The sequence below is a fragment of the Fistularia commersonii genome, chromosome 21 (assembly GCF_037954325.1).
Source record: "Fistularia commersonii isolate RoL2024-O1a breed Wild chromosome 21, RoL_Fcom_v1.0, whole genome shotgun sequence".
NCBI classification, from domain to species: Eukaryota; Metazoa; Chordata; class Actinopteri; order Syngnathiformes; family Fistulariidae; genus Fistularia; species Fistularia commersonii.
The window spans coordinates 9,612,794-9,901,151 of NC_141304.1; the positions used below are offsets into that span (position 1 = coordinate 9,612,794).

At 39.9% G+C, this 288,358-nt stretch overlaps 6 protein-coding genes across 17 annotated transcripts; 4 read left to right on the top strand and 2 right to left on the bottom strand.

Moving 5' to 3' along the window:
- Nucleotides 1–12,391: 12,391 nt before the first annotated feature.
- cadpsa (Ca2+-dependent activator protein for secretion a) lies at nt 12,392–180,481 on the bottom strand. Of its 10 annotated transcripts, XM_086168153.1 has the most exons (31): nt 179,911–180,481; nt 149,883–149,996; nt 140,497–140,829; nt 120,169–120,249; nt 119,735–119,971; nt 112,303–112,424; nt 103,821–103,932; nt 103,598–103,737; nt 98,965–99,031; nt 88,766–88,874; nt 86,789–87,001; nt 81,240–81,376; nt 80,084–80,271; nt 79,683–79,853; nt 74,201–74,302; nt 74,046–74,109; nt 72,465–72,588; nt 68,524–68,592; nt 63,922–64,028; nt 59,255–59,411; nt 55,559–55,700; nt 53,146–53,280; nt 50,849–51,004; nt 50,079–50,226; nt 49,267–49,281; nt 47,592–47,666; nt 46,770–46,853; nt 46,165–46,197; nt 44,066–44,173; nt 18,077–18,181; nt 12,392–16,751 (listed from the first exon to the last, which is right to left on the bottom strand). In XM_086168153.1, exons 1-31 carry the CDS (start codon nt 180,292–180,294, stop codon nt 16,578–16,580), a joined length of 4,206 nt encoding a protein of 1,401 aa, XP_086024279.1. In that variant the 5' UTR covers nt 180,295–180,481; the 3' UTR covers nt 12,392–16,577. The 10 variants fall into 10 exon arrangements, with proteins under 10 accessions (XP_086024279.1, XP_086024284.1, XP_086024281.1 ...); XM_086168158.1 differs by lacking the exon at nt 79,683–79,853; XM_086168155.1 differs by lacking the exon at nt 68,524–68,592.
- Nucleotides 180,482–190,684: 10,203 nt separating this feature from the next.
- Nucleotides 190,685–211,436, top strand: nampt2 (nicotinamide phosphoribosyltransferase 2). Its single transcript, XM_086168906.1, has 11 exons — nt 190,685–190,959; nt 198,730–198,865; nt 198,987–199,090; nt 199,191–199,319; nt 201,355–201,513; nt 204,404–204,534; nt 204,928–205,153; nt 205,711–205,830; nt 206,201–206,341; nt 208,184–208,309; nt 209,181–211,436. Exons 1-11 carry the CDS (start codon nt 190,912–190,914, stop codon nt 209,340–209,342), a joined length of 1,482 nt encoding a protein of 493 aa, XP_086025032.1. The 5' UTR covers nt 190,685–190,911; the 3' UTR covers nt 209,343–211,436.
- A 3,147-nt stretch (nt 211,437–214,583) lies between these two features.
- Nucleotides 214,584–222,385, top strand: ldlrad2 (low density lipoprotein receptor class A domain containing 2). 2 transcript variants are annotated; one of them, XM_086168760.1, is made up of 5 exons: nt 214,584–214,773; nt 218,644–219,129; nt 219,989–220,138; nt 220,230–220,370; nt 221,238–222,385. In XM_086168760.1, exons 1-5 carry the CDS (start codon nt 214,677–214,679, stop codon nt 221,516–221,518), a joined length of 1,155 nt encoding a protein of 384 aa, XP_086024886.1. In that variant the 5' UTR covers nt 214,584–214,676; the 3' UTR covers nt 221,519–222,385. The 2 variants fall into 2 exon arrangements, with proteins under 2 accessions (XP_086024886.1, XP_086024887.1); XM_086168761.1 differs by having other exon boundaries at nt 220,233–220,370.
- A 14,587-nt stretch (nt 222,386–236,972) lies between these two features.
- Nucleotides 236,973–257,926, top strand: lamb3 (laminin subunit beta 3). The gene is made up of 23 exons (XM_086168522.1): nt 236,973–237,036; nt 237,115–237,151; nt 239,885–240,039; nt 244,070–244,184; nt 244,899–244,972; nt 245,152–245,343; nt 246,273–246,336; nt 246,414–246,604; nt 247,784–247,904; nt 248,157–248,345; nt 248,807–248,962; nt 249,806–249,999; nt 250,730–250,826; nt 251,216–251,591; nt 251,943–252,103; nt 252,211–252,422; nt 253,786–253,992; nt 254,099–254,243; nt 254,329–254,536; nt 255,316–255,457; nt 255,537–255,713; nt 256,823–256,985; nt 257,416–257,926. The coding sequence occupies exons 2-23, from the start codon at nt 237,115–237,117 to the stop codon at nt 257,553–257,555; spliced, it is 3,516 nt and encodes a 1,171-aa protein (XP_086024648.1). The 5' UTR covers nt 236,973–237,036; the 3' UTR covers nt 257,556–257,926.
- A 149-nt stretch (nt 257,927–258,075) lies between these two features.
- Nucleotides 258,076–269,806, bottom strand: camk1ga (calcium/calmodulin-dependent protein kinase IGa). The gene is made up of 13 exons (XM_086168523.1): nt 269,715–269,806; nt 267,735–267,846; nt 264,030–264,155; nt 263,763–263,837; nt 263,429–263,567; nt 263,149–263,272; nt 262,965–263,040; nt 262,179–262,291; nt 260,165–260,243; nt 259,656–259,743; nt 259,055–259,395; nt 258,811–258,896; nt 258,076–258,714 (listed from the first exon to the last, which is right to left on the bottom strand). Exons 2-12 carry the CDS (start codon nt 267,818–267,820, stop codon nt 258,833–258,835), a joined length of 1,311 nt encoding a protein of 436 aa, XP_086024649.1. The 5' UTR covers nt 267,821–267,846; nt 269,715–269,806; the 3' UTR covers nt 258,076–258,714; nt 258,811–258,832.
- Nucleotides 269,807–271,592: 1,786 nt separating this feature from the next.
- usp48 (ubiquitin specific peptidase 48) lies at nt 271,593–287,752 on the top strand. 2 transcript variants are annotated; one of them, XM_086168192.1, is made up of 28 exons: nt 271,593–272,089; nt 272,535–272,713; nt 273,133–273,253; nt 273,391–273,532; nt 273,735–273,862; nt 274,175–274,299; nt 274,988–275,096; nt 275,838–275,971; nt 276,184–276,269; nt 276,986–277,165; nt 278,166–278,303; nt 278,445–278,594; nt 278,769–278,969; nt 279,492–279,603; nt 279,714–279,856; nt 279,976–280,050; nt 280,991–281,115; nt 281,580–281,702; nt 281,806–281,867; nt 282,067–282,177; nt 282,499–282,629; nt 283,188–283,294; nt 283,398–283,505; nt 284,929–285,147; nt 285,914–286,039; nt 286,159–286,207; nt 286,293–286,319; nt 286,924–287,752. In XM_086168192.1, exons 2-28 carry the CDS (start codon nt 272,580–272,582, stop codon nt 286,944–286,946), a joined length of 3,189 nt encoding a protein of 1,062 aa, XP_086024318.1. In that variant the 5' UTR covers nt 271,593–272,089; nt 272,535–272,579; the 3' UTR covers nt 286,947–287,752. The 2 variants fall into 2 exon arrangements, with proteins under 2 accessions (XP_086024318.1, XP_086024319.1); XM_086168193.1 differs by lacking the exon at nt 271,593–272,089 and adding an exon at nt 272,157–272,243.
- Nucleotides 287,753–288,358: the final 606 nt, after the last annotated feature.

Sequence of the window (288,358 nt, forward strand, 5' to 3'; positions counted from 1 at the left end):
TTTACTTCGCATGAAAACCTGCAGATGGAACAAGTTTTATTTGTCTTTCTGGGCTGAATCAAGTTTTTTTATCTCAGTCAGCTTGTTCTTAAAGATAGAGTACTTGTGTTTTCCAGCAACCTTTTCTCAATTATGACTGATTGATGCTGATTTAATGAGTCTGTGAATACACCGACCCTGTGTTTATTTTTGCTCTGTTTGCTCCTCCCTTCACCCAATACATGTTTCACATGTTTTTACAATGTCATTATTGTATTTATTTGAGTTGTGGCGATTCTGATTCTTACTATAATTAACCGCAAATAAGGTAAAGGAAAAAAAGACAACTGTCCCAGACAGTGCTTTGTGGTACACCACATGTGACTAAGTCTGGAGCCACTATAAAAATAGGAACATGTTACTATAACCCATTAATAGCAATGTTACTGGTACTTCTTTTTAAAATCCAAAAATGACAGGTATTTCACAAAATAGATTGAGAACACCATTGCTATAACGGCTAAATTAGATAACTATATTCAGTATGCTACTTACTTTGATTAAGTCAAGTGATGCAATTCTGAAATATACATTTATTTATTTATTTGTTTGTTTGTTTGTTTGTTTGTTTATTTATTTGTTTATTTGCACATGAAGTCTGTTATCTATCAAAAAAAGTGCAAATAGGAAGTGCAATACAAGTTCTCCAGCTATTTGGTCTGTCTTGGCATGAACTCCTTTTCTTCTGTGCGTGTGCAGCCAAATCGTTGTATTTGCTTTTCTTTTAGGTATCATATGGGTATAAATTTATACCCTATAGATACATATCTACAGTATGATACTGATACCGAGTCCTTTGCAATAAATGAGGCCTATAAACTATCCACTATACCTGCCTGTAGGCAGCAACTGCAATGTAATTGCAGGCTTTGTAATCTGGCCTGGGGTCCCGGCCCACCTTTCTCAAATTTAAACATACCTGTGGTGAAAGCTTGCCATCCAAATAAGTTTCATCAAGAACAGCTGATTAAACAAGTTACCGCTGCAGCACCCCACCGAAGCCCACGCATCTCCTGCACAGGAAATCGCAGACAGTTGTCCTCACACTTATCACCCGTGGTGACAACTTTCGCTGATGTTAAACCTGAGGAAATGAGACGGCAACATGTGACCGGAGGAGGAATTCTCCTACAGGCATTCATTCATTTCAGCTCGCCAATTTTGCACTTAAATTGATAGATGCGACGCATCAGAAGAAGAAACAGAACTATGTTTTTTTTTTTCTTTGTTTCTGCTTTTGTTCTTGCAAGAAATATTCCCTTAAAATGAGAAAAGCCGAACCATTCACTCCTGTGATTCTAATATTCCCTCTCCCACCTTATGCATTGCCGTATATGTTACTAGTGTACACGATGCTGGAACCAGAAGTGACATCGAGCATATCTACTGTATATTCACTCTTTTTCCAACTCAGCAGTTTGACGTTAAGCTCCTTGAAAATGAGAATAGCTTAAAATATTGATTGATCAAAAACCAAATACGTGCATTTAATATCTAATTGAGTCGCGGTTCAGAATATATTTAAAAATCATGTTAGCCCGGGTGTAAATCCAGCGGAATCTGCTTAGATTGGTGATTGGTGGTGAAACAACAACAAGAAAAGTTTTTTTGCAAAGGGGAGAAAAAAAATCCTGATCCATCAGGTCGACACCGTGTTTTTGCTGGAGCAGCAGAAGAGTAGCGACTGTCCGCCACCATTCCTGCGTGAGTCTTTTTGTCAGCCTGACTTTCTGTCCTGGAGCGTCTCGGAGTTTTTTTTTTTTTGTTTTGTTTTTTTTTCAGCCTGTCACCTGGCCTCTGCATAACCCCTGTAACCCTGTGCTGCCATGTGGCCTGTCACACCGCCTCTCTCTCTCTCACTCTCTAACACACACACACACACACACACACACACACACACACACACATCCTTTAAAAGATTTTGCACCCTTACTTGCTCTGTAAAAGTTTTGCTGACAATTACCAAAGCACTTAATTTTAAAAAAAGACCCGTTAGCTTGTCACAATAACTCATATGTGTTTGTTGTCTCTTAGTTGTAGTCAAACACTAACTGAAATAGCTGAAGGCACAGCAACGGAGGGTTTAATGGGAGGCTTAGTTAGTATTGACATGTTCACCAAAGCTGAGGTAATTCTTTCACTGCACTCCACATCTCAAAAGCAGCCAACCCCCTTCTTTTTTTTTTTTTTTTGCTGAAACTGTCCCCTGCCTCTTACTACCTGTGCGGTCATCATTGGCATTTAATCAAAAAACAAGAGCATCTCGGGGCTTGTAAGAGTCCAACAGTTCCTTCGAGCCAAACGCTGTGAGGGCTTTGGGATACTGAGGTAGATCATTGAACCACTATCTGTGGGCGCCACGTTATTTGTGGACGGCTCATCCAGGCGAAATGATATGGGTAAACCTATCACCGGTTACGCAGTAGTAACAATAGACCAGGTGATAGAAGCCAGGTTATTACCATCCCATTACTCTGCACAAGCGGCAGAATTAGTGGCACTGACGCGTGCTTGTGAACTATATGAAGGCAAAGATGTAACAATATACACGGATAGTCAATATGCATTCTCCACTGTGCACACTTTTGCACAGTATTGGCAAAATCGCAGAATGGTAACATCAACAGGGAAGCCAGTCACCCACACTTCCCTGCTAACCAATTTGCTATCTGCGGTAAAGAAGCCTCGGCAATTGGTTATATGCGAATGTGCCGCCCATACAAAAGGAACCAATTCAGTGACTAGAAGAAATGCATTTGCGGACCTAAATGCAAAGAAAGCAGCTGCTGAGCTGCTTCCTCCATCTCTCTGTACTCTGACACAGGATGTTGACACTAACGTTCTCAAGACTATGCAACAACAGAGCCAGGCGACTGAGCGTTCTAAATGGACTGCACAGAGTGCGGTTCTGACAGAAGGTATCTATGTGTCCCCAGACGGTAAACCTGTCCTTCCCAGAAATTTGTTTAGGTGGGCTGCAATATTGAGCCATGGACCGACTCATGTCTCAACAGGGGGGATGGTCCATTAAATGTCATCGTATTATACGATGTATGGATTTCAATCGTTTGCAAAACATTTCTGTAGAGGATGCCTAATATGTGCAAAACCCAATGCACAAGGGAATCTAAGACCACAAAGAGGTAAATTTCCTAAGCCAAATTATCCATTTCAAGTTATAAACATGGATTTTATAGAACTCAGCCCAAGCGAGGGAAGGAAATACTGTCTGGTCCTCATAGATGCTTTCTCAAAGTGGGTAGAAATAGTTCCAACAAAAACTCCAGATGCAATAACAGTTGCCAAGGCTTTGTGCAAAGATATTATAGCTAGACACGGAATCCCAGAAACAATCTATAGTGATAACGGAAGTCATTTTGTAAACCAAGTAATAACTAATGTAGGGAAACTATTCGATATCCGACTAAAAAACCACTGAGACCGGGTATGACTGGAAAATATAGTCACAAGGCATAGCAACTATAGAACGAACCAAATTTAAGATATACAAAACCACAGAAGGCCTTACACTTACATATGATAACACACAGAGGAAGTGTATGGCAATTGTCTTGAGACCATACTCCAGTGGATGGGATCCATCATTTACCATTGAATTATGCTATGGATACAACTCCACTGAAATAGCAGGGGGACCAAAAAATTTAGGAGTAAAAATGTATGTACCTAACAGCAGAAAAGGAAAAGATGAGAAAATAGGCAAACAAACAATGTCAATATCCGGAGTAGGCGGAATCATCAATAATTGCTTACCAATGGCAGAGCAAGCTGCACAATCAGCAAACCAAGATTGTGTGGTGTGCCTAGGAGCGCGGCCAGTGCTGCGAATAGCACCGTCTCCCATACCAAAGAATTGCATAATAGAAGTAATGACTAAGGATAATATAAATAAGACCAATTGTGCCAAATGGGACAAGACATTTCCGTTAGCAAAGACAGCCTTAAGGAAACCAAAATTCTCACAAGAAGTGGCTAACCAAAGTTTCACGTGTGTAAATCTCACTGAAGGAAACACCAGAATTGGAAACGCACCTGCAGTCCGAACCTGCAAGAAACCTTGCCATGGCCCCATGGTAATGAAACCATATCACGTGCTGATATGTGGTGGTGGTGGTGTGGTAGAGATAAACTATACAATGGATTACCGAGGAATAGAACAGGAATATGTGCATTAGTAACTCTACTATTGCCGGTAGATGTAATAGGTATCAATCAAACTGATTTAGATAAAGCCTTAATACTAATGGAAAAAAAAAGTAGCCTACATTGTGGAAAGCGCTCCGCAGAATGGCTTGGAACGACGGATCCAACCTACATAGATGCAATGGGAGTACCACGCTGAGTGCCGGACGAGTATAAATTAGCAGATCAGGTTGCGGCAGATTTCGAGTCTGCCATCTGCTGATGATGTACCACAAACAAAAATGTAGACCGCAGCAACTACATCCATTATGATGTACAGAGACTTGGCAACTACACTCAAGGTGCACTCGAAGCCGTAGCTGAACAATTGTCAGCAATGTCACTCATGGCCCTCCAGAATCTAATAGTCGTAGATATGTCATTTGCGAACGAAGGAGGAGTGTGCGCTGTATTTGGAGAAGCATGTCGTACATTTATACCTAATAACACCGCTGCAGGTGGAAGCTTGACAAAAGCTATAGAAGGGTTGAGAACGCTCAATGGTAAAATGAAAGAACATTCTGCAGTAGATACATCAGTATGGGATGAGTGGTTGAGTGCATTTGGAAAATATAAAGCCTTAGTGTCATCCATCCTCCTGTCAGTAGCCGTATTCTCTGCAATGTTAACCTTATGTGGATGTTGCTGTATTCCGTGTATAAGAACTCTCACCAACAGAATAATCATCACAGCCCTTACACCAGAAACTGAAGAAAAAAGGCTAGTCGTACCCATTATTGGAGAATGAAGATAATGACACCAGAGGACTGAAAGAATTGTTCAGCAAGGACGAAAGAGAAGAAGAGTCTCCACTGTACTGAAAGAAAGATGAGCAATGGATTACCTCGCAGCTGAAAATCTGACAGAGAAGAAGCTGTGGAGCGAAGGAAACAAAGTGCTCACAAATGATAAACAGGGGGAAATGTTAGAGTAATTTACCTTATGTGGCAAAACTGTCTGTGTTATATTATCGTGTGTGAGAACCATATTCTGTTTTTGCAAGCGATACAAGCTGTAACCTTATCCTGTTATACTTCTCTATGCATGCAACCTGTACCCACGTCCTCTGATGCAAACAATCGTGTGAAAAGTGCTGGCTGTACTAAAAACGTGATTATCCCATGAGAAGCGACACCCCACATGCGTCTACCCACTAACATTTATCTTGCTTACGCAAATGTAACGACACCAGTTACGAATAAAAGCTCATGCTATCGAAGGAAGGTCAGAGCTGTCAGGAGACTACTACGGTGGTGGTCCAGCTGACTCTCCTCGCGAGCTGAACAGACTTGACTCGTCTCCTGTCTTCCTTATAGTGTTGATGTCGGCCTTTGAACCCCGACAACAACATGTCAAGAGGAACTAGCAGGTGGATGATCAGGAAAATGATCTAAAACAGAGCTAGAAGTGACCTTTTTTTTATTCTTATTCGTTTATTCACATTTAAGTGTCTTGGCCACATGCTTGAAGACCTCTGATAATAGTATCATTTGGTAGCATTGGTCGTGGCTGAGGTAAACAGTCAAATGCGCAGTTATTTTTATTTATTTTTGTTTTTTCAATTTATGACACTTGAAACTTTGTCATTGCCAGCAAAATTATTAGCGTGATTGCCTACAGATGTAACATCAACAAGTGTTATTAGTCTTAAATGGGCTAAATCAAGTTCTCAATGCCGTCAGTTGCATCTTTTCTCAATTATGAGAGATTGTTGCTACCGCTGTGAGTCCATGAATAGATCTGAGTCTGCGTATACATCTATCATGTTCATTTTCCCTCTCTGCTCATCCGATCACACAATTCACTTTTCACTTGTTTTTCCAATGTCATTATGAAGTATCATCATGTTTCACACATAAGGGGTTGCTGCATATTCCATTTACAGTCTGTGTATGTGTGTGTGTGTGTGTGTGTGTGTGTGTGTGTGTGTGAGAAAGAGAGAGAGGACATCCATGGATTTATGTTGCCAATAAGTGCACAATAAAAGGGATAATATTAGATAATTAAAATTAATATTGTTGCATGTATATTTTTCAAACATAATGAAACGTTATGATGAGTTTGACAATTCTGATTCTATTAACAGCATAAAGTAAAAAGTCTCAGATTAGATTAGATTTTTGTGGTACATCACATGTGACTAAGTCTGTAGCAGACATAGTTTAACTCATTTTTTTTACCCAATGCCACCGTGCAGTATCATCATGTTTCACACATGAACGTTTATTCCATATGATAAACAGCCATAACACTAGCCTGTTACATCATTGAAATACCCAGGGTTCTATGTATTTCACATTTTGAGATTTGTTTTCACTACACATTTTGAGAATGGAATAAATGAAATGAATGAACAAATGAATAATGAACTGTCATATTAGTATTTCACTGGAACTAACAGTTTAGAAAATAATTGTAGCTGTAATATTCACAAGCTTTTCTTTGTGTGCGCACATGCTCACACAGGGATGTATATTCTGCCAGATGTCTTTATGTTGACAGTTACAGCAACCACTCGGTCGCCCACTTCCACAGCAGATTGTCGGAGCCCACGCTGGACCCTGGAGCACTCGCTACTGGGCCACTTTTAAACTCACTCCCCTCCGTCTTAACAACCCCGGTCACATCTATTTTTGTGACCCGCCCCCTCCCTTTTACCCCCCGCGCCGCCCCCTCTTTCTCTGTAACAGAAAAACGGGCCACCTTTGATGCCTCCCTCACTCAAGTGCTGTTGAGATGAATGAAGCCAGGAGACAAAGATCTGGACATCCAGAGAAGCGGCGGCTTCACAAGGCGCCGCCGCAGACGGAATGTAAAACTTCATTTTGACCGACGAGCGTTTCTATGGTTTGTTTGATTTGGAGTGAATTCTGGGTGGGGGGACCAAATCCAACCATTCGCATCAAACCTTTTCGGTACGATGTCACAAGTACAGCGCAGCGACAATAACAAGACGATGTCAGGAATAATTCAAAGCGGTTGTTGTGAAAAGATTTATTCAATGTTGAAATGATTTGGTTCACAGACGCCCAAACAACCAAAGACACAAATTAGTGTTTGTTTTTTTTTACCGAAGATGTTTGCTCCTCTTATTCGGTCAATCGATCTCAAATTAAAACACATCTGAGATGTAACATCTGCTGGTCAGCATCCTTACCGTGTGATTTGCATAAGAGCCAGATTTTGCCCAAACTTCCGACGGTTTGAAATGTAATGAAATTGCCTGAAAGGGTTCTCAGATTGAGGGCTTTGGAGATCTCAGGGGCATACATGTGGTGGCAGCAGGCTCCTCCAAGGTGCTTCCATGCCAGATAGACTTTACTACACTCATCACGCGCCAGTCACTCTCGACATGTAAGAGCTATTAACCTCAGAGGCCGAGTACTGGTAACCTGCAGGGGCAGTTTGTTTTAGTAGCTGCTGTCTTTACATCCCCGCCCAAAGGTTTTTGGCTGTAAATGTATGTTGTTGAACATCCAGAGACGTGCCCATGTGGCACCCGTGACCCCGGCATCACAATGATTCCTCTGTCTGGAATGAAACGTTCAAACATCTACTGAGATTTCAGTAAATCTGATCAGCCGTTGATTAATGATTGCCAGTGTTTGTGTTTTTTTCAAAAGGATGCTGTCGATATTTTCCCATTTTTCTTCAGGGGTCGCCACAGTGAATCAACCTCCTCCATCTAACCCTGTTCTCTGTATGCTCTTCTATCACACCAACTAACCTAATGTCCACTTTTAGTGCATCCATAAATCTTCTGTTTGGTCTTGGCAGTTCCGACCTCAGCATCCTTCTACCAATATACTCACTATCCCTCCCCTCAGCTCCTCTCCTCCAAACCATCTCACTCTTGGGCTAACCTTTTCTCCTCAATGTCTCCTTTCCCTCTTTCTTTGATCCACAGTAGCCAGATTTCCACCGGTACCCTGTAGGTTATCACCAATGGCGGTCATTGTTACCGATTCCAGTTTGGCTGTCATAGGTTTGATTTGCATGTTTTTTTTTTTTTTGGCATAAATTTTAATCCAGATGCCCTTTCTAGTGCATTTCTCTGTATTTATCTGGGCTTGGGACCATTTCAGAAAGACAGTGACTTGTGTGCCCCTGAGGCTGCATTTCGATTTTCCCATTATTAACTGATTTTATTTTGACCGGCCTCTATCGCATCTTGGATGGATTTCAAATTGCTGCCGATTATTCCAAGCCATTAGGATCTGGCACAATGGTCTATATCAAGACGTGGGTATTTGGTTGTGGTGTCCCTTCACCACTGGTGCCCCTTTGGTCCGATGTAGAAAGTCATTTCTAAACCTTTTTGCTTCTTCTGGGACCAATGTTGGACATTGCACCGTCACTCCAAGTCAACCAGAGGTGCCATAGTGAGATAATGAATTGATTAAGTTATGACATCCGAGACCTCAGCTGCCTCGGAAACTGAGATTAAAGTTCTCTGTATTCTCATCTCTCACGTCAACGAAAATTATGTCCTCTTTCTGTTCATCCATTAATCTCCACTTCTGTCTACCATGAGACTTCCTGCCTGGCAGTTCAACTCTCAGCATCCTTTTACCAATATATTCACCATCCCTCCTCTATACAGGTATGAATCAAATCAGTCTGACTTTATCTCAAACCATCTTACATGCGCTCTTATGGACTCCTTCCTGATCTTCCTCACTCCCAAAGAGAACTTCATCCAACATCTTCATCCCTGCTACCTCCAAAGTTGCTTCCTGTCTTTTCTTCAATGCTACTGTCTCTAAACCAGACAACATCCTTTCTGTTCATTCTCGCTAATGGTCCTTTATAACACATCACACCTGACTCTTTTCCCCACCAATTCCAACCTAAACTATAAAATAAAATAAAATAAAATAAAATAAAATAAAATAAAATAAAATAAAATAAAATAAAATAAAATAAAAAAAGGCAGCTTGGTCACTTGACATGCACAGTAGTATTTGATAAATCTTCATGATTCTGACCCATTTTTTTTATCTTTGCTTCAGTGGATGAATGACTAAAGCCCTCCTCTGCCATGGAATCAGCAATGAAAAACTCCAACAAGTGGTGTGTGTGTGTGTGTGTGTGTGTGTGTGTGTGTGTGTGTGTGTGTGTGTGTGTGTGTGTGTGTGTGTGTGTGTGTGTGTGTGTGTGTGTGTGTGTGTGTGTGTTCGTGAGTGTCCAGCCTCTGGCCTTGCAGTGAGTCAGGATTCGGGGGATCAGGTGACCCGTCATCTCACAAAAGAGGCAAGACAGGCTTTTCAAAGTCGTCAATAATTTCTTTAGAATTTTAGTTCAAGGCATGAAGCAAGATGGAACTGGGATCTTTGTGACAGCCTAACGGTATTTGGCAGCAGTAAACATGCAGATGATGCATGCTTGTCTGAGGTTATTTGAGTCACTCATATTCTGTCCTTTTCTGAAGGTGAATTTTCTGCCTCTCTTCCTTCATGTTTACAGGCCTAAATGTATTAAATCCCGTAAAGGTTGTGTTGGCACTGTAGGATTTTCAAATTGCAAATTTTACAACAAAAAATATATATCAATAATCATTTAACATGGTAACATAATTATCCCTAAATATGGTTTCATGGTGTGTTTTTTGCACAGACATAAAATATAAACATTAATTTGTTTGGCAACCTGAAGAATTTGATATTTTTTTATTATATCAATATATATTATATTTTTATTTTTACATTGATTTCCTTTTTTCTTTTTTTATCTCAAACATTGCAAGTGCTAAGTGACACCGCAAATTAATTCATTAAAGTATCCAACGATACTTCCCACCGTGGTTGATCTCGGCGCTATCACAGGTTTCTATGACAACAGTCAGACACAGCTGATTCAAGTCCATGCTTAAGTAATTACAACATACGTTCTCGCTGCAGAGATACTTGTTCACAAGCTTGTCAACAAGTAATATGGAAGCATTTGCATATTTTTGCATTTTATTACATTTTGCTTGTAAAGTTTTAAATATGTGCCATATGGTAATATATTGCATGGAGCTGGGGCTCGGCAGAGCGACAGTCAGAGTCAAGGATAAATTACTCCTTAGATAACGGCTTTAATTCAACAGACAACAAACAATGGAAACCCAGAGGGTGTCTTTCTCAGCGCTAACAGTTAGCCGAGGGTGCATTCTCCCATTATGATAGCTTACTGTGCAGTTTAGTGTCACACATTGAACACTACATTGTGCAGTTATTCAACCAAGGAGTTCTTCAACACAGAGCCAAGAGAAGCTCCCAACAGTCATCATCATCATCATCTTCACTTGCAAAGGATTCTGGGGTTGCGTGGGCCAGTCTCCCCATATTGCCCATATTGTTGAGGAATACCTTATCCATAAGGCATAACTGTAAAAAGGGATTTAATCTATTAAATATAGACCAAAAGTCAGTACTGATTTTCAACCTACTGTCTGTTTTATCATTTTAAAATCATTCATTGTCTGTGTTATCCTGCACACAAGGATGCAGCCCATCCCATTGGCCCAGAAATAGGATTTACTGGTCACCAGTTGATCACAGAGCCACATATAGAGACATGACACCATTCACTCTCTTATACACACAATTGGTCTATTATGTGTCTTTAATGAATCACCTCCATATTTCCGTCATCCAATAAAAATCATATAACACCAGGGTTGTGAGATTTTTAAATGAATCGCTTTGGTCATTATATTGATGGGACCTGAAAAAGTGTTTCTGCTCATCTGCTTCGCAGTCAATATCCGTCATCCCGCGACATCTGATGGGAAAAGGAAAAAAAAAAAACGAAAGTGCATCTTATGCAGTCCAAGACGGTTACATTGATTTATTAGCAGTGTGAGGAAAAGTTCATTCCTCGAAATGCGATGAACCATGCATGGAGCTCTCTGCACTACATCTCCCGTTAAATACTTTGTCACCCAGCAGCCATATACGTGTCTTTTCTCCTTTTAAATATATGACAAAGTAACGACGGAGAATGAGTATAACCCTCTCATCATGCGTGCGTGTGTCCAACCTTTTGTGTCCGCATATAGGATTATGTGAACCGTTCTTTAGGCGACGTCTCGTCTCAACGCTCAGAATTATACCTTCGGTCAAGACAGTGAGGTTTAAAAAAAAAAAAGAGAGGTGTGCGCAATCGAGACGTGGCAGCAGGGAGATGGGGATTAACTCCTGACATCCATCTAATAATAACAGCGGCCCGTGTAACTCTGTGATACTGTTGATCCCCGTATGGGCTTTTACTGTACGGGACCACGAAACAGGACAATCAGTCCCCCAGCTATAAAACAATCCGCCCTTATATCTTGCTCGAACATTGTGTGAGATTGCTTTAAACTATAAGCTACTCTTTTCATGGAAAAGATCTAAAATTAATCAGCGGGCTTGTTGTTCCTTCTTAAGGCCATTATAAGAAGGTTTTGGAGCATGAGAGGGGAGGAGGGGCATAAGAGGCTTTGGGGGCTGCTTTTATTAAAAGGATATGACATCTACCTGCCCTCTCAAATGGTAGGCAATTTTGACACTTCTGGCACGCAAGCCGACGCTACCAAAATAACCCTGTCTTCTGGGCCGAGGGCTCGCAAGCCGTGTACCTTAAAGTACACAGTGAGATATTTGTGAATGATCACAACAAATCACGGAGCAATTTATCCAGAAGCACATATGCCTACACGTGGGCTGATTTCTCCCCCTCATCTTTTCTATTTCTCCCTTGTCATTATCCAAACGCATCAAGTCGGAGGCAACTTGATGGAGTCAGCGTGTCGGACCGGCTTGTTCTCACATCCGTATTACCGCACGACTCCCGACGGCACGGCGGTGGGCCCGTCAGTGCCGAGACTTCAGGCCGCTCCTCACTGTGATGGTCAGTTGGAGAGTCTTCTTATTTTGATACAGTTATCATTTCCCATTTCCACACTTGATTATAGCTTAAAAGCCAAAGCGTCTCAAGACTGTGCCTGCATAAAGCTTCGGGCCCCATTAATCCATCCCGGTGTCCTGCGCAGAAGTGCCCTATCATGTATGCAGTTTCGGGGGGGGAAATTAAAATAATGATAGTTCAACTGCAGACTGAATGGTGTTGATTCTTACATGTGAAAGAATAACCCCTGCTGGGACAATTAAGGTCAAGAGCATATCGAACCTTTCTTTTATTGAGAGGACCCTCTCTTTTTTTTGTCCCGTCCTCCAAGGATGAATTACTGGGGATGAGAAAGACATGATGTTGAATTAATGGGCATGACTAAATAATTAGAAGGAGAGGGTGCTGCCTTGGAGATCTACATTTTCAATTATACTACATAACATCCAGTATAAAAAAATGCAGATTGACACAACAGTACATCTGTATTCCAGTCATGGACTTTGTTATTTTCCTCAAGAGCCAGATAATGAGATTAAATAAGGAGATTCTTTATCAAAGTTTTCTTACATTCTTTATCAAAGCAAATAAAATGCTGACGTGGAATAAAAAGTTCTATATCACAATCAATCAATCAATCACCAGTCTATCTATCTATCTATCTATCTATCTATCTCTCTAGATCTAGATAGACAGACAGACAGACAGACAGACAGACAGACAGATAGATAGATAGATAGATAGATAGATAGATAGATAGATAGATAGATAGATAGATAGATAGATAGATAGATAGATAGATAGAAATGCTTTTTTTGTGCATGTCATTGTTCTCATCTTAGAATTTAGTGCATATTTAAGAAGTAGGTTGATGTCCCACAGGCTTGTCTGAAAACCTCTTTCTTTTCCTCTCTTCTAAGAAGGATTTGAAAAAACCCCTTCCACCCCCACCCTGTACAATAATTTGAAATTATCTTGTCTTCTTTTAATTTGGGACTATATTATATCTAATCCTCTCGACATCAGTCATCAGTCTTAACTTGCATCTTGGGCCTCTTGATTTGATTTCACACAACAATCTTTTTTTTTTTTGTCCAAATCTCCTTCTGGAGGATAATATCAACTCTCAAGATGACTGATGCTTTAATCTGCAGCATTAATCTCAGACTTTTCTTAAGAAATGCTTCACTGGAGGGGTGGGGCCAGGGCATGGGATTAACAAATATGTATTTTTTGCAGCCTATCCAATCTGAGTGGTGCTTTTTTTCTGAACAGGAATAATACAATCAGTATCATCTCAATAGCCCCATCTCCAATAAGCCATGCGATAAAGTGCTTTTGGTTCACCTTTTATTCAAATATTCTCGGTGTCTGAGTGCTCCGCTCAAGGGCAGAAGAACAACGGACCCACTGGAAACGTCACGCAGGGAGCAAGAACACCGGGGAGTGAATACATGCAGTAATTGCACACAAGAGAGCAACGTAGCTCTAGTACAGACAACTTGCACAGGAGAAAAGTACAGACAGATTTCAATCCCTGTTGTCCATCCCACGGAGAAAGATGAGCCCCATCACCCTGAAGTGAAGGACAGGGAAACGAGGGAATAGCCACTTCTGATATTTAACTAAACCAATATATTTGTTGTAAAATTGGAAGAGCGGAAAACTATAGGGGGAATTGGTGGCATGTTGAGGGAGGGAGAAAAAAAAATTAAATATGATCCTCACCCATATATTTATATAATGCTTTAATATATGTATATATATATATTTATAATAACACTTTATTTCTATGATAAAGTTGTAATTTCCTAGAGATGATGTCCTCACGTACATTTTTTTTTCACAATTCCTTTCTTTTTTACTGTAGTGTTGGATTTTATTCCCATCAGACCAGATTATTGTCAAATGCACAGATTTGCAACCACAAACTTTGTTTGCTGAAATGAAATTGTAACTTCACAAAGCGCTCTGCATTCCTTTTTTAAGACTCTGCTTCTCTCTCTCAATAGCCACTGTGACTTTATTCACACTTATATAATGGCCTTAATTTTGGTATTTTAATACATTTTTTTTCCTTGTCTATCTCAAACTGTCCATTGATAGAAAGTTTAGAATAAAGAAATAAACGCTGTGCATAAGTAAAATAGAAGCTAATTACTCAAGTATTGCCTCAATGAAGAAATATAGTAGACTTGTTGGATTGATGGGAAAGTCAGCATTCTGGTATTTTAACAATAGATAAGATGATGATGATAAAGAGACAGTGAATTATCTGAGGGCATCTGACCGTCTCATTACTGGTGTCCCTTTTTTCTTGAAAAAGAGAATTCTTGAAATGAAAGAATTTCTTCATAATGGAGAACTTGGTGTAACATTACAATATTTCCATAGTATGAAATGTTTTGTAATGAGCATCGGAGCTAGGACACAATGTCGTCATATTGTCTTCCTCACACATGTTTATAAGCATATTTTATCCACAAATTTATTGGGCAATTTTTGGACAATTAATTTTTGACAAACTGTCATATTCTTGCTTCGTAGAGGTCAATTTCATGTTGATTTTATGTTGTTCCCATACTGACAATTGAAAATTTAAGGTAACAAAAGTATATAAATTCATTTCACAACACCTGGAATTGATGATATGATAGCATACAATGAGTCTCTCAACTCTAAGAATCATCTGATCGATTCAATGTGACATTTCGGGCATTTCAATCTATAAAATTTATATAATTATCTAATAATTATCTTTCCACTGTCATCGTCATTTTGACTCCAGAATTTAGATCTATTGATGACTGAGATAATCTCGATGCAGCTTTTGTTGTGTAATTTCCATTTTATTGTCATTGTTACTTTTTCAATTGAATGCGGAGTTATTATCACAAAAGTTAATTTTCTGTGATAATGCTAGCATGTTGTCTTTGCCTATACCAGTGAAATTCCGACTGTCTGTAATTCCATTTTGAGAACCGACTGTATGCCAAACTTCCAACTTCCATCAAAAAAAGACCCGTCTGTGTATTATCGAGGAGAAAATCGACAGTTTGTGAGTAGGGGCTGTGGTCATGATCAGACTTAAGGTTACTGCAAGGCCCAAAAGTTAGATTTAAGCCCAGATAATGTCTTGGAGTATCTTTGGATCAACAAAATAACGATTTTGAGAACCACTCGATCGAGACTGCCAGATGCAGAATTAAATGGGTTTCGTAAGAATTCCCTCGTGAGAAAAACACTAACGTCAACTGGAAGTGAACCAGGCTTGCCCCACTTACACTAACACGTATTTGACATTTTTTAAACTTCCTTTGAACTGATTCGGCTAACATCGCACACGGAAGGTGCCGAACATCGCTTTTGCCAAGTATAAAATAAGGGTCATAAAATAATATTTCTTATAATGGATGACTGCACGGTGTAACAAACACACATCCAGGTCACACAATGAAACCGGGAGTTTAAACCTCTATAACCTAGAATCTTGGAATAGAAATACAAAGGGTGCAAGACTGCACAGCTATTGACAAGCTCTAACTGTATCAAGTTGATACTAGCTACGTTTCTGAAAACAGTAATTCGCTATTTCTTGTTTTATCGACGCTTTGTCACCGTACGGTCAGTGCAAACGGGCGTTTTTTGTATATGAATGAGAAACGCGACAGTTCCAGTGAAGGAAGTAAAGTAGAGACCATTTTTACACTCTTTACAGAAAGGTAACAGTAGCACTACACGGTTTTAGCGTGGCGTATACATACAGTCATTACCTTGCTCTTACACAGCAGTTGGGAGCTAATGGTCAGCCACATATGCTTGAAAACATATCGGATAAGGTTGTGTTTGGACCTGTCACTTTTGAAGTAACTATATTTGTGGCTTTTTTTCTGATGCGTTAATATCCAACAGTAAAACATAGATCATGCATTTGGTGGGAGGATGCAAGACACTACTTCACTTGCAACCACAGAACAGTAGATTGATTCACCCAACAACTTCAAAGTTCTCCTAAAATATCTCTCATGTACATTTTTAAGTGTGAACAAGAAAACTCAGACCGCCCCCTTATAGAGATGCTGGAGAGGAAAACAAAAACAAGTCTTCATGCCTTCAAAATATGAGCTCCAGATGTACCAAATCAAAATCACCAATGTAACTGGATGGCTCTTTCACCGCTTTGCCGTGAAGGAACGTGGGAGTTTCCAGAACACAGATTTCAAGTCGAATATTGTAAGGATGGGTTCACATCTTGCGTGACACAAACTTCATTGACGTATTACCTGAAAGAAAAAATTGCCAAAACGAAAAACAAATTGAACAAGTGATGGATGGAACAAGTGACAGCTGGGCCAATGTAGTTTGACCTCTTGGAAACAGGCTACACGGGTTCGAAGGCAGTTAACTGCGAGACCTCTGAAAACGCTCGGGCACGTGCGGAGTTTCCGTGCCCTGAGGTTTCAGTTATCATTGTCCTCTTCTTCACTGTCCCTCATGGAAATGCCTTGCATCCCCCCTTCCCTCACTGAGGCGGTGGCTTCTTCCAAGGTCAGACGATTTCTCACTGTCTCGTACATCTTACTGTTTAAGGTGGAGTCCAGCACCCCCTGAAGGCGGAAGTCACGGTATTTTTTCTGAAGAATGAATCATAAAATCAAAACCAAAAAGAACACATCAGCATTGCAGGGATCACAAAGGTGTTTGAAATTTAAAAAGATAAATAAAAATCATACACATTTATTGACAAATCTGAATGGATCGTTTGGACATTTTGTGTTTATGCTTTGCTAGCACATGGATATTTGGGGCCAACACAGATCCTAAGGGCACTTTTGAAGGTTCAATCTAAAGATTTTGTTATTCCTGCCTGAATGCCCCTCAACCTCCTGCAAATGACTTTACTGATGTTTCTGGGAATCTAATATCAGTAAAGTGCATTGTGTCTACAGCTAGAAGACTGACCTCACTTGCCTTTCATGCACCTGAGGTCAAGAGGACACACAAGGTCAAGTTCTTTTGGCAAAATCATCAGGTTATGGGGCAAAGTCGTCGACTGAAGCACCACGTGCATATTTTGGTTCCCTCGAGAATCATACAATCCAGTGCCTGCTTCAGTCCTCTACGCAGAATTAGCAGAATTCTTCAGGAGGATATGGCACCATGAATCAGGGTGCCACTTCGAATCAAGGCGACTCCCTCACTGATTAAATAGGTCGCCACCTGCTATTCCTTTAGGTTTACACCTGAGAGAGCCATGTTGCGAAAACGTCAGTGGTATGAACCAGGAATTTTTATTGGTTTCTATCAGAATTGATCCAAACTGGATATGACATAATGTTGATTCTTGATGGAATTAGGAAGTTGTTTACAGTCAGCTGGTATGTCAACACACATTGTGGTTGAGTTTTCGTAACGTGTACAAACAATTCATTCGCAACTGTGACAGAGCACAATAAATAAAGTGCTTAAAGTTTAACTCCTAAACCACATAAATTAAATACAGTGTGACTCACCAATAAATTTGAGATAAAATAAATATTGCTGGGTGAATTAATTGCTGCTGTAAGTTTTGAGTTATTCATATGACATCTTTTTCCTCAAGTCTGAATTCAGACATAAATTGTGTATACACGTATATATATATATATATATATATATATTCTTTACTCCTTTTTGGTTATATAATGACAATGCATGAATACAAATTATATATATATATATATGTGTCTTTTTTTTTTCTAGGCATCGTTTTAGGCACCCTTTTGCCAGCAAATGACGAGAGGGTACAACCTGTTTGTAATGTTATTATATATATATATATATATATATATGAATTGTTTGAATTGTTTGTACAATGTAATGTAATGTTATATATATATATAACATTACATTACATTACATTATATATATACATCTTCTCTTTTTTACTTTTTATGTTCATGTTTATGTTATACTACACCTTGACAACTCTGATGAGAATCTTCAACTGATAGACATGGAGTTGCAGGTCCATGCGATCGGTCAGCCACGTCCCGATGAGGTTCATACTGCTGGTGTACCATTGCTGCAAACAAAACACACACAAACAGAGGAAACATCAGCATCATCGCTCGTTGGTTTTGCGCATGGCACAAAACAAAGTCTCGCCTAAGTTCAGGAAATCAGTTTCTCTTCTTGTCATGTGGGACCCCGTCAGATATTCCCCAAAGGCTTCTGATCTATTTAAGTATGGACCTCGGGAGGACCCGGCAGCCAATCAGGCATCGGTTAATGAGAATCCTAATAAAGAGGAAAGCTTCGGGATGCTCTTGGCAAACATCAGCATATTCTGAGACGGCCTTGTGGTGACACGGCTATGGGCACTGGGCAATGAAGCAAATCTTTTAGGTGTCAGTTTACTATGTTCCAAGCTCTGTTGACTTTGGCTGCAGTCTCTTTTAAATGGGGAACACATGTTTGTCTCTTGATTGTAAATGGCAGCAAGCGCGTTCCTAAATCAAGTTCAGATATATCATGACACTGCGTTAGTGAGGATCAACATGTAGTGGCGGAAGTGTCTCTGGCAGACCATGGAGAATTGCAGGAATATATTCCTGTTCTTTTCTTGTTCTCATCATGAAATCAAATAATGTCAAATGATATTTAATATCTTTTTAGAAAAAAAAGAAAAGAAAAAACAGATACTGAATCTCACTTCCTGGTTCAGCTCTTATGAGGGATTGGTAAAAATACAATTATTTTTACAGGGAGGGAATTTGCACATAAGAAAGCAAGAAATGGGTTTCAAGCAAAAAAAAAAAAAAAAAAAAAAAATCACATTTTTTTTAATCAAAACTGCAGCCATACGGCTCTTACATCACATCTCTGTACCTCATTTCTATGCTATGTTTCCTCATCTTGGAGCACCGGTGTTCTGATGCTGCAGGAATTGCTTCATCCACACATTTAAAAGCCTACATTGCATCCACAGTTATTGAAGAACCTTGAAATTCTTCACCGCTGTATTTAGACCAGCCTTCTGTACAGTAACCTCGGTGAAGCTCAGTGGGAAAAGCAGCCGAGAGGCTTCAGATGTTCCTCCGTGGGGGCTGGCTGTTGTCAGTCTAATTGATGTATAATGATGAGCACAGGCTGATACTAATACAAGCAGACTGACTTTCAACAGTCAGGGTCATGGCAAAATGGATGGGGGTCTGGAGAGGAACGGAGACAAAGGGGATTTTTAGTGTATTTGGGAGATACAAGATGCCATCGAGTGATGTGCAACTTGCACAAAGTAGATCTGGTGCGTTTTGGGTTTTTTTATATTCCCATCAAGTTTTCCTTGGCTTGCCAACTGACGGGAATCCTTCAAGTCCTGATCCAGACCCAGACATTCACAGCAGCAGAGATGCCTTCTTATTGATTTGACATTAATTTGAATCACAGTTTCTAACAAGTCAGTGATGATCTTATCGTCACTCAGATTTAACATTGATAACTTAAACATTTTTTTGTTTTTCCAGTTTTTTGAGACAAAGGGACATTTCATTAGCTTTCTACATGACAACGCAACTTTTTTTTTTCTTTTCCCCTAAACCTTGAAAACAATTTAGTTGACATGCACACAGGTTTTAAGGATCAATTTACCAGCTGTCCAGAAACGTCACTATATAAAAGAAATGCAACCAATTGTGGTCATTGTTTTGATGAGCCTTTTTTTTTTACATTTTCTTAAATTGTATTAAAGTATATTTAATATAAAGTATTATATTAAAGTATTATATAAAGTATATTTTTTTAAAGTAAACCTTTGTGCCAGTTGGAATTATTCCTGGACTTGACATGCTCGACAACCTATCGTTCGATCTACGTCACAACTCCGGGCCAATGTAATCAGCGCTTCTACAACAATTTTCAATGAAGTCGTCAACAAACACGCAAACAGCCTGCAGCTCATTCACTCCTCGGCCGAGTGCTATAACCATGTTTTTTTTTTTCCTCCGCCGGAAGTAAGCAAGGACTGAGGACACAAGCGGTTCCATTGTTTTGGGTATTAGTTTGTGCGTCTTTTGTCATAGTTCGTGAGCAACAAGAATCTTTGGATCAGCTCCCAGGACCGAAAGACCAAAAAAAAAAAAAAAAAAAAAAAAAAGAAAAAAAAACACCGTCCGATTGGCTGCCAAGGTTGAAGAGGAGGAAATGAGCAGGTCAAGCTCGCTAAGAGGAAGACGGGTGAGATCAAGGATGGCTGGGGTGAATCAGTGAGATGACCCGATGCCAACAGCCTCCTATCTGTCGCTGTGTGCCTGTGAAGGCTTCGGCGTGGCAGCAGGCCTGTGATCTCGCCCCGAGCACAACCCCCCACCGAGAGGCCAGGCCTGGAGTGACTGATCCACTGCCTGGCTGCTCCCCCTCTCGTCGTCAACTCCTTCACTCCTCCATCCTCTTCAGACTGTTCCGCACAGCTCCCATCATCTACCGCCACTTTTGCAACAGCCATTTTGTGTCGTTCTCTTCGTTTTATGTCGAAAAAGGAGGCTTGGCAGTTATATCAAACGCCTTATTGCTGCCATCGCTGGCATTTGGGAGGTCTGTCGGGGACATCTTGTCTACACATAATGCCTGTGATTTTTGTCGACTTTTAGATCTTTTCAATGCCAGTTTGAATGTACTGTTTGTTTCATTGTAAGGGGAATAAAAGAAAGTTACTAACGATGCGTCCTGACTAATGTGTCCAGTTGAAACGCTTGGTAGGAAAGGGGGAAAATACTCTAAACTTCCAATTAAGAAGCCTTCAGAATTCTTCCAAACTATCTCAAATCAGCCGTTGCTAAGATTGGTTGCCAAAGTGTCAATATTAAAACAATTTCACAAGATGATACCAACACCTCTTAATGAATCTGGGCAGATTGTTCAATTTGGTGATCGTTATCACCATCATCTGCTGAATTTAGAATATTTTGGCAAAATGATGCCAAACGCACTCCACTAAACTGTTCCCTTAATTAGATGGGGGAATATAGAAGTGTCTAGAAGATGTTTTTGAAAGTTTGGACTTGCACTTTCACGACCGATCTCAGATCATTTAAATATCGCTGCATCAATTCCCATCATGCACTGATAGCTGACGTGACCACTGTGAATTAAGGATTGTTTGTTTTACTAAAAAAATATCAGTTCTGATATTCTCGAGCTCCTTTCACTATTATGATATAGCAAATACAATAGTTAATGGCAAATGTTAAGGGCGTCGTGGCCTCAAAATCAGGAAAAATAAATCACTTTTGATACAATTAAATTAGAAATAGTCATTATTATTCAAATGGAAAAGCTTGCATTGATTCAAATGTAAACTAATGCCCGATTAATAGTCATACAAATGATAACACCAAATAAGTGGCAAATTTATTAACGTGACCCCATGTTGTATTTAAAAAAGTTTCACAACTATCATTATTATTTGTTCACTTATTCACCAACCCTTACCCTAACTCTTATCAACAGGATTTCAGGATTTTAAATTGCTCATGGCAGGTGGCACCATGTAAATCTCACCCAAGGCGCCACATTGCGTAGTCAGCTCTGATCATAAATATTGAAAAATCAAACAAAGTTTATACGGCAAATGTTTCTTGCCTTCAAGATAAAGGGCCATTGTCTATTTAAATATGATAATATGAAAAAAAAAATGAATCCTCCCTATATCATTCCGAATTTTTTCCATTGTGACAGCATTGAAATAACAGCGAGTAGAATTATTGGTGAAACCAGTAATGAATGTCTCGTCGAGATCATTCTTAAGCAGAGTCAGAGAAAGTAATCTTATAGATGGGCTCTGCGATTGAAACGGCATGCACAATTGGGTGCACAGCTGTTCATTTTTTCCAGCCGTTCCAATGGCACTGCTCTGCAGAACGGCGCGCATGTGTCACAGCAGGTGGGCTTTAAAACCCTGCCCATCCCTCCACATCTCTCTCTACAGCTTCCGGACAGGAGCAGTTGTATTCAGACATGTCAGAAAATTCACAACTGCGGACTTGAGAAATGTGTTTGGTAAATACTGTAATTTTTGGATGAATAGCCGCTACTTTTTTCACGCATGTTGAACACTAAACAACAATGCCGAAAATGTATAGATTTTTACAGGCTACTGAGCTACAGGCTGCCAAAGAACATGCCTCGTCACATTGGATCAATGAAATTACACATAGACGGCGCAGAACAAGTGTGTGGTTTACACAAGACACATTGAGAGCGACCACAAAGGAGACCAAGGAAGTGTGTGACGGAAGAATTCTGAGGTTTAATTTCAACACTGAAAAAGACTAGTTTAGTGGTTTTAGTTTGCAGCATAAAGATGAAGATAGCGATCGATTACTTTTCCTGGTAGGCTACTGTATTTTTTATTTTTTTAATCAGATGTATTACAGGCACTGTGGGGAGAAAAGGATTTATGGTACTTATATAATTAAAAGTAAATAAAAAAATTCTGTTTAAATTTACAGTACTTATATAATTAAAAGTAAAAGATGGAGACTTGCAGCTTACACACAATTTTTTAATGTACTTTTATTTTATCTTAAAATTTAGTAGGTGTGGTTTACATTAAGGTGTGCTCAAAAGCCCGAAAATTACAGTACACCACTAAAAAGTTAGTTAAAACAATTAAAAGAATCATGCAGCACCACAGGTCCCTCAGTCTTTATGGTGACGTTACACAATCAACAACCAATAGTATGGATGAATGGGAACGGCGAAAGATATCCTGATCAATATGGACCATCCAAAAAAAAGAACATTTGGTGAAGCTGTGGCAGAACAGCTTATACTATCTCAACTCTCCAACACATCATGACGGAGCGCAGCAGGAAATGTGATGGACTCAAATAGCAGAGGCTCTGCAGATACCCGGGGGAAACACTGCATAGTTGGAAAAAAATGCTGAGAGAATCTAGTTGTAGTCCTATAAATAGTGACCCTGTAAGATTCCCAGTCTTTACAAAAAGACTCAAACCTCCAAAATCGCATCTTTAGATGTGATCAGTTTGAGATTATAGTTTTCCCCAAGTTTTTTCCATATCTTTGTCATGATGCATGGATAGTTTAAAACTACACATCCTCACCATTGTGTCTTGGCTGTATTTGTATACATCTACTGGCTGATTTTGATCGGTGAGTTAAAATCTCAATATGTTGATATGTTGAATGGCATGGTAAAATAAACATAAACTGCCTAATGGTATAAGTTATATATAGGAAAAACCCATATAAACTCCATGAAATAGGGTATAAGGCTCATTGGGATTATAGTTAACACAATCTGCACTGGGAGTATTGAGCTATGTGTATGTGTATGTATGTGTGTGTGTGTGTGTGTGTGTGTGTGTGGGTGTGTGTGTGTGGGTGTGTACATGTGTGCTAAATAGTGGTAACTGCTAAAAACATTTTGTCTTCAAAAACACATTAATCAGCAAAAACTAAAGCAAAGACACGGTAAAAGTTCCTTTCCACTTATACAGCACTTCCGTCTCCTTGCAGTTTTGAAACGCTTATGTTCATCCATTCCCACACACACACACAGACACACACACACACACACACAAATACACAAACACACACAGACACCGATGGGTGCAGAGCTGCCATGCAAGGCGCTAACCAGACTATCGGGAGCAATTGGGGGGATGGGAGGGAGGGGTCTTGCCTAAGGCGTGTAGATGTCCACACAATCCTACATATATGACATATGTGGCTCCTGATGGTTAAATCGTAGAATTTTAAATGTTTCTTGAAAGTAACAAAAGTGGCCATGGCTGCATTGCATCCTTGGAACTATGGGAAAAATGTTGTTACCCATGTTTCATTCACGTTTACTTATTCTTCCACGCTGCAAGAATTTTTCTTTTAAGAGAAACTATTTTTTTTCTAAATCCAAATACTCCTACCCAACCTTGATCAGACAAACTTGATCAAAAACAAACAAACCGAAAAAAAAACAAAAAAACAAAAACAAAATGTAAACAGTTAACCTTGTGACTTAATGCGTAAAATATGGGATGTAGAGTCCAATGTGTGTATGGAACTGTGATTAGACACTCGGTTACTTGGAGGCCAATCTTTCAGAAAGTTTCCTGACAGGAAATCAGTTTCTGTCCGAATAGACAAAAAATGTCAGTGACCACCTTTTCTTATCCTCTTTTTGTGACAAAAACAATGCACATAACAATACATATTAAATTAGACAAGTGCTGTTTAATATTCTTCCCTATGATTCGCTTTCAGTCGAAACAGAGAAAGCTGGTTCTTTTTCTTCTTCCACTCCAAATGGTACTCTTTACACCATTTGCGGAGTGATCTTTTCACCCTCTCTGACACGTCACGTCGAGCTGAACTATCTCAGATCCTTTTTTTTTTTTTTTTTCAAAAAGACTACATGCGAAAGCCCCCATTGCACTTCAGGACATCCAGACTAGGTGATAACCCTTTTTTTTTTTTTTGCAACAAGGATTAGGAAGTTGTGGTTTCCGCATGTTGACAAAGTTGAAAGCGTCTCAGAGCTTTTAAATGAACAGTGACTTGCTTTGTTCCTTTTGGCAGGGATTAAAAAAAGAAAAATCGGTACATACAAATTCGCCCGAGCTCTCTTTTTAAGGCTGTGTGGGGATCAGCGGGGAGCTTGCACCCTCAGACAGCCAAAACAAGCGTAATATGGCTCTGAATACATAATGCCATAACCCGACACAGATCAAATCTGTGACAATCTAACGAGTTCCATCTGAAGGAAGGACTTCCATTCCTTCAACCGGGGATATCTGCGCGTGTGTACTTTCGTGTGTTTTGTCACCTCGCGACTTGACGATGAGCCCCTACCTATACACAGGCGACAAGTGCACACCACACACAATCTCACACGCGCACACACACACATCTGCTGGTCCTTCACCCTTCCCTCCAAGCGAGAGCCGCGGAGACCGAGCGACCTCCTGCCCCGATCTGACACCAAGCCACCCGTCCCGGAGAACAGCCCACCGCCGTCGCCACGCGCACACAAACCTCGCCTCGAAAAACCAAGGTTCACACCCAGGTCTTCACATGGCATTTGGTTGTGGTGGGTTTTGGGGTGGGTGGGTGGCACGACTGCCAGCAGCAGGATTTGATGCAAAAAAATGGCACACCCCTTGAGCAACCCACCTCCTTCGTGACCTTTTTGCATGTATTTGCTCTGCGGTGCCGTGCAAAGACGACAAAGATGTAGGGCAGACGGTAAGATCGTCGCCGGAAGTATTAGGGGCCTGGAATGGGAACGTTGAGGCGCAAGATGGTCAATTATTCATCTCAGAAATGGAAGGATTCTCCTCTGTTGAATGTTCGTATGAGGAAGAAAATAAAAGAAATAAAAGAATCAACGCTCTGCGTAAAGGTGGTACTTTTAGATCATAGTGACAAATTAACATCCTATCACAAGTGTAATGAGATCTATGATTAAATACCCAGCCTCTGTGGTTATGGACTCGGGATGAACGAGAACAACGAACGGTGTCCTTTTTCCTATTTTATAAAATAAGAGAAGACATATTAGATATGAATTAGATATTTGCATATATTTATTATTGGGGTTGAGATTCGGCATTATTCTGTAAAATAATCACATGTATCATGATTACTATTATTATCATTACTATTGTGAAATAAGTGAAAGTGAAAGTCTCGTTGACTGAGTTATTATTTCATCAATGACATCAGTCAAAAACAGCTCTTGACATAGTCAGTTAATTTATTCATTATTAACAAGTATTTCAAGGGATAGTTTTTACCCTGATGTTTAATTTTGGACTTATTTCTGTGTACAAGAAAAAAAAAATGTGAAAAAAGACAGAATTTAACAGAAGAATTTGACAGAAGAACAAAAAGAAAAACAAAACAGGAAAAATAAAGACATAAACAAATTAAAAAAAATAACATTTACGGGGAGAACCATGATAATAATGATGAAAAAATGCTTAAATGCAAGGGCCAATGGCATGGAAATTTTAAAGAAAAAAATGCCAGTCATAAGGAAATAACAAAGTTATTCGATGTGTGTCATGTCATTGCTGTTGCCTAATAATATATACGTATCATATATGTATCATGATTCTAAAAGTGTTTTCACGGGATTACACAATCGGACAACAGTGCGTTACGGTCCGGGTATATTAGATTCAATGCGGTTGTTTAAAGTTCGCGCTGTACAAATCCGATCTCTGTGTCGCATCTGTGTGTGTCGAACCCTCAGATTATTTGTCGTGTAAAAGTGCGTGTGAGTAAAAGGGGACTGAAAAGGCATTCATACACAGACAATATACCGCGCTCCCAAAAAAAGCCAAGCAATTTGTAAGGTCAGAGGCCCTCCTTTGAGGGCTGCTCACGAGCTTTTGTGCCGCTGAGAGCCAGGAATGTTGGGGCAGAGGAGGGGCCTCGCTGCAGGGGGTACACAGGGATTACAAGGAACCAGGGAACTCTGCCTCTTTCTGCCTCTGCTGCCACTCCAGTGTTTGTGTGTGTGTGTATGTGTGTGAGTATGTGTGTGAGTATGTGTGCGGTAAATGGTCTTTGGTTGGTTCTCCGGGCTGAAAGGGGAATATTTCAGGAGCTGAACTTATTGTCAGGTGACGCCATGTTGTTGGCTTTCGGCGCCTGGCTGAAATATAAATCCAGAGTTTTGTAAGCGCTTTACTCAGTTTTTTTAAATTGTCGTTTCAAGTGGTGTGTGTGAGAGGTGGCAACGCTAAACACGGAAAGGGGACACAAAACACCACTTGAAGCAATTTCACCGAGGGGGTCAAGTGACACTGTGATAAGTCCATATTGAGTATTATTATAGTTGGAGTATTTCGATGCGGAAACAATTGACATCAGCGGGGGATGAAGTCAGGCTGGAGAGGATGCAAGGAGAAAAGTTTATTAATTCAATTAGTCCGTAATGGAGACAGGCCCTAGGTCCAGTGAAAACAGGAAGGGATTAGCGGCAGTGAGGCAATTGACCATCAATCGGGAGATAAGGAATACGGGAGAGGAGTGTTACAGAGATTATTACGCCACGGAAAGTTGCCAAAAGCAGGTCTGTCAATGTCAAAGTTGGGAGTTTCCAGAAAATCAAACCAACAGCGGGCTGGAATGAGAGGCTTCACCTGTTTCCAAAATGTAACAGGTCTGAATCCGAACCCAGCAACAGGTAAACACCCAGTTTGGCTGCAAATAATATCAGTAACATAGCAATGACACATTAATAACCATGTATTATTGAGTAAGGTTGAATTCATGAATATTCATTTTTAAAAGTGCAGTCTTTACTGATGTTCAGAGGAATGTGTATGTGGTGTTAGATTTCAGTGTTTTTGTTTATATGTATATATATATATATATATATATATGTATGTATATGTGTAGTATGTATACAGCTTCTGAGTCTCTATATGTCTCCCCTGTGTAAAAAACTGATCATCATTTCAGAGTGGCAGGGATGGATTCTGAGCATATTTGTCTTATATTTACATTTGTTCTTCATCTTTCCATTTTCTTCCACAAGCTGCCACCAGCTACTCAAACCACCAGCAGACTTGGTCACCAACATGCCAGGGCTGCTTTAGGGTCAAACAGGTGCATTTCCAGAATGTACAAAAAACATCAAAATTAATATAATAAACATAACTGCTGAATATACATAATTTTGAATGCATATATATATATATATATATATATACATCAATTTACATTTATCTAAAATGCCATTTTAATATGTATTATTACATATATTTTTATATGTATGCATATGTTTGTATATTATATATATACGTACAGAAATACAGAAAGAAATAATAATGCAGTTGTTACCATACATTAGTCCACATCAAATGCTTGACAAGGCAGTAATTATGATGAAAAATAATAAAATTGATTATTATACTTATTATACTGTAATTTTAAAAGAAAACATAATTTATATATATATATATATATATATATATACAGAAATACAGAACGAAATAGTAATTCAGTTGTTATCAGACATTTGTCGGCTTCAAACGCTTGCCAAGGCTTTTTCTCATTGCAGAACACATTTGAAGTCTGTATTGTTGTTGCTATACGAAGCCGAACTATGTTGGCTTTGAGTGTGTGTGTGTGTGTGTGTGTGTGTGTGTGAGTGAGAGAAAGAGAGAGAGAGAGAGAGAGAGAGAGAGAGAGAGAGAGAGAGAGCATGTCCTGCTGAGACCCAGCTGTGTCTACAATTAGCAGGAGGCATGGAATGATGATTGCTGGTGTGGCAACACTAATGTCAAGTGACAGGTTTCCTTGTGAGGGAAAAGGAAAGCAGCGCAACTCTGTAAAGCAACACAATCCCCCCCCACTCCCATTAATGCACACACATACACATCTATACACACATGGCCTCATATGTGCACACACAGACAAATTTAAACAAATAAGGATACAGTTGGCGGGGGCGGGGGCTTTAAGTTTGACTGCAAGACATTATGCACCTCTGACAATGGACCGGTCTAATCCTACCTGCTCTGCTTTTCAGAGCACACCGCTGGCCTATTCTTGCCTCACTCACCAGCCCAGCAGAGACGGGCCATTGATGGGACACACTCAATTACCATAGTAACTCACACAGTAGGTAGGAAGCCCTTCAGCCCCCCCAAACCTCCTAACACACACTCTCTGCACCAACCCTTCAGCCCCTTCAACCTGGCAGATCAGCAGCAAGTCCGAGCTCGACCCTAGGAGAGCATTTTCACACGAGGCTAATGGGGCTTGGGGTCTCACACTGAGGTGATTTCATCCCCTTTGGCTGAGGCCGTATATGTCAATAATGAGCAGGGAAGTTGAGAACCCAAACCCTGCACTGCTTCCCCGGTAAAGTAGCATCTAAGACAATCTCTGGAAGCATCTATCATTGAGGGGTAGGTCAACGTGCATGAAAAATTCAATGGAAGTTGAACTTGAGGCGACGGACCAAAGGAAAGTTTTTCCCAATAAGGAGTGTCGTCGCCTTTCACTGGAATCACGAATATGGAATCCAACAAAATCTGTCACTGGCGTGAGGCAGGGGGAAAGAAACAAGAAGAACTAGCAGGAGGCATAAATGGGGAGGAGAGAGCGACACAGCTTCCTGCTCTTCACAATACCAACACTTTAAAAAACGTAAATATATCTAAAATAGTAGTTAAAAGGTAAACATGTATCTTTAGACCATAACTATCTTACCATCCTTTAACTGCATTCACAACTGACAGTTTTTGAAATGTTGCTGCTTTATATGTCAATGGCCTGTGATTATTTACAGGCGTCAGTCTACACAATCTTTACTGAGGTGTGTGTGCGTGTGCGTGTGCGTGTGTGTGTGTGTGTGTGTGTGTGTGTGTGTCCAAGCGCTGTCACCCACAGCTCACTGATAGCTCATTTTGAATGTCAGTATGTGTGTTCACACGATGCAGGTGTTGTCACAGACAAGTCTACTCGCTGATGTCAAAACGGGTGCAAGGCAGGGTGAGTGAAGGAGGCAACCAGCTCAGACATGGTTCGAGAATCCTGGTTTGAAGGTGGAAGTAGTTAATCCCAGTTCCATTTCTTTCTGACACCTGATTTGACAAATTGACACCACATACCTTATTCAGATATGTGTTACAAAATGCAGAAATAAACAAGCTAGGATCAGGATATAGGTTGTGATATCTAATATACAGGATACCAGTGCTTTCTTAAAGCGATTGCCTATGTAATTTTTCAAGTTGCAAAAGAAAGTGAGCATGGTGTATATAGTGTGGATTTAATGATTTTGACAAAAATATCATCTTAAGAAGGTGAGGGTATACATTATTTCAAATTTATTTTCTGCTTTTTTATTACATTTTTTGTTTCTGTTTTAAAAAAATATTTTTATTTTATTCTAAATTGATAAAAACATTTTCCTGCATATGGTTCCTGCACATTTTCCTGCATATGATGAGTTTTTACCTTGGCCCATTGACACAAATCTGAAAAATAAGATTATAATTTTTCATAAACATAACCATCTCTATAAATCAAAAAAGTAATGCAGAGTGACTTAAAAATTAGATTATATATTAAAAATGAAAAATCCATCACATCCAATGTACCCTACTACTAAATCGTTGAGAATCGTTGTGTAATTTATGAGCACTCTGTATCTTCGGTACAAATATCAATATCCAAGTAAACGGATGCTTCATTCCATGTCTAGCAATGACACTGTAATATAATCAGTCCACTGCTAAACTACACAAAACCATCCTTTTGTTTTGTGATCTTCTTGCACTCTTCATCTAAAGCCTGTTGTCAAAGTCATACCACAATGTCTTACCAAGACCAGGCGTTTACGTACTCTTCCCGGTACTGTCTTGTCCCATTTTTCAACTTAAGATGGCCTCAATTTCAGGCATGTCTTTGGTCTGGGTCCAATATCTTGTATCCCAAAATATTCGACAAGTTAGATTTGGTTCAGGGCATTACTTCTAGTCATCTTGCCCCATGTACCAATTTTTGGAGCTGTGAAGACCTTTTGCCGAAGGTGAAAGTATTACCTGCACTTGTATGTCATCCTAAAAGGTGAATGTACGTGTCTGAGGAGGCAGTGGAGTGGAGTGCTTCCGTAGGACCAAAGTTTCGACACAAGAAGCTAACAGGTCTCAAACTGTTTCGCTTGTGCCAAGGACACAATAGGCGAACCGCAAACCATAGACCGAGCTCTGCTGAAAGAGCAACACACCAGGATCAATGGCCATTTCAGCCCGCTTGCTGGTTACGGACTCGTCTCTGAAGCGGGCAAAGCGCAGAATGTAAACGATAACCAGAATTTGTCATTTTTCTGTCCGCGTCTCTTACAAAAGACTTCTCAATTCTACCCACGAGTGTCAACTCAATCTCCTCCAAACAAGGACAAATATATTTTGAAAAGACAGATGCGTATTCGGGGCTGTGAGCGCAGGGGCCGCGGAGGGAGTATGTTGTGAGGAACTAAACAGTTGGAATCACGGTCAGCGACCAGTCATTGAGTAAACACACAATGAGCAACAGAAAAGCTCTGTGGTGGACAATAAAAAGGGAAAAAAAAAAAGCCGCCAGCTCCGGGCTCTGAGAAAAAGTGAGCCATTCTCCTTACAAAGAGCCGCTTAGGGGTGGATTGAAGGAAGGTAGAAAAAAAGCCTAAAACACTTGTGGGCTCAGGGAACTCTATAGAGGGAGCGAAAATGGAATAAGCCAGCAAGCACTTGAGGGTCCCGCCGAGCACCTGAATGGGATGGAGGGGTGGAGCGCCGGTGGTAGGGGGGTCTAGGGGAGGTGAATGGCCTTCTTTTTGGGGTCCAATTTGTCTCTTTTCAACCTGCTCGCCCTGCTCCGACTCTGACAGATGTACAAAGAGGGAGCGGCGCTGGGCCACTCATCCACATACACCCGTGAGCAGCTGTCACTTTTGTCAGACAAGTTAATCAAACAAATGCCACCGTACCTCCCTTTTTTTTTAACCAGGCAGAGGGGCGAAAGAGGGGGTTAAAAGAAGGGGCTGTAAAAGGGGGATAGAGACCCTAGAAATGACATGTGGGTCCTCGATCAATGCACCCGCCAGACCTCATCAATAACCCAGTTGGACCCGATAAAGGACAAGGCTCCATTAAACTTGCATTTCCCTCCTCTCAGGATGATGTCGGCTTTAGCGTCTTTAGCGGCTTCCTCCCCGCCGATGCAGCCTGGGAATGCTCAGAGGATCTAGCAGCCAAAGAAACGATGCAGGGAAACAAAATGCTTGCTCTGTAATTATTAAGGACTCTAAGCTGCTTACAGACTTCATTAAACACAAGTGAAACCTTTTTGTTTTGAGCGGTCACACACTGTCGGTCGAAACTATCCTGCTCGGCTGGCCTTTTTTTATTATCGTGACCCGCGACTACGGCCATTATTTCACTCCCTATTGGCTTTGTAATCCTTTTCCAGTTACTTTATTTCAACCGAGAGAAGATTATGGGGCAGACATGAGAAACAGGAGTCGGGGCGCGGGGTTGTTGTTGTTGTGGACGGAAGGGTGACAAACATCTGGTTGTTTTCTCCCAGAAACGGCAAACGGTTGGGCATTTAATCCACAATTTTGATTTACATCAGTATTTTGTTTTCTCATTAGAATCTATTGGTGTGGTATCAGGATTCTGGTCATTTCTGTGTTATTCATGGAGTGCTTGGAAATGATTACTGAACTAAATGGTTATAAAAAAAATGCAAAAAATTAAAAAGATTGTGATTTTATAAGATGAAAATGTCATCTTCAGAGATTGAATGGGAATTCAAGTTATATCAATGTTTACCATTTAAAAGCAACTTATTGAAGTTTTTGCAAATTTAAAAAAAAATCATTATTCTATTTTATCATGTGGGGCGATTTGTTTTATGTTTTTATTCAATTCACTTTTTTTTTAATTTTATTAACTTAATTCACCATGAACAGTACGCCAAATCTAATTTTTTACCAAAAGATATTCCCTCTACAGTGGCATAAAAAGTGTCATAAGAATTGAAAAAGGAAAAAAACTATCCATCAGTATTTCATAAAATAGAAAAATAGAAACAAAGAAAAGAAAGCAAAGCAAAACTTAAAGAAAAAGGAAAAAATTTTGAAAGATCTTATGAATGAGCACATACTCTATTATAGCTATAATATTATCTGAATATAATTTTCTACGTAATCACCTTCTTAAAATAAAAGTAATTTATCAAAATAAATAATGGTCTTAAAATAAATTAAAAAGTCATTTTTCTGCCAAAAAGGAAGAATGTTGGCCTAATTTCACTCCCTATTTGACATATGGCTCAGTTTTTGGTGTTTTCTGAAAAAAAAGAAGACTTGGCAATGATACATTTGTTTCTTGTGATGGAACTTGGCCTATTTACCCAGTGCTCACATCACCGAGCCATTTGAGCAATGTGACGGGCCGGGAGTTAAGTTTGCGTGTTGCGTGAGCTCAGTCTTGATTAAATTGTTCACTTGGCACGGCTGTTAGTCATGCAGTTCATGACCAGACGAAGTAACCGAGGCGTCCCGAACCGTCAAGTGGTATGAAGGCGGCCCCGTCGCCTGCTGGAATTCCCTCTTGCTGCCGACCCCCACCACCTCCTCATCACCATGCCCTCCAAACACAAACACATGCGCAGCAACACAAATTTATATGCCATGCGTCCGCAGTGTCCCGAAGTGCAGCCGTCGCCGCCGCAACCAAAATCCCTCAATCTGCGACTCCATCTGACCCCTGACCCCTCGGGGGCTCTGTCACAACCGCCCGGCAAGAGGGAAAGCGGAGCGAGACGGGAGGAGCAGTGGCGGTGGCGATTAAAAAGCGGTTTAAAGTTCGTCACACAGAAGTGCAATTTCGCCACGCTTGTGAATCTGATAACCACCCAAGGTCAACGGAAATACTTCAAATCAATCAATGAGCCATACTCCTAATCCCCCTCCGGGCAAAGGCAGATTAAGTGTATAATTGACCTGTGTAATCCCTGTATCTGCAGCTTCAGCCTCAGGGGAGGTGGGTGGGATTGCAAAGGGGGGGTTTGCCTCAAGACTCAAACTCTGTCCTCTTCCTTGTTGCCCCGCTTCCTCCCAACCTGGCAGCAGGGTGGGGGTGGGGGTGGCGGTGGGGAGGGTGCTGCATGTGGTTGCGTATCAGTGCGAGGCTGGATTTGGCTCAAGCTAAAGACATGGCTTTTTTTAATCAATGATCCCCGGCCTGCGTCGCGCTAAGTCCCCTCTCCAGTCATTTGAGCACATCTGTTTTAATCTGGGCCCCTTCAGCCACTCTTTCAAGAACTAAAACCCGGGGAGGAGGGGGCGTTGAGTGGGGGATGGGTAGGCGACGAGGGGGGGGCCCAAATTAATTTTGTCCTTATCCCAATAACACATACACACAAACACACGGGTCGGTGTCAGCGAAACTCGTGCACCACTCCAAACCCTAGTGTGTCGTCTCGCAAACGCAATGTAACTGTTTGAGGGGAAACCACTTTTTTAAATGAATTAAATGACAAAAAAAATTAAAATTCATAATTAGATTTGGATAATTGATCAGAGCCATAGCTTAAGAGAAATTGTCAAATGTTCTAATGTCGATTACAATTTCTTTGTCTTTCAATAAGCAATGTAGGTTTTGAGAAAAAGTTATCTGGGGCTCAAGAAACTCTTACTTTGACTATTTTCTGTCTTTTTTTTGGCTGATCTGCTGTTCTATCCGAGAAGAGACACGATCCAACCTCGAGCTGTTCAACACACTCGCTGACCAAAAATGCCAAAAAGTATTAGCTAAAATTAATCGCTATTCCTGCATGTATTGCGAGTAAACGACAGGAGCATTCCTCTGCTAGATACCACAACACTACAACGCTGAATTTTACTGCAGTCTCGTGCATCTTTTTTAGTTTCAGTCGACAGGAGAGGAAAAGGAGAAAACCAGCAGGTGATTCATGAGACAAAACTCTGCCTCGCGTCCAAGAAAAAAGTGTTTTGTGCCCATGTAATCGTGCACATTAAGCTTCAAATAAATAGCAAACTCTTTTCATATGAAATGGAAACAGACAGAACCATCATTGTCCAAATGTGTTTTCTGTTTGCTGCCCCCGGGTGAGTTTATATCTTTCGGTCTCATTCTGATTGGTTGGGTTTCACCAGCTTTTCAAGCTGTTTCCTGTTGCTGCCCGTCCCAGCGCTTACATTTGGGATTTATTGGAGTGTCCTGCAGACTCACACTCTCCGTCAAATTCAGATTATACGGACAACCCTTGGTATCAGAAGATTAGTCTCATAACTGCAGTTTGTGTCAGGAAACTGAGTCTCCCATTGGGATGGTTTATGTTCATTTTTCTGTATTATACTAAATATGAGAGGCACAAAGAGCGTTCTGGATGAAGAGAAAAGTAATTTATTCTTTCACACTGATGGAGCAGATAAGAATTTAACAATTGATCCCCTCTGGAGTTGAGCTTCTGTTTACAGAGGTGTTAGACAGCCGTTTTCTTTGTATAGATGCAAACTATTTTTTCAATCGCATACACTTTATAGCATTGTGACCTGAGGCAGAATACAAAATCAACCTTGCATCCCCGAAAGAGATTTGCATGCATCTCTAATCACAATACCGCACCTGCCCTTCCGTTCAATTTTAAACAAAATGTGATAAAAAAAAAATAAAAATAAAATAAACTCTGATTGGATTCCTACTTGGGAAGAAAATAAAAGCAAATCTGATTTCAGCTCTCGAAAATGGATTCCCTTCCCCCTATTGGGATATGTCTAGGAAATGGGTCAATATCAATTAAAAATATCTTGCCCAAGCAAGCCCTCCCACCAATCTAAGTCAGAACATGTGTATTAGCACTTGTTAATATGTCATAGATTATGCTCCGTTTCTTGAGACGATGTTGTTTATTTAACATTACTGGCATTAGGGCACATATGGGCCTGTCTGCTGTCACTCGAGACATGAAATTATAAGTGTTGACACATATTTCAAAATTAAGAGGCCACGGTGGTATAATCTTCTTACGTTGCTGACATTTGAAGGCGTCTTGATACAAATTCATGTCATAACCCCAATTAAACTGGCATATGACTTTGCTGGTTCTGAAGAAAGCCGCCTAAAACACCTAAAGTGCTGTGTGGGTGAGTGTGTGTGGGAGGGGGCTTCCCACTGGGGTCCTATAGAATAATACCCTGTTCTGTTCTAGCTGCTTTCTGCTCATAGTGAGATTTAACAAGAACGTGTGAAATTAAACTTCATGTGTTGATGTGATTTGAAGCGGAATCTCTTTACAGTAAACCGCTGTGACACACTTGATGAGACTCCCATTGTACCGTCCGGCCCATTGAGGGATTTTCCTCGCTCTAATCTTGTCAAGTGGCATAAAAATGTGTCCGAGCAAGGGGGGTAAGGGCACCGAAAACAGCGTAAAAATGTCTTTTCTTGAAAATGTGAGTGGATTATGCAGTGGGCGGATTGGAAAAAAAAGCTTTTCCCAAAAAACAATTTGATTTGCTTTGCCGTTTAGCTGTTTACTACAGTGTGGCTACACCGAGACTTGACCGGGTGGATGGGAAATAAGAATCGGACGATGGCAGCGCCGTGGATGGAAGCCTTTGGAAATGCTGAGAGTTGTAGTCAAGCAGCAGACCAAAAAAAAACTTTACTTGAACTCAAACACCACCTTTCCTTAACTTAAGTGTTTTGGCGCTGTCCATTAAACAGCCTTTTTTATTAGGATGCATACAGCACATTAACATATTTGATATTAGATTAGATTTATTGTCATTACGCATGTACAAGTACATGAAGTACAAAATGCAGTTTAGTATCTAACCTATAGTTGAAAAAAATTGAAATAAAATAAAAAAATATATAAAAATAAGCATAATAATAATAATAAATAAATAAATAAATAGATCATTCGGAGGAACGTAAGGTAAATATCTTGAAGGATAAAGGCCTTTGAATGTGCAGGGTGAGGGATTGTGATGTTTTTTAAACAGCTGATAAAAGTGCATCTGTTATTATGTATAAAAGGAAACTTTCCATCACAAACCAATTTAGTAGAAAGTTTTTTTTACTATTATTATCCTTCATTAAGTATCGCTTAAACATACAGTAAGACGGTATTAATAACTTATTTTTCAACTTATCTTGACTAATTTATCACTCCTGAAGAATATTAACTTCTGGGACTTAAGCCAGGATTTAAACATTTCCATGATGGAGCACCAGCCAATAAGCCACATAATAATATTTTACTGTTACGAGCTGCCTGTTGTGAGCCTCTATGGGATGGAGGTTGTAATCCTCACCAGGGGAAACCGAGCAAACAGATAAATAAACTCAGCCGCCCCCAAGGGGAGGGGAGGGTGGGGCTGTCTAACAAAGCAAAGATTAAAAGGAGTCCATATTGACCTTATTTTAAGAAGATGCCCCCACAACTCAAATATGTCCGTGCGCACATGTGCGTGCAGCCTAGCATGCACGCACACGCACAAGCACACACACACACACACACACACACACACACACACACACACACACACATAACTCAGAGACACAGGCACACTCTGGGGTCTGCTTTGGTGATCTAGGAAAACATACATTAACGGTTATTACTTTCATTTATTTCTTGCCTTCTTTCTTTCTTTTTTAGTCTGTCCTTGACTTCTTTAATAGAATCATCAACTCCTCATCTTTCACTTCCTCCTTTGGCTTCCCCTTAATCAGGGCTTGCCACCCCGATTATAATGAAATATAGCAAAATCTAGCAGATATTTTAAACAATTTAATTTTTTAGGAGTTGGAAAAACTACTACTACTACTACTACTAATACAAATAATAATAATGATAATATAATAATCATCATCTTTATTTCTAATTATTCCTTATAATTTGTAAAGTCTCAGCAATACATATCATTTAAACAATATCCTCTGAAAAACCATTATAAAGCTACTATCAGTCAAGATGAAATGCCAAGATTCATAGATAAAACGTACTTTTTTAAAAATGTATTTTTTTTTAATTTTAATTCATGTACATATATGCTAAATCTTTGAGTCACTGTAAAGGAACATAAGCAATAATATAATCTCTACTTTTTTTCTGTAGTGGTCAGTGATGTCCAGGGTCTGATCATTATTTTGTGTCATATTCACACATCTTAATCCTGCTTCTAGTCGCAGAGGAATCTCTTACTAACAATTTGAGAAACATAACATTATTGCTCCTGCTTAATTGAATTTGTGACTTCACACTGCTCGTCTGAGTTACCAGTTACCAGTTTTATCACTGCTTACTAAGACACTTTATAGTTTCACTGAGACACTTTATAGTTTATAGTTTATTCTTATTTCTAATTCTGCCTTTCTTTTATTATTTATTACTGTTATATTTTCTGTAACTCTGGCACTGCAATTTCCTTCGGGATTAATAAAGTTGTTCTTATTCTTATTCTTAAATAACCATCCAGAAAGGGTCTGGAGTGAGGTTTCCCAAGACAAAGAAAAAGTAATGTCCTTCACGGGGAAGGCAAAAAAAGGTTTTCCAGGTGAGGAAAGTCGCAATGAAGCTTGTAAAACATTCTATATTTGAAGTGAGGAGGTAAAAAAGGGGAAAAAAATGTCTTGGAGGAGAAAAACTAAAACACAAGACAGTCCCCGACATGGTGGCCATTGCAATCTTTTTGCCTGTCACTTATTTTCAAGTATTTTTATTCTATTGCTTTTGTACTGTGGCTACAGATTTTTGCCTTTCAGGAGCAATCAGTGCGATTTTTAGTGAGCCAAAGCCTTTCGCTCGGGTACCAAACATCATAAATCGTTGTTTTCACTTCCAATTTCATCCCCCACGGTAATTTTAGAACAAAAGGGTCCGATCGGTTTCGGTGACCGTCCTCCTCTTTCCAGTACGATTCGGCAGTAACAACTGAAAGTGTAAAAACAAACATGCAAGCAGCGCAGAAGTGAAGCCTTCAAGTTGCAGTTCAATGTGCGAAAAGGAGAGAGAGAAGTGACTAAAAAACAAGGGTGGAGTGACAAGAAAAGCACAACAGAGACACCTTCATCAGCCTCTGTAACGCCAAGGGGAGAGCTGATTGAGAATGACAACAAAGAGGCCGCAGCGAGACTAATCCTGGCAGAAACGCGCTCTCGCAGAGGAAAAAAAAACAGGGTGTATGGCAAAGCAACGGGTCGGGATGCAGCAGAAGCAAGCAAACATCCATCACCTGACACTCGTGTCAGGAGCGGCGGAAAGGAAGGGCGGACAGTTTGCACCTCAAGGCCCTCCATTCAACAAAATGGCACAGACAGAAAGAAACAACTGTACGCAGAGCGCAAACACGCAAACGGCAACACGCACAGCCGTGACGAGAGGGTGACAGCGTTGTCATCTTTAAACTATGACTATCATAGAAAGTATTTAAAATAGCATATTTGGCAATGTTTCACAGAAGAGAAAGTAAGAGCATAGCATGTAATATTACATTACTTGTATCCTTATACCCTTTGAAATTGACAGCATGTAAAATTAAATGATTACTCAAAGGTATTTTCAGCAGCCAGGTTTTTTTTTTTTTATCGAGAATGACTGAACTTTGCTTTTAGAAATAAGAAATGTAAATAAATTGACTCCTGGTGAGTCAAAGTTGAAATTTGGGATATCTGTAGTCCAGAGTTGGTGACTCCAGTCCCCATCGACTGGGCAAGATACAGTATTTGGGACATTTTATGTTGATAAACATTATCTTTAAATGCAGTGTCAAGTTTTGGCCATTGTTATTCACCTAATCCAGTGCATTTATTGGTCAATGTGTGGCGGCGGTAAAGTGACAGTGCCATGTTTTGTTTATGTCTTTTCTATAAACTGTTTCAAGACTGTGAGTTCCCTTAAAAAAGGCTGGAAATAGGATGGTCACTGATTCAGACTTAAGACATTTTGTTGATTAAACTCTTTTTCTACATCTAATTCAACCTACCAACATTTCCTTTTGTGGATTAACAGCCCGACCAGGTAAAGACATGTCATATCATGTTGGCTGTGCATGAAGGCAAAGGACTCAACATGTCCAGTGTCAATTACAAGTCTTGCAAGTCTAAAAAAATAAAAACACATCTCTCCCCTATTGTTGAGGTGTCAACCGCTAATCATGAAAAATCAGCTCAATTTCGCTCAAATTTGGAATCGACCTGTGAACAAGCCTCCAGTCCACAAACACGCCTTCGGTGCACGAATACGCAAACAAACAAACTTACTCGATTCATCATTGTGTTTCCTTCATATAACGGTTTCTCTCAGTAAGTTAGCCTTCATTATGGTTACCCAAAAAGTTCTAGTGCTTGTGGTAGAAGAAGTTAGGAATTGTAGTTGATCTGAAGACGAAAAAAATTGCAAAATTGGTTTAATTTAATCATGCCTGGAGTTTTGCCACAATTTGACCCATTGAAAGGTTCAAAAGACAACAGATATATTTTGGGTATGGAAAATGAATCAATGGGATTTACACTGATTTTTTTTGCGAACGGAGAAAAAAAGAACAAATTGAATTCGTAATAGGAGGTTCTACTGTAACTAACATGGAATTCCAATGCTAATGAGCGAGCTACGCGGCTACTATATGATGCGTTTGCACGATAAGAGTTGTGCTCCGAACACTAAGAGAAAGTCCAACGTAGGGATATGCTGACAGTGCAGCAGGGATTATTCTGATACCGAGAGACTTTACGGCCGTCTGTCCGGATGAAGAAAATACAAAATAAAATAGGCAGAATAAGTAGATGAAATCTTCAAGAACTGTTAAGTTTGAGGAGGACTTAACTTTGGCTTAAGCGGGCCAGTGGGCCAAAACATGTTTTTTAGTAAGGCCGCCTGACTGAATGACAAAAGCAAGTTTGCAATCTAAGATTACCAGAGTAATCTTTGATTACTGTTGACATGCATTGCATTGTAGGGTGTCCTCACACCAGTCCTTTATCTGAGGGGGTTAGCCAGTCACATCTAGACACATCCTCATTACTAGATGGCAGCGTAACCAACAACAACCACAACCACATTCCGTGAAAAAAGTAAAAAAATGGTTCTTAGCCTCTATATGTGGCCCTATGGTCAACCGTCGAACGGTTTAGGTCAAACTCTGCCTCTGGCCCAATGACAGCTGGGATAGCCTTTACCAGATGAATTTGATGAAATAAACAAAAAAAAAGAAACAAAACATATACATATATTGAATTATTTAGTGATTGCCGCATTGAATTACAGTATAATGATTTTGGTTCAAGGGTCAATAAGGGTCCATGGTGAAGGTCAACATGCGGTCCACATGATGCACTTTGAGATCTTTACTAAAGTATCGGTTTTAAGTTGTACCACAAGAATGATCACAGATTTTTCTTTATTTTTCGGTGTTTTGTGTGTTGTGGTTCCGATTAGCGTGACCAGCTTGCCTCAGCCGCTATTATCATACCGTCCAAACCCTCCTCTTCCTTGCCCTTTGTAATGTAATCTGTCAAATCGCTCATTTTCAGACATCAATAACAACAGCTATTCCAAATTTTTATGTTCGATTGTCTTTATTTCCAATACTGTATATGCTTCTGTTTTTAACTTATAATATTTATAACCAAACTACCTCTACTGCACTGTCCACTCTCTAATGTATGAATTGTAATTTCCCATTATTGGAAGATTAAAGGTGCATTCTTTTCTATTCTAAAAGTTCATACTTTACAAAAGATGTTCAGGTATGGTTTAAAACCAATTTCATGCATCGTGAGGCCGATCAGTGGATGCCTGGCATCTTTCTTAATGGAACACTAATGAACAAACACAGCAGTATAGCACTGACACTTCTTGACTACCTGCTGTGTTTCAGAAAACATGTTACCAGGAAAAGTAAGAAAAAGCCCTTAGACTGGTCCTCCTTTTTCTGTAATGCAATGGGATTGCAAAGGTGCAACGCTTTTCGGTTGAGTGCTGGTTCAGTTCCACAGCTGTTCTTTCCTTACCAGGGTTTATAAGGACGTCTAAAGAGGGTATTTTAAAAACAACATTCTAGTACTGTTACAGCAGTTTGGACCATTGTAGCTGCCTCTAAATGTAATGTCAAATCAGAGTGTAGTTTGTAGGGAACCGCCCCTTTTTGGGGGGGCGTTGAAATCGCCCTGAGTTCTCTCATAGACTCTCATGTGAAATCCTTTTTTTTTTGAACAGGCACTTCAATTCGTTCCCTATGGGTTCTGGGAGGGCTTTTGCATACGTACTTTGTGTCATTACGTATCCCATGTGGGCTTGCAGATACATACTTTTGTCATAAAGACAATGGTCAAACAGCCCTCTCTCTTCATATTCACAGATATCTGAAAGTTAACTGACAATTCTTCTATGAATGAATGGTCAGTCCACTATGGTTAATGCAGATCATTTCACTTGTGAACACTCTTAGACATACCTTCCTTGTAGCTTATGTAGCTAGAGGGAACATATTTGTGTTTATATCGCCACCTATTGGTTCAAAGTTGAATTGTAATTTTGAAGAAATGACTGGTCATCTGATAATTTACCAATTTAATTGGTCACTTTTGTCATCATTGCAAAAGTTGCGACGATGCAACCCCCCCCCCCCCGATAATTAAAAATAATAATACCAGAGTGCACTGAGGGCCTGCTGGCATAGTAGAAAATAAATAAGAAGCATTTAAATCACAGTTCTGGTGGAAAAGTACCTATAGTTGGATAAAAGGAGGATATTAGCTACGACATCAATAGATTAATGTGTCAACCACAACTGATGGTTGACATGTTGAACTCAAATTACATGTTTTGTGCCAGAATGAAGCATTAATGAAGGCAATATTGAGTTATGTGAATCCAAATGGATTTGTGAGCAAGGTATGTTTTCTTTCACCTTGTTAGAAAAAAAAATATTGAGCTATCCCTCATCTCTGCCTATTCAACTGTGACCTCTCACCAACCTCATGTCTTAATGCTTCTTTTCAAAGCGGCCGATGAGAAAATAAATGAAGGGGTATTGAGAATCTGCGGTTGTTAGGCTGCCGGCAATGAACAGAGCAAAGCCGTTTTACAAAGTGATCTTGTGTGCCTCTTTTTGAAACTGATTAACTGTTGTTTGCAGACTCGGAAACAGAGTGAGGATAATCCCTCGAGGAGCCCCGGCGCTTGCTACATTGCACACAAACACTGTGACACAAAGGGGTTGCAGAGGCAAGGAGCTGCGACTCATCTGGCAGCAGGGATTGTTTTAGCGTATATTGGGAGAAACCCAGAGGTCTGACCAAGAGGAGGCACAGAATCAGGTCTCTGTTTTGGTGTTGCTTGACCTCATCGGCGTTAATTGAGGCAAACGGTGTCACGTGACAGAGTGGCAGGTCGATTACAGCTTGAATTGATTGCTTTGAATCAGTCATGCAGAAGGACACCAGTGTGTTTGTACAGACAGTCTCTGCAGACGACGGCAGGTCTGGACTGGATGAGACCCTAGAGTGATACCACTTGGTTAAAATTGAGGAAACAAGGAGAAATGTACATTTACTACATATGTGCTTGAGAAGCAGCACAATCTTATACAACAAGTAAACTGTAATAAAATACACATCTCATCATCATCTGTATCAGACTCAAGCCTTTTGCTTTAGAGTCAAAACAAAAAGGTTGTCACCTACTTAATTTTTCCTATTGTTGTTAAAATATAGTAATAATAATAATAACCGTTTTGATTAATATCATTTTTTTATTGTAGTTATAACACTAATAATAACAACAACAACAATAATAATAATGATAATGATTATAATTATCATTGGTAGTAGTAGTAGTAGTAGTAGTAGGAGTAGTGGTAATAGTAGCAGAAGTAGTAGCCGTAGTAGTATTTATTTATTTTTGCTTAAATGTGTTCAAACATGTAGCAGTGGGGATACGAATACCACTGACACTCACATTAACAGTCCATTCAAGTTCATTTGTGCTGCCTGTGGCTGCATTGTAATGCAGACAGTTTATAACCAGTAACTGTAAAGTTAATATTTTGGTTTATGTGGTCAGGAAACTAAGCCACTGTCTAATATTGATTTAATGCGGTTTCCTGTTTTGCTATCACTCTGTCCTTCACTGTTCCTCCCACAGTGATATCACTCATTAACAATCACCCATTTCCAAAACAGACATTTCAAGCTGGAACATGGAAGATGAAATTTGTGAGAACATTTACGGCCCCTTCGTGTAAACATTGCACGTGCACATTCCTGAAGTTGTTCTCATCTAGCCGGCTTTGATTATTTAAAAAGCTCAGAAAAATGGTTCATTTTACACGTGTGACTTTACCGAGATGCTCCTGATCACACTGAAGACGAAGCTGGAGGCGGTGATATGTCGAGGTACTTACATCAAACAGTCTTTCTATGTACACCTCCTCATTGACCCTCTCCCTCAGCATGTCCTGTGAGTGACGGACAAAGGTAACGTAGCCGTCGGCCACATCCATTCCCGGCTTCTGCAAGAGTCAAGGAGATGTTCATTCGTGAATCGCAAAGAAGTGCAATTCTTTTTCTTCTGTTGTTATGAACATGATTAGGGTCATTATATTAGAAGTAAAGGAACCTTCCTTTTCACCCCTCTGTGTTTTCACTATATAACAGAAAGGATTATATTGTCACGCTCAGAAATGTTTTATTGTGGTATTTTCAAAGTAGAATTTATCAGTTTTAGTGTTCTCTGTATTAACTATGATGGATGCAATAATACAGCTGTAAAGGAGTCATAAGGACTTGGATTCAAAAATTGAGTCATAGCAAGCTGTTTTTTTTTTTTGTTTGTTTTTTTAGAAAATCACGCTGCCACTTCCAGCTGTTGAAATTGTTTCATCAACTGTTGGCGCGATGGTTCGAGTCTAAAAAATAAAATGTTAGGTAGCTGTGATGGACATGTCCATTGTGTTTGCATATAATTTATGGGGAAAAAAAACAACATAAAAAAAAACACAAAACTAAACAAATAAAGACTCATTTTCATTAATGGATCCATCGGTAAAAAAAAAAAAAGAAAAAACATTTCACCCTCCATTAAATGACATTAGATCCTCCAGACTCAACACTTAACAAATTTTCATTCTTTAGTCTTTAGATACATCAGTTATATAATATTTCATACTTAATATCTCCTCTCATTTCACAGGTTCCCAGAGGGCGTGGCTTGTTCTGCTAAGTATTAAAGCTATTACTGCACTGTCTTTTTGGCAATTACAATGTAGCTGTTAGAGCTGTTAGAGTTGTTTTTAGCATAAAATAATTTGTGCCCCTCCATCCCAACCCCCCATCACAATCTTGCTTTTTCTGCCCTTCAAAACTGGTTAATTTGAAGCAGAGCGTGGGACTGAGCGCAAAAAACAGTTCACTTTAAGAAACCTTTTTTCTCAAGATAAGCTCGTACAGGATGACAGGATGCAACAGGCGGCAGGCATGATTTTATTCAGTCTGCTTTTGTCTGAGAGGTCTCGCGTTGGCCAGTACCCAGCCCTCACATTCTGGGCATGTGCAAAAGAACTGCGGATTCTCAATAGGGTTCGTAGAGATAGCAGATTGTGAGCGGGCCTGCCATTTCCACATCTAAAATATTCACCGGAGACAATACCAGAGTCAACTAGCGCTCCCTGCCCATCATAGGTTTTCGTTTTGAGTGAAACATCAAACCTTTTTAGTTCCATTAAAACCAACTTTGCTCCGACTCTCTGCATCCGTCGAACCCCTTTCTAGCTTCTAGTTAACACATTGCAGTGATGCTCATCATGTGCAAATGAATCCTTTCTTTCTTTTTAACCAATAAACCCTAATTTTCTACATTAAGCACATAATTAGCATTCTGGACTGGAAAGTGTGACCCCGGCCAGTGAACGCACTGCCTCTTCACATGCACTGACAAGGCATTAATTTGAAATTTGGCATGTCGCTACGGCCGGAGATGTTGGCAGCTAATACAGCTCTGAAGCACACACACACACACACGAGCACTGTTAACCCGACAGCCGAAAAACGGGCATGTGTTGTGCAACACAGACTCTCAATGTATGCGGCGAAGCGAGAGGCACGAGGTGGACTGTCGGTGTCTGGCCACATGCATATGAAGGGACAAACACAGGGGACAGTCAATGTGGAAATATGACACTCAATACCATGTGGATGATGAATGCATGTGAAAGCACGGTCAAATATTTGTCCATGTAACACAGGCAACATGCACAAACAGAAAACACGACGGTGGGGGTGGAGTCCATTCAGAACTTTGCAGCAAAAAAATACAGGACAGTGCTTTTTCTCACCCCATCTTGCTATTAATTATCCTGTATATTTATTGGTATCATCATTAGAAATTCACAATTGATTATTTGGTACATATTGGGGTTTCCATGCACAGCCGACAACATTTTCAAAAATTTCCATGAAAATGCGTTTAAAGATGTGTGTTAAAAGTGACAAAAATCGGACTTACAGGTACATCCACGTACTTGGAGGCAGCTTTCACCTTGACATAAAAGAAGAGAGACGTGGGCAAGAATCGGTCAGCGCTCCAGCCGCGAAGCCACTTTTCACACAAAAGGCTTCCGTGGCCGTGGGACAACCTGCAGTTATCACCTGCTCAACTGGCAGTGGTGACTCACACAGCCGCTTCAATTGCAAAAGTGCACTCACAAATTCAATAACCTGCTTTTGTCACACCCAGGAGCACCAGCTGAGGTGTTAAGCTGTTTAGGTCATCCGGTATGTATAGAAACATGGGACACTGACTCCAAGACCTCCAAGACTGAGATCCCTCTTTTTTTTCCCGCACTTAGACAATATAAAGACGCGTGTCTGACAAATAAAAAATTACCACAATGGAATAACTGAAATGCCACTTGGTCCTTTTTCATGTGAAATCATTATGCATAAAATATCTCCATTCTCACTGTGCAAATGTCATTATGTGATTTCTCATTTAAGAAAATGATATTTATAATTATTCTGCAGAATTACTCAACTCTAAGCATCTCAGGTAACTTTTATATAGGGTCAACTAGGATTCCTGGACTGACTGGACCACCATGTGCTACTTACTGTGAAAGATAGGAAGGAGGAGAAGAGCGTTCCTTCGTCGTACCTGGAGAGTTTGGCCAGCACACTTTCTAGGATGACCACGAACTGACCGAGAGAGAGATGAATCAAAACCGGAGAATCTAATAGCACTGCAAATATCATAAGTAAAATCTTTGGAGCGGCAAGAGAAGTGATTTTTCTGTGTACTAAATATATCTACGATTCTAGTATCATGTCATATCCTCCACTCAGGGTTGAAATTATAGTAAATGTATTTTTTCAAATTTGAATGTAACCGTGCTCTCCATGAAATTTGCTGAATACTTATAGAAAAAAAAATCTCAGTCTTAGGAATGAGATGACATAAGATAAGATAAGATAAGATAAGATAGTCTGTTATTAGTCCTGCAGTGGGGGAATGGTCAATATTCACATCCCGCATATATATATATATATATACATGTATGCTATATTATATATTCACATTTTCTACTGCTTTGTAGTACAATTGCATAGAAAAATTAAACACCACACCACCGTGTTGCCGTCTATCATTACACTTTAATTACATCTTTCCAATATCGGCTCCATCGCCTTTTGCACTCATTCATAACAGAACATTACAACTAATCAATATATCATTGTTGCAATACACTAAAAATGAGGATTAAAAAATCTTGCTTTAATTTGCTTTTATTTTAAATTAAAATTGGTTAAATATTCAACTAATACAGCTGCACCCCCACCCCCTGCCTCCTGCTGGAAAATCGATGGAAATAAGAAGTAAGAACATATGTGAGTAGGTGAGTTTTTTCCACAACTGAATCAAAATGTGTTTCATACCTTAGCTACAAGCAGGGTTATCATTTCCTTCACCGTCTCCTCAATTAGATTGTCGATCTGGGAATGATATTGTCTCTAAAGGGGGCAAAAAAAAATTGGATTAATTTCTCATAGGCTTCTTGATCTTCCATCCAGGTACAGATAATGGAAAGGGAGTTTTATCAGCTATAAAATATCTCTTTGGAAATCATGGTTATGTGGTTCCATGACAAAATAAAAATAAAACAAAATAAATCAATGAACTTAATCTTTTTCTTTTAACATACTGTTTTCTTTCATCATTGACAGATTTAATTTCCTTGCTTTTACCCTTTTAATTATTCTTTAATTCTTTATCCACTTTGAGATAAAGTGACACTAATAGAGTGTTTTGCTGTGTCTGATATGTAGCGATATAATAACTGCTTTTCATTAAAAATGATAAATAAATGTACAAAACTAATGCATTTGCTACAGAACCCTGTTGGAGCACATCAGGCAGGAGTCAGGAGAACTGTCTGTTTTATTGACTGATTTTAGGTTGAACCCTCATCACTTTTCTGAATGCAATAAAACCAATTAAATATTGTCTCTGCGCTACGCTCTCCTGCTCGCTGATCGGTCCACTTCAATCAATTACGTAACTGTTACGTAATTACGAATAAATGAAAGACATAATCGGAAAGGTCTCTTAAAATGAACAGCTGGATTCTCAGAAGCGTTTGTGGAAGTATATTGAACGCTTTGAGCGTGATGTGATTTCTCTGGAGTTCATGTTGAAAAATAGACCACAGGGTATTCAGATTTTGGATTTGGACCCAAATAAAGGGCATTCAATTAATCTACTGAAACATGCAAAGTACATAAGTAAAGCCCCTCTACCCACTGTGGGAAATGAACCAGCCATCCTCTTGCTGTGAGTTTGACTGGGCCATCATACTGTCCATTATTATTTTTATTATAATTTTTACAATCATTATAATTATTTTGATTATTGATTAATTGCAGGGAACAAATTTCCCCACAAGGGATTGATAAAGGATAGATTATTAAAAAAAATAAACAGTTATTGTTGTTGCCATCATCCTTATTACTACTGGTATTATTACTAGTATTATCATTATTACTATAAATATGATTGCTAGACGTAGTAGTATTGTCGCCATCATTATTATTATTGTCATTATGAGTATTAGTAGTAGTAGTAGTAGTTAGTAGTAGTATCATTATTGTAAACATAATTATGTGTATAAGACTTTTATCTGTCATTATATTCATTGTTTCTTGTTATTATTATTATTATTATTATTATTATGTGCTACATCCTTTTTTGAATAGCAGCATCTGCATGTCTGAGCATTCCCTCAGCCCAGAGAGGGAGTAATTTGTGCCACAAAAGCCCTGCTGTCATGGAAACTTTGTGTCGGGGAAGGCTTTGTGTCAATGCGAAGAACCAACAGGACAGAAAGGAACTTAGCAATAATTAATTCATTGTCAGTAATTGGTATCAGTCTCAGGATTCTGCGAAATACGAGATATCTCACTTCCAACCCATGTATATTCAATACTATCTACACATATGCTAATGAAATCCAAACAATTAGAGTGCAGGAAGACAGGCAGGGAAAACTGATGACTAATTATACATTTGGGAACTGGAGGGTGAGATTACAATTGAATCTGGAGCCACACTTACCCAGTCTCTAACAAACTTTCACAAGACAGTGAGGAGCAGGAGGAGAAAAAAAAGCAACAAAAATAAGACATTGGAGGCGACATGGCGCTTGTAAAATAATGTAAATGCTGCAAAATGAGGAGGCAACAAAGAGTTGGGAAAGCTGTGAAAACTGGAAAAAAAAGATTGTAAATGAAAAATGTTATTTTTAAAATAAACTTCTAAAATAGAGTGCTAGGATGTCTCCACAAGGAAGCCATATTTGCAATGAAATGAAGGATGATGCAGACAAATTCCTACTGTTTTTGTTATTTATATATCACAGTTCTTTGTTTCTGATTACCCCTTTGCTGATTTGCCAACATTTTATATATCTATTTATCCATTCAATCACCTATTTATTTCGATTGTTTTCCAAATTATGCACAATTGGCACGAGCTTTTCTAAAAACAAAAATTGTATAATTAGAATACAAAATAGAAGTATAGAATATAAAGAAAGTTATGATTTTCTGTCTAGGAACATCAAAAGTATAGAGAGGATATTGTGTAACTGGTATTTTGTTCCAACATTTTTTTTTATTAAATAGAATGAAAACACAATACTTGATCCATAAATAACAGAAAAGAATAAAAATAACCTAGCAAGATTTTTTTCTTTTTTTCTTTTTCTTTTGACAATGCTGCGACTTAATTGTTTTTATTAATGAAGAAAAAAACTGGCTTGAAGTGAAGGGGAGTATTTTTATTTAAACTGTGTAAAAGTGTGTGTGTGTGTGTGTGTGTGTGTGTGTGTATGTGTGTGTGTGTGTCTGTTTCCCCGCCCATCGTACCTCCTGTTCCAGGTCCATGGCACATAGCTTGGCGGACTGTGACTTGGCGTCCACCATGACATTGAACATGGTGCATATGGACTGTGGGACGCGGAAGTCTGTAGCCCGGCTGCTCCTCTGGAGCTTGGCCTCGAATGCCGACCGCGTTCTGAGTTGGACAGGAAACCACGGTAACCAACATCAATATCATTGATATAATACTGATACACAAAAATACTACTTTAGCAACTCAGTGAGGAAAAACTACATACATTACATCAACATTTTGTTAATGAATTGTCATATTTTTTTGTTTACCTTTTTTTTTAAATGTATTTACACAAGAAATATGTTAAATTATCCGAGTAATAAAATGTTCTTAAATGAATAAATGAATAAACATGGATCGCATTAGCGTATAGAGTTGTCTATAAAGCTGTGTATTGATTAACATGATGGATCCCTACTGGAACTGAGCGAGAGGTGGGACTTGTCATCTGTCAATCACAAGGCCACATAAAGAGATATCCTCTTTAACTTTCTTTAACAATTTAGATTCTTCAATAAAAAATCCATGTGTTTTGACTGTGAGGGAAAACAAAACTATATTTTAAGATAGTAGATAAAGATCTTTTAAGAAATCAAGCTATTTCGTGTTTTTTTTTCTAAATACCAGAACAACAAATTACTTTCAACAAGTTTAAGGCACATCATGTGACTTAAACTTGTTGTATTTGTATTTCTTTCTTTCTCCATTACAATGCAATAAATATAATATGCATTTCTCTCACCGTTTGACACAGGACTCAATCATGTCGCTGGACATGAGCTTCAGCCGGGTCTCCAGGTGTTTGCCGAACTCCTCTTCGGGCCAGTGGAGGTCTCTGATGAAGGTCTGCAAGGCATCCAGTTTCCAGAAGAGATCCTCTGATGTCCCCGAGCCATTGCTGCGGGAACCATAGGGGTCAGAGGTCAGGGGATGGACCCGAGAGGAGTTTTAGAAGTAAGTTAAGTCAACTTGGTAACATTACACACACCTATTCACATATTTATAAACAACTCTCATATACGAGATGACATATATGAAAATCTTAATAACATCCTTTGTATTTCTGATATATACTTAATTTGTGTATGTGCAAAATATACATATTCATACATATATACATACAGACATATATATGTATACATATACACACTTACATATACACATGCTATACACACACACATACACAGCAATTGATTTTGATTTCTTAATTGTAGTTTTGTCATATGAAAATATTAATCTCCTGTGTATTTTAAATATATACTGTATACCGCTATGTATATGTGCAAATATATATGAATACATAGCTACATATCTATCTATATACACATATACACATGATATATATAATATAATATATATACCTGTATATATGTGTGTTTGTGGTTGTAAATGTATATATATATATAAGTACACGGATAGATAGATAGATAGATAGATAGATAGATAGATAGATAGATAGATAGATAGATAGATAGATAGATAGATAGATAGATAGATAGATAGATAGATAGATAGATAGATAGATAGATAGATAGATAGATAGATAGATAGATAGATAGATAGATAGATAGATGATTTGCTGATGCATTATTGCAACAATTTGTGATTTTGATCGAAGTGTTTGCAACCCCAACATGTACACACAGACACAAGTGCGCGCACACACCCACACACACACACACACACACACCCACACGCACACACACGCACACACACGCACACACACGCACACACACGCACATACACACCCAGGGCTCAGAGTTAGGGTGACAATTTATGCACATTTCATCCTGTTATTCACACATCAGGAAGTATTAGTGAGTTTGTGTGTGCGTGTATGTGTGATGAGCCCGTTTGAAAATTTGCTCTTTGTAGAATCCCCTGGCTCAGTTAAGGTTGACAAAACACAAACATACACACACACACACACACACACACACACACACACACACACACACACACACACACACACACACACACACACACACAATAAGTATACGGTTAACAAATTCAGGGTTCCTGCTGGTTCTTAAGCTTTTTTTCAGGTTTTTAGTTGATAAAACTTTTTTTTTGGGAAGAAAAATAAAAAAAAGGAACCCTCAGCTTGTCACTTTGGAGGAGTGGATTTTGGGTGAAGTTGAGGAATTACAATAAAAGTTTAAAATCACACAGAACTGATACAAAAAAAGATAAATAAATAAACGACCTAGGAGTTGATTTTTTTACCCAAAAGGGGGCACATTGGAGTCAGGGGCAAACACAACAGGGAAATTTAGAATACATAAAGGGAAGGAACCATTTTGAAGGATGCAAATCATAACAAGTACAGGATGGTGGGATTTGAAGTTTGGGAGAATTAAAATTAGATCCCCTCGGTCAAAAGTGACACAGAACAAATGTGCAGTATATAGTATACCACACACAAATTCACACTTTTTTCCATTGCTTTTATTATGAGTTTGCATCCTTCCATTGAATATCAAAATATGCGAGCAGAATTTTCCTCCATTCATCCACATGTCTCATGTCACAAGGTCGGCATGAATGGAGCTCAGAGCCCTGCTGCCGTCAACAGACACATTCTCAACCCCTTTTTTTTGGCGGGTTAAAAAAAAAGGAACAGAACTACAGATCCAATTTGTTTTTTTTTTACAATCCAAGCTTGTGAGGTTTTGGTTCTGAAAGTGGGCCCCCCCACGGATTCCTGAGGAGAAGCAGGGGTAGGCGCGGTGTGGTGACAGGTCACACTCTGCAGGAAGCCCCCCCTCCCCATCCTTCCAAAACACCTTTGCTCCTCGCTGTCGGCGGGCTTTGGTTTGACGATGTGTTTGGTGAAAATTGATTCATGTGCCTTGAATGACAAAACTAACCAGCTTCAATGAAAACACATTAATAGAAGCCTTGAGACAAAAACGTGGTATGAAATAGCAGATATTCATAGCGCTTGTGATTGCCTCGCCTTCGAAAGCTTGAGCTAAGGAGGCTCCCTTCATGCCGAAGACATGCGAGCATGTCTCAGTCCGTGAGGCGTGTACACACTCTGACTCATTATTTGCCGTCATCCAGTTAGGTGGAGAAAAGCTGGGCATTTGTGGGAGGTTAACACTTGGCACTGTTAGATTTGGTACTTTTGGGATTTGCAGGTTGACGTTTGGCAGAGTGCTTGCTAAAGTCCTGTAGAGAGAAAGGGGGTATGATAAAAAACAAAAAAGAGGAAGAAAAGGAGGAAGAGAGAGTTGCTCCATGAAGTGAGATGTTGAAACAAGACAAGGTGTTTGCATTACAAAGAACCCCCGCCTGGGAGGACTAATAGGCATAAATATACTTTGACTGTTTGTCTCATACAAGAATGCGTTATTAAAAAAAGCAATATGAACTGTAAATAGTAAAACGCTGAGGGATGAGAGGAATTACGCTCAACGTGTTCAGCCTCAAATGAATGATCAATTTTATGCAAAAAAAAAGATTTTTCAGCCTGGGAGGAATAAATACACAAACATATGTTCAAAAATGCATGGTTAAGTCTTTTAAATCGGAATTTAGAACAAATTGTTACCTAGAGGCACCACTATTTTTTTTTACTAGCGCAATGCATGCTGGATTGATGACATATACAGGTTGCTAGTGCTAACTTTGGCTTTCATTAGGTATGGTGTGGTATATATATGGTAATAATGACACATTGTGTTGTTTTTGGCCGCAATTTCCAGTTGAAGGACAACAAAGGGACTGATGCTAGTCTACACCGCTTTCCAAGGGACAGGAAGAGAAGAAAGGAGTGGGAAATTGCTTGTGGACATAAACAACTTCTGAGGGACCGGCGGCTAGGTTCTGGCCGCTTTTCTTCGGATGCATTTGATGCATTCAGTCAAGCCCAGCTGCTGAAAGAGCTCAGGGGTGCTTCCAGTTTTAAATGGACGGTGTGCCTATTGTTTTCTTTCGCAAGCATAAGAAAGGTCCTTGGGAAACCATGGCAGCCCACTTGAAGAAATGCCACAACCAGGAGTGGTTGGATGTTCTCCTGAGAGGTTGTCAATAACCTGCTACTGCAGAAGTAGCATCTGATGACAGCGCAGCGTTCTGTACGTCTACATTGAACAGCCAAGGACAAAAAGTGGAGCTCCTTACGACACATGGTCTCTCTCTTTTAGCATAGCAAAGCATTTGCAGCACGCACACATGCAACTTTTGCTGACTCTTGCCTCTTCTTTGTTCATTTTTGTTCATTTTGAAACTCATTTGGACTTCTGTCTTCAGCGTTATTCTCTTCACTCATGTGTCACTCGGGTTCAGATGGGAAGGGTTGCACCGATGGCTTGTTTTTACACTGTGGTAAAATGGTAAAAATGAACATGACCAGGTCAAGGGCCAACTTGGCGACATCACTACCCAGACAGGTTTGCACCATAAACAACAATGGCGGCCTATGAGTTAAGTTTTTTTTACAATTTTATATCAACTAAGATTTATCAAGAGATTTTGTTATTGTTTTTATTTAGCTGGTACAAATATTTATCAAATGGAACAGTAGCGTCTTGGTAAACTGGGGTCTCTTTAACACCATGGCACCGGATTCATATCTTCATCTGACCTGCTGTGCTTAAGTTGCCAAGTGTGGTGGGTTAGCATCAAAAAGTATCTATTAAATCAAACTTCAATGAATTTCAGTGATCGGGATGGTATTGGTACGGTATTAGATGTATTTGAAATGCTCATAAGTGATTTGCACCGATTATTATTCAGTTCTGCATGTGATGACGCTTGACAACTCAGCAGAGAAACTCGTGGGAATGAACTGTTAATTTGCTGATGAGATTAAATCAAGTTCACATTTCTACTCGGATCACAAGTTCAAAATGTGAATATGCAAAATTCACTTTGCGAAAGTCAGTTGAACTCTGTGTGGTTGCGATGCTGTTGCCACCACTGCACATTTACAGCCATTGCACACAATCATTGGGCGTTTACATTTCATTTTTTTATGTCAGTATGTATGTATTCCTTCATACCGTATCTTTATAAGATAATTAAGAGAAAAGATTAGTTACAGTTCATTTATTTTCTGTTTTTTAAATTAAATAATGACAATTATCTCTGAACAAAGAAAAATGGTCAAAAGGAGGAACTGTTTGCGGCAATTAATATTAATTAAAACATTGCTAATTATTTAACCAATTCAATCAATAAATTATGTTTTTGGTAATTTAACAATGCTTTAACAATACAAAATCTCTAAGTTAACTTTGGTAAGATTTCAATTGCAGCACTTTTAACTGCAGTGGAATATTTCAACCTTGGTTTCAGTAAAAGATCTGAATACTGCAAACTCTCCTCTGAGGGTTTTGTAGCGAAGGTGTTAACGTAGTCAAGCTCGATTAGACAAATTGTCAAGTCCTTCATGACAACATTTTTCATGCTAAAAAAAAAAAAAATAGAGTCAAAGTATCCTTACTTAACAGGTTCCCAAGATTCCCGCTCAAAGCCTCTGTGGATGGACTGAGCGATGGACGACTCCATCAAGTCCACATAGCGCACTACTAAGGGGGCGTACAGGTCCTGAAGGTGTTTGTGGAACTTGCCGTTGCACAGGTTGTCTGAAAAACAGCAGGAAATTAAAAGGATACGGTGAGGAATGTGTAATAATACCATAACAATATATTCAAATATGTGTGTATATATATATATATATGTATATGTGCATATATATTTTTTATAAATTGAATATATGTATTTGTATTATATATATATACATATAAATTAATATATTAAATTTATTATATTAAACATACCGTGACTTGACCTACAGTGTTGTGATTTTAATCATATTAGTACCGCCTCATTTTTTTGACAGCTAAACTGCATTTTTTCCACCTTCGCTTTGAAGGTGATGGTGTCAGGTATTTCCAAATCGGAACTGTCGCATGTACCCACGTACACAAACACACACACAAACACACACACATGCATGCACACGCGTGCGATCGAACGACACCCCTCCCACCCCCACCCCAACCAGTCGCCGCTTCCAACTGATAAAAAGGCAACACTGACAAAGACCACAGGAGATAAAATGGAGGCCAGTGTGTGTTAATGTGATGCCTCACGGCTCCATGCAGCGTGTCTGCTTTTCCTCTCCCTCTTTGTTTTTCTCTCCCCCTCTGAGCATGTGTGTGTTTGTGCGTGCTGGCATCGGAGTCAAGGTCAATGATACACAGGAGGTGCAATGTTTGTCGTGTTCCCTGATTGCCAATCTTCCAATTAGCCACTTGAGCGGCTGTTGTCCACTTGGATGTGTTGTGTCCAGGAGTGTGTTTGCAGGGCTTGGTTTGGCCCAGCTACCACTGCTTTAGACCTCATTAACTCCTGGAATGGCAGCTCGATTTTGGCGCCTGTCTGGTGCTAAGGCTATTTACTGCTACATAAGTGCGCTGCTTTGGGGCAATGGAGCAGATGACCTTCTGCGGAAAAGATGTCCCAGTGATGATGCAGTTTGTGCACAGTTTGGTTTGAGGGGGGGGTCTACTGGCTTTTTTTTGGGGGTTCTGAAGGTGGATTGCCGTACGCGATGTTCGTCCCGCAGGACCCTCGGCGTCGCTCTCCTACGGGAAAACATAGAGGGCTTTGACAAGTGAGGGAAGGAACGATTCAGTGGGCCTCCAGAGGCTGATTTTTATACTAGGTTCATGTTTCATTGTGTGAAAAATGTAATATGTATTTCAGTAGTAAACATTAGTTTGAAATTTCCTGGGTAGTAAAAAAAAGGTTTTGTGGCTTTAGAGGAGTTCTGTTGCCTGACCTTTCCCCAACTGACTGACTAATTTGTCCGGTTTTATGACATGCAGTAGTTCTTTCTCTGGAAAAAATTTAGTAAAAAAATAAATAGGATTATTTTAGCACTATTGAATGCACCTGAATATAAGCCACACCCACTAAATTTGAAAAGACCCAGGTGTGATTACAATGATTTTTTAACTTTTAATTAAATACGTACCGTAATCGCTTTTTCCGAACAGTGCCTGTAACATGTCTGGTTAAAAAATAACCGATCAGGAGGGATCACTGATGGCTATCTTCATCTTTATCCTGCGCACTAAGAGCACTTTGGTGTTGGAATTAAACATCAGAATTCCTCCGTCACTCACTTCCTCTCTTTCGTCGTCGCTCTCACTTGTGTAAACTACGTGTGACTTCTGCGGTGTCTATTCTGCTTGCGAATACTTGTGGTCGTACATCGAGGCTTGTTTGTAGCTCGATTGAAATTTGATCTCTCTGTTCGAAAAAATTACTTAGAACCTGGTTGTTCTAACTTGCATCAAACATCACCTTACACCAGCCTGTAAAAAAGGATTTCTGATGTAACTCGAGAATGTCCTGACACTGGTCAAGTTTGAAAGGGTTGATATGCCCCTGTAGCCCAATTTGCTCCAGTTGCGGATGAATAACTTGGGAAATGAGACCAGATAATTTGTTTGTAACCCAATTTTGAGAGCAAAGTGAATTTGACCTTTAAAATTTCAACAGATTTCACAGATTTCAAAAAAGCCAACCCCCCCCAAACTTCACCAACTAGCTTCAGAGTACATCCCACTGCACAGCATCACTTTCCTTCAGAAATTTTAATGGAGTTATGTCAACTGAAGCCTGTTGCCGGTGGTAACTGGCCTTTCTTTAGATGACAACTCGCTGACATAGCTACCGTGCTTGGTGGCAAAGTGTCTGCTACCATTATACCAGCCCTTTTCTCTGTTAATTGATCAAACACCATTTTTACCGATTTTGTGCTGCCAATGAAAAGGCGACCAATTTGGCACTAAAAACAGAGCATTTTTTCGCAATTGTCTCCGTTCAGTTGAACGAGCAGGCAATGCGCGGATTTCTCCTTGACTCTCGCCCGGCGAGCTGAAAAGGGGAAAGCATTCCGAAGGGACAATCAGTGTCCCGCAGATTGTGAATAGTGAAGTGTATCCTTTACAGGACCAAGGAGAGCTCCATGGCTTTCCTGCGGGCACGGTGTGCAGCTCATTAGAGAGATGGCTAGCCTGCAGCAACCGGCGTCAAGACCTGACTATTATCTTCAGTAAGACATTCCTGACCCTGCATGCGCACACACACACACACACACACACACACACACATATGCATGCACACCGAAGTATATAAACCCCCTCGGGGTAAAAGCCGACATCTCAAATTGACACAAATGACTTCAGAGATGTTCAGTGTTTCACGAAGATTGTAAACATAAGGAATGCAGTTGAGCCATTTCCCTAATAAGCGGTGATATTGCCTATATACTTGAGATGTACTTGACTGATATAACAAAGGCCTACGAAAAAGCGAATGTATTTTTCAAATGGCTAACCGCTCTATTGAACCCATACCGTAAAGTTTTAGGATCAGCAACATCAACAGAGTAAATAAAAATGATGCTTTTGGATGATGTAAAAACTTTCCCTATCATTGTAATTATGGTGGTATTTATTAGTTAGCAAAGAAGTTCATGATCACAGAAAATTATTGTATGAGTTCAGTTAATAGGAAACGATTAAGATTTCATTATTTTTAAATATCGAGGCTTTAAACATCAAGTTTATGCTGTTTGACCAATTTAATCACAAAAATTGATAGATAACACTCAACAGGTAATAATCACCAACCTTGGTTTAGATCTATTTTCATTAATTGAATTAAAGCAACACCATATTCTAAAATATATATAGAGAGCATCACAACTGTTTTTCGGGCAAGATCCAGGCAGGTTAACTCTGTTAAAATATTCTCAACGGGTTCTAATAAAGAAACTGCACCAATAGAAAATGAAAATGCATGGAAGATTTGAATGGTTGCTGAAAAAAAAAAAACTGATCACCACCAGCTAACAAACTAGATGTGTCAATAGCATAGTCTAGCCTGTGTAAGGAAACATGTTATTTATTTGTCAATATTGTGGTTACTCGCTGATGTAAAAATTAAAATACAAACAATGAATAGATAGCAATGTAATTATCAACTCCTACAATCAGGCTTGATTCCCGGCTCCCAGTTAGAGCCTTGCACGGCAGCTCTGCCGCCATTGGTGCAGCACTATAAAACCATCATGAAAGTGGAAAAAATTTACCATATAACCATTAACCCCCCACACACTCACGGTCCATCCGGAGGAAGTCGTTGAGCAGTTGGAAGAGGGGGAAGCTGTCCCAGCTGTCCGGCATCTGAACCTCTAGCGCCGTGTCCATGTCTGCTGAGTAGAGGCACAGGAAGGTCTCGGCATGTTCCACCATCAGGTCTGACCACCACGCAAAGGCCTTCAGCCAGAGAAGAATAGAGGGGAGGAATAAGGACATTAAGATGTAACAGAGGAAAAATGTTAGACATCCAAAATAAAAGTGCCTCCCTTTTCTGATAGTTTATTACCACCATATCTATCTATCTATCCTTCTATCCATCCATCCATCCATCCATCCATCCATCCACCCATCCATCCATCCATCCAGCCATCTATCTAGCTATACAGAACTCAGACTGCAAACACCCCTAATTATGAACCAATCGCCCTACGAACAGAGTTTAGAAGTTCAGAATTGCAGTCGACCTAAGGAAGGAAATAATGGCTAAGCGTGAGAGTGCCGGTCATGTTAAAGATCTCGCCAAGTACTACAAGATGGCTAATATAACTATCCGTACAATCCTCAAGAACAAAGATGTGCTAAAAATGGCAAGTATGACTAGAGCAGCAAAGTTATTGTTAGTTTGGATTCATGAGAGACAGCTAGCTGGAGTAAGGGTTAATGACATCTCATATGCGCAAAGACTTTACTTTTGGTGATTTAGCGAAGAAACACCAAGTACAAGTGCCGAGAAGAAGAGAAAGAACAGCAGAAACAGCAAAAATGAAGGTTATCTTTTTCTTTTCTGTATTTTTGTCATAAATCAACCCGTAAAAACTTTCAAAAGAGTGCAAAATGTTTTTTTGGGTACCGGAGAACGGATCAATGAGATTTACATTGATTTCAACAGGAAACATTGATTTCAATGGGAAACATTGATATCAAAAAATGAAATCCGGAAGCTGAGGTTCTACTGTATACCGGAAATGTAAGGCAACTCAACTGATCTGTCGCAAAGGCTTTCCCACTCACTTTTCGCCGGACCAAAATCAAGTTGTTGTCTCTCGGGGAAGGTGGGGGGGTGGGAGGGGAGCTCTTCACAATTCGAAGCGGAGAGAACAGACAGTGCTTGAGCACGGAAAAAGATCACACTTTTTTTTTTTTTTTTGTTGGCCCACAGAGGAAACAGCAGCAGCTCCTTGACAGGCATGGCAGGGAGCTACTTAAACACTCACCCACAGCTACTTCAGCGAGCGAGTCGGAAGAAAGAAGCCGGCGAGCTGTGCCACACTCATATGTCCCCATCAAATAGACTCAGTGGAGTGACTGTGAAGCACTGGGCTACTCTCATGCACATCAAAACACTCGCTCTCCTCCATGCACCCCCATTCTTCACATGGCCTCTTAAGAGGGACCCCCAAGGGGTCATAGTGTTTGCTCATTCACATCAAGCTGTCAACACTGTAATGTGAATGTACCCATGGGCTTTGGGGCAGTGGTGGTGGTTGGGGTTCAGAGGGGAGGGAAGGGGTGGGCAGGTTCATGCACTTGCCTTGGGAGTTATCGCTAGTTGGGCGCGGGATCATTTGCCAAGAAGGTAGTTCAACTGTTTCTCACTCTTATAATCCATTTTCTTTTTTTGCGAGGACAGTGATTTTTTTTTTGGGATTCCATTCAGACATTAGTTAGCCAGATATTAGACTAACTAACGCAAGACGAAGAAGGTAAAATGTGTCTGCTTTTTTTCATGGGTAGAATTGTCAAAGACTCTTCTGACACAGAAACATGGCATGAAGCGATCAATGTGACCAAGCGCCCCGATTTACAATGTTTTGTTTTTTTTTGTATTTTTAAGGCTTCTCAAGGCAGACGGAGCAGGGGCTGATGGATAAAACAGCTCCCAAAAATCTTTCTCTTAACTTATTGCTTTTTTCTAGTTTAATTGGCGGTGACACCGGTACAACAGAACTTCTTGATTGTAGTAAAGAATAAACATTCGTGGTCCTATCCTGGATGATTTAAAAAAAACACATCTTCCTCGGTTTGGAACAAGTACTTGAACATTTATTAACACATTATGTGGCACGATGTCTACAAAGCCTCTGAGATTTGGGTTGACGGTATCTCAATGTAAAGTTAGCATTGTTCGGTCCTCTCGCTCTTTCTATCCCTACTGGTCAAGGCCACCTGAATTAAGCTTGGATTTGCTCAAGGTTTCTGCCCAGTAAAGGGGCAGTTCTTCCTCGCCACTGTTGCTACTTGCTTGGGGAATGTTGGTTTTCTGTAAACCATTTTACAGATTTTTCTTTCAGCCATTGTAAATCAAGAGTGCTGTCCAGACCTGCTCTACATGGAAAGCGTCATCAGTCAACTATGTTGTGATTTGGCACGATATAAATAATCTTTGACTTGAGTTGACTTGATAACAATAACTTCACCTGAAAAGCCATGAGACTTGAACTTCTGATTGACTTAAAACGTGATAGTACCACATCTCCAAACCAACATCTGGACCAGCGATGAAATACAAAAAAAAATATTTTGGGACCTGAGGGGGTTATTTAAGTACTGCCATCCATGGCAAGAAGTACAGAAGAGTCTTTGGGAATTGTGAACATGCTTTTTTTTGTGTTTTTTGTTTTATTAGCTTTCAAATTCAAGGTACTTTTCTCAGAGCGAATAAAACTAGGTCCTGTAAATGAAAATCCAATATGACCCTCAGATCAAAATAAAAAAATTAAGAAATGGTGACGATTGGCAGTCTAGCAACTTTTAGGCTACATCACACTCTTCTCAACTGTGCTGTGGTGCATTAATTTGAATTAATAATCTCCTCAATAGTGTGCAATGGAGAGGAATGGTTTTCTCTGGGACTGTTTTTCAGTAACTCATACATGGGTAAACAAGGGCAAACAGCTCAGCATAAACAGGGATGATCTGGGGAGAAGCTACAAAAACAAAGTACAAAGGTGTTCACGTTGTACAACGACAGCCACAACTTTGCACTTTGTTTTCTGGCTGAATGGGTTGAACAGATCATGTTGCCTGAGTGCTTGTGTCTCTTCCCAATCGACGAAGGAAGGGCCGTTGCTGGCTTGGAATGCGAACAAGCACCGCAACAAGCACTTTATCAACGACAACCACAAGCTGGAAGGGGAAAGGGTGGGGTGGGGGTTTCAGGTTGTTGAGGAGCGACACGATAGATGTCCTCTGCAACAACAGCTTCATCAATACGTGCATGCATAGGACTTAGAATAAAGGGAAGTGTAGGAAACATGGAATATGGTTTTAAGGTCTGTTAGACAATCACATACCTCTTTTCCCTGAAAAAACATTTTCCGGCCAACAAAATAAATTATTGAAATAAAGAGCAGAGAGGGAAGTAATCAATTTTAATGGTCAGAAGCTGCAGTGATTTTAAAAAAAAAAAGGTTTTAAATGAATAAATATAAGTAAAATTAATACAGTTATTAATCAAATAATTGACAATACATTAATGTAATAAATAAATAAATAAATAAATAAATAGATAAAGGATGAAAAATGTTCCTATTAAAGCAGACCATCAAGATTTATGTTCTATTTGATATCGTTTTTTCTCTTTTAAGCTCCACGTATTACAGCAAATCATACTTTTACAGCAACATACATTTCTTTGAAATACAAAAATAAAAATACCTTAGTAACTTATTGAAAAAAAATTAAGACAAAATAAAATAGAATATGAATTACAGAAAGAAAAGCTGTGACAAAAGCTTAAAAAACAACATCAAGAGCTCAGAAGATCTATTACCGGACCAAAGTCAATATGCAAAATATAATTTCATTTTTATAATTTTGATACAAATATTTTCATTTCATTTCAACTTTTTAGGCTCTCTATTTAAACTTTGTCAACAGTTTGTATTACATAAACTGCTATATTAATTATGAGTGAAATTGAAAATTCTGTCCCCATACTTGTCAATGACAGCACACAATCAAAATTCTAAATTACTATTAAACGATGCTTGTACCTGTAAAACATTAACTCATCTATCTTGCAATATTAAATCATCAATTTAAATAATCTGCAATAATGCTAGAACAAACTGTTTAATTGTTCAGAATTCAAAGTGAAATGTTTCAAATACAATCTAATTAAATGTCGTTAGAAGAATGTCATGTAATGCTGAAATTAAGCTAAGATCCAACCCGAGGCTGTTTGGAGAGGCTGCCAGTTTCTCAGCTTTTACACGCCTTTAAAATATAGTCTAAATTATCTAACTTAGTTTTTTCCAGCAATACAAATGCAACTTGAGATTCTTTCTTTATAAACTTTTTTTTTTCAAAATTTCATGCTATTTTCTAACGCCTCATACATTAAACAAGCTGAGGACGTATGAGAAATAAAAAACAAACACACACCTCTATTCATATTGCCTATTTGAATTTTTGTTAATTCCTGGATTTATAAAAGAAAGACTGAGATTTTTGAAATATCTTGTTCAATCATAGCAGGTCAGAGCAAAATATTTGTTATGTTTCCAAAGACGAGCAGTGTTTGTCCTTGAATGACCTCGAGTAAAAACTCTGCTGTTTAGCGTCTCTGACCAAAACTCTGGTTGACTTCACCTGCATTTTTATTTCTAAACCAAGATGTGTTACCATAAAAGGAGACATGCATGCGTGCTTGTGTGCATGTGTGTTTGCATCCCAGCACACTGACCTCAGCGTGGTGCTCCTCGTTCTGCTGCAGGACCTCAATCACCAGCTCAGCCAGGCGGATGGTGTCCTCGAGTTTTTTTGCAGGGGTGACTAATCGGCCTACATTCTCTGGAGCAAAAAGTAAGACGTCAGTGCCGTCAGCTTCCCAGGTAGAATTGATGTCTTTTTCGATAAAAGGTCCTATTGTTGCTTAAAGCATGCAAACTACATGTATGCTCCCACCCCTGGTCTGCACAAAAATGTGCAACATGCATGCTGTCCTGCCAACAGCCAAGCTCGCGACCTATTGAAATAAGTCACTGACAAATGATGGTTTAAACTGTTGCATCAAAAGTGATCCATAGTCCAGAATATAGCCTCAGCCAAATCACTGGGACGATCGAATGGTTATACAAAAATGAACATTAATTATTGGAATTTCATTAGTAGGGCAGAGTATTACATATTTGGGAAGTACACTCCCCCCAAAAAAATCAGAATTGATCAAAACCGTCATATCATAACTAGTATGATTTAAATCAAGTCAGTTGATGTAAATTACATTTATTTATTTATTTATTTATTTATTTATTTATTTATTTATTTATTTATTTATTTATTTCTACCCAGCACTAGTTATACCATTATCTTAATTGAAGTTAATATTCATAAAGAACTACACCAATCCTGAGCACTCGGGTTGTATGTAGATATGGCACCGCTGCAGGTGACAGTGAGAATGACAGTAATGACATCATCCATAAGAAACATGGTCATGGTAAGAAATGTGCACAACATGTACATTGAACACTCATCATGCAGGTATGTGATGATATACTCGGTGTTTGTGTGCGTGTGTGTGCGTGTATGTGTGTGTTTGTGCATTTGTACATGTGTGTCTGTCACCACATTTGTGTCAGAGGTTCAGATGTGATCATTGATACTTGCTTTAGTAGTTTTCAATAAAAAAAAAAAAATGAATTGAAAAATGGTAAAGTCCAAAGGTTCTCAGAACTACTATAAGTAAAAAAGGAGTTATAATTCAAAAAGTAGCTAAAGAAGTTTGTATAATAAATGTTTTGGGGTCAGGAGGGCACAGTTGGACATTAGCCTGCGTAGCTAACAATTGAGAATTAAAGGTACATAACCAGGAATTTTAAATAAGTTAATCTAAACAATGAAACAGAATGGCTTGACATGTGTATCTTTGCAGGTTATTTTTAATATAGTATTATTTTTTTTTATCATTGAATCTAAATTATCTGAGTAAATCCCTGTTTTAAATAGCATTGTGACCTCTCCTGCATTTTGCCTTTTGCTGCAACACTTGTTTCCCCACTGTTGTATCAATAATGTTGTATCTTATCTTACCTTACCTTATCTACACTCGAATCGGAAAAATGTACAAAAATTCGGGGGAGGGAAAGGGGCGGAGGTGACGTTTTACCGAGGCTAGAGAAGATACTGATCAGCTGATAGATGCAACTGAAACTAATAGGTGATATTAACGTAGCCATGCTTGATTACCTCCGATGTATAAAGAGAACTGGATACGGCGTTTGTGCTTGTGCACAGGACAGAGGGAGAGAGCAGATAGAGGAAATGAGGAAGTGCATCACGGGAAGACATTTCACTGAATATGCAGGTGAAAAAGTTTGAATAATCACAAAAGGTAAAAATAAAATAAAAACCACTGTCAAAAATGTTGGGCATATTACATTTTTCTTTTCTTTTTTTTATTTCGACATATCCTCTGTCAAGTAACAGCTTTTGCTGAAAAAGAGCGTCCCGAGCTAAACCGGTAGTTACTACCAGTAAAAGTAGCAACTGGAGGTTGAAAAAAGTACTTGTGTTCTTAAGGAAACGACTGTTAGCTGCCACAAATCTTTAGATGAGGTAAAACACAACATTTTAAAAATCACATAATATTATGATGTGTTCATGTGGTCAATATCAAAATTACAGCCTTTTAAAATATATTTCATAATGTTAACATGTGTTTAACATATGATTATTTAAAAAACACATAATTATTATTATCATTATTATCACAATTGATTTATCATCCACCATGACTAACATGGTTTGATTCTAACTAATTTTTATTTCAAGGTGAAAAAAATAGAAACTCTGCATTTGAGACAGTGAATGAAAAACAACTGTCTGCATCATCTGAAACGCAAGATGGTAAAATATCTAAATAGATACATTCCGAGGGGTTTAGATAGATGTAAAGATGTAAGTAACAAGCGAACAGACATCATGGTGTGTGTGTGTGTGTGTGTGTGTGTGTGTGTGTGTGTGTGTCTGTTTGTGTAACCATACAGTTTAAATTTCTTCTTACTGTGGAAAGCTCCGACAAATAGGGCCTTTATAGGAGTCGGATTGGTCGTGTCAGAGTCATGACTGACCAGTCCACCCATGTTGTGGGCAACAAAAGTGGCTAATGTGTGTGTGTGTCTGTGTGTGTCTGTGTGTGTGTGTGTGTGTGTGTGTGTGTGTGTGTGTGTGTGTGTGTGTTTGTTGCATGGTTGGACACTCCAGCTGAATGGGACATCTGTACTGGAGGGATTTGTCAAGTCATGTCTGCAGGGCGCAAGGACAACCTGTGAAACCAGCAAGCCTTTTGGTTTATTGTTCTAAATTTAAAAAGAAAAGCAAAAGATAACATATCTTTCTGTCACTAGGATATCAAAAAAAGGATATTTTTTTGGCATGTATTCATTTACATCTTAATTTATCAATTTATTTTAATTTTTATTTAAAATATTCTTGAAATATGGATATTTCAATTTATTCATATATATATATGAATATATACATATATATACACACACACACACACACACACACAGATATATATATATGTGTGTGTGTGTGTGTGTGTTCGTGGCTTTGGTTTGCAAACGTGAGTGGTGGTCTTTCTGCAGGTTGTAGGTCCTATAGACTCAAGGAACATTCCTCAACTAACCTTAAGAAAATGAATACTTTGGAAATATATTTGTTAAGGTTTGAGCAATGACGCTGAGATGAATAAGCTGGAACACTTAAAAAAAATGGGAATTTCATCATCATGCAAAGGTCTTCCTCTGTGTGTGTGGTGTGTGTGTATGTCTATATGTGTCTAAATATGCCAAAGGCTTCTAAAAGATACAAACAGATCACTACCATGATTATAATTTCTTCTATTGGTCATGAAGAGTCATATATATATACATTATATATATAATTCATTTATGACTCAAAAAATATTTCTTTATTTTTTTATTCATTCAGTTACACAGAACAGGTTCACTGTAGTTAAATTCTTACTTCTTCAAACCAAACTAGTTTTTCCTCTCAGACCAAAGTTAGTCCAGCTTCTGCAAGGTACCTCTAAACGTCCGTTGTGAATGTCCTCTGATTATGAGATTGCAGACTGGTTGAGGACTGAACTTTTACTTTCATATCTCCTGATCTGCTCAGCGTGAATGGACCTCACTTCAGTCTGATTAAGTTCATAAATCCATTTTTTAGTATGATTATTTTTTATTCTGGTTGCACCTTTGACACTTAGATACTTTTACGGATTATTCAAATATTTCTAGATGTTTATTCATTTATTTATCGATCAATGTATTATTTTAGTTCCTGGACACACCTCGGACACACAGCTACTTTGACGGATCACTCCTGATTAAGCATGTATGAACAGTTTTGTCCGTCCCCCCCCCCAGACCTGGTTGTTACGACTGTATTATTACAAATAAGTAAGCGGAAGCCTATCCTTGTATTCAGCTTGATATCAAATTTTCTTGTTTGTTTTTTTTTTTTGTTTGTTTTTGTCCAAATATTGAGCCTTGAGAGGTTGTATCTTCCCTTCGTGGAAACAGTACAACCAATGCGCTCTTGGAAACACTTCCTATAATGCTCCTCAGTACAGTTCTGTCAACAACAGTGGGACAACAATATACAAAGTCACCTGAATCCTCCAGCTTTTTCTCCACTAAATGCAATGAAAAGGAGAAATAGGAGACACAACAGGTTGCAAGGATGGCGAAGAGGATGCAGAGAAAGGTGGGATTTAGTTAGAGAGCGAGTGAAAGAAAGACATTTAATAAGGCGGGACACAGAATCAGAGCATTTCATTGATAGAAAAGAGAGGGAAGGAAAAAGGGCAAAGACACTTTTTGAGAAAGAAAAAGTAAAAGCAAAGAACCTGTGAATTGGCGATAAATGGCAAGAGTGGAGTTATTACATGATAATAATATTAGGTTATTACATGATAATAATATGATAAAATACCCCCTTCTTATTGGTGCATCCGTGATCTTACACACAGAAGAGCATTTACACACAAGCAAAGTAAAAATGCATTCAAGTCGCAGACAGGCAGAACAGAAAAGAAGCACAGACTCGACCTGGTCTTGATTTTTTTTTTTTTTTTTTTTTTCGGAAACAGGAAAAACAAGCGAGCGGGACGTCACAGACCACAGCAACAGATTCAAATGATTCATAAGACGTCGGGGAGTGTTAAAATGTGAGGTCGCCTTTTGCATGCTCGGGGGGGGAGGGGGGGGGTCGTGAAATGATGCAGAGGTGGACGGGCGAGGCTTCGGGAGGGGAGGGTGAGGAGAGTACTCACGAATGGTTAAATCCATCACTTGAGACGCCAAGCAGAAGACAGGGTGTTCATACATCTCTCTCTTTTTCCCTACAGAGAAAGAGGGAGGATACCGAGGCATGCGAGAGGCCCGGGGTCAGAGAGGATGGAGTTCACCAGGTTTGACCGAGTTTCCCGTGGCCGCTTTCACCCGTTCCAAGCCAACAATTACGCACTCGTGAGGTCGTCAGTGGTTTTCCCAAAATTATTATATTTTGGCCGGGAGGAGGAAATAAGAGTCACTGATGAACTATGTGTTTTTTTTTACTCTTGCATATGACGCTGTCATTATTACAGAGAATAAATGAAACCTCACAGGGAACAGTATGTTTACATTGTTATGCGGTATTTGTCGGACAAGAGGTCCTGTCGTGTAAATACAAGGGGCTACATTTCAACTTCTTCCTCTTTCATTTGTCAATGGCATATTTTTTGTACTTTTTCCACTGAAAAGCCTCCTAAAAAAAATCTAAATATTGTACAGGAAAATAGGATTCAAAATGATAATAGATAATAAGCAACTTCACTTTTCTCCTTCATTCGTCAACGCCATTTTTTCTTTTGCTTTTGCACTTTTTCAATCTAAAATTTAAATATTTTACACCAAAAGGGTTTCACAATAAAAATTAATAATGGGCAATTTCACATTCCTACATTTTTCAGTGCTATATATTTTTCTTGTATGCTTTCAATTTTAAAACTAAATTCTTCCTCTAATGTTTAGATATTGCACAGTAAAATGGGATTCATAATGATGAATAATACACAATTTCACTTTCCTCTTCCACTTTTTTTTAACTTTTTTACTGAACAAAAGCCTCCTCACTAATATTTAAATATTGAACATCAAAATAGGATTCACAATAATAACATATAATACACAGTTTAACTTTCCTCCATTTGTCAATACTATATATACACCTCCTCTCATATATTTAAATCTTGTAGAGCAAAATTGGATTCACAATAATGATAAATAATACACAATTTCACTTTCCTCCTTCATTTGTCAGTGCCATATATTTTTTTTTCACTTTTGCACTTTAAAAAAGCCTCCTCTAATAATTAAATATTAGATAGCAAAATGGGATTCACAATGCATAAATAATACACAATTTCAGTTAATTCCATACTGAATTCACAAAATTTGAGTTGACTTTTTAAAAAATGTATATTTATTTTTTGTTTCAGACAACAGCAGTTTATTGGTTTGCTTAAAAAAAAAAGTATCACTCTCCCATCACTTGAAAAGCAAGAGGGTCAACTTATGTCATATCAGGTTTGTATGAAAATTATGTTGTTTTGTTTATTTTGCTGGTTTTATTATTTGTTTTGTGTTTTTTTCTATGAGCTATCAGTCGTCGAGTAAAATCGAATTTAAACCTTTGACTCATCCTGTTATCTATATGGACGTTGACTTCAGCAACACGTCGCAGGTCTCAGGTTACAGTTACTAGCATTAAAATAAATGTATATGTTTTAATTGCATTTTTTATGCAGTTAGCGCCCACTTGGTGCAATTAATCATTTATGGGTGTAGGACAACCATCCATCGTCACAATGGCTCCACGTCTAATTTCATGCACAGACTTAGATGAATATTGCATTGGGCGGGTCTGTGGCTGGCACCATATATCCACCTATGCGCAGGGTACATTGGATTAACCATTCGTTTCACAAAATATGGAGATATATATAAATATATATATATATATATATATATGTTTCTTTGAGAAGGGAATCAAGGGATAATTCACATTGACATGGAGGACACTAAGGCAATTCTTCCTTAGAGTCTTAAGGGGAATGCTTTCTTTACAGACATCATCTTAAATGCATCATCCAAGGATTATAAATTGATCAGTTTCATGTTGTACATACGAACTGATCTAAATGGAACTCCATATTGTTTTTTTGTTTTTTTTTCGGTTCCAACTGAAGATGCCTCCTAAAGAAAACTTGGAAAACATGGTGATATTGCGCTCATCATGCCTTGTTTATTGGCCTTCCTGCTTGGGACAAATTCCGGTTGGTGCCAAAACTGGGAAAGCCAATAGACATTAGGGTGAGAGAGAGAACGAGAGAGAGAAAGAGAGTGAGTATGGAGGTCTTTCAGGGAGGAAGAAGGGGAAGGGAAAGGAGCGTCACTTCAGCTATCAGGCAGGCCAAAGTGAGAGAAAGGGGCAGCGTCAGCTGGAGGAGAACTTGAGGGGAAATGGCGGAGGTCAGAATAAGAGGCTCGTGGAGGATTGAATGCATTTTCACTTACTGCACATGAGCTGGAAAGCTAAATAAACACAGCACATGTCATTTAAAGGGGTCATTGTGGTGATGCGTATGTCACAAGAGGCAACCGTGGTTAGAATATCGACATCGGCAGAAAATCCTGGCTCATCGAGGCGCGGACGTACGGCTTCTTGTCCGCACTGCATCGAATCTCATGAAGACAGCGGTTGAGGTTTAAGACTTTGTCTTGAATTTGCAAAAATGTTGTCATACTGAGTTTAAGGTAAAATAAATTTTAAGATTTTTTTTTTTTTTTTTTTTACATCATTATTCATGAAGAAAGAAGCATTCGTTGCAATGTGTTGCTTTTAAAAGCCCACTAAGAAACACACTGTAAATGTGTCTGGATAATACAAGGGATGAACATAATATAATACAGTTGAACCTCAGCTTTCGAATTGTATTTTGTTCTTTAACTCTGTGCACAAATTGAATCAATTATTCTCATTGTAATCCATGTAAATCCCACTGATCTGTTCTCCGATCCCCCAAAATATCCTACACTCTTTTGAAACTTTTTTATGGGTATGTTTTGGGAAAAAAAAGCAGACAAGAATTAAAGATAACCTTAATTTGACTCTTTTTGGTGTTGTTTCTCTTCTTACCGGCACTTCTATTTAGCGTTTCCTTCACAAAACCAGCAAAAGTAAGCCTTCTCGCATCTTCCCATTAACAATGTTTATGTTCTATGTTTTTCTGTCGTCAACTTGTAAAGCGTCTTTGTGTACCGTGAAAAGCGCTATACAAATCGTATGTATTATTATTATTATTATTATTATATGAGACCCTTGCTAATGCTAAATCCAGCGAGCTGTCTTTCATTAATCCAAGCTAATAATTGCTTTTCTACTTCTTTTGAGACTTGAGATCTTTGTTTCATTAAAGTAGTCGCCCCTGTAGCCACATCAGCGGTCTTTGATCGTGCAGATGGTTGACTTCGCCGTGCTGCAGGGCTTGGCGAGATCTGTAACATGAACGCCAATCTCACTTTTAGCTATTATTTCCTTCTGCAGAGAGACTGTAATTCTTTACTAGCACTAGCACTCTTAACCTTTCTGGGAGCCATAATGAGGGCTAACTTACTGAAAAAAAGCATTTTAACGGGAAACATAACGATGAACGATGTAAACAATGCGGAGTACTATGCACGACTACTGCTAGACTACAATGACGTAACGTTGAAAGCCTGTGAGTTTCTTTGTTTTTGTGTTTGTGCACCAACGGCTTTGTCGCAGATCCATTCCCAAATAAACAAAAACTCATTTTCTTTGTGATTAGGGGCATTTTGAAAGCCTGGGTTCTGCTGCATTACTACATTTTTTCCTTTTTTGAGCGGAACGTAACTCCAAAACGAACAAAATAAATGCAAGTTTTGTGTAACGATTTTTTTTAGCATATACCACACACAAAGGGACGGGGCGGACCTTTGGAGTCATTTTATCTCACCCAAATGCATAACCAGTTCCGTATTTGATAATATCAGATGGTGCAAGAGGTGGCACGTTCACTATTATGTCGCTGTGGGGATGAGAACCGGCAACCTGAATTGATTTTTGATACGAGCCTTGAACTCGTTGCCTAGATACAGCCAGGATGTTAACAACTGAGACGGGAGCGTGGACGGCTCAGCACCTCACCTTCCAGTTTGGCATACTCTGACAGGCGCTGGTAATTGACCAGAGCCGCTTGCTCCAGACACTTACGAATCACCGCCTTCACTTCCTCTTGCAGAACCGGCGTGACAATGTCCTTCATCAGAACCTTGCAAAGATGCAAAAGAGGAAGGTGTTATTTTTTCATTTCCGCCATATCATTGTCCTAAATTTCATCAATGCTGGGATTATTTGACACAATATGAATTCAGATAATGATCGGGAGTTACTGCAGGGCTTTTTCATGTGGAAAATATTACAAGAAAACAACAGCAAAGTAGGTGGAAAAAAAAGACATTTCATCGCTCGGCTCCATGTTTGAATATGAGACAATTTAAGGGTCGCCGTGGCCGCAAGCGGCTCCCTCCGAAAGATAATTAATGCAGAAAGGCCTTGTACCGCAAGCAGTCATTGATACAGAAAATATATCACTTTACATGTTTGAAAAGGACTGTGAGGAAGTGTGAAGCTCATTGTTCACAACCCAAATGCAACTTGATTTCTTATTTTTACTTTCAGCTTTCACATGATCGACTTTTCATTCCATTTTTTAATACACTATAGCTATTCCCTGGACATTTTTTTTTTCACCAAAAACAACCGCAGATAAAAATAGAAAAAAAAAAACAATATATCTATATCTCTATATCTATATCTATATCTATATCTATAGATATCTATAGATATCTATATATCTATAGATATAGATATAGAGATATAGATATATCTTCAAATATCTCTGTATATTGTTATATCATTGTTATTGTTATATTGTTCTTGTAACTCTGGCACAACAATTTCCTTCAGGATAAATAAAGTGGTCTTATTCTTTTATATATATATATATATATATAGAGAGAGAGAGAGAGAGAGAGAGAGAGAGAGAGAGAGAGAGAGAGAGCGAGAGCGAGAGAGAGATATTCATTCACATAGACATCTGAAACCATTATACCAGCTAATTTATATTACATATGTATATATATACATATATATGTTTTATAAATATAGATATATACATATATGCACACATGCACATTACACATATGAATAGAACAGCCAATGATAAAAAGTGGATCTACTGGCAATAGATGCTCTTTCTGTTAGGATAGCAATGCAGTTTCCGCATATACACCGGCAACTTTTGCAAACTCTTGCCTTTTCCCGTCTTTGTTTGTCCCAGAAAGCGGCCTACAAGTGCTTTTTCACAATTTTATACAAACTAACATGCGTTGAGGGATGTAAGTATTGTTTCATGCAGCTGGTGCAAACATTGATCAAACAGAAAAATAACGTCTTAGCAACAGGGGGAAATTGAACGGGAACAAACCCAGTGCAACCACATCATGTCACTACCCAGATAGCATTTCAACGTAAATAACAATGGTGTCCTATGGTTTTATGCCGATTAAGATAAGTTGAGAGACAGTGTACAAACACTGTTCAAAAAGGACAGTTACATACTGGTTTATTTTTCATACAAGTTGTCAGTACTTTTATCACTCAACAAGTGTATTTGAGGAGATCCTGAAATTTCTGGAGAATCGATGAACAATTCAAAGTTCTTACCCTTTCAAGCAAGGACAGGGTGGCCTTCAGCGCCCCCTCCGGCCGTCCGAACGGAAAGCAGTATCTTTAGAAACATAACGGCAGATTTTCATTCCAACGCTCAGGAGTTTGGAGTGACTAAAGCAACCCGCTTGGTGGCTCGAAATGCCCCTTACCTGAAGTGTGTAATCTGGTTTTCCAGGAGTACCCGTAGCCTTTCTTTGATTTCCTCGAAGCGCTCCCTCTCCTCCACCGTTACGGTGCCGATTCCATCAGGCCTGAAACAACCGCAAATGTTCAGGCGATACAGCGGCTGAATTAAAGGGTGAAAAAGCGTCACTTCATTATTTGAAGCGACAATTTCAGCTACATACCAACAGAACACATTAAACATAAACAAATCACTGTGTACAGATTCTGAAAGTAAATAACACTGAGGGGGAGAAAAGACAGAAAACGCAAAGGAGAAATTAGATAAATAATAATAATACAAAACAAATGTATTTATAATTTTATTATTATTTATCATTTTGAGGGGGGAAGAAAATGGAGAGAAAACACACTAATGCATTAATATAATAACAGTATTGACTGCAGCATTACAGCACAAACTGCATAAATCTCGCTTAAATAGCTCAAAGTAGCGAACATAGCGAACTGAACATATCCATCATCGTGTCATGTGTCTTGGAACTCATCCTTGTACCAATATCCAGCAACAAACAGTCCAATACCAGCTCAACATCAAACCAATATTACAACAATTTAAGATTGCCAGTTTTTTTGTTTGTTATTTCTAAGATACAAGCCAGGTATTTGGATATAAACAGAAGAACTACGGGATCTTACAGTGATGACTCAAAAATAGAAACAAGGGGTTAAAGGGGTTACAAAACACATGACTCCTGTATTCATGGAACATAAGTCTCTCTTCAGTGCGTCAGGTTGATATTCAAACACGGACATGCTCATGTTTGTTATTACTAAGCTATTTCAAATGACATTATTAGTCAAATTTTCATATTTCAGAAGATGTGTGTGTGTGTGTGTGCGTGTGAGTGTGTGTGTGTGAGTGTGTGTGCTCACTGTGCTTATCCTTTGTGACATGGCCAGGCCTAGTGTAGTGTGAGCAGAGTGCATGTGACAGAAGAGGCGCTGGACTGGTGGCCGAGACAGGATGATGAGAAGGAGGAGACGTGACACTCTGTCTCCCTCTGCCCCCCCTTTGACATGTCATTTCAGCGGACAACGAGAAACTCTGTGTGTATGTGTGTGTGTGTATGTGTGTGTGAGTGTGTTTTGGGGGTGTAATGTTCCAGTACACTGCCGCCACACAGAGCGCTGTGCTCCACATGCAGAGGTACCAGTTTGCGCGGCATCACTGATCACCTTCTCCAAACCGTTTCAGCAAATTGGAAGAGACGCGCCACGGCCACCTGTCGGGCCAACGCCAGCTCACTCTCTACTAGTTACTTTTGAGTTCCATGTTCACAAAGAAGACTTATTTTGTAACTTTTTTTTTTTTTTTCAAATGCAATGAGTACAAGGATATGTAAGGTAGCGCCCTGATTTGAAATGTGATTCAAAGCAGTGGTCACTTCATGAACTAATAAAGGACGTTTTTGTTTAAATCTATATCATAACAAATTTCTCTTTTTAATGAAAAATGTATGGATATATAAGATATATCTTTTTTGACTTAAATGTTGCTCTTCAACCAATAATACATAATGTAGCATCATTATCATTATTTTTTTAATGTTTTTTTATCAGTTTACTTAATAGTGTGAAATGAAAAATGAAGCAGTCTGCAGTTTGTTACGCACTTCTAATAATAACATGAACAGAAATATTTAAGTATTCCGGCAAAGAGGGAAGGGTGCGTATGTATTAACTGTATATATTTCACCATACTTAATTTATTTATTTATTCACGTAATTTACTCATCTTTGTTTTGTCTTCCTCATGGTGGGGAGATTTGACAACCCGACAATTCCTCCAGGTCGTGTAACAAACTATTTAATAAATAATTAGCTAAGTAGATGGATATATTGATTAATTAATTCATTCAATTCAATGTATAAGATCTATCAAATCTCCATATAATACAATCTATATTATATCATAGGGTCGCTTTATTTTTTAAGATCATGTTTGAGTATCAATTATCACACCAAGGCGTTTCATTTTTTCAGATGTATTCATCAAAAATTCCAAACCTTAGGTCTTCTTTTTTTTTTTTTTTTTTCTTCGGTCCAGAGATAAGTATTTTTTCAAACAGGAGCACTCGCCTCGGTTTCACACTGATTTCTGTGAGACATCTGGGAAAGTGCCTTAAGACTCCTGGATGAAGATCCAACAGGAGACAAGAAGGCCATTACAGAGAGACAGGAAAAGATACTTTTCAGAATAGACTGGCTTGCGACTCAAATTTCCTGACCAAAAATGCACAATTTCACACCATCTCACCTTCAACCTCCTAACAAGAACAAAAAAAGGACATTTTCACACTCCTTAATTGCATCACAAAAGAGAATGTGTTTTTTTATTTGGTTCTTTTTTTTTTCTTTGCAGCTCTCTTGCAGCTTGTTGTTTTAATTGACTTGTATTTATCGCACCAAGAATGAAAGAGATAAGACAAATTAGTTACTAGCAGTTACTAATATGCTAATGTAGATGACAATATGCCTTTTATTTGCAGTTTGGGGTATTACATGCATTTTTACATGCGTTTTTTTTCCAAATAAATTCAGGTTAATCTATGAACTCAGTATACTGGGAATAGTTCTATCATTTGAATGCTGACATTAATTTCAGTCAATGTGTTAGACATGTGTTAAAACTACCTCTACTGAGTTATTAATAATTCTAATTTGTGGATATAAAGGAGACTATTCCTCTAAGATGTCCACATGGAGGTTGTAAGGTGAAATATATTTCTTAATTTGTCCTGAACATTATTCCAATCTGACTGGCAATACATTCCTCAGATTCTGTTCTCTCTCTTTTCTACATTCGCTTAATTTCTTTTTCAGGGTATGTGTTTGTGCATGTCGAGAGGGCATTCTATAAATACCTCTCTATGGGGATCTTCTTGTGATTGACATTTTTTAAATAAACCTGTATTAATTCCAAACTATTCATCCGCTTTACAGGCCTTCAGCCTCTCGTTCATATACTGAACAGAAATCTATTCTCGCTCACTGATTTTGATATGATTTTGAGAATGTTTTAAAAGCCTGTTAAATCACATGGAGTTTGGACAAGGAGTTTGGGATTATGATGTATTTTTATCTGTTGTTATCAATAATGATAATAATAATAATAGTAACAATAATAACAATAACAGTGATGATTATTATTTTTGTTGTTTTGGCTATTGTTACTATTATCATTATTCCTCTAACAATAATAATAATAATAATAATAATAATAATAATGATGGTGATGATGGTGACGATCTTCTTATTATTATTGTTAGTAGTAGTTGTAGTATTATCCTCGGTTAGAGGAATAATTATAATAAGCAATATAATATTATTATATACTATGAATAATAATATCATTATTATTATGAAAGTGATTATAATAATACTTATAATAATAATATTAGTAATTAAGTTCTCACAATAATAACACTTTTTGTCGTTGTTATTAAAATTATTTTATTATTATGACTCATGACATTCCTTAATATCCTTGTATTGCACTTTACCATGACAATAAAGACTTTCTATTCTATATGCTGTATCAATCAATTGTGAGGGAATCATTAAATGTATATTTTATTATACTCCATATAAATAACTTGGCTCTTGGCAACCGTGGATCACTGGACGTAAATAGAGGCGACATGTATCTGGACTCAAATCAAATCCTGACACCGGAGTTGTTGAGTGGGAAAATGAGTCCAAATTGGCGCCAACGACTCTGGCCCAGCAGGACATTGGAAATGCACATGTATGTGTGTGTGTGTGTATGTGTGTGTGTGTGTGTGTGTGTGGTTGGGTGGGTGGTGAGGGGGTGGTTCCGGAGAGGTGAGGGCACAGGGGCGTGCACAGCAACAGCAGTTGCGGAGACATTCGGTCGTCACACATGACAACCTGTCAACCTGTCATGCCTCCACCTCCAGGCAACGCGGGCTTAACTGGCAGAGCCAGGTTCCCGCTGGACGTGATGTGGACAAGAGGCCTGGATTATAATTCAAGACTATTATTCAGAAGTGCTTTTACGATGATTAATAACCCTTTTTTTTTTTTTTTTGCCCGTTTGTTTAGCAGCGTAAAGAAAAGAAAAAGACTTTTGGCCAAGCCTGCCTCCCAAGCGCTGTCCATCTGTCCTGGCTGATCAGAAAAGGCCTCAGTCCCCGGTCAGTTTTGTCAGCAGGACAGAGGGAAAGAGGGATGAATGGATGGATAGATAGATAGATGGGTGGCAGCGGCAGGAGGGGGGGGGGGTTATGGCAGACAGCGCCCTTCACCACCGTCCCCCTCGTCTATCTTTGTTACGCTCCATCCCCAGACGGCAGACCGTGATGTTGACAGATATGATGTCTGAACACATCACGGCAGCCTGACAGGAGGTAAATACTGCAACTTAGACCACGGAGGGCCGAGTGAATCACGGACTCCCGTGTCACAAACCATAAGAACCCTCGGTGACTGATTACATTTCCAAACTTCTTGAGGTTAAACGCGGATTGAGAGATTTTATTCAGTGTCATATCCTCAGATTTTTTTTAACCTTTACAGTTAACATTTGACAGCCATGTCCATTCATTAGTATTAATATGCCACATATTTCATTTCTAGATGCCAAACTATTGAAATGGTAATTCTTCCAATTATCTTCTTCTTTCCCTTTCAGGTTTTCCCTTCAGGGGTCGTCCAAGCGAATCAACCTTCATATCTACCTTCATATCTTCTCTAATATCCATAAATCTTCTCTATGGTTTTCCTCTAGATCTCCAACCTGGCAACTCCAATTCCAACTCTTGATCACCGGGCAAAATACTATAATAATTTTCTGCACATATTTTGGGTTGAATATCGTCCGAACTGCTTCGCCCACACGTCTGAATCTCACAATGCGACTCAGCTTTTTAGAGCCTTTTTTCTCTCACAGCCAGATCATAATTTTTAATTTATTAACATATATATATCAATAAAGCCTGGCTTTATTGATCCTGCAAAGGAGAAATTCAAGTGTCACAGCAGTATTACAAGTATTACAAGAAGCGCAAATAGTGCCCCCCCCCCCCCCCCCCCCCCTCCCCCAAAAAAAAACAATTTAACAAAGCAACACAAAAGTGAGTGGACTTAATTTTCTAACATTGCTAGAAGGAACAGAAGCACAGCATGGAGGAGAACCGCGTCAGCAATCACAATGTAAAATTTGAAAAATAAGTAAATTATCTAAAAAGTGGATGAACCATATTCGACGAGGGAGTAAAACCCATATGTCCCCGGACCTGATGGGATTAAATGTTAGTTGTAAACACACTTCCCATGAATGTTTTATAAAGCTAAAGGTTGGGGTCCACGCAGATAAATGAATATTTATAAAATATTTTTCCCAAACTTGTGATTCCTGCAAGGCGAAAAACCACCCGAGAGTCTCAGGGCCAATGATTGACAGGCCCATTTTCTTTGTCTTACCTTCGAGCTCCTGAGAAAAGCGGAGACCTGAAGTCCTTTTTCTTCATGAACTCAATGATTTTGAGTTCCCGCTTGGCAGTTTGGGGAGGGAGCTCGGGGGCAGACGGGAAAAGAGCGCGCTCGAGTTCAGCCTCGGATACGGGCCAGTTTAACAACTCGGAAACACGCTGACTACGGCGGGATCGAGGAGGGGCGACGAGGGAGGAGGGGCGGTTTGTGAAAATGAACGAGAATAGGAAGTTATATGGGAAACGGGAAAAAAACACAGGAAACAAAGAAAGAGGAATAGTGAGCATGCAAAACAAAAGTATGGGAAACAAAACTTAAAATGTTTTGATAAAATAGATACACAAATACAGCTGAGGGTTAGTCATTCACGCAGCAGGCTCAGGTGTTCGTACCTGTTTCCGTGCACGTGGGACGCGCAGAAGGCGAAGCTGTAGTGCAGCAGGGTGGGGTCGATCATGGCTCCGTTCTCCGCCCGCTCCAGCAGGTCGCTCAGGTAACACAGGTGTCGATGGCAGCCCCGAACCCCGTAGCGAGCGCAGTACTCGTCCAGGACGAACACCTGACCGGGACTGAACCAGCCCTGAGGGTCACGCGACAAAACACACACTTGATTTACAAAAAGTCATACAATTCCAGTATTTCCCCATCTACATATATATCTACATATATATGCTATTGCATTTGTCATTCATGAGTTTATTCAATATTTGATTATCTAATTTTAACTTTTTGATTAAGACTGAGTCGAGAAAATCAACAAACATGTTTGGATGCTCAATAATCAGAACACGCAATAAATATTATCAATTAGTCAATATCCATGTGTCTATATACATACATTAATTTTTCAAATATGTAATTCGTTTGATTTATTCATTTTTATTGTCTTATTATTTTTATTATAGGTATTAGTTGCATCTTAGTGACTTAATTGCTTTATTGACATGATTTATAGTTATTTTATCATTATTGTATTATTATGTATATACTAGTACTACTACAACAACTACTACTACTACTACTAATAATAATAATATATAATACATACTGTTTATGTATTACATTTGTAAATTAATAAATATTTATTTATAGTTATTTATATATATGAATATATATGTATACAATCACAAAAATATTTATGACTACACACATATATACATACAATCACATGCATATATAATTATTTCATTTGGAATATATTCGTTGATTTAATATTTCACTTTTCCCATATTTATAAATATTGATATATTATATATTTATATTTATTGAATCAAGGATAACGATTAATGTTCAATATTCAGGTGCATTAAAAAAATTTGGGGGGGGGGGGGTCTTTCATCAAAACACATTAACATGCTACGCTTAAGTTATTGCAACAAAGAAAAATCTTTCAGAGCCCAATGACTCAAATACTCCCCATACGGTTTGCAGCTAAATGTCATTTTCATTTTTTGGACCAAAATCCTGTCCATGGTGAGCCCTTTAGTCTACTGTCTCTGCCTGGACCAGTGAATAAAAGGAATGAATATTCCAAACTACCAGTCTTACCAGACAAGAGTAGGAGTCGCTGAGCCTGTGGTCCAGAGTCAGACGCTGCACCAGTTCAAATAGCGAGGCATGGTCGAAGTTACAGGGGTTGGCGGAGATAAACTCATCCATGCCGTGTTTCTGTGCCCGGTCAGCATCTGTTCAAACCCATTTAGAGAGACGAAGGTCGGGGGGAGAATCAGAGGCTGAAAAAATTAAGTTATTAATTATACGAATTAATTAAAAATGAAGTCATTTTTCAGTTCTTCTAAAGGCCCTGGCAATAAAGTGGACACATTTGAGTGTGACTTATTATTATTGCTTATTCATAAGAATAAGAATAAGAACAACTTTTTTTTTCCTTCGGGATAAATAAAGTTATTCTTATTCTTATTCTTATTTTATTACTTTAATATTTATTATCTATTACTTAGGTAATACATAGATATGTTATAATAGGAAAATGCATTTTCAGGTATCAGCTTATTTGAAAATCAAATCAACAGTTATTATCTCTGCATTTTTTTCTTAACTCTTAGTCATTCGTATAAAAATTCCCTCTGATCTTTTTGAAGTGAGTTATGTCTGGATGTTACATAAGTACATTGTGTGATCGGTGATGTGTCTCCGACCCCTGCCATCCCCACATTTGTGGGCACTTCATGAGCGTCACTGTGTTTGACTCGAACAGAAGACAGGAAGACAGGAAGTGAGTTTTGTTGGGAGAAAACTTTTGGGAGAATTTTTGATGTTTTCATTCGCATTAACACTGTTATATGATGACAACCAAAATAATAAGGTGACAGCAACACACAATCGATAGTTCGCTTCTACTCGGCGATGCTATTTCATATTCATATGAGATGTCAAATTAATTTCATGGCACATCTAACGAAAATGGGTCCGGCAGGGTCGTATTAAAATGCAGTTCGATGTGTTTTGCATGATTATTTTAGTAACCACAAGTTATCCCAATGATGTCCCGGATCGATTCTCCCCAACAATAACAGGGGGCTCCATTAAACCAGAGCTGTATCCAAAACTGCGACTGCAAGAAAATAGAACCGTTGTGTTTTGGAGTTATTCATCTGAAAAATGGAATAGCATGTGAATTACATTGTAATTACTGTTGAGTTCAGTGTTGATTCTACCATCCCTCATCGAGCGTTAACCCCACCATTTCAGCCCCCATCCCTCATTTGTCCCCCAATTTCCACCCTTAACCTACTTCTTTCTGCGATGCAATGTTTGTTGCAAATGAGAAAGCACTGTTCTTTTTCTATAAACTAAGTTCTGAAACTCAGAACCAAAGTCACCCACAGCCCAAAATTTCTCTATTGTTTTTAGCTTTTCTATCTGCTATCTTATCTTAATTTAATGTAATTTCATTTAAATTTTTATTTTATTTAATATCCTTCTACAGGTAATGAAAGTGCATTGGGGTCATCGGGGACCCTGAATTGCCAAGACGTGGGTGAGTGGATGGCTGTTATGAGAGGGTGATTTATTTTATTTCATTTTATTTTATTTTAGTTTAGTTTAGTCTAGTTTGATTTATTTCATTTTACTTTGTTTATTTTCTCTCATTGTAATTTTTTTTTTCTATTTACTGGGATTTTTATTATTTTTTTATTTTGATTTATTCCATTTTATTTTGATTATTTTTATTTTATTTCATTTTATTTAAGATGAATCCCACTGTTATTTTAGCCAGTTTAGCTTTCAAAAAAAATTGGAAACAGTCCTTTGACTCAGCTGAGGCATTAAAACAATAGGTAAAAGTAACATCGAAGTGAACGCTGCCTCCCCGTCCTCAGATGTCATCACAAAAGGTACACATACATGTTTTTGTTTGTTATTGTTAAAATGGTACATACTATTAGCATGACGAAAGACTTTGCATAACCAACAGCCCTGAGTATAAATCTAATGTAACATGCCTGCCCTCCACGCAACATTCATTGGTCAGTTTTGACCACAAGATTCTCCCGAATTCGACGCGAGGTCTTTGGACCTCCGACATTCCGAGCCGAAATCGAGAGATTTGTCGTCCCGGCGCCCTCTTAACCGCTGGACAATGACAGCCCAGCTGTCAGTAGACAAAATAAAACAAAGAGTGGGACGCTTGAAGCTGATTTTGCCCCCCCAACCCTCAAAAAAAAAATCTAAAAAGGTGACATTGCGGTGCCCCTTTGGTGTGTAGCTGGTGGCCTGTCAGGTCCGTTTGATGTGAGTGAGGGAGAGTGGAGGCAGGAGGACTGGACAGTAACTTGCAGTGACATCAGTCATCCTCGTCGGTCTGGGCTGGAGAAGGACGGCCCTTGACAATGATTGATGGCCGCTATTCATTTATAGATCCAGAGGAGAGGGAACCGGGAGGCAGCGGCCGTAACGCTAGACCCTCCTCGGATGGTCAAAAGGTCTGAGGCGGTTCACCACGTGGCTTGCTTTTTTTGTGGACCCGACCATGAAAAACACAAACACGTCTCGAGTGTCTGTCACGACACTTGAGAAGATCCAGAGACTTCCAGTCCGGACAGCCGCGTTCGCTCTCTGACCTACAACGCGGCCATCCATTTTCAGTCGCGCTGCCGAACGCAGCGAAATTCCGTTCGGGTTTCTAGAACGGCCCGCCGAGAAGAAAAAAATACCTGTCTTTCTCTTTTTTTGTTTTTTTGTTTTTTTGTTTTTCCCGAAGCTCAGATTTTGGTTTCAAATTCAACAGGCGGCAAAGTGTAAATAAATGACCAGATTTGAAATTACAAGAAAAAATAAAAAATGAAGAAAGAAAATGAAGCAGAGCTAATAATTTATTCTGTTTCCACATATTGTATTCTGTAATTCAAGGAGAGAATTTGAATTTTTACACATGATATTAACAAAAGCTCTCTAAAGCTTAAACTATGACCAATAAAAATGTTGCTTAATGTATTTTTAACCTGTAACCCTAAGGTTATGCCTGGCATGAATACGCTTCCTTGGAGGTCTAATGCATATCTGAAAAGTAAGTTCTTGTTCTTTGTGGCTTAAGATCACTGGAACTGGATCAGCTTCACAATATTTGAAATGGCACTATTACATCCAATTTTGATAAAATAAAAAAAAATTTAAGACCCTGTTTGATTTTGGAATAGTTTATGTGAAAGTAGTGTGAAATAATCACTTTGTGGCAGCAGTCGAGAGCAGACAGCATAACGCCTAACCTAACGTATTTAAACGTATTCTCACTCTAGGCTCTGACTGGCTTAAAAAAGGCTAATCGTTCGGTAGAAAAATCCCATTTTCTCGAAAATAGTTATTTAAGAAAAGGAAGAAAAAAAAACCTAATCGAAGGGACACGAAGGGTAATCGAAGGGTAACTGGCTTTCATTTCACTCCAGTTCACTCCCAATAGTCACTAACCAAGACTAGAATTTTTTTAAAAATAATACTAATCATCATCATTACTAAACATACATTTTATTTGTTTAATATACAGCAAATTTCAGGTTAGGAAATACAAAAAAATAAAACAAAACAAAAAAAAAAGGTAAATATTTGCTACTTTAAAAACAATACAACATTTAGAGTCCGGATTTGTTTACATGATGAATGTTTCGATAATAATCATTGCATCAGTAAACATTACCTGTCACTGAAGCTGGGCAACTGGCTGTCATATATGAGTGATGAGGCACTCAGCATGAAAATAAAAATTCAGATAATGAAAAAAATAATAATTTAGGAAAAATTATAATGCAAATTTTATATATATATATATATATATGATATAAAATAAAGATATGTATACATCAATATTGATACTAAAATAAAATGAAGCTTAAAAACCAATCCAAAACAAAAAAGAAAAATAATGATGTAATGAAATGTATACATGGACCATATGGCTCAAATATATATTTCCATACGATATGGAATATTATTATCATCAAATTATTTACAGTGTTCAATATATCAATGAAAGGAGGATCATTCACATTTTCTTTGTTGTTCCTGATCTGAGTTGCAGCGTTTGACTGGAGTCAGGGGGCAGGAAGCCACAGAGGCACGATGTTTTATCATCCGTTGCACCGATATAAGCGCGAACTGGCAAGTAGTTATTTATCACCATATCAAATGACCTCTGGCTGATTTAACCCTGCAGAGCGAACACTGTATAATTCATGGCATGGCACCTTGGTAATTACCAGCTGTGGGGACACAGTGACAGTACATTGGCTGTGTTTAAAAAACACTTCGCTCGCAGATACCATCATTTTTTGGGGGGTGGTTTACTTCCATAATATTACCCACTCTCAATTTAGGGGTAAAATACATGTTACTGTATATATTCCAATGACAGCTCCAAGTTGTGTTGAATTGAAAATCTTCTTTAAGGAAGGTCCCTGCTGGTGTTTTATGATGTATATATTTCATATATGATGTAATGATCTTAATAGCATGAGGATCTATTTTTTTTTCAAATGTTCAGATGCCAGTTTTCTGTTCAAACGTTCAGATGCCAGTTTTCTGGGTTTTTATCATTTTAAATATGATACATAATGAGCCCCGAAGACAGTAGTCATCAAATCAAGTGCTTCTATTGGAAAAAAAAAGTGAACCATTTTAAATTATCCCAGATCCCGTGCCGTGGTAATAATCGCAAATCACATTTAATTCTCACGAGTAATATCTCACTTCTTTTATTTCTATTTTTTGGGTACATATCATTAGAAAATAAGTTAGTTGTGAGAATTTCAAAGTGAAATTTGACCATCAATTTTTTGGAAGGTAGTTCCAGTGTTTAATTCCATAATATTATTCAACTCTCTTGAACTGGATTTTTGAAAACACTGCTTTAAGTACGTTAGTTCTTGAATTATGAAAAAAAAAAGGCTACCTAAAATCAATTTAGTCTTGCCAGAATTGACGCAGACGGCCGTGACAACCTATTATGTCGATATGCATATGAGTCAAAGAGCAGAGTATCATCGGCATACAGGTGCAATTAAAGATTCAGGGACCAGAAGGTAGGAAATTAACAAGAAATTGAGGGGAAGAGAAAGAAATGGGGAGCGAAGCACTTACCGTTTAATCCAGCTACAAGATAGCAGGGTTGGGGTTTTTTGAAAGATAAAACAGAAGAAGGGGGGAAAAAGGAACAAACAGAAGAAACATAAAGACAGACAGCAAAGCCACCAACACGCCAACAAGTTTGACACCAGCAAGCAAAGCAGAAAATGCAGAGGACGTAAATGCAATAAAGTCCGAGGAGGTGGTCAGCTTGTGACTTTGAAGAGAAAGCGGGAATTTTCATATTGCGGGGAAAAGAGCAACGGAAGATGGAACACACTAAATGTAATTTTCGCGTTGAGGGTAAAAACAAAAACATGTTACAAATCACAAATTGATTTTAAATGTCAACGTTCCTATTCACACTGCATCAGTATAACCATAGGGAACTATCAACAGCTTGGAAATAGGTGGATAAACTAAGAAAAAGCATTATTGGGGAGAAATTGTGTCCAGTTATCTTACTATTAGTTCCTACATACATATTTGGGATGGAAAATAAAAAAAAAAGGACTTACAGAACTGAGATATCGGGGCATCAAGCTGCGGCACGGTCCCCCCTCTGGAGTTGAGTTTCTGGACTTGTGTTGGAGGGACGGGCTTGTGCGACTGTCCGGTGGCCCGGTACATGGCCTGGACCCACAGGATCCGGTCCTGCTCATCGTCGCTGGCAAAGATCACAGTGTCGCCCTCTTTCACGGCGTTGAAGAACGTCCGACCGCCATCTAGACCTGGGGATCACAAGTCCCTGAGTTTAAGCATCATGAGACATTTCAGAATTTTCGTGCAAGGCACCCAACGTGCCTCAACGTGACACTCCTCTCGAATACAGGTATCTTTGTCATGGATTTTGGAGGTAGGATCCACACGCGAACACAGGACTCCTCCACAAGGCAGACTGGGTTTGAAACAGCAAGTTTACTTAGATCAGTGAAAAGGTACATGCAGATCGGCTAGATGAATGCAGGGCAGATACATGCAGAACAGGTAGGGGGGCGTAGAGCAGTAGCAGGTCCATGTAGGGGGGTTACAGCGCAAAAACAAGAAACTATGCGGAAGTTGCTAGCATATACCTACAAGGGAGTAGCCCAGTCAGGGACTGGCAGCTTGGCAGATGGAACTAGCATACACTTACGGGAAGAAGTCTAGTTGGGGAAGGGTGGCTAGGCGGACAACGCCAGCATACACTGATGAGGGAGAGAGGCCCAGTTGGAGACTGGTGGTTAGGCAGAAGGAGCTACAATGAACCGACAAGGGAAGCCGATCGGGTCACGGGCAGCAGGGCAAGAGGCGCTGGTCAGGAACAGTCAGAGGAACACTAGGCAGGAACAAGAAGCCCAGTCGGGAGCGGGAGGCTAGGCGGATGACACTAGCATACACCGACAAGGGAGGTGGTGGCTCAGCAGGATCCACCGGTTCAAACCGTCAGGGGGAAAGAAGCGAATGGGGAAGACTGAGGGAAATTTGGCGAATGACCTGGTAACCAGTGAGGCTCAAAGCTATGGGTTTTTTAGTCCTCAATGATTGTCCGAACTCAGAACCACAACAATCTGTGATAGGTGCGCACTGCTCAACATGCTCGTTGACAGGCCATCAAACTTTCTGTCGCTTGTCTCTCTGCTGTTTTCTGGGTTTTATTATCCTAAATCTGATACATAATGAGACAGACAGTAGAGACATCAAATAGAGTACTTCTATTGTAAAAAAAAAGTTTTAAATTAATCGTGATATAATCCCATGGTAATAATCCCAAATCCCATTTAATTTGCCTTGATATATTATAGTTTTCAAGAGTAATATTTTCCTCCTTTTTTCAAATAATCATTATAAAAAAAGGTAGTTGTGAGAATTTCAAAGTGAAATTTGAACCATAAAATTTGTGTATTGGTGAAACCTGTTCATTTTAATATAAATATATTAGGTTTTGTAATCTGAAATATGATACTAAATGAGCTCCAGACATTAGAGAGATCCAATAGAGTAGTTCTATCGGAAGAAAAAGGTACTATCTTAAATTAATTAGGATCCCATGCCAGGGTAATAATCATGAATTGTAATTAGTTGTGAGAATTTCCAAAAATTTGAACCAACCCTTTTGTTTTTTCGTTTGTTTCTATCTTTACTTAGATAATATTCTGCACTCTCAATTTCTGGTTAAGATAAATGTAACTTTATTTATTATAAATTTTTTCAAACATTAATCAGGTGGTTGATCCATTAGGAGTGAGGACGGGTTCTTTATACTACTAAACAAGACAGTGTTGGATTATTGCCTTTTTTTAATGTGAAGGGGCAAATTGCTCACTATCTATGCAGTCACAGGGTTAGAACTTTTGTATTCTTAACCATTTGAGTCAATATCCTGGTATGAATAACACTTTCACATCTACCAAAACCAGGACTTTTACATGTAATGGCACTAACTCGGGCATGGGTATGTCAAAGTTCTTGCAGGCTTGTGTGTGTGTGTGTGCGTGTGTGTGTGTGTGTGTTACCCGGCTGGGGGTCAGTGTAGTCCACAGTGTAGCCATCCAGCTGAAGAAGCTCCACAGGCTCTGCCTTCTTCTCTCTGTAGCTACACATGGCAAAGGTGTACTGACTCACCTAGACGATTACAGAGAGGGTGGGGGGAGACGAGATGTCAGCTGAGCCCAAACCCGAAAAACATCCAAAATTGGGAGGGATGGATCCTTATTTGAGGCAATTATAAAACAAAATTCAAGTTTTTGAACATTTTCTATGAGATAAGAAGACCAATTCCAGGAAGCAGTCTAAATGTGATACAAAGAGGCAGAACAAGCATTGACCACTAATAATATTGCTGCTAAATTTGTGGTATGTTGATGGTGTTGTAGCTTGTTAATGACATAGTTAAATTTAATTTCCACTTAATCTCAACTACACAATACTCTATAATCCTTTTTTATATCCAAAATGCAAATAAAAAACACTTTTCTGTCATAATATATATATATAATAAATATCTAAAATATAAACATTATATTATAGAATATATAATACTAAATCTATTTATATTTTTGGATGTATATATATTGATCCTTATATAAAACACAAAACATGTCTATACATTTTATAAATATTAAAGATATGATAATATAACATTTTATAGATATATAAATTATAACATATATTCATATATGTGTGTATATGTAGATCAAGAAGTTGGTGGATTTCAGGTCAGCAGTCCAGAGCAGCGGAGAGTGTGAAAAGAGGTGAAAAGACGGGTTCAAGCAGGTTGGAATGGGTGGAGAAAAGTGTCAGGGGTATTATGGGATAGAAGACTATCAGCCAGAATGAAAGAAAAGGTGTACAAGACAGTGGTGAGACCAGCGATGCTGTATGGACTAGAAACAGTAACGATGACGAAAACACAGGAGGCAGAGCTAGAGGTCGCAGAGATGAAGATGCTAAGGCTCTCTTTGGGAATGACCTGGATGGATTGGATCAGGAAGGAGTCTATCAGGGGAACAGCACATGTTAGATGTTTTGGAGAAGGTCAGAGAAGCCAGACTGAGATGGTTGGGTCATGGACAGAGGAGGGAGAGTGAATATATTGGTAGACAGATGCTGAAATTGGAATTGCCAGTCAGGAGGTCTTGAGGAAGACCAAAGAGAAGATTTATGGATGGAGTGAGGGAGGATATGAAGGTAGTTGGTGTGAGAGAGGAGGATACAGATAACAGGGTTAGATGGAGAAGGTTGATTTGTTGTGGTGACCCTTGAAGGAAATAGCCAAAGAGAAGAAAAAGATATGTGTGTTTATGTGTGAGAGTATATATACATATACACATATGTATACATACATACATACAAATATGTATATATATGTGTGTGTGTGTGTGTGTGTGTATCCCTAAAAATCTAAAATAAGGACTGTCACAACATGAGCTTTTTTTCCATCTGGAAACAGATATTTTATTGCGAGGTGGTTATTCATTGAAAATGGACCATAAACTTTTAAAATATAAAGCACTCCTTCAGCTTCAGGCGGGCTGGAGCGAACAATGCTCTCCCGTCCGACTGGATGTAAAATACTGCCCCGACGGTTATTTGCGAATTGGAATTTGTGGAAAAAAAGGGCCAGGAGTGAATCACGCTGTGACCCTGATTTGTGTCGGTGGTTGTTCAATTGTGCCACTAACAGGAAGTGAAGTGCCACTCTGTTGCGCGGTGCTGCTACTGTAGCTGCCAGTCATTCCAACAATCACCCGCCCTGGCCAATCCACCGCTGTCGCCACCTCTGCCGCTGCAAGTGGCAGCTTTCACTCTCCATGCAGCTGCAATGTGTGTGTGTGAGTGCATGTGTGTGTGTGTGTGTGTGTGTGTGTGTGTGTGTGTGTGTGTGTTTGTGTGTGACAAATGAGATTCCCCCACAACAGCCCTGATGAGACCCGAGGCCACGTAAAGGATGCAGGGACCCGCTCTCCAGCAGCTCCCTGGCCTCCAGGACAACTACAGAGGCAAATCCAAGACTAAACTACGGCCTCCTCCCACACACGCACAAACACACACACACACACACACACCCCACCCCACTCCATACCCCAAAATCACCAGCCTCCTTTTCTCCCGCCGCCTCTATCTGGCTCTGGCCCTGAGCTGTCAGTCAGCGCTGGAGATTCAGGGGGGGATTGTTCCAGTCGTCTGGCCTCGCAACATTGCCACAAACACACGGACGGGAACGCTGCGGTCCGTTCGCTGAACGCGGCATATGTGTTCACAAACAAAACTTCCACGGCCAAGAGCTAAAATGTACATCCAAACCCTGACATGAGTTGGGAATGGGCGCAGTTTCCGATAATCCCGGCAAATATTACTCAGTCAACACGTAAGCAACAAACGGATGATTTATGTCTTTCAACATTTATTGATTACGAGGAATATGAGAGACTTTTTCTGCAGCGGTGCTAGAGCGGGATGCGTGAAACCACGGGAATGCCATTAGAATCAACTTATTAATGTGTAACGTATGAAGATCCCGCAGTTTAAGACGGATGGGCGCATGGAGATCCTACGCCGATACATTCGGCTCGATAGCGATGCTTTGAAAGATGACCCAAAGCTGTTGTTTGTTAAATTGCTGGCGCAATAAAGAATCATGTGCCTGTTTCTATTAAAACGTTGAACATCTAAAGAAATCCGAAATAGAAGGGATAACTGTATGTGTGTGTGTGTGTCTGTGTGGGTGGGTGTGTGAGGGTATTATTTCATTATTTATGTATTGAATAATGTGCATTTTTGGTAAGAACGCACGTAACAGATATAAGTTGTGTTGGAAAGAAATAGTGAATCTCATGGAAAATGAGAAAAGTGTGTGTTTGTGTGCGGGTCCATAAAAAAAAAAAAAGGTTTTGACTTTAATATTTAAAATTTTACATCGCAAGGCATGGACAAATTAATTTAGAAAAAAATAATAATAATATATATATATATAGTTTTTTATAGAAAAATTAAGTTTTCTTGTCACTAGATTAAACATTAAAAAATTATGCTCTACAATGCTTGAATAAGTAAGATTTAAAAAAGAGGTTTTCAGTAATATCATTATAATTTTTTTAATTTTACATCGCAAAGCATGGATAAATGAATTACAAATTAAATTATTTTAAAATGAGAAATGTGACAAGAAAGAAAGTTTTCTTGTCATTAGTTTAAGCATCTAAAAACTGTGCTCTACAGTACTTGAATAAGTAGGATTTAAAAAAAAAAAAAAAATTAGATATAAATGAAAGGACAAAACAAATACATTTTGCTTTATTTGTCTGTTTTGTTTTTTTTTTTTAAGTCATACTGAACTAAAGTTAACCGTAATAAATAAATACAGTGCCAGAGTGAGACAATATGGCATGAATAGATATGAGCTAAAATTGTGCGAAGTGAGTCTGAGCTGAATTTATGATTCGGTCCACGGATAGAGATGGAGAGGGGGACATATGTGCATCTACAGTGGGCCCAGTGTGGACACGCAAGGTTTGAGCCGATCTGTAATCTGCCCGCATGCTGGGAGGAGGATTTACCATATGATGGAGCCGGCGCAGGGAGGGCAAGGAGGTGATCTGAGGACACTCGGAAAGTGTGAAGAACAAGGAAAAAGCACAAACCCGCAGTTTATATACACGGGTATTTCGATACAGTTAGTTTGCCAGTGAGTTATTCCGAGAACGATTATAAACCGAACCCGAATTATTATATTTTTTTTCAACCAGGAAAGTCTGTGGTTATTACTGTTATAACCAAGATTTCAAACCAAGCACCTGCCTCTTATTATTTACTCAAAGATTGAGGTATCTTCACACTTCCTTGTTTACTGCCAATGTAACTTCTTTGGTAAAAATGTTTGAACTCTGAGCTCAGCTTTGCATGCGAACCGTCTTCATCTCTGAACACGGCTTCACAGGATGTGTTGTGCAACACATCGGATAATTTATGCACAAAAAAAGCAGCACCATTGAGTGTTTACACTTGGTTTTGTAGTGACACATTTTTGGTTCACTTGGATTTTTCTGCGCAAAAACAGAAAAACCACGCAGAGAAGAGAACAATCCAAGCTCGAAAAACCCTTTGGAAAAAAAAAAAAAACATTTCGGGGCCGCGGCGAACGCATGATGGATGTGACAACGCCCAAGACAGGAAAGTACAGAAGAGTCCATTGCCAAATTCCTGTGGTGTTATATCGTCCAAGATCAATACAGAATTTCCAATAAACCATGCACTCCGTCATCATTTGGCGCGGGGCCACGTGGTGACATCTGATGTTGCTCAATGCCGAAATCCGTCAAACACTTCTATCTGTTGAATATACAGTACATACATCAGACCCGCAGACCAAATCCAGGCCTCATTAATTCTGAATATCGCTTCGGATTATTGATAAATGCATGACTTGAAAAACAAAAAGGGGTAACGTCTGCAGTGCGTGACTTTCCAGAAATTAAGTGTATTGTTATGGAATATGTAATTATATAATGAAATGATATATGAGGCAGCACGGTGGTGCAGTGGTTAGCGCTTTGGCCTCACAGCACGAAGGACCCCAGTTCGATTCCGTGGAGTTTGAATGTTCTCCCTGGGGGGGTCTGGGAGAGTTTGCCTCAATTTTCTTGCAGCCCAAAAAAATGCAGCTGATTAATTGGAAAAAAATTGGGAAAAATTACCCCGAGTAAGTGAGTGAATTATTGTTTGTCTGTATATGAGTGGCGACCAGTCCAGCATGTGTGGCAGACGATAGATGGATGATACAGGAGTGCATATGCAAAATATATCAGTAACTAGAAACATACTTGGACCCTGTAATGTAAATTTGTTGGACTTTTTTTGTAATACAAATATCACGCTGTATCTCCTTGTCATTTGAGATTTATGAAATGATTAATGATCGAAAATTGAACAAAACAATGCGGTAAAAACTCAGGTTTTGTGTAATTTGAAATTATCTTTGAACAATTAGAAAATAGCTTTAGTATGAAAGGAATATCGCCGTTAATGGCAACATTATGCATTTTAAAAGGTTGAATCATATTGGGTGGGTTTATTGACGAGCCTTAACCCAAGTTTAAATGTCGAATTCACACGACTTTATTTTTCCTACTGCGTGTTTGGGACTTCCAGTAGGAAGCAAGAGCACCGGAGGAGATCCCACACAGATACGGAGAGAACGTGAAATCCACTCCGGAGGGCCATTGGACTCAAACGGGGAACCTTCCCGCAAAAGAGAAAATTGTGCCCTCCAGTACCCACTGTGTAACTCCTCAAAATATTCCGATAGAAAACACACAAGGAAGTTGTGAGATGGAAAGTATTCAGTTCTGAAAGGCCATAAAACATGTTTTCAACAATAAAATGAAGCTTTCCGAGCATTTTCCTTTTAATATGAGATGTCCGCGGAGAGCAGTTTTGGCTGATCTCGCCAGTCATTGTTGGGAAACCAATGGCAACTGGCCCCCACCATCACTATACAGATGTTTAAAAAGAGGGTGAGAAATGGGATCCGTGCGGTTACCAGCGACCAAAACAAAGGCAGAACACCGGTTGGGATGCCAAAGTAACCTGGAATTGCTAGATAGATGTCTGGCAACCTTACAACCAGAATCAGAATCAGAATATTTTATTGATCCTCAAGGGACAAATTCCTTTTTGTTGAGAGCTCCCTGATGAATCTGATCGGATGTAGATTCAGCTAAATGAAACGCGCATTATTAAGAATTCAGCATGTGGCTTTACACAGAATTGTCTCAAACGAAGCATATTTTTGAAGGTCACCATGTTAGATACACAAAACACAGACTATCAACACAACCGTGGAACTGCTAAATCATGAACTGATGAAGAACAACTGAATGAATCAAAGGCTGAAATGGATGTAACACATGTCCGAGTCTCCATTGCCAAATGCAACTTTGGCTCTGACACCAGCTGAATCCTTAACATTAAGTTTGACAGGATTGGATTGGGTTTCTGCGAACGTTCTGAGGCGCGCCAAAATGACCAAGGGGAAAAAAGGGCATTGGGTGACAACAGATGATATACGTCTACTGCAAATGTTACAACGCAACCATGAATGAATGAAGTATGAGTGACCGCTACAAATTATAACAAATTGTAGGCTTGAGTTGAATGTTTTTGTATGAAATCGTTTTCAGAAAGCATGTCCAAAAGCTTATTTTTAAAGGGATCCCCCGTTTCCAAGACGTTAATGTCCTATTTGATCAATATTTGTACCAGCTACATTATAATTAAATCTCTCAACATACCTTAGTTTGCATAAAATTGTAAAAAAAAAACTTTTCATTCGTAGGCCGCCATTGTTGTTTACATCGCAGCGCTGTCTGGGTAGTGACGAGTCCTTGGCTCAGTCCCGTTCATTTTACCCTACGATGTGAAAACATGTCATCAGTGCAACCCTTCCCATTCCCAACCCAAGGGAGACATGAGCAAGGAGGATATGGCTGAAGACAAATGAGTCCGAATCAGCCTCAAAATTAAGATGAACAAAGACACAAAGAGGCTCGAGTCAGCAAAAGTGTGCAAGCGGCAACTACGTTGCTATGCTAACAGAGAGAGCGCCTGTTTTAAGTAGCGCCACTTTTTGTCATCAGCTGTTCACTTTGCACGCACAAACCGCTGTGCTGACTGACCGCTCAACCTCCCCCGTGATCATGCCAGTGCCCGGTCTTTTATTATCAGATGCTACTTTTGCAGTAGCGGTTTGTTGACGTCCTATCAGGAGAGCATCCAGCATCTCCTGTCTATGGCATTTCTTCAAGCAGGCTTCAGCTGTTTTCTGAAGACCTTTCGTATGCTTGTGAAAGAAATCTGTAGGCACGGCGTTTGGTTTTAAGCGTCTGTAGCAACACCTGTGAGCTCTTTCAGCAGCTGGGCTCGGCTAAATGCATCAAATGCATCCAGAGAGAAGTGGCATGAACCTAGCCGCGGGTTGTTAGGAAGTTGAGTACTTCCTCGAGCAAATTTCTCACTCCTTTCTTCTCTTCCTGTTCCTTGGAAAGCCGTGGAGACTTGCACCAGTCCCTTTGTTTTCCTTGGACTGGAATTTGTACCCAAAAGCAGTACAATGTGTCATTTTTACCACATATACCATACCGTCCCTAGTGAAAATAAAGCCAAAGTTAACACGAGCAACTTGCATACGTCATCAACCGGTGCACCACCAAACAATTGCGGTGCACGTGGGTTGAAATATCTGCTATGAATTGGAATTTTTAAAGAAATAATTCTTTGTGCTTCTTGGACAACACATTCAAGGATGAGACAAACAGTAAAGCATATTTATGACTATTAGTCTTCCCAGGTGAGGTTCCCTTGGAGAAGCCGAACTAGGAGCAGGATTTGTAATGAAGGGGCCATTCTGACCAATCAGGTGCTAGGCAACAAAAGTAAGACCAAACCAACAGACAGAACCTGGGAAAATTGTAAAATGAGTCGGCAATGAAGGAGTTATCGGATAGTCAGCTGACAACCTGACAAAAGTTTCTGATAAGATGTGTGATACAGTGTCACACATCATTTAATCCGGGCGTTGCTGTTGCATTATTATAAATAATAATGGTGCATGTTAACTATGATGTGATACTTGGAGAGTAGACAGTCTAGGAAACACCACTGATGTATTCTGGGTTATTTACCAAACACTTAGTATGACTGATTACATAATACGGCTGATTGGCTGGAATTTCAACGACAACCTCTCGAGGAGAAAAATACAATTTGGTCAAATTTGAATATTTTCTTAATCAATACACGGCACGTAGGGGGGGATCTTTGGTCTAAACACATCGAACAGGCATGAGTCTTAAAAAAACGTAATTGAAGAGACAAACACGGACACAGAATCCGTTCACCAAGTCCTCGCCAAAACAAAGAACCCGTGCACATTTTCTCTCTCTCTTCTCAAAAGCATCGAAATGCACAAGCGCACACACACACACGCAGTAATAATCGAGTAATGCCCATGCACTGGCAGACATGAAAACAAAAACACACTTGAGTGCGCAGCCTATTGACCAGTGTTTGTCACTTGCTATATATTTAGCTGGGAGCGAGCGAGGGGCTTCAAGTTGGCGGCACTCGGGCTTTTCTAGCTGCAAGTGTTAGGCCAGCTAGTGTTCACTCCACTTTGTCAATCCCCTGTCAACTTGTAGCTCTGAGACATATCCTCTGCAATGCACAAGAGACAGCCCCCCCCTCCCCCCCCGTGCCCCCTGATGCCCACCTCCCGATGCGGAGCCACCAGGAAATGGCTGCTACCACCCACCACCGCCTCTGACCCCCAGCCCCCCACCACCACCACCCGATCCTCTGACAAAAGCCTGCTTGTCCTCTCCATCATCCCTGTGACAGGGGAGGGAAGACAGCTTGGCTGCATCTCGCTCTCTGCCTGCAAAGCACAACGCGCGGACGGAATATTGTCACTACTCGGGTTTTTAGTGAAGCTACAGACATAAATCTGTCACCAATCCAGCAATGGCAATTAAGAAATAAATATGTTCTGTCATAGACATTGTGGACTCAACCCGGCATCCCTGTGTCTGTCACGGAGGAAAAAGGGAGAGCTTCAACGTGACAAGGTTCGGATGTAATTCATGTGAAATGACGGTTTACAATCCTAGATTCATTGATTTATAAAAAAAAAAAAAAAATGATATTAATAATAAAATAGAGCAGCGACAGATTTTCAGACGTCATTGATCCATGGGGTGTCAGGCTTTGGACTGACTCAGCAGCTTCACCTGAACAGATCCAGGAGCTGATGCAGGAAGTAGGAGGCAAAACAAACATTATACATCTTTTTTTATGAATGCTTAATGGACAAGGATATTTTGTGTAGTGTGTGGGTGTTGTTTCAACATCAGGATATTGCATGTAACTCTGATGAACACAGTTATATCACAGATTTTTTGTATTTACTCCAGTGTGAGCTGCTATCACACGTCCAATGAACTTTCCGTGTAATTTTGGGCCACTGCAGGAAACCAGAGAATCGAACCAGGGAAGGCGACGGACATTACCGCTGTTCCACGCTTATTCATTCATTTATTTATTCATACATTTATTTATTTATGCCTCTGGAAATGCAGCCACAGGGCAGCACTGGCCTATGTCTCTCCAAGCCTGCCTTGGGGGGGCACGGAGCAGTGTCTCCCTGTGCCGGTCCCAAGCCCGGATAAATTAGGGAGACCAAATAGGTTCCTCCGGCTGTAATGTCAAAATCTGGGGAAAATAAATAAATGAAGAAATATCACAATTTTTAAAATAAATAAATAAATGGATGAATGAATAAATAAATAAATAAATAAATAAATAAATAAATAAATAAATACACAAGCGTGCGTGTTGGTCTTTTCTGTCAGTCTGACTTATTCCTAATTTGGATAGGGTTTGTTGACCTTTGAAAAAAATTTAAAAAACGGGTATAAAACACATTTATTGTGTTATTCAATAAATGGATTGTCATGTGTCCTGAGGTGCTCCGTCACCTAGAGCACCTTTCCGAGCAGAGAGCCAGCGAGGAAACATCTTTCCTGATGTCACGGCACAGTCGGGGTGCAATTCATCTGACAGAAATGACTTCCTCATGTAATGACTTGGCGCTTTTGACCACACAAACAGTGATACGGCCCATCCCATTGGATTAGAGAGAAGTTTGATGTCTCGCAGGATGAAGCACACATCAAACAAACTATGTTCTGTTTTTTAATATTTGCTCTAACTATTGGATGGCATCCCATAATCGTCTTCTGCTAGAATACTCATATTTCTTGGAGTTACTTTCAGATGAAACTTTGTGTCTAGTCCAAGAATCATCTAGAGAAACATGGCCGTTACATCTGAGATTATCATCAACAAATCGATTTATCTTTAGATAGATAGATCCATCTGTTTCCATTCATCTGTCCAGATGTTGAACAAAATACATAAATTTTATATAATAAATTATTTCAGGTGGCTTTTTGGTTTTGGGACATTTCATATTTAGTATTCTCAAGCTTAAAATTGTATTCTCTAACATTACTGAAATTATAAACTGAAATACATTTTATTTACTCACACAAATACCTTTTTTAAACTTGTCTATTGTGTCATATAGTATGTTGTAGAATGAGTTTAATGTTTTTGATTTGAATGGACCATGTACTTACAATGATAATAATAATCCTACCTGAACCAGCACGAAAAATCGTTTCTTCCATCGCTTCCACACATTTTTGCCGATCGCCCACAAGTACCTGTAGGATAAATAAAAAAAGAATTAAAAAAGCACAAATGGGACCAGATAAAACATGCATAATGAGTGATAATTCTGATAGAATGCTGTTCTACTTTGTAGCCAGACGGGATTGTATTTGTGTTCTGGATGGACTCGCTCTCCTGGTCTACTCCGCCCTCTTCTGACTTTACCTAAGTACTGCACGCATACCATCATTTCTGTTTAAAGTCCCAAAACATTTTCACTTTCAGTTTGTGGGTGCAAGTAGAAACACAAACCTCTATATGAAATGCAAAGTGTCCAAGTTAATCATCCCTGTATTATATACATTTAAACCAAATAACTGTAGAATAAAGATACTTGTTTTGATGAAATGTCAGGGTTTACATTTCGGATTTCTTGGCCAAAGAGGCTTTGTATAAAAGTAAATTATTCTGATTTATATGTAAAACAATGGGTCAGAAAATGCTTATTAATCAGATTGTGAGGTTTTAAGTCTGACCGCTAGCTGAATCAATCAAATCATTTAATCAATTGATAAATAAAATAACCATCATTGCATTTAATAAAGGAACAAAAAATATATAGTCGTAGAGAAAGAGAAAGCATATAGTATATAGGTATAGTTGAGTTTTTCTTATGTATAATAATTAAAATCTTATTTCACTTTATAATATAACTTTCGGGTTACGATCTAAGATTTTTTTAGAGCGTTGATTTCAGTGTTAATTCTACAAAGTATGGCGATACTCATATGTGAATTCGATATTCAAACGTGCACTCGATATTCAGATGTGCTAGACCCTTTCAATGATAATAGAGAAATGCTTTGCACAAACCCACACACACACACGTCAACACACACAACAACCGAATGTGCTGTAGTTGGAGGACACCGAGAGGGCCTTTTGTCGTAAAAGAACATCTGAGGGTGAAGACCCCGGTTTGATGTGCTACGCCGCCGCTGGGTCTGCCTGCCCCGGCCTGCCTTTCCCCCGAGCGCCCTGCCAGACGCCAGCGAACGCCGCCGCCTGCTGTCCTTAATAATCCCCCCTCCCCGCAAGGCGACGCACCGGGGCCTTGCCGCCTCGCTGGAGTGAGAGGACTGGAATCCCAACAGCTTCCTCTGAGGACCCCACAAGAAAACATATGGAGGACAAGAAGCTGCTCACGGCTATGATGAAAAAAAGATATGGCGGCTCCGTGTGTTTACACGCATTTGCAATCACTTTCCCATTCACTCAGAAAGAACAGCATGATTGATCCTGCACTGTAAATAACATTTTCCAGCATCATCTCCTCACTTCTCCTCTTCTCTTTCCACAATATCGGCCGATTGGGGCGCTTCACAACCCACGCTTTCTGCCGACGCGCCAAAAAAATTTGAAAACATTGCCATTTATTTAACAAATAAATGACAAATGACAAAACAGTCAGTCAATCATCTCCATGCCCGCATTTCCCAGGGACAAATATTTTCTAGATTGGAGATACTGGATACTTTCTAGATACTTTCTGGATAGTGGATCACGGAAGAAATTCCTCCAGCCAGAAATCATTTACAAAATTAACTATAGTGTTATCGGTGGATGAATTCAGTGCAACTGCATTTGTTATTGTAATTTTTAAATAAAATAAAATTTTTTTTTTTTTTTATTATGATTTTTTCTTTCCTTTTGGATGCAGCTAATACCCTATAGTTTTACTTAAATATTACAAATCCGCATTTTACACAGGATAAGCGCATATAGATTGAAAAGAGTGGATGCATTTGCGCATTTGCTCTTTATGACATAGTAATAACAGTGTAACAGTGTCGACCCGTGACTCCCACCCCAAATGAAGGCATTGCGCCCAATCAAATATTGCCCTTGAATCATTCGGAAGCGAGCAAAACTTCCATTAGGGAAACAAATTTGACAAGAAGACACTAAATCAGCCCCCCAAAAAATAAAATTGTAGGTCATTTTCTGGAGAGTGTCACTGGAGGAGCTTCTGAAAGCGACGCATGTGACTTGTCATAAATATGTATCTCAACGTCTGTGCGCTTCAAACCACTCCCGAAGGAGATTAATTTGTTTTTCATTTTTTTTTGAGAGCGTCCAACAAGTTGAACACCTGCTCTAGAAGAGAATCATGATCCTGCCATCACTTGGAAGGACACTACAGATGTGCACATCAACCATTGGGCGGACGTTGATGGAGGATGATGACGAAGGAATTCATGGTCACGAGCAGTGTGGAGTGACACGTGTCGAGGCGGGGTTTGTTTATGATTATTTGTTTAAATTAGCCCCCGGCAAATTAAATGTCACAGAGAAATAGAGTCACTCTAGATAGCAGATAGCGACACACTCCGGCCTTGAATTGCAGTTTTAAATCACTCGCGCAGTCGAAGAGCTGCGTCGCACGTTATTGTTTTTCGTCTTTGCCCAATGAGTGTAAATTTACTGGCTGGCGATGCAGGAGTACAATGCAAACAGATTAAAAATTAAATGCTAAACACGCCGGGGGCTGATGTATCGTATCGTCTCATTGCATCTTCTTTAAAACAAACGGTGATAAATCAATGACATTAGCACTTCGTGGAAGCTGCCACAAGAGGGAGGCAGAACATTTTAGTGGAGCGGATGTCCCACGCACACACACCGAGGTAAAGTGATGCAATATGATGCTTGATCATGAATTTTTAAATGTGTAACAAATTTGTAATTATCAGGTACTTGCATGTTCTTTTGTTTGTATCATCGTTCATTATCTATATGGCTTATCCTGCACTCAGGGTCTCGGCAGGGGGCTGCAAAAGCCGTCATTGGGCGGGAGGCAGGGATCACGCCGGACTGATTGATCACGTGTAGAGCCATGCAACCAATCCCTCTGACATTAACGCACATTGATCCTAGGGATCTCCGTTGAACACCTGTGCGTGTTTTGGGAACCGACGCCGACATGTGGAATAACATCGAGACTCAGCATAGAAAGCCCCTGCACCTCCACCCAGGAACCAGGAACCGTCTGGCTGTGAGGCGGAAGTGGCAGCCCCTTCTGTTTGACTTTGGCCACAGAGGGCTCTTCGTCTGTTTACAGCATCAGAAACACTATCAACAACTTTCAAAACATAAATCATTTGTTTTAACTGTGTCATACCATATTGTTGTTATTCTATAGTATAAGATGACCGTGCCTGTTTCTTTCCACGTGCAACAGTTGCAGCAAAAGGTCTGCTAACCGCTTCCTAGAAACCACCTGCTGTACTTTGAAATATAATCAGATCACCGCTTCGCAACAGAATCAAAGACTGGATGATGTCCTGCCTCGTTCTTGTGCCAAAGACTCCGTGTCCCGGTACCTTTAAGGATTACACAACTGTAACGCTGACCTCCCACATCATCAACACCCTGGGGATACATCTTGGAAAAGCGCCAGCCCTCGCTCAAACCCTCATTTGGACGGTTCACTTATCAGCCCCAACTTGGAGTTGAGGATACCATCGTCTCTCCACTCAACCGCATCTACGCCCACCTGTACAGGACAGCAGGCACTCTGAGAGTCATGTATTTTTGGGTGAGGAGACGATAGTGATAAAGGTGGACTCCCCCCTTGTTTTCTGGATAACAGACTACCTGAATAGCTAACCAGGGTATGTGCGGCTGCAACACTTCCTTCTCACTCTTGACACCATGGATTTCAAGGACTGCGTGGAGACCGATCACCCTCATACATTTTCTGATGACTCGGCAGTAGTTGGGCGTATCAGCAAGAGTGACGAGGTTCAGTATGGGGCGGCTGTGGACAATCTTGTCACGGCTCAATGTGGCAAAGACGAAGGAGCTGGTGATGGACCTGAGCGGACCAAGATGCCAGTGACCCCCATCTCATCCAGGGGGTCAGTGTGGATATTGTGGAAGACTACAAGTGTCTGGGGGTAGTCATCGATATTAACTGGACTGGGAGAACACTGACTCCCTGAAGGAAGTGCCAGAGTTGCCTCTACTTCCCAGGGTGGCTGAGGTCCTTTAGCATCTGTAGGACCAAGCTCAGAATGTTCTACGAGTCTGTGGTCGCCATCGACCCTTGGTCAAATCCCCATTTGGACAGTTCACCTGTCAGCCCAATACACATATACTTAAATATACTTTATGTAAACTTTTACAAACCATTTTTAATTTTTATTTTGAGTTTTATTTCTCTCTTTCATATTGATGCTTATACTTTTTTATCTGCTTATCTGTACCGCTGCAACAAGGAGCAATTTCCCTCTGGGAGATCAATGAAGTCATTTATCATTTTCAGCTGGTGAAACCTGCTTTTCTTTTTTCCCCAACTTTCATGGCTCTGGTGAGCAGCCTGCAAGGGAGACTTTGCCTCTCAGACACATTTGTCTCATTAAGTATAAAAGCCCAAGTGGTAAAAATCACCATATATTGCAATTAGAAGCAGCGATGTCGGCCTGATATTGGGACAGCAATCCGAACGTAAATAAAAACAGGACATTAATCTCACATCCGAAATACTCTTATCATATTTAATATTTAAATATTAAATATCTAAATATTCAAATGTTCTCTCTGTGCTTCCTACTTACCCACAATGCTTCATGTTCTGCGGTTTGTCCATCCGAATTGCCAGCTTGATCCGGAGGTCGCTGTCAGAGGAGCCTTTGGACACCGTCATCTTGTGCAGCTCCGACTGCTTGGGGCTGTTTGGGGTTGGATGGAGGACGACCTGACGGACAACACGGCTATTTTACGCCACAGGAAATTGCACCAATTGATCCGTGGAAAAACAAATACGGAGCAGCTCCGTACCCTGCCAAGCTCCTTGTCCTCCAGGGCCAGAACCCCTGTGCTCTCGGTGAACAGCTTCACCTTCACCGCAGGCAGAGGCTGGGTGGTGGTGAAGTCGCCCTGCGTGCCCCACCTGCGAAAAACACAGAAAAAGGAAGCATTTCAGAAACCGAGTAGGTCTAAGCTGATCTGTTACCCAACAAAGCTCCTTAATGCAGGTTATCTTAAATGAATCATTAAAAAATACATATGACTTTTATGCTCGGTTAGACAGTAACGAGGGAGAGAATACTCTCTACAGGTTGGTGAAAAGAGAGATAAAGATGGAAAGGATGTGCAGCAGGTCCAGGTGATTAAGGATAGAGAGGGAAATATATTGACAGATGTTAGAAGAGAGATGGGAAGATAGAAAGAGTACTTTGAAGAGCTGATGAATGTGGAAAATGAAAGAGAGGCCATTGTAGAAGTGGTGTAAATTGTAGACAAAGTAGCAGAGATTATTAAAAGTGAAGTGCAATTGAAGAGGATGAAAACTGGAAAAGGCAGTTGGTCCTGGTGATATACCTGTGGAAGTTTCTAGGAGAGGCAGCGGTAGAGTTTATTATTCAACTGTCACAGGTCGCAGGGGCGGACTTGGGCAGGGAACCACACCTCAGAGCAGAATCTGGGTTGAAAGCGCTTTATTTTGTGGAACAGCACGTAGGGTGTCATTGGTAAGCCCCTGGCCCCGAGACAGAGTTGCACAGGGCTGGGTCTCACCAGGACGGGTTGCAGGATGGGTTGCAAGCAGGACGGGTGGCAGGCAGGATGGGCCCCAGGTAGAGTGGTGAAGGCGAGAAGGGTCACGGCAGGATCTCAGGAAGAGTCACGGCAGGGTCAGGGTCCAATGTTACACCGGCCGGCTGGGTCCGGTCGTAACGGGGTAAGGAAGGGTCACAGCAGGGTCAGGGTCCAATGTCACACCGGCCGGCTGGGTGGGTGGGTCCGGTTGTGGCAGGGATGGGGGTCCGGTCGTGACAAGGCTCCGCAGTGGTCTGCGAGAGCCACAATCCCCCGGCGCCAGTCAGAGCGCGCCGCTGCCCTTTATAGGGATCTTGATTAGCGGCATCTGCTGCAGCTGGCACCGATTACAGATTGGACCCAGGTGTGATACCCTGACATCAACAAGATCTTACAGAGTGAGAAGATGCCTGAAGAATGAGGACAAAGTGTGATGGTGCCCATTTTTAAGAATAAAGGGAATGTGCCCAATTGTTGCAACTCTAGAGGAATTGAGTTGATGAGCCTTACAATGAAATTATGGGAAAGAGTAGTGGATATTAGACATTTATGAACAGCAGTATGGCTTCATGCCTAGAAAGAGAACTACAGATGCAGTATTTGCTTTGAGAAGGCTGATAGAGAAGTAAAGAGAAGGCCAAAGGGAGCTGCATTGTGTTTTTGTAGACCTAGAAAAAGCAAATGACAGGGTGCCAAGAGAGAAACTGCAAGGCAGAGGGTCTAGAGGAAGACCAAGAAGACGACTTATGTACCCAATGAGAGAGGATATGAAGATATTTGGTGTGAGAGAGGAGGATCCGGAGAGTAGAGTTAGATGGAGAAGGCTAATTCGCTGTGACAACCCCTGAAGGGAAAAGCCTAAAGGAGAAGACCTATAAAATAAAAAGTGTTAATACCTTGTCCAATACAGCGAAGCTTTTGTTAATTTAATCTAATTTCATTTTATTCCATTTCATTTCATATAATTGCATCTTATCTTACTTTATTTTCCAAACACTGATTGAGTAATGGGGAGTAATGAAATTATTATTCAGAAAGGTAATTGAAAAAGTAAGTAGTGAGTAGGTCTGTATGCTAGTACTAAATAGTAAGTAAGTAATGTATAAGAAAGTAGTTACAATGGAAATAGTAGGAAGGTAATAAGTTGATACATGGCAAATAGGAAGGTCAGTCAGTCAAAGTCAAAGTATTTCTGATTCTGATATTCACACCAACACTTTAACCGTATTCACCACATTGTTACAACACGATATCCTTTTAATCCAGCAGCAAGAGCTCTCCCTGACTCAACCCCAGCCTCAAAAAAAGAAAGCGTCATCCGTCGTCAGCCCTCGGGGGTCGGATCGCACTTTCACACCCGGCGACCAAGAGGTCAAACACGAGGGAGCGCAAAGAAATTCGGCGAGCAAGCCGTATAAATAGATTTGATTTTATAGCCCCCCTCAGGGACCCAACCAGGCGGATGGATGGCCGACTGTTCATAATTAGCCTTTGCTAAATTAATCAATCAATAAATGTGAAAAATCTGATTTGAATTATTTTCCTTATAATTTCTTAAAAGTTAATGGGGGCAATCGCACTACAAGTAGGGCTTTTCTTCGACGCGGGACAAGCCACGTTTTGTAATTGGTAAGCATTCATTGGCAGAGGAACGGCATATGTATGATCGGTGATCTATATAAGGATGCAGTTTTTAAATCAAGTCAGGAGTTCATGGATTAGTTTTATTTGAAGGAACGGATTAATTTTGGAAATATCTGCAATTAATAAAAGGTGTGCAAAGCGTGTTCCCACTCAAAGGAATATAGAAAATCTTCTTCTTCTTCTTCTTTCGGCTTTTCCCGTTAGGGGTCGCCACAGCGAGTCAACTTTCTCCATCTAACCCTATTCTCCGTATCTTCCTCTCTCACACCAGCTACCTTCATATCCTCTCTCACTACGTCCATAAATCTTCTCTTTGGTCTTCCTCGAGACCTCTTGCCTGGCAGCTCCAATTCCAGCATCCGTCTACCAATATATTCACTATCTCTTCTCTGTACATGACCGAACCATCTCAGTCTGGCTTCTCTGACCTTCTCTCCAAAACATCGAACATGTGCCGTCCCTCTGATAGATTCATTCCTGATCCTATCCATCCTGGTCACTCCCAAAGAGAACCTCAACATCTTCATATCTGCAACCTCTAGTTCTGCCTGCTGTCTTTTGGTCATTGTAACAGTTTCTAGTCCATACATCATCGCTGGTCTCACCACTGTCTTGTGCACCTTTCCTTTTATTCTGGCCGATAGTCTTCTATCACATAGTACCCCTGACACTTTTCTCCACCCATTCCAACCTGCTTGGACCCGTCTCTTCACCTCTTTTCCGCACTCTCCGTTGCTCTGGACTGTTGACCCTAAGTACCTGAAATCCTCCAGCTTCTTGATCTCCATTCCCTGTAGCCTCACCGCTCCACCCGAGTTCCTCTCGTTCACACACATATATTCTGTCTTGCTGCGACTAACTTTCATTCCTCTCCTTTCCAGAGCATATCTCCACCTCTCTAGATTTTCCTCTACCCGTTGTCTGCTCTCACTACAGATCACAATGTCATCCGCAAACATCATGGTCCATGGGGATTCCTGTCTAACCTCATCTGTCAGCCTATCCATCACCATTGCGAACAAGAAGGGGCTCAGAGCTGATCCCTGATGGAGTCCCACCTCCACCTTGAAATTCTCTGTTACCCCTACAGCACACCGTACCAGTGTCTCACAGCTAGCATACATGTCCTGCACCAGTCTAACATACTTCTCTGCCACTCCAGACTTCCTCATACAATACCAGAGCTCCTCTCTTGGCACCCTGTCATATGCTTTTTCTAGGTCTACAAAAACACAATGCAGCTCCCTCTGGCCTTCTCTGTACTTTTCTATGAGCATTCTCAACGCAAATACTGCATCTGTAGTACTCTTCCTAGGCATGAAGCCATACTGCTGTTCACAAATGCTGACTTCTGCTCTCAGTCTAGTTTCCACTACTCTTTCCCATAACTTCATTGTATGGCTCATCAACTTTATCCCTCTGTAGTTGCCACAATTCTGCACATCCCCTTTATTCTTAAAAATAGGCACCATCACACTTTGTCTCCATTCTTCAGGCATCTTCTCACTCTCTAAGATCCTGTTGAATAATCTAGTCAGAAAATCTATGACTGCCTCTCCTAGACACTTCCACACCTCCACAGGTATATCATCAGGACCAACTGCTTTTCCACTCTTCATCCTCTTCAATGCCTTCCTCACTTCACTTTTACTAATTTTTGCTACTTTGTGGTCTACAATAGTCACCTCTTCTACCCTTGCCTCTCTTTCATTTTCCACATTCATCAGTTCTTCAAAGTACTCTTTCCATCTTCCCATCACTCTTCTAGCATCTGTCAATACATTTCCCTCTCTGTCCTTTATCACCCGGACCTGTTGTACATCCTTTCCATCTTTATCTCTCTGTTTCGCCAACCTGTATAGATCATTCTCACCTTCCTTACTATCCAACCGAGCATACAAGTCATCATAAGCCCTTTGTTTTGCCTTTGCTACCTCTATCTTTACCTTTCGCCGCACCTCCCTGAACACCTGTCTGTTCTCTTCAGTCCTCTCAGTATCCCACTTCTTCTTCGCTAACCGCTTTCTCTGTATACACTCCTGCACTTCCTCATTCCACCACCAAGTCTCCTTATCTACTTTCCTCCCAGATGACACACCAAGTACTCTTCTACCTGTCTCCCTGATAACACTAGCTGTAGTTGTCCAATCATCTGGAAGCTCTCCCTGACCACCCAGACCCTTTCTCAACTCCTCCCTGAAAACCATGCAACACTCCTCCCTTTTCAGCTTCCACCATTTTGTCCTCTGCGCTGCCTTTGTCCTCTTCATCTTCCTTGTCACCAGAGTCATCCTACAAACCACCATCCTATGCTGTCTGGCTACACTCTCACCTACAACTACTTTGCAGTCACTGATCTCTTTCAGGTTACCTCGTCTATACAAGATGTAGTCTACCTGCGTGCTCCTACCTCCGCTCTTATAAGTTACCCTATGTTCCTGTTTTTTCTGGAAAAAGGTGTTCACTACAGCCATTTCCATCCTTTTTGCAAAATCTACCACCATCTGTCCCTCGGCATTCCTATCCTGGATACCAAATCTGCCCATCACTTCTTCATCCCCTCTATTGCCTTCACCGACATGTCCATTGAAGTCTGCACCAATGACCACTCTCTCATTTCTGTGAATATTCTGCATCACTTCATCTAACTCATTCCAGAACTTCTCCTTCTCTTCAGATTCACATCCCACCTGCGGGGCATAGCCACTAACAACATGGAGCATCACACCTTCGATTTCCAGTTTCAGACTCATAAGTCTATCTGACATTCTTTTCACCTCTAGGACGTTCCTAACAAACTCCTCCTTCAAGATAACTCCTACTCCATTTCTCTTCTTGTCAGTACCATAATAGTACAATTTAAAGCCTGCTCCTAAGCTTCTAGCCTTACTACCTTTCCACCTGGTCTCCTGGACACACAGTATATCCACCTTCCTTCTCTGCATCATGTCCACCAACTCTCTACCTTTTCCTGTCATAGTCCCAACATTTAAAGTCCCTACTCTCAGTCCCAGGCTCTTTCCTTTCCTCCTCTCTCTCTGCTTCCGAACAAGCACTCCTCCTCTTCTTCTTCTTGTTCTTGTTCTTCGGAATATAGAAAATCTAATGATACAAAACCATTATGAATTGCCAAGTCCAATGCTTGGTGCCTCTAAACAAAAATACAATGGAATTACAATGTGTGAATACTGAGAATCTTGGTTTAACACGGCAAAAAGATCTAGAATGTCAAATAAGCAAAAGGGAATGGGAAAATATAGTTTTCAAGGTTCTGCGAGGACACGAGAGACATTAGAACCAATTACCTATTTCAAAATGATACATGGATGCTGCTATACTCCTATGAACGGCCCAGTAGAAGACAAAAGATGTTGAAAGTGTACAGAAAAAATTGTAGGTTTTTACCTTGGTTGCCTTTTGGGAAGGACCTGCGGTACGACTTCTCTGGAAGGAAGTATTAAAGAAACTAGAACATTGGTCGGGACAAAAATGACCCGAATCACCATTGTTTTGTCTCCTTGGAGATAGCGCGCTTTTGCCACAAGGAGTTAGTTAAAGACATTATGTGCTAAAAACTGTGGGCCTCATCACTGCAACAAGGATAATTATGAGGCATTGGAAAAGCACATCTGCGCCAGGGCTTGCACACTGGACTCTGATGACAGAGACATCTTAGGTATATATGATTGCAAGGGAGAACAATGTGAAGGAAAAAAAGTACGTCTAAAGCCTGTTAAATTATTTAAAAAACTGGATGTTTGTTTTACCGAGGACCGACACAGCACCCCCATCCGATCACAAAATTTTAAATTTCATTTTAAAAATGATTAATTTGAGTTCTACTATCTTTTTCATTCGTAGAATCTTTTATTTTTTTTGCCTTTGCATTATTCACAACGGAGAGAGTCAATTCACATCAAATGCATTAATAGGAAATGAATTAAAAATGAGACAGCGACGTGATTAATTATATTCTGCCATAATTTGAGAATCCAAATCCACTTGAACACTCATTTTCAGCCTGATGTTCTCACTTTTTGCAGTACTGCCTGTGTTTTTGTCACAAGGAAGCCTAATCTCGGAGGTGTGTGTGCGTGTGTGTGTGTATGCATGTATGCACGCGTGTGTCTGCATGTCTGCCAAAGGGCATTTTAACAAGCGACTCCGCAGAAAAGAAGCAAAGTCTCACACCCCAGAGCTCATCGCGTCACCCGCGAAATCCCGCATTTACGGCTCAAAGTGAACAGAATCCAGACAAACAGGAAGTGTGAGCGATTAGGCGGTTGAGGGGTGGTTGCCATGGAAACGAGATGTGACCTGCGATATTGCGTCAGAGACAGAATAATTGGCGGATGATTCTGGAGACATTAATGAAGCCTGCTTTTTTCATAATAATAAATATTGGTAATATCTACCGCATTATATTTATAACAATGACGAAATTCATGTCCTACTGAAAACCACCAGCAAAATTTTTCAATTAAACACAACAATACATTATTCAGAGACTAATGTGGCTTGGACGGAAGCAAATGATTCATGAAATACAATGCGTCTGTGTGTTTGTGCGAATGCGTGCGCGCATGGACTGCGAATGGAGGTGGGAAAGAAATATGTCTCACTACTGAATAATTTCATTCTGGGATGGTTCTTCTAAGTATAAACATGTTTATGAGTTATTCATAGACTTATATAAAGGGTGTTTTTTTTAATGACAGCAAATGCAGGATTAACGTTAACTTTGGAGAGAGACCGGATTGATTTCATTATCAGACCAAATCAATGTTTTGTGTTTTTTTACCCGACTCTATTGCAATTGTATTTTTTTTTTAACATGATGGATCTCAACCTTCTCGTTATGAATGATGAATGTGAGACATGGGAAAAAAAATAAAAACACTTTAAATCCGACACTCCTTTCTTTTAAAATCCACCTGAATCATGAACTCACGCAAATCCAGTATTATCGTACTTGGTCGGTTAATAGAGATTAAGTCAAGACTATGACTTTGGCCGGGTGAGACTAAAACAGATCAACAATGGGAGATGATGAAGCCAATCAAGGTTCCTACATTACTTTTAGTTTTGACACCAAACAGGAATATACCTTAAGCAGCGCCCAATTCGTCTACTGATCGATCACAAAGGCCACATGGGTTGATTGCAGTGTCCTGTCTTTCCAAACAAACTCTACTGCGCAATGTAAGAACGAAGACACTGGACGGTGTCCTGTCCATCTCATGATGGATGATGGACGCTGGCACGATCATGGAGGAAGTTGACGACGAGTCTCCCAGTCAGTTGGGACAGAAGTCCGTAAGTCTGCAGTGAACAGCCGATGAAAATAAGTGGAGCTACTTAAAACAGGCGCTCACTCAGTTAGCGTAGAATCGCAGTTGCCGCGCGCACACCAACGCGTTTTGCTAACTTTTGCCTCTTCACATCCTTGATGTCTTCATTTTGAAGCTCATTTGGACTTCAGTCTTCTGCGTTATCCTCCTCTCTTATGGGCTCAAGACCAACTTAAGACCAAGTCAGAGATTTTTGAGCTTCAGCCGAGAGCAAAACTGGAATTCAACGAAGGCTGAAGGAAGGTGGAAGCAAACGAGCAAAGACCAAGGCAATGATAGGAGTGAGACTCAAACAGAAGGGACATTGGGACTTTAAGAGGAACAAGACATTTTGTGAACACGGACACATTAAGGAAAAGGCTGTGTCCACAGGAGATCTGGCCACCGTGGACGATGTTGCCGAGCCAACGCCAAGGATGAAATAAGAGACCAAAACCCAATCAGAGCATTCGTCGACTCATCGCCCCCCCACGTGGAAAAACCCACTTTCAGGGGAAAGTGCTGGACATGAAGGTTTGGCAATTCAGAAATAATTAAAAGTCTCCAGGACCGTCTTGAGCTTCAAGAACAGTGTTGAAGCTTCCATTATTGAGTTCATTTCCAACTGTGTGTTATTGAATTAGTAAACTGAAAGTAACTTATTAGAATTAATACTTGCAATTTAATTAGCGTGTGCGCATTTGTGCTTGTGTGTGTGTGTGTGTGTGTGTGTGTGTGCATGAACATACGTGGGCTTAGAGGCCTCCGCCTGGTCAGTCTGCAGCTTGTGTCCTCCTTCCACCTCCATTGTGCAGTACACGATTCTATTGGGAGCCAGAGACTTCAGGCCCTGCACCTCCATGATGACCACCTGCACAAGGAACCCAGACACTTCCGGTCAACGCAGCGAATCTGAAAACTCGCTCTTGGAACATAAAAAAATGAATCGGAAATTAGGGAAAAGTGTCAGAGAAGCGGACGCCTGAGTCGGCTGAGCTAAGAACTGCTGATCCGTAGAAGCCAGACGGGGGCAGCATCACACCAAAATCTTATCTGACATCTGACGCCATGAAAAGAAAAAAAAAATCCACTTTCTGTTTATCAGATCCCTTTCTTTTAGCTCCTACGGATCGATGCGTTGAATGATGAATGTGCAGAGTTCGATGCCGGAGGCTCATTTCAATCGAAAATTATCAAAGCATTATTTTCTTTTCTGTTTCTTGTATAAGAAAAAATAAATAAAAAAGCAAATAAAAAAATCAATATTTAGCAACAAGTGAGATGTGGAGACAAAATGTCTCAAAGTCACCGACAGCAAGAAAGTATCTGCATGTCTATTTTATTCACTAGAGGCCCATCCCTTTTTAAACTGTAATTTTTTACCCTGCTGAATTACTTAATTACGGAGTAATCCAAACAGCATTCTGTAATAACAATGACATTTGCAAATAAATCCATGTAATTTGCATACAAACTGTCAACAAGTCTTCTGTTCTTGACTAGAGTTTTGGGCATTGCAGTCAATGGACTTTTCCTGGGTTATTTGTTTTATGTGCACTGGTTTCATCTCCTCTTCTCATATTTTTGCTTCGGTTCAGTCAGCTACCACAAAAAAAAATCCAATTTTTATTGTACCTGGGTCCTATTAAAATTGATTTTAATAGGACTGACCAGCAGGAAAAAGAAAATAAATAAGAATAAAAAATAAAATAAAATACATAAAAGCAGTGATGAAATAAAATTAAAAAATACATAAATATATTCACAATAAAACAAATTGTGACATACACAGCCACTCTGATCTGTATAAGGAAATAGTCTGACATCTCATGAGACACATCTCGAGTCGTGACTCTGGACCCTGCTAGAAGATTTCAGTGTGATGTGACACTTGCACCACAGCAGACATTGACATTATCTAAGTCAGAGAGAGAGGCAGTGCATCAGAGTAGACAGTTTGATGCTAACCTAATAGCACATCAGAGAGCATCATAAAAAAAAAATAGAAAATTCAAGAGAGCAAGACCAGAGTCTGATATTGTGGCATGAAGATGTTGCTAGAGCCTGTCTTTCACGGTTCTGCATTGGAAGGTAATGATCTCTGTCTGAATCAAAAGCATACGTAATAAATGAAGACTCCATTGTAACCATAGCAACCCGATGCAGATGTGTAGGTGAAGGAATGATGTGACTAGAGTATTGTGTCACAGTTTCCTCCAGTTTGAGCAAACCCCTGTCCTTCCTCACAGCCGAACAAAGGTATCCGGCTCTATGCCAATCCTGTTCAGGATGTGCCCTGCCTCTCATTCGGCATCCCTTGGAATTAGATCCAGCAACCCTGTCACCCCGTCCATGCATGAATGTTTTAATTTTCAAGTGCCATTTCCTTTAACATCGTTTTTTGCCACTTCCTGCCTCAGCGATCACTTCCCCTGAACCTTCTATAGTTAACTAATCTCATCTTATCTGAATTTTGCCCCCCATCTGCTTTCAGGACTGTTTTTTTTTTTTTTTTTTTTTTTTTAAGTTTCATTCATTCTCAGACTAGATGTAATTGCACTTCGGTTTCGGTCTGTTCGATGAAATTACCTCTTTCTTTGTGACATAAACCCTGGCACAATCCGAAACTTGTACAAATTTAGATTACTCTCCCAGTGGAAAAACAGATAAGACAATATCCACATCATGTATGACTCAAGGAACTCATGACAATAGTCCTCCTTGGACCATGGAGGACTAGAGAACGTGTTTCAAAGAAGTCGCTTTCAGAGGTTGCATTGGTTTTAGCATCGCATCCAAAGTGAGGAGGCAGTGGCCAGGGACCATGATTTGACCTTGTCGGTGAGCTGCCATCGCACCTCGGACCCAAATGAGTGATGGGACAAGGAATAATTGGGGGTTGCTAGGCAATTTGGCCAATGTCGAAAAAATCAATGTGCTCCCTTTTTCAAGTTTGCATGTCTTTTTCTCCTTCTTTTTCTTCTTCTTCTTTCGGCTTTTCCCTTCGGGGGTCGCCACAGCGAATCAACCTTCTCCATCTAACCCTATTCTCCGTATCCTCCTCTCTCACACCAGCTACCTTCATATCCTCTCTCACTACGTACATAAATCCTCTCTTTGGTCTTCCTCGAGACCTCCTGCCTTGCAGCTCCAATTTCAGCATCCGTCTACCAATATATTCACTATCCCTCCTCTGTACATGACCGAACCATCTCAGTCTGGCTTCTCTCACCTTCTCTCCAAAACATCTAACATGTGCTGTTCCTCTGATTGACTCATTCCTGATCCTATCCATCTGGTCATTCCCAAAGAGAACCTTAGCATCTCCGTCTCTGCTCCTGTCTTTTCGAAGTGTGCACGTCATAAATAAAACATTGTTTGGCGATAGATCTGATAGTCACATATCACACAAGCTCATAACTGTTATGAAGTGTGTGATTAATTTAATTTATCAACTATAAGGCATGCGTTTATCTTGACAAAGAGACAAATATGGTGAAACAGTCCCATATTGGGTGAACTGATGCTTCTCAATGTATTTCTTCATTGTGGTATTATTAGTGGGAAAACTATCTATGATTAATTTCTATGAATTGTAAACATACTCCTTGATGTATGAAAAATTTCAAAAAAAGTTTTTTCATGCTTTTACAAACAGTTGTTGGGCAATCATTTTAAGAATGACGATATGTGTTATTATTTGACTTGGACCGCATTAAAAAGATTCACATGTGGGCTATGATTCAAGTGTAGTGTTTTCCTGCTGGGGGATTTTCCTTTGTGGCGCTGTCAAAGGGCAGCGCTGAAAATAGCCCTGCCCAAGAGAGAGAAAACCAAAAAAAAAAAAAAAAGCTTGAGGTCGGAAAAGGTGGTAAACCGGTTCGGTTTGAGCAAAAAGGGGCCACCACTGCAACGCCGTGAAAATGTTAGCTCCACGATTTGGGCCTGGTCTGTGTCGTGTACGAACCGTGTGCGTAGGGAGACAGAGCATTATTGTGGGAGGAATTAACCCGATCGAGGGAGAGTTCAAATTCTTCACCTGTCGGCACGGGGGAAGTGTGAACTGCATTGAGTGGCAGCGTGGTCAAGCTGAGCTACACCCGTATCCATGTTGAGCTACTTCACCTGTCAAGACCGCGACAGCGGAGGGGAGCTGTGTGCGTGAGGATGGAGACGTCAAGGGTAGGACTGCGACTCGTAAGCAGGACGACAGCGCGTTGCAGTGGTGCACGTGTGGGTCATCGCCCATCGAATGGCACCCATCCCTGAAAACCAGTGACACTTCTACATCTTCAGGCCCTGATGGAGGTGCTATGTGAGGAGTGACGGTGCCAGTTTTCATTTTATTTTGAAAATACTGAGATACTTTCCATTTGCTATCTTGAGAGACATTGACAGTAAAATTATTACTTTATTCTCTATCGAAGTAGAGTTTTCCATTGAAGACGCTACTGTCCTAAAGTACTGTCATTTTCTGTTTCTATCAGAAGAAATTTGAGTTACCTTTTGTGAGTTAAAATTTGAAACTACAAGTTTAAAGGAATATTTCTTTTTTTTTTGCTATAGTTTTTTTTTTTTTTGTAAGACGTACAAATTGAGTGTACTGCAAAAGTAGAAGTGAATAACTTTTCACAGTTGGATGTTAACGAAGAGAAGGCAGGTTGACATAACACGGGTTGATTGCAAGAATGAGGTTTCATTTATTATTTGCTGTGGGGTGAAATATTAAAGTTGGTCATCGAAGTTTTAGTGAAAGATACTAAATATCAAAATGCACTTTGTTTTTGTTGCTTTTATTTACATTTACTGAAAGGCATGGGACTACGGCCCCCTTTGGCTTTCTCGGCCGTCCAGAGTGAGATTAATTCACACCCCCAAAACACGGGCGTTTTGCGGCCATTGCACATGCGTATTTATGCGCTGCTGTAATTGAGATAGGAAGGGTTATGTTAATGTATTTGACGACAGCTTTGCAAGGGGAAAACTGCTATCTGTGGGAAGGTGAAGAAAACAGTCTTTCTCTAAAACATGGATTTTTTTTTTTCCCACCCCACCCACATTGTTGTATTGTACTGTGGGAAGGAAAGTACTGTTTTGTTAGTTATTTTGCGGAGGGATACATGGTAAAATAGTCACGGTTGTTGGATTGTTCCGCTTCATGGATGAAGGGCCAGGTAAACATATCGCGCAACCGCTTCAACCATTCCAACACAGGAATACATCCACCTGTCAACCAATTAACATCGAATGAAAACAATAAATCAAAAGCGAAAGTCAGACATTTCATCTCCAGACGCTAATCCCGGGAGCTGTCCAAGAGTGAAAAGACCTGAGGGGGATTAATCAGACCGCGGGTCTGCTTTATTGTTTCTTAGTTAAATCATGCAGCAGCGAGTCTTGGTTCACCGGCACCAACCTTGTATGTATCTAAAATCAATATGAGTACAGAGTAGTGCTATTATACTCCTTGTATTGACAGTCTGCAGCTTTTGTCAATTCTTGGGCAAAAAGGGGCAAAATTTCATATTAGTTGGCGTTTATTTATTTGGCATCAAGGGCCAAGGCGGCATTATTCTGGCAAATCAGTGCTGGAACGAACTTATTGTGGTGAAATTATCGCATATGGTTGATGATGACTAAGGTGACCCATTAAATTGGTAAATGAACAGGTGACTCTTAAGCTAGTCTTGTCAAATTGACATGCAACTTGTTACCAGTGGGCAGCAACATAAACACAAACATTTTCCCTCTAGCCACATTAGCTAAAAGGAAGGTACAGCTAAGTACATCACTGGTAGTCCCTTGTTTATCACAGAGGTTTATTCCAGAATCAGCCGCGATAAATGAAAATCCACGAAGTAGTGACCATATTTGTATTTTAATATATTATTACTGATTTGTGGCCTGGCGCATCGGGTGACAGCATCAGCGCATCCTTGGAAGAGGTACTATAGAGGAACTATATATATAATAAGCTTTATTACCCTCCCCACACTGTTATATACACTTATATAATTCACACAAGCACAACACTGCAGAATAACACTATGCGCAGCAATACCGTGTTGATTTAAAATGAACAAGATGAGATGATAAATGCATCCTATGCGCAGGAGATGCAGAGAATGATGCTACCGTCACTGAGCAGATCAGAGCCCCGGTTAGAGAACCATGCGCTGGTTGGTCGCCACCCCAGAAAATGCTTATTTTGCCATAGAATTGAAATAATGAATATATAAAAAATACATTTATGCGACAAATATGCGGTAGTATTCACCAAAGGTGAATCGCAATATGGTGAGGGACGACTGTGGATCTAAGTGACACATTCAGAGGCAGCTACTATGGTCAGAACTGCTGTGATAGCGGTAAAATGTGATTTGAAAAATTCCCTCCTTTTCGGTGGTGCGTCACCCAGATTGCCCTTAAGAGCAAGCCACCCCGTTAAGATGTAGTACCTCATAAAGGTAAAGAAAAATGAATAAACAACGTATTAGGGAAAAGAGGAGCCTGCTACCAGCCCTTCGGTGCCAGATTGTTGGTTGATTCCCCGCTAGTTCACTACTCCCTGCAATCTTTGTCTTGGGCTTCCTCACCAGCTCCTAGTTCCTGATGGTCAATGCCTCTCCTTGCCAGCCCCTTGTTCCAAAGACCCCTGCGACATTTCCCAGGAGACAACCCTGCTCCAGCGCAGCTCCCCAATCACCTTCCTTGTCGAATAAACCCCTCTAAGACGCCCCACCTCGCGAGTGTCCTTGCGTTCAAGTCGGCACACCCTCCCTCAGCGTGACAGTTTGGGTGCTTGCTGATTATGTGGTATTGTTTTATACATTTAAAAAAAAGGCCACAAATCTTAAATGTATATTGTAACTGTATGTCATGTTTATATACCCGTCTAATATGATGGGTTTCCTTTTAGTAGATAGATTATTGTGTTATCTTAACACCAAGCAGTAACATGTCAAAAAGACAAGGCCGTGTTTAAAACAATTTAAAGGTCTTGAAACAAGATGCAAGGGACTTTTATGATAAATTCATGACACAACCTAGTGCATGAGGAATTAAAATGAATTTCCCTGGCAACTTCAATGCAGGGCATTGTTTCACTCGGTTGACTCAACGGAAGAACACCACTGAGTTCAAAAGCCATCTTTGATATGTTTTTCCATTAATGGAACACCACTGTAAGTTGAAAATACATTTTTTAGGCTCCTGTTCAACCTCGAAATACACTCATCCATTGTTTGTCCACTCATGCCCTACAATTGAACATTTAATGGCATTTAATTAAATCAGATGTAATGGCCCAAGGTAGGACAACAGAACAGACGGAAGTCTTAAGGTCAGATAATGGAAATGCAGCTCGGGATCCGCTTATCTACTTCCATCAAAGCACTTGCAGTCCGACTGGATGCAAGCAGCGTTTCACTATACTGATAACCACCGGATCCAGTGGCGTAAAGTTGATTTATGTATAAAATGCACCAGCTCTTAAGGTTTTAAGATATATTTGTACTGGGACATCATTTGTACTGTGGCATGAACACTGACGTGGTTTGATTGGCATGTGTCCGACAACATTTAAGAACTTGTCAAGTGTTGTTCTATTAGGGAGAACAAGAAAAAATAAAAATTCAGAAGAATTTTCAGAAGTATGAATATACAGTATACATAAACAAGCACACACGTCCATGTCTACAAATCTGTATAAACGCATAAATATGTAGAATCATTTACACGGGCAGGTTTATATTTATATATACATGCCACTATACAGTGTGGGCGCACACACACTGGGTGAATTTCTGACACAAGAGTATAATTTGATAGGTTGTTTTGCTCTGCATTCGGATCGATTGGTATGCTCAAATTTGCACAGTTTGAAGCCCGATTTCCCTGATGAAAAATCAATGGATCCTAAATTCAGAGGATCGAACGGCAAAAAGAAATAAAAGTCTAAATGTTTTCTAGATTTCTTAAAAAGGATTTTCAGATGTAGCATCAAAATCTATTAGTCAGGTGTTATGTCCCTACGGGTTGTTGTGTGTTTTGGGGTATTGTCTTCTGTGACATCTGGGAAAATCTGAAATGCAAACTAGCTAAAAGGAATGACCAAGTCATTCTGTTATTTTATGACAAGAAAAAAATACAAAAAAATAGAAACAACTAGTCTCCACCAACCTCGAGGGTGAAGGACAGCACCACATCAGACTTGGACAGAGTGTTCTCGTCCTCCTGGCCCATGTCCATGATGGAGGTGTTGTGTCCTCGTTTTAGCTTCTGCAGCTTGAACTCCCCTCCCTTGGACACAGGCATGCTCTCCAGGTTGGCCATCAGCAGGTTGACAGAAGACCGTAGCTCCTCAATGAACATGGCCTCCATCTCTCTGGAGGCAAACTTGGGGAACCTTCCTCCCACCTGATTGGAACAGGACGGCAGGATATCCAAAAAAAGGTCACATAAGGTCCAATGTGACCAATACTGGAGAAATCATCAACAACTGCTGATTCAATGAATCTAATAAAATGTTAAGGGCAACAGAAATAAGACAAATAGAGGGATGTTGTGCATCCATCCACTCGTCTACTCACTCAACCATCCATCTATTCACTTACTCGTGCGATCTGGTCCGCCATCTGCAGTCGTCCATCCAGTTCTCTCCTGATCTGGGCCGCTTGCTCATCGGGATTGTCCAACTGCGGAAACGGCAAAATGTCAACCTCAAACATTTGCCCCAAGCGACATCAATACGGCATGATTGACCGGGCGCTTGCCTTTTAAATTAAAATCAAATTTCTTCAATAACCGGTCTCCTTGTAAAACCTTAACCAAATTGACTCTGGATGAATGAGAGCGCCAAAATCCATCATGGAGACTCGGAACTGATGTTGACTGAGGGTTGAGACGGTGCTGAATCGTGTTAGAGGATGACTTACCATAACAGTCACATGTGCCAATAGTGTTGCAGAAGGTCCCAATTCAAAGCCCAAATTATGTTTTTACTTGAAGTGTTCAGCTGGGAACTGGGTGCATCGGTATTGAACTGATTTGTAACAGGAAAACAAATGTACCACCACTGTTTTTCTCAAGGTTTGACTATTTCAGTACAACATTCTGTTGAGTGGAGCTGTTATGTTCACTTCCATCATATCCTACCCAAAACATAAAAAAAAAAAAAATTAAATAAGGATAAAAAAATGAGGATTCAAACCACAGCTAAATTATACATAACTTCATTTGCGAGTCAGCTATTATCCAAAAAAATTAAAAATAAATTAAAAAAAAAAGTCGAATACAGTTGCCCTGTCAGACAAATTAAATACTGTAAGTGTTATTTCTCAACAGTACTAACCTACTAAACACTGTGTATATTCTATTAAATAAGATTTTCAAATCTAACCACACATCTCAGAAAACTTCTGTAGCACATGATTAATGTCATTGCTTACCAGTCGCTTAAGTCTTTTTCTTTTTTGAGGACTGTCATCAATATTGCTGTATACATATGCAGGTCATGTCTAACACAAATAGAGCAGTAGAAGTCATCTGGATGTTCAAAGAGGCTATTGGACAAGAGATATTGTAAGCAATGCAAACAAGAGGGCGGGACAACTGGACTCGGTCCTGGTACCTGAATTTTACTGCTGGGGTTGGGAGGGGGTCTACATTGAATGAGGTTTGCTATGCCAATGCATACGCTGTTATGTATGTGACAAAACAAAGGTGAGAATTTGGGATAATCACTTGAGTGAGTGCTTTTACCCGCAGATCCATCACCACCCTGCAACTCAAGCACCCACACCCAACCCAAAGTGCGACCAAGTCCAAGATTCCAAGAGGATGAAAAACCCCTGCACAGATGAGAACCATCACAGATGCAAACAAGTGGTTGCCATTTTCAATTTACATTAATTTCAATGCCAATCAACCCCCTCCAGAGGTCAGCATGGTAAGTGGCTACAGTTTGCAAGTACACCCTCCTGTGCAATGTGCCAATACAGGTCTCTTTAAAAAAAGAGACATTTCAGCATTATTGAAATGTAAGCGTTCCAGATTTAGTCTCAAGAGCAAACACATGAAGTCATGCACTATTTGCCAAAAGTATTTGCTCACCTAGCTTGGCTCTGATATGACATCTCATTCACTCTCATTGACAAAGCAAAATTCATCACCCCAGAGAATACGTCTCCACTGCTCTAGAGTCCAGTGGCGGCGGGCTTTACACCACTGCATCTGACACTTTGCATTATACTTGGTGATTTGTGGCTTAAATGCAGCTCGGCCATGGAAACCCGTTCTATGAAGTTCTCCGGGCACTGTTCTTGAAGTTAGGAGGTCTGAAGCGATTGACTCTGCAGAAAGATGGCGACCTCTTCGCACAATGCGCCTTAGCATCCGCTGAATCCGCTCCATCAGTTTACGTGGCCTACCACTTCATGGCTGAGTTGCTGTTGCTCCCAAAGACTTCCATGTTCTTATAATACAGCTGACAGTTGATTGTGGAATGTTTAGGCGCAAGAAAATTTCACGGCTGGATTTGTTGCACAGGTGGCATCCTATCACAGTTACATGCTGCAATTCACTGAGCTCCTGAGTGACGTTTGTAAAAACAGTCTGAATACCTCGGTGCTTGATTTTATACACATGTGGCCATGGAAGTGATTGGAACACCTGATCCCGATCATTTGGATGGATGAGCGAATACTTTTGACCATATAGTGTATATACTCAGGCAGGTAGACTGACCTTTAGTAGTAACTGTATTTTGTAGGGTTACTGAACCGAATAAATAATAGACGTCTGAAATCTCCTTTGAAAAGAATTTCTATTGACTATCCTGGAAATAGCTTTGATATTCCCAATTGATTTTTTGATGCTTTTACCTTTTGTCCGCAGTTGCGCAAGTGAACCATGTCAGAGTACGATCCATCTTTAGTTGTAGCTCTATTATCAAGAATCGCATTCAACCGATATAAAATATCAAGTAAACGTCAATTTTATTTCAATTCTTTGCGATGTTCTGCAGCTACTTCACGTAATCTAATTGCTTTCCTTTTCATGTGCATCAAATCACCCCACGGCTGCTTCTTTATGTTGTAATGAGTGTGTACACATTGTGAGGTTGTGCTCCAACTACAGGCAGATCACACTCCTCAGCCTCCCTGGTAAGGACTATTCAGTGTGCTGGAGAAGAGGGTCCATCGGGTTGTTGACCCTTGGATCCAGGAGGAGCAGTGTGGAACAGTGGACCAGCTCAGTACCCTTAGCAGGGTCTTCGAGGGGACATGGGAGTTTGCCCAACCAGTCTACATTTGTTTCGTGGATCTGGAGAAGGCATTCGACTGCGTGTGGTGCACCGGGAGGATGGCGAACCCTGATATACGGGCTGTTCGGTCTCTGTATGATCGATGTCGGAGCTTGGCCCGCTTTGCCGGTTGTAAGTCTGACCCATTTCCGATGAAAGTTAGACTCCACCAGGGCTGCCCTTTGTCACTGATTCTGTTCATAACTTCTATGGACAGAATTTCTAGGCGCGGCCAGGGCGTCGAGGCGATCCGGTTTGGTGGCCGCAGGACCGAGTCTCTGCTTTTTGTTGATGATGTGGTTCTCTTGGCTTCATTAGATCGCCATGATCTTCAACTCTGACTGGAGAAGTTCACAGCCAAGCGTGAAGCGGCCGGGATGAGGATCAGCACCTCCAAATCCGAGACCATGGCGCTCAACCAAAATAAGGTGGAATGCCCGCTCCGGGTCGGGGATGAGGTTGTGCCCCAAGTGGAGGAGTTCAAGTATCTTGGAGTCTTGTTCACGAGTGAGGGAAGGATGGAGTGGGAGATTGACATGCAGATCGCTGTGGGGTCTGCAGTGACCCCTGCAGTGACCATACAGCGGGTGAGAGAGATCTGAGCTGTGACCCGACTCTGAATAAGCAGGTGAAGATGGATGGATGGATGGATGGATGGATGGATGGATGGATGGATGGATGGTGAGTGTGTATTGGGGGTAAATTTGTCACAAAAACCTCTGTGGCAAAGAGCTTTCGCACTTACATCTTCACATCATTCTGCAAATATAAGAGAAAAAGAAAGAAAAAAGAAAATCTCAACTCAGACTCGATCGTGTTTCACTTGCGGGTGAGACTAAGATTATTTGGTGTTGTGTCAGGAACAGGAAGCACCCAGCCTCTGACAAGGAGGTTATGAAATAATCATAGAAGCTCCTGTCAGCACTCATCTACATCATTCTGATTCTCAATTCGATGGCTCAGAAACCACCACTTGATCCCACCAAAATTGAACCGAGGATTGATTTTACAGCAATTTTCATTGTTCATTGATTTCATTGTTCAAACCATCTCATGTCAACTGGCTATACCACCTCACTTGGGCGCTGCACATTCTGTGACATTAATGCAACTCCTCCTTGACACAGGACCAACAAAGCAGAAATTCTGTCTTTTTTGTAAATATGTAGACATGTACCCAAATTTTATTTCAGTATCAGATATTTATTACGCCGTGGTACTGGTAGGCTAGTGGATATGGGCAGGACAGGGATGGTGATTTCAGGGTGAATGCTGGAAGCCAAAGGAGTGTCAATTTCAAGATTTGGAAATGTTCCCAGAAGTCTGGGAATTCATATTGCACTGTTTTGCACTTTGCACTATTGCCATTTTTGCACTATTACAGTAAAATCCATCATGCCGCTACTGTGCTGTATTATATTCAATATCCTGCCTTTTAATGCCTTTAAATCCACTTCATTTCTCACCTGCTACTGTATGGTATTAATTAATAACTGGATTTTGCACTGAACTAGTTTAATGTTTGTTGTGCACTTTACAGCTAATGTGTCCTCTATTATCATTTTGTTAAATTGACAACGTTTTCTCGATTCCTCTGTAGGTGTAGTACATGTGGAGACATTGACGATAGAGCTGACTTTGAGTTGATATTTTAATTTAGGTTAATAAGGAAAGAGAGAGAAAAAAATCGTAATACAAAAATTATTTTTAACATATATTTGGGAGGTGAAACAAAACCAACATAAAAATAAAGTCCTTCGATAAGCAGACACACAAGCTAAAAGTTAGAAGCTTTTATTTAGTCTTATTTATCTATTTATTTATCTATTTATTTATTTGTATTGATTCAAACACTTGTGACTTTAAATCGTAACGTTCCGCTAAATCTGCCCATTGAGTCATTGAGTCCCACCCACCCTTCGCGCATGCACTGATGTAACGATACGTGATATTAATCAACCCTGAAATGGATGCATGCTACTTTCCCCCCATGACGAGCCTAACCCAAAAAACACAAGATGTGTATCAGATAACCAAGCAAGATACACAGACTCCTGAATCAACGGGGTATCTGGAAAGATTAAATGCACTAAGATCACCCCGACCAGGAAAACAATTACTACCCACTGCTCTGATCTTGGACTTTCAGGTGAATGAGTGGTCGCTTTAAAAGAGTATGTAGGTGTCATTATTGTATAATACCAATGTTATGCACACTCTTGTGTCATCATCGCCACATTCACCTCATGTATTGCACCTTACCTTGCTATTAGATTGCATGCGTGCCCCGCAATTGTCCTCCGTGTTTTTTCACATGACAAGAAGTACACTTTGAAAAATATGTACGATGTGAAAATAAGTCATTTGTAACCAAGCAGCTGCTGTTATAACCCAGAGTGCTCCTATTGTTAGACGAAAAACAACATTTCACAGTTAATTTAATCTCCGACAGCTGTATCATCCTGTGTGTATGTGTGTGTGTATGTGTGTGTGTGTGTGTGTGTATGTGTGTGTGCATGTGTGCGTGCGTGCGTGTATGTAAACACTGAAGACTGCAGGCCAACTGAAATCCAACCAGGCAGTGGACAGACACTCATATTTATATTCATATATTTGTTTTTTTTTTTGCAAATATAAATTTCAAATATATGAGTATACCGTGACATCAAGTTATTAAGAGCAAGGTAGATGAAAGACGGGTAAAGTAAAATAAGTACAGACATGGTAAGGAAATCATAAAAACAATGTATTCAAGGCACAATGTGTTTCCTGCCAACAGGTTATTGCCTCCTTTATTTCCAAAAGTGCTACGCTACCATTTGCTCTTGTTCTAAAGCATCAATAAATTGTACCAGGTTCAAGGAGCCTGCTATTTTGGTAGAAATTGTGATCATTCAATGTGGCTTTGAGAGCCCTCGCCCTCGCTGCTCTTTGTGACTAAATATAGATCTCAATCAGAGATCGGACAGTCTTGTAGCAATTTTATAACACATGGAGATTCACAGCATGCGGTATCTCCACGCTGACTCCAAATCTCGCTGTGCACGGTCACCCGATGTGACGTTTAATTGTATCATGTAGTGGAGTTTATTCAACGCTGTGTTCGGCGCGGTCCACTTCCTTTCAAAACCAAGGTGCAGAGTCACAGAGCTGAGGTTACGCAACACAAATGTAGCTTTCCACAAACCCGGGCTGAATCCTGTCTCCTGTGCACAGATAGTGCAACTTGTTCCTTCGACCGGAGCAGAAATAGTCATGAATCCGAACTGAATTGAACAGTCCTTGCAAGAAAAAAATTAAATAAAATAAAAAGGGCCATCAGTATCCATGATGATGTCTTTGTCTTTGTTCAACAAAGAGTTACATGCATAAAGAATTAAAGAGAAATGAGCTTCACTGTTGTGTGAACTAACAGTGATTTACTTTTACTTTCACTGTAGTGAAACACTGGAAATGTACATATATATCTATATAATCTATAAACTGTGCTACTAAATACACATCGGAGTGAAGGATAATTACAGGAAAAATAGATTCTATATTACATATATTTAGAGATTCCACTCACTGTTTGCGCTTCTTTCCAAGCCTAGATGTTTTCCTGCTTATTTATTTATTTATCAATTTATTTGCTAATTAAATTATCTATTCATTTATGTATTTATTCATTTATAGTATGGCACCGTACAGTTGTTTTTTTCTCTCCAATTTGTCATTGGGTTTGTTTTTTGATCTGTTTTTTTTTTTTTTCGTATATTGCTTTTTTTTTTAAATAACAAATGTCATTTTCTCTCAAAGTTTTTGTGAGCCTGTCAATTACATTTCCTCTTGTCGCTGTAGCGCACCTTTTCTTATCATGTAGACCCCCAGAGAAATTGATTATGTTTTTGCCTGCTGGAAAAAAGGAAAAAAAAAAATCTATACAAAATATATATACCAATCTTTATGAGCTTCTACATGCCATTAGCTCTTCTTTCGCCAAAATACAGCCCAGATGTTTGCAGCTGCAATGGCACACTTCATTTTTTGTATCTACCTATTAACCAGCCTTCCGGCTTATTTATTTATTTTATCATTCATTAATCAGATGACAGCTTCCGGTTGTTTGCTATTTCTATCACTTTCTTTTTCATTGATCTGTAATTTTTTTTTTTTTTGCATTTTTTTTCATAACAAATGTATCTTTTTCTAAAATCGTTGTGAACACATCAATTACTTTTCTTCTTGTCAGTGTGTGTTTTTGTCTGCTGTGAAAGAATATTGGACGCCTACTTCTAGCAAATCTGACAAACTGCCGAAAAAAATAGAGGAGATATAGAAATGTTGATCTCTCTTTCTGTCGCTCACCTCACACTCATCTATCCTTGACATTGATTTTCTCACACTGGTTACATTAGCATCTTGCCTGAACACCCACCCCTGTTGTTACCACTAACTGCGGAGCATGTTTGAATTACCGCTGTCTCCCAGGCACACACAAACACATACGTGCACGCGCACGCACACGCATACGCATACACCACAGAATATACACATGAGAGATGAGGTGAAGCTACATGTGAAAGCTCCCATGTCATTATCCTCTATCTCTGATATCCAGAGACATTTCTTCTTCTCTCTTTTCCCACCAATGTAGCAAACATCGAATATCATTATCTATAATATAAGGAAAGGTATAAAAAAAATCCCCTTTTTTTCTGTCACTTTGCCAGAGTGACTTCATTGCCCTCCTCTGCCATTGGAAAATAATCACATATGCAGCATGCAGTGGCAGATTGAATTTTTGGACTGCAGCTATTTTCCAGAGTCACACTGTTAGGGGTCTTGAATAATCCATTATTAACATAAAACAATTCATAATACATGCAAAGTGATATACACCATTTTGAAACTGTATTATTGTTTTTGTTTGGCAATTTGCTCATTACTTTTCCCTGCGGTTTCTTTCGATTTTTTATTTTTTTTTAACAATCATTACTCAAAATGCTCCTCAAGTCTGAGCAGGTCTGATATAGTGTTTCGATCACATTTTTTATTCCCTTATTTGTTTGCTTCAAATCCCAAACAGGCCCATGTAATTTCCCCTCAATGCAAACCGAAGAATATATCCGCAGAAGTATTGATACCAAGAAATCTGTGTCAGCTGATGGTGCTGTCTGGAACTGATGATGATGAATGAGCCAAGCCTAAGTGCACTATTTGAGGAACATGCAAAGAGTGGGTGATAGTTCTGGTACCAGCACGAATGCTGTAGTCCAACAATCAGCTCCACCTTTAGTATCTTGCTCATTTATTTATTTGAGATTTTTACATTTACAAAATTTACATTATGACTATCCACCCCAATACGTGACTCAATTTCACAAATTTACTATTTACGTCATAAAAATGAAATAATAAACAAATAAAATAGATACAAAAAATAATAAAATGCTAATAGTCATTACTGGGAGACAAAATTAGCGCTGGAAATTAAATACAGCACATCCCGATTGAAGGGTTGACCTAAGATGAATAGGGAAGTACCAGAATTGTGTAACCCTCATGAATTTAAGGCAACTAAATACCAAAAAAAAAACTTTATCTATAGAGAGTGCACTTTATGTTCATGTTCATTGGCCCTCCCAATGAAGAACTCTCAGAAATCTCACGACAATACTCATAGAAAGAAGCCCTGCATTCGGTGTGAGGCAACATAAGTACTAGAAAAATTATACATATATTTATATCTATTAGATGAGTTTCCATTTGGATTGTTAACTGAAGTGACTCAAGTTAGTAAGTTCGTAATGAACTAATAAGTTGTAATGTGAAAGACTGACTCAAAAACCATTCGGATAATAACAATAGCAATTTCTGCACATGGACTGGACATACAGAGGAATCAAGAAGATGTTTCTCATTTTCCCATCGTGACATGAAATGAACAAAATAATAATAATAAAGTGCCCATTAACATAAGATGCACAATAAACTTTAAACTATAAAGTAGCATCAGATAAAATCTACTAGTACTGACGTGACAGGATGATGGAGATTTAACAGCATAAAAACTGAATTTTCAAAGAATATTTACAATTTTCATTGTTAAATTATACCTTTTTTTACAAGTCCTTCTTTTATTCTCACTGTGCTATATGACTCCTTATTGCAAGTTCTTCTCGCATTATATTACAAATCGTACAGCAGTAAACTGATGATTTGTTCAACCACTTCTGGCCTTGTGAAGCTTACCTCTCCCTTGAACCTAGGCGGATGTTTAGTGCTTTTCCCAATATTGGCCCAGACAAAGGCTACAATTGAATGATTTCTCCTAAGTACCCTTTTTAGCCTAGTCATACAAAGAGGGAAAAAATATTTGTTTTCCTGTTGAGGAGGGTTAAGAGATGACACATAAACAAATATCCCTTCCTCCCCTCATCCTGTCTCTTCAGATGAAGATTATTCGTTCAAAAGTCAAAGAGAAGCAACCCCTCATTCAAATTGGGGGGATTGCGGTTGGCATGGCGAGGGGAGAGGAAAGGGTGGGGTAACGTCTGTGTACAGTTGCTATGGCAACCCTTTGCAAGAGGATAAAGGGCAGCGTGGCCTGTTTGCTCATGTTTATGTGTGAATTTGTGTCCGTGTGTGCGCAACCATTTCAAAATGTAAGAAATGAAACAAAAGGAAACCAACAGAACAAAATACTCTCTTGCATTCCAGTGCAAAACAAATATTGTATTCAGGCAAATGTGGCGGTGACAGTGTGTTTGGCCAGGACAATACAGCATGATGCAGCATTGTCGCTGGAGATATAAGAGAGAGCATACAGAAAGAACACAAAGGCTCAAGCAACATGTTATACCATTCCTGTCTTGCTTTCAGAGGAGAAAAAAAATCTACCTCAGAAAAGCAGTTGTCTTTTTAAAATGAAAGAATTTGCTCGATATTCTTTTTCCCCAAAGAGCAGGATGTTGAAATAACTGTTCCATTATCCTCAAAAACCAACTTGATAGATTTAGAAACTCAAATCGGCGCCAGTGCCCTTCACAATTTGACCTAAAATGAGGCAAATTCCGTAAAGTCAGATTTAGAAGGCAAAAAGTTGAGGATTTTATTCACAAATCAAGCTGTCCTTCAGTTTCTTTCTTAGGTGAATCTTTTTGTCCCATTTCAATAACAGACAGTCATTGAGTTTCACGGTGCAGTTATATGTATTTAATATCAGCCAGGTACAGCAAAGACATGTTAAGGTAAACATCTTAAAACCATAGGGAATGAATGTTCTCACACTGGCGGTGAATATAGAGACATCCATCCTCGAATGTTCATTTTGAGTAAAGTGCAGACTTTTTGTTGTTATCTTTGACAGGTTAGAGAAAAGTGCATTGATAGAACATAATTTGCATAATTTCAATTTCAAAATAATTTCAATATCTGCATGTAATAAATTCTGTGTTAATTCAATCATTTCTGCAAGGAGTTTGCATCCATGTGAAATGTGTATGTCGTCAGCAAAGCTGGGACATACACAGGAAGCAGAGCTAGAGGTCGCAGAGATGAAGATGCTAAGGTTCTCTTTGGGATGGACCAGGATGGATAGGATCAGGAATGAGTCCATCAGAGGAACAGAGAATAGGGTTAGATGGAGAAGGTTGATTCACTGTGGCAACTCCTGAAGGGAAAGCCAAAAGGAGAAGAAGCAGAAGATCACTAATGCTTAGGATTAATCGTGTTCGCGACAATTACGCTGTTCACCCCTCTTCAGATTGATTATTCCTCTGCTAACTTGACTAACTTGACCGACTAGTCTGCTTCGCTTCGACCACAAACTGCTTGAGCTTGTAGCATGATCTCGAGTGGTTTATCACCAATATGATGCTGAAGCTTTAAGCTTAGGGTGCTAGAAAGAAAAAGTTGTGTTATGTTGTTGTAGTTAGCATTTCTGCAAAGATCCATGAACATAAAAATGACAAAAGTCCCTTGAGATTCTTTGGAAGGCTACTGTGCGACACTAGAAGCTAACTTCAGCAAATGGAGCCTTTTATTGATTATTCATTATTGACTGTTATTCCGGTAAAATGTGATCTGACTGCGCCTGCAGCCACAATGCCCGAGTGTGTTATCCTCAGTCTATCATGAGCAGAAGCTTTCACCTCGACCACAGCTCTAATGACGAAAACCCATCTGATAAAAAGAAACTCACACCCACTCTGTTCTTCCCTCACTACATTTCCGCTGCACTGGCCTTCAATTTGATTTTTCATCTAACTCCAGACATCATTACTGCCAACAGCTACATATTGTATATAAGAGAAATGCACCCTACCACTCTGTATAGGTTTTGTATCTGTGAGACAACAATCCTCTCATCTGCTACACTGAAGCGCCCAGCAGCTGGTTTGAACCGGCTGCACAAGCTGCATGATTGAAGGTTGAAAAAAAATAGAACAAAAAAAAAAAAAATGTTGTCAAAATTGGTCAATTAAAATTTACCTTGGGTTCCGAGACAACTTTTTAACCCCTGAATTCTACTTTCAAAAGCTTACACACAATGCATGAACCAAGCCAAAGCTCATGAAATCAGACACACCCTGTTGTTTTCAAGCCTACATCTCATAAATCCAGCCCATAATAAAACAATATCAGTGGGGATTTTGCCAAAATTGTGCTGAGAAAAGCTCTTGTTTTCTAAACACTCCCCAGAGCTTACTGCTAATCATCAACTAAAACCCAACTCACGCCAATATTTCAATCTGACTTCACTTTTTCTCAAACACCATCATGTCCACCACAGGCGGCTCATCTTGTTGTCTTCTCTTCTGCAGAAGGATTTTGCCACCATCATTCAATCCTGTGTTAATAGACAATTTAATGGACAATGGAGCAGATCCAAAACATTTTATGTAGTTTATTGACCTGCTCTCAGACAGACAGAGTTATGTCAAAATGAGCAAGCTCTCTCAATGTCTAAGGACGTTCCACATATTTCCTCACATAAATTATACACCATCCATATCGATAAGATGCCGTGTAATTTACCCACTTTTTTATGACTGGCACGATTTTATACACTTTATGAAACTACGTTCAGTTGACAGCTGAAAACTTCAAAAGATGCAGTACTGTATTCCCAATACAATGACCTGACGAGTACTCCACTTTGCATTATATGCTGCCATGAAGCTGGTCGGTGTGACAGAAGGGGCTGCTGAGGAGAGGGCTCAATGATGCGTTCCAGTTTGTGCCTAATTCTGCATATATATCTGGTAGATGGCAGATCTGGGGCCAAAAGCAGCAATAATAATGATTATTCTCTTGTGGAGAAACTACTGTGCTGCTACCACTGCAAGTATTGCTGTTGTTCACTGCTAATTGCAATCTTTGCACGTTTATACCATTTATATTGTTTATATATAGTCATGGTGTTTAGGTGCAACTTTTTGATCTAAGCCCTACCTGTTTATACATATTGTTAACACTGTTTACAGCTTATTATTAGTTTTTCTATTTTTAATCACTTTCTTGCACAGTCCACTTTCTGCTTTGAGTGGTTGAAATTTCCCAACAGTGGGATAATGAAAGAAATATTCAATTTTGTTCCACCACCGGAAGACCAGATGAGGTGTGTCGCAATATGTTCAACTGCGACGACCAATAGCAACAGAGAAGAGTAAGACGACATTGTGTCAATGCAACTAGGATCCACATGCCGTGATGCATTTAATGTAGAATAAAAAGAAAGTAGAAAATAAATAAATAAATAAATAAATAAATAAAGTAGAATACACCACTGTCATGCATTTTCTAAAGGTCTTTTTTTTTCCTAAAAAGTATGTTCCAGCTGCTGTCAGAATTCAGGATGGCTTCTTGACTTGTGTGGTTTCACAGGTCCAAGTTCCCATCTTGCCTATTTTGTTGTCAAGCCTATCAGATGCCAGACTACATGTGGTCGATAATGGTGTTGTGAAGAGCCTCAAATTAAAAAGATGAAAAAAAAAAAAACATAAGGTAATTTGCCATTTCAAACATACAAACAAGAATAATCAAGAAGACAAGCAACACAATGGGATGCTGATAATGAAGGCTGCTCTAATTACTTAGACCGAGGACTGTCACTTGCAGCTGTTACTGTTTGCATCCATGTTTTATGCATGTTTTATGCATGTTTAATGACCAAAAGACAAGAAGAGGAAGAGGCACGTTTCAGTGAATGGCTTGTTTGGTCTGTTTCTTCCTAAATTATTGACGTATTCATTTGACTTATTGTTTCAATAGAAACAAAGTTTGCCTGCATAGATGCAGATATGGGAATAAAAAAGACATAGGTTGAATAATAAAATATAAAAAAAATATGAAAAATCAAAGTCCAAAGCTGGGCCTGAAAAACAATTAATTCTCATTGTGTAGGGAAGCATCAAAAATTCTGACTGCATGAAATCCTGACATCAATGTATTGAAATTCCGATTTACTTTGGAAAAAAATTGAACATTAAATGAGAAATAATTCACTGAAACGTTGCAAAACTATTTAGAAGGAATAAAAGTGTTTTTTTAAATGTCATTCCATTAACAAAATAACACCACATTGCTGAAACGTTAATCAGCTTCGATTCAATAATTTATGGGGACAAAATAAAGTTTTGAATGGAGGAGAGACTTAAACTGAGTGCTCGGTCCCAAAACATCATCTCATCATACTCACAGAATGGTAATAGATTGAGACAAAAATCGATATGTCAACAAATGAACAGAGTTAATTTCTGAGAGAATCTCCCCAGGTCCAGAGGATGAACTCAACTGTTGAGCTTCATGATGTTCAGCACTAGCTGTGCAGAGAATACAACACTGGAGATATCCACAAGAATATTCATTTTGTCTGAATAGGTAACAGGACTTCTGCCAGCATTCAAATCCCTGGGTGCCGACATCACTGAGGACCTCACTTGGTACCTCAACACCATGCAGATGGTTAAGAGGGCTCAACACCCACTGTACTTTCTGAGGAGGCTGAAGAGGTCTGGCATGTCGCCTAAGGTCCTCGGCAACTTCTACAGCTGCATTGTCAAGAACATCTTAACCATCCGAAGACGGTGGGGTCTGCAGAGAAGATCACCAGAGCCCCATTGCCTTCTCTGCGGACCATCTACAGGACAACGGCCTCACCAAGGATCATGCTCACCCCCATACAGACCGTTCACAGTCCTACCCTCAGGAGGTAAAAGAGTGCGAAATGTAGGACGGTTCACCTAAGAACTCATTCTACCCAATGCCATCAGACTCCTGAACATCTGACAGGAGTTCATAATCATGCTCTACCTAAGCTGCCTACATAAACTGTATGCATACAACCTGCACCTGCACCGACTAGCACACTCCAATCTTGGAGAACGTAACAATCTGATCCCTGGGGTCTGAGAATCTTGACTTGAACTCCAAAGCAGGTATTCCATATTTGTACAATGTGGCTAAAATTGAAATGTTCTGGTAGACCTTGCTGAAACTCACATGGCTTGCTAACCGTTCCACAAGAGTTACAAAATGAATCATTTGAGTCTCCAAATGGCTCGAAAAGATCAGGACATCTCACATGTGCAGCAGCAGCAGCAGCAGCAGCAATGTTCCTCAGGTTAGCAAATCTGCATGGCCCTTTGAAAAGTCGTAGAAGTATTATTAGAATTATTGTGTGTGCGCTTGCAAGCAGTCACTCCACATCGCTCTCGAACAGTTGGGAGGGGAAACTCGCTCTGGCTTCTTTTTCAAGAGCATACAACCTGAGCCACAGGCAGTCCAAGATGACAGCAGGGGACAAATCCCATTCCAGCTGCTTTAAACAGCATCTGAGCTTAACTGGTCCCCATCAGGTCAACTTGGGGTTGCGTAAGCACTGCATTAGCCTGCTGTGTGGCACCAAATTCAAGACATAAGCTTGTGTGGCAAAGGATGTTTTAACATCTCATTCGGAGCCGGGATTTCCAAGCTCACAATGTGGATTAAAGGATTACCTTGAACAGTCCCTTTGGAATTTAGGCCTATTGAAATATTCTGTGTGCACACATGGAATATTTGCGCAGTAGCTACTTAAAGTCTGTGTTTTGACTCAGACAGACAGCGGTCTGCACTTTACCAGGTGTAACATTTAGCGGAAATATTTCTTTTCTGGAGTTGTCTGAGAGACAAATCTGTCAATTCCAAAAATTCTTCCCAGGCAAACACTGCCGTATAGACAAGGCATGCTTCTCCGAGATTAGCTATAACTACAGCTTGGAACAGTCAAGTTTTAATTGGCGGTTATTAGCGACGGAGCGCGGCTTTCACAACCAGCAGCCAATATTTACTCTCTGCACTGATAACTCGAAAAACAAACAGCTCATTTATTGGAAATGTCTTTGTTTCGTGTAATGTCTGGGCCTTCCCTGTCTGCTTCCAAATAATCACCAGTCCTATTTAGACATTTAAATTCGCTCATCTTTCGGGTTTATCCTTTACCAACCCCACTCCACCCGGGGAGCAACATTCCTCCCCTCTTGTTTTTTTTGTCCGTCCTGCTTCACTGCCGAGACTTGAGCGCTCTGTAGCTTTGAAGTGTGAGAGCGTTCGCAGTTCAGCGATGTTACGTAAACAGATTTGTAAAATCACTAAAAGCAGCGTATACGCTGACACCGCTGCCATATTGAGATCATCTAACTGCCAGAACAGTACAAAACACTCTGGATTCTTCATAGTTAAACATCATTTCAGTGTAAAATAAAATCGAACAACCCTGTTTCCCCCAGTTTTTGCTTTTCCTTTTGGAAAATAAAATTTGATTACGATCACAATTAATTTTTCAAATTATACATTTAGTAGGGCTAGCATATCCTTTTGTATTTTAAGTTATTTTGGGACATTTGCCAGTGTTAAGGAAAATACTGAAGAACCCATGGATTTTCCACTCAGAAAAATCTGTCTCAGTGTAATATCTATTTTTTTCTTCCCTGTTCATTAGATACAAATATTAACTTCAGACTTCATGACTCTGAATCATTGCCATATTGGGCTGAATGTCCTGCCACTGGGCCATATCAATGTTCATAGAAAACGGGAGTCCTGCAGTCTTCAGCAGTCTGTGCCGGAAATGAACTCACTGACTATATGGGTGGGTTCTCAGGATGCTTTGCTTATGGCTGTGCAGGTCGCGGTATTGGTACGAAGAGGAAATAGACCTGAGAAAATTAACTTTTGTTTTTTTTTGTTTTTTCATGAACCATCACATCCTGATCACTGGGTTATATTCCTTTGCCTAAACAGTACATTGAAACAACACTACACCGTGTTGACATTTTAACGTCATCCTAAGAAAACGAACGCTGACATTTACGCGGCAATCTAGAAGGTGATTACTCGAGAAAAATTATGGACAGCCTCATTTAGGAAAGAATGAAACAACACCTCTGTCTGTGTTTGTGAATGGAATCAATTACTGAGTATCACGATAGGCAAAGGTGAAAATCAAGCCGTGATGTTGCGTTTTCTGCCTTCCGGGCTCCAGGGACATGAACTCATTTTGGGGCTTAATGCAACAGTTACCCGAAAGTTACCCGAACAAGAAAAGATTGATGTCTACTTCATCTAGAAGGTTTTCCAACACAACAGTTTTCTTTTGTGATAGAGATGGCTTTGAATTTGAAGGCCAGTTCGGTCGACTTCTTGAGAGAGACCGCACCATCGCTTGGACAGGCAGACTTAGCAAAATGGAGACGTTCCACTAATTTTGACAGGTGCTGATTTTCACCTAATTTTTAAAGTTTTCGGGCGACATGTTGATGCAGTGGTTAGCAATTCCTTCTCACAGATCCCTGATGAAGTACCCATCTGTCGCCCGGTGACAGCTGGGATTGTCTACAGCCTCCTCATTACCTTGACAGTGGGATAAGCTGTACAGATATTGAACAAATAAATGATGGTTCCACACAGCAATTAAACTACAGTTTTATGTTTCATATATGAATGCCATTGAACTACAAAGCAGGTTTGAGAGGGGAAAAAAAAGCGTCGATGGATATCCTGCGATAAGTGTATGACTCGGGATCCTGAAATTAATGATATCCTCTTTGAGAGGGAGTCATTCTCACTATTGTACACCAACACACTGTGGCAGCTTTCTTTGGCTGTCGGCTCATCAGTTCTGCGCTCCAAAATGGCAGTTCTCCATGTCAAGAAGGGGGAGGAGAGAAATCTATTCCCTGCTTGGACCGACAGAGATTTTTTTATACCTTCAGTATTTGATTCAAATATTAAATACAGTAAATATGCAAATAAAAGTACATTCTATCAATCCATCTTCTTCTGCTTATCCTCAGGGTGGAGAGAGATGCTGGAGCCTATACCAGCTGTCATCGGGCGAGAGGCGGGGTTCACCCCGGAATAATCGCCAGTCAATAGCAGGGCCACATACAAAGACAGACGACATCCACTCAGTTACTCATTCAGGGCAATTATTCCAATTTATTTGTCCAATTAACCAGCTGCATAAACATCTGTAAACTAACATTTGTCTCATAAATACAAGCAAATGTTTTCTTCAATGCCCAGTTTTATAGTTCTCATGGGGGAAAGGCCTGAAAAACACCACTATAGGTGTATTATACACATACTGTGATATAAATCACAAAGAGAAAAAAAGGAAGTACGACCAATTAGTTGATGAACAGATAAGTCAGTTATTTCAAGTAAAATGGCAAAAATTCAGCTCATCGATCCCCCACTCAGGTCTGAAACTCTGGAATTACTTGGTCTTACCGGCCACGTTTACCGGCTAACCTTTGGCTCTTCAGTGAATCATCCATCTGGGTCATTCTCAATTTAGTGACGCTCTAAAAGAAATGTCAGATGAGTGAAGGTAGGCAGGTGTCCATGCAACGGACTGACATCTGTTGACTCTGAACATCCAAATGACAAATAAACCCCCTAAAGGAGTTGTTTGCAAATCATTTTTTGCCAGTTCCTTTAGTTTCACAGCAGATGGTGTGAGTTGTTGGGAGAGTTCCAGTGATGTTTGAATGCTTGCGCAAGTGCATAAAACATGGCAAGGGACTGTAATGGTAAGAAGAGTTTATTGCCACTCTGATTGAACAGCGAAACGTGATATTTGTAGAGGAAGAAGGTAATTTTTTTGAATAACGGTAATGACATGCGCATCCCCTCCAAGTTTGAAGGAACTCTGGAGTGCCATTAGGTACACGAACACTGCGGAATACTGGATAAACTTTCATTAAGGGTGATAATTATCGTATGAAAATAACATTTCAGGACGATTTTAAGAAAGTACAATGCAGCCAGCACAATCTCAGAACTCTCTTTGAAGAAATGATTGCAATCAAAATCCTCTACCTCATTTTTTTTACTTGCTTGTTTCTAATAACGCTTAAAAACAGGATGGATTCTATTTGATCAGAGACACTTGTCACGTAAGTGAAGGCAGTCCACTATTGCTCTTTAATATAACTTCAGGTAGAGATATCAGCTCACAAAGAAAGGTCAATGATTAGGACTCTTGGAAAGTCTGACTTTTATAAGTGTTTCATCCTTTTTACACTTGTCACAGCGTGAAATACATTTTAGTCCATGTTTATTCATTTCCCGATGCTGCCGACTGTCAATATAGCTCCCCAGACGTGTCTCCAGGGCACTTCTGCAGCGCATGTACATGTTCCTCACCGGCCATCTGCCATTATTTGAAATACCGTGGGTTCAACATCTTACATGTGCTGTCCATCAGGAATGAGTCCATCAGAGGAACAGCACATGTTAGATTTTTTGAAGAGAAGGTCAGTGAGGCCAGACTGCGATGGTTCAATCATGTACAGAGGAGGGATAGTATATATATTGGCAGACGGAGCTGCCAATATATAGAGGAAGACCAAAGAGAAGATTTATGGACGTAGTGAGAGAGGATATGAAGGTAGTTGGTGTGATAGAGAAGGATAAAGAGAATAGATTTAGATGGAGAAGGTTGATTTGCTGTGGCGACCCCTGAGGGGAAACACAGAAAGGAAAAGAAGAATGGGTTCAACTGAACACGAAAAGTTATATTTTCTCTATGGTCAATATCTTGTGACCAGATAACCTTTTCTGTCTGAAACTCTTGTTTCCAAAAGACTTCCAATGGCATAACCAATAGCAGTTTTGATTTGACACTGTAGGTCCGCTTTGAGGACTCGCTAAGGGCCACCAAGGAACAAAAATGACTAGCTCAATTCACAAATGCCATTGTTGTAAATAGTGTTTAGTAGCAGCATGCAGCCTATTTTGATTAGAAGTCTAAAGGCATCATTCAGCACTGTATCAGATGCAAAATTGGTTTGTCTTATTAACTACATGCCTACAATTTGTGCTGTTTCTGTGCCATTACTATGATGCAGTGTATGATTTAGTGTCACTACATTGTTTTGTTTTTTTTTTCCATTGCACTGAGATGATCAGGTTGGATTTTATGAGATGGTGAGACTATGACTGAACTTTCACTTTTGTGTCATCTTTCCAAAATAGACTGTTTCTTAGCAGAACAGTGAAGCGCCCCGTTGCTGAAACGGGCGGCGACACTTCGGCAGGAGGCGGAATAATTGCCAAGAGAGGCCACAATCTGCTCCAACAGTCAAAGCAGCACCGGAACGCCAAAACACCCGGTTGGAATCCAATTTAATAAGCCCTCTGTGTGGAGTTTTTCATATCCAGGCGTAAAAGTAATCTTTTTTACTGCTCCAATACCTTTTCAAATTCCCTGGTCGAGTAGACAATCAATTACCTTCCCCTGGTTTCCTTGAGTTTGATGCTAGATATATATTTTAAAACTTTACTCAGATTCCGACACGTGTGAACGCACATGGGAGTAATGTGAATCTATTCCTGGAAAAAGAAACAAAATGGAATATTCAAACACCGGTACTTTTACATAGATGTCTTGCTCAGTATGGAAAAAGACACTGAATTTTAAAACACAAACTACCTTGAGTTGCCTCCAGTGTAGCTTAATTTCAATTTTTATTTAAAGCAGGCAAAAGGCTCCTTTTGAAAAATGGTGCCTACATTTTCAGTAGATTTCTAAATAACCGCTGAAACATACTTTCAATAACTTTTGAAAAAAAAAGGACATTTTCTACCTATATTCAGATTTATAAAAATGGTTTTGTTTCATTTCTTGCTAGTTCTGACAGTGCACTTCTCACAGATTTTTATGCAATGTCTTGATTAATTTTTCTATGCAAAGACTTAAATGCCTAGTGTGGAGGGCGTTATACAGCATATGTCTCAGAAAATTAGAATATTGCAATAAAGTTCTTTATCTTCTGTAGTGCAATTAAAAAAACAAAAATTACTTTTTCATGATATTCTAATATTTTGAGATATGATGAGATATGAAGATGTAAGCCATAATCAGAAATATTAAAATAATAAAAGGCTTGCGATATTTCAGTTGATTTGAATGTATGTGACATTTTTGTTTTTGTAATTGCATTACAGACGATAAAGAACTTTATCACAATATTCTAATTTTCTGAGACAGTCCTGTATACATATACACACACACACATGCATACACACGCATACATACATACATACATACACACAGGAAGAAGCTCTCTGCAAAGACCTTAAATGTCGTGTGTGGAAATCTCACCTGGCAGGCGTTATACAGCAGCTGATGCTCAAATTTCTTGACGCCCAGGATCTGTTGAAACATCTCATAGAGCTGATCTTTACTGAGGATCAGCTCAGAGGCAGCGCTTGCCGTCATTCTCTGCTGATGCTTCCTAGGATCCTCCTCGCCGCGGTAGATGGTGTCAAACTTGGCCATCCAGGAGCTGAGCACAGTCTCTTTACTCAGGCCATCGATCTCCGGCAGGCTGCGCACTCGCTTCTCTATGTGCTTTTTGAAAACCTCCCGGGAATCACTGGCCGAACAGCCGCCGCTCTGCACCATCCGACACACACGGTCGCTCTTTAGGAAGACCTGCGGGACATTGGAGAAAGTCTGAATTACAAATTCCCCAAATAACAAAAAGACTGATTTATTAGCTGTAAATAGAAAGTGCAGTTGACCCCAAATTCATATAGATATTTGGGCAAATATTGTGAGATAATTAAATGTAGGCTTTAACCCTGAAGAACTCAATTTCCTAAGTGATAAACTTGGTCATATCGAGGATCAGAAACACTTCATGACCCAAGATCCTTCCATACAGTAAAGAAATAAATAAAAATGAGATGAACAGAAATAAATACATGAATGAATTAAAATATAACTAAAAAGAATGGGGACAAAATAGTGGTGTCAAGGTTTAAGATAAATAAGGTGGAAAAGAAGCAACCAGTATTTAAATGCTATTAAAATCTTATGAACTGAAGTTCGATGTAGCAATGAGGCCATTCTGTGCGTGACTAAAATTCAGATTTTCATCTGCTGACATCTCCTTTTTGACACGAATGTAGTCATCGAACCATAGTCTGAGTGCAATCCTCTAACTCAAATTGAAGACAGAATAAATCATAAAAAGTTGTATCTCAAAAATATGCTTGCTTTTCAGAATAAGTAATCTCATTTCAATTATTTTGCAACAGCAGATCTTTTTGTAATTAAAAGGCAAAAATAAATAAATAAATAAACACCACCACCAAAAAACAAAACCATTTTAGGGGTGTAGTATGAATAAAAGATTTTGCTCATTATTTGTCCAACATGTGGTTAAAAACAACTTTGGAAAATCGTTGAAAAAAATTGGGGCAAAAGCAAGTAGGAAGTAGCTCAGTCACTCTAGAACGCCATGAGGATCAGTCACTTTGCGATCTGGTTTTCTAAGTCTAATTAAACCACGGGCGCAGATGTGTTCATTGCCTGATATGCCACCACCACAGTGTCTTCTCCACAATGGCCCGCAGGACTATGTATTAATAACTATTTTCAGAAATAACACCATTATTAGAAACAAAGACCTCACTTCTGTTATTTCTTGATCACCTTCAAAATCTGTCAATCATCTGGATGGCTTTGCTTCAACTTTTAAATCCGAATGTAAAACTATGTGACAGGGGTTTTCATTTAAGGTGTTTATAATTTGACGTGATTTTATGACATTCTCAGTATACAACTTTTACATTCTGTATGCTTATGATGAGTTTTAGCACTTGACTTTGCTGGTCTTGGTTCTTGGCTCAAATTGGCTTCAGTAGTATCTTGTTTGATTTTCCATAGTTGCCCAGATATTCTGAGAAGTATTCGAGAAAAGGAAGACTTCATAATTTTGTGATTTCCATTTCTTTCATAAACAATCAAGACTATGCTGATATCAGGAATAATATATGCAGCGCTGGGAAGAAAAAAAAAGCACCTGAATCCTGATATGGTCACAGATATGTGTGACAAAATTGAATAATACAATATTAACCTGAATTGCTTTTTTCCCACCTCGCTGGGAGGACAAGAAGGATGGAGCTAGATGCTCATTTTCATTTCCAAATGGCTGAAAGGGCGGTTTGAGACACCGGCAAGGACGTTGGCACAACCATCTAGATCCAAGAACCCCTGGGCCTCCTATGACACATAGCTGCTTCTTGTACTGCCAGTTTGGAGATCTATTACAAATTGTGACAATGAGCTTGTCAATATTACTGTTTCTTGCCAACGACAGACCTTTTTCTAGTGATTTCTATTAATTCTGCTACTACTTAAAGCTCACAACAGCATATGGTTAAGAGAACAAAACTACACTCAGAGACCCCAGACGTTGCCATTGGCAGATCTACACATGCGATTCCATTTGTACCATTTGTAGTGATTCACTTGTAAAGTTTGAATATGCAAGTCAAATGAATTTGCTTAAATTTTAGGAATCTGGACAAAGGTGCAAAGCATATGATTTGGTTGAATAGCACAGACTGATTAGCTAAAGGGGGTTCACACACTGAAGTTAATTTACATTTTCATCTTCGCTGCAGGTGGAAACAGGTTGTGAGGAGCCACTGGAACTCTAATATCAAGCATTAAGCTAAGTTGGACTCAATGGATTCATCCTGAACTGTAGATCACAAGGGCACATTTAAAGACATACGACTGTTGACCCTCTCTTTCAAACATCTTGTAAATTTTAGTGTCTCCAATTAACCTACTGTATGTTTTTGGACGGTGCATGTTGTTTCTCGATCAAAATTAGATATACATGAGCCTAAAGGCAACACACAATAATCATCAGACCCTAAAACTTGAGGACTTTTATTTTAAAACTGCCATTTCTAAGCCTTAAGTCAAACACTTAGATAAATAGATGATTATCTTATGGTACATACCCTGTTATGTAATCTTGAATGGACTTTAGTCAACTCTTTCACTTTGTTTCTGTTCTCGTGTAGCAGTTTTTATCTATTTTATTTTTTTTAGTTTCTGTCCTATTAAATGTCTATTGTTTAGTTATTGTCTGTCCTTGTAATGTCTTTCGATACCTGTCCTCTTGCCCTGTGCTGCTGTGGCACTCAAATTTCCCCAATGGGGAAGTATTTTATCTCACTTGAATTCTTAAATCTACTAATATGTATTGTTGTGAAAAAACATCAGAATGAAAGTATGGGAGATTTATTGACGAGAACGTTTTTGGAACATTGAATTCATATGTAATTTGCGTATATTTCACAGTGTTCTGGAAGGAGCCTCCTTTAGGCCATTCATGATGAATGGTGAATGCAACCCACTGTCCCAGCACACAACAGGACTGCAACTACATGATGTGGAAAGAAAGCTAAGCTAAAGCTGAAGAAGGAACCATTCATTTCACCTTGGACAGGGAATCAATCCAGCCCCAATGAGGAGCCTGCCATCATCATCATTATGCCGCTTCCAGTTAGTCAATGACCCTTTGCAAATCTGCCGTCCCCATTGTGGACATTCGGTAACTCCGCCACAAAAATACTCAGCTGCCAAGTAGCTTGGGCCTCTTGAGCTCTGGCATTTTTGCATCTTGTTATCCCTCTTAACCTTGTTATCTAAACGGAGGACGCCCCAGGCTTTGAAAGCTCTCTGAAAAACAGATGTCATTTTATGACCAGACTTGAAGTAGCAGCACCGGGGTGTCATTTCAAACGCAGGTAAGGATATGTCTCATTGTCTCTGTCAAGGTTTTGCTGAAGAGGCTTTTACAGCATTTTGCTGCACCCTCTCCACCAGTAACAACCCTGGAGTCCACCGAGACTAAAGTCAACCTGACAAAGATTTGTATTTGAGACCAACGACTCAGCAATTGCCCCGCCTCCGGTCACAGTAAAGAGGAAGCAAGCCATGAAGCCATTTCAGGAACACTAAGAACTGTGCTCCTATTCAAAACTGTTGGCTTGAGAAGAAATTTGAATATGGGACTACTTTTCTTGCACTCCGAAGCTTGCCTGGGTGCAGTTCAAGATCAAGAGAGCAAAGACCCAGACAAGGAGCAAGATGTTGGAGAGGAAAGCCCAGCCACACCTCTGTTGGAGATGCATGATGATAGTTAAGACAACTGTTGGAGTCAATCAAAATGACTTCCTATGCAAATCTTACTGCAGTCCCCTTCATGTCTGAACTAAATGCTAACCTCTCAGAAACCCTGTTGGCAGGCAGCTCTAGTTTTGTGTTTGTGTAAAGCTGCCTCCGGGTTCCACATGCTCCAGGCCACAGCTAAGACGCTTCTGACAATACCGCCGCCTCAGGTAAAAAGTCCAGTTTGGTCACTTAGCAAGGATAGATAGCAATTCTAATCACGGCCCCCCGAGCTCCCTTCATGTTTTGCAAACAGATAAATCAACTGCAGCTCTGGTATTCATAAGACAAAAAAATCCACAGAAGCTCTTGTATTAATAAGACTTGGAAAAATCCAAAGTAACTGAATATATTCCCTTTTAAATCGCATATGTTTAGGCTACTGGCTGAAAATTTTATGAAAAGCATAGTGAGAACCAGTCAAGCTTTGCAAACATTTCCCACTGTGACAAGACAAAGTAGTGTCAACCACTGAGCTACAACGGTTTTTTCTACAATCCCCTCAGCCCTTCACAAGTTAAAAGAAATAAAAGGTGTAAGTGCATGCTGGCACAGTTGCAACACAATTCACAATTATTAAAGTTTAAAAAAAAAAGAATAAATGACCTACAAAGATATTAGAGGTTTTTTTTTTTTTCGGTTGTATCTTTTTCCTGACTTCTCATGTTTTAATTTTGCTATATCACTATTTGCATTTCAAAATTGCTTCAAAACCTTACTTTATGAACTTATTGGCTGTGTATATTTTTACATTTTGTATTAATATTTAAATTGATTTTTTGTGTAAGTGAATTGCATAAATGGGGGATTAAAAGCAAAAGCAAAGGATTGAAGATCAGGGAATAACGTGATTAAAGTTGGTCTAAACAACTTCAACCTTTTTTTTTTTTGCTTTTCATACCAGGGCTCATAGGAAACAGGAGGGAAAAAATAAAAATAAAGTGCAAAAATATTCTGCCACGGCTATGTTCCTGCAATCCGGGAGAAGAATTCCTGCCACTCTGAAATTGAAGTAGCGATGGTTCAGCAGGTATGGCTATCCTCAAATTGACAGCTTTCGTCTGGTAGCTCAGAGGTCGTTTTTTTTTTTAATGCTGGATTTTGGATTTTCAATTTTGAAGAAAATTAGAAATACATCACTCGGCTAAGTTGATTTCAAGAACAGAATTATGACAGAACGGGAGCAAATTCCCATCATCTACCTCTGATACTATCGAGCTCTCCCTGACCCTTTGTCTCTTTTTTTTTTTTTTTTTTGCTATTGTACCTTTCTATTTATGTCTGTCCCCCCAACCCCCGCCAGCCATCGTCACCTTTCTCTGTCTGCACAGCTCTGTTCCAGCCCCAAGGATAAAGCCAAGCTGAGAGCTTCAGGTTTTAATTGAATTGGATAATAGGATAACCTGTGTCACTGGCTTCATCTGTTAAATACCACGCTGTTCTCACTCTGGCTGATTGTGTTGCCGCCACATAAGCTGATAAGGAAGAGACAGTTGTGCGCCAACGGCTGCAACCAGCCAGCTTCCCTTTGGGTGAGCTTACATTAACAAAAGGTATAGCAGAGAATACAAAGGCATGACGTGAGGCATTAAAAGACATGACGAAGACACGGTTGCTTTTGTATTTAAAACCTGTTGATACATAACGGCTTCAACGCAATCTAATTTTATATTTTTACTTTTTTTTTTTGCAAAGATTGTAATTTCATATATCCTGCTGTTCAGAAATCTCTTAGAATCGGTTTATCAAGATAAATGCGACGCTTCCATTAATGAGGACGTAAATCTCTATTCACTGATAACGTTTTACCTGGAGGCAGGCATGAATAACTACAAATCCCATACACCCTTGGTGGATGGGAGACAGACAACTTTGGAGTGGAGTCATTAGGAGTCATCAAATTGGTAAACTGATATTTTTGGAGGGTAGGTTAGTTTAGATAGTTTTGGACAACCTTTTCTCTCCCAAAAATGTCCACATATACAGGCGACAATCAAATGTTATTTTGACTGAAATGACAAAAAAAAATTAGGAACTGCAGCTAAGTCTGAGATCTCAAATTTGATCAGACCAGTTATAACTGTACTTTTTATTTGAAAGTACATAACTTTGACATTCTGGTTTTTGTAAACCAGAATGTCAGCACAGATATTTGCGTGAGGAGATTCCATGGTTCCACTTTATCCACATAGGCATTTGAAACACTTCGATACTTGTGTTTTTATTCAGTAGGATGCCATGTCGTCACTGCATATAGAAGAAGCAGCCGATGCAGAATTCCAGACACAGTAAAGCTCAGTGGGGCTTATCGTCTCCCTGAAGAAGTTACCACAAACCTCTTTCAGCGTTGGCTCAAATTACCTTTGCAATAAAAAAATGGCATGGAACCAGCCTCCACAGGGCAGTCAGATGCACTCTACTGCTGTGATGCATCTCTACCATTCTCTGATTGCCAAACTGAATGAATAGGACATTTCTAAAGCTTAAGCTTATCTGTAGAACAGATGAAAGAAATAATACTCCCTCTTTGAAGTCACTACAACACAAATTACGTAAGAATATGCATCCACAATGTGGAAGCTGTAAGAATTAGACAAACCAGTGCCGTTTTGAGTCTAGCTTTAATTCGAGTACGTCGAACCAAAAAATTTAAGTGAAAAACATCAAGGCAATGCCTAAATATCGACCTGACCCAGCCCACCAATCCAATTTAATTGCCCTGTATGAGACAACCGTAGCAACTGGCCAAAAAGTAGCTGGAGTATTTCAGAGGAGAGATCAGGCCCAGCAAGACCCTGTTGCTATCGGTGAGAGCAGCTTTCAGGGTGCAGTGGAAATGGAGTTGCACCCTCAGTCTCTCTGCTACAAGAGTCCCCGGCGAACTGAACCGGGGACTTCTGACGAAGCCCGATCAGAAAGTGTGCCAAAACAGGCAACCCAAGTAAGAGATGAAAACGCAGGCAACCTCCACGGTGGACAATGACAGGGGCACAGCCTCGGCCCACCTGGTAGTCCACTCACAAATGGCGATTAGGTAGGTGAAACTCTTGGGGAGGGGCAGAGGGTCAACCAGGTCCACACTGATATTAGGAGCAAGGATCACTTCCAGATGGTCCCCTGTGTTGGTATACCTTGAAACGCAGACACCTAACACATCAAGCCACCCTCCAGCTGCCATGCAAAACAAAAAAACGTAACCGACAATTTGATACCTGGGTGTGATAGGCGTCCAAAATGCAATTGCACCAAACTTTCAGCACCACTGGTGGAAACCTCACAAAAGGAGCATGACCCCACTAACTTGTAATAGCACTTCCTGCAGTCAGAGGCCAGTTGTGGTGGTTTTCAATGCTTTGGCTCTAAGAGTCTTGTCGCACTGATCCACTGACATGGCACAGAGTTGATCAGCACTCATTGGAGTGACACTCTAAGTTGTACTTGCACACCACAAGAGGAATGTCCATAGTGAGCTCAGAAATTAGTAGAGGTGGCGCTGTTGCTGCATTGAAAACTGCTCTGTCATCCTGGCCATGACAAAAGGTCAAGGGCTTGTGGTCCACAAAAGAAAGTGAAATCACAGCTTTGTAGTAGGAATCTGAAATGCTGCATAGCAAAGAAAAGTGGCAGGAGCTCCCTGTCAAAAACACTGTACTCTGTCCACGGTCATTGAGGTTCTGGCAGAAAAAAAAACGCCACACGCCAGCTACCCACTGCTCACACCCTGCTCCCACGGCCAAATCTGAGGCATCTGTTGTGAGGGCTATAGGAGCAGCATGAGGCAGATGAACCAGCATGGCAGCATTGGCAAGGGCCACCCTTGCACCCTCAAATGCCTGGACGCTTTCCAGGGACCAGTCCACAGTCTCGTCACCCTTCTTGCCCCTCGACACTTCAAACAGGGCACGGAACAGGTGGGCTGAGTTAGGTATGAATTCATTCAAGTTCACTGAGCCCAGAGACTCCTGCATGGGGTGAATAGAAACCAGCAATTGAATCCATTGTTGCAAGAAACTGTTCTGCTGCCTGCGGTGAAATGCAGTCCCACTAAGTCAACTGGCACTTTGTCAAGTTCACAAATCATCCCATCCTCTATTGAAAGAGCTGTCACAATTGTAACAGCTGCGCCTTAGCTGCGCCACTTAGCAGCAGTATGTAATTTAGGTATACAAACAGGAAAGGTTTGTGCCACCCATTCAAAGAGTAAGCTGTGTACAAAGCAAATGTAGACATGTGATGCTGGAGAATGTGACTCAAAAGTCCCTGCATCTATCATGTGGCAGTCAGTAATGTCAAATAAGAGCTGGGAGCACAAAAAAAAATTGTCGCTGATTATCAGTGAGACAACAGTAGCCCCAACCAAATGGACGCTCATTAAAAAATGCAAACCTCGTGCATCTTGGGCCATGACGTCAATGTGTTGAAACCACTTGGCCAGAAAAATTTCCCAGCATTTTAGCTGTGGCTGCAAAAGTTGGAAAACTGCAGGGACCAGCAGGGGTGCCATGTCCATAACACTGAGTGATAATGTCTCACACAGGAGAAGTCCTAAGAATGAAATGACCACTGATCTCTCAGTGTAGAGTCTTACTTTAGTTCACATGCTTATGAAATAGAAAAAAAAAAGCAGAACTTCCAAACATGAAACTGTGACCACCTAAATAACACCCTAAAATAAATAATGAATAAATAATGATATGAATAATTACATCAAATAAATTAAACAAATAATACACTGGTAGGAAAAAATTGCAATATTGGCTAATAAAGACCAAATTTTATAATGCCAACTGATCTCTGAATTGTATTTTTTTATTTGAAAATCCTTCCTTCCTATTTTTATTTTCTTGCTGTGGGTGCCCCAATAAGCCCTTTTTGGGGACCCTGGTGAAAGTCTTCTAAACTATTTGGGTCCCCCATTTGGCTAGCACTTCCCAGCATCTACCTCTCTTCGTATAACAAATGAGGTTGATTTGTTGTCATGAAATAATTGTTGGGGAATTTTTTTTTTTTTTGGACCAGGACCTCTTTTTCCAGCTTCTTGTAATTCTGACAACACAGGACATACAACGTAGCTTTCCCCCTTTTAACTCTGTCCAGATGTCAAACCAAAAGTGAACAGTGGGGAAGAGAGTCTATAGAAAAGTGAGATGCAGGGAAGAGAGGGGTGAATTGCACCTCTTTAGCTTGCGCACATTTCATTTCCCTGCTACGTGCAGGATGGATCAAGCCGGGCCATCTGGGCGCACATTATTGAAGCTGCCCTGAGGATCTGGCACATGCTCCGCATCACTTATCAGATCCAAGACAAATTATCTCCACGGAGGTTTGGATACTTTTCACCACATTATTACCTCGCTTTGCCTGGGCCGATTGATTTCAAACCGGAGGAGAAGATATTTACAGCTTCCTTAAAGTAGCTCATTCGTCTTTTCAACCCAAAGTCTAAGCTGATGGTTTGCCATTCAGACATGCCACGCGATTAATAAACGATCTGTCCGAAGACTCACCTCGTAGTAGCTCTGGACAGCGTTTATGAAGGCTTCATCAGCTACAATCTGTGTCTCTCCGTTGAGAAAACCTTGGAAACGCTCTTTGACTGTCTGCAGCTGCTGCTTGCTGATCTGAGGGAGACATGAAGGCAAAGGGCTGAATGGGCATCAACTCGTGAAATATCACAATGATACTTTCATGGGTGGTGTTTGGAGTGGGGGATTAAATCGGACGTCACAGTCTACTGAAAAGAAAACACAGAGTGCAAAATAAAAGAAACGTCTTTCTCTGGATCCTGACAAAAAATTGTTAAAGAAAAACTACCAGCATCGGCAGTTTGAAAAACATAAGACAATAAAAGCCCAGTTGGACCAATCGGATTGCAGACGAGGATCTCTACCTTCGTCAACAAGCATGCAAACGAAAGAAAAATGAAGAATATAAAACCATAACATTAGCTAAAAAAGAAACTCCAGCAACTGAAAACAAAGCCAGGAGCCCTTGAAAACTTGTGGAACTTGAAATTTCACACAAATTCCTTCCTGCAGATAGCGTGAACACACATGCTAAATTTAAAGGATTTTTTTTAGATGTATCCCAAGTTATTGAGCTCACAAGCAATAATCTATCAACAAACAAATTCCAGCCAGTTCATGCCGAGTCAAAGTGTGCGTTTTCATCTGGCTTCGAAGGTGTCAAACTTCTTTACATTTGCATACACTGGGTATCAAGTTGGATAGTTGATGGAACTGATTAACTAATCATTAAAATGGCTTCCCTTTTGAAGCTGGGAGGAAGCTGTCTTTGCAATTCCAGTTGTCTTGCGTGGATTGACAGAACAAGGTTGCGTAGTTTTGTTTCCGAGGCGCCACACCCCGCCTCCGGTGTATTTACAGGACTCCTACCATGTGGTCAAACACCGTGTGGTTGTAAATTCACAAGAACATCTGTACTGCATTTGAGGAACTTTCCTTTAAGGAAAAATGAGGCAGCCTTGCAGAAAATTTGCATTACGCTAAAAGGTGAACACAAACGTTTGTAGATCTCGTCCCACTGTTCACCATTCACTCTGTCATGTCAATGTCTCCATATGCAATGTGAATGAAAGGGTGAATGGCTTTGACTATATTAGATATGAATTAGTAGGTGAATTGTATTGTCCCTATAGGACATGTGAATGAGAGGCTAAATGGCTATGTCTCTAAATAAAATATAAATGGCAGTGTATCTATATGATGTGAAAGAGTGGTTAAATGGTTGTATGTTTAGATGACGTGAATGAAAGGGTGAATGGTTCCATGTTCATATATGTGGCTCTGTGAACCCCGACTCCCGCCCAATGACAGCTGATATAGGCTACAGCCCCCTCACAACCCCGACTGAAGTAAAGGAATTATAGAAAATGAATGAATGAATGAATTAAATCATCATTATTTTAGCGGATGTAGCAACATTTGTGTTATAAAGTGACAGAATATATATTTTCTTTGTAGACCGGATGATATTTTGAGCAGTTTTAACATTCTGCTCAGTCTGTTTATCAGGTGCATGGTAATAACAAAGACCGTATCTTTCATAAGCCTGTCAGTTCCTCTGCCGAACACTCACACTCTTCTTCCACTGGATAATTTCTTTGGATCGCGCATCCCCTTGGACGATGCACAATCCAGAAAAAAAATAAGAGTAATTGGATTAGCTCTTGTTCATCCTCGTAGTACTCACACCTGCGTGAGGTGACTCATTTGAATATTAACACACACCACAGAAACATCCATTAGCGCTAAGCAACACAAGGACACTTTATGTGGAAAGGCTTAAGTTTCTGGTGAAACAGAGAGAGAAACAGAGCTGACAGAAAAGGTGTTAAAAGAGGAAAGGTGTAGACCACAATCCATACCTTGACAGAGATACAGATCTTCAATGGTAACGTACTGATGGGACATTGTTTACATATTGAATTCTACCTTTTTTAAGTTTTTATGACCCATTTTTCATGCAAATTTCTATGGTGAAAAAAAAATGACTACAAAAAAATATATCCGTTACGATTATGTTAATACATTTTTAATTTCTAAATGACATCCATTTCAATGTCATCAACATATTTGATCTGTTTGCACTACTATATGTATAAAACATTCATATCTATATTATATACATATCACATTCATTTTTTTCTTACTTTTATCTCCTTATTTTTAACATACTCTCCTCTGTGTTAACGTTATGTTTTCTGCTACCAGATACCAGAATTTTCCCTCTGGATTAATAAAATATCAATCAATCTATCTAAGTCAATTCAAATACGGCGAACGATTTGCAGTTTGCTTTTTTTCCGAAGATGCCAGGATGACTCCAGAATTCCAGTGTTTAAAACAATAGCCCAGAAATCATTTATATCCCTTTTAGTGGAGAGACATCAATTATACGCTGTTAGGGTTTGGGTTAAGGGTTGTGACAAGATGGATGAGGGCTTTTTTGGACTTCCAAACCAAAATATTTTCAAATGCATCAATCGAACAAATAAATAAATAAGGCGGCATTTTAAATCAGTCCGATTTATCATGTATATGGTGCAATGAGTCACTATTTATCAACAGACACAATGAAGTTCAGCACTAAATTGACTGGTAAGAGCCTCCCTCCCTCCCTTTGTACTAAAGGCCCCACACCCACTGGCCAGTTCCTGTCCACATCCCTGGTAACCGTTACCATGGCCACTGCAGCCCAGGAAGCAACATGAGATTACGGCTTCCTTAATGCAGGTCAAAGTTCACATCTCATATAAACTATAGCTGCAGGGGTACTCTTAATCCAGCATAAACACATTCAAATATGCTAAAGGCTGTCAGGAAATCACATCAGATGTTGATGTACACGGAACATGAATTGGTGACTCTATGTTTTGCTTGGGTTCTGATCCAATGAATGATGAAACTGCTGCCAGCAGAGTCATTCGAAGCTGTTACTCTGTGCTATGTGGTGGTTTAGCCTAAAATAACCTTTGTATAAAGTATAAATGGCCAAACTAGTGGGTCCATCAAGGTCATTCATTTTACACTTCTTTTTAGATGTTTTTTTTGGGGGGGTTATCTCCACATTTGATGAAAGCAGGAAAATAAGACTTGCGTAATCAAGGCAAAAGTTGGTCTCCGTCACTCGGCGTGAACCTCATCCAGGCACCGAGGCGTTTTCACACCACACGCTGTGGTTAGAATCACATGCATTTTGCTATCTGCGTGTCATCACATATGGTTTCCTGAGATCCTGGGATTCTATAGACGGAAATGATCCAAAAGGGTTCCAAAGAAGGCGCGTGCTGTTTGCTGTGTTTAACTACAAATCATGAATTACATTCAGTTGAAAGAAACACTTATTATTAAGCCAGATGATGTGATATTGAACCATTCTTCACCTGAATATTTGTAATTGTCAGTTTCACATTCAACATATATATTCAGTCATATCACACCTAATGTCTGGGTTTATGTCCAGAAAAACATTTTTATATTTTCAGTTACTCATCTACTTTACCTGGTTTTCTGTTTGGCTCTCCACAGGCTGCTGCTGAGTCATTTCCCCCCCGGGAGCAGGCTGGAGTTTGAGTCTGCTTTTTATATTATTATTTATAAAAAAATAGGCAATGGACAGAACCAAGTCTCATTGGTCAATATACAAATGTATATGATAAATAAGACAATAAACAATTTTCTAGCAATCCTAAAACTATGTGACTCATAGTATGAATCTGGTTTGGGGGACGGAGTGGAAATGCATTCACATATCACTCAGTGTTGAAAGCGTGATGTCATAGCTCAAGACCATGGGGCTGCCAATCAGAATTACAATCAATACAATTGGTGAATAATGGGAAGCACGAATAATAAATTATGTCTGCATTTATTCATTTTACAGAGACATTATAAATACTGCAAATGGAATGGAATTTTGTTTTGAATTGACTGCAGCTGCTAACTAGATCTAAATCTCATTCCCGGCATCACGGCATAAGATATTGGTAAACAGCCCATCAAAATAACTGATATTGCGACAAAATTTTATTATTTAAATTATTGTTTTATCCCAATGACAAATTAAATTGGAAAAATGTTTGAATGTCTAAAAGAAAAAAGTCATTGCCTTCAATACAGAGAAGAAGAGCCCGTAAATAAACACGCCTGCATGAAATGGCTCATTAAAATTAAAAACAACAGAAATAATCAGAAAAATATACTATTTTTAGGATAGTTTGTGTGAAGTTACATGGAGCATTAATGAATTTTTTTGGTGTGGGTTAGAATTGCCTATTAATCAACATTCAACAATTAGCGTGACGTTTACTACATTTTGACTGTTAAATAAGCCAAATCTCCGGGAGTGCCATTAAAAATATCGAAATGGTTGTTCCTCTGAAATGCCAACCAAGGCACCACCTGCACCGTATTCTCTTTTTATGAGAAGCTCTTCCCCCCCCGGGACTCCGCGCTTTCTTCTGTGAAAATATCGTTCCACCCCAGTTGTGCATGTTAAGAGGCATCTGTTATAATGCAACACTTTGTTAGAGCTGCCACTCCAGAGAGAAGGTGATGGGGAGGAGAACCAAACACCGGAGCGATGCCCGCATAACTGGGTTTCAGGGAGACGGATCTCATCTCACAAAGTACAGGGCGCAGGGAGAGGAAGGAGGGAAAGCGTGCAGAGAGAAATATATGATGTGGATTCGACCGGGGTTCACGAAGAGTTGAGCTCTTTTTATCTTAAGAAGAAACTCACTAGAGCAATTAAGGGAGTTACTTTGTCGCCACGTGACTGCCTGGAAAATGGCACTGAGACCCAAATGGAGGGGATAATGTTAGACGGCATGTCCTTTCATGGGAGCCACATTGAAAAGTGTATCAATCAACAGGTTTTTTTTTTTAAGTAAATTAAAAATTCCAGCGAGCCCACGCTCAGCATCACAGCTACACCCACACCAGATGATATTTAAAGCAGCAATATCGCCATGTTTTCTGCACGTGCCTTCCAAGTCGAAAGCAGAAGGAAAACACAGGAGCCCGTCGCCAGACGAAGAGGCGCACATTAGAAGCTAATGTATTGCAATTTATACTGAAAACACTGCGATAACAGAAAAAAAAAAGAAAAAAAAAACAGAAGAAATAAATACATGTGGGTGGAAAGCCGGTGCAGAACAAAAGGACACCTCATTCAACAAGGCTCTGGTCACATTGGTCACTTTTAAGTCACCACTGTGGTCAAGTGATCAATCCCATTACACATGATAAATCAAATTTACACACAAACAAAAGCTGATACATCTAATAGTTTGCCTGGAAATGGTCATACATACTCTTTACTCACACTACTGTGTGGATGCACATTGATAAATGAGCCGCAAGCTTCGGACGGTCAATTCTGAGCTGTTGTAAAGGTTGGAGGCTATTTCAGTCCTGATATCACAATTTAGGATTCAAAGTTTTTAATCATCATTTCTCCTTACATAAGACACACATAGGAATGGAAAAGTTAGCATAAAAAGTATGTGAAAAGAAAAAAGCAAAAGAGAATAAAATATAAATAACCTCTCTCTCTCACGATTCATATGTATATATATATATATATATATATATATATATATATATATAAAGGTATATAAAAACATAGAAAATACATAACTGAGCGACAGCAACAAAGGCTCATCCGACAAAAAAATAACTGCAAAGATGTGACTGATTCAAGGCTTCAAGGTCACCGCAGTTACCAAGATGTTGTTTTCCTATTCTATCAATATTTTACCAGCTTGTGAAATCAAAAATATCTCAACATATCTTAGTTTGTATAAAATTGTTTGCGCTGCAACGCTGTCTGGGTATTGGTGAGCCCTTGGTTCTGTCCCGATCATTTTAAACATACCCTGTGAAAACATGCCATCTAAGCAACCCTTTCCATTTGAACCCGAGAGAGACGTGAGCGAGGAGGATAATGCTGGAGACCGAAATCTAAATGAGCTTCAAATGACGACAAACAAAGACAAAGAGGAAAGAGTCTGCAAAAGACGTAAGTGTGCGTACAGCAATCGCATTGCTATGCTAACAGAGAGAGTGTCTGTTGTAAGTAGCTAAACTTTATGTCATCGGCTATTCACTATGGACTTAAGAACCACTGTGCAGACTGACAGGGTTCTAAGGAGAACGTCCAGCATCTCCTGCCTGTTGTGTTTCTTCAAGCCGGCTTCACTCGTTTCCCGAGTACCTTTTGTATGCTTGTGAAAGAAAACTGTACCCAGCACTACCAGCGCCCTGAACTCTTTCAGCAGCTTGGCCACAAGCAATTTCCCCCTCCTTTTTTATCTTCCCTTTCCTTGGAAAGCTGTGTAAACTAGCAACAGGCCCTTTGTCTTCCTTGGATTGGAAATTGTGCCCAAAAGCAGCACAATGTGTCATTTTTACCATAAATACCGTACCGTACCGTGTAGTACCAAGTGAAAGCTAACAGCAGCAGAAAGCCAAAGTTAACACTTGCAACCTGTATATATCAGCAACCCAGCACACATGGCACTAGTAAAACAACACCCCTGGGTTAAATAACAATTCTTTGTGCTTTTTAAACAAAATAAAAGAATATTTATGCCTATTAGTCCTCCCAGGCGGAGTTGTGTTTAAAAGTAAAGCCATACCAAGAAATCATAAACGCACAACTAGAGGAAACATTCCAAAAATCCCATAAGGGCACTTTTTTTTTTTTTACTTTTCTTTCTTTTTTTTTTTTTTTGTTTTGTTTTCTCCAAGAGACAGCTGTTTGAAAAACAGAAAAAAAATCCCTCAACATATGTTGTTGATAAAATTCTGTCTGCAATATCACATTTACACGTCAAAATACCCAGCCCCAGTTCAGCGTCTGCGCCGTCAGTCTCGATACACCAAATGAACTTCTGCCAGAAGTCTCACACTCGCTCCTCCGTTGGCGAAGAACGCCAGGGTGATGACATAACATCAAATGGATGGGTAATCCCGGATTAGCCCACCGCAGACAGACAAAGGATTGATGGCACTCATCAGCGGGAAAGCTGCTATGCACACACATGCACAAACATGCACGGTTTTTCAGAGACAAAAATGCTACCTGCAGACAACACACACACAAACCCCTATAGGGATGCCATAAAATGCCCCCCCCCCTCCAAAAAAGAAAAAAAATCCAGATGAACGAAAAAAAAATGAAATTCCCTGTGGTATAATCTCACATATCCTCCGAAAATATGATTCGCCATCACTTGCACAAGATCAAAATGCTGATAGCTCTCAAATTATCTCCCTACATAATGGCATCAGAATATAGGGATAGTACCTGATAAGTAGATGTTTGATAAGGGATTGCTCTGGAAATTTGCATTCAGAAATGTATTTTAAGTTGCTGACTTTTTGTAATAACAAAAAAGCTGAGCCGTTCCAGTGGTCAGCATGCTCAAGTCTGCATTTCAATCCAGTCCATGGATTGACCCCAAAAGACAGTGGAGGGATTAAGTAAATACATTAAAAATACAAAATACATTTTAAAAAATATCGGTACATATGTTATAATTACAAATTATATAATGAAATAATTAGAAATATTATTAAAATATATAACATGTATATTTTTATATCTAATCTTGCCAAAAAACACCTTGGGGTTTCCCAGTCAGAGCCAGAATATGTTGCCTGCTCGGCGTGCTGCCATGGCAACCCCACCCAAGATAAGCGGTAGGACAATGATGACTATGATGATAATTTAATTGACAGATGCAGATGATTAAGTTTAAGGACACTCTTTTTTTACAGGAACCATGACATGCTTCCAAACCTGATTTTGTTTTTTTTAATGAATAAAGATTTTAACAAAACACCATGGTTGTTTTTGTTTCAAAATAATAGATTTGCGTTTCCACACAAACTCGCAAACCTATTGAATATAAAGGTCAATGCACATTACAATCTCCAATTGATATCTACAGATCTCTTCCCAAACAATCATGTATACATTATCGGTCACATACTTAAAATTATTTTAATATCAGGAAGACAGTAAGGTGGCGCAGTGGTTAGCGCTTAGGCCACAGTCCAATAACATGCAGGTTAATTGGAAAAAATTTGGGAAAATTGGCCCGAAAGATTGAGTGAGTAAATGGTTGTTTTTCTATATATGTGGCCCCGTTATTGACTAGCGATAAGTCCAAGGTGTACCCCGCCTCTCGCTCCAGCTCCAGCATCCCCCACAACCATGAGTACAGGATAAGCGGAAGAGGATGGATGGATATCAGAAAGCATGTTCAATGAGAGCAGTTTCAAATAGTGTCGCCTTCTTGAAATATTTGCCATATACGTCATTTTTTTTTCAAGGTTTTCAGAAAACACATACATTAAGCTATATGGTGAATAAGGAGTTGATCGAGACAAAAAAAAATCATTTTTGTCAAAAAGGTAATTATTTAAGAAGGTGACGATATGATAGATTTACTCTAAACACACGGCATATGCAGTTTTATATTGAACTTGTTACTATTAGTTACTTTAATACATAATGATTTTTTTTTTAAGACCAGAAAGAAAAGTCCTGTCAAATTTGGCAAGTAAACAGCAAAAATAAGCAAATCGATGACAGTAAAACTCTTATTAAACATAGTAATGAATTAGTTACAAAGGCAATGTTTTTCTATTGGAATAATATAAAAGAAGATTATATTATATCAATATAAATCAATATTATTGGAAATTGTAAAGAAACATTAAAAATGTCATCTCTGCAATTCATGAGGATTATTTGTAAAGATACATTTGCACTTTTCGAGGTAACCCAGTTTGAAATAAGTCTCTTTTTCGTCCGGTCTTTTCTTAACTTTCATAATCAAATTTATATGAACGACTAGGAACGACTTTGTTTCAAATACTTGAAATTAACCGTCCTGAGTTGCTGCTGCTACAGGCAATGTGTAAATCTCCTGATTTGCAAAGATTTCACTAATCTAGTACTGACAGCGCACGGATTAGACCAGACTCATCAGTAAATACAAGAAAAGACAGCTTGGAAATCTGCTGCTGTGTCAGTTTCTGCTCTCTAGACTGCTGCATCTTCACGTCAGCGTCTGTTTTCATGCAGATCTGCTTCAAGCTAAATTTGTGTTAATACAGATTGTTATGACGATATCGGATGCAACTCAACTCCTTGTGTTTAGTGTAAACAAGTTTGTCATTGTTGCTGTTGGTTTGCCATGCCATACGATATAATGTGCTGTATGTGTGAAAAACCTTAGGGGCCAAACCTAATAAATGTCAATGCGTTAGATATCACCTAACAGTCTTAACAAAAAAAAAAAAAATTTGACAATCAACCCATTAAAAAGGTGGGCGTTGTAAATAAGGAAGTAATATTGGGTATCATTTAGTAATTTATTTATCGATTTATTTCTTTTAACCTTTACCACTTTGTCACTTTCATTGTTTTTATGTATTTTTAATTTGAAATCTGTATTTTGTTCAATTGTGTAGATCTATACAAGACCTCCAGTGTCAAGAAACGCACCTTAAATAAAATATATAATTCAAATAAAACATGTATTTTATTAAAAATATCAATTAATATAGAATATATTTGTATTATATTTTTAATTTAAAGCAGTTGGCAGGGAAAGGATCAAATGCAAAACAATAGGCGGCTGAAAATCACTGAAAAAAGGGGGATGAAATTCTTCAATGAAGAAATAAATACAGGGGTTGGAGGGGAAATTCAACCTACTGTGGATGAGAAATTATAAAGCATGATGAAGTGGTCGAAACATTTAAATGGGTTGATTCTTTAGCAGTTGTTTTTAACTTGAGTTCAGCTAGTTCTTGGAGTGCAAAACTAAAATAGAAATTACCGATTGTATGAAAGCGGAACCCCTCGTTTGAATGACGGTTGTTTTAGATGATTTGAAATAATGGTTAAAATACTGCTTTCAGCATGATTAGTATATCTTACAGAAGAAAAGAAAGTTACGTGTGTGTAATGAGAGGTGCTGTAACAAGATGTTTAATGAGTTGATATTCAGGTGATTATCTTACAAAACAAGCTAAGAAACTTGATTTTTTTTTTGTTAATAATGAAAGGCATCGTCTGCATGCTGGAAACCTCCTTGTGTCCCACAAAGTCATTTCCCCTAATGAGGATTTCATGCTCAAACTACTGCAGGAAGATTGTTTCGAAATGATCATTAGATTAGCGCCTATTTCCTATTTGGAATAAATGTTTCACTAAAACATAAATTAGTCTAACGGATAGAAGCCAGATGGGGAGTCAACTAAATTCTAGAAACTGATTAAAAAGAACGGTTGCTCTCAGAAATCCTGGTTTTTAAAGCCTGAATATTTCTGCGAATTATGTGGAAAATTGAATTTTGTCAAATTAATTTAAGCAGAAATGCAAGATTGTAAATAAATGGATACATAAATTAATTGATAAATGAATTGAATAAATAAATAAACAACATTTTGATTCATCTGGAGGAGCTCATCAACTGCCCGGGGCCAACTGTGTCAACATTGTAATTTATTTGTTGCATTATTTTTATTTGTTTCTTTTTGTTTTGTTTTTTTTACATTTTTAATGTTTTAAAAGATGGTTGCTCACATCCCCACCCCTTCACCGCCACACCATGATGTTTCAAAACCCACCGTGACAATGTGATCATTCTAAACAGACAAATTACAAATTTACAAATTTTGTAAATGCTGATGTTCTGGGATGTTACTTCGCGGCAAAAGAGAACGGGACAAATTTTCTGAGAGAAATGTATCAAACTATCGTGTTTGATTCTAGAATAAAAAAAGGCAGTGTGGGCTTACATAGAAAGCCTTGTATCGTGACAACTTTAAACATGCCAAACCTGGTGAGTCATGAGGACGAGAGCACTTGGATAAAGTTCTAACCCCCCCCATGTGCGCTTTGCTGCCAAACACACAGCTTTCACAAAAAACACAGCCCGACTGAGACGATATTTTCGGGCAGGTTTTGTTGGCGAGTGAATAAAGCTAACAAAAGGATAATGAAAGACAATCTACTTCTACTTATTTGACAGCACAGATATTCAAAGGATTGATAGTGTGGTATTTATCCTTCAATGGAACTTCACCTGACTAATAAGCATTACATTGCTTTACTGTTATGTCTCATAAAAGAAAGTGTCATAAAAAAGCACAAAGAATTTATATTCCTTTAAAAATCCCAATTAACACTGACACTTTAACCCAGGGGCACCACAATTGTTTTGCTTGCGTGACTTTGGCTTTCCACAAGCATTAGCTTTTGCTATATATGGTGATAATTATGCCACATTTTGCTGCTTTTGGATGTAATTACCAGTCCAAGGGAAACAAGGGGACTGATGTTAGTCTGCACAGCTTTCCAAGGGACCAGAAGAGAAGTAAGGAGTGGGAAATTGCTTGTGGACATGCGCAACTTCCGAAGGATCCGCGTCTCGGTTCTCGTCCGTCGGTCCCAGACAGTTTAATCCCCTCCTTCCCCACTGTATGCCAAGACCACCTGGCACAAAGACAGTTTCTATCCCCAGGCTGTCAGTCTGACGAACTGTAAATATTCACCGTCAGGAAATAAAAAACATATACCCACACTATACTTTTTGTTTCTACCCTGCACTTTGTATCACCATTGCAAATTTTTTTACACATGTGTGCTTTTGTACACACAAGTTTTTTTTTCCTTCTTATCTGAATTTTTTTTCTTACCTAACTTATTCCCTTCCCTGTACAGTGAGCAATGCCAACCAGGAATCAAATTCTTTGTTCTTTCAAACTTGGCAAATAAAAATGATTCTGATTCTGATTCTCTCTGATTCATTTAGCCAAGCTAAGCTGCTGAAAGAGCTCTAAACGAACACTAAAACCAAATACCGCGTCTGCAGTTTTCTTTCACAAGCATACCAAAGGTCCTCAGGAAACGAGTGAAGCCTGCTAAAGGAAACACCACAGCTAGGAGACGCTGGATGATCTCCTGAGAGGATGTCAACAACCCGCTACTGCAGAAGTCGCATTACATTACATTACCTTACAGTCATTTGGCAGACAGTTTTGTCCAAAGCGACTTACAAAAAGTACAATTCAGTCACCGAAGATCCAAAGTACCAGTAGTGGGAAGTCAGAAGTGACCACTCTACCAAATAGCCATCTCGTAGCATCTGTCAAGTAGCATCTGATGATAGACGACCGGGCACCGGTACAATTTCGGAGGAAGCTGACGACGAGTCACCCGGTCAGTCAGCACAGAGGTTCGTAAGTCTCCAGTGAAGAGCCGATGACAATAACTCGAGCTACTTACTACATACACTAGCATAGCAACGCAGTTTCCGAACGCGCACCATTGACTTTGTGCCTCTTCATATCTTTTTTCGTTTTCAATTGGAAGCTCATTTGGACTTGTGTCTTCAGCGCTACCCTCTTCACTCACGCCTCACTTGGGTTCAAATGGGAAGGGTTGCATAGATGGCATGTTTTTGCACTGTTGGGTAAAATGAACACAACTGGGTCAATGGCCAACCTTGCAATGTCACTGCCCAGACAACATTGCATCGTAAACAGAAACGGCGACCCACAAGTGAAAAGTTTTTACAATATTATTCCAATTAAGATATGTTGAGAGATTTTATTAGCATTTTTATGTAGCTGGTGTAAACATTAATCAAAAGGGCAGTAACGTGTTGGTAGTGTTGGTAACCAGGGATCCCTTTCACGCTGGACGTATCCTGGTATCTCAGGACTGGCGATTGTGTGACTATGTAACGTTTGGTTGTAAAAAGTTAAAATCTGCAGCCGTCTGGCCAGAGTAAGTAAAAATAAAAACAAGAAGAAGGGAACAGATTTGCTACATCGTTAAACATGAAGCAGTTGACGGGTTTGACAAGCTACATCAGGAAGTCACTGATGAGCTCAGTTACAACCCATCGTCCCCACCAGCTGCAGTAGTACATGGTATTTATCGTTATTTATGGGATGGATTCATGAATTATCAATACAATCCTGTGTAGAGGGGTCCCATTGATCCCGGAGCCAATCTCCGTTGCTCCTGGAGCACAGGGACGCTTGAACCGTCACCCGTCAATCACAAGGGCACACATAGCAACTTACAACCCCAGATGTTTGTGTCACATCTTCATTACATTCTCATCAATTTCACATCTCTGGCACCGATTCAATTCATGACCAACCAAACAAAACCTGGAATAAATGGCCACAACTCAGAAAATCAGACCAAAGATAAGGTCAAACACAATGGTCCATTTTGCCTTTCGCTTTAAATCACAAGGAAAAATAAATAATCTTACATAAAAAAGATCATAATCTTATATAATCTTTTTCTGTGTTCTATTATGCATCATTTATGACCTCATATTTGTCTTGTTACCCAGCTCATACAAGATTGATATTAGATTATTATTATTATGATGATTATTATGGAAGATTTAGACCCTGTCAAGATTTATATTGTTGTTAACCTACGAATTATTTTCATTCATTCATCATCTATAAAGCTTACCCTTTATCTGTCCCAGCTGTCATTGTTAAATATGAGATTATCATTATCATGATCATTAGGGAAGATTTGGACCCAATCAAGTGTTATATTGTTGTTAATTATTTCTATTCATTCATCATCTATATGGCTTATCCTGCATCCATCCCAGCTTTCATTGGCAGAGAGACGGGTTTCAGCCTGGACCGGCCATATAAATACATACAAGCGTTCACCCTCTCGGCAATTTAGGGTCTCCAATTGACCTACCGCACGTCTATTTTTTGGACTGTGGTAAGATATCAGAGCACCCAGAGGAAACACGCAAAGAACATGCAAACTCCACACAGAAATGCGGAAAAAACAACAACAAAAAAAAAAAAACTGAGTCTGTGACGCGGAACCACTTACCATTGCACAACCATGTCGTCCACTACTAATTATTCGTCAAATAAAAATATCCGTCACCCATATAAACCAGGGTGCTACGGATATTTCAATCATACGTTGTTGTTGTTGTTATTCTATGATACATATTGCAGATATGCAGAGGTGATTGTGTTTATGTCGAATTGGTTGTACGACAGCAATGATGAAGGGGAACCGGTTGCCTTTCTAAAAGCCCATGAACTAATTGCCCCGTGGCCCCATAGAATGCGATGATGAGTATCGTATTAGAGTCTCAATAGATTAGATTGGCGTGATGACTCACCCCCTAATTACACCACACTCATTGCCTCGTATAAGTGGAGTGTGTGAGAGGACCAGCGCACGCTGGAGCAAGAGGTTCATGTGTGTGTGCGTGTGTGTGTGTTTGTGCATGAGCAACAGGCTACCTAATGAGGCTTTCATCAGCCGCAGCCTACACGCTGCGCTTGGGAATTATGCACATGCACAAAAAAGGGCAATAAACCTTTTGATGCATAATTTGATGCATAATTCAAAAATCAGGCTTTCCTTTGTTCCGCCCTGAGATCAACACTGAGGTCACCTGGATGGATATGGACTAGAAGAAAGAATCCCTTAGTTTCCCCGGGAACTGGGATGTCTCGCATCAACTTGGGTGTTTGTTTTGTTTACAAAATGACTTCTCGTGTTTCATGTCCATCAGTAGCACATAAGGCAATTGGATTAAATCAAAATTGAGCACCTTTCCATCCAGTCCACAGTGCCTGAACTCATGCACACTCTTAAAAAACATCCAAGGTAGAATGACGCCGGATGAGCCTGCGACTCATTAAATCATTGGATCTATCCAGTCCATGTTATTTACATTGTTGCATTCTCCTTTTAATACATTTTTTTGTGTTTTTTGCATGAAGTTGGCCCCCATTGTAACTCCCAAGAAAATGAAAATTGTTAGTTATAGGGTCTGTTAGGGTTTCTTATGCTACAAGTTTATGCCACGTTGATATGCTGCATCTTGACTTGTTTGCATCCCGACATGCTGCAAACATCAGCCGCAACAACCTCTCCCTCCTCCTCTCAAGTAGAAAGGCCCATGTAAACGGAATTATTGTAATTAATAATGCATGTTAGTTATCACGATTGACCCCAGTCTAAGAGCTTGCCCCACCCTTGCTACAGGAAAAATGAATTTGGTGCGCAAGGGGAGTCAAAGAAAGAATTAAACCCATTGGCAGAGGGGACTTGCGAAAGACTGAAAGACTTGCGATAATTTGAAACACATTTGATATTGTCGTAAATTTCTTTTCGACTTTCAGTTTTTTGTCAACAACTGTGAAAATGTTTAAGTGTAAGTCAAGCATAGGGTGATGCTCGTTTTAGTAAAAAGAACAGAAGACGAGCGGACAAATGCTGCAGCGTTGGGAAAGAAGAGGTGGATGCAGAGAAGTGGATTCATCAGAGGCTCTATTGTCACTCAGGAAACAGGAAAGCAGATGGCCTGATTGTGTTACTGCTCCGAGTGTCACACCAGGGCATACTAACCCCCTCCCCGGGGGGGATTGATTAGGAGAGAATAGCGTTCTTGCAAGTACAAATAAAAAAACAAAAGTAAAAAAAAGCCTCTAACGTCCAATCGGGACCTCGGTGTTGAGACGCGACGTGTTTACTCGCACCTGCAGCGAAATACATGTGAAAACGGTGAGGGTGTGTGTGAGATGGGATCTGGGAAGCGTTCCATTGGGAGAACAGAAGCCAGTTGTAACTGATTGTTATATATACGCACATGTTGGCTCCTGAAAGCAACCAAAAACTTCAGAAGTCCATTCCGGCAAATCCGAAATAAATAAATAACATAGATAAAAATTAATAAAACAAACCTTTTCTCTACTTACATCGAGGAATCGGCTTACCAATGATGAAATGATATTCATAATTGTAGTTATTGCTGAAATTATTGTTAAATGCGGAATGCTAAATTCCAAAAATGTCTGAATTACAGTGGAATTAATAGAATATAAGCTGCTCCTCCCTAGTTTTAAAAGGTATCATCTAATATGAGGTGTTTTGTATCATTATATCATATTATTTCTCCCTGACTGGTCTGCACTCCACCATATTATTCCTGAATAAAAAGCCAAATATCCACACTGAGCCTTTCACAAAAAACCTTTCTAAGATACAATTATTCGTCAATCAGAAAGCCGTCTGCAGAGACACGTGCGGCCGTCTGCTGCAGGTGAAAATAAATCTTGATAAGAAATGGTATTGGAATTGATCGATCAAGCGGCAAGACGCGGCAAAATGTCAGGGTTGATGCGTCCCCTTGTTCCGGCAGACCCAAGTAAAGAGCCACACAGTGGGATGACCGGTTACATCACATTTAAAGAGACCATTCAAAAAGACCAGAGATAAACAGAATCCTCTATTTTTATGCTTTCCTTTTCCTCCATACGTAACTGCTAAAAGTGTCCTTGGAATTATTAAGGTTAATTCCATTTTGAGCTTGCTCGCTTCTTCAGGAGGTGGGTGCCTCAGCTGCAGCTTTGTTTGAACAATCTCCAAATGTATGATTCAAATTCAAAAACACCTTATGCGTCCTCAAAGGAGCAATTATGTTATAGCATATGCAAACAGTGAGCCACTCGCCTATGAATAAGGCGGTACACCTACATAATAAACCATACATCTAGATAGATTCTATTGTATAGATAATTGCAAATCTAAATAATACATCAAATCTAATGATTGCTTTTCTTTTGGCTCTATCGACAGTTTTTCCTGTGATAATAACATCATTGTACATAATGAACCTGGAGCAAATAGAGAAAAGCCTATAGCTCCCACAGGCTATGCATGTTAAATATGTGCAATAACGTTATTATCATGAGAAAGACTGTCGATACAGCCATAAGAAATGCATGCATTAGATTTGATTTTTTGATTATTTTTAAACCTTTATTAGTTTACAACTTCATCATAAATAATGCATCTATATAGACTCTATTATATAACTTATTGTGCATATGGAATCTGGAGCAAAGCCTATATGTCCTGTAGGCTTGTTCATCGCATTTTCAGTATGTGCAATAATGTTATTATTAAACCAGTAAAACTATTCATAGAGCAATAAAAAATGCATTCAAAAGATTTGATCTATTTTTTATTTCTTCATTTATTCTATTAATGTTGTTTTTTTAGTCAATAACATATAGGCTTTGATAGACTCATGTACCATATGCGCAATAATGTTATTTCAAAGAGTATTCAATAAACATTGAAATAGTCCGGTCCCCTACTTGCGCCAATTTTTAAAATTTTGCCCCACTGTGCAATTGAGTTTGATACCCTTGCAATGAACCACTCATCTACAAATAAATGAGACACCTACATAATAAATCATGCATCTATATAATAGATGGTACATCTATACAATAGGCTGTACATCTATAAGAAGATTGCATGAGGACGCTTTTCCATAAATCCATCTCGCAAATGTTTCACACAAAAATCAAGCCTGAAAGTCTGTGAAAGGGTTGTATATTTGCAATTGCAAAGGCATTAAAAGTCGGGGGTGTGAATGTGACGGTACGATGGTTTTAATGACAATCAACAGATCATAAAATAAAAAATAAAGGGCTATAAACGACACATGGATCCATGCGATACAACTGCTGATATTAGGCTAAAACTGAGACCGAAACATCCCACTGCTGTGATATTATTGTGCTTCTGTTTAGCCAAAAAGAGGGTGATTGTTTCTAATGATGTAACCAATAATAGCATGGCAGCGGCTTCCTGCACAGCGGCAGAGATTGTCTCCTGAGCAAATTTTGGCCACTGAGAAAATCGCGAATCACGTCTCAATTCTACCCTCCCGTTTCATCGCTCCATTTATTTGCTTGGAATTTGAATAAACTTTAAACATCACACAGAGTTCTCTTGTGACAGATTTTGATCGTCAAAAAAAAAAAACTCTAAGACAAGGAGCAGCCTTATCTCTCCGCAGCCCACAGCCTCTCGGGCCTGAAGCGGTTCCACCCACCTCCCAGCTGACTGGCAAATGTGTTTCAGGAGGCGTTTGGGTTCCAGAGTTTGGTCAAAACACTACGTTTGAAACCTCTCCTTCATTCTTTGACTACCTCGATGCATCCTCTCGCGCCTCGCCGGCCCACTCTGACCTCGTCTGGGCACTGCAACGCTGCCGCCAACCATTGTGTTGTCTTTTCCATCACGGCGATGGCAACACCATCGTACTATCTGCGTCATTACAATATTTTCAGCAAGTTATTGCATTTGCAAGTCAATTTCGCTTCCATTTCTCATCCAAGCAAGCGTGATATGCGTACAAATTAATTAATTACGTTGAGCATATCACGGTGGAACAATGGTGGGCTGTTGTATTCTGTGCACACAAGGGAAATGAATGATGGTTTGGGGGGAGTATTTTAAAAAAAAAAATAGAAAAAAAATCCAGGAATGATAATTAGATGATTGAGCACGGTGAAATTGAAAAAGAGATTTAATGTTGTTGTCCGAGCAACAGGGAGGGAAATTATGCGCACACAGGTTTTATAACCAGTCAATTAGTATTGGGTAACTCTCACACACACACAAACACACACACACACACACACACACACACGCACACTGCAGCAAATATAAAAGAAAGGTGTACAAGTGCATCCTACAAACATAGAATTCTGTCTTCCTCCAAATGACATTTCAGACTCACAACTGCTTAAACTGGTCTCCCCAGAACTTGTGTAATCTCTTGGAGCTTTCAAAAAATCCCCCCACCACTCCCTCCTCCCTGGGCTAGTCCTCCTTCATGTTGCTGCATTTTGGCGAGGCCTCAAAAGAAAGGTGCGCCATGGGCAGGGATCTTAGTCGGGTTCTCTTCCCAGAGAAAAATGATGCTATTACACACCTGTGAATGCAATGGATTTTTTTATCAAGCGTCACTGCGACTTTTCAATTGGCTTAACTGATAAAAATGCTAACTCCGCTATTTATTCATACAAAAGGACGTTTCAACATGTTCCTGTTCAAATACCATATACATATATATAATATTCATTTATTTCTATTTATAAAATATTTATTTATATTAATCCTGCACACGGGTTTGGGGATTTTTATAATTATTCATATTATCAGGATCTTATTGCCCAGTGCCTTCAGGTGCTGTATAGCTACTTTTATTGTATTTACTGGAGAATATGTAAATGCCACACAATTGAGCTTCAATGGTACTCGAACCATGACGTTTATGAAATGATATTCAGAATCAGAAACTGTTTATTTGTCCCCGAGGGACGATTAAAATGCAGATTGGGTAGCATAAACATACCAAGAACCAGATATCTAAAAGTAAACAGTACATCTATAAAATAAATAGTACATCCACACAATAGATTGTACACATGGTATGGTATGGAATAGTAATATAATGCTTTATTTTCCTGTCGTTGGACTGGAGCTTTTGTCGATTTCATAAAAATAAAATTGAAATTGAAAAAGGATATAGAAAAATAGAAGTGAAGTCTCACTGCCTTTGAGTAATGAAAAATGTAACGCTATATTATATTGTGTGGTTCCTGGTAAACAAGCAGCTTATTTGAATTGATTGCGATTAGCCGTGCATTAATTTTAAGAGAATCAGCCAATGAGAAATATGTTATTTTATGGAAATTATGATGGAAAAAAACACTATCACTTTAACATTAAGGTTAGAGATTGGGGTCACTGAAGTAGCCCCTGTAGATGACACACATTATCCAAGAATGAAAATACTGAAATATGATTGATTTTTTTTTTTTAGCTTTTAAAAGGTGACAGGAGCTCAGGTAATTGGCAAACACTTTCAGTGGTTGGTCGTGATGTGAAAGCTCCTCGCTGCAGTGTTTTTCATCATACAATCCCAGGAGAACATCTCCAGGAGCCAGGGGCAGACAGCAACCGAACAACATGTTGACAGCGAGTGCGTGTCAGTGCAGTGAAATGTACAGTAACTCTGAGATTATCCCCGGGGCGCTGAAATCAAACTGATTGCTGAGGCTGCAAGTTTCGTTGAGCAGAGCAACCAGAACCACCTTCAACTCAACATCACCAAGACCAAGGAGGTGGTGGTGGACATCAGGAAGAACCAGAGGAGACCTACACCAATCACCATCCTCGGCGAGGAGGTAGAGATCGTAGACTCATACAAGAATCCTGGGGTCGATAACAATAATAAACTGGACTGGACACATAACATAGATGCCCTTTTCGAGAAAGGTCAGAGTAGGATGTTCTTCCTAGCGGGCTCTTCAAGACCTTCTGCCACTCTATGGTAGCCGATGCACTCTTATTCACTTTGGTGTGCTGGTGCATCAGATTCTTAAACAGTTCATACTCATTCTTCCTTTTCTGCACTTTAAATGCAGCACAGCACAGCCGTTGCTGCACTCATCTTCAAATATAACTACTGCCATTTAAACTGCACTCATACATGCAACTGCACTTCGTGAGTTACACACCAAGCTGCACTCAATGTTTTACCTTTGCATTGCCAACACTGTTCACATTTCGAACAATGTTTACACTATCTATTTACTATCAAGACAAATCAAAATGCAGACAACAAAGTAAAAATGTCATTGTACAGGGAAACATGTTTCCACACCATACATATGACAATAAACACTTTGAACTGAATCTTGAATCTTGAATCCTGGTGAGGCGATGCAAAGACTGGAGTGCTGAGGAAAAGCCCGCTCAGTTGTGAGGCTAAACTCTGACAGTCTGGGGACGGGGAAGGACAAACTCGGAGCTATCCTGGAGAATCCTTCTCATGCCTGGACAGCACGCAACTCTTACATACTACTGGCCACTACCCGCAACTCCACATCACTTTACTCTTGTCTTTGCATAGCAGTTTGTTATCTATTCTTAATCTTTCTACTGTTGTTGTCTCTGTCCTTTTTAATGTCTCTACTTATATTTATTGTTTTGTTACCTGTCCCCTGCCCTGTACTGCTACAACAACCATATTTCCCCTATGGGGGTCAATAAAGTATTATCTTATCTTATCTACAATTTCCTTCGGGATTAATAAAGTTGTTCTTATTCTTATTCTTATTCTTATTAAAAAAAAAAACATCAGCATCATGTGCTTTCTCCAACATACATGGCAGAGCTCCAGGCAAAACTAAAACCTTTATTAACAAAGGGATAAAACTACATCAGAATTGGGTCTTGTTTGCTTGGGGTCAGTGCAGCGGAAATGACTGAAAAATGAATGAAAAAAGGCCAAATCCCTGCAGTTTCATTGAAACTGTATGCTTAAATCAATTTTTAGAGTTCATATGGATTCATTTAATAATATGGAACGGTCATTATTCTTGAATACAAGAACTAGACTTAAAAAAAAAAAGTGATTTTATGTGATCGTATCCTGTCTTGGAAATCACCGACAACTAATAGCAAAGCTTTCATTCTAAGAGAGGACGTGATGATTTTTCGCAGATGATGCCGCTAAAAATGCCCCAAAAAACAAGAGATGGAGATTATGAGTCAATAGCCATGGATTGCAATGTATCACACATGAGGAAACCAAATGGGAAACAATATGCACAAAAATGTGTTATCTAAAGAATTTCAATAAGGTCACCAGTTGTTCATAATTACGATCTGACATCGGAGAGCTGAATTTGTATATATTTCTCTACTTATTTATTTGCTGCAACACCTGCTATCGTGAGAAGACAACGGGCTGCTGGGTGGATTACTAACTATTTCCTGTCGAGGCATGGAAGCTAAGTCATTATTGATTCCACTTTGCTGTTCATTACAACAAAATCAATCCAGTTTTTCCGGGGTTAATTCAACCAGCGGATTTAATCATGAAAGAGAAAATGACATACAAGCACTGATTTTTTTTTTTTCCTGTCTTTTGTGCTGGATAAAGACGAACATTTCACTCTGTCCCATAGAAGCATCTTCGACAATCTCTTCGTATTCAGGCTCTACGAAATTGTGTTTGTCCTTTGTTTCCTGTCTGCTTCTCCATGAATGATTGACGATGTTGAGGGCGTGGCAGCTCCAGTGATTGTGAGCTCCCATAAACGTGATCTACACGTAAGAACGGCTTCAGCAGCATGTCTTTGACCACCATTAATGTAAATATATTTATATTTTCCCCATGTGTACAGGCATCCGTCTCAGACTGGCCAGAGTAGTTAAGCTTGGCTGACACCAAGACACAATTTAGTCGGAAGAAAATCTTGGGAGTTTTACTTGAGTCTTACTGGAGTAACTGCACGCTTCTGTCATCTCGGTTGTTAAATTTAAGGTGGTAATCTGAGTGGTCTTAGATCGCGATTTTCTTGGTCTCGGGCTTACGACAAACTTGTTTGATATTTCACCTTAAAGCAGTGCTTCTTAACCTTGTTGGATGTACTGATCCCCGCCAGTTTCATATGCGCATTCACTGAACCCTTCTTTAATGGAAAAATTAAATGATTTTTTTTTTTTTTTTTTTCAAATTCACCGTGTTCAAAGAACAAAACCAGCAAGACATGATTTCCACACAAAACCATAATAATGAATACTTACTGCAAATCAGTGTAACTTCTGCTGTTGCCTTTGAGAGAGTTGGCGAGATAAACACAAAGATATTCCCTCTAGCTACCAGGAAGTTGCATCTGAGATTGTTCACGGGTTAAATTATCTCCAATGAGCAGAGTGGATAGTCAGTTTACCTTCAGATTTCTCTGAATATGAAGACAAAAGCCTGTTTGACCATTGCCTCTGTTTGACAATAGCACGTATGTGCAAGACTTAGCAGGCTATGTAATGACAAATGCACATATGTATAAGACCTCCCGAAACCCATAGGGAATTCAGCGAAGTGGCTTTTTTTGGAAAAAAAAAAAAAAAAAAAAGGATTTCACAGGAGAGTCTATGAGAGAACTCAGGGTCATTTCAACCAGACTGAGAATCCCAAAAAGGGGCGGTTCCCCACAGTGCGGCGCTGCACACTGATTGGACATTACATTCAGAGGCGGCTACAATGGCCAGAACGTGTGACGCCCGGCTGGAGAAGGAAAAGCAGTGAACTGAAATTGCAGAGGCTCTGCAAGTACCCGCTGAAAACATCGCATGGTGAGAAAAAAATTGTTGAAAGAATCTAGTTGTAGCAGTGACCCTGTAAGATTCAGTCTATGTCACTCTCAGCCCAGTCTAAGGTCTAAAACCTCGAAAAACTCGCCTTTAGATGGGAGCAGGTAGGAAACTTGATCCTGAGTATTTTCCAAATCTTTTCAAACTTTACATGTTTAGGAGCCAAAAAAGGCCTTTCCCGGTAAAAAGGGATGATGCAACAATTACATTAGGTGGCTGCCAGCTCATAAGATATATGGTCACATTGTCAATAAGCCGTTGTAGAACAGCCTCCGTGTTTACCGCCATTATCACCATCCCATAAACACTCGGAGGGTAAACAAATTACCCCACGTGTTCAGCACTGAATTTTCTTCCAGCCAAACTACCAGAGCACCGCTGTAGGGTTTCGAGGTGTTCTGAGCACCGACCTCCCCGCCGTCTGCCTCCCTTTTCTACTCTCCATTGGGATATTCCTTGAACGCTAAGAGGTTGTAAAACATCCCCCAGAAGACTTTTCCATGAGCTCAGGAGATTGTGATACGTTGCGAAAGCTCTGGTTTACCCTCCGGGCCAGATGGTTTGCTACGCAGAACCATCTGGAAAGGACCCAGCAGGAATTGTTTGGGGGTCAGAGGAGCAACAACAGTTCTGTTGGGAAAACACATTTTGGAATAATTCTTCGGTCTGCAAATGAGGATGTACAGTCGGACCTCGACTTGGGAACGAATCATAAATCGGCCAATGAATACAGTTTTCCAAACCCTCGGTGCAGAACACAATCAAACTCGCTTTCCGTTTTGTGGCATTGTAGCGTAGCAGCAGTCGTGCGTTCTATTGGTTACATCGTTCACCGTTGTGTTGCCCTGTTAGTGATTTTTTGTGCTTTTTTCAGTAAGTTACAGCTCCCAAAAAAGTTAAATGTCTTAGAGCTAGTGCGACTACTATAACGAAGCAAAGATCTCAAGCCTTGGTAGAAGTAGAAAAGCGATTGTTTGCTTTAAGGAAATGATTAATGAAGGACAGCTAGCTGGAGTTAGCATTAGCGGGGGTCTCAGATAAGAGAAGACTTTATTTTTGCTGATTTAGTGAAGGAAACGGCGAGTACACAAGAAGTGCAAGACCACCAGACACACTGTGATATTTTAGGTTTCCTTTAATTCCTTTCTGTATTTTACCACCAATACACCCATAAAAAAGTTTAAAAAGAGTATAGTAGGCTGGAGGACAGATCAATGGGATTCGCATTGATTTAAATGGGAAAAGCTGATTCGTTTCATGAATATTTTTCAAAGAACAATGTAAATTTGTAAGATAAGGTTCTACTGTATATCGTTCTACCGTAGAGTTTAAGCCTACACATAAAATCTTTCAGGAAAGTGTGATTTGATTTTGTCTGTCTTTTATCGTGAGGGTTACATTCCAAGAACAAAAACCCACAAATCAGCGGCCATATTTTTATTTATTTATTATCATCTATATTTTATAGCTTGATGACCCTCCTCACACTCTTATTAACCTTTCCCATAATCTATAAATAATTCCTAAATTTTCAAACACTTTTTGCACCCTTAAACATACATAATTTGCCGCTGATCCAGACTCCATCCTTACCACAGCCTTATCACGGGACGTCACCACCCTCTTTGCAGTCTTGTTAAAAGACAACTCCACTATCATCATGATATTGTTTTAGTCCTTCTTTATGTGCCGGACCGAAGAGTCGTTGATGCCGTAACAGCAGCCTACATCAGCAAAGCTTCTCCTTTCTTTAACATGTCGAGTAGTTGCACTTTTTCTCGGATGGTTTGGGTTCAGTGCCAGGTACCCTAAGAGGTGCAGAACGTTTGGGCATCATAATAAGGGGTTGAAAGAAATTAAAACTTTTACTAATAAGAATACAATAACAAAACAACGCAGAGTAGCACTACTCGTAGCGCTTACACTTCAATGTGCAAGAAGCTGAATGCATGAATGATGCTATGGTTGCTGAGCCAATCAGAGCCAAGGACAAAGAACATCATGTTCTGGTTGGTCGCCACCTTAAAAAATGCTTATTTCACCATAAGAATAGTTGAAATCATGAATATATAAAATACCCAATGTTAAATTAGATTAAAGTTAAAAAAACACAAAAAACACTTTGATCACGAAACGTGAACCGCAATATGACGGGGGGCAACAGTACTGCAGTAACAACATCTTGCTGTGAATATTGGCCAGCATATTTTTCAACCACACTGACGTATTGCCAAAATCTTAAAATTTAATTTTGTTCGCAGATGAGAATCTTTTCTCGGTCACAAAGGAATCTTGGGAAAAGTAAATTCTGGTTCTAGGATTCTCTCACCGAGGAAGAACTGGTGAGAGCAGGCGAAAAAAAAATCTCAGGTTCATGTCGGAAAGACAAAGCCAACATCCGAACATTTCATTTCGACGCAATTCAATCACCATCAGATTTAATATACGAAGATGGCAAGGAAAGAACAGATTGGAAAACGGAACCGGCGCTAGTGGCTTCTCACGATGGATTTAATTTTGTCCCTGGGTCACGACTTAATGAGCGGAAAATATTTCTCCCAAGGAGGTTAGTTGAAGTCTGCAGGACTCCCATTGTGAAATTTCCACTGGATCTCTCGGAGCACGTGTTCTTTCTCTGAAAGCTCTAATAGATAAATTGCCCTAAGAGCTCCGACCTGTCACAGTGACAGACAGCTACATTGTTAAAAAGTTCAATCAATGACAGAATATATTCTGTTATCTCCGTAAAGCTGACAGGCTGTATTTAGAAAAGCACTGCTCCACACCCGGCTCAGGCCCTGCCTGGTACATTATACAGATAGCCCTCCCTGTTTCTAGTTTTGTGTTCACTTTCAAATACGACCGCGAAGCATCAAATTTTCTGTTTTGTACACAAAAAAAGCATCATTATCACGACATGTGTTTAAATATCGACTCGGAAACAAGCTAAATAGTCGACCGTGTGTTTGGGGATCCAGCTGTTTTAGGTCAGAATCAGCACGTGTTGCCTGGCAGTGGGTCTTTGCACATTGGGTAGATTGTTATAAGCAGGATGAGGGTGAGCAATAACATAAATAGCTGGAATGACATAGAGTAAAAAAAAAAAAATCGAGTTCGGTCTTTAGCTAGTCAATTCAATTAATTAATTACACAGAAAAATGTATCTTTTTAATTGGATTTGCACTGCGGAACAGTTCTCAATGACTGAATTCCGGGGGGTACAGATTACACTGACCCAATGTGTGATATATGACAGGTGAGGCGGGTAAAACCTAAGCTGGTTGAAGGGAAATTTAATCAGAGGTAACTTCCAGATTGAAGTTTATAGAAAAATGATGTTATCAGTGCTTTATGCAAGAAACGCTACCACGTCAAAGCCAAACATGTTGGTGCTGGTGTGCAAGTCACTAATGCTAACTTGGCCCAAGGAAGATAACAGCATGACTAATACAAGCAGGCAGAGTGACACCAGTAAACACTTGACTGCAGGATGGGGTTAAAATTCAGAAACAAATTTTCCAAAGCCCAAAACAAAAGGACTTGGAAATGTTGAAGGTCATGTTGAAGAGAGACACACCCTATGAGTTTGAAGTTTAAATTCATGTCTATTGATTCGCTTATCAAACAAACTTAATTAGTTGAATTAATCGAAATCAATTGTGGGCGGCACGGTGGTTAACGCTTCGACCTCACGGCACGAAGCACCCTGGTTCGATACCAACAAGGGGACCTTTCTGCGTGCACGTTCTCCCCGTGTCTGCGTGGGTTTTCACCAGGTTTCCAGTTTCGTCCCATGTGTAGCAGGTTAATTGGAAAAAATTGCCCCTGAATGACTGAGTGAGTGAATGTTGTCTGTATTTGTATGTGGCCCTGCAATTGTGTACCCCTCTCACCCGATGACACCCAGGATAGGCTCCAGCATCCCCTGAGTGCGGAAGAAGATGGATGGATGGATGCTTATATCAGCTAATGTAAGTACATCTTAATTATTTTGTAGTAAGTTGTGTTTAGTTGCATAACAGCATCATATAGAGCAACAGCAAAAGACAGACAGACAGACAGACAGACAGACAGACAGACAGACAGACAGACAGACAGACAGATAGACAGATAGATAGATAGATAGATAGATAGATAGTTCTGTATGCGTGTGTGAGATAGTGTCCTCAGGCAAGACATTGAACCCCCGGTTGCTCCCGATGGCCTGGTTAGCACCTTGCACGGCAGCTCTGTGTGTGAGTATGTGTGCAAGTCTGCGTGTGTGTGTGAATGCAATGTAGTGTAATGCGCTTTGAAACCACAAAGTGATGAAAGGTTATATAAGTTGAGACCATTTATATTTTTTTAATTAACCAGCGCTTTTTGAACATTCACACTGTAACGCTAGCCTTATTAGATCTATCTATGTTGTCAACTTTCCCACCAATGACAACGTTGCATCGCTACGTATCTAATCACCATGCTACTTATCGCGGGCCGTCTTCAAAGTTCTCCCCTCACCAAAATAAAAGACAAAAATTCTCAGTACTCTACTGACTGCAAGCGGCAAACTGTGCTCCACTTTTCAAACGGCTTCAAACGGCTGGAGTAAAACAGACCCAAAAAAGAAGAGCGGAAAAGCGAACGGTGACAGGGGAGATGCTCCTTTTGCTGAAGAGGCAAAATCATAACGGCTGACACGCCGGGAAACATGCATAACAGACGAGCTTTGATGGAACAAACCCTTTATTTCCGTAAAATCTGAAACCAGAAAAACTGCAGAACATCCAATATGAGTTTCACTTCTTGCTCTCTATTCTTTCATTTTTTTATTCTTTTCCAATCATGCAACACCTGTGACTTTCCTCCACCGAGTGAAAGCTTTCTGCAAATGCCCGTCTTATTTTTGTTCCATTTTTGGGTTTCATCTTTAATTCTATCATGAATCCCCCCAACCGACCAATTTCCAGCCTCCAAAAAAAGCGGGAGGAAAAGCTCACTGTCAAGACACTGCCGAGTAATTTTGATGTTCATTTCAGCATTTAATAATTGCTTTTGCATTAAAAGATGCTCCTAACACTTATTTTAAAAAAAGTAGTGCGTTGTCTTCACAATCTTTCATACACACATACCGACTTTAGGTCAAGACATTATACAAGAGCTCCAGTTTGCATGTTTTTTCTCCTATACTTCAAAAAATATTCACAAGGTTAACTGAAGACCGGATTTTCTAGAGGTGTGCAGATGACAGATTGACAGATGAAACGACCGGCCCAGATTAAATCCCACCTCTCGCCTGAGTGACAGCTGGGCTTGGCTCCCATAATCCTGAGTGCAGGATGAGCAGCGTAGATTCTGAGTGTTTGGTTTAGGCAAAATGTAACGAAGATAAATAATTCGGTCTCTATATATTAAATCCATCCTTCCCTTGATCTCTTCTATTTTCAGAACCTTAGGCAAAACGTGGAGAGTAACTCAGAATTCACTTGTCATCGCATTTAAACGGGCTAGTTTGGAAAGCTCATAAATTGGGATGTATTTCTCTTATTTTGCGCTCCATTTGAGAGTAGAGAGTTCGCTTGTAGGGAAAGGGTGTGCAGCTCTACCCTCATGCTTGGATACCTCGATCATAGCCCAGGGAGGGGGGGGTGAGATCATTGACAACCACATGTCCAAAATTTCAGGTCCTTTCCCGCGTGGACAACCGCATTACGGCCCCTTTTAAAAACACAGCATGTATTTTCTCCCCAATTTGTCGTTTGCGAGCTATTTTAATATCATCGTGTGTGTTCTGACTCTAAAAGCTGAATTCAAACCCATGACAGGCTGCAAGTCACTTAAGACTCTGGACTCAAAAAGACTTTCACAATTATCTTTTGAATTCACTAAAGGTTGTCTCTCGCTCATCTTTGATTGCATATCAAATGTTTCCAGTTTCTTTTTTATTTGACTCCAGTGCCCCAGTTCTCCTTTTTGACTGGTTTCAAATGTAAACGCCACTGTTTTCTGCATCGATAGAGAAAAAAATGCATATAAACTTTGAGTCACTGGATTTTTGTTTTGTGATTCTCCAGCATCTACCGGTTGTGTTATTTGGAAAATGGACCCCCAGTTTCTAACAGATATGTTTAAACCTTCAAAAGACCATGCAGCTGGTCTCTTGTGTAATTTATATGTAGTTGCATGAGGTTGAAAATTTAAATAAAGGTATTGTAACTGAATAAGTAGTAGTACACCCAAGCTTTTAACACCGGGAGAGCGCAATCGCGATAATAGCAGTTATCACAACGCGTAATACCAGCGTTAACCAGCAGGGGTAGTTTGCAGACAGGTCTGCTGTCAGGTCAACGCCCCCCCCGGCTTTTTTAATGTAATTTAATTTTTTGTACCCCCCCCCCCACACACACACACACTCACACACACACACACACACACGGAGAGACCGCCGCCACTACAATGGGTGGAAACGCACGGAGCGTACAAGCTCCATCTCTCACCCACGTTTCTTTGTCCCTGACCCCCCCCCCTCACACACCAACACACACCAACACACACACACACACACACACACACACGCACATGCGCGCGCATTTTCGATTAGTCATTAGTCATTCCGCCGGGCGCAGGGCTGGAAAAGAGATACTGAGATTGAAAAGAGAGAGAGCGATTTGCTCTTTATAGGTAGAAGTAGAAGTGGACAGTGAATGCGCGTGCGTGTTATTGGAAAGGGATGGAGTGGAGGATAGATGGATGGATGGATGGATGGATGGATGGATGGATGGATGGATGGATGGATGGATGGAGAGGCGAGAGGCGAAGGCGCAACACGTTGCAAGAAGCAACAGTTGGCGGCTCGGAGGAAAACGAGAGGCGGCTTTCGAGGCGGCGACTTCCGGCTGCATCTGCCACTCACCCCACTCCCCTCTCCCCACTCCCACTCCACCCACACCTTTATCTTACCTTCTGCTGCCGCCGGGCCATGTCCGTGGGCTGCTTGGCATTGAAGGGATACGCGATGCATCGCATCACGAACACGTACAGCTGGAGTCTCTTCTTCCTCTCCTCCTCCTCCCGCTGCATCTTCTCCAGGTCCTCCTTCTCCTTGTCGCTGCCCACGGACGGGCTCGGGCTGGAGGGTCGGCCGCCGGCTCCGGCCCCGCGGCCCCGGGGCTGGAGCCCCGCCGCGCCGCCGCCGGCTCCAGCTCCCCCGCCGTTGCTCGCTCGACCCGGCGACAGGCGGGCGGCTCCTCCGGGGCTCTTCGGGGCCGCCGACGCCGCCGCCTCTTTGCGCTCCACCTCCAGGATCTCATCCCCTTCCTCCTCGCTGGAAGACGGATCCAACATGATGGAGGGGGGCTGGGGGTGGAGGAGGAGGGGGGGCTGGAGGAACTTGAGGGGAGCGGGAAGGTTAGAGCCCGAGAAAGGGGGAAAAAAGAGAGAAAAAGGTAGAGATGGAGTTGGATGGGCGCAAAATGTGCGCCCCCCTAAAAAAAAGAAAAAAGAAAAAAAAAGAAAGATAAAAGAAAAAGCTTCCGTTAAGACGAGTAAATCTCGGCGAAAAGAGGGTTTAAATTAATAAAATTTAAAAAAAAAAACAACAAGTGCCAGTCTGGTTGCCGCCGCGATTTTCCCCGAGCCTTTCCCCGGCTACCAGTCAGGGAGGGATTTACCCGGAGAGAGAGGGAGCGAGAGTAAGAGAGAAAGAGAAAGAGAGAGAGAGGAGAGGAGAGGGATGGAGGGGGAGGGGTCGACAAGCGCTGATGCTCTGCTGCCGTTGGAGGTGGAGGGGAGGGGGAGCTGGGCCGCGGTGTCGGGAGAAGACGGGTCAGTTCGGAGCCACCTGATGATCCCCGGCCGGGTTTGCGAGTAGCCTGTTGGATCTCAGCGCGCACAGGCGAAGGAAGAGGAAAAAAAAAATAAATCGGAGAACCCCCCCCCCCCCCTTCCCTTCCTCCCCTTCCATATGTTAATACCCCTGGATGGATGGAAGCCCCTCCCAGACACAAAACGGTGAACCTGCCAAGTTTTCAGTGCGTCGAGATGCGTAGGAGAAAAAAAAACATAAACACCATGATCAGATCATTTGGATCTTCTAGTTCAAAAATTCTAAATAATAAAAAAAACATAAATATTGCCCTTTCTGACTAAAATCCAATGAAACGATATGTTGTATTTCACTTTTTCTATTATTTTTCAGACTCATATGACATAATGCTAAGCTGTCAAAATAAATAAATGGCCACATCTTAAAACAATAAATTTTATCGTGACTAACTGAATAAATGAGCTTGTCATTGTCGATATAATAGCGTTAATTGTCGTCAGATGGCTTACCCTTTCGTCGTCTGGTGTTTAACATAGTTTATAATCCAAAATGTGATTTTCACTGTATATCAATATACCTATGTATAGTCTTTCTCCATCCTTAAGCATCGCAGAATGTCTAAATTATGAAAGTGCGAATACTTTCCAGCTCATGAGCCAAAAATGTCGGCTGTAAGTGTCTCCCACTTCATCACAAAGTCCATTAGCAGTATTTTGTTTCCTAATGAAAGTGTTAAAATTTAATTAAAATTAAAGTATTAAAATGGGATAAATGTCATTGGCCGGTGGCCCTGAGGGCTCCACACACTGCACCTCAAGAGGACACCTACGTCAACATGCAGAGAGTGTTGCAAATAAATCTGGTGGCACTGCTGGTGGATATTTGTCTTTTTAGGGTATTTGATGTCAAACCGATGAGTTTTGATTGTTTGTTTCTATTGTCATATTTGTCTTATTCTATTGTCTTATTCTTATTTGCACGTGTTTTCTGCTGTTGTTGTTTCTCGAGCACTCAGGAGATACACTACTATTGGCCTCATAAAGTCAGTTTTCATCACAAGCTCAGATAAATCTCGACCAATAGCCAATCAAAGAATAGTTCACTCTTAGTGACGTGCAAAGCGAATTGTCACCTTTTGAAATGACATCATTTTTCAAGTGCCAAGACATCCTGAGATTTGGCTAAAACCAAACGAGGGAGGGAAGCATTTGATGATTTTTCATCATTTCATCACTGAGTTTCAGATGTCTGCAAAAGAAGCAGCACTATAGTTGTGAAAATTCAGAGGTGCATTTTGACTTCTCAACTTCATTCCACCTTGTTTTGGGGCGATTGTGAGTTTGACACCAAAGTATTCCTTTATTTTGTTGACCCGATCCTTTAAGCTTGCCGTGTCTGCAGCAATAAATGTAGCTGATACAAATAAAAAGATGACATTATTTCCATTGTAGAAGTGAAAAAAAGGGTGTAAAGATATAAAAAGTCTTCATTGTCTACAACGTGGAAAGGCTTTATGCACATTGCTTTACGTTTGAGCTCATAGGAGTCCTCATCAGAAAACTTTGACCACAATACAGGGAAAATAGCTCTCTCGTGTGAATCCCTACACTTTTATCATCCTACAACTACAAAGTTCCGGCACTCAACTTACTTTTGACTGGAAGGGTTGTCGGTGAAATAAAGCTTTGCTTCTCAGAAAAAAAGAGTTTAATAGACAAACGTGGAGGATCCTACTGAGGTGGGGATATGCTGAATCACAATGGCACACCAGGTTGCTCAATGAAGGCAATACAACTAACCAGTGGTGCCAAAACTAACTAAGTGATCACACATTTTGTAACAAAGACTGATTCACAACATGTTAATTTATAGCTGGGAAATGGTATTTCTTACTGATGACGCCGTCTGAAACCTCAGATGAAAAAGATGGCACTGGATGGTGGAGAGCAACAGCATAGATTGACATGTGGTCTCTGGCACATGAGGAAGTGACCTCACTTCCTCTTTGACACCCTGACAAAAACACAAAAAAAAAAATTATTTGGTTCAACTATTCAAAGTGTTAATTATCTATGTTTCCCTGTATGACGACATTTTTTCTCCGCTGTTCACAGTGAATGCCAGATAGCCCCCGACAGTCACTCAAAGAGCCCCCCAAATGTGTAATCACAGCATTCAGTGAAAGCACCGATATCTGGTAGCCAAATCCACCTTGGAAAAAAAAGTAGTGAGCATAGACTAAATGCATTGTAGGCATAATTTTACAGTAAAAAGCAGCATGTAAAAGATTCTGCAAATATGTAAACAATGGAAATGGGACTATATACCGGTTTCTAGACTGTCTTGCCAAGGTCAGCAATGGTTGTGTAAATTGAACGTGCAAATAGAAAAGACAAACAGTCAGGAGCAGGTAGTCCGTGAATTTTCTGAGGCGCTCTATGGCTGTTTTACGATTTTTGTTCACTTTCAGCTGCAAGTATGCCAAGTGAAAAAGTGCCTCTTGAACTGTAAACAGTTTAGTGTGGCCGATTGCTCTGAGGTAGTCCCTCACTGTAAACTCCTGCCAGCTGTTTTAGGGGTGTGATGGCAGTGGGAGAGAAAGAGTTAATCAGTCTCGAGGTCCTTCATTTCATACCTCTGAATCTCCCGACTAAGGGTATAAGTGTGAACAGTCTGTCACTTCCCCCCCTTGGGTTTTCAAAATGCTAAACTAAAGACGACCCAAAAACCCACAGTCCACAAACCTCCTTCAGTCAAGTGTTTTCTTTGATGGTAGGCTTGTTGGTGGCAGCACCTAATGCAAAAGTGACATTTTTTTAGCAAGGAGTGATAGTCAGCTAACTCACCTTTGGTGTAAGCTGCGCCCTTTTCAGCCATCACCCAACACATAGATTTTTTTAAGACTGACAAACTGTTATTGTGCCAACCATGCCAAGGGTCGTCTTGGGCCGCCAGTGAAGTATTGACTAGGTTTGAAACCTTCAGTTGTGACTGACACTGTTGCTTGACCACCAGGAAGGCTGGTCTAGTTACCCAGGAGAAATTCCAGAGCTGGTTAGCTGGGATGGCTCTTGTTGCATGGTCAGACGGTTCTGTGAGAAATTAGTCCCGTTCATTATTGTTAGCTGAACAGCATATTCGTTGCACTCTGTTAAGGACATAAACATAGCACCGTCTAGAGTGGTAAAACATATAGTCGAGTTCCGCCTTGCTGTCTGTGAAAAGCCCAATGTCGTCAGACTCTATTTAGCTCTGTAGTTGGGAGCCAGCTTTGCCTTGCCAAAAAGGGTTTGAATCTTCACTTTGACTTGCAGCATCTGTGATGTTCAGCCAATTGCTTTGGTCGATGCATCATAAAAGAGGAAGATTTCTTTTTCTTCCGCCGAGGAGAGTTGGATCACCGTGTACACCCTTTGGATTTTCATGCCTTTGAGATATTGAAGAGACAAATAAGAACTCTGCCATTCCTAAAGTTTTCTTGAGGAAGTTGAGGGAGCGGGCATCCCATTCACAAGCATCAGTGTGTAATTCTTTCATGATCAAGCAACCCTGAACACTGACTCAGGTAGTAAATCCTAGTGGGTCACATAAGTTGTCGATGGTGGATAAAAAGCCTCGAGGCATAAAGGGCCTTTCAGAAGCACCAGTTTGTAAAGTCAGTGGGTCTGTAAATTAGATCCAGACTGCACTGCATAGGAGGAATATCCTCTCTGACAAAATCGTGTTGGTTAGTCGGGACCGCCACACTAATTGATGCAACCTTGTGTTATTTGAGATTGGATTGAGCATTGTTGGTGCTAAACAATGAAGTGAAGGAGCCTCAGCGTCACTCAACAATGTTTGTGAAGAGAGCATTGAACCAAATGGTAAGTACCAGAGGAAAGTTTGGTGTCATTTTGATCTTTCATCACTGAATAAGGTAAAATACCTTTGTTTAAAAGAGCATTATATGTGCCGATTGTAATCTTATTTTCATTCTTTAATGTGTCTCAATTGTATTACTAATAACGGGAAAACTTTTGTTGCTTTTTTTTTCAGGTGTGGTGTTGGCTTTGCCCGCAATAGTGGCACACAACAACAACACCTCAACTTTGACACACTTGCATGGCCCGCCATGATGACAGTTCCGCCCTGCAAGCGGAAACCTGTGAAAGCTTGAAAGATAAACACTTTATTATCATGAAACATTTAAATAACAATTTATATTTTTTTTTGCTGCCATATTGAAACAATGATTTGATCCTTCTGTTTCACTCTGGCTCTTGACTGCCTTGACTTCACTTTGCCACTAGATGTCCCTATTTCGCGTTTACCACCAAGCTTGGCCTTCTCCAGAACGATTGTATGCCATTGTATGCCAACAATACACAGTTATCATGAAATCAAGCAACTGCACTGAACACTTCGTCTTCTTCTTCTTCTTCTTCTTCTTCTTCTTCTTCTTTCGGCTTTTCCCGTCAGGGGTGGCCACAGCGAGTCAACCCTCCATCCAACCCTATTCTCTATATCTTCCTCTCTCACACCAACTACCTTCATATCCTCTCTCACTACGTCCATAAATCTTCTCTTTGGTCTTCCTCGAGACCTCCTGCCTGGCAGCTCCAATTCCAGCATCCGCCTACCAATATATTCACTATCCCTTCTCTGTACATGACCGAACCATCTCAGTCTGGCTTCTCTGACCTTCTCTCCAAAACATCGAACATGTGCCGTCCCTCTGATAGCCTCATTCCTGATCCTGGTCACTCCCAAAGAGAACCTCAACATCTTCATCTCTGCAACCTCTAGTTCTGCCAGCTCTTTTGGTCATTGTAACAGTTTCTAGTCTATACATAATCGCTGGTCACACCACGTACACCTTTCCTTTTACTCTGGCTGAAAGTCTTCTATCACATAGTACCCCTGACACTTTTCTCCACCCATTCCAATCTGCTTGGACCCGTCTCTTCACCTCTTTTCCACACTCTCCATTGCTCTGGACTGTTGACCCTTAGTACCTGAAATCCTCCAGCTTCTTGATCTCCACTCCCTGTAGCCTCACCGTTCAACCCGAGTTCCCCTCATTCACACACATATATTCTGTCTTGCTGCGACTAACTTTCATTCCTCTCCTTTCCAGCACATACCTCCACCTCTCTAGATTTTCCTCTACCTGTTGTCTGCTCTCACTACAGATCACAATGTCATCCACAAACATCATGGTCCATGGGGATTCCTGTCTAATCTCATCTGTCAGCCTATCCATCACCACTGCGAACAAGAAGGGGCTCAGAGCTGATCCCTGATGGAGTCCCACCTCCACCTTGAACTTCTCTGTTACCCCTACAGAACACCGTACCAGTGTCTCACAGCGAGCATACATGTCCTGCACCAGTCTAACATACTTCTCTGCCACTCCAGACTTCCTCATACAATACCAGAGCTCCTCTCTTGGCACCCTGTCATATGCCTTTTCTAGGTCTACAAAAACACAATGCAGCTCCCTCTGGCCTTCTCTGTACTTTTCTATTAGCATTCTCAACGCAAATACTGCATCTGTAGTACTCTTTCTAGGCATAAAGCCATACTGCTGTTCACAGATGCTGACTTCTGCTCTCAGTCTAGTTTCCACTACTCTTTCCCATAACTTCATTGTATGGCTCATCAACTTTATCCCTCTATAGTTGCCACAATTCTGCACATCCCCTTTATTCTTAAAAATAGGCACCATCACACTTTGTCTCCATTTTCAGGCATCTTCTCACTCTCTAAGATCCTGTTGAATAATCTAGTCAGAAAATCTACCGCTGCCTCTCCTAGACACTTCCACACCTCCACAGGTATATCATCAGGACCAACTGGCTTTCCACTCTTCATTCTCTTCAATGCCTTCCTCACTTCACTTTTACTATTTTTTGCAACTTTGTGGTCTACAATAGTCACCTCTTCTACCCTTGCCTCTCTTTCATTTTCCACATTCATCAGCTCTTCAAAGTACTCTTTCCATCTCCCCGTCACTCTTCTAGCATCTGTCAATACATTTCCCTCTCTGTCCTTAATCACCTGGACCTGTTGTACATCCTTTCCATCTTTATCTCTCTGTTTCGCCAACCTGTATAGATCATTCAACTGCAACTGCACTGAACACCCTCATTGATATTACTACTGATATTGATATGTACTTTGTTTAGCTAACTTTGAGGAAAAAATTGCTGTGCTTGTTAATTTGTCTTTTTGAATTTGGATAAAATCTGGGAAAGAAACAAAATTAAATAGGAAGGTCAACAATATTTCTTCATTCCATTCATTCATTCCAACCCTTTATTTAAACTTTGGCCCCAGTCGGGAAATCCCCGATGATACACAGGTGGAGCCACAGATGCAAACAATGGGGAAACGTGGAAGCATAATACAAATTCAGCCTTCATCGAACAAAAAGGAGGTACATAGAAAACTCTTATGGTGGTCTTCACTGATTGAAGAGCCACGGGGAGAGTCCTGATCAAAATTATTCTTTGACATATTCCATGGATATGGGGAAGCACCAAAACACATGAAGCATTTGCCAACCTTAGGAAGAGGTTAGACAGGAATCTCCATGGACCATGATGTTTGCAGATGACATTGTGATCTGCTGTGAGACCAGAGAACAGGTTGAGGAAAATCTAGAGAGGTGGTGGTATGCGCTGGAATGGAGAGGAATGAGAGTTAGTCGCATCAAGACAGAGAATATGTGCGTGAAAGAGAGGAATCCGCATGGAGCGTTGAGGCTTACAGGGAGTGGAGATCAAGAAATTGGAGGATTTCAGGTACTTGGGGTCAACAGTCCAGAGCAACGGAGAGTGTGGAAAAGGGGTGAAGAGATGGGTTAAAGCAGGTTGGGATGGGTTGAGAATAGTGTCAGGGGCACTATGTGATAAAAGACTATAAGCCAAAATGAAAGGAAAGATGTACAAGACAGTGGTGAGACCAGCAATGCTATACGGCCTAGAAAAAGTTCCAATACCAAAAAGACAAGAGGCAGAGCTAGAGGTCGCAGAGATGAAATTGAAATCTTTGGGAGAGACCAGGATGGATTGGATCAGGAATGTGTCTATCAGAGGGACAGCTCATATTAGATGTTTTGGAGAAAAGTTCAGAGAAGCCAGACTGAGATGGTTCGGTCATGTACAGATTAGGGATAGTGAATATATTGGTAGAAGGATGCTGTCTTATGCTCTCCTCAAAGGTACTCCACACACCCAATCGGGAGCCTCTCGGAATCCTTTTCAGCAGTCCTTTTTCATTCTGACGACTAATTATCTTCTTTAGTAATGGAGTCAGGATGTCAAGTGTCCTTTTCAAGAAATTAGTACTGCTGTGAACAACGTAAGAACTTTATGCTGACTTAAGATAGGATTCATCACAATCATGTGTCATAAATGTCATTACATCAGATTAAATTTGAACAGACTATTACCTTAAATTTTCCTCTGTCATATTGTCAATCATTCATCAGATAAAAATTATTTCAGAAAGGCGGTTATAGAGTGACATGAAAAAAGCTGAGTTCTTCCTGATAAATTCATCATATATTTTTAAGAATACTGGGGTAAAGAAAGATTAACACAAAAAAAAATATCCAAGACGTCACTCTTGGGCCATCGGTTAGTTATGTTTTTTAAGATATTCTTAAGATATCAAGACCAGGAAAAGACCAGAACGATTGTATGCCAACAATACACAGTTATCACGAAATCAAGCAACTGCACTGAACACCCTCATTGATATTACTACTGATATTGATATGAAGTTCAGAGAAGCCAGACTAAGATGGTTCGGTCATGTACAGATTAGGGATAGTGAATATATTGGCAAAAAGATGCTGGAATTGGAGCTGCCAGGTAGGAGGTCTCGAGGAGGACCAAGGAGAAGCTATATGGACGTGGTGAGAGAGGATATGAAGGTAGTTGGTGTGAGAGAGGATACATTGAATGGGGTTAGATGGAGAAGGTTGATTCGCTGTGGCGACACCTGAAGAGAAAAACGAGGAAGGAGAAGGAGATAAAGGCTATTAAGGGTTCTTATTTCTGCTTTTGTACTAAAACACAATGATCTACTCCTGGATCCAGTCAAAAAACAATCCAAGGCCCCAAATCCTTTCTCTGAAATGGACAACATAATCACCAACAGCAACATGTCATATTCTGGCTGAGTTAAACAGTTAAAAACTTTGCTCATAACCAGCTCTTAACGACCAACCAAGCACTGAGTTTATGCCTAGTCAGACCATCTTTGGCTGATGCCATGTACGGCTGTGGATCATCATCCATAACAGTGAAAATCTCATTTCAAATGGATGCAGAGTTTTTGCCCCAGTGGTACTGTGTACAATGAAAACAGCAGTGGACCCAGAATAGAACCCTTTGGAACCTCACGCCTCACAACACAGGGATCACAGGGCTCACAGAGGGTGCTGTTAAAAAGAATACTGTGATACTGGTATGGATTAAACCCCTGGAGGACCAGACCTGAGATGCCAAAAAAGCTCTCCAATCTATCCAATAATATTACTCTTAGACCCATGTCTAAAAGTAATAGGAAAGAGGGTGATTCTGAGTCTGCTAATCATTCACCACCTTCGTAATGGCTGTTTGAGTGGAGTGATTTGCTCTAAAAGTCGACTGAAGTGGCTCAAAAGGGGGAAATAATGCGGAGGCTCATTTGAGACTACTTTCTCAAAAACCTTCGATGGAAAACAGCAATATTCGAGACTTGTCTGTAATTTGTCAGCGTCCAAACCAGTTGTCTTTAAGAACAGTTTAACCACAGCATTTTTAAAAACAAGCTGGGGAAACCCCTGGAGAAAATGGAGAGCAAAGCATTTAATAAAGAATGCCTTAATGTCGATCATAACTTTAACAAGCCAAGCCGGCAGAGGATTCACTGAACAAGTTGTACTTTAAGCCAACACAACAACTTTAGCAAGACTTACCACAATGATACATTCAAAGTCATGAAATCTATGTACTTTGTGTACGGGCTTAGCCATGGAATACTCTGCCTCTCCACTGAAAGATACAGTAATCTTACTGTGATATCTTAATCCTCATTAAAGTACGCTAAAAAAAAGACATGTGCAGACATGCATACAAGACGGACTATGTGTGTGAGGGAACACGACCCAAGTGGAGCTGTGAGGCTACAGGGGGTAGAGATGGAGAAGGTGGAGGATTTTAAGTATCAGCCCAGAGCAATGGAGAATGTGAAACACAACGTGAAACAAAATGTGAAACGAAAGGAAAAGTGCACAAGGTGGTGGTGAGATCGGCGATGGCATATGGTTTAGAGACACAGACACCTAGGAAAAGAAAGGACGCACAGCTGGAAACAGTAGGGACGATGATGTTCTCTGTGGGATTGAGGAGGATCAGAGAGGATCAGGAGTGAGTCTATCTGAGACATGTTACAGGTTTTGGAAATAAAGTCAGACTGAGACACTTTGAAGGAAGGATGAAAGATATATTGGTTTAAGAATGCTGAGACAGTAAATACCAGACAGGAGGCCTGGGATAAGAGCAAAGAGATCTGTGGACGTACTGTAAAAGAGGACATGAAGTTAGAGACTAGGGTTAGATGGAGGAAGATGCTTCCCTGTCGCGACCCCTGAAGGGAAACATTCAGTCATCCCATATCACACTCGTTTCCAGATATCTCAAGACAACATGTACCCTCTGAAAATAAATAAATAAATAAATAAATATATATATAAAACGTTTGAGTGTCGAACTGCACGTCTTCCGAGGAATATTAAAAGATCCCACCTCCCTGAATGCATCATGACGTTACAGGTCGAGGGCGGGTGGGCGGACGTGCGCGTAGCCATTCGCTACGCTACGCTACTCTAAACCGTCCCTTTACACATAAAATGAGTCCCGTTCGAGTGACGCCGGCAGAGCTTTGACGCCAGAAAACAAGGTTTCCCGACCAACACGGGCGACTACTCGACGTCTCCTCTTGCTATAATATCCACGCCGGCTGTTTCTCTCAGTCGGCCTGCTCCTCGCTCCGTGTCCCGCAACAAGGAGACGGGACAGCGAAGTGACATTCACGTTATTTCATTCATTACAACAGTAGCAACAACAACGACAACAACAACAACAACAACAACAACAACAATGGCAGCAGGCGACTTTAATTTCTTGCTAGCGACGGATTCGTACAAGGTGAGTGCACCGGGTCCGACCCGTTCACAAGACCACGGGTGGTTGCACCTTCCAGTTTAGTATTTTAAACCCGGTCTCACCTCAGAGAACCAGCCGAATTCCGTTACTATTCGACAAGATATTGAGCGTCAGGGGCGGTCAACGGTCCACTTTTGGGTGAATGGGCTGCTTAGACCGCGTAATTATTACGTGGCGGTGTGTCTGACGCTGCTACCGTTTGAAACAGGTTCTAAATTTTGCATAGAATCGTCCGCGTGTTACTGGGCTAACTTGTTCGTCTCCGGGTTTTACCTGAACTTCATTTGCATTGTTGTAATGTAATGGATATTCGACTGTGTCCCCCTGTCAGGTAAACATCCATAAAAAACAATGTAAACACGTGTTCTCAAGTTAGTAGTGTGTGTGTGTGTGTATAAATTGATAGATAAGTGTGTGTGTTTGTGCGTGCGTGCGTGTGTGTGTGGTCTTGTTCCGAAAACCGTCTTGGTTAGCGTTATTAGGGAAATTAAAACGAGGCAACTGTTAAAAAACAAAAAAAATATCAGTGTTACTATCTGTGGAAGGAAGATTTTCAACAGAAAAAGCCTGGGGCTTATACTTTTCCCCGGGTATTATTTGTTTGTTTTTACAAACCGCGAGTTTTTATCCCTTATCTCGACCCTAAAGTCTTCGTCATTCTTTCCTGTATTTCCTTTAATGAACCGATTTAGTCAAATAAATCTTTTCGTTTCGTTTTCATTTCTGGCGAAATGGTGACGTAGACTCCGCTGCAGTTTTGGGCGGGGGGCGAATAGGGTGGTGCGATGGGGCAGTATGGAGTTAAATGTCAGATGTCACAGTTATATGTCATGGAACGTTTTTTTTTCCTCCACCGCCCATTGATAAACATAAGGACATAAAGCCAGCCAGCATATGTTTTAGCTCAAACAAATTCTTAAAGATAAGATGTAGTAGCACACAGCCAGGAGTGTTCCTTCAACGTATCTCTCGTTATCGTGTATTGTAGGTTCTTTAAGAGGACAGAGAACATGTCCAGATTGATTACCATGATCTTAAAAGACTAAGAATTGCATTAATGTCTCCATGATTAATGTAAATGTATAACAGTGATTTCATAAAGTCCAAAATCTTCTTGTTGAATGACAAGATATTCAGTTTACTGACATGACATTTAAAAATGTATCTTTTATTAGCAGGAAATACATTATTTTGACCATTTGTGTCATAAAATATGACTGAAAACTAGTAACTGATTATGCTGTGATCGGGAAAAGAAAGTTGCAGATGAGGAAAGAATGCAGATCTGGTAGAAAACACTGACAAAAACATTTTATGAATCTATGACAAGGCTAGAATTATTGTCCCATAAAATTATTTTGAATCACATTTTTCCCCAATGCCATGCATGCATTGTGTATTTTCTTATCCTAATTGTTGAATATCGATATTCATTTTATTTTGCGTTGCTCAGTACTACTGCTCATTAAGCCTTATAAAACGGCGAAGCACTGATAAGCTGATGCTTTGTTTTTGGAATTCAAGAAATTATGATATTTATGGCTGATATTGAAGTTGCAGAACATGTTCAGAAGACAAATTATTGGAAATGACCAAAAAAAACTGATATCTATATATATTTTTAGCTGTGTTATTTGTGCAACATAATGTTTCTGTTAGAACATTTTTAAAATAAAAAAAAGAATAAATTCCAATACAAATTAGTTGCCTGAACTTGGATTAAATCCATAGAAAGATAGTGTTTTTGCAAAAGGCATATATTCTGCAAGATCAAAACTGTTTACTCTATTGAGGAAAAGTTAGACAACAAATGCCAATGTATGGTAAAGAGCAATATCCAAATAAAAGCGTATGCATTTTTTCAATGGCAAGGAAAGCATAAAGAATGTTATTCTCCAAAAATGGATAAACAAAAGTTTTAAATAAAACATTGTGAGCTGCCATGTATCTAAGTTGTCAATACACCAGTTGCTGAAGGTATATGATATGGAAAGAACATCTATCCTGAATTGAAAAATGAATTAATATTGAATACCTTCACATAACAATTATTTTATTTGGCATTAACAATAACTAAAACGTCCACCAGCAAAATTGGAATAGACAACATAAGTTAATTTACTAGACAACATGATAATTAATTCTCCAGTAGTTAACGTTCTAGTCAAGCTCTGAAATAGCTCTGACAGACCAAAAATCTGATAACGCTTCAACCAAGCAATTGTGCAGTTTGTCTGGAATGATGGACAAAATAACTAAACCGTAAAATATCCTTGCTTGGTGGCTTTTCTGTCATCAAATTATCTATATAGGAGTTTGCCAGCAGACCTGAGAGGCAGTAAGTCAGTATGATGGCTGTGTATAACGGACTGACATCTCTGTAGACATGGATTCAGGCACATACAGGTTCAGACGTCTCAGCTCTGTTGCTGAACGCTTTTCTAGCCGCTGGTACAAAGATAGTTTCAGCGGTCATCTTTTCTAGCCGCTTTGCTTCATAGTGCTCGAACAAAGCAGCACAATAGTGGGCCCTTTGTGATATCCCAATAACGACTTTAAAATCTAAATTGCAAAGTAGTAAAATCTGACTTTCATTTTCTCCAAAGTTAAATTAGCTGCAATTTCATCATGAACCTAAATGAAGCATTTTATGATGAGATATTTGTCAGCTACTTCACGCAGTCCATTAACACAGAGCTTGTATCCAAGCAAACCGTATAATATATCCTTGGGTTGTGGAGGCAGCCACCACACAAACATGGTCTTCCACATTCAGATCAATCAGTCTTTCTCTAGAAACAGATTTGTATTGGTTTTGTATGAGCTAAAGCTGAACGCTGACATCCTTGTCCAAATAGGCCACCTTCACTAAAAGCAAGGCCTTGATTAAATTGTGCCTGCGTTTTGTCATTTAATACTCAGAAAGGTGATAAGGCTAGTAATAAAACTGCCACTAAGCGTTTGTTGTTTGTTCTTTTTGTTGTTCTTTTTTTCCCCTTGAGCACCAGCCAGGCTGTCCATGTGACTTAGCTCTGTGTATTGTAGTTTTTTCAGAAATTGTCACTTGGTTGCATAACTTGTGTAATAATGACCGGCATTCTAGAAGGCAGCCACAGCTTAGCTCTGAGGGCTTTTGCTTTTCTCATAAAAGCTGATGTCCTTGTGCCGGATCTTAAATTCCAACGAACCTTGAATTTGATCTGTTAACAAAAGGCTCATACCAGACTGGTACGCACAAATGCCTTCTTGCCAGCTACTGATGCAAGTTGTTCTTTACCCTCCTGTTGTCCTCAGGGTCAAAAATGACCACCACCATGTTTTTAACAGCAGAAAAAATAACGTAAATGATCATATTCCAACATGAAATTTTTATGACTTCTTAAAGTAAATTGTCTATTGTATACCGTGTTCACCACCTTGCCGTTTCAGAGCGCTTGACGCTATATTTCACATTCGTCCGGTCACATCGGGAGCAATTTGGGGTTCAGTGTCTTGCCAAAGGAGATTTCGGCATGCAGACAGGAGGAGCCAGACTATAGGGGTGCCTACTCATATCAACTGAGCCACAACTGCCCCTGACAATTGATCTTAAGATTAGAAAAAGTAAAACATTTTCTTCATTTGTATTTCCATGTAAGCTGTAAACTCCTATGGTACAAAGATAGTTTCAGCGGTCATCTTTGACCTGGGAGTAATAAAAGCATTAACACACCACAAAGTACACACACACACCACGAGTCACTGAGGTGCTCATGATATGCTGATTGGACTTGCACGTGCAAATCCTGCGCCTGATCTCATATGTCGCTCAAGTTCAGAGAAAATAACATTACTATCTGAATAAACCTTGTCTACCAACAGGGTTGGTAAAGGTATTTCAGAGTATCCCTGGTTGTTTCTTTGCCAAAGCCATGAGTGCACCTTTCACTGTCCATCGGGTCCTAGAAGGAATTTTGTCCATGAGGAACAAGAGATTGTTGATTTAGGAAAGAAGGTATCTGAAGAAGAATATTGTGAAGAATACCGCTCAGAGCATGATGCATCTTCAGATGAAGAAGAAATCCCTGAAACTGACAAGAAGATACTTTTGTCAAAGAACAGCAAAATAGCATTGTTCTCCTCGACACCATGTCACAACAGGGGCAGGTGTCTTCAACACTTTGTCAAGAATGCTAAAATTTGACAACCATAAGTCAAGACCTGCAAGGTATTTGACAAACAAACGGATAGCCATCAAATGGGTCTCAGAGAAGTAATACTAATTAAGAAATTCATTCTCTGCAATTAACCCATCCTGGATGGGCTATGAGCAGTCGGCTGCTGTTGACAAGCACCAGGGGAGCAGTTAGGGGTTCAGTGTCTTGCTCAACAGCACTTCGACCCACTGGGAGGGACCAGGAATCGAACCAGGAACGTTTGGTTTGAAAGACAATGTGCTCTACATCTTGTGCCACGTCTGCCATTGCGCTACGTCCCGGGGACTCAAGTCACACTTTTTTTGCAATGGAACAGCATTGAACAAACACTGATGTCTGAGAAGAACAAGGAAGAAGAGAAAGAGGAGCTTGTGACTGGAACAGCTGGGAAAAGGCATTTCTAATCCCACACATTAAGAGAAGGGAGTGCTGCCCCCTCACAGTACTGTGTACTGTTGTGGAAGCCGTTAACGGTGCAAGGCCACCAAAGAGAAGAAGGTAGTTCTGCACAGGATATCCTTTTCAATGAAAAGAAAGTAATTTCCATTTCATGATAAATGATAGTGAAAGCTTGGAATGTCAGAAAGTTGGACTCAGAATGTTAGGCAATGATTCTGGCTTGATATTATAACCTTTTACAGCAGTTGCCATCAGTGTAGTTCACTATCACCATTATTAAACCGACAGAACACTGATATCAGCAGTTGTTATAGTTTGCGGGGTTGACTCCCTGACGATGAATTTTGCTTCCCTAATAATGTACTATACAGTCAGGCAAACATCAGCTGCTAATCATGGTCATGGCTGGACTGTGGATGCCTGATGGAGATGTAAACACTGATCTTACTTTTTAAATAATGTTGTTTTTTTTTTCAAGTTGTGCTGTGGGGATGGTTGTCAATTTCATATGATTGACAAGAATACATTCTCATAAAGAATGTAGTTGGGTAATACATAATAAAAATCTGGGGACTTTTGAAACCAACTCAGGAGTCATCCCTGGGTCAAAGAAAATAGCCTTGAAGTCGCGTGGTGAAGTACCTGATTCAAATTATGTAATGTCCTTTCCTTCATTTGGATCACAAGATTTCAGAGGTAAGGATAAATGGCTCTGTATTCTACACATATTTTCTCCCCTATTTGACCCCTGATCACGGTATTGTGTTTGGAAGCCACCTGGTAATAGTGAACATTTTTATTTGCTTTTGTTATACCATTACACTGATTTTCAAAGTTTTTGTACTGGTTGCATGTGAGCTAAAGGATCTATTTTTAGGTTACTTTTTACATTTTCAAAGGTCTTAGTGGGGTTAGTTCTTCTCATTTATCAGACTCGCTTTTGGCTTATAGGCAATCCAGAACTCTCTGAGCATCAGTCTGGAGGTCTTTTATTATTTTATATAGTTAAAAGTAAAACTCCACGCATAGCTGCTTTCTACTATCAAGGTCCACGGCTGTGGAACTGCCAACTGCAAGAGACATTTTGTAACAGCAAAAATTAAGACACCTTTTTCACCTGGCTTTTGATTTGATTTATGGCGTTTCACTATATTCCATCCTTGTATTAAATATATTTCAACTGCTTAGACTTTTAGTCTATTAGCCTAATTATTGTAGAATTTTTGTTGTTTCTATTATTAGGTCTTTGTACTGATTCCAACTTTTAAATTCTGGTTTGAATGTATCTTTTATTAAGTGTCAATCCTTTAATTATAATTATCATTGGTGTCATTATTTTATTTATGTATTTTTAAATCGTACCATATTTACATATTGAATTACTTTTACTTTTAGCTCCTTTTGTTTTATTCGGCCTATGGCGTGTCCACACTGCGAGAAGCTGACAGTAAGATAGTGCTTCAACCGCCTCCCTTCCAGTGTGTATACATGTGTGTATTTGTGAATGAGTCTGTTGATGGGTGATTTGTTTTACTTGTGTTTCTTGTTTATGGCGTGTAAGTCTGATTGATATCACAGTTACTTTTTCGAAACAGTTATGACAGTGACACAGCTGTGTAAAGAAATAAAGCTAAGAAATTAGTGGAAATAGAAGGGTATTTGCAATACATCTCAGAGAATGCTTTGGGAGTGTTCACAGGTTTCTGGCTATGTTTGACAGGGCACATCTGTATCTGATTACAGCAAAAGGAACTGTGACCAGGAGGCAGTTTTTACTGCCAATGGTTGCATTGGCTGTGGTTGCTTGGCTTCATGATTGCATTTGTTTTTCTGTTTTGTATTGTTTGTTTATGTTTTTTTCTCTGTTCTATCTTTTTCTTCCCTGTAGTCTAAAAACAAAGACTCAACACTTTCCTGAATCTGAAAGTAGCTATCGCGTACTGCTGCTATGTGTGGTTTGCAATGGCTAGTGCAATTGATGATCACAAAGAAGCGGACATTAAATTGTTTTTATTTGGGAGAGACTTCCTAGAGAAAATCACAATTTGTGTAAAATCCAAATGGAAGTATTATAATTTTATAAAATGTAAGGGGTTTTCTTTGGCATCTGCATCTGTAGTTTTACTCTCTTTTTACCTTGGCATTTATGTGATACAAGGATTACATGTGAAGTCCACTAAGGTTTCCTGATTTAGGTCTTGATTAGTCTTGTTTGACTTTTAAACAAACACACACATTTGGGTGTACACCTCTGTTTGACAAGCTGGAATAAATTAAGTCTTCCACTGACTTTTTCGTTGCCCCAGACATCAGACAAGCTTTGCAGCAGGGGCTTGCTCACCGTCACACACTGTTAAAATCAGTCTGGTTGAAAAGGTAGAAAGAGTTCTTTGTATGAATTGATTTTATACAAAGGCTTTACCTTGGCATTTGCTGCCATTTTGATACTTTCCCTGTGTTTGAAATCTTGTCTTAGTGGCCAACTTATGAGACGCTACTCAAATGAGGGAACCCTAGGGTTTTCTAACAGTAATACCAAATAGAGTGGAACACTAGTACTGCTACTACAAGGTTGTATAAAATGGAAATAAAAAAAAAAGAGCAATATTTTTGCATTGACTTATTAATGATCAAACTAAAATTTTCTTTTTGAATGAGCTCTCATTGCAACCATTCAAATTTGTTTCACTGGATAAGAAGAATATGAGTATATCGAGGTTTTTTGATGGGTTGATTGAGGGGTATATTGGTCGATGTGAAGTAGAGTTCTGGTGAGCCAGAAGCATGTGAAATGTGTCCTTCACTCCCTGACTCAGGGGTTGTTGCTGTTGATTATTCAATTAGGTTTACGGAAGCACAAAGGGAGACTTAGTGTGTTAAGCTGCCATGATTCAGTCCTACTCAAATCTAGGAACTATGTTTACTGTTCTTATAAGCATCTCATTGAGTGGGCTCTCACCGTATCATCATTAAGGTGCTTATCAGAGTTTTTTTTTTTCCCTTACTTTATCCTGCTTATATAAATCTGATTGGTATGTCAAGATTAGAAAGCGATGAATAAAGCTTAAATATCATGTGTTAGATTTTACTGAAATGCATCGTTACATCATTAATCTCTGTGTTTTGTGAATGTAAATAAATTCTCCCTGTCTTTCAGATCACACACTACAAGCAGTATCCACCAAATGTCAACAAAATCTACTCCTATTTTGAGTGTCGTCGCAAGAAAGGATCACAGTTTTCAGAAGTGGTGTTCTTTGGTCTCCAGTACCTGTTAAAGAAGTACCTCATAGGTACACTCCTGTATAAAACCATTCTGTAGCCAAGCTTGTTGTAAATAAACTGACGATTTTTTTTATAAACGCATTCTGGTTGTTCGTAGTAAAGGTTTTCAGCTCTGTGTTTTGTCTGCAGGACAAGTTGTGACAGAGGAGAAGATTCAGGATGCAAAGCTGTTCTACCAAATGCACTTCAAGCAGGCTGTATTTGATGAAGAAGGATGGAGAAAGCTCCTTGAGGTATACAGAGTATTACAACTTCCTGCCAAGACAAATTCACACCGAGAGGATGATTTTCATAACATGCGTATCTTAAGGCAAATGTTCTTTCCTCTGTCAGAAACATGATGGCCGACTTCCTATCCGTATCAAAGCAGTCCCGGAGGGCAAAATAATTCCTCGAGGAAACGTGCTCTTTACTGTGGAAAACACGGATCCAAGCTTCTACTGGCTCACTAATTACATAGAGGTAAATGATATATGGGAGTGATTTGGCAGCGTTGGAGCCTATAAGAGACGGTTGTGCTGAATAAAAGATTAGTCAGATTAAATAATCCTTCACGTGAATAGAGTGCAGAATCAGGGGTTTTGGAGCCCAACCAAGTTGGTGGTTGTCCTTAACTTGAGTTTAAAAGTCAGGTTTCTGTTACATTGTCATTTTACTTTGTCTACATTTTTTTGTTTGTTTTTAAAGGATGAACAAAAAGACACTTAAATCAATCACTGGGAAGAACCGTGTTTGCTGCACTCGTGTGGGCATTTGGTAGTTGAACATCATCTGTTTCCATTTTGCAGTATAACTGCAATGACATGCCTTGCACAACCTTGAGTGATACATGCATTCTGCGATCCTTTACGTTGAATGGTCAGGGCCCTACCCACCGTGTCCACGTCAGTGTTTGGTCTTTGGACATTTTAAATATCCACTGGAGACAAGAACAAGTAATCTTCAAGATTTGGTCTGGTGAATGGCTACCAGAGAAAAAAAAACCTGCTGTATAAGAACAGATCAATTTAAACCCCCTTAGGTAATGGCCATTAAGCAACATAAAAATAAGACAAACACTATGGTACACTCTGGACTGGTTACAGTCAACCACACAGCCATATACATAGACAAACAACCATTCACTCACTTGCTTATTCAGGGCAATTTTCTCAATATTTTCCCAATTAACCTGCTGCATTTTTTGGACTGTGGGAGGAAACAGGAGAACTCAGAGGAAACCCATGCAGACACTAGGAGAACATGCAAACTCTTCAAAGAAAGGTCACAATTATTGGCACAATAACTTTCATCTCAAATAAGCCCATCACCAGTGGGCTGCTTGTAGTAGAGGTGTGAATAGATCTAAGAGGCATTGAAATCCAGTTACAACATTTTTTTTGTTAGCTGTGCCTGCGGTTTTTGTCTGGGCCACGAATATATTTGCAAATTGGTATCAGGATAAGGGAAATCGCATATTGTAGAATGCCACAGCTTGTCAATCACTGGAAAGTGCAATACTCCATCCCATAGTATAATTAATTTTGAAGCATGAAAAATAAGATCCCATCAGATTATGCAGACGAACTCAGATGTCAGGGGTGGAATGAAGTTGTCTGAGCTTTCTGCTCATGATGAGGATAGAACAAGGATAAGACTATAATGCAAATCTACTGAAAATGTGAAATTTTGGGAGGATTATATTTGAAATGCAAACATTTATGTTACATAACTAATCAGTACCATTTTCCTGATGAGCTGGAAGCACAAAGGTGAAGAATTTTCTTTTCGTGGGTTTCTGATCGTCCTATTTCCTTTATTTCGTTAAAACCCTCTGCATAGTTCTGTGAATTCTGCATGAGTTGATTAGAAGAAATATGATGTTCTTTTGCAGAGTTTCTTTTTTCAGGCATTAAAGGCAATGAAACTAGCAATTGGTACTAAAATCAAGCAACCCTCATTCTTCAGTCAAAGATTAAATAGAGAAAGTGATCTTGTTACATACAGTATTCTTCAGTGTCAATAGAACCACATTGCAACTCATTGCTATAAATTCTGTTGCTCTGTCAGTCTTCCCATACGCCACTCTATTTTTACATTGACTGTTCTACTCAGCTCTCACAGGTTTGGCCTGATAATTGCTATTTACTGGACTTGTGGTCCAACAGAAACAGGGCTCTTGGTGTATGTTGGGCCATATTATTTTCCTCTTACAAGAAATGTATAATTACCAACAGTTTTGTTTTCTGCTGAATCCTGCTACAACCACTGGTTACTGCAGTGAGTTTCAAATAATAAAATCCTTTTATGAAACAGGACCTCTTAATCTTTTGCCCGAAAATCATGTGCACCTTTGTTGTTTGGCTTGAGATGTTGTTGTAACGCTTTGTCGTTTTCAAAGCTGTCAGAGCTGGGTTGTTCTTTTTGTCGGTCCCTGGCGTCTTTTGTTTCCTTTCGGGTCGCCATTTCTTGTGCCCACACCCGTCATTTTTTTACCATCTTCTCTTGGTTACTTCAGACCATGCTGGTTCAGATGTGGTACCCCATCACTGTGTCCACTATATCCCGGGAGTTTAAGAAGATCCTCGCGAAACACCTTAAGGCCACGTCTGGGAGTCTTGAAGGCCTGGATCTGAAGCTGCATGACTTTGGCTACCGAGGAGTCTCTTCACAGGAGGTCAGGAAGGCTTTCTTTAAATATCAGCAGTTTAAAATGGAAAAAAACAGGCTTATTCAGAATGTTTCGTTCTCACACCTCAAACTATTGCGCCTTTTATTTCATCTGTGTTGTTTGTACTTGGCTGCGTTAAATGTTTTTGTTTTGTTTTTTTCCCCCGTCCTTTTATTTTTGTTTTCAGCCTGCTCTGTTTCTTTACCACATTCTTTACCACATTGTCAACTTCCAAATTTCTTAACAAATTTTGATTGACAACATAAACACTATGAACATGATCTGTCTTGAGGCAAGATTCAATTTTCTAGATCCAGTTGCTCATAAAAAAATTACCTACAGAAACATTTCGAATCTGTTGACAACACGATTATTGCCTGGAGAGTAGCACCAAACCAGACCTTCCTATTAGATGCAAAGTGATAATTTAGGGAGCTGAGAAAGGAACAAATTCCTCTTTGTCTGTAATGCAATCCCTTTTTTTTTTTTGTTTCTTTGTTTTTTTTTTTCCTCAAATAAATCCTCTCAAAGGACAAGTATGAAACTACAGTGGCTCCGTGCCCATAACTTGCATACAGCAGACATTTGACATATTATGCAAAACCTTAATATGGTGAAATATTGATTAATCAGATCCAGAATCGAGTAGGGCTAGGTCGCTAATATATTAACGGATACCAGGTTGTACAGCAGAAAGGTAATAAACTTTCAGACACTCCGCTTCAGTTTATGCATTTTGTGAATCTTTATCTTATAAGGCTACCCGGTTGTGTTCAGAGGATTGTTTGGCATTCAGCCATTGCTCACAGCTCCTGTGAACCTGACATGAATTCAGGGAGACCATTAGGATCATGCGACTTTGTTGATATTGTGTTATCAGTTAAATAACAAAATCTATGGCCGTTGATATCGTGCTTTAAGTAATTTTTTCTCACGACAAAACGAGTGACAATTAAGACTATTGGTCCTCCATTCAGGTCTTGTATTTTTTCTTTACAATTGATAGTTGTTCTTTCTATATGAAAATGATTAATGCGCATTGTAAAGTAATGTATTCATATTTTTTTGCAGATTCCCTGCAAATTCTCAAATAGCATTACATGAAAATTCTGGGCAAAAATAATTGAAAATTAAGAAAACATATGTACTTATTTTCCACTGCTAACACAATCATCAGTTACAACCAACTTACTGAGAGAGTAAATGATATAGTGATGATAAATGAATGAAATGATGAAAATTATGTAATCATATTATTGTACTTTTAATGTTGTGTCCAGTGGTAACACTATGTACAATTGACAATTTTTCCCATCTAGTGTTTGATTTGATAATGAATCATTTCAGATATGCTTGAGTGTACTTCACCTTCTGAATAGTGTCTCGAGTATAGCATTCCCTCTTTCTCGGTAATGGTTGTACTTAGAGGAAGACAAATATTCCATCTGGCATCTTAAAATACACAGTATATGTAATATTATGAGTGTTATGTAATAACAGCGCCGGATTAATTTAATCAAACATTTTCACATAATAACATCAGTATGCTACCTGCTTTGACCATTCTGAATTAATCATGTGATTTTCATCATATGTTTATTATAAGCACCAAGGCCAGAATAACAGAAGTCATTTGAAGATCACAGGAAAAGTATTACGTTATGTCCTTTAAGTTGTTAAGTAAACGCATATTGAGCCATGTGCAACCTGTGCACTTAGGTGGATTAAGTGTTGCAGTATATTGCAAGCGAGATCTTAATAGGAATCCAGCTAAATGTCAACCCAGTCGGTACTTTGCTGGTGCGTCTAAGTTCCAGAGTCAGTAATTTGAAGTTCACTGTTGCTTCATTAAACATTAATTAATTGCAGCGTACAGGTTTACACATTGTCTGTGATCCCAGGCCAGCATTAGATGAAATACACAAGCGAAACAAAAACCTTTCTGCATCCACAGCAGATTAGCCCACTGCCTATATTTGAGTAGGTTTGATTGTCGTGCATCAAAATGTTTGGTGTACGCGAAGCTTATCAGATGGATGTCACAAAACATTTAAAAAAAAACTTTACACAAATCTCAGTTCGTAGAGGGTTTTTATCAAGTTTTTCAAAAGACTAAACAAATGTTTTTCTCCCCTGAGACCACAATGTGTGGGACTCTGGTGGTAGAAGCGGCCTCACTGTGTTGGGGTTGGGGGAATAGGGGTGGAGGGATGCATACTGGTAAGTTTCCCAAACAGGAAGAATTAGGAGTTGGACTGTTGTCACTTCACCATAGTCCTCTTGTAAGGACGCGTGTCTCACTATGACACCTTCCCTCGTCTTGAGACCTGGCTGCTCTCCCTTTGTCTCACCTGTCACCAAATGACTTCTGTATTTGGTTCAGGACAGCAGCAGCTATTTAAGTAACTGAAATACAAGCACCAGAACAGGGCTTTTCGATGTTTTCCTTTCAACTCATCTCTACTCGTAGTGAATGTTGAAGCCACAGCAGTAATCTCTACACTGCGTGCACTGGCACTTGTGCCACTGTCTGCTTATGTTTACATTAAGTTCCAGTTCCGTTAGCAAATTTATCCTTTCAAATGGTTTCTTTGTTTGGATCCAAGCCAGCATCATTAGTCTTGATTAACGGCCATGTATCTTAAGTCAGCAGCATTTGGAAACAGACAATAATGACAAGTATGTGTACACTAAAATGACATACATATGATGTACACTTTACATCATTTGTACATTGTACAATGTCATACAATCTATTAAACAATAACATATTTAGTAATACAATATAATATACAATATAGGGCTACCAGTGTTTATTAATATTAGCAATAAGTGAAATTGGTGAATGACTTTGAATCAAAGAAGTAATTACCAGTTATCTTCCTGTGCCATCCAGTCGGCAGCTTTAGGTGGAGCATCTCACCTGGTTAACTTCTGCAGCACAGACACAGTGGCTGGACTTCTGATGGCACAGCGTTACTACAGATGTCCAATGGCTGGGTTCTCCATTCCAGCTGCAGAGCACAGGTAGAACACTTGGCTGAAGTTACTTCAATAGATGGACTATTAATGTATTAGAAACAGACTTTTCCAGATCATTAATTGTACTGTTGGCAAAAAGGGGCTTCGGAATATCATAATACTCTTACCAGTAATTTTCTTTTTCTGTATGACTCACCTGCAGTTAAGAGTTTCCTCATAAAATAAAATTTAAAGCCCTTGATGAGCGGTAGAGGACAATCATTATCATTTGTTCTTCGATGGCTTGCGCAATGTTTCAGTTTAGCCTGCTGTCATACGACTTGTGAGTCAGAAAGAAATTTTCTAATGTCACGGTCCAGTGTTCTGGAACATGGTCTTTGACACCAACTTCTCTGCTCTTGCTCTTCCTTTTCTTTGTAACTCCCCCTCGTCGTCCAGCACCATCATCTCCTGGGGGAAGAGCAGGGAGAAGGATGCGTTCGAGCATGTCTTGGATGAGTTTGCGTCAGTGCCGGTCTCTGTGGTCAGCGACAGCTACGACATCTTCAACGCCTGCAAGCATATCTGGGGAGACAAGCTGAAGGAGCGAGTCATGGAGCGCGGCCAGGATTCCTGTCTGGTCATCCGGCCAGACTCCGGAGACCCCGCTGAGACCCTCATTGAGGTAAATAACAGTATCCCCTCCAATCAGAAGGTTGGTGGTTTGATTCCCAACTCTTGGTTGCAGGATGTGGTTAGAGCCTTGGATTTCTGCTCTGCTGCCGTCTATGTGTGCATGATTGTGTGTTGATGGATGAATGCTGCATAGTGACACTGCAATGTGTTAAAGCACCATTTTAGTTTAGACCATTTTCAGTTCAGGATCAGGCTTTATTGTTGTTCACACACATTGAACACTGCAGCGTAGACGACAATACTGCTAATACACTGCATTATCATTATTAAAACCTGATTAGTTGCAGGTAATTTGTCAGCAAAGAAAAACCCTGTTTATCCCCTAAATATTTATTATTTGACTGGAGAAAATACTATTATCTTTCACAACTTCTGAAGATGATGGCGCATTGATCAGTAATTCCTCTACACAGCAAGAAGGTCCACAGTTTGATTCCAACAGGGGGCATGTCTGTGTGGAGTTTGCGTATTCTCCCCTTTTTTAAAATTGCTTTCAATTAGTTCATTGTTTCAGATACCGTGATGGAAATTCAGTGTGTCTTTTAGGTCATCAAGATTTTGGAGGAGTGTTTTGGTTGCTCCCTGAACTCTGTGGGATACAAGGTGCTGCCTTCATACCTGCGAATTATCCAAGGGGATGGAATCGACCTCAGCTCAATTGACGAGGTAAAGCATTGGATATAGACCGACACTCAACCAAATATCGATGTCTGAACAACAGCGGTGTCCGGTTTGGAATGTGGATAAACAAACCATCACATATTGATTTTGGCTTAATGATCTACACATGACTTGACACTCCAGTAGTTGTCTCAGTGTTAATATATTTCAGTTTTGACATCATGATTACCATATTACTGGTGCCCTTGTTTTTCCTTCCTGTAGTATTGCATTCTGTCATGAAAACAGGAGCTGCATTAAGTTATCACATCATCTGCAATTCACTTTCCTTTTCTATCAGTGGATTTCTCAGACTTGAGTGTGAAGTAAAAGTCACCTGAGTTATTTGTCTTCACCGCATGTCTCTCTCCTTCAGATACTGCAGAAGCTGAGTGAAGAGGGCTGGAGCGCGGAGAATGTTTTCTTTGGTTGTGGCAGCGCTCTGCTTCAGAAACTCAACAGAGACACACTCAGCTGTGCCTTCAAGTGCAGTTATGTGGAGAATAACGGCAAGGGGGTAAGTAGGAGGTCATCAATTTAATCTGATGACTGTTTAAAGTATGTCTTTGTATGAACTATTCTTTTAAAAAAGTGTGACGTTACACCTCCTATCAGGTAGCCTGGCAGAAATCATGGAAAAGTATTAACGAGGTGTGCATTTTGTTGACTTGTCCATAAAGAGATGGAGAAGTTGGTTCGATGCTGTGACCGAGAGCATTATCTATGAGAAGGCACGGGACATTTATGGGGATTTGGTGCTGGAACGTCAACAGATGAGGCATCGGAAGTAGCATTCAAAGCCACCAGGGGATGGTTTGATCCTTTTAAAAAGAGGACTGGCATTCACTCGGTCACTAAATTAAGTTTTGCGATAAAGTTAAGCATTGTGTGAGAGTTAAATTTAGTGTTTAACTTAGTGTTTAAATTAAGTGTGGAGCAAGTAATTTAAGCGATGTACAAAATGAAAAGCTACCTTTGTCCAAACTTCTAGATAAATACACTTAAAACTGGTTAGTTTCTTTGCATTGTATTTTATTATGTATTTATTTTTTGAAACATCATTTGTTATTTATAATGTAAATATTTCTTATTTAAAGCACGTTAAAAATGGGGGTCTGAAGTATATTTATAGCATGTCAATTCATTTTAATAGGGAAATTTAATTTGCTATACTAGTAAATTGAGCCAAAATTGGCTTACGAGTTCACAAATTTACAAGTTTAATTCATTCCACTCTGTCACAGAATGAATTAAACTCATAAGTCAGGATATTACTATGCATACGTGACGGATGCTGGAAAAGAAGGTCACCAGAAATGCTAACATTAGCGTCAGCAATATCCCAACAAGTGTCAGAAGTTTGGAATTCTTTCATTACATGATTTGTCCTGAATCAACAAGTGTAAATTCCCCGACCATGGGTGATAGCTGCCGTCCTTCCGATATTCACCCACAATGCCAAAAACTAGTTTCGGTGTGACCCCTGTGACCGGGCAGGGACTCAGACAATTCACACAAACTGCATTACAGTCCCATTGTGTTGAATCAGCGGCTGTTTGCCCGCTGGCAGTTTCTTCATGACACCGCTCGGCCCTCAGCCCGGGGCTATCCCTCGGGTTCTTGCAATCCTGGATCACCTGGCAGTGTTGGAGCAGCAGCAGAGAGTCTCCCTGCCCACCAGCCAGTCCCAGAATCCTCCACTCCGCAACACGCTGTCTGCGCAGCTCGAGCCAGGAACTCCCCTGTTCTGCCTACTCAGCCAAATGGTCAAAGCCTACCTTAACTTTCAAACTCGAAAGCTTTACAGACAGGGTGGAACCATCAGTGCAGAATCAGCTGCTGACTTCCAATAGACTGGTAAATACCTTCCACCTGACGTGTGATGGCACACAACTTCCAGCTCTGTAATTCTCGGCCATTCCGATGCTGCGTTTGCACCTGGAAAGGATGGACATTGATGGATCCCTTACTGCCACTGGCTATCACTACATCCCATCCTCTATACATTTTAGCAGCTCGGAAGAAGATGAAGACCACAACAGAACATAAAACACTCAAATGCGATTTCAAAATCATTGAAGGATGGTGAATAATGCTTTGCAAATCAAAATAACCCAGGAGAAGTGTGTGTGTGTGTGTGTGTGTGTGTGTGTGTGTGTGTGTGTGTGTGTGTGTGTGTGTGTGTGTGTGTGTGTGTGTGTGTGTGTGTGTGTGTGTGTGTGTGTGTGTGTGTGTGTGTGTGTGTGATGAATGTCACACACTTTTTTTATTCTGTCAATCACATCTTTTTCCTTTTCAGCTTATTGCTCGCTTCCCAGTGAGCCAGAGTCATTTGTCCTTCAATGTTTGCATCTTCCAGATGGACGTGTACAAGCAGCCTGTGACGGACCCGTCCAAGGGGTCAAAGAGAGGCCGCCTGTCACTGAGGAGAAATTCTGATGGTCTTCTTGAGACAGTCGAAAGAGGGGCGGGCAAGCCTGAGGAGGTGAGTTCCTATGCTTCATTTCAAGCATCTCAACAAATGTGTCATCTAGGGCCATCTATTACACAACAATAACCTATTTATTGAACTATTCACCTACCAGTCATATCTTTATCTATGTATCTATCTCTCATGTATCTATCTGTTGCATTATTAAACATGGAATTTAGTTTACTATGCACTTACTGTTTGTTTCTTTTTTGTTTTGCTTGGTGCTGCTATCAAAATTTAAAGGCACAGCAGCACTCAAGAAGGTTATTATCCTTGTACCTTCATAAGCCCTCACCAAGGCAATTTTAGCTACATGCTACTTTTTCAGCTACCGTTTAAAAGCTAAGCACCATCAATAATCTGTTAGTTCGTGAAGCATTACACATTTTGAGAAAGCTCTTTAAATCGGTCTTCTTTTTTCAAAACTTGGATTTCATTCTTATGAATGATATACAGATAACGTATGCATAACAGTACCTACATTTATGATGTTTTTATCAGCACATCATACTGTTAACAGCAGCTGATAAAGAATAATCAGACTCTAACAAGGGGCTTATTACCTATTAACTTATTCCAAGGGACACTAACCTTTAAGAAACATGAAGGTGCATTTTAAAAATCAGAAACCAGTCAGACTCATGTTTACCTAAGAAACATGAAGGAGCATTTTCAAAATCAGAAACCAGTCAGACTCTCATGTTTACTTGTGTGAAAGCAGGAGAGTAAAGTCAAACAGAAGCCACTTTGGACTAGCTGTTAAAAGTTTTTAGTACCTTTTTTTTTAATTTCTGTTACTGTATCTAGAAATATTAGGTATCTGGAGAACTTTGCAAAACCCCTGATTTCCAGACAATGAGTGCTCATCCTGTGTTTGCATCAGGACCTGCTGGTGACTGTATTTGAGAATGGCAACCTGCTCCAGGAGTACACCCTGGAGGAAATCCGTAAGAATGCGCGGCTGCGGGACGAGGAGGTCACCCCGCCGATGCACAACAACAAGGAGGACCTTCTGCACAATCAGATCATCAATCGACTGCATTAGAGCTTGCCGCTCTGCCTCCTTTGGGCCCCGGTCCAGCCTGGATACGGCACTCAGGCGCCCCCGAGGAAAGGCTGCAGCCCTGACACCACCCAACTGGCTGGATAGGGGGTAGTGTGCTTTCCAACACCTGACCCTGTGTGACACACACACACACACACACACACACACACACACACACATACCCACACTTGCTCACACAACCCAGCTTACATTATCTATCCTCATGGCCAACCAACACTTGGTTTTTCAAGTTCTCTCACAGCCGCAGTGCCATGGCCCTGACAATGACCCTGGAAGCTCAGGGTCAAATATGCTCTGCTGTTTATTTCTTCATCTCAGATGAGATGTGAAGATGTGTTGCCCAGTGTGTCTGAGTGCGCGTGTGTGTACATGTATGTGATGCTGCCTCACACTGAAACGTGAGGGCCTGCATCTTAAACGCACATCATTTCAGACCACAAGCAGGTACGTTACATTATCTCTTTGTGCCAAAAACGACACAGCGCCTCCAAATAGCCTGAGCATCCCTGCAACCATTTTTTAAACTGTTCTTACAAGAGAAGGAACTTGTATGAAGCAACACTTTACACTTGACACAAATATCGAACATAGTGATTTAAATGGAGAGGGTTATGAGGTAATTCAGCCTAGCCGATTGAACAGGCAAGGTGACGTTATGGTTTCTTTTTTCTTTTCTTACCATTTTGTTAATTTAAGCTGGCTGCCAGCAGCGTTCATGTTGAGATAGAGAGAAAATGCAGACACTTCAAACCAGGAGTTTGGTGACGTAGGGAGAATGATACCACACACACTGCATTTTGGTGGCATTCAGGTAAAGTCTACTCTTATAAAGTTTTAATGACGTTTCAGGATATACAATACATACATTTTTGTTTTTAGTGCTAAATGGACTCCAGATCGATCGCAACGGACTGAAATGCACAAATCTTTTTTATTTATTTCATTTAATTTTTTAATCCAAAATTTGATAAGACTGCCTTGTAATATGGTTGACTGGAAATAGTTTTATCCTCCCAAGTCCTATATATCCTGTTTGCTCTGAATTTTGCCCGAGCACTTGAAGATTGAGAGTCACTTCAGCACTTCACAGCTCCGGCAGTTATAAGATAAGGAGTGAATACTACAGTTTCTACAACCTGTCTGTGACACCAGCCGTCAGCAGACCCCCCCCCCCCCCCCCCCCCCCCCCCCCCCCCCCCCCATTTTGCACTCGGAACACATTTTCTACGCATGAAAATATACGGTATGAATGTATATATCATTCCGACCAGCAATAACTGAATTCAGACTCATCTTTTCGAGTCACTGGTATTGGTCCTCAAATGCTGGATGAATGCTTGATTTGAAGATGCCTGTTGCCGTTTTTTAATTTGCTCGTCTGCCGCTACATCTACCAGGTCACCAACTCAATCTCTTCTTGGACTTTCTTAAACCTTTTTTTTTCTTCTCACATTTTTACGGTAGGGAAGGGGGTAGAAACGCTGCAACTGAAGAGTCAAGACTCTCAAATGAAACACAAAAAAATGTGATCAAATTAATTTCTGTTGAGGACGTTGTCAAATGTCATTGCACATCTGTATCAGCCCAATAGAAAATCTTTGATTTTGTGTTTTTTGTTTGTTTGTTTCTTTTTGTGTTTTTGGACCTTGAGGTCAACAGGAAGCTCCCAAATGAATTAACTGTTTGCATAATATAAATTACAGGAATTCATCGGGATGTTATTTTATTAGCCGAAAACTGAAATCTAAACCTACTGCTGTTATGTTTTGTTTTTCCTCTCTGTTTATTTTATTTGTTAATCCATCTCTTGATTATTCTAACTTGTTTCTTTCATCATATTTAGCTTAGGGTTGTTTGTTTGTTTGTTTACTTGCATCATTGTGTGACAACATAGTAGTGTGTTGTTAGCCACAAATGCTAGACATTGTTTTCTATTTTGTAAATATACATATAAAAAGAATGACTAGCTTTTAACTCTACTGTCTCTTTTAAATGCTCTGTACCTTTTGATTTGTTTGTTTAAAAGACATATTTTTTTCTCTAATTAAAAACAAAACAAAACACCAAAACCTTAATTTTATGTTATTCTGTTTCTGTCATTTATTCTTACGCATTTACAAAATTAATTGTGATATTTGCAGCCCATCTAATACTTCATTTGGTTGAGACTGATTAAATGTATAAATTGCTCTTGATAAGCTACATCTATAAGCATATCACTGCCTTATCAACTAAAGTATTATGAGCTATCCACGGTCAGTGGTGTCTACTAAACCTACTAAAATGCTGGATCCTATTCCAGCTGTCATCAGGCAAGAGGTGGAGCCAGTCAGTCGCAGGGCCATTTACACATATTTAATTCAAAAATGTAATCATGCATGATAAACTATTCTTCTCAACCAGGAAAGGGACATCACTCTACCAGGTGGATACCGTGGTATTAAATCACTCAAGCAACCAGCATCCAGCAAGGTAAGACTGAGGCTTTATACCCCAGAGCTGGATTATTTACCTTTAATACCAGCTGTCAATCCAATACAGATGTACTTCTGGGGGGAGAGGGAGGCGGGATAATGGGGTAAAATGGTTTATAAAAAAGTCACTACGAAGCCTTTTGAAGTTTTCACTAATTTGGGGAAGTGTGATTGTGCAAGGCAGTGGAAGTGGGAGGAAAACAATTGCACTCATAATTGTCCAATTCTCTAATGTTGACAACAAAGGTGCTTCAATTTCTTGTTATCCCATCCCTTCTGGGCCTTTCCATGCCCATAAACTGACTCTTTTTGTGTTTTTCCAATTTACTTGAACCATAAACATCTGTTGCAGATAAATGTCCTGTTTTGTTGATGTGCTGGGATTTGCCGTCCATGTGGGCAACATTTATGCTTAATCAGAAACGCGGCTCACTACCTCACCTTATTCTTTAATTTGCATTAGTTTGTGTTTCTTTATAGCAATTATTTTATTTGTGACTTTTCACCTCTTTCTGTTGATCACCAGTCCGTAATTTGACGTGTTTGAAGGTGTGTGTGTGTGTGTGTGTGTGTGTGTGCATCCGCACCAATGTTAAGATAAATACAGTTGTCATTTACATATTAACCACTAGAGGACGCCAATTCGCACTAAAGAATCTCTCGGTAAAGACAGGAGGCTCAAGCAGAGCGCATGGACCTTGGTAAGGTGCCAGTACTTCCCAAACTCATGAATTACTCAGTATTTTTTTTTTTTTAGTAATACATTATGTTCAGGCTGAGGACACCCAAACTCAATTAGAGATGGAGCAGGGACCCCATGCTATAAATCAAGTGCTTAATATGGTGTTTTCTATGAAACAGTGCTTGGTGCCATGTATAAATGTACCTTGTTAGTATACATTCAGTACTAAGCTATCCACATAATACAGGATTAATATTCATGTTTTTATCCACGTGCAGGGTGGTCGACACCCGCTTGACAAATACAAACGTCAATATTCAAATGTGAAAAAACAAAATAAATGATGGCCTGTCGGTGCTACCACAAAGCAGGGACACATCTGTTATCTTTCATTCAAAACTAGGCTATAAGAGTAATGGAATTATTTTATTTTGTCAATTTAATTTTTCAATGCTAGTTTTGTGCTGTGAGTGAATTGTTGCGAAGCTCTAGAAAGCAAGGAGTGCATTTCTGTCTGAAAGGCTTCAATTTATTCATCCTGCATTAAATGTTGGGTTAGTGTGTGTTTAATAATAACTCTACGTCATAATTTTAAAGTATTTTTAAATACCCATCTGTTATTAAATGCAAGGAAAATAAGATATGAATCATGACAGGGAGCTTGTGAAGAACATTTCAAAACTATCGTGTGAGGCGATCTACTGAACAATTGAACCCCTATAATCCAGGAAGTATCCCTTAAGCCCAAACTGGAATTTTTAACTATGTAGATCTCCATTATCCAAAGGTAAAAGGTATCTAGAAGTTTTATTTTAGACACTTCACAGATAAACTGTCTCTTTATTGATTGCTCAAGGTTCTACTCAACAGGTCTTCCCATCACAAAGCGATCAATGCATTTGGAAATATTGAAAGGGTGACATAGAGGTCAAGTTCAAGTAAAAGATATTTGGGTGAGTATCTCAGTCACTTTAACAGAAAACATCTACACGTTTAGAGGTTGAATGCACATTTTTACATTTGTTTTAATCGTCCATTGTCATTACAGCCCTTTTTGGCTTTGGACAAAGACTCATTCTCTCCTCAGCACTAAATCTTGTTGCTGAATTCATTCAGGACAATAAATCACTCTTTTTATTTCCCTCTTCATCGTAGAGAATGTGCAGGAGGACAAATGGTGAGACATGCTGTCAATCAGGGTTTTTTTTACTTTAAAAACAATCTGTCTCATCTCTGAAGATTTTTAGCATCTAAGATCTGATGATCTCTCAGGCTTTTTATTCAAGTTTTTCTTTTTTTAATTCGGTTTTTGTTTTATGTGATGGGGCACATATATGCATTATGTTGACAGCAGGCCGGAAGCTGGAGATGTCAAATAAATAAGATTTTAAATAGGTGTATTATTTGAAATTTTAAAAAATCCAGCATTGATTTGTTTTGCGCTTATCAGAATTGGAATCAGAATACTTTATTGATTCAACTGGGGGAAATTGCTTAAATTCAAGGTACTGGTTTCAAATTACAGTTCAGTTTTTCAGTTTTCTTTTTTATCAAAATTTTCAGATTTTATTTAGATGACTTCTACATAGATACTCCACTTTTTTCCAAATGTGGAAAATGAAACAAAAATCTTTTTTTTTCTTTTGTTTTCCATGAAAAATCATGGGTGACTGCACCTTCACCAGTTATTGTCGGAGGTGTTCCATCAGATCAATTTCAAAGTTTTTCTTTACAAAAAGAAAAAGTTTGCACCGACATTTCTGCTTCTAGGTGGCGTCTTATACAGAAACCGGCTGTGGAAAACAGATTTTAACATGAAGCTGATATTCATTTTAGGCTTTAACGTCAGCCTTACATGAGGTGGAACCTAGCTCTGAGGTTGAACATCTGCAACGATGATATTTTGTGTTGCATTGGACATTTAACATCAAGCGTTAAAAAACTTTTGAATTCTGGCCCAAAGTGTGATTGGTGGTGTGTTGTCAGGGTGATGTTGCCTTGGGGGGGCTGAACTTGAATAAAAGCCAGAGGAGGCTCATGGAGGAGAGCAGAGAGCCCCGAGGTTTCCCCCAAGGATGCAGGGATGAGACGTTCAGGTGCGGTCGGACGAACCGGCATCCTTCCTCTGTGAGCACCGTGACCTCCACCCCCTCCGCGATGGAGGGACAGGTGGACGCCTGCTGTGGCCGTTTGGTTCGCCTCGGGCTCCCGCTGCTGTTTTCCGTGACGCTCCTTTGCGCCGCTATCGACACCGGTAAGACTCAGCGACTGATGCGCGCGGAGGGGGGGAAATATGCGCGCAACTCACCGTTTGCGTAAAATCGATTATCTTTTCAATAATCAAAAATACTCAATTTTGAAACTGAATTATATTCATGGCTTTTCACCACATAAGTTCCAGTTTTAAGAGCTGAGGAAAGAACAGTCCCGTTATTTGATCGATTGATTGCTACGATTAGTAGGACGTAAACACACACACACACACACACACATATTAAAATTCTGAAAGAATCACAGTTGGGTGTAATTTATCATTCTGCTCTTTAAAAGAAGAAATTTATATTCACTCCGCGGATTGGTTTGATCTAAACTCTCTTTGATTTAATTATTTAGTGTATTAAAAAAATTGAGAGATAGAGTTAGGCCCTGGAAAGGAGAGTAATGAAGATTAGTCGCGCAAACAGAACACGTGTGTGAATGAGTGCAACCTGAGTGGAGCACTGAGGCTAGATGGATAAAGAAGGTAGAGGATTTTAAGTACTTAGACTAGCTGTTTTATTGTCATTATATTTCAAAACATAACAAAATTGTACTGCTTTTCCATGATGTAGGAAACAAAAACAAAGGGGGAAGGTAAAATGCAGCAAAGGGTCAACAGTCCACAGAGGGTGGAGATGTAGTGAAGAAATGGGTTGAAGCAGTTTGTAATGGCTGGAGAAAAGCATCAGGGGTAATGTGTGGTTGAAGAGTATCAGCCAGAATAAGGAAAGTTGTACAAGCCAGTGGTGAGACCAGCAATGCTGTATGCTTTATTGATGGTAACATTGAGGAAAAGACAGGAAGCAGAGCTGGAGGTAGCAGAGATAAAGATGCAAACGCTCTCTTCGGGAAGGAGGAAGGACTCCACCAGAGAGACCGCACATGTTAGATGTTTGGAGATAAAATCAGACTGAGACGGTTTGGCCATGTCAAGAGGAGGGATAGTGAATATATTGGTAGAAGGATGCTGGGGTTGGGACTTCTAGGCAGGAGGCGTAGAGAAGGACCAAGATTTATGGATGCAGAGAAAGAGGACATGAAGTTAGCTGGTTTGAGAGAAGGGAATGCAGAGAACAAGGTTAGATGGAGGAGGTTGATTCGTTGTGGCGACACCTGAAGGGAAAAGCCAAAAAGGAAAAGCAGAAGCAGAAGAAGAAAATAGGTGCGTAAAGGTATAAATTAGAGGTATAATGGAGGGCTTCGGCATTTCCTCCAAGACTAGACATAACCTGGAGTTATATCTAAAGTGTATGGATTGACAGAAAGCCAATGAAAAGAATGATTGCAGAAAAAAAAACACCTCAGAAGTGCAAGATATACAAAACCCAGTGGTTCTGGTTTAAACTGTTTCCAACTTCAGTAACATAATATTAATCTATCCTTTATTAATCCCCGTGGGGAAAGTCATTCTCTGCAATTAACCCACCATGAGCAGTAGGCTGCTGTCCACCAGTGCCAGGGGAGCAGATAGGGGTTCAGTGTCTTGCTCAACAACACTTTGACACACAAGGAGAAGCCGGGAATCGAACCAAGAATGTTTGGGTCCAAAGACAATTGTTCTACCTCTTGGACCAGAATTTAAATGTATTAAATTATTATCTAAAATATTCAGATAAAAATCATTATTTTAAATTATTTAAATTATTATTAATTATTATTAAAAGAATTATACAAAACACACATTTTAAATAAAAGTGAGGATAAAGTGCAGCTGTTTAATCCAGGACTGTAATATAAATGTCAAAACACACACACATTTTGGCAGTACAATAACACAATAATACTGATTGAGTCACGTAATGAGCAAGGCATACATAAGCGTATACTTCTACCTACTGCATTTTTAGCATATTTTGAGACTTAAATTTACATGTGAAACAGGTGAAATGTGATTTTGCTAAATGATTAAACATGTTAATATATATAGCACCAGGTGGAGGATGTTTTATGTCCTTTTTACACCAGTTTCACATTTCGAACCCAAGTGGAGTTAAAGCCCAATGTTATGGTTTATAATTCGGATGCATGTATATCCCTTTTTACAGTGTTGTTGTATTTCAATTTATAATTTGTTAGGCATTATATTTTCTGTTTGTTTCCCCTGGACTTTTTTCAGCATAAACTCAGTAACCCATGTCTAGTGTTACCTTACAGTTTTCCATTTTGTTACGTTCAAACAAACTCTTATTTATATATTATATAACTCTTTGTTTATATATTTACATTCATCCGCTATGTGTAGACAAATAATTAAAGCTCTTTTGATCCTGCAAAACTGTGACTCAGATTTATCTTTATTTACCTCATTTAAATAATTTAAGAGTAATTAGAAATCATCTTCCATTTTTTGTCTTGACAAGTTATTATCATTAGTATCTTGATCCTCAGAGGAGACAGTGTGAATTTTATCACATTCGGCATGTTCAGTGAAGCTGAACTTAATTCAAACAACATCAGAGAGCTTGTTCTTAATGCTGCACAATTACAATGTGAACATTGCATATATCCCTTTGGTTTTAGGTCTTTGGTTTTTTTATTTACTCTTTTAAACTTTATTGGACTCTCTTGTCAAGTTAAACAGCACGCCCGTATCCAAACGTGTTATTACACCGTTTTGCATAGATATCGAACATTATTTTTCTTCCCCCCCACCGTGTGTCCCGATTGTCTGTTTGATGCCCAGCGGGGCTGAATCAGTAGAGGTGAATCTGGGTTAGTCACCCATGTCGGGAAAGCACACGCATGCACAGAGAGCCCGCTGCCCTTTCTATACAATGCCCCCCTACGGACACACACACACACACACACACACACACACACACCCTCCTTTACCCCCAGATTGACCCTCTGCTATCGTCCCCTTCTCTGCCAAACTCTATTTACAGGGATGGTGTTTGGAAAGAGTCAAATTTCCATCCTGTAAAATTGTTTAAAGGGAACTTAGCGTCCTCTGATCCCCCATGTTTTGGACTACCCACCCGAGGTCTTGTATTGACCCACGCTGTGTGTGTGTGTGTCAGGAGAGGGGGGGCTGTTTCCCACCAACGGGGGGGCTCCCGGGTTTGGAGACATTCCTGGAGGTCGGTGCAGCAGGATCTAGTTGTCTCCCATGGAAACAGAGCTAATAAAGTCCGGGCCGAGCTGTAAATTTTCTCATTATTTGGCTCGCAGCCCGGAGGCAACAAGGTTGGGAGGGGTTGAAGCCGGATCTGCCCTCCCCAATCTGATTCCAGCTTGTGGATGAGCAACGACACGCTTCTTGGACCCAGAGCCCGCAAACTTCCATGCTAGATTTAGCCAAAAATAATCATGTTAAAAATAATATAACTTTTATTTTACTTTCATCACTAGCTGGACGTAGCTTTTTCACATCGGGGTGAAAAAAAGCCCCAGCATCCCCAAATGGGCACTTCCAGTTTATGCAGCTTCTTATAATTGCTTCTTATAATTGCAGGTTTTGAAAACATTCAAAACCTGAGTTTAAGTCGTTGCAGTGAGTCCAAGTTTGTTCGGGTCTTTTCGTTGTCAGATCGGCTGCTGAGTGAGTCCGCTTGCTAAAAATGCCAAAATGCAGCAACTTTGTTTGAAGACTGACCATACAAATGGGTTTGCTTACCAGAAACCAAACCCCCTGAATGCAAAATGAAATAAATTCTATATCCATACAATGGGTTGCTTGGAATAGTTTGACTACATTATGTTACTTACAGAATTTTTCTTTAGGATATTAGGGGTGTTTACATTGACTTTGTACATTATGATCCCAAAACTCAGTAAGTCTGCTGCTTCAATGAGTATAGATGTGATATCAACGGTCTGTAAGTATCAACGGTCATTTCCGTGCTTTTGTCCTTTGTCCTGCCAGTGAACGTTGTGGACTTCTGCGGCCAGACCATCCGGGGCGACGGCATGATCATCAACTCGCACCAAGAGTCCAAGAAGTACTACTTTGTCACCATGGCTACCGACTGTCACCTCACCATGCAGGCCAGTTCCCCAAAGGACAAGGTCCAGTTCCATTTCCGCTTCTTCCTGGTGTACAGTTTGCTGCGAGTGGCCCCTCTGAGTCCGGCCCCCGCCTTCCCCGAGTCCCCTCGTGGCTCAGCACCTTTCAACCCCAGACTGGAGCCCACTTCTGGTGAGACTCAAGGCGACCCCTGTCATGCCGGCTCGTATGTCCAGTTCTATGACGGAAGGGACAAGAATTCGCCCCCCTTGGGGCCTCCGCTGTGTGGGAAGAGTCCGCCCCGCCCTGTGCTGTCCACGGGAAACTACCTGACCCTGAGGCTTGTGACCCGGGGAACCCAGCCCAGAGTGGACTTCGTGGGGGACTTCACCTCCTTCAGGCTTGGTATGATGGACGCATCCACCGTTCATTTATTCATTCATGGGGGCAGCGTGGCACAGGAAGTAGCACAATCGTCTTTGGAACCAAACATTCGTGGCTCCTCCTAGTGTGTCGAAGTGTTGTTGCGCAAGACACTGAACTCCTGGTGCTGCTCGACGGCTGCCTGCTGCTCATGGTTCATCCATTATGGGTTCATTGCGGAGAACTAATTATTTATTATCTACATCACTTAGCCTGCACGCAGTTGCTATTTTGCCTATTTGCCTATTTTGGCTGTCATTGGGCAATAGGCCGGTGCCAGCCTGGACCGGTTCCCAGTCAATCACAGGGCCATACAAGTATTCACCCTCTCATTCACACGCCATATATAGACATGCAAATATTCACCCAATCATTTGCACATCATGTAGAGACAACTGTCATCCACACATTATGTTGAGACATACAACCATTCACCCTTTCATTCACAGGTCATGTAGACTCATAGAACTGTTCAAACTCATCATAGACCCCCCTGTCAGTAATCGAACCAGGGATTTTCTTGCCATGAGGCAGAAGCCACTGTCCCAACTTCTCCCTGTATTCATTATGAGATTCTGAATTATGGCTCTTAATCTATTTCTATAAATATCCTAATGTTTTGCATCCCAATCACATGAAGTGGTGATCAGGTAAACAATAAGAAATCCCTGAAATCAATAGAAATATCAAAGTACCCGTTTCTTTCATAAAAGTGAAATCATTTGAAAAAAATAAATAGCATATATAGTTTCATAAATATTTGTATATATATATTTTTATATATTCTTTCATTAATATTAACTCTGATGACAAATAGGATCCCTCTCCCTCCGCCTCCCAGGATTCAACCAATCAGAGTGCAGCAACGACCCCTATTTTACCTGCAGAAATGGAAAGTGCATCCCTCTCAGCCTGGTGTGTGATGACAAGGGCATCGACAACTGCGGGGACGGTAGCGACCTGGAGGAGAACCTGACCACTGGCTGCAAAGGTCAGTTGGGTCGTAAGGTCAGGGTTCACGGTGTAACAAAAATGGATCCGTGAGATGTCAAATGTTTGACCCGAATCTATGATTTTATCAGCAGGTCAGCTTCTTCCTCCCGAACCGCCTCCGCCCATAGCAACGCCGCCCCCGCCCTCCGTGAACCGTCCCACGGCGGCGATCCCCACACGCACGAACTGCGGCACGCCAGACAGCGCACCCAGTCACGAGTCAATCACCGGTGAGTTATGAAACAAAACTGAATTTATTCTATCTTATTTTTTTTTGGAAAAACAGCGGCCAGGTGGAGGACGGGCTCACAGACAGATGGAGGTCTGTTTGGGATGCAGGGCGCCGCGATCCCTGGGCAGAGACTGAATGGAGGCCGCCATTGAGTTGTTAATTTCTCCCCCGAAGCCTCGTAAAGCGGGCAAAGGAAAAAGAATAAATAAAAGAGAGCGTCCCCTTTTCTGCTCCGGGATCAGTCTGGTTGTCAAGAGGACTCTGAGGCCGGACCGACCCGGAAAACAGACACTCCTCTGTTCGGGACGACATCAGGCTGCGGCTAAAGTTGCCAAAAGCTCAGCGAACTTTGGCCGAACCCGCAGTCAGAGAATGTCGGCTATAAGATGTATTTTATTTCCTTATAATGTATATATTTGTGTGTTGATTTTGGAGTGGAATTCTGGGAAAATATATGAAAACAAAAGCCTTTTCCCTTCATTTCTGTTCTCTTCCATTCCCGTCTTTTCCCTGACTTCCATTTCATTTTCTCTCTTCTCATTTCTTCTTTTTTCCTCACTTTTCCTTCTTTTTCTTTTCCTTATCTCTCCTCGTTGCCTTTCCTTCACTCTCTGCTCCTCTCCCCTCTTTTCCTTTCCTTTCCTTTCCTTTCCTTTCCTTTCCTTTCCTTTCCTTTCCTTTCCACTCTTCTCCTTTCCTCCCGTGCCATTCAGTCAAACCACGTATTTTACATTCTCTTTTTAAATGTTTCTTGTTTAATCCCAACCTTTGAATAAATTAGATTTTTAAAGCCCCTCCTGCATTCCCCACCAATAGAAATGATTATTTGTGTAACCTGAGCTTCTCTCCACTCCCGTACTTCCAGACTCTCCTGCGTCCGTGTCTGTGCTGGTCCTGTACATCCTCCTGGGCGTTGTGGCGGGCGTCCTGGTTCTCTGCTGGTGCTGCTGGTCCCCCGGCTGGTTCCTGTGGCGCGTCAGCATCTGCCGCTTCCTGCCCTGTTGCAACTCTACCTGCGCCTCGTGTCACTTCTGCGCCCACAACAAGGAGCACCGGCTGGCCAAAGTCACCCCACAGTCGCCGGTTGGCGGATCAGCGGCGGGCACGGCCGCCGCCAACAGCACTGACAACAATGTCAATGTGTAGACGTGGCTTGTGGCGGACAGATACTGTGGTAGGCAGTGCCGAGTGGCCGCGAGTCCAAGAGGAGGTGAGTCTGACGCAGACAAGACTGCTGTGCGTCCGAGATGCAGGGTATGAAAGTATGAATGTATCAGAAAGGATCAAGGGTTTTATATGTATTATTTTTCCCATTATAATTCTTTTTTTCCTTACATATTATAATACGTCTTTTGCATGGAGTTCCAATGACAAATGAAAAGTGCTGCCTTTAAATGCTCAGCTGATCACAAAGGTCTGATTCAGCTTTTAGGTTGTATTTTTTTCTCCTTTTTTTGAGATGTAATAGTGCTTTTTTGAGTCCACCGTGGTAAACTTTGACAGCTGTGACCAAAAAGTGTGCCGCGGACACACGCTGTGTGGAAACACACTCCAAAAACTGACCTCCTGTCGACAGCAGCTGTGTCTCCCCCTCAGAGAAATTCTTTAAGACTTTCCACTTTCTGCCCTCAGCCGTGTTTGTCACAAGTTTGGGCCTTTTGGAAGTGTACAGAATTTTAGTTCTCCTGTCCGCACAGAACGCATGGCAAAGCATCACCCTATACTTTTGAATAAAAACAATTAAAAACACAATTGGCCTTTTTCAGAACTCTCAAATTTAGTCCAGCGGATGGTATCTAACAATGCAGCTTTGCATGTTTCAGATAAAATTAAATAAAGTAAAATAGAATAGAATAAAATAAAGGGAATTAGGAAAAACAAGCTCACTTACATTTGCTGCCTCAGATCTGACAATGATGGTGTTACCATGGAAACGGATATTCTGACAAGAGGGCAATTACCCCCATCAATGAAACTGCAGATGACCTCTGAAATGAGCATTCAATCATCACTCAACGGTTAAACATTGACAACAACTTTAAATTTAATTTCCACTTTTTTGATAGTTTATCCATTTTTAGGATACCCAGGCTCAGAGGCCGGGACAAGCTAACATATTAGTTACACTTCAGTTCTTTTCTTTTTCTCTTGCTAGACCATGACCATCACAAAAATGGCAGCAGCATCTGTTTCATAAAACGCAGGTGGCGTCCTCAGACGTGTGCTGAGGAGGTTGTTAGGCTTTTGTGTTTAAAGGTTTCGTGTTTCCTGGAGGCACAAGACTAACCGTATATCTTTAAGGGCCGAAACGGAGCAGCAATACATCAAGCGGACCGATGGATTGATGTATTTGATGTTGAATTTTCTGCTCATGCGGAGGCTATATATATGTACAGTGAAAAGTAGGCCAACCTGTGTTCATGTGTTCAGGAGGACAACCTTCTTTGTCTCGCGGCTCCATAAACCGTCTCTCCGCGGCCACACTGTGTGCCGTGTCACTGAATTACACCGATCCCCCACTTCACGGGGGGGATTTGACTTGCGTTCTCAGTTTGTCACGGGGCTGTACGCTAAATGGACAGCATGTTTCCAGGTTGCCGGGCTGCCAAGCTCGTACGTATGCGGACATGTTTTTCTCTGCGTCGCAGACTGTACGGGGAATATAAGAGGATCCGGCAGAACGTACAACGTCATGACACCGACTTATATGCGTCACTCTGTAAAGAATCAATTCCGACAACAAAACCTACAGTTTACTGAAAGTTGGTCTGCAATCCACAGTTGGTCTTGTGAGGTCAGACATGATGGCAGCACCGTCAAAGTTTGTTTTTTTTTGTGAGTTGAGGGAACTATAATCCCTTGACAAAGGAAATCAAGACCCATCAAAATCTTTGGCGCTTGCTCCCCAGCATCATCCTGATTCCCTAAGAAATGTATCCAAAACTTCATTGAAATCAAAGTGTTTTCAACGTCCAGTGTCAGGAAGACAACAGATTTAATATCAGCTATCCACTAAATGGTGGCTTAAAATGTGAAAAAATGTTTAAAATACAAAATTAATTCAATGTTTGTTCCTAAGAGTGGACTTTAATCCATTCTCAAAATGCTTAAATTTCCAATATGACATAAATGTATGTGCTGCATATATTGCATCATCCATCCATCCATCGTCTGACGCTTATCCCGCACTCAGGGTGGCAGGGGATGCTGGAGTGTTCGTCAATCGCAAGGCCACATACACAGAAAAAAAAAAAAATCACTCAATCACTCATTCAATTTTCTTCCAATTTACCTCCTGCATGTTTTTGGATTGTGGGAGGAAACCAGAGAATCCAGAGGAAACAGAGAACACACAAACTCCATACAGAAGGGTCCACTTGTTTGAATTGAACCAGAGGCTGAAGCGCTAACCACTGCCCCACTGTCCCGCCGTATGCATCATACAATGTAACACAGCTTAAAAAAAAAAAATCAATTTGAAGTTACATATTTCTAACATGCAATGCAAGAATATACCACACACACTGTAATATACTGTATCAAACTGTAAAACAGTGTAACCTGCTGACACTTACAAGACATTTCAACATGGACCAACCCCTGGTGCGATGTGCAGCATCACACCCCTGCAAACAGCTACACACCACAGTTAACTGTAGTGATATATAAATATCTAAATGCAAAAACCCTGTAAGAAAATAACATGACGCAATGCACTGTAGACACCCCTAATGCTCTGTAATAAAAAAGTCAGCTTGTACTCCCCCAGGGTTGGGGAAAAAAGGATGAAATTAAGGGGAAACCTTCCTGCAAATATAAGTCACCATCTCCCATCAAATTTTTATCTGCCAATGGACACCCGAAAGATCCAGACGTCACTTTTTTTATTTGATAACCGTGACCTTAGAAAGCTCAGTTGCAGTACGTTAAATTTTATTCTTCCTGGGGTTTTTTCCAACCAATTTGGCCAAACACATAGACCTGCATTCATTAAGTAAACCAAAATGAATTCTAACGTATGTCATTGCATGATGTTTACATTTGTTTTTTTGGTTTGTTTATTTTTCCTTCACCTGCATATTGCAATGACAAATATGTTTGTTTGGTTTTTTTTTTAATGTATTTTGTTGACCGAGTGAATGAGGCCTTTGAGACGGTGGATCCAATTTCTGATATTCGTTTTCATAAAACTGTTGCATCATAAATACGGCATGGTTTTACAAGTAAGACCGTTTTCTAGAATGACATGAAAATGATGTACTTTTCAGCATCTTCTTCAGATAAAAATCAGTTCAATATGCATATGTGTATATCAGTATTTAAAACGCATGTACATGCTGCAAATAGATACAAAAAACATGTATTTTTTTCATAATCATCTTTTTAAAAAAATTTAATGTGCTTTTAGGTGTTTTGGGAAATTAAAATGTAGCAGCTTTATTCATCACTGACCAGTGACACGAACATTTTTAAAGAAATATCAAAAAACAAGATGCCTTGTTTGATGCTATCATTCTCTGAAATAAAGTTTTGATTGTAAATATAGCTTGTTCAGTCGTGTTGAACTATTAGTTTTTTTAGTTTTTATTATTTTTATCTAATACTCAATTGCAGATTTGTGTTTTGCCCTCCGCACTGAACCGTTTGCTCATGACTGCTTGACAGGGAGGCAGAAACAGCAGACTAGAGCATTTTTTTTTTTCTAATTTATGCTTATTTTTTGACTTCTATTTTTTACTTTTTAACACAACATTAAACAACCAGTTGAAAAATGAAGCCCCGGCTATAGAACATGCTGGCTCCCGCCCAATGCTTGCAGGGTAAACAGGCCACTATTTCCTTCATTCCCACCGCTCTGAACCAGCAACGGGCAGATTGGCTGCTGGACCCCTTTTGCTCAAAAAGTATTCAAAAAGTATTCAAGAGACTTTAATGTGTGGTTTAATGTTAAGACACATAAATAATGCATCTGATTTAAATATCCAGCTGAAGCGTGTCCTGTTTCCGGCGCTCATTGTCACCGAAGACAATATAACTTGTCCACATATTAGTTTTCGGCGTTTTTTTTCTCACTGATCAGTTTGAAATACAGCCCCCGCAGTTCTAGAGATATATTTTCAGTCACCCGAAAACAGCCAGTGTCTGAGAGGAAGGAGCACTGACTGCCAGGTTGACACTCAGGGAGGGGTTGGAGCAGTTTGCTTCACACTGTGTGTGTTGCCTTTTGTATCCACTGGCAACCTTTCAAGTTAAATCCCTGTTTCCATGAAAGACAGAGGGGGGAAAAAAACCTTTCCCAAACCCTTTGTCACTTTGATTTGAGTCCCTACAATTGACCTTTAGACCCCCCGGTTAAACTGATGTATTGTCCGACTGGAGGGTTCATAATTTTGCCTGGCTTGTTGACACAGGTCGTTTTTTGTTGTTTTTTTTTTTTCTGCAGAGGCATTAAAGTCAGAAAATGATTTTCTGACCTCCTTAAATCGAGGGAGAGCTCTTAAATTGCGTTTGACCAGGCTTTTAATCATTAGAGGAACCTTTTTTTTTTTTTTTTTTCTCAAGTTTACCAATGCAGATTATAACCCCATGGACACATGAAAAATTGAAATTTCATCCCCTGTGATGTATCTATCGTAAAGTGAGGCTCTTAGATCTGAGAGAACACTTAGTTTAGATTAAGTTGTCACCCTCATCACAATCCAGCATGGCCTCTCCTCTGCTTTTTGATCGACGTCTATTTCCCCCTCCTCGGCCCACAACGGCACCCTCACATACGGAGCAAACCCCCCCAAATCAGTGCAGGTCAACCGTGACGTAAGCGTGACCCATTTCTTCGCTCGCACAGGCCATCACTCAAACTATTCTTAGGCTAAGGAGTATCGTGTTTACTCTGGATTTTTAAGGCCCTCTGCTCGTGTGTGTTCACGTGCCACGCCTGCGCTATTGTTCAATGCGCTATCTCAGCTAGCCATGCCGCGGGAACGCTGACCCTATAAACTCTGCTGTCTGCCATCAAAACACCAAGGGGTGAAGGTGGGGAGGGGCGTGCTCACAGCGGAGTGGGGTTGACACAAGAGTGTGCATCAGCGCTGCCCCGACGGGCTGGTACGCTAAGGTGTTCCCGTGTGACTTCCCTCGAGCTTCGAGTTCAATCGGAGATCGAAAAGAGATCAAAATAGTTTATTGATCCTTTTGGAAATTGTGTGATCCCGGATGCAACGTCCAGAAAAGTAATAAAATTAAATGAGATAAATAAAGGGAAAGTAATGATTAAAGATAATAAGGGGTTCAGGGTTTAAGATAAGTTACCAGAGCAAAATACAACCAGTCTACTATTTGAACCGACTCCTGTAATTGGTCAGCATGTCATTGGAGTGGGAGTTGAGAATTGCCCTCATCTTGGATGACATTCTCAGAGAGTCCATCTCCAGCTCCTGAGCTTTGTAAGGGGGATGTGCAGAATTGTGGCATCTATAGAGGGAGCCATACAATTGAGTTATGGGAAAAAGTAATTGAAACTAGAGAGCAGAAGTCAGCATTTGTGAACAGCAGTATTGCCTGATGCCTAGAAAGAGTACTACAGATGCAGTATTTGCTTTGAGAATGCTGATAGAGAAATACAGAGAAGGCCAGAGGGAGCTGCATTGTATGGTGCAGGACATGTATGCTAGCTGTGAGACAGAGGTGAGGTGTGCTGTAGGGATAACAGAGAGGTTCAAGGTGGAGGTGGGACTCCATCAGGGATCAGCTGTGAGCCCCTTCTTGTTGGCAGTGGTGATGGGCAGGCTGACAGATGAGATTAGACAGGAATCTCCATGGACCATGATGTTTGCAGATGAAGTGATCTGTAGTGAGAGCTGAGAACAGGTTGAGGAAAATCTAAAGAGGTGGAGATATGCTCTGGAAAAGAGGAATGAAGGTTAATAGTAGGGAGACATAATATATGTGTGTGAATGAGAGGAACCCGGGTGTAACGGTGAGGCTACGAGGAGTGGGGATCAAGAAGTTAGAGGATTTCAGGTACTTGTGGTCAACAGTCCAGAGCTGCGGAGAGTGTGGAAAAGAGGTGAAGAGATGGGTTCAAGCAGGTTTGAATGGGTGGAGAAAGGTGTTAAGGGTGCTATGTGATTGAAAACTATCAGCCAGAATGAAAGTAAAAGTGTACAAGACAGTGGTGAGACCAGCGATGATTTATGGCTTTGAGACAGTTACTATGACGAAAAGACCGGAGGCAGAGTTAGAGGTCGCAGAGGTGAAGATGCTAAAGTTCTCTTTGAGAGTGTCCAGGATGGATAGGATCAGGAATGAGTCTATCAGAGAAACACCACTTGTTAGATGTATTGGAGAGAAGCTCAGAGAAGCCAGACTGAGATGGTTTGGTCATTTACAGAGGAGGGATAGTGAATATATTGGTAGACGGATGCTGGAATTGGAGCTGCCAGGCAGGAGGTCTCGAGGAAGACCAAAGAGAAGATTTATGGATGTAGTGAGAGAGGATATGAAAGTAGTTGGTGTGAGAGAGGAAGCAGAAGGTGCACACAAGAACATTATAACAAAATAAATGCCACATCACTGGGTATATTTGACTGATTTACTCCCTGGCAGTAAAGGAGGAATGTGCTTACTTTTTCCATTTAATACTCTGTATTTAAACAACTCTGAAATTGATCTTGAAACTTTTCAAAAACACAAAAGCTTAGAAAAAAATCTGTTTTTATTGTAATACCTTTTTTAAAAAAAATTGCACATTATATACATTTACAACAAGGTCTAACCAGACATACAATCTTTTCACACTGGGATGTTGAGGAAGGAATTCAGATACATCTAAAACAACAGGTGGCGCTGGTCAGCAGCGCAGTATGAAATCTAATCTCTCTTCCCCCCTTTTTTAAAAAACAACAAAAATAAGTTTTAAGTTCTGTTTAACCAACAGGCCATTGTTGGCAGGCAGACATGTCTTAAATACATTATACAATCATCCCAAGGTGTGATTTAAACAGTGATCATTTCTTAAGCAAACCTAAATGTGACCAGTTTTCTCAACACACACACACACATGCCTACAATACTTGAATGCATCATCAACCAGCAGCAAAAAGTCATGGATGTGGCTGCTTTAGACGCCTCGAGCAGTCAAAACAGTCAATAAATAATGAGCGACCCTCTGCTTGGTTCTAAGAGGCATGCAGACGATAAGCCAGACTCCTCTGGCTCAGTGTACGAGTCTTTGCAAGAGCGGCGACCTCCATCTCCTGACTGTCCGCTCGCTGCCTCCTCTGCTCCACGACCCTCTTCTCCTCCCGAGCCATCAACTGGAGCATCTCCTCATCAATCGGCTCCCCGGCGGAGAACGGGTGACACACCAGGTCCACCAGACCGATGACCGTCCCGAGTACCGCAAACACGGACCCCACCAGGTAGACCCTCAACATCCCCTTGCCGGGCCTCTGACTCAGCATCTCTTTGGCAAAGGGGATAAACTCTTGTACGCTTTCCATTTCAGCTGAGCCTCTGGTTGGTGAAACCTCCCGGCCTGGGTCTATTAAAAGGAAAAAAAGGACAAAGCGATTAGCTAACTTTCAAATACTAGCATTGAGGCAAGACACTGCAATATCCATCAAACATTAACGGAGTATGTTCAGCCCCCAGTGCTGGAGTGCATCCAAGACACCTGATTTACAGGGCAGCTGGTTGGCACAGGCTGCAAAGGGTCGATAAGAAGCCTTTTTTGGACCAAGGTGTGGAACAGAACGTGGCTGAAAACAATACGGTAATTGTTTCCAACTTCTGATTTACACGCCAATCTAACAGACTCTAGAAATTCAACAGTTCAGCCTCTTTTGTCCAGGTTCTTGACCCTAAGGCAGGTGCCAAACATGTATGCTATCTTTCAGCATCTACTTGGTTTCTTTGTCTTTTTGTCCAAGGACATCTAAGCAGCGTCCAAGAACTTTTTAACAGTAGTGATTCGGACTCATCACGGCGGGAAATGAGCAGGTGTCTGTGTTAAAAGACACGTGATCAATCGTTTGGAGTATAGTCCGGACGTCCAGGAGTATCCTTCTCCTGAGTCTTTGCAACGAAATATGTACAGTGTGTTGTTTTATTGTCTTATAAAGAATCACTGCCACAATCAATACTTATAGCCTTTGACTCTCTCTGAGCCAAAATCAGATTTTCCATGAATTTTAAATATAAATTGATGGAGAAATAAACAAAAGGAAATATTTAAATGGCAGAGTACTTATTCAAACTGCTCAGATAAATTTGGTAAATGCATTGTTTGCATGTGGGAGTATTTTTTTATGGTAAATCCATGATAAATATATAAATATCTCAGCTCATTTTAGAAATGTATTACATTATTGAGCAAGGACAACAGTCTCTAAAAATTAAATACATTTGTTTTTTACAAGCAGATTATTTTTAAGAAAATGTCAAAAAATGAAAAAAAACTTACCCTGATGTATTTTCTGGAGTTATTTGTTATCAGATAAAAGGCTCATCAAACTATGTCCAGGGCTCACCTTTGGCTGGTTACCGCGGTCACTTATATCTCCGTCTCTCCTCCCACACAACGGCAGCTGTTTAATATTGATGATGTGGGAGGAGGGTGGGAAGGAGGTGAGGCGGGGGGGGGGGGGGGGGGCAACTCCCTGCTGCAACAAGTATTACTAAACGTTTTGCTGCTGGAACGCTATCCAACTTCTTCCATGCACATTTCCTCAAGTGTGTGTGTGTGTGTGTGTGTGTGTGTGTGTGTGTGTGTGTGTGTGTGTGTGTGTGTTAAACAGTAGCCTCACAATTTTGTCTGCAAAGGGGACAGTCAATATAGAATTTATATAACTATATTGTTTGTTGACAATATCGATATCTGACGCATATTGTATCCGACAAAAAGCAGCTTATTCTCAGGTCCTCATAACATGTTTTAAGCGTGTTAAAAAAATAATTTAAAAAAAAAGATATAAAAAGGATACTTTAATCTTTTTGTACCTTTCACACGGGAGCCAGAGCGAAAGTTGTATTTTTGGCATATTCTCATGCAAACATGCTCCCCTTCGTCTCAGGAAGCAAATTAAACGACCCGTGTTGATTCTTTCCCTCTATTTCGTTGAGACCCTCAACTGAATCCTACATAAATGTCTCCTCAAAGTAACATTTGTTTTCAGGAGAGTAAGAATATTTGTAGATAATTCATCAAGAAGATATTGACACGGTGTTTACTTGTTAGTTTACAACTAACATGATTAAAATTTCAAAATGAAAGTGATCTATTTTAATATTTGCTTTTTTAAGTATATATTATAGTATATAACATGTGTAAATTATGCCAAGAGCTAAATTAGCACTTTGTATAATTAGCACAAAGCTAATTGTTTCTGGTTGTCTTTGTCTCTTTGTTTGTGTTTTTTTATATATGCATGCTGATCAAGTCCATGGTGATGTTCAACATCAACAGGGAATCAGGGGAAAGGTTGTGTACACAAATATCCCTTCCTGACACTGACCCAGCTCCTGTCTGGGATGGTCAGGGTGGATGGGCTGAGTACAGTGGACGAGGTTGCACATTACGCACTGCCGCATTGGTGACTAACACCGGAGAGCACGTGAATCACTGCGACCGCTCCCCTCATTGGAGACGACCATGTGATTTTCAAACCCGTTCAACTTCTGAGAATGATCTTGATAAGTCAAAATACCGAAAAAACTAAAATATTCTCAGACAGCGGGCTGCAATTCAAACAATCGGCATCTATTTCTGCGGAAAAGGGAACCGATACACACTCTTGAAATCTGCCAGTCATTGTTATAGTGAGTCTGAGTCACTCCTGTAATTTTCCCATCAATCTTTCGAAAGAAAGAAACACTGGCTGCATAATTTTCAACTAATATCAGGCGAAGAATTGTGAATTTGTTAAGACCCGAAAACAAAGTACATTCAAAATGAAATGAATAGGTTCCTTATAAGCATCTACTAATTGACAACAATGCAAAGGTAAACATGATTAAAATGCTGATACCTTCATCCAAAGCTTTGCCAAAGTATGTTGTGAATTTTTACAGCCAGACAAAAATGTGTTCGCTATCTAACAGTTTTCATTTTATGAATGCGTTGAGTCAACTCCGGGTTTAATTACGACCCTGCGTCTCCAGCCGTGTCTTCTCAGCATGTTGCGACAGAAAACTCGCAAATCATGAAGCCAATGCCAGGTATGGAGCGAGGACGAGAGCATTACTTGAACACAACTTGAAAACAAGCTCCGCTCAACTCAGTTTATAAGCTTCGTTAGCATTTTTTCAACCATGAATTAGTCTATGTTTTCTAATTTTCAAAATAGCATGCAGGTGTCTGGAGTAAACATACCTGCTAACTTGAAGAGCTTTCTCACAATGTTTGCTTTTACATCTGTCTGCTCCCTTTAATTTCCAATGTTATCAACGATCCTGTTTCAACACATATTAATAATGGTAAGTTTCCATTGTTTCCTCATTTCTGTGAGTCACAGTCTTGCACCGTGATAACACACACGGGAGCCTGACGTGAATATGAAGTTTATTCCTCAACATCCAACGGCAGAAGTTGTCACTTCGGGACAACCCGGTAACAAATCTAGATCCATTTCACTTCTCCCTCCCAACCCTCATACCACCCTTCTCTGTCACACTTTTGCTTTCTATCTCTGTCCATCTTTCTCTTTCTAACCCCAACCAGTCGAGGCGGAAGGCCGCCACCATTGAGCTTGGATCTTTCCAAGTTCTTCTGTACCGGTTGAGGTGCAGTCTTTCCTTGCCGCTGTTGCCAAGTGCTCACTCATCGGGGAATGTGGGGTTTCTGCAAGGTCAAAACGTGCTCTATATGGAGAGTCATGAGACAACTGCATTGCTATGTGGCATTTTATAAACATAATTTAACTTGACTTGAACCCTGGTTGAATCCCGCATCCAACTCATTTGTGGCAATTTGGCTTTTTCAGCGTAAAATTGTATACCAGGCACAGAAACGGTTTAGTTGTTTAATGCTGGGCTTGCACCAAAAGAATTTCATGGTCTCAGACTAAAAACTGAAAATCGGAGGGAAATCCTAGGAGTTTTACTCAAGTCGCAACGCACTCAATCTTTTCCTAGTCTTGGGTTTACAACAATATCGGACGTGTCTGATTATAATAGTCTTTTCAGTTATTTCAGTAATGTAACACAATCAACAGCCAAAAGATGAGCTTTAGCAAAACCGCAAACAGGAAACCTAACGAACAACCAGACAAACAATAACCAGAGCTGTATTTGTTGCTATGGATTAATGTGAATGGCGAAAGATGTCCTGATCAATATGAAACATCCAGAAAGAGGAACGGATGGTGGAGCTTTGGGCAGAACAGCCCGGCTTGTACGACGTGAACTCTCCAGCGTGTCACAACCGAGCAAAGAAGTAAAGGTCTGAAAGACCAGACTTTCTGCAGACACCCTGTGAGAACATTGCATGGTTGGACAAAATTGCCAAACAAATCTAGTTGCAGTTTTGTAAATAGTGACCCTGTAAGATTCACAGTCTTTGTAAAATCTCAGTTTGAGTCTGTGACTCAAAACTTGTCCTTGGATGTCAGCAGGTGTAAGATGATAATTTTCAATAAGTCTTTTCCAAATATTTTCCAATAAGTCCTCTGATGTATAACTGTTTTAATTATCAAAATGTCATGTTTCCCTGGATTTGATGCCGAAAGCATCCCTAACAAGCACCTTCCATTCTTGACATTGTATAGTGGGTTTTTGTGCACAAGCTTTGTCATCAAAAAAGGCTTTAAAATGTCCCTCTCATTTCTTGGTTTTGACTTGATTGCTGGATTTCTTTTTTATAATTTTTTTTTAGAATAGTTAGTTAACCACGCGTAAATCTATTTGTCTTAGCGTGTTTAAGACAGAATCACAGGGAGCACTGAAAGTAATGATGACCTATAAATTTTAGGCTGACATTCTGCACAAATTTGCCATACATTGTCACATATACAAACACATATACACATATACACACACACGCACACACACACACACACACGCACACACACATGCGCAAGGGAGAAGAGGTCACAAGGGCATGCTGGACTGAGCTGATTGCTTTGACACCAGCTGACACTGACAACTCTAGCTTTGGGCTCTGAAGCCTTTTGGAAGGGCAGGAGGTCATGGACTTGTCATTTTCCCATCCATCCCATTTCATAACCCTGCCACAGCTCATAAGTCCATTATTTGTTGGTCCGGTTAGTTTACACCGCATGTGTGGCGTGACGGATTGTCACATAACTGTACGTGGCAACCCATCCTTCATCTTCGAATCAATCAAATCAAAACACACCTACGCTGTGATTTTGTGCTTTTGATACGTAATGCAATGATGCTAATAATCATTGAGAAAACCCTGCGTTCAATTAGAGCAAAACTTTGGCTTATGAATGCCCCCAATCACAAACAAATTGAGTTTTTGATCAAATTTTCGATTGAGTTGCAAAGAAGCCATCTGTGCACGAACATACTAAGAGACAAACTCCTTTTGTCGTTTTGTGTTGTGGCGTTGTAGCATTTTCGTGTTGTAGGATTGTAGTGCAGTGGCAGTCGTGTATGGTACTACAATAGTTCACTATTGTGTTCTCCTGTTATACTGCTTTTTTGTGCTATTTTCAGTAAGTCAGTCCTCATTATGGCCCCCAAAAAATCCAGCGTGGTAGTGATGGTGGTTTTAAGAAGTGGTCCATCTGAAAAAAATGAAAAAATATCTAAATGTGAGAGCGGTTTTCATTGTTACAGAGCACCACAACATGGCTAAGTCAACTATCTGTAAAATCCTGAAGGACAAAGATGCGCCAAAGACGGGTGGCATGGCTAAAGGGGCCGCTATGTTAACAAAGCAAAGGTCTCAAGTCTGGGAAAAGTAGAAAATACATTTTTCATCCATCCATTCATCCTTCGACGCCCATCCAAAGTCGGGTCGGGGGGGCAGCGGCGAGTGCAGAGCGTCCTAGACTTCCCTCTCCCCAGCCACACGTTCCAGCTCTTCTCGAGAGAATCCCAAGGCGTTCCCGGGCCAGCCGAGCCATAGTCTCTCCAGCGTGTCCTGGGTCTTCCCTGTGTTCTCCCACGCCTCCCCCAGGAGGCATCCTGACCAGATGCCCGAACCACCTAATCTGACTCCTCTATATACTGAGGAGCATTGACTCTATTCTGAGTCACTCCTGGGTGCCCAAACTTCTCACCCTATCTCTAAGGGAAAGTCCAGCCATCCGACGGAGAAAACTCATTTTGGCCACTATGATTGTTTGTTTGGGTTGACGAAAGCCAACTTGCTGGAAATGGCGTTAGTGAGGGTCTCATAAGAGAGAAGGCTTTATTTGCTGATTTAAAGCAGGAAACGCCGAGTACAAGTTCTTGCTAGACGAGAATGAACGCCAGAAACACATTAATGATTACTGTTATCTTTAATTCTACTCTGGGTTTTTTGCCATAAATAAACCCTACACTAGGTTTTTGGGGGCTTGAGAACCGATCAATGGCATTTGCATTGATTTCGATGGGAAAAATTGACTGAACAGAGTCAAAGAACAAATAACATTCGTAAGCCGAGATTCCACTGTATCTTATAAAAAACGAAACTTTGGCTCCATTAGCCTCCATCAATGCGAGTGAAGAGGGCTGCCCTCCTCCCCGCCTGAAGCTGTATTTACTCACTCTTCCCCGTTACTAAGCCCCACTGTTGATAGTGAGGAAACACAAGTTACTGAGTAAATTTTAGCTGCCGTTCGTAGCCATTAAAGACATGAAAGTGCTTGCCTGAAGTTGTACGTGTGTGTGTGTGTGGTGAGTCAGGGGACACACCCTGTGGTTGGTAAATGTGTCTGCGGCGTAATCAACCGGCCCTCAGGTCAATCTGGTTACACAGAGGTGATGATCAGAAGTGTGCCGTCAGCCACACCGACTCACCCCCCCTGCCTGCAGGGCACGTGTTTCCGGATTAAATTAATTCTCCCATTGGACCGGTGCGAGTGTGGTGGAAAAACACATCAGATGCACGGACAGTTTTGTAACACAAAAATATCGGTTGTTCATCGACCACATTTTCTGTCAAGGAGAAATAGTGGCGGGCTTCTCCCGAGTGTCTTTAATTTCCCCAAATAAATCAAAAATATTAATGATCCCTTGTTATGCTATTGCTGGACTATTTGAGGTAGTGCCATCAAAACATGAGACTATGTAATGCAACATAACTGAATACATCGTTAAAACACAAAAAACATAGCCTGCGTATAACAATTCAAATTTTTCCATATTAATGTGAGTAAATCTAAGATTCGGGTCCCACTCCTAATACGAGTAGCATTCGGGGAGGTAGTTTAATTTAGTTTTTGTTTTGTTTTTTTTAAATGTGTGATGCTCAATAGCTTCTGCCCAAAATAGTCGTGTTTATGTTTGTCGGTATGTGTTTGACACGGCCAGAGATCGGTAGAGCTGAAATGAAAATGGTGAAAGTGAGAAGAAACGAAAAGTAGGGTTCAGAATACTGTATCCATAATATCTGACTTTGCAGAGACATGTTTCTTTGATACTTTGGCATTTCAGGAATTTATGTCTTTCACTCTTCAAGTGTCTGTCAGCTGCTCAGAGAAGAAGAAAAACAAAAAAGAAAAACACCCTCAAGAGCACACTGTGATAACTTCACATGTAATACATGCCTGTACTACACAATATAGTACAGTTAACAATTTGGGAAGTAAGCCTTCACTAGAGGCAAGCGATAGGTTTGGTATCATATTTAGTCTCCTTCTCCACCTGCTGCAGCACCTTCTCATTAGAACCCAATTCTTTCTCCCATTTGTTCCGACAGGACTCTGATTCACGGTATTATCTGCTATTTCCTTGTATTTTGTCTGTTTTGGTTGGCAACGTGAAGTCGTCTGATCCATTTCTTCCTGTTAATATTTGTTGGTATATTTGTACAAATGCAGTTTTTACTCCTTATAGTTCAGTCAGCTTTGCCCTTATTAATGGCTTTGCCATTATTATTAATAATAATAATAATCATTATTATTATTAGTATTATTCATTTCAAATTTCTTTGGTTGAAAATGTAACACATCTAACTTTATCAATACATTAAAAATGTCCAGAGCTGTTTTTATGTTGTTTTTGTTGTTATCATCAAATATATAAGGCTTGGCTAAGCCAAGTAACATATTACTTTGCTAAAAAAAAATAAATAAATAAAAAAATGATGAGCACACAAGTGATATTGGTGAGGTTTCAAGTTTTCTGACTTGTTATATTGTTAGCATTCCCTTATTATTGTCCTGGAAAGTGAAGACAAATAAGGGTTTACACAAAGTAGCATTTTTATTAGTTATCCTTTTTGTTTTGTTTTTTAATTTATTTCATTTATTCTTTTGTTTTTGTTTTGTTTTGTTTTTGTTTTATGCAGCTGATGGCTTTTCCTGTGCCTACCCTATGTCTGCCTGTCTGCGTATGTGTATATGCATGTGTGTGTTGATTCATGGAGGGAGTGGTGTTGCAGGGTGTGACTCTGACACACACTGTATCATAGGGTCCAGGTGTTTATAACAGCACCAACACACACACACCAGCAGTTTAACAGAGGACGATCCAGAAGTGACGACCAGGTGGGTTTCACCTCACATATACTTTTGATTTTCACCCATACAGACACTCACACTGTCTGCTTTCTTGTCCGAACACAGATGGAACCTAGGATGAGACTACTTTTACTTTTATGTGGTAAGTCTTCACTCTCTTTTTTCAATTTCAGCTGCGTTTTGATGGATATTGAGTTTCGAAAATGTCTGTTCTCATTTTTTCACCGCTATCAGGTTTTTTTTTTTTTTTATCTTTTTTTTTTTTCACTTAAAAGGTTGCGGCGTGCAAGTTTTCCATTCTTTGGCAGATAAAACCTCCCCTGCCGGCTCTCCAGTCATGATGGCACATGTTTCAGAGTCATTATCCTTGACAGGATTTCATGAGTCGAGCTTTGCTCTTCCGTCCAAATGGTGTACTTTGATTTATTTTTCGACAAAGACGTGCCTTGGCGGTAGTCTACTCTTTAATTATCACCCAAATGATCTCTGGAAATATCAAGTGATGCACAGCTCTTCATACCGTGTCTGCCTTTTGGTTACTTTAGATGCAGTTTGTTTTGAAAAACAAAATATTCTTTGCCCGTGGGGGGAGATTTTAAATCCCCATCACATAAATAGCTGACACATTCCCCAGTTTAATCATAACTATCAAAAGCTGTCATTTAAATAATGGCTGAAATAATTGCAATTTTTTGTTAACTTGAACTTTTTAACCACTATTAAGAAGAAACATTGCAGATTGAATTAAAATAAATGAGGTTAGTTTTCTGTACCACTTAAAAACCTAGTGCCGCACCCCACAGAGGACTTTACATGTCAGGTGAAAACATTTTGGAAAATATAAGTGTATGGAAAAACACAAGACTTTAAAAAGGTGTCAATAGTCAGTAGTTTTCTCAAGTTTATTCATTCAAGTATGCAGGATTTTTGTGAAGTGCATATTTCATGTATGTGAATTCTTGTGATGTCATCAGAGTTTGTTTGTTTTTTTCAGTTTATGGCTGAAAATTGATTGACTTCACACATCACCAGACAAACTCAATAATTCAATAATCTGAATTCTTACTGATCGAGATTAGAATGCTCGTACGTAGCGCGATGTACATCGAGGCCCAGTTTGGCTGTCGATAGGGTGGTTTTCTGCGAGCAATTTAATGATACGGCATCATATTTTACGCATGTGCAACATCCCCACTTCCATGTTGATCTAAAAGGCGTCTGAAAGCGATAAGACCGATCCTGCGTGCTTTCATATCGAATCGTCATCAAATATTGTCTTGGCCACCGGAGTTTTTCCTCTTGAAGACATTTCACCTCTCTTTTGAGATGCTTCTTAAGTCCTACCAGATCGTTGGGAGTTCCGGTACAAAACTGCTGCGGTCGGGGCTTGGCATTGGTCCAAGTTGAGAGGGTTTGCTGTTTTGCAGCAGCGAGGTCAAATTGGGTTATGTTATGGTGTGCATCATTTTCTGTGTAGTTTGGGGAACAAAGGTATGAATCCCGTGGTCTCACATGAGATGCAGTCTGAATAGGTCATCGTACGCTAATATGTAGATGGCAAAAAGCAAAAGAAGTCAGTTTGTTTTCTTTTTTCGTTTGTATTCTTTGGCCACAATTCACTCGGATTTGAGAGGGGAGTCAAAGAAGCCATTTTTGTCAAACTGGAGAGGTCATCATTGAACACTACAGCACCCTAAGGCAGACTCTGGTACGCCCTGAGAACAGAACACCAAAATAGAAGCTTGAAAATGTGGCATATACTATAAATCCAAAAAGGGGATGTGATGACCTCCATATTTGGGGAGACAAGACAGCAAATGGATCATCCAACATTTGAGAGTCACGTCTTCAAGACAGGATTCTGCACTTACATTCCCCAAGACAAGGGACACAACTTTGAAGACAGCAATGTCCACTTGTCTGTTAGAGAATGCAAGTGGTTTGACAGAAGAGTGAAATTTGTGTCAAACTGGAGAGACACCTTCATTGAAGAGAAAAGGGGGACTCCGACAAACAATGCAGCGCTAAGATCTGTCCCAAGACAGATCAGCGCAACTTCAACCTCAGTTACATCTGCGCCTTGCTTGAGAGATCAAGAACCCTCGTCAGGTCCAGACGATTCCGTCCCGAGCCTCAGGCCAACAGAGATAATGGACGGACTTCATTGTATGTATGCGAAAGGTTGTATTGCAGACCCCTCTGTTCATGAAGGTCTCGCCAGTTTGACAAAGATGTTTTTTTTTGACTCCTTTTGGTCTCCTTTGACCAAAGTGTGGAAAGTGCCGTCTTCACAGGAAGTTTCTTTGTCCTATAGAGGTGTCTAACCCCTGTTGGACCATCCGTTTGTTGTGTCGTCTCCTCAGTACAGATGTCCTCGTATTCCTCTTTGTATTTTTCCATTATACAACGCATTTTCAAGGTCGTGTCTGGGTGTTCTGTCCTCAGGGAGCACTAGGGTCTGCCTTAGGGTGCTGTATGGTTCCGAGTATTCTGGGATTTCACACTTGTTAAAAAACCCTGAGCTCTTACATCCTGGAAACTCCCTGCAGTTCAATAGAATTGAAGAGGCCTCTTGGATGGGAGTTGGTCTGCCTTCACAAGTATTCTTCTTTTCCTTTTGCGTGTCCCCTTCAGGGGTTGCCACGGTAAAACCACCTCCCATATCTTGTCCTATTCTCTGTATCATCTACTTTCACACCAACTAAGTCCAGTTGCCAAAAAAAAAAAAAAGATTATACGGGAATATAACCTGATGTTTGTAACATCCAGATAAGCATACGTCTCGCAATGTTTGGTATTAAACTTCATCACTATCTTTGAGCTGGATTATATTAATGTAATCTGGTATAGTTTAATAACAACTTTTTTTCTGCAGGCATTGCCACAGTATCACAAGCTGAGACTGACTGCTATCAAGGGGCCTGCTACCCTTCCAGTGGGAACCTGCTCATCGGCCGGGAAAACCAACTGCAGGCCTCCTCTACCTGCGGCCTGACCGGCTCAGAGATCTACTGTACCCCATACCAACAGGTAAGACCCAGTAATCCTTCAGGGGTGGTATTCTTTAGCCTCCTGGCTCCATGATATCAATGGAGGCAATTGAATTAGAGTCAAACATCTTAAAATAAGGGGGGGGTTCTGATGCAATATTCAGCTTCAGTTCTTCATATGATAGGCACAGCAGTCTCAGGGGTGGTGAATGACGCAGCTATTCACAAAAAGGCACTCATGGGTCCCTGAACAGGGTTTTCGGTATCAGGGTAAAGGTCTTGGTCAGCAGACAGACATGCAGGTTAGAGGCTGTGGTGCTTTTGGCTGACTGCTCTCCATGTGCCAATCCGTCTGGTTGCAGCGCCTGAACCCCGTGTTGTAATAGTGCTCTTTGATGGCCATCTTTCAACAGAGGTCCATCTGAGTCAGCAGAAACAGCTGGCTTAGCAGTTTAATGCTGATTTATTCATTGTGTCAAAACGTCGCGTCTAAAAATATTGGGTATTTAATCGTTAATCACCATTAATCTTTTTTTTTTTACTTTTTTCCTTAAATTGCCTGTTTGAGAAAATCATATTTATGTGAAGATCGATCGTCCCTGGAACCGAACACTCCTGGTTCGATTCCCACCTCCTCTTAGTGTGTCAAAGTGTTGTTGAGCAAGACACTGAACCCCTAACTGCACCCTTATTGCCGATAGCCAACTGCTCATGGTTCATCCATGATGCGTTAAATGTAGAGAAGGAATTTTCCCCATGAGGGATTTATAAATTATTATATTTGGAAAAATTTTCTTCTTGTAAAGTAAAATTTTTAACTTCTTATGAACCATCTCAGTAGTAAATGTCTCAATCTGCTTTTCCGTTACACCGAAAAGCTGATGGGTAGAAGGAGCAGGCACGGAAGCAGAAGAACAGATTACAGATTTAGTGAAAAAAGCTTTAAAATTACAAAAAGATCGAAGTGAACAAACAGGTTTTACTCAGCAGTCCCGTGAGGGACCGCGCCAGTCTGCTGGAACCTTTAGCTCAGTGACCAATTGGAAGTTCACCAATTTGATGCTGTAACCGTATCAATCTTATCCAACAGTGATGACTGTTACCAATCTAAAGGCATCTTATGGCCACTTTGAGGCACTGCTGGCCCCTCCCTCCCTACATATCGACCCTTGAAGCATTTCACAGACACACACCTGCCGGCTGTGACACACATTGGCCACCTCCTGATCGGCATGGCAATGATGACGGGTGTATAATCGCAAGATATCACTGTCTGGATACAACCGGCTAATTCATTGTGCGATCATTAAAAAACGTCTGAGAAAAAAATCAATTTAAATGTAGTTATCATGGGTTACTGTATAAATCTCACTTTTGTCTTTTTCAGATTTTTTAAAAATTTGTTTGGGTTTTTTTAAGATGAATGTAAAACATGTTTAAGTGCAATGTGAAAGACAGTGCAGTGTTCAGTTACATAATCTTCATTCCTTCCAGTGTGCGATTGAGCAGTGTGGGTGTGTGGGTGCATGCATGTATGTATGTGCGTGTGTGCATGCAAATGCATGCCTGCAAGTGCACGTGGACACATGCCTCAGGGAAATGATAACTCCATTAGGTGTGGACTGCACAAATAAAACTTTACTCTTCTCTTACGCCTACCTGATTCACGCATGGTCCAGACAGGGAGGGGCAGGAACCCTGAGGAACACACCAAACACACACACACACACTCACGCATGATTCTTACAAAAGAAAACAAGTCAGGCAGGACTTGTCTGATCATGTTTCTATGCTCCACCTGGGGTCATTTTTATCTGTTTTGTAACAATATCAAGCTGTGACTGTCATCCAGTTACATCCGTGGGCTGTGGCGGAGCAGTGAATTCTTATTTAGAATTCAGAATATTTCTTTTCTACTGTTTCAGGGATCAACACAAGGTAATAAAAGAAAAATTACAATGTTGATTGAGATAAAGAAATGAATGAGTGGACCCAGCCATTTCTATATATTATAAAAATATGATATACATATGTCAATTTTGTTTAGTTGTACAATTATTTTGCCCTTTCTTCTATTAAAAGTAAGTCTATAAGTAACTTTAACCTCATGTGTCAAAAAAGATTCCTAAAATGCAACGCAAATTACAACAGAGAACAGAAAATACAACGCCACATTCAAATTGGATTTTTGCTCAACTGCTCAAAGTTGCTCAAAATACGAGAGCTAAAAAAAAAAAATAAACAAGAAACTCCAACGGTAATTTTTAGTCAGACAGAATTTGCAAATAGGAACAATAGTGAGATCAAAATGAATTTCATAGGGCAGCCATTTCTTTTCTGTTCTGAGTGTTTTACGACATTCAGATGTTTTCTGTTGTTCCCATCTTTTGCGTCCTGTTGCCCCCTCTTCCCCAAACAGCGAGTGACCTTTTATCTGAGCCGAAAGTCGCCCTCCTCAATGGCACCTGAGCAAACACACTTGTATCGTCAACTCAATTCGGTCACGCAGAGGAAGCTCCTCCTTGGTCGCCCGAGGAAAGGCACGTTTATCTTCTTTGATAATACGTGCAAAGTTCTTGAAAATCCCCTGCATCACCCTGACACATAGCTGGCACTGACCAAATGCAAACACTCCATGTTTGATGTGGCACACAGTGGTGCCCAGAGCTTGGAAAAAAAAAAAGTTGAGTAGCTTTTCACCTACATACTGTATATTCACATTTGATAGGGCAGTTAAGGTGAGGTGGTTAAAAAATAAAATAAAAGAGAAGAACAAATCACACGTCTGTGTGTGAGAGCTGAGTGTTTTATATCTGAGATAAGATAAAGGTTCGCAGAGTTATACATATGCATAGTTCAACATGTGTTAAGTGGGAATAAATCAGTTACTACTGCTCCAGGACGGTTGCCATTTGTGGCCGGAGAAGTGAAGAGTGTGTGTGTGTGCGTGCATGTGTGTGTGTGTGTGTGTGTGTGAGTGTTGAAGGCTGCAGTGGATGTCAGAGTTCACCTGCTGTGTTTGACCAGTGTGTCTGTGACCTGAGCTGGTGAAGAAATAGATTCAATTTCAAAATAAACATGAAATTATTTATTTAGCTGAGTTTTTTTTTTCTTTTATAACACTGCAAGGTTTGCATAATCAGCTGTGTGTGCTTTTTTTAAATCAGCAGCACACCCATTTCTAACATCAAAAATCAAGAAATCTTCAGTTGTTACTTTGCTTTGAGAATGCGGAATGGAGCAAGATCAGCGCGTTAAAGTGCACGTATAAAAAAAAAAAAAAAAAAAAACTTGGATGGGGACACATCGACTGAGCACGTCGTTCCGTGTCAATGTTGCAACAAACAGCAATCAGAGGGAACTTTTGCCTCACTGGAGAGCAGATGGTGTCCACACACCAGAGAGGCAGAATACTGACCCAGCAGCTGAAAGTTGGTGTGACGGGAAATCTTGGTGTTTTTCACTAACGTTACTCTGTTCCTTCATTAACTGGAGCTCAACGGGTCAACGTGTTTTTACAGAAACCGTCTTTACAGCAGTGGAATCGGCAATGGCCTGGTTAATGATATTTTTACAGCCTGATATACAATATTATAAAAAAAAAGATACAATGCCAATTGATCGAAGAATACACAACATTGAGGTTAAATTGCAACATTTCTCAAAATAGATATAGTTCGATTCCCACACCCTGGAACTGACCAGTTAAAAATTCAAAGGGGTATTATTTCTATTTTGATAAAACAGGCATGTTAGCCGTGCCACCAAAATTATCAACACGTGTTGTTTTTCAGTTAGCTCCTCAGTCCGCAAAGCATCATACTGGTAACAGTAGAAATCTTTAAATCTTGCGTAATTATCACTGCTTATTTCAGATTTTATTTTTTTTTGTTCTCTTGAATATTTTCCATCATCTTTTGAGTATCAATTTAAGTCAGCTTATTAACTCTGGAACACAGTGGTGTATTGATCATGTGGTGTATCATTATTCCACATAATATAAATGTGGAGCACGTGGTTGGAAAATGTCATTTTTCACTAACGCCATCTCTTATATTTTTTTCCCCCAGAGGAGGATGAAGTGCTGTCCCTGTGACTCCAGGGACCCCAGGGCTTCGCTGGCCCACACAGCTCAGGACATGCTGTCCTCTGCTGGGCCCAACCGATGGTGGCAGTCCAAAAAAGGTAAGAGTAAAAGACTGCATTCAATTACATTCATGGGCTCGTCTTTCAAATGAAAATAATATCAGTCAAAAAAAATTTAAAAACAGCATTTCGACCTCTACAACAATATTAACTGCCGCTGGAATGAGGTCTGCTCGTCAGGACACAGCCAGATTCAGAATAGAATAGAATACAATAGAATAGCATAGCCTTTTATTGTCACTGCATCGCAAAATACAATAAAATTGTAGTTTTGTTTAAAAATAACAAAATAAATAAATACATAAGTTATCCTGCTCCGTGGATGAGGAAACAAAAACAAAAAGGGGAGGTAAAATGCAACAATATGCTACAGTTCTTCTTCTCCTTTCGGCTATTACCTTCAGGGGTCGCCACAGCAAATCATCAATAATACCAATTGAAAAAAAATACAATGCAATAAAGTCAGATGTGCAACTGGAGTAATCGGTAATATTATTGTAAACGGAAACATTTGTAAACATTCAGAGATGAGGTATATTGCAATTGTCAGCAATTGCAATAGAGTATCAAGGGGAAATAATAATTAGTTGTAGAACGAGACATTGGTTAACATTAGAGTAATAGTGTATTGTATTGTATTGTATTGATGATGATGTTCCGCATTTGAAAACTTTTTGCAATGAATTATTTCTACGGCGTATTTTTCTTGTATCTCATTTCTGATGGTAATGCGTTCACTATTTCTCCCCCCAGACGAGACCCCAGTCTCTCTTGAGCTGGACCTCAAGCACCTGTTTCGGCTCGACAACCTGTACCTGAAATTCAAGGTGCGCAACAAATACGGTAGTTTTTAATCCTCACACGGTGTCACGGAAAAAACGCCTTTCATTTCCATGGCGGAAAAAAATGAATGTTACATGTAGAATAAAGAGAAGGAACTTATAATAGATCAGTGATTGCGATCAATAATGCACTGATTTAACATATTGGGTGTGGGGGTCTGCAGGGCCCTCGGCCGAACGCCATGGTCTTAGAGAGGACGCAGGATGGAGGCAGGACGTGGCACGCGTCGCTCTTTTTGGCTGCAGACTGTCAGAGATCATTTCCTGGCGTTCCCACAACGTTGCCTCTCACCCTGGACTCAACCTACTGCCAAACTTTGCCCCCTACTGGACAAGACCCTTACCAGGATCAATCAGTAAGAACTTGTGGTTTTATTTTCCGATTAAGAATATCATCAAGCTCTGTTTTCATTGTAATGGTTGTATTTTTAATTATTTTGCTGTTTATCCTTGCCATTTGGTACAATTAATTCAGATGGACGGGAAAAAAAATAGATTTTAAAGAAGATGGTGTAGTATTTTATCAATTGTATTTTATTTTATTTTATTTATTGATGAATTGTTTATTTACATGAGATGAGATGATGAGATGAGATGTACTTTGATGATTTCATGATTGGGAAATTGTTTAAACCTATAAATAAATATACATATCTAATTAGCAGGCTTTTTTTAATAGTATACTCTGTCACGTCTGTATAATATTATAATTTTGATTATCAATAATTAGAATCATCTAATTGGACTTTTAATGCTATGGAATAATGCTATTCTAAACCAGGTATTTATTATAAACATGAGCTAGTTTACTCTCTTAATGTGAATAATTTACATTTGTTATTTTTATTTATTATCACCCAAACTCTAATTATAAGAAAAAAAAGAAATGGTTGTAAAACATCAACTTCAGACAAATTATTTTTGACCCAGTCAAAGTTTAAAGTTTAAATTTACAAAAAAATATTTGAGTAAAACAAGTAGAAATCATTCAAAGTAAGATGAAATCTATTCTTTTAGTAAACCAGCGGTGACTCTCAGTGGCTATCTTTAAAAACGTTTGGAGGAAAATTAAAAACAATCTCAATTTTATGAACTCTTGGTTGATTTTTTTATATATTACACAAACAGGCTGACTCCTGGACGTCAAAGCTACAGCACCTCTGGAGTTTATTTGTTTGACTATTTTCTTAGAAAGAAAAAAAAGATTGGATTACAATTTGGGATGCCAAGGATTCTGCAATTCAAAACAGTAACCTGTGAAAATATGTGCACTTGTCTTTTCCAGATCGAGTTCAGCCCTTTGCGTCAATATGCCTATGTCCCGCTCCCTGACAGCAAGAAGAGGGAAGGTGAGCATCGGTCCAGTTCTGTCCGTGTTATTTTTACCCAGAGAGAGTTGCCGACTGACTCTGAGTCCCGTCCACAGACGTGTCGAGTTTAACAAGTCTGAGGTTGAGAATGACGGAGCTGGGTGACGTGCCGCACCTTCCGGGTCAATCACTCAGCAAGTTCTACGCCGTGAGGGAGATGCGTGTGACAGGGAGCTGCATGTGCCACGGTCACGCCAACCGATGCCTGCCCGAGGACGAGGGCTACCCTCAGACCTACGGACAGCAGGTGGGTTATGGGAACCATAAACAAGTCGTTTGACTCAGTTTGACTCAAATGCAAGTAAGAAAATCATTTTTAAAATTGATGACAGATTAGGACAGTCCCCCCCCCCCGAAAAAAAAAAAGTGTAGAATTTTATGCTGAAAAAACAGATTTTAACTGCTAATCTTTGATGAAAAAGTAAGCAAAATGTATACATCGTCCCCGTTTCAAAATAACTGCCTGTCATTTTTTGACATGATTGGGTTTTATTTGCCCAAGTCAACTTGTTATTCAACATATAGCTCTGTTTTTTTGTGTTTTCTGATAAATATGCATATATATACTGTATATCAAGTAAATGTAAATATATATTCAGTATCTTGCTAAAGTATTCGTGCAAATTCATTCAAAAAAAACTTTTAGCTTTTTTATTTGTAAAAAAAAAAAATCATGTATATCTCTTTTGTACATCACATTCGTATGCCGCTTTACGTTGCATTTTCACAAAAAATTCCAACAAAATACATTTACGTTTGTGGTTGTAACGCCACAAAATGTGGAGAAGTTCAAGGGGTATGAATACGTTTTCAAGCCACTGTATAAATATATGGATACATATACATAGATACACACATATATGATTTTTTACTTTATTTTCATAAATATTCATATAATTGACTTAGGTGATTATTTTAAGAAGGTGTCCATGTATATAGATATGTGTATGTGTAGATATATTTATATATATGTATAGATACTTTAGATACAATTCTCTTAATGTAATTTAAATAACTTGTCATTATGGGAAACAAGAATGCACACATAAAATGTACTGTAGCGTTTTAGTCAGGGAAAAAAAAACTGGCTGACGGCAAAACATCCATTTAATAAGCAATAGGTGTTGTCGGCCATAGCCACGCCACACAAGCCTGCAATACAACTAACTGTTCATGCTGAATTCCAGGTAAAAAGAAAAAGAAAAACAGAATTCCTTGCACTCTAAATCACACCCATAAAATTCCCAGCAAACCCAAACTCACACAGAAAACAAGCATCAGCATAAACCCCAACATTCATGACTCGCTACAGTACTCTAGTAAAACCCTATATACTTATGGAACTGATATGTTGTAATGTTGGATTAGTTAGTGGAATCAACGCCGCTAAATCATCTGATAATGAATCCACATGCCGGATCTGCAGGTGGGCCCACGATGTGAATGTCAGCATCACACGGCAGGCATGAACTGTGAGCGCTGCGACGACCTCTACAACGACCAGCCCTGGAGGCCTGCGGTGGAGCAAAACACCCATTCCTGCAAACGTAAGATTCCCTTCTTAATGGCCAGCAACTCTGCAGAGTCCGCATGCAAGACGAATCCTGCAGAGTCCAATGGGCCTTCAGTTCAAATAGGAACTTGATGCAAGACTGATGCAGCTGGAGAGCCGTGGCGTCTGCAGCAAGGGCCATCTGGGAAACATACCACAAAAAGCAGAGGAAAATTAGGGAAATTTTCAAATCACATTCTAAATGAAATGCAACGTTTTGAATCTCCCGTCAATCTTCTCTCCTCAGGCTGTGAGTGTAATAACCACGCCGAGCGCTGTCACTTTGACCCGGTTCTGTACGAAGCCAGCGGGCGGAGAAGCGGAGGCGTGTGTGAGGGATGCCTGCATCACACCACCGGCCCCAAATGTGACCAGTGTGCCCCCGGATACCAGCCCAACCCCTACAGCCAGATGGACCGACCTGATGCCTGCATCCGTAAGTGGATCCTGTGAAAGTGTGCAAAATATGACGATCAAAACCATTATAGATCATCCTTTTTTTTAATCAATTAAAAGATTAATTCACATTTCATAGATATATGAGATGAGATGAGATGTACTTTATTCATCCCAGGATTGGGAAATTATATGGCAGGAGCAGCATAACATACAAAGAATAGACAGTGTCAACTAAAACTAAACTACAATAAAATAAACTAAAATAAAATATTATACAATAAAAAATAAAATAAAATAAAATAAAATCTGAAAGTATAAAAAGTATAAAAGTAGTATCCAAAAATGTCTAGGCATATTTACCTTGTATTGCAATAGTGCCATAAAGTGTATTTTTATATTCAACACTTCTCATTTGCAACCGTTTTTAAAAATACAACTTTTTTTCTTTTTTGCAAAATGTGTTTGAAATACTTATGTGTGCCACTGTGTTTCTGTCAGGTTGTGTGTGTAATGCTGATGGGACCATAAATGGCGGCCGGTGTGATGACGTCACAGGTTCCTGCCAATGTAAAGCAAATGTTGTAGGGCAGCGATGTGACCAGTGTAAGAGAGGCTACCATGGCCTGAGCGCCTCCAACCCGCTGGGCTGCTCCAGTGAGTCCAACTCACACACACACACACACACACACACACACACACACACTCACACACACATGCATGCATGTGAACTACATGTTCTGCAGCCCCTTGTGTGACTTGTTATATGTCACATATACCCCTATTTTCAAAGAGATTTTGGTTGTCAGCTGAAAATATCTGAAACACCACCACTGTATCTGACATTGAACAATATCTACTGATTTGTAACATTTTGTTGTTAAATCTAATCGTTCTTTTTTGGGGCATCTTTTTAAGTTTATTAAAATACCCCTTTATGGCTAGTGATGTGTTCCTCTAACAAACCTCTGTTCCCTCTCCTTAACGGGTCAAAATTAGTTAAAAATTAGTGAGAAAACCATATCAATAACAAACAGATAACATTCTGGTTAAGAACAATGGTGACCCTATGTGGACAGTAATACTGGATTTTGAGGTTCATGCATATTTTTTAAAAATATGATATTGTAATTATCTTGGTAAAAAATTCAAAGGTCACATTTGCAACATGTGCAAATCCAAGAAAGTGTTCTTAATATACAAAATATTAGTAAATGTCATTAAACGTGAATTGTCTGTAGTCACCGTACCGACAATGAAAATCAAATTGGTCACTTGATGATGAAGTCCAACTTTAACTTCATCCAAATATCAAATCAAATAGCAGAAAGCTAAGGCATGCCTCTTAATTGTGTAGATATTAAAATTCTAATTTTGGCAAGTATAAAACAATTTCCAACCAGATGCTTTTAGCAATGAAAAGCTGCAATCTGCCATTGAGCTAATTGAACTCCGTTCAGATTTTTCTCACTGACTCTGGACTTTACGCCTGTCCTCCAGAGTGCATCTGTTCTTCAGACGGGTCGCTCTCAGACGAGTGTAACCCGCTGACCGGCCAGTGTCCCTGCAGACATCATTTCCACGGCCTCACCTGTGACAAGTGTGCAAGAGGCTACTGGAAATCGTCAATATCGGGGCACTGCCAACCCTGCAGCTGCGACCCTACAAAGTCATTCAGTGACACCTGTGACCAGGTAGGACCTTGCGACCTCTTTGACCTCTAACAGATGTTATATATGTGTCTCATAACTCGGTGCATCCCACTTGGACATACAATCAAGCACATACATATGCATACATATCTTCAACCCTTAATGATATAGGGTTTTCCAAAATATTGGGGAAGGATGGAATTTAATCGATAATAATAAAAAAAAAAGGTCGTTATTGATTAATTAATTAATTAAAGATAATAAATAAATGGTTGGACTGAATTCGCTTCTTTACTTAATTGTGGTAGGACAAGATTAGGAGTTATAAAAATGGGTAAAATAAAATTACATGTCAGCTAATTACATCACATAAAAATGACTTGAGATTATAAAATTAGATACAATTTGATACGGTCATAATATAAGGTGGGATGAGCTCATTTGACTATGTAGAGTCCAAATCTGAGTGGACGGTAATTCAATAAACCACACTAAATATTGAGAAAAACAATAAGTGGCTCATGAGTATTACATTTCAAAAAATGGGATATACAAGCACAATGAAAACAATCTGGATATGTTACATCTTGTTTCTGTCAACTACCAGCCATGGTCACTGTTCTCATTACAACATAGATTTAAAGATCAATTCCGTCTGTAATTTTGAAAGGAAGGTTTTGGTGTAAATGTGTGAGTGCCATTACCAAGGCGGACAGAGAGGGTTTATATCCAATGGTTATCTAAGGAAAATAACCCCCTCTCCCCTCTACAGAATACAGGTCAGTGTGAGTGCAGACCAGGTTTCGGAGGAAGAACATGTTCTGGATGTGCAGACAACACATATGGAGACCCCCTCATGGGCTGCAAACGTGAGTCTCAGCCTCTAAAATACTCGAACATCTACGGCGAGCTAATGTCACAAGAATTTTGACATTTGATTTAATGAAGGTTATAGCACTGGCTGAAATTGAAAAATAAAACTATTATTTTACAAACCCTGTCTCTCGGTACTGATGTTTCACAATATCTACTTAAGCATGGTTTTGGAACATAAAGCTGCATGAGGGTCACCAATCTCAACCTCAACTGAAACAATGAAGTGTTTTTAATAATCCGGACTCATCCTGGCCATTTTCTTGTTGTTTATCAGTTAATTTTTTAATCATTATTTTCATTCCTCTGATTTTTAGATACTTTCATTGTGTAATCCATAATAATTAAAAATTTTATATAACTATTTGATGACTTTTCTCCTCAGCGTGTCGTTGTAACTCTGAAGGGACCCTCCCTGATGTGTGTGACAAGCAGACAGGCGAATGTTTGTGTCGCCCCGGTGTCACCGGGTCCCGCTGCGACTCCTGCAAAGAAGGACACTGTGACTCCTTCCCATCTTGTCAATCTTGTCCTTCCTGCTACTTCACATTGGATGCTGAGCGAAAGAAACTCAGCGCAGCGCTTGAGAAACTATCCCCGAGATACCCTACACGTCCTGGAGGCTCTGGAGAGCCAGGAAACTTCGGGCCTCGCATCCTTGCCCTGGAAAATGATCTAAACCGCATCCGTGATTCCATCGACCTTCCACCGAATATTGCCAAAGAGGTTGACGATGCACTTTCCCAGCTGAAAAAACTCAGGTGAGGCAGATCTTTAGGTCAAAAAGACACCAGAATCTGTTTGTTTATGAAATAATTGTTTTCTTGGCAAGATGATTGCTTACTGCACGTCATTTTATGGTAGGTTTTAAACATTGACCTCAATTGCTTTTCCACATTATCTTACCAGTGTAACAGGATAAAATAAGACGATTAAAATCAAACATCTAATTTCAAACACAATACAGGCTTACTATTTCTATTTTGATGAAGACTTAAATGACCTTACTTTTGACGAAGTGTACAACACATCTGTATTGAGCTGATTCAATATGTCCAAAACCAAGAAACTGGACTTTCTTTGGTTGCCACTAAGTAAATCTTCTACAACAGGGACGAGGTGGACAGGGTCAACAATGAGCTTCCACGCTTGACGAAAAAACCTGACCCGGAATCTGAGCTGGACAAACTCCAGAATTTGCTGAACAGCCTCAATATACTCTACAATGCAAAGAGAAATTTTGGGAACAACACTATTGATCCCAATACCGCAGGTCAGACACAGCAATTGTCACGGCCGCCTTTGTTAATGCTTTAAGTATTGTACTTAGGCTTAAATTGCTTATAAATTAACTTTATGTACACATATTCTCTTATGCAGGTGCAATAAGTGCAATCAAGGACGCCTACGATCGGTCTACAGATGCACAGAATAATGCAAATGACAGCCAAGATACTGTGCAGGAATCCGCTGATACCAGAAAAGATGCTTTGGATCTTGTGAACGAAGTACAACCGGACAACACCAGAGATCTGAACAAACTCAACGGCAGCATGGCCTCCAAACCAAACCTCACACCTGTTGCCAAACAGGTGAGCATTCAGCAATGCTTTTCTGTCAATCACCCACTTAATTTGTAGCATCCTCATCAGTAGGTATTTGAAACCTTCTGTCAACAGTACAGTAAAACCATTTAAACCAAGGAACGAGATAACTCATGGAAGGTCAGGAGCCAGATTCTTGGTACCAGGCCATTTCAGTTCATGTTTGATGAGACGTAAAAGACTCAAGTGTCTTGCAAAAGTCAGTTCAATCCTCGAAAAATTATGAATTCCCGGACCAATTCTTATTATTTGTGGTCTGGCAAAGTTATTTCCAGATGACTAACCCTAGAACACTAACGTCGGGTGATTTTCACCCACACAATTCTTGTCATGTGATTTTCATTGTGTTGCCATTGTGTTGGGTCCTTGGGTAACTTCAGGTTGCTCACTAATGTTATTAATTGTATGTTTGTTTCCCTCCTCCCGTCGGCCCATCTATAGATTGATGAAAACTGTAATTTATCCAGGATATTGTATTGGGAAAATATACCCAACGTTAATGATGGTGTTACTTATTTTAACGTTAGTGTTCTAGGGTTAAGAAAGTTGTGTTGATTGGTTTAACAATGGGATGACCATTTTCATTTGATCACACATGTAGCTTTTTTTGTGATCAGTGGATAAGTCGCTACTTTGGGTCTGATTTTCCAAGGCACCATTTAAAACAAACCAAAACCTAAACACAAAAGATGAATGTCAGCTATTTCTCTGTATAGGACTCAGAAATCTTCTGGGTTCCACAAGTGGAGGTTGGAATGCTTCCAGTCTACCATCTTGTCAAATCTTATACTGACATCTGGACTTCTCTTGAAGAAGTTTCACCTCTCATCCAAAAGGCCGTCCTTAGTTCTAATGGGGAGTACATGTCCAGTACATGTACAGCTAAAGTTTGAAATTTGTGTAGCAAAAGAAACCCATCAGATCACTCAATCTGGTTGTGGATGTTTCCGGGTGGTATTGAGGTTGCAGATGGGCCTGGTGTGTTTATGTTGATCTGTCTTTTGGACAGATACTGGTACAGCGTTGTGAGTAGGTGAAAGCTTATGTGTGTTTTGACAAGGCCCAATTAGGGTAGCAACTAGATCTTAGGACTATCCTAGTTATCAGGGGTAATCAGAACTCCCCATAATCAAGACCAAAAATTTCTGTCAACTGCTGAAAATAGAGAGATTGAGGTCCAACATGGTAGCAAACCCCTAAACTCTTTAGGCTACCCTGATTGGGCCTTTGCCAAAACAGAAACCACTAGAAGAAAGAATAAAGAAGAGGTGATATAGTGATCAACACTCCTATTAAATGATACACGTGTGCAGTACCTTATAGTTTTTCATGGTTTTCTGTGCTTTACCAGGTGTGTGGCAGTGTCCGGACAGAGCCTTGCACTCCGCTCCAGTGTAAGGGCCGAGACTTGTGTCCACCAGAGGGAACGCCGCTTTGCCAAAAGGGTCAGACATGTGTGGGTGCCCTTCCTCTGAGCAAGAGGGCAAATGAGGATGCCAAAGAAACCAAGGACAGAGTGGACGAGCTCAGCAACAAGATCACAGAGGCTGCCGAGAAGGTACACACACACAATTCAGACTTTGTCAGTGTCTTGGTGAGGCTTCGGTAGCAACTGAGGCCACAGTGACAGTAAGCATTTTCTAAAGAATGACAATTATTCACAGCTCCAGGAAACACAGGACAAAACCAACCTGGTCAGAAAGTCTGCCGAGAAGTTGGCCAAGAAGGTCAAGGAGGCGAAGGACGAGCTGGAGGAGGATGTGAAGGACACACGTGATGCTTTGAAAGACGTTAAAGACTTCCTCTCCGGTAGGATTCACCCTGAAACGGTTTTATCAAAATGTCAGGTAACGATGAACAATAGAAGTCATCTCATATCTTTCCTGTTGTCCAGACCCAACGTCCAACCTGACTCACATCCAGGACGTCAGCGATTTAGTCCTGAATACAAAGTTACCTCAGAGCCTGGCAAGTCTGAAAAGGAAACTGGAGGAGCTGAAAGATGTGGCAAATAACCTACCTGACAGTACAGCTGTGCTCAAGGAGGCCAAGCCGCAACTGGAGGAAGCCAAGAAATTGTTAAAAGAAGCAGAGGAGATCAGGTATACCCAGACTCAGAGTACACCACACAGCAAAATGACTAGTTTTCCACCTTAGAAACCTTCATACACTGTATGAGGTACGACTTTTTTTTATTTATCTCAAATCCACAAAAATCAGCATCTTGGTTTGCATTCATTTTATAATGGAAAAGCTAAAAAAAAATTTAAAAAAGGCTAGATTTCATTTTTAATTTAAAAAAATGAACAGTGAATACAGATAACAATTTTTTAGGGGGGGTGCAAACATGTGAAATAAAAAGATAGGAGTTGAAATAATAATGTATACTACTAAAAGCTGATCAAGATTTATTTATAAAAAAATAAAATAAAATAAAATAAACCCAATATTTAGAGAACACCAGTGCTTCAGTTAAAGTGACGACGCTTGAGATACCCCACTCACATACACACACACACACACACACACACACACAAAGGACAAATTAACTAACCAAGACTAACAAAAAGCATTCATGCTGAAAAATGGCAAGTCTGTTTATGGCAATAGGTAATATTCAATTAAAGTAATATATGAGAACATGACACCATTGTAAGATATCAAATCTGTCCATTTGAAAGTAACATAAACATAAGCTGCAAAGCAATGGACACTATGTTGAGGATTTTTAGAAGACTTAAAATTGGGTGTTTCATACTTTATTTTGATAGAACAGAGCAGAGTGTTGCTTTCCTCTGGGGTTGATGGAGCTTCACTGTTTTACTGATGAAGGATGGAACACTAAAAGTCGTTTCCGCTGGTTTGCTTTTCACATCCGCAGAGACAAAGTGGATGCAGTGAAGGCCGACGTGGATGGACTGGTGAATAATTTTGACACACAGAATAAATCCCTCTCTGATCTGGAGGACAAACTGGAGAAAACCATGGGAATCATAGACAATCTCACCAACAACCTGAATGACGTAGGTCAAAGTCGGAGATTCCGTGACATTCTGTACAATATAATGTGGAGCGACTTTGACTGAGGTGCTGTTGCAACAGATCGAAGATCAGCTGACCCCTGCGGAGAAGACCCTGGATGACGTCTCCAAGCTGGCGGACCCGATGAAGCCACAGCTGGATGAGCTCAATGACCTGCTGGACCAAGGCCAAGATCAGGCTGAGAACGCAAAGGATAAAGCTGATGATGCCAAGAAGGAAGAGGAGGCCTTGAAGCAGGTCAGAGGACAAATTCTACAAAACGCTAGCTTAGGAAGTTAGCTCAGATTGTAGCATCCGAGGGGACCTCCTCTAAATGTAGGAAATATTTAAATTAATTCATATCCTACCTGTAGTTTCAACACATTGTGAAAGTAAATTTTTATTATGATTATAATTGTGAATTATAAATAATTATAATTTAAGAAAAAAAAAAACTACATTAATTCACTTATTGTAACCTTAACTCCCCAAGAAACTTACCTGAATATTATGCCGTTTCTGAAGATACTTCCTATATTTTGTTATTTTTTCATAAATAGATCATACATAAGAATATAAAATCTGCAAGTAGTTGCATATAATTCTATAGAAAACAAATGCAGTTTCAACTAGGAAGTTCAACATTTTTAGCTTTCACGAGCATCTGTGAATGGGGTCACTTTCAGAGACAAGCATTTAATAGAAATGCTACAACAGAAATCATATCAGGGCTGAAAAGAATTCCAAAATGTGGTATACTGTGTGTTTCTCCATTTATTCTATTATCTATATACATATTAAAGCTTTATGACCCTCCTCACACTCTAATTAACCTTTTCTGTACTTGTATAAACACTTTGTAAAATTCTAATGGATACTCAGCATTGAAGATAACACTATTAAAAGCTATCGCACATTGTGAAATAAACAAGGCAAGATGCTGAATGCATGCAAGGTGCAGGAGATGCAGGAAACGATGCTACTCTTGCATCTTGATGAATATTGCTGGATTCTTTGCCGTAAAAATAGTAAAGAAACCACAACACCGGATAAACATTGATTTCATTAATGTTCTGGCATAAAATCCATGTTACTGCTGAGAAATGTCCCTGATACAACGTGCTATTGTTTTTTAACATTAGTTGAACTGGTTGGTGAATGAATGTGTGTGTCTATATTATATGTAGCATTGTTAGCAATTGGTGACAAGTCGAGACAAATCACCTCTCGCTCGATGACAGCTGGGATAGGTTTGTGTTTTTTGAAAATAGTGATGTAGATGGAAAAAAAATTGTTAGAAATGTGTGGTGTACCTGGTCCGCTCAGCTTTTTCATACAATTATTAATAAAGGTTTGTGTGTGTGCAGGATTTGGATTTGCTGGACAAGGAGCTGGAAAACCTCCCAGAAACACCACCCACTGGCAAGACCCCGGTGGCAGAGGGGTCGCTGGGTGACCGAATAAACAAGCTGCAGGAGGACGCCGGTGTGCTGGCTAACAATACCGAGAACATGCTGGGATCGCTGGAAGGTAACCATTGAAATTCTATCATGGACAGTCTGTGCTCAAAATCATGATGTGGTGAAACATCATTTGTCAAATGAGAGACTTTTTGATTTGGCAAGGACTCCATTCTTTGACCGTTACCTGTTTTGGCAGCATTTCTGTCATATGCTTTTTGCCATATATGTCACGATTCTGTCAGAGTCACATTCCATTATATCCATGTGTTTGTACATGAACATTTGTAAATGTAACCTTTTTTGTATCTTTCTTTTTTTTTTATATTTTGACAAAAAATATTACTTAAAAAAAAAACATTTTGACAACTCTGGACATTTTCTTGGTCGCAAGATAAACAAATATCAGATTTTAAGGATTAAAAAAAATAGAAATCAGTCGGAGAACTGTATGTGATCAAGGCAGTCATCACACATTTTGCTCTCTATTCCCTCGCCAGGTAAAGCAGACACTCTGAGAGACTTGCAGGATGAGATCTTGCAGAAGTCAGAAGACCTGGAGAATGTCAAAAAAAGGCTAAAGGAGATTTTAGAAAGTCTTCGAAAGAGCGCCAACGACCTCAGTATCTGCCAGGCCTGAGGGTCTCTTCGTGCCCGACATGACAACCCAACTTCTCATTTCACCACGAGCGTCCATCTTCATTTCATTAAAATGGTGCTGCTGCCCTCCTACATGACATGGAACATCGTCTCCAGCAGCCGCACCAACTGGGGTGCAGGTAACAGTGGAAGTGGGATTTAAATAGACACTCTTCATTATAAAATAACTCTGAAATATAAACCGAATATTGATTTTCAATGTTTTTTTCCACTGAACCCCAGCAATCTGTATGGAAATTTAGATTCAAGGACGACTCCAAATGCAGCACTTTCCACTGTGAACACAATGCATACACGTTTGATAATTTATTTTTGTATTTTTTTCTCATTTGCAACTGTTGTTCCATATAGAATTCACAATATTTAAATAAAACTTTTTACTATGATGTGTGTTGTGGGTGGTCTCAAAGACACAGAGAAAAAGAAAAGGACGCCCGTTGTTGGTCGCTATTTATTGAGAAAATAATTGTCATAAACACGCGTCAATGACAATATGTTTGAATGCAGAATCACCCTCGGCATTCGCTAACATTCATATAGCGTCTTTACAACTGGCTTGTGGCACTTGATGAGGTCAGTTCAGGAGCAGCTTATTTACAAATCACAAACACCAGCAGGTAAACACACAACGACCTCGCCCCTAATCTCATGAAGAAGAAACAGTTTCCTTCCAGCATCTTTGCGCAAGCGTCAGTGAAAAAGTGTTACAACAGACCGTGTGGATAGTATGGCTCTGAAATATCGATTATATGTGGAAAAAGACTGATACACGAGCCGTTAGAGATCAATATTGATCCAATGCACCTCTAAACTAGCATATATTAGCTCTTGCTTTGCACATGCTTCCTAAATCTACACAAGACTAGTATGTTTTTGTTAATTCAGTTTCATGTTGGCATTAATAGATATTGATCGATACAGTGGAACAAAACACATTGATCTGTATTTTGTTTGAATTCCAGCTCATGCTTGGTTAAATGTTCACAGCCCTTCCAGGCCATGGGATGAGTCTTTTACGGAAATGTTTTTTGCTTGTTTTGTTTTTTGTTTGTTTATTTTCACTGAGATCCTAAACAGGAACGTTGCACAGCGAACGTGCCGCCGTCTTTGCACCGGGGATATTTCACCAATGCCAGCACCTGAAATGGGAGACAAATAATAGGTGTTTTTAATTTTTCCAGCTGGTGCAGGTCAGTTATTCGCATTTTCAGTTTTGGAGAGGGAAGACTTCATACCTGCGTTGCAAGCCAAGACCAATCACATGACGGTGCAAACTCCAGACTGAACTGCAGGTTTTTTTCGCTGAGCCACTCCATCCATGCTGAAACAATGAGTAACGTTTTTTGTCACAATTAATCAGATAATTACTGACTTGGAGAAATAAGAAGAGGAAATAGCCTTTTGAACTATACTTAGGTATAACTTTATCATTTCATCATATTTCCAGGAGGCCGGTATGACCGACTGCTACAAACTCACCTTTTGGATGATCTGAAAGGTGATTCGCTATCCGGGTGAAAAGAATGGGTTTCTCTGGGCTCGTTGACAGCTAGCGCGTAGCCAGGCTCGCTGTTGCTGCCTCTGAGCGGCGGGCAGAGACCCATGCTGGGCTCCGAACTAGCGCAGGATAGATGGAAGGGGTTTCCGTTTGGGTCAAGGCCTTCGGCCTCATCCCTGCAGCACCCCAGGGTCCCCAGGTCTGTCTGGGAGGAGGAGTGCACTACGATGCTGGGCAAACACACTGCAGCAGAGGTGTCCTCGCGGTGAGACAGCTGGAGTTTCTTCATGTGCGTGATGGCTGCGCTCGCGTTAAAGGCTTGCTGTTGGGTCGGGGACATAAAAACGGGGTGAGCTCGAAACAGGACGGGATCGTGATTAACTGCTCATTACACTTGAAATTTTATGCTGTGATAGGATAAAGGTTCTGGGCCCATTTGTGGCGCATCTATCATGAGTAATGAGCAGTCAAAAAAATATATACTAAAATATCTATTGAATATATTTTTATCACAATGGAGGGTAATAACGTAAACAGGCAAAGGAAACAGTCAACATAAATTTCACTTATAGCATCACTCACCTTCCACTTGGATTTGGCAAAGCTTCTTTCCATCTGTTCACACACGGACTGATAGATGTCCACGTCTTTCGCTGTGTTTCCAGCAATCCTGTGTGACAGTTAAGGGACAGCAGTCGGTTCGCTGGGAATTGCGGGTTTATTTGTTTGCAGTGAACAAAATGTCCGCATCTTTACAAGTCCTTATGTTTAGAAGATGAGTTAGGTTGAGAGTAAGGTCCACATATTCCAGAGATGATGTTGGATTATCAGTTTTTGTTTTTTTTTCATCAACAGAACATTTTTATTAACAGTTGATTTGTTTTGTCTTTGCATTGTGCAATCTAAAAGTTACTTTTTGAAGATCAACAGAAATCAGCGTTCTTGATACAACTGTATCGGTATCAACCCAGATGACATACTCTCTGATGTGTGTGTGTGTGTGTGTGTGTGTGTGTGTGTGTGTGTGTGTGTGTGTGTGTGTGTGTGTGTGTGTGTGTGTGTGTGTGTGTGTGTGTGTGTGTCAAACTGACCAGGGATGTCTGAGCGCCTGCTCAGTGGTAAATCGTTTCATTGGGTTTTTCTCCATCATGTTCCTGATAAAATCTTTTGCTGTGGAAACATAACAAAATACCTTTTAATATAATAATATATATGTGTATAAGTGTATATATGTACAGTATGTATATATATGTAGCAAGGTTATAATATTCAAAGCTCTCTGAATGAATTTGTGAAGAAAAAAACTCAGCTGGATCAAAAATCTTAGGATCGAGTTTCCTTCAAACTATTGTTCAAACAAAATTTTATAGTTGCATTTACTTGTGGATAAAAAACCCAGCTAGTTTGTCCATTAATTGGTTAAAAACAGCATTCTGATGGATCATAAAAGCTGTATGTGCACAGAATATAAAACAGATAAAACAACTCTGATAATTCACCAAACTCTTTCCAACTGAAACGTTTAGAATGCCTTTCGGAGTCGTTTAATGTTGACCGGCTTTTTCTTCCTGCTGTAGCGGATAACACCATTACAGAACAAGCTGAAATAAGATTAGCAGCAAGCTGCCTTTGACTGCCTCGAACCTCAGTCTGAGGCGTCACATTAAGACAAAATCAAAAAAATATTGTCGAGCTTCGGTCATTTCGGGTAATTATTTATTTATTTATTTCCATGGCATTTAGCTTATATTACATTTCACAAAGGGTCTGAAAAAAAGGAGCTGTGAATTTAATGTCATTATTTTATAACTGTTTTATACCATGTGGGGCTTAAAATAATCTTTTGGTCAAATGATGTGTTATTCAATTTTATGGCACAAGAACATTTTTTTTTTTGGTACATTGATTTTGTGTACCCCTCCTAAATTGGATAGTTTCCAGTCTCTAGTTTAGGAGAGTCTAACTCTAGCCATGATATAACCGCACCTTGAAAGTAGGAGCTGGAGAAAGGCCATTGTCCGATCACAAAGGCTTATCTTTGGACCAACTCAGGTTACGTGGCAGATGGCGTGACGGTTGTACGACTGCTGCCGTATATTTGAAAAGTTTCACAACACATTATGTTTGATGTTTTTGACCGAGTGTATTCATTCATAATAGAAATTTGTATCTCCGTCAAAGCAACGTCATTGAAGTGTTTTGTCGTCACCTCCTCTACCGAACCAGTTTGAGTTGTATTTTAGGAAACAGGTGTTGTGCTCTCCAAGAGCAGCAAACCATATCTGAATGTTGAGAGTGAATGGTGACAGTGTTTTGGGGGATTCAAAAACCCCGTCCAGTTACTTTAAAAAACAGATCCCAAACAAAGATTAAGATTTTCTGGATTTTGGTAATGACTGGAAAAAACTGAGTTTGGATTTCCAGTGGCCAACATTTACTGTTTGTATGCATCAATCAATTAATGAGGCTCAAAATTGCACATCATTACCAATAATAGAGACTTAATTCCATTTCCCCTCCAATACAGTCAGGGTGGTAAGAAGACAAAACATAAAACTTGAACCTTAACTTTTCAGGCTTTTTGGGCTGCCAAACGTTACAGGGACATTTGGCAGGTAGAGAACCCCCTCATTGCTGGCAGGCGAGGGCACATGGTCTTTATATGCGATTTAATCCAAGAAGGTCAAGTCACTATTGCTGTCTTTAGGAGGTGATGTCACTGCGCACTGACCTATATTGGGTTAAGCTCATCTATACTTAGTTTACTTAGTTAATCCGAGGTCGGATATTTAACCCTTATGATAAGAGATTTTTTTTTTCACTTTTCGAGACGTAAACTATAGTTGGATATTGGCCTTTTGAGCACTAAGTAATGAAATCAAGTGAGAATTTCTGAGCACCAACAGTGACTTAATTCTAAACATCGTCATACACTTATTGGTTACAATGACAGCCAGGGCAAATATGGAATATCATCTTTGCTCTTAAAAAGAGACCGCACAAGAGTCTTTCATTTATTTATGTCCAGAGAAGACTTTTTTTTTAATCTAATATGTCGTATTACCAATTGTTATTGAGGTTATGATTAGTATTAAAATCTATTACCTGAGTCAGAGATGTCATCCCAGAAGGGTGTGTGAAAAGCGTACTCAGCTCTCATGATCTTTGAGAACAGACGTGTTTCGCTCTCGTCGAAGAACGGAGGGTAGCCGCACAGCCTGCAGCAACGACACAACCAGTTAACAATTTTGCCCTTTTTTTTAAATGTTTTTTTATTTTTTATTTTTTTGGAATTTCCTCTTTTAATGTGAATTTGTGTCAGTGAGATTTGTTTTAAATTCATTCAGTGGGATATTTTCATAACAGGAAGTGTCCAAGTAATTGAGTTATCATGGCCTCTGTAATATAGGGCATATTAAACCCATTAAACATGCAGAGGTCATGCACTTCTGATTAGATGGTTAGATTATGCATCCACTGATTCTTCCTGTGGGAAATAATCACGCATATTGCTTTTCACATAGCTTTTATTTTCTGCTGTATATGATATGCATCTAGCATTTATTTCCAGCTTTTATTTTTATTTCATGCTGTATATGAGGTAAATTCATATAGACACTTAGATAATACTCTACACTCCTTCTATGCTTCTTTTTCTTCTTTTTCTTTTTCTCATTTTGGCTTTTCCCTTCAGGGGTCACCACAGCAAATCAACCCTCTCCATCAAACACTATTCTCTGTATTCTCTTCTCTCACACCAACTACCATTATATCCTCTCTCACTACGTCCATAAATCTTCTCCTTGGATAATGTTATGCTGCTGTTGCCAAATAATATCCCAATCCTGGGATCAATAAAGTACATCTCATCATCTCTTCCCATGTACTCACAGGATGTAAGTGATGACTCCGATGGACCAGCAGTCCACTTCTTTGCTGTAGGGTTTCCTGGCCAGAACCTCTGGGGCTGCAGGAACAGAGAAGGTGAATTGCAACAGGGCTTGCAGTGAAAGAACAACAAACTTGATTTCTGTGAGGGGAATTTATAGCCTTGAATTTCCAGCTAGTAACTGACCGACATATCCCGGAGTCCCGCAGGCCGTGGACATTACGCCGTGCTCCAATGTCTTGGACAGACCAAAGTCACTGACCATGATCTTTGAATTCTCATCGGAGTTGTAGTACAGCAGGTTTTCAGGCTGCCCAGTGAAGAGAGCGACAGTCATATGAAATGTGTAGCAATTTAATTGGCAGCTTTGCCCAAATGTACTTTTGTGGTTGTGTGTGTGTGTGTGTGTGTGTGTGTGTGTGTGTGTGTGTGTGTGTGTGTGTGTGTGTGTGTGTGTGTGTGTTACCTTCAGGTCTCTGTGTACTATGCTGTTTTCATGCAGGTAGCTGACAGCCTGCAGCACCTGCTGGATGACTAGGCTGGCATCCTGCTCCGTGAAGACCCCTTTATCTAGAATACGATCAAATAGTTCCCCACCAGACACACTGTGCACGCACACACACACACACACACACACACACACACACACACACACACACACAGAAGAACGTCACAAATGTTTCTGACTTTGCAGGTATATACTTGACAAACGGACACATAGTTCACTTTTGTGTTCAAATATAATATTTCACTTTTACAGGAAAGTTAATATTTTGCAAAAGGTGACAAAGACCACTCACAGCTGCATGACCAGGTAATAGTGAGTTCGGGTCTCGTAAAAATCCTCCAGTCCCACCACGTTGTCGTGCTTTATCCTGAAATTGTGGGAAAAAAAAGCCACCAGTTTAGTGAGATGTTTTCAGCAGTTCTTCTTCCTGTTTCCTTATGAAATAAATATAATTCCTTGTATTTAAACAGGAATTTCCATTGCAAAAAGGAAATTTGTTTGTGTGTACTAGGTATGACAGTAACACATGGTAAACCGAAAAAAAACCCTAAAACATTACCTCCTCAGAACGTTGATTTCATTTTCCAGGTTGCTGTGAACAAGGTGTTTCTTCTTCAGACATTTCAGAGCGTAGAGTTTCCCGGTTTTCTTCTCCCTCACCATGAACACCTCCGAGAACGAACCCCTGTCCAAGCAGAAATAACAAAAGTATGAATGGTAAGTAGCTTAAATAAAGACAAAATGAATGAAAAAACAATTGCAAAATGCTAATCACATTAACAGTAAAATAATTGTATAAATTCAGTACTTATTTATTGTTTGCAGTTTCACTAATTACCATGAGGCTTCTTGGCGGGGTATTGAAATTTTTTTTATTAAAAATTTTTTTTTGTGTGTGTGTTACATTTACAGAGAACCATGGTTACATGCTCAGATCAGTGACGGACTTGAATCTCGTTCTAAGCCCTCTTGAGACAGATAAGTCTAAGAAAAATGAAAATGTTGTGCCTGAATCATGTGATTCCAAATAACTGTCTAAACTTATTTGAAATCACATGACGAACCAGAACAGAAAACAGAAAAGACCTCCTGTTTCCATGTTTTTGGGCTGGGAATCTTGCATACATATATGTGAAATGAAATTGCTTTTTATGAATGGCCTGTCATAAAATTATTATAATCTTATTTCCTTTATCGTATCACAAGTATCCATAGCAACTCCTTAATCTCCAATGATGTTAATTCTCAATCATGCCTTTAACTGCTTGTCAATAAACACTACCGGAATGTTGATTGAAGTGACTTTAGATCCACCAAGGGAATTGTTTTTTTTTGTTTATCTAAGGTAATGTTATTAGAGGAAAAAAGTTACATGCAGAGCAAGCATAACTAGTCTGAAAAACAGAAAAAAAAAGGTGAGGAAGAAATTAAAACTTGGTGTTTTCGAACACAATTAGACTCTCAACAGTCAAGCAAAAGTAAAAAATACAAGAATCTTCTCAAAAGTAATAGACTGAATCATCTTTTGGTCACATTCTTAATAATTACAGCAGAAGGAATCTCCAGAGGTGATGGGGTTGGAACAGGGAAATAAATCTCCTCCTGGTTGTGCAGGATAGAATTTAAAGTGCTTATGGAAATCCCTGTCTTTGCTGCGGTCATTATAAAGAGATGTTGGTTGATGTCATACGCTCCCCCTAACGGCCACCCAGGGTAAACGCCCCCAGAATTCCCCTTCGACCATTGATGTGGGAAAGGTTTGCCATTGTGCTCTGCCTCCCTTAAATATCTCCCCAGGATTACCACTGATATGCACAGCTGGATATGCAACCGTGCGTAAGAACAAGTAATGTGAAAATACCAATGCTATCTAACTTTAGTCAGTGAGATTTAGCAGTGCAGGGTCTATGATGTAGCTATGAATGCATGAGTTGAGATGTGTAAAAAGAAACTTTGTCTATATTTGTCTTTCCAGAATGAATAAGGTAATGAAAGAAAGAAATGGTACATGCAAATAATTAATGTTATCATGAGTCTGAATGATGGAAAGTTACACACTATACTTAGTACACATATTTGTTAGTGGCAGAAATACATTATTTTACATTATTATATACTTCTATGTGCATTACATATGTAATATTATACATATATATATGTGTGTATATATATATATATTACATTATATTATTTCTAAAATTAGATTATATGCATTATAGAATACCATAATAATGATCTGTGTAATGAGTACCATATTTTACACTTTAAATACATTTTTGATGTTTGTCAGTACTGTGCTTTCACTTATCAGTCAAGTAATCAAATATTTCTGGATGACTCTATTCCTGCATGAGGTGCATGTATCTCACACCCGGCTATGTCTCCAGCCAGCCATGTAAAAATGCATGTTGTTGTTGATATGCTGAATATGTTTGTGAAAATCAAAAATTCAAAACACATGTTTCAGACACTGTTCACGCCATGCTGCAAAATGACGGATCTGTTGAATATGCTCACACAATTGCACACTTGCGCCTGATTACACCACCCGCACATTCACATCTTGGACACACACATGCTCACACACATGCACACACACACACGCACATGTAGTCAGTCAGACCCAATAATCCTTTAATGAAGTGGTGCTAGGATGTTCCTGCTCTGCTCTATTCTGACGTAAGTGTCCAGGAGCCTGTAACACACACATGCACACACACACACACACACACATGCATATAGACACATGCACACACCTGACTCATTCACAGCCAGTCAATGGCAGAGCGGCGTAAGCAGCTTTGAGCTGCAGCAGGCAGCGACACCAGTAAGGTTATTCAAACAGCAATTATCACAGGTTGCTTTTTAAAAGACCAAGCTGGACACGTGTTTCTAGAGACACTCGACACAAACAAAACTTGAACAAAAAATCGCGAATGCGTCGTTGGTAATTCAGGTTTTACCACGCTTACTGGGGCACACACAGGTTTTCATTGTTGGCCCTTGTTAGCAATCTCTACGTCAATTAACTGCTGGCATGGAAAGTCAAATATTGGTTGCCAAATACTGATCTTTTTTGAGTAAATCTGGAAGTATTGCTGTCCGCCCATAGGCCAGGACTGAGGGTGCTCAGCTGGCAGACACGGACCTGACTGGATTATACAAGATCGAGGGAAGACGCTCCATTGATGAAACCTGCACTGAGGGAAGTAATGAAAGGATTATCCACTGTGCTGAGCCTTATTACCGGGGAGGTTGTAAAGCCGCGTCCTCACTCAAAGAGGTGCAGATAGAACTTCAATGGAACAAATACCGTCACAACAATAATATCAAACATGAACAAACTGGAAAAACAAAAGGTAACCGTATAAGTATTATCAATAATAATCAATGTTTACTGATTTACTGCAAATGTATTATCATTGGGCGATTTACAAGGCAAAACAGTGTAAATGTTGTTTAAAGAAGGAAAACAAGATTCATTCCTGCTCCAGACTCAATCTGGCACTTTGAGACAACAACTGAAGATTTGTCCTCGATCAACACTATCGAATAAAAGTTAAGCATGGGAGAAACTGCTATTGTAAGCACTGGGAAGTGCAACTAAGGTCTAACTCATTAGGGTGACTGTGAGCAAGTCATCGGGGATTGGCTGGGACTCACCAATCAGAAGTAGACTGCGATTACACTTTCCATTTCCTGCTGCGACGGGTCTTAATCCGTTATGAGCATGAACTGATTTCTAAGTTAAGTTATTAATATATACTTATATAATTAGATCTAAGTTATTTGCTCTGCATGCAACACACATACACATACACAGATTCACAGGTAGCCTAAGGGCTTGACATAAGATTCAAACGGAAACTTCGAAACCCTCCTGTGTTCATGTCATGAGTTATTCATTCGACATATGAAGAATTTTATGACGTGAATTGTGAATTATTCACAATTTCAAATTAAATAGATGGATTGAAACTGTGTCCTTGTGACAGTATCCCGATGCTGATTTTCATGCAATGGGAATTCCTGCTTTGTCAAATCAGCAAAACTGGTTCCCCAAAAGTTGGCTTTCAGATCATAAAAAAGGGAGAGGAGTTGTAATGTACAAGGCACTAGCTCTGTTTTTTGTGATAAATGCACATACGTACACATTTGGCAGCATGGAATTTCTAAAAAGAAATTAAAAATAATACAACCAGCCTCCTATCAATGTCAGTAAGCCCATTCCTTCTACTCTGAGTTTTTTAGAATTTGTACTTACGATCCCATTTTCCCCTTGAAGTCAAACACCTCCTTGATGTTACTGGTGCTTTTCTTCCAGGTGCAGGTGATCTCTTTCCGCCCCATCTTGGCTCTGACGTTGCCGTAGACTCCTGAAAGTATACGAAAGACAGATCTCTTTGGGGAATGCAAGTGTAGGGAAATGAACTGTGCGGCTATTGAAGAGTTTCCGTGCTTTGTGTGGTTGTTTAACATCAAGACAGTGGAGATTGCATTTTTCAGATTACATGGAAAAGTGAGATCCTTTAAATGACTGAAGAAATATGATAAAATCAAAAATAAATAAATAAATGGCAGCTGTAGGGACACAGGAATTTGTTGTGGTCGAGGTAATTCAGCTGGGATAACAGTTACAGGAAAAGCAGAAAGTAGCTCAGATACAGTAGATGTATAAAAATCCAGAGGAATGGATGAGAGACTTTAAGTCTCTGATACAGGAAGTGACTAAATGTACCATCCATGTCAATAAATCTTGGAGTTCTGACTCTTTATGGAGGGCAACACTGCAATTCTTTTTGTGCAATTCTTTTTTTCTATCACCAGGCAGAGACCATATAAGCCAAATACTATTACTATTCGGAAAAAAAAAAATCCTGTTTCTGAGGCCAAAAACAATGTTCTTGTTGTTGTCAATGAAAACCAAGGACAGTGGGTTCAAATGGTGTATCTTTGCATCTGTTCATCTGTTTAGAAAAATGTTCTATTGATATATGTGTTTAATTACAATATATATATATATATATATATATATATAGTAATTGAATATATATACATATTCACATATTATACATATATATATATATATATATATATATATATATATATATATATATATATATATATATATATATACACTAATACATTTCTCAATTGTGGGACGATTAAAGGTGCATTCTATTCTATTCTATTCTATTCTTAGTGCAACTGTGTATCACGGATGCACTTGTGTGTTCCAATATAATGGAAGTTAATCATCCACACAGAAAAAATAAAAAATTACTTGGGAATCAGCAGGAAATTAGTAAATAGTGATAAATATTTTAAAATTGCTCCTGTTTTGCTGTTACCAAATGAATCAAGCGCTTGCTAATTTGAGGGATGGGGATTTAGGGACCTCTGACTTGCCGCCCCTTAGTTACTGCCTGGTTACATAAAGAGCTGCATGTCCAGGCCTGAGGTCAGTCCTCACTAAAGCTGTTTTGTACCTATCAGTTGCACAAGGCCAAAAACACAGGGGATTAGAGAGGTAAATCGCAGGTGTTGGTTAATCTTCCCACCTTTCCCTCCTGCTCGGCCCTGTGTCTGCTCAGGGAACAGATTAGCAACTGATTCCCTGACAAGACAATAACTGGGTCGTTTGATGATCTAGGGGTTGCACTCTGGATATCACAAGAAAACTTTTAAAAGATGTTTAAAAATTGAATTGCACCAGTATCAGATCATACTTTTTAAACAAGAAAGTCATGATCCATGTGTATCACTGAATTTCATTTCCCATGGTTCCCATGGTTAATGCCAAAAACTTGGATTTTCAGGCACAAACAACAGAAAAATATTGACAATTAAAGAATATAAGCAGATGTTTCAATATATTTCCTGACGCTGTATTTCAGTACACGCTTCTTCAGACCGGCCTCGTTTTACCATTTGAGACACCTATCAAATTTTTGTTAATAAATATAATCACAATTACACAATGAGAGTTAAACACTTAAGTATATTTATTATTTCCAGAATCAAAACAACGTGTCTGCTCATAAAAATAACAAAAATTTGCACGGATGTCTCAGTTTTTTTTAGCATTGAAACTTTCTTTTCCTACTGCAGACTTTAGAACCTTGAGTTAGAATAATATCTAAACACTGCAAAAAATGCATGAGATAGCATCATAACAGTTTTAAAGAAATGTGAATAAATGTGCAGCTGTTGCATTTGAAGCGAGGGGGGAAAGCATTTTTACCTGAGGAGCGGCGCAGAGATGCTACAGTCCAGGCATCAGTGATGAACCTGACAGTATAAACTCGTCTGGAGGCGCTTTACCAGCGGGTGGAGGAGGGAGGGAGGAGGAGGAGGAGGAGGAGGAGGAGGAGGAGGAGGAGAAGGAGGAGGAGGAGGAGGAGGGGGAGGGACGGATCGCGCTCTTCCATTCACTTCAGTCCGCCGTGAGGCGTTCAATGACAATGGGAATCCGCGGTAGCCAAAGTTGTTCCTCCGTTGTAGTTACAACGCACAGAAGTCGAGTTGTGAAACATAATCGAATAGACATATTTAGTTAGTTGTATTTGAATTTAAAAAAAAAAAACGTATTACAGCTTGGTGTTTACATCATCTGCCTCTATTGCGATACGATTTTGAGGGAAATATGGTATGAGTTATTTTTTCAAATGTATTTAATTCTTCTTGTTTTGACTTTTCTCTTTAGGGGTCACCACAGCGAATCGATCTTCTCCATCTAACCCTAGTCTCTGTATCCTCCTCTCTCAAACTAACTATGTTCATATCTTCTCTCATTATGTTTTGAAATGTATTTTATAATCACTAAAAATATAGACTTAGAGAAATACTCAACAACTCATCCTTACTGTTTTATTATAATGTTATATGAAAAATGATGATCAAGTATTAAAAGTAGAGATAATCATTGTGCAGTTAAATATCACCCTGTCTTTTCAGCTACTAACTTAGTTTAAGGATCATCTTCAAAACTTATACTGACACTCTTAATGATTAAGTTTAGCACACACTGTCAAAGTGAACACATTTGGAGGTGCATGCATTTTACTGGACAGGAAAGGAATTGATAAATATAATTTATGAAGTAAATACAGCGGTCATGCAAATGCAGTGAAGTAGTAGAGGGAATTATGTTAGGTGTGTGAAGGACCACACTTACTTCTTTAGAAGTCGATCAACTCAGCAGTATAGCTAATATTGAAAAACAATTAATAAATAAGAAATATTCTATCATTGTCCAGATCAAATAAATCTGGTGTTCATCTTTTTTTAAATAAAAATAAAATAAAATAAAAAGGAAAAATGAAAAGGCCTCTTACTGACAATGGAGTAGGTGACATTTTATGGATGAGACATTTTAGGGTTTGAAATTACCATAAAAAAGTTTTGTTTTTTGGAATGAAAAAATCTAATGAATGTCACTTTCTATTCTATTCTTATTATGCACAGGATTTCATCACTTCGTCTTCTCAACAAGATAGTTAGTGTAAGCGTTACCTCATCCAACCATGTTTTCCTTCCCTCTTAATGTGCACCCTTTTTTTCTGCTTGCATCCTTGCAATAATCAACCAGCTCTATCTTTGTAGGTACTCTACAGTGTTGCCAGATGTTGAGGTATTCAATGTCCTCCCAAACATGCTATTGGATCAGTCTTGAAAACAGTTCCCACGAGGCCTTGCTTCACTCCAGCTCTCTCTACAGTAAGAACATGCAGTGCTGTAGGACATGCTAAGCTGATTATGCATATTAGCTGTCAGCAGTTAATGCAAATAGGTGCACATAACCACAAAGGTTTTTGCCAAATAAGCATTTATTACACAACATGTAAGCCAAAAAGAGGATAAACATTGAATACTATTTTCAAAAGAAATGATTAATTGTTTTCATTCATCCATCAATACAGACAATTTCAAATGTGTCTTGTTTCATTATTCCCCTCCAAATGCAAAGCAATGGGCAATAACTGTGAATGGTTTTCTGTCTTCTTTTTTTACTGTCAAAAAAAAGGCTGTCTTTTTTAAGTAATAACTTCATCATTCATACCCCTTTACTTTTACACATGTATTTTATGGATGTTATAGGCGGTTCGTGTGTGACACTGAAATGTTTTCACAATTTGTATATTGGTGCATAAAATAAAGTTTGAATGTAGTATTATCTCATATTCCAAAATGTGATATGTAAGCAGAAATCATTTGTTTTGTAATTACATTTTAAAGCAAAAATCATTTTAAAATGTCCAGTTGGGTTAAACTTTGTTGTTTTTATTTAAAAGGGAAATGAATAAGTTACATTGGGAAAATGTATTCTGTTGGACTACGCAAGTATTTTCTTCAATGGAAAAAAATACAAATAAATAAATAGACGTATATAAAATGTAGCTAAATGGAGTTCTCTAAATTCCGACAGAAAAACAGCACATGAAAGCAGCAGCGTCCGTTCCTACCTCCAGTCAGAACGAGGACGTCTACGTCACTCCTTGACGTCGTGTTGATTTTGAGCGAAGAAATAATATATTTATAAACTGACGCAAGGGCGCTAAATCTAAAATAAATCGTGAAAAAATGTGAAAATACACGAAATTGTTCTGTTGAAGCAAGGTTCGAGAATATTTTATTTTAACACAATAAACCCGTTACGTTAGCGTCAGGTAGCGTTGAATGGAATATTAAGGGGAAAATGACTTGCTAACATTGCCGGTCGAGCGAGCTATGCTAACGTACATCTTAGCCAGCTAGCTAACATTTGCTATTGGTTAGTTCGCATTTCTGACGTTGTCCTGCAAACATTTTTTGTCGTGGTTTACTTTTTTTTCTTTATGTGCATATGTATGCGAAACGGTGTAGTGTAGTTCCTTAAAGTTCTGAGAGCGAATAATTGAGCTAATATTGACTTGTCAGGTAACGTAGCATAACACAGCTAACTGTACGTTGCTCTGCTGCCTGGTTATGACTTGCTAGAACTTATTTAGCTTCTGGTAAGCGACTATGTTTTGCGTTCCTGGAGAAGTTTAACAATCCTCCGGTCATTGCGACTGCCTTTCAGGTATCCGCGCACTCATCCCCCATAGTTCGGTTACATCGCAGGACCATGGCGCCGCGCTTACAGCTGGAGAAAGCGGCTTGGCGTTGGGTGGAAACGGTGAAACCTGAAGAAATAAGCCAGGAGCACATCGAGCTAGCATACCGCGTTAACCTTCCGGCCTGCAAGAGAGGAGCTTGCAGGTACCGTGTCGTTTTTTTGGCATGCTTTCTTGTGCTGTATCTGTAACTAATTTCACTGGCATAAGTTGTGTTTTGAATGCTGCGTAGAGATGTGCACTAAAACGCAGAGTCATCCCCTTCACAAGTAACACACAGCTTGCTGAGCAGCTCTTCTAGTCGAATGAAAGGTCATGTTGATCCACCCAATTTTTGTATTCGCTTAACCATAAAATGGCAACTGTAAACATGGTAGTGTCGGGTCCAATTAATGATCAATAGTGGAAATTGTGCTCGATGTGACCATGTTTTTGGTTCTGAGGCACAGGCAAAATATTTGAAAGGACAATATTTTGCATAGGAAAACCCTTTTTAGGAGTTTTGTCAGATTAATGTCGCGTCCGAAGGTTGCATTGGCGGATGATCATGCTTTTATTTTTCAGGAGGAACTGCAAAGGGAATCCCAACTGTCTTGTGGGTATCGGTGAACAGGCGTGGCTTGGAGAGATTGATGAAAATGCGTTTCACAATATCGATGACCCGAATTCGGAGCGTAGAGACAAGGTGTTTCATCATTCACATATGCACATTTTTTTTCACTTATCCCTTTTACTCTGGATTATTCTGCTATCGATGCATTGTTGTATCTCACATCACCACCGAAGTTACCATGACAACGGCTACTGTGTCTCCCTCAACAGAACACGTTTGTTGGCCTGACCAATCTTGGTGCCACATGTTACGTCAACACTTTTCTTCAAGTGTGGTTCCACAACCTGGAACTTCGGGAGAGCCTCTATCAGTGTCACAATTCACGTGCACAAGAACACAACAGCGATTCCGGTACAACTTGAAAATGAAAGCTTCACTTTTCTGTCTTGTCTCTTTCTCCTTCATTAAGTTCTATATTTTACCCACACCTTTACTCTAGATTTATTAAGCAATACACCATTCTGTGTTGGGGTAGGCCGATGTTAGTATTTTAACATGACTTCATTCTTTGTGGGTAACTTTACAATGTCATTAATATATGTCTCCAATTCAGATTATGAACCTCAGTCCATCTGTGAGCATCTACAGTATCTGTTTGCACTCCTGCAAAACAGTAACAGAAAATACATCGACCCCTCAGGGCTGATTAAAGCACTGGGCCTGGACACAGGACAGCAGCAGGTTAGTCACTGATGGAACATGACAAGGAGTTTAAGTGTGATTTCAAGACCACTTCAGGGCTGATAATGGCTGTTACATGGTATCTCACGAGTTTGTTCTATAGGCATTCTAAAGATTATGTGTTTTGAAGAAAAAAATATATACCAAATCAAAGAGTTGCTTCTTTAACATGGCTGTTCCATACCGGGACCTGTTGTGAATCCCATTTCCTTATTAAGCAGTCATCATATAGCACTGCCACAAGAATTCAACCTCATATTGTGGAGCCTCGTTCCCCTCCCACACCACTAAATTCAGTCCTGTTCCTTTCAGGATGCCCAGGAGTTTTCAAAGCTATTCATGTCCCTGTTGGAAGACACACTGTCCAAGCAGAAGAACCCAAGCCTGCAAAATGTAATCCAGCAGCAGTTCTGTGGACAGTTCTCCTACGTTACAGTGTAAGACATTCAAACCATGAATCAGTGTATAGGTGTTTGACTGGTAATATCTAAGTTTAAGAATATTGGTTTATATTTTATACTCCCCAAATCAATAAAATCAGGGTGCAAAATTATAAAATTTTTTCAAGCTCTTCAAAAATGCTGAAGATGCCATAAAGAGAGTGCGCCAAGGCTTCAAGTCAGAGCTGTGACAACTTTATCAGTTGACAAGATCAACTGCAGCAGGTCAAGGAAATTTTCAACATTTCCAGTTCCCTCTTGATATTGGTCAAACAGTACTTGTGAATTTACATGTAGATTTACAGGTTCTTGCAAAATGACATTTACTAATTACTCATAAATCTTCCCTTTAGTCTGAATGGAGACTTTGATTGTAAAAACACTTTCAAAGAGTTGGTGCCAGTCCTCGTTTAGCTACGTTTAGCTTCCATTTGTTTTTACACTCCTGAGTCAAATGGGGAAACAGGCCCTTTATAAATCTTGGCTTAATCATTGTAAAGGTTAGGCATACACTCAGTATTATTGAAACTGTGGATAATCAGATTTCAGTTAACACACAGTTCTTTTACAGTTTTGAGTTACCATATAAAGTGAGATATTTTGTTGGGGTTTTTTTTTTTTTTTCATTTTTTCATTTTTTGTTCAACAAAATGAGATTTTCTGAATTACTGTTATTGCTCTTCAGATGTAACCAGTGTGGAAGATCATCTGCACTGCCGTCCAGATTCTACGAGCTGGAGCTGAACATTCAAGGCCACAAGAACCTCACAGAATGTGTTAGAGAGTTCCTGAAGGTAATGCATACATGTTGTGTTTGTGTTGAAGCCATGGATGATCAATATTTTCACTGTAGCTTGAAAATGTTTTCATTGTCAGCCATATTTGCTTTGTATACAAGTTAGGTTTGTCAAATGTTTTTTGGAAAAATAACATGGAAAAATCCCAAAAGTCAATTAACAATAATATAACTCAAAACAGGGATGTAGAAATCAATGAAGTCAATGAAATGACTTTCAAGTGAAAAGATAAAATCTTAAATATCTACGTAAATTAAAAACCCATCATTAGAACTATTCAAATGAATAAAATTCAGTATTTATCTGTAAATTCTAAATACGATTAGCAAAGCTATGTATTTTTTTCACCAACATCAAAGTAATGAAATTAAAATGAAAACAGTCCTTATATGATGAAAACCTTCACAAGGTCACTGTGACTAATTGGTGTCCCCAGGTCTCACTTTAAGAAACTTTTTGTATCAACTAAACATCTTGAAAAATATGTTTTTATTTTAACTATGGGGGATGTAGGGCTCTATTTCTTTAATTTTTTCCAAACTCAGGGATTACAGCTTTTTGAACGATAACAAGGAAAAAAATTAGTGGGATTAACAGAAAGAAATTATTTTGGAGGGTAATAATGACATTTGCCCCAAATGGGGCCACTGTGCGGATGATCATATTTTCAATATAAATTATTCAATATTGTTTTCAATGTGAATTATTGGACATGAAAGTTTAACTTGCCTGTTGCAGGAGGAGAAGCTGGATGGGGACAACAGATATTTCTGTGAGAGCTGTCAGACTAAACAAAGTGCCACCCGCAGGATCAGGCTGCATAGCCTCCCGCCCACCCTCAACCTACAATTGATGCGTTTCGTGTTTGACAGGTCAGACATCGCTACGCTGCACAGCTGCAGTTCTCCGTATTTTCTATAGTAGGTTTACTGTATATGCACCTTAGTTTGTGAGTCAATTCGTGTTGTGTAGTTTTTATAAGTTACTAATCTGTGTTTTGATATGAATGTGTTACATTGTATCGTTGATCTACGATAATGTAACAGTCACCAGCTTGGCAACTTTTCTGTAACGATTTTTCCAGACAAACAGGGCACAAGAAGAAGCTCAACACTTTCATCAGTTTTCCAGAGCAGCTGGACATGGCACCATTTTTGGAAGGAAAAACAGGTATTGAAAGTCTACATCAGTATGATGCACAACCACATTCTGAAGATAGTGACCAATAAACCAGCAGCTTGAACATTAACTTCATGATCTAGCTTGTCGGGGAAAAGCAGTCTGACAAGTTAACCCTGCCCAATATCTCCTTTCTATTTCTACATTTTTTTTTTATGTTTGGTTGCTTGTCCATACTGGTCCTAATCAAATTGATGTATTATTGAGCTGGAAGTTGGTAATGTTTTTTATTTGTCTTAATTTGAATAATTTAGATGTTTTGTTATATGTTCCCCTTAATCCTTTCTCATAGGCTACTTTGAAAGAGTAAAAGAACTTGGAATATTATACAGTCCTATGAACACCATCGTAACCTTGATAATAAGCATGTAGTGAAGATTATTGTCTTTGTTAAGGCACAGCAGTTATATTTGATATCCATAGATTACATAATGAACCCTTTTTCTTGATTAGCATCATGGAAAATTTGTTAATGTGCAAATGGCAAATGTTGAATAGGGTGCCAGATCGATGTGCTAAATTGACTTCTCTTATGCTTTTGTTGAATTCATGATCAAATTATAACAGTGTTTTTAAAATACCTGTCTAATTTTTCAGACTTGGAAAATAAATACTCAGATACTGGTACTATATACAAAAAAATGTTTTTCTTAACACTCAAGCTAAACATTATTTTGTGTTTGTATTTGCTATGAATGTTCTTGTAGACCAGAAGTGTGTCTATGAGCTGAGTGCAGTGCTGATCCATCGTGGAATCAGTGCATACTCCGGCCATTACATTGCCCACGTGAAGGATGCTCGCACCAGTGACTGGTACAAGTTCAATGATGAGGAAATAGAGAAAATGGAAGGCAAAAAGCTGCAGCTGGGCATAGAGGAAGACATCGGTGAGTTGAATCACACTGACATTATACAGGTTCCACTTTATGCAAGTGACTCTTTCCAGCCAGATTGTTGGCGGTTTTCCACTTTGCAGTTCCCGCACAGCTCCACTTGCTTCGACTTGATTCAGTTTTGGTTGTTTTCCATTACTTTAAAGTACCTCCTCAATTCGAATTGCGGCGGGGGGCTCGTCATAGCACAGTGGTACGAAACTGCTGGGATGTTGTTTTATATATTGCAATATAGCACCCAAGCTAGCATATAGCACTCTTGAGAGTTTCTTTTTAAACGGCAGGTGGTTTGATTGTTATGTCAAGCAACAAGCTCAGGAACAACATTCAGTGGCCAATCAGTGACTAGCAGTCTGTCTGGGTCTTGTTTCAATGTTGGTTTGGCTCTATTGGCCACCTGTACCTGATCATCCTTTGTTTTGGTCTCCTCCTTTTGTCTTGGAAGTTCTCCTCAAGGTTCGCAACAGCGAATCATCAATCATCAATCATCATCATCAATTCAACCCCACTCCCTGCATCCTCTTCTCTCACAATATCATGTCCTATTTTACCACATCCATAAAACTCCTTTTTGGTCAACTCTAGGCTTCCCCCCTGGCAGTTCCAACCTCTGCGTCCTGTTACCCATGAACTCACTATTCTTACTCATGCATATGCATCTCCAAACCATCTCAGTCTGGCCTGGCTGACTGTATCTTCGAAACATCTAACATGTTCCTCTGATGGACTTATTTCTGATCCTATTCATCCTTATCACTCTTAAAGAGAACATCAACATTTACATGTCCACTACATCCAGCTCTACTTCCTGTCTTTTTTTTCAACGTGGCCGGCTCTAGACCCTATAACACCACTGGTCTCACCACCGTCTTGTACACCTTTCCTTTCATCCATGCTGATACTCTTTTATCACACATTACCACAGTACTACCACTTTGTGCTAAAATAAACCAAAATTGGAACTTTACAATTTTTTCCTTGTGTTTTTCCTTAGCTGAAACAGTGAAGTCCCAGGCACGGAAGCCCAAGTGCAGTAAAGGTTATCATTGCTCCAGAAATGCCTACATGCTTGTCTATAAAATCCAGGAGGAGGAAAACAATGACCCCTCACAAAACATTGTCGAGGTCCCTGGTGGGTAGTTTAAATTTTAAATGCTTTTAAGTAATGTGGTGATATTTCTTGATCCAAACAAACAGGACTATGAGAAAGGATAATTGTCTACATCAGTTAAATACACATGATTTTTATGTCATTTTCACCGTGTCATCTCAGCCTTTCTTCAGAGGCTAGTGGACCAAGACAACCATAAATTTGAGGAGTGGTGCAATGAAATGGCTGAAATGAGGAAACAGAGTGTGGATAAGGGCAAGGCCAAGCACGAAGAGGTTAAGGAGCTGTATGAGCTTTTGCCCGCGAGAGACGGTTTGTGAAAACATTCTCTAAAAGCCTACAATGCATGTAAAGATGTAATGGTGTTATTTCAAATCTAGATGTGTCAACTGTTGTTAAAAGACAGTTCTGTATTAGACAAAGTTAATCTGAGACTATTTTTGTCCTATAGTTTTAATTTTTCCATGCTCCTTTTTTTCTCCTCAGGAGAGCCATATGAGTTCATACCATTGGACTGGCTCAAGAAGTGGCTAGATGACTCCACTGCCACAAAGGAAATAGATAACTCCCTCTTCCTTTGTTCTCATGGCAAACTACATCCAGACAAAGTGGCAGATTCCAAGAGAGTGTCTGTACAAGCAAGTCTGCTGCTGTACAAACGATATGGTGGAGGGCCCAGATTGGATGGTGAGATCATCATAGGCAGTGATTCTTGTCAGTGAAACTTTGAATGTACCCATAAGGGGAAAAAAAATCAAGACCAAGCTGACAAGTCAATTTAATGACACCATGTGTCACAAAATTGTGAAAAACGGACATCACTGAGTTGCAATGTCACACATAAAACAAAACAACAAACATATTCCAAATACAGGGAAATATCTGGGAATGTGGCTAGAATCACAAAAAGGCTGAAAATTAATGAATTCATAAACTAAGTAATGTTCTGAGTCCTGGGTTTTTTTACTGATAAATGTATATTTTGTCTACAAGGTCAATCACGGTGAGATTGATTGCACAGTCTTGCGTATTTCATACTTCATACTTTTCATGATCAGCTAGAAGCACTGAGTTGAAAAATATGAGCTTATTGATGATTAAATTACACAGAGATTTTAGTTTTGTGGAGAAGTTGAATTTTTATCAAGTGAGATTAGAAACATAACAGGCGGGATATCTGTTTAATTCCCCCCGTGTGTGGTTTTGCAGGCTCCTCTCTGTGCAGAGAGTGTGTTGGGCAGCGGTGTCGGGTGCTGCGGCTGAAAAACCAACTCAATGAAGACTATAAGGAGGTATCTAATCTTGTCAAGCGCACAGTTAGGTAAGCATACTTTCAGATTTTTTTTAAGATGCCAATCATTTTATTACTATGAACAAGATGACTTTGAAGTGTTGTATTTAACTCAGTGCGCTTTTGCGTTTCTGACTCAGTGGCGAGGGCTACTGGGTGGGCAAAGCTTCTCTGCGCAGTTGGAGGCAGTTGGCTTTGCAGCAGCTAGAGGAGGATGAACATGAAACCAAACACAGCAATGGTCAAACCAATGGACAAGGGCTGCACTCCAATGAATGCAAAGGTAGCAGGAGCGGGTTGGACCTGCATCTTGCCTCATTTTTGGACATGAGTTACATTTTTATTCAGTTCATGAGTCCTTTGCATGGGAGATAAATATTGTACTGAATTGTTGGATTGTAGAATTCAGCTCAGAGCTCCTGGAGGGCAATGAGGAGGAGATGAAGACCTTCAATGAAGACATTGTCTGCAGTCACGGTACTCGTAGAATGTAGAGCCACCCCAACAAGTTTACTTAAGAGAAACGTAGAATTTAAAGGAACAGCCTCTGGGAAGGAAATCAATGAATGGAATAAGTGCTTTTTTTTTTTCATCAGTGCATTTCAATAGAGCAAAAATTGTGTTTTTGTTTGAATCTATTCTTTATATTAGTATAAAACATGGATCACCCTGATCACTAGGCTAGTGTTGCCACAATAGCCCAGAACCTATAAATTGCGGATTGTTTTTGCCTTTTCCTGCTATCTTTAAACAATGATTTTTTAAAGTTTGATAGTGTTGAGTTTTTCAAGCCTGTGCATTTTTTAAAGAAACCAATAGTGTTTTCTGCTGTTTCCCCTGTGGTCTTACACTCAGAATGTTGGTGGGAAACCAAGTGACACAGAAAAAGCACTGCATCATGACAACAGATTAATGAGGAAGGGGAGATTTAAATCCTTTCCCCAAATCTTATCCATAAAGAAAATAAAACTTTAAAACATGTTTGTGTGTCTAAAAATAGTAAATTTCACATTGTTTTTATTTATTTAGTTCAATTACAATTCAGCAAAATAGTAATGGAGCTCCTGAAGACAGCTTGCGAAGTCAAGATTGTATTTCCCCAGCATTGGTTTACAGTGTATTTTGGACATACCTTACAAAAGCAGCAATATCGCAAGTTCATTCATGACTGATGAGTTTAAGAAATCATCCGTTAATAGAGAGGCAAGCCCTGCAGTTGCGATATTTGAGATCTTAGATCATTATGAATTGTTCACAAAAATCAAGTTTCTTCAATAACTTCACCACTAGATGCCACCAGATCTAAATAAATAGGTGTCTTCCATAATAGCATGAAAACACACACACTTGAACCCAAAAACAGGCGGCAAGCAGTTTGACATGGTTTTTTAAAGCTGAACGTGTGCTCCTGCTGCAGGGGGTCTGAGTATCCTAGAGACGGAAAGAAAGCTTGTATCTCCTGAAGTGTGGACCAAACTAAGGGCGTACTTCCCAAAAGCCCCAGAATTCACCCAAAACCGAGAGCCCTGTCAGCTGTGCCTGGTGAGCAGACACAGCAACACACTGATCCTGGCTTTACAGGCATTTTTTTTTTCATTTGAAAGGCTTTCTTTTATTTATCCATATTAAAATGCAATAATTCTCTCTAAACAGGCATTAATGTTGCGTGTGAAACCATTGTCCAGTCATCCTGCACTTACTTGCTCCACCGCAACAAATCATGTTATATTTTTGATGATGCAAACTTAAGCCAACACATTAACACCTTCAGAATATCTCCTCTCTGCTAGAAAAGTAATAATCTTAGTGTGCTTATTTCAGTTATGACCAAACATATTGGTTATTAGCTGAGTCATTTTCAAAAATTCCCTAATGATCTCCTCATAGACTTAATGTTGTTATACAGTAACCAGTATTACAGACTCAGTCTTGACCTGTGTTAGTTACTTCAAGTACTGTTGGAATTTAAGGCTCAACCACAGAACATTTCTTCTCTGCTTTTGTAGACATTGGAGCAAGAGGAGAAGGACAACGAGGCTGTCAGTAAGATGATGGCTCTGGACCAAAAGAACCAGCTAATCAGCCTCTTCCATGAGAAGAACCGGCCAACACTCGCCAAATGGCCTCAGGTGGCTACACGACTAATAACGATTGCTTATAAAAAGTGAACAATATCTGAGAAGTTGGGTTTTTAGAGCTGCTGAATAAATCCTTTCTGTTTTGTCTCTGCAGGACACTGATGTCCTTTACATTGTCCCTTTGTTTTTTGTGGATGAATGGAGAAAATTCATCAGGTATGTCTGTTTTGGCAATAAAATGAACAAAATGTTATGGTTTGATGCGTCATCACAGACCTAATTTGACCAACTGCACTGATATATAAATACTGGACTGTTTAAAATATGTAACTAGTATTAACACAAACACTATTTAAATTATAGTTTCCATTTTGCTGATCAGCTTTAAAATGCAACCCTCTGATATCCATCTTAGGAGACCCACTAAATCCTCACCGGTATCTAACGTGGGAAACAGCCACCTGCTTTGTCCCCATGGAGGTTTCATGTTCACCTATGAGTCTCTGAACAACGGAGATTCACAACAGTGAGTGTGTCTTAATTTAGCCGGCTGATTGATTTTGTTTCCTCAAAAACACCAGTTCAGTCTCGATCAGGGTTTGTCAGATAAAGGATTACCAGGTTTTCCTCTCTTGACAGTTATGTACTTATCAAATATTACAAGTGTGATCATGAGCATTAGAGGGGTTACCAACATTAATGAGACTTCAGAGATTAGAAATTCTGAATGCTTGTTTTCTGGGTGATATATTTCAGTATTACTATTTCTTTGCCTTGTGCTTGAGCGCCTCTTTTGATATTTTGGACGTTTTCTCGATCTGTTGTTTGTTCTGTTTCTCCTGCACAGTATAGCTTTGCTCTGGCCAAGCGAATGGGACGTCATCAGCAGACTCTTCATCGTAGACCAGCCTATCTCCATCCACTGCGTCACAGAGACCACACCCAATGGTCCCTCCATCCATTACACCACTCAGCCTGGTAAGACTGTGGCTTCAAAAAGCAGTACTCTTGTATGCCTTAATGTAGGCATGACTAATCCATTTTGGCAGGAAACAGTCCATAGCCAATGATCGTGTCTCACTCCCCCCGCAGAGTCCAGGTAAAGGGCAACTTCCTGCCAAATCCCTTTTTGGATTTTGGGGGAAATCATTAATATATTTGGCATTGCACAGAGTTTGGCTGCAATGCCTTTTTTAGATTAGTAAGTAAAATTTTCCTGCAATAGTACAATCTTATGTCCACTGACTGATAAAATATTGTATTTCATAACAATTTAATCTGTGAACATTTAGAAATGTTCACAGATTAATGTAATTGCAGGATGTGTGTTACAGTATTGTATTTTCTAAAATACAATACTGTAACACACATCCTACAATTACATTAATATTTTATCTTTGTCCTTTTACAATTTTTAACACAGTAATGATTTATAAGGCCAGTTTGTTTGGAATTTTGCATCAACTGTCTTAGCTTGTAAATGTTGTGGATTTATGTGATTTGTATGTCTGTGCGCAAATTGGCGCATCTGAATAGATCTTTGTTGGGAGTGCCGGGAGGGCTTCCTCTTCCAGCAGCAGAGGGACCTAAGAGAGTACACCCAGGCCACTATTTACATCCGCAAAGTCATCGAAGACCAGAGGGTATGAAATCCACACGTAGAAATAAGAAAGGGTCGTGGGACACACAAAGCTAATTTTCACATCTTGACAGCTACTTAACATTTCCTTGTGACCTTCTGTACAGATGATAAAAGAGGCTGCGCCAGAGATGAATGCCAGCAGTTCTGAGGCAGAGGAGGAGAAGGAGGAACAGCCAAAGTTAGATGGAGAGAGAGACCCAGACTTCAGCCAAGTAGGTCCATCATTGTACTACAGTATGTTAAAAAGTGTTGGAACCGAAGATATTGTAAATTATGGCTAGGCCTGTGGGCTACAGAGCACAATGACCCATGTGCATACCTATCCTTTCCAGACAGTGGACCCTGCAGTGGGTATGAAATGTTACATAATGGCCTTCTGACATCAGATCACAGAACCTTTTTTTCCATGTTTGATGATTTTTTTTTTTCACTCCTGCACTTTTTAGTTGGCCTTTCACTTGTGTCAAATGTGAACTTCTATAAAATACATTATAGAAGATACACTGATCCGTCATAACACTATGACCACTGACAGCTGAACTGAATAATACTGATCATCTCATCATCATGGCACCTGTTTGTGAGTGGGATATATGAGGCAGCAGGTGAACGTCTCCTCTACCTTGTGTTAGAAACAAGAAAAATGGGAAAGTATAGGGGTTTAAGCAAGTTTGACAAGGGCTAAATTTTAATGACTAGATTACTGGGTCTCCAAAACTAGCTATAATGGGATGTTCCCAGTCCGCAGACCAGTCAGGGTAACCATCCTGACCCCTGTCCCTTCGTCAAATGTGCCAACAGTAGGCACCAGAACTGTACCACGGAGCAATTGAAGGAGGAGGCTTTGTCTGGTAAATCACATTTGCTTTTACATCTCACTGATGGCATGGGTGAGTGTTCAATGTTCTGCTGGGAAACTTTTGACCCTTCCACTCATGTGGATGTTACCTTGACCCGTACCACCTACCTTAGCATTTATGCAGACCATGAACACTCATTCATGGAAACGTTATTCCCTAAGGATAATGCGCGGTATCACAGAGCAAAAATGGTTCAAGTATGGTTTTAGGATCACAATTGATTTGAGCTGTTAATGTTTCAGTCCAGTCGAGCATCTGTGGGATGTGACGGACAAAAGCAAGTCCCATTCATGGAAGCCCCACCTCACACCTGACAAGTCTTTAAGGGTCTGCTGTGATAATCTTGGTGCCAGATACCACAGCACAACTTCAGGAGTTTAGTGGAGTCCGCGCCTCAATGGGTCAGGGCCATTTTGGCGGGAAAAGGGGGCCAACACAAATTGAGGAAGTTGGTCATATTGTAATGCTTGAATGATGTACGTTGGCCTGAATTTTTTTCTCATATTCCAGTAGAAATTATTAATTTTATTAAATTCATGTTTGCTTTTCTCTTTAAATGTCAGTTGTAATACCAGTCCATAATTTGAGACCCATGTAGTTCCTGAAACATATGAAAACAGAATCGCATCACGTTCATACTCGCAAATATTGTGTCGTTCAAATATAATAAAGAAAATTTAAGTCTGTGAGGTAGCAAGTCTCTTCGGACAGAAATGTTTCTGTTATGTGTGTGTTGTAAATGACTCAATGACTATATATTATGAATTTTTCACAGTCACCAGATGGGGCAAAGAGACTTAAGCTTAGTGACAACAACCCCACATTATCATCATCATCATCGTCGTCGTCAGCAGCAGCAGCAACGGCTGCCACTCCTGCAAACAACGTGGCCAAATTCAGTGGAATCAGGAGAAGCACGCGACATCGGAAACTCAGAGGGGAGAAAGCACTCATTGTTTCTGCTAATCAGACCCTTAAAGAGCTGAAGATTCAGGTAAATCTCCTCCTGGATACTCCAATAAAGAGGATGAGTATGGAATTTAATCAACTATAACGTCAAGCCCCTTTAAGAGCTCTCCTGTGTCTTGGAGAACCTGAAACATATTGGACAGCACAAAGAAAATGAGAGGAAAAGGAGAGGAAAGAAGTTAAATGCCTTAAAAAGTCTTGGTTTTCTTGGAAATTATGTAAGCTGAGCTTTTGACCAAATAACCTATTCCTTGAAAATGGAAGATATCAGGATAGGATTTTCTAAAAAAAAATTGCTAAAGATAATTTAAAAAAAAATTGTCACAATTAACAAGAAATTACTCAAATGACTCAGAAAATACTTATTAAAGTAATCCAGAAATGAGTAAAAGAATGTATTCAAAATTGCATAAGAATTTGAAGAGCTTACCAGCAATTGGCAGAAGTCAGCAGAAAATTCACAGAAACCTCAGTTTGAAAATTAACGGTAAATCACAAGTAGATAAAAAAACAAAACCTAAGAAGTGAAGAAACGATCGTAAGAAAAGTAGGAGGAGTAATGGCTTACCAATAGGATTATTGCTATAATTTTTGAGGAAAAAAAATCCTGTACAATAATTTCCGCGGAAGAGCGGAAGTCTCAATGGATTGCAGTTCTAACAGTATCTCCTATTCTTGGCTGGAATAAACTGCTCCAAACCCATAATCGATTCTGAAGCAACATGCTGCTTTAACCTTACAGGTAATGCATGATCTCTGGTCCAACCTTGCTCTGTTTGTAAACCTGGTAGATCATGCACGCATTCTCTGTGGCTCCATTCGACCAGAACCTCTCAATCGATGGCAAAGTTCTGACCGATGACTCCGCCACACTTGGCAGCCTGGGCGTCATCCCAGAGAGCATCATCTGTCTAAAGGTAAATAACACAGAAAGGCCCAACCCACCCCCCTCTTCTACCCCACCGTGTTCTGCTTTCCTTTTTCTCCACTACAGCTTCAGACCTGCTAGGACTCAAGTGCCATTTTGTCCTTTCAGGCTGATGAGCCAATAGCAGACTACGCTGCGATGGATGATGTCTATCAGGGTGAGTGTGTGTCTAATTATACAGTCAATTCAAAGGAGCGCAATTACTGTGTTTAACACTTCCTCTGCTGCTGCATTATTCACAGTGAGAATGCCTGAGGAGGGATTTAAAGGTAAGGGTCCCCCCAAAACACACACACTTTACTTTTGTTTACTTTTGTTTTGTAAGCCAGGTAGTTGTTTCACCTCAGCACTTAATAGTTAAGAAGCCTAAGACATGACAGAGAAGCATGTTTTTTAGAGCTGACAGTATAATGATCTCTCTATTAAGTATATTTAATATTTTGTCTTTGGAAGTTGTGATAGACGCTTTTATTGGCAACAGACAGACACACGACATTGTCTAATTGGACCAAAAAAAAAGTTTTAATAACCACTTTTTTCCTCAACTTGTTTGTTTCCACAGTCATGGGGAAATTCAATTAAAAAATTTTGGGAAAAACGTTCACATTCACAAGAATTTACCCGAAAATGTTGCAAGACATTACCCATAAACATACTAGTAGAGTACCTAAAAAGAGCAAAACAACAACTGAAAAAAATAATCAGAAATTGATTATATGTGTATGTGTATGATTGTATGTATGCAAACATATATTTTATGTTTTGAATTGACCAGCTCAAAGTAATGTCGCATAGATTTGGCCTCCATTGCAATTCACAGTTGCTACACCTGTCCTACGTCTGAGCTTTTCCTAATAGTTTGTGTTTTTGCAGGCACTGGGCTTCTTGGGCACTGAGGAAATCAGAGCTGTAGCTAATCTTGACGTGGACAGATGACAGGTGGAAATAAAAGAGAAAAAAAGCTTAAATTTGTCAGGTGTCCATATATAAATAAGTGCTTTAATTTTTTTTTACCTTTTGAATAGGCTATCTTTGATAAAACTGTGACTGTGTCTGACATGTCTGTGAAGATTTTCAGTCATCCAGGTCATGGTACTCATCGATAAATCTTATCGTGGCAACTGGATTTGTTTACCTTCTTGGGGACATTTCGCCTCTCGAGGCGTCTTCCATTCTGTTAAATATTTGCTGTTTTTTCACTACCTAAGATTAGCTGGCCTTTGATATTTAAAGATTTCAATCATTGTGAAGGACACAGAGGTAGTGGCGCTGCCTGACGTACAGACAGATGAAGAAAGCTGGCCTCAGTTCTACTGTTACTTATTACTATGAACTTGTTTTAAATTATGGCTGAAGAAAAATTAAACACACTGTCCTTTCTTTCCATGATGTGGAAGCTTCCTTTCTCAATGCAATGAAGTTTTCAGGTTTGTAAAATGAATGCACGAGTATGTCAAGTATTACAAATGTAACTGCTCTTAAATGTTAGAACATTTATTACCTCCAAAGTAAATCTATATCCACATGGCACCACATGGCATTTAAAGACACATAGGTACACAGAATGTAGTGGGACGACCTCCTACAGAAATGTCAGCTGAGCAAACCTCTTAGGGAAAGCCAGAAACTGAATACAAACAGTTATATGTACTGTTCTTTTCACTGTTATTTCTTATGGACAATAAAGTTATTTTTCAAATCACCCTTTGCGCACATATTTTTAGTTGGTGAAAGAAAAAACATTACATGTGAGGGTTACAGTCAGAACACAAGGGTGCTAAATTAACACCTGTTTTTTTTTTCTTTATATCTCATTTTAGCTCATCAAGCCAAATAGACGGTATGTTTCATCTCAGTAAGATTACAGACAACTTGAAAAGTCTCACTATCAACAGAGTTGAGGGAACTCCACCATATTGGCCCTTACCTGTTGGGGTTGATTTAAAAAAAAACAGCTACATGTTGAATAACAATAAATTATCCTTTATTAGTCCCCGCGGGGAATTCAGTCTCTGCAATTACCCTATCATGGATAACCATGAGCAGTAGGCTGCTATCCATCAGGGCCAGGGGAACAGTTAGGGGTTCAGTGTCTTGCTTGACGACAAATCAAGGAGCTGGGAATCAAACCAGGAATGTGAGGTTCCTAAGCTGATTGCTCTACCTCCAGTGCCACGCCAACCCCCAGAGCTTTAGTGTAGAAATAATTATGATTTTAATGTCCCCCCACCTTCGAAAAACCTCACACCTTGAACAAACGTAGACCTGGAATGTCAGTTGTGGTTTATTATCCAAAAAGAAATATAAT

What these genes read in the sequence shown, in the direction of transcription:
- cadpsa (XM_086168153.1), bottom strand. Translation starts at nt 180,294, where the DNA reads ATGTTGGATCCGTCTTCCAGCGAGGAGGAAGGGGATGAGATCCTGGAG. An exon ending in CTGTCCAGAGCTACTACGAG is followed by an intron (nt 140,830 to 149,882) that starts GTGAGTCTTCGG and finishes AATGTCCCGCAG; the next exon opens with GTCTTCCTAAAGAGCGACCG. An exon ending in CCTCCTTCCTATCTTTCACA is followed by an intron (nt 46,198 to 46,769) that starts GTAAGTAGCACA and finishes TTTTATGTCAAG; the next exon opens with GTGAAAGCTGCCTCCAAGTA.
- nampt2 (XM_086168906.1), top strand. Translation starts at nt 190,912, where the DNA reads ATGGCAGCAGGCGACTTTAATTTCTTGCTAGCGACGGATTCGTACAAG. An exon ending in GAGGAGTCTCTTCACAGGAG is followed by an intron (nt 201,514 to 204,403) that starts GTCAGGAAGGCT and finishes TGTGCCATCCAG; the next exon opens with TCGGCAGCTTTAGGTGGAGC. An exon ending in ACCTCAGCTCAATTGACGAG is followed by an intron (nt 205,831 to 206,200) that starts GTAAAGCATTGG and finishes TCTCTCCTTCAG; the next exon opens with ATACTGCAGAAGCTGAGTGA.
- ldlrad2 (XM_086168760.1), top strand. Translation starts at nt 214,677, where the DNA reads ATGGAGGGACAGGTGGACGCCTGCTGTGGCCGTTTGGTTCGCCTCGGG. An exon ending in TTGCGCCGCTATCGACACCG is followed by an intron (nt 214,774 to 218,643) that starts GTAAGACTCAGC and finishes TTGTCCTGCCAG; the next exon opens with TGAACGTTGTGGACTTCTGC. An exon ending in CAGTCACGAGTCAATCACCG is followed by an intron (nt 220,371 to 221,237) that starts GTGAGTTATGAA and finishes CCGTACTTCCAG; the next exon opens with ACTCTCCTGCGTCCGTGTCT.
- lamb3 (XM_086168522.1), top strand. Translation starts at nt 237,115, where the DNA reads ATGGAACCTAGGATGAGACTACTTTTACTTTTATGTG. An exon ending in ACTACTTTTACTTTTATGTG is followed by an intron (nt 237,152 to 239,884) that starts GTAAGTCTTCAC and finishes TTTTTTCTGCAG; the next exon opens with GCATTGCCACAGTATCACAA. An exon ending in TATTGATCCCAATACCGCAG is followed by an intron (nt 252,104 to 252,210) that starts GTCAGACACAGC and finishes TCTCTTATGCAG; the next exon opens with GTGCAATAAGTGCAATCAAG.
- camk1ga (XM_086168523.1), bottom strand. Translation starts at nt 267,820, where the DNA reads ATGGGGCGGAAAGAGATCACCTGCACCTGGAAGAAAAGCACCAGTAAC. An exon ending in GGAGTCATCACTTACATCCT is followed by an intron (nt 262,292 to 262,964) that starts GTGAGTACATGG and finishes TCGTTGCTGCAG; the next exon opens with GCTGTGCGGCTACCCTCCGT. An exon ending in GGATGACATCTCTGACTCAG is followed by an intron (nt 260,244 to 262,178) that starts GTAATAGATTTT and finishes ATGTTTCCACAG; the next exon opens with CAAAAGATTTTATCAGGAAC.
- usp48 (XM_086168192.1), top strand. Translation starts at nt 272,580, where the DNA reads ATGGCGCCGCGCTTACAGCTGGAGAAAGCGGCTTGGCGTTGGGTGGAA. An exon ending in ATTTTTGGAAGGAAAAACAG is followed by an intron (nt 276,270 to 276,985) that starts GTATTGAAAGTC and finishes ATGTTCTTGTAG; the next exon opens with ACCAGAAGTGTGTCTATGAG. An exon ending in AAGTCATCGAAGACCAGAGG is followed by an intron (nt 283,295 to 283,397) that starts GTATGAAATCCA and finishes CCTTCTGTACAG; the next exon opens with ATGATAAAAGAGGCTGCGCC.